At 42.7% G+C, this 233328-nt stretch overlaps 1 protein-coding gene across 3 annotated transcripts; it reads left to right on the top strand.

Moving 5' to 3' along the window:
• Positions 1-79551: 79551 nt before the first annotated feature.
• On the top strand, positions 79552-201966 carry sema6cb (semaphorin 6Cb). 3 transcript variants are annotated; one of them, XM_023989092.2, is made up of 21 exons: positions 79552-79845; positions 99579-99683; positions 140074-140275; positions 165106-165314; positions 169884-169998; positions 170357-170414; positions 172031-172087; positions 172470-172571; positions 174690-174780; positions 175048-175170; positions 175460-175548; positions 176352-176569; positions 176909-177040; positions 177235-177390; positions 178221-178394; positions 178742-178879; positions 181139-181216; positions 183908-183966; positions 184350-184400; positions 186880-187044; positions 198147-201966. In XM_023989092.2, the coding sequence occupies exons 4-21, from the start codon at positions 165167-165169 to the stop codon at positions 199511-199513; spliced, it is 3321 nt and encodes a 1106-aa protein (XP_023844860.1). In that variant the 5' UTR covers positions 79552-79845; positions 99579-99683; positions 140074-140275; positions 165106-165166; the 3' UTR covers positions 199514-201966. The 3 variants fall into 3 exon arrangements, with proteins under 3 accessions (XP_023844860.1, XP_023844861.1, XP_023844862.1); XM_023989093.2 differs by lacking the exon at positions 99579-99683; XM_023989094.2 differs by lacking the exon at positions 186880-187044.
• The last annotated feature ends 31362 nt before the right edge of the window (positions 201967-233328 follow it).

Here is a 233328-nt window from a genome sequence, read left to right as displayed (position 1 = left end):
TGGAGACAAGTATTTGATACACTGCCGATTTTGCAGGTTTTCCTACTTACAAAGCATGTAGAGGTCTGTAATTTTTATATAGGTACACTTCAACTGTGAGAGACGGATCTAAAACAAAAATCCAAGAAAATCACATTGTATGATTTTTAAGTAATTAATTGTATTTTATTGCATGACATAAGTATTTGATCACCTACAACCAGTAAGAATTCGCTTCACAGACCTGTAGTTTCTTTAAGAACCTCCTTTCTCCACTCATTACTTATTAACTGAACTGTTTGAACTCATTACCTGTTAAAAGACACCTTCACACACTCAATCAAACAGACTCCAACCTCTCCACAATGCCAAGACCAGAAAGCTGTTGTAAGAATCAGGATAAAATTGTTAGACCTGCACAAGGCTGGATGGCTACAGGACAATAGCCAAGCAGCTTGGTGAGAAGCAAAACTGTTGCGCAATTATTAGAGAAATGGAGAAGTTCAAGATGAACGGTCAATCAACCCCTCGGTCTGGGCTCCATGCAAAAGATTCACCTCGTGGGGAATTGATCATGAGAAGGATTTTTGTTTTAGATTCCGTCTCTCACAGTTGAAGTGTACCTATGATAAAAATTACAGACCTCTACATGCTTTGTAAGTAGGAAAACCTGCAAAATTGGCAGTGTATCAAATACTTGTTCTCCCCACTGTACCTGTTCTGAAAGGCCCCAGAGTCTGCAACGCCACTAAGCAAGGGGCACCATGAAGACCAAGGAGCTCTCCAAACAGGTCAAGGACAAAGTTGTGGATAAGTACAGATCAGGGTTAGGTTATAAAATAAATAACAGAAACTTTGAACATCCCACGGAGCACCCTTAAATCCATTATTAAAAAATGGAAAGAATATGGCACCACAACAAACCTGTCAAGAGAGGGCCGCCCAACAAAACTCACAGACCAGGCAAGGAGGGCATTAATCAGAGAGGCAACAAAGAGACCAAAGATAACCCTGAAGGAACTGCAAAGCTCCACAGCGGAGATTGGAGTATCTGTCCATAGGACCACTTTAAGCCGTACACTCCACAGAGCTGGGCTTTACGGAAGAGTGGCCAGAAAAAATCCATTGCTTAAAGAAAACAATAAGCAAAAGGCATGTGGGAGACTCCCCAAACATATGGAAGAAGGTAATCTGGTCAGATGAGACTAAAATGTAGCTTTTTGGTCATCAAGGAAAACGCTATGTCTGGCGCAAACCCAACTCCTCTCATCACCTCGAGAACACCATCTCCACAGTGAAGCATGGTGGTGGCAGCATCATGCTGTGGGGATTTTTTTCATCAGCAGGGACTGGGAAACTGGTCAGAATTGAAGGAATGATGGATGGTGTTAAATACAGGGAAATTCTTGAGGGAAACCTGTTTCAGTCTTCCAGAGATTTGAGACTGGGACGGAGGTTCACCTTCAAGCAGGACAATGACCTTGAGCATACTGCTAAAGCAAAACTCAAGTGGTTTAAGGGGAAATATTTAAATGTCTTGGAATGGCCTAGTCAAAGCCCAGACCTCAATCCAATTGAGAATCTGTGGTATGACTTAAAGATTGCTGTACACCAGTGGAACCCATCCAACTTGAAGGAGCTGGAGCAGTTTTGCCTTGAAAAATGGGCATAACTCCCAGTGGCTAGATGTGCCAAGCTTATAGAGACATACCCCAAGATACTTGCAGCTGTAATTGTTGCAAAAGGTGGCTCTACAAAGTATTGACTTTGGGGGGTTGAAAACTTGAGCGTGCATAACTATTCATTTTTTTTGTCTTATTTCTTGTTTGTTTCACAATAAAATTATTTGGATCTTCAAAGTAGTAGGCATGTTGTGTAAATCAAATGTTACCCCAAAAATCAATTTTAATTCCAGGTTGTAAGGCAACAAAATAGGAAAAATGCCAAGGGGGGTGAATACTTTCGCATGCCACTGTAGGATATATTTCCTATGCCAATTTGATGGATAATCTAAGCACTGTTGCTAATCAATTGATGCTTGCTTATTGCCCTGCTTGCCATGTATTTTGACTGTGTGGTGCAGAAAAATAAAAGGAAATATAATTTTTTGCTATCACTTTTTCACTCTTTTTCATCCTTTTTCATCCTTTAAGTGTGTGAGGGTGTGAGGGTGTGTGGCGGNCCAAGAGGGTGGTTCTGGATGTACGGGTCAAAGGATAGGGAGCAGGCATGTATGCTTCCCAGCCCCTGAACACCCAACATAGAACATCAGATGTCTCAACCAAAATGTCACAATCCATTTTAGCATAATAAAGGCTTGATTACAATTGCTGCCCTCCACAGGGATATCCAATCATCATGACCAAAATTGCCATTGTCTTTAGAATGTTATGATTTGAATTGGAGTTTGATTGATTTGGGTACATTCAGTTAGGATTTGTTGTGCCTAGACAGAGATCATGTGTAACGTGAGGGTTTTATATTAGCCCTACCCCCATGAACTTTGACAGTGTTCGTAGTTGTTATTGTTTTTATTTTATTTTCGTCTTGCAGCTCACTTGTAGAGTATCAGCACTATCGACATAGTTAGCAGCAAACCACACCGTCTGGCGCCTTAGCTGTAAATGGAATGCCAACGCAGCACTTTGCAAACGTGCAAATGTCGTCAACTCCACATCTGTGCATGGCACTGAGCAATGAGCAACTCCACACAACGGCCTCTCTGAAGTAACTCTGTCTGCCAGGAGAATAAAGTGAATTAGTGACAAAACAGCACACATACTGTAACAGTAGCACAAACACTTGTTTTTGAAAACTGAAATTGAGCTAAATCCCAAATTCAAGGTAATGATTATAAATAGCATTGCTAAAATGTATATACTTTCTACTAATAGCGGTTGATTGACTGCATATGACCAGTGCTAATGGGCTGAAATTATACTGGAATTGGTGACAGTGACTGAGGTGAAAATAAAATATTTTTTGGGATAACCTCAATATCTAGTTGAGGGATGCTCCCCTCACCCTCATTTTTTGTTCTCCCAGTTGTCATTACTCTTTTTCCTTTCTCTCACCCCCCCACCCCCTCTCTCTATATATCATTGGATGACTCGTCAGCATGTGATAGTTACAGTTTTGATAACAGCACATTTGTTGAGACATGGATGTCAAACATACACGAAGTGGTCCAATCACTCCCAGGGGTGATTTAAAAGAAATTACACAATTATTTTTTGGGGGGGGGGACGAACTCAATATACTTTAAAATTAGTAAAACCAAATTGAAACTGTGTAAAAATTATAATGGACCTACATTCATACTTTTTCTTGACTGTCCCCAGCTCGTTAATAATCACTGAAATGAAAGCTATAGAGTCAGAGAGCATCGGAAATTCCAAAAACAATGTAAAGTAGACAATTTTTTGCACATTTTAACGGCAAGGAAATATAACACATTTTCAGTGTGGCCCTCCGGATCTCGTTGAAGCCAGAATGCGTCCCCCGGGGCAAAATGAGTTTGACACCCCTGGTGTAGAGTCATTGGCCCATAATATACATTACCATATTGATGTAAATACCTGTACCTAAGGCAAACTCACCTTTTGTAAAGATACCATAATAGATTCCTCTTGTCCTGGAATTTCCACTTACCAACCAAATTCACCCCAAACTCTCGTCGAAGCTTCATCAGTCACTTGATTATGATGCCCTATCTTGTTTTCCCCCAGGTGGATAAAACATTTTAGGATAAACAAACCAAACCGTAGAATTGCCAGAGGACTATGTAGACTCCCTTTGAACTATGCTCATGCCAGAGGGAGTGATGTGCTGGCTTAAGGCCTAAGCAGCAATTCATATTACATTATACAGATGTAGGATCTTTATTTCATCACCCTGTTGCAGGAGAACTTTCCTGCCATGCAGGACATGTTTAAGTTGTAGTGTATTTGATGTTTCAAAAGCCTTTCGAAGTTTGTAATTGTGTTTGCACACAATATGAGCCCATCCTGACAAAGAGAAGATGCTGGACCAGCCTTATCTTTTTTTCAGATGGTGTAGGATATATTCCTATGCCAATGTGATGGATAATCTAAGCACTGTTGCTAATCAAGTGATGCTTGCAATGTGTGGTGCACATTGCACCACACATTGACTCTAAAAGAAAAGGAAATTACTTTTTTCATATAGCCACAGATTACGGTAAGTGACGAATATATTTGTATTTTTCATCCTTTAAGATATATTATCAGCAATCGAGCGAGGGTGTGTGATGGGGGGGGGGGGGTAGCTAAGTAGAACACAATTATTCTAGAGGGTTTTGAGTTGATATTTAAGTAGGACATTTCACTTGTCTGAGCATTATGGAAATTAAATCAAATGAAATTAAATGGTTGACAGATTTTCAAATGCCAATTGCCTAAGCATATAACCTTAGCAAAGTCCCCGGTTTACCCCTGTCAGAATATACAGATCCTGGATCTTACCCAGATCTGCTTTTTGTCATTTAAGAGAGATTGTTATCAGCATTGTCTATCTCTGTGCTTGTATAAGCATACACATTTTAATTGGAATGACTTGCCTGAAAATACTAAGCCTAGTCATTATTTACAAACATTTACAATTGCCATGAAGAGAGTTGTCATATCCCTGCATCGGTCTATCCAAGCACACAAATTAAACTAAATCTAAATTACTGTACCGAACAGATGTTGATTTGAATTCTAAATGAAGATGCATGCATGGCCGGTCAAACTGAATGCTGTTTAGACTAAATAATCATTTCATTTCAAATATGCAACTGTTTTACTTTTGCTGTCTATTTCTTCTAAACAGCAGTGGACTTCTGAATTAGCACCAGAGTGTTTATAGGACTATATATTGCTGCACTTGATGCGGGTCCATTTCCCGCTACCATCTAAAGTAAGACACAGCTAGGGATCGAACTGGACTGGAGGTCAAACGGACTCCATCCCAGAGAGGCTCAGTCGGGCCGAGCAAAGAGCTGCCCTGTGGTTTTCATTAGAGACGGCTCTACCTACTCAACCCATCCTATGAGGGGTATAACTCGACCGGTGGTGTGGAGAGAAAAAACACGGCTCCCTGAAAAACCACCATCATCCAGCAGCAACAATGAATATCATCAGAGAGAAGAGAAGGAGAAAAACAGAGAGAGGAAAAAAAAGAGAGAGAGACTGAATACACTTCCCATGTGAGGGACCTGAAGCTAGAGCCTCAATTGAACTGGAAATGGGGGAAAAAAACATACAAATATTTGTTGGTTTTAAGCTACAGGAAGATTACTCAGTGCTTTATCATGCTGGGCTCTTTCACAGTGGTAGTAAAAGACGCCAGGCTATCATCACAATACCCAGTGCTTTGTCAATACTTAAGTTTATGGGGTTGACATGCTGGTTTTGGCACACCAAGGGCATACTGTACATTGCTAAAACTAAAAATGTTTGTTTTGTTATAACATGTCAGAGCCCAAATAGTTATCAAGGTTTTCCCCACAACAGTTTGGTGACCCCGATGTGATAGCAAAATCATCATTAGCCCTATAAGGGTCGTCATTATAAATGAGATAAGTGGGACCTCTAGTACTTATCAGGACAATCAAAGCTAATATGAATCCACAATCTAGAGCTGGACCAATATGTTGATAGCATATGGAGTCTTGATGTTTGTCTTCTACATTAGTTAATTCATAGAAAAATAGCTTTGAGTGAGGGTACAAAATTGTGTGAAGTGGCTTCTGAAACAGCACCGGGGGCCATATTGAAATCACCTACCTCTCAATCTGTTTTATCGGTCAGAGTTTGCACTGCGGGGGGGATCGATGTCAGACGGGGGCTGCAGGTAGATAGATTAAACCATAGACTGACTTGCATCTAATTGAAGGCTCTGTGATGGCAAATGCACTGCAAATAAATGTTACCTCATATCTAGGGAAATCATGTCCTTCCATATCGCTCTACTATACCTGAGGTTTATTACACAGAACCATACTCCCCCAGAAACCTCCAGTCCTCACCACCCCCTGATTCTCCTCTCTACATATTCATCAGATTTACACTGTGTTGTCAGGGTCCCTAGGGGTTCTGCTTGTGTGCTCATGTTGGGGCTGCAGTGACTTTCATATTATAGCACAGGAGCTTCAGTCTTTAAGGCCTGCAGTGTCTGCTGGTTTTCAGTTTATATTTTGGACTGATTTTAAGGATTTTATGCATTTTGGATAGTCTCTGGTGTTGGCTAGACTATTGATTGCATCAATTTATGAATAAGTACTCTTGGAAATACTGTTCTCCAAATGACCATCTGTTACAATTTTTTTTGTTTTTTTGTTACAAGTACCACTACTATCAGTAAGCTATAGTTTCCAAAGCGAATCCATGATGTATGGTTTTTGTTTACTCGTGTGACAAATAACCTATATAGATAGTCCTCATACAAAGCTACCCCACTTGGTTGTGTTCTATGATAAAGTATTCCATTCTTGAACGCTACCCAGCTTCTAAATGGCCAGCCTGGTCGAGTGCATCATGGCCGCGTCAGGGAACAAACAAATAAGATGAAGTGCTCTCTCAAAGTCAGGGGAAAGGACACCACACTGGCTCCCAACAAACAATGATAGATGAGCAATACATGATGGTGTGGAGGGAGCGGGGGGAGTATTCAATTAGTACAAGGAGAAATGGCACTTTACCGCAGGGAGAGAGAACCTGGCAGCCACTAAGAGATGCCAAATTGAAAAGGCATTCATCTCAGGTCCCTGACATGCTCATAGCCTTGTCCAGACTGGTCAAACATTTATAGTTTTCCATAATTGTTCACATTCTGACATCCCATATTTCACTCCTTGTAAATGAATGAGAAAATATGCATTAGGTTGTTTGTGGAATGCTAAAGAAATGGGTCAGGTGCCTACATATTCTTTTTTGCATTATTTCTCATGTCAAAAACGTTCATGCAATTATTTCTTCACCACCTAACAACTTGCTGACTTCTGGCCAGGATTTGTGGCAGGTCTGAGGTCTGTTCCATTGTGAAGAGTTACACCTCCAGAAGCACTTGGAGCACGACTCATGCATATTTATACACTGATTACGAGCTCTGATTTATCAGCGACAAAAGAGAATGATGGGCCTTTAGGAGCTGAGTCACGCTAGAAGTATGGCTCCCTTGAAATGTGGTGCAGACCTGAAATATACTGTATAATGGGCCATCCATTTGGATGTGTAAGGACTATATTATGCATTACATACTGTGCCTGATCATTTGAATGCACTTGTGTATTTTTTATGTACAACGTCTGTAGTTCCTACTTATCCATACCTATCCATGTTTGCACTGTAGTGTTGTTGTTTTTGTTGTTGTTGATAAGACATATATTTTATCAGACCAATCAAGAGTATTGTAGCTTAGACCACCACTGAAGTAGTGAAAAGATGTTGGTCCTGCAAGACTGCAGTGAATTCACAAACTGTCTGCTAAGATGTTTCATTAAAAAGCACTCTTGCTAGTTCAGCAGACAGTGTCCAAACCCGGCCACCATTTTGCGCTCCTTTCTTGTCAGTCTTCCTGCCAAGTCTCTTGAGTGGCAGGTGAGATTAAGCACCTTTTGAACTCCATCTCGTTATTGGATGAGCGGTCTAAATTGAAACAGTGTTATTTCATACGGCCTTGCCGAGTCAGGGGAAAGTCAGAGCATGGGGCTGGCTCTGGACTGAATGAATAAAGAGCTTTTCAGAGGCAGGAAGTGTTGAGACTAATGTCTCAAAGTTCTCAAATGTGTTATACAACAATAATGAGAACTGTAAAGGAAGAGAGAGAAAAAAGTGATTTAAATGTGCTTTGACCAGAGCTGTGATTTTCATATAATCTCTGATTTAAAAAAAAGTATGACCCAGAGATGTATTTTGCTTTGGAATTGGACAGAATAAGCAGGATCAACATATAGCTTTTTCTTCCCGTTTTGAATGGAAATGTGCAGACTCTAATTTTAAAACACTTTTTAGTTCATTCATAGGTCTTGTTAAAGGAGAAAGTCCCAGTATGGTCACTAACTGGTTTAGTCCCATGTGTCTACCTGTCAGTAGCGGTGCGTGGGTAAAATCACTGGGGAAGCCATTTTACAACCTATGTGTCGTGATAATTGTGTTGTTTGCTCTATAATTTGTTAGTTCATATGCCTTGACACCTTGATATACACTACCGTTCAAAAGTTTGGGGTCACTTAGAAATGTCCTTGTTTTTTAAAGAAAAGCTAATTTTTTTGTCCATTAAAATAACATCAAATTGATCAGAAATACAGTGTAGACATTGTTAATGTTGTACGTGACTATTGTAGCTGGAACCGCTGCCCAGAAGGCCAGCATCCCGGAGTCTCCTCTTCACAGTTGACGTTGAGACTGGTGTTTTGCAGGTACTATTTAATGAAGCTGCCAGTTGAGGACTTGTGAGGTGTCTGTTTCTCAAACTAGACACTCTAATGCACTTGTCCTCTTGCTCAAATGTGCACTGGGGCCTCACACTCCTCTTTCTATTCTGGTTGGAGCCAGTCTGCGCTGTTCTGTGAAGGGAGTAGTACACAGCGTTGTACGAGATCTTCAGTTTCTTGGCAATTTCTGGCATGGAATAGCCTTAATTTCTCAGAAAAAATAATAGACTGACAAGTTTCAGAAGAAAGTTCTTTGTTTCTGGACATTTTGAGCCTGTAATCGAACCCACAAATGCTGATGCTCCAGATACTCAACTAGTCAAAGAAGGCCAGTTTTATTGCTTCTTTAATCAGAACAACAGTTTTCAGCTGTGCTAACATAATTGCAAAATGGGTTTTCTAATGATCAATTAGACTTTTAAAATGATCAACTTGGATTAGCTAACACAACGTGCCATTGGACCACAGGAGTGATGGTTGCTGATAATGTACGCCTACTTAGATATTCTATTTTAAAAATCAGCCATTTCCAGCTACATTAGTCATTTACAACATTAACAATGTCTACACTGTATTTCTGATCAATTTGATGTTATTTCAATGGACAAAAAAATTGCTTTTCTTTCAAAAACAAGGACATTTCTAAGTGACCCCAAACCTTTGAACTGTAGTGTATAGGCCTAAGGCCGAGACAATAAGAAGATACAGTGGCTGAATAAATTCAACCGCACCTTTGTTTCATTACAAAACCGTAGATAAACATCTGTCCGGTGAAGTCCACAAAACATATTGCATGTAACAAACAGTTACATGACCTACAAACATGGTCAAGCGAGGTAATGTTTCCGCCATTTTTCGCACTACTAAACAACTATTGATTTAGAACCACTGAGAGTTACCTCAAGTTGCAAAGAAAACAGGAGCTGCCTCCACTATTCCAGCCCCATTTCAACTTCAACATTTCAACATCATCTAATCAACTATGCTTAGTCTAATACAGTGACAACTAAAAGATACCAAAAATGATCTAATCAACATAAGTCCAATCAACGATCCAGTCAACGTAGTCCAATCAACGTAAGCTAAATATGATGGGGCTGTCCATGGTTCTGATTTCTGTGTGTGTGTGCGTGCATCTGTGCAAGTAGAAAAAAACATGTTGACTCACTGTACTTGTAGAGAAACGCCAATGCCATCGTCCTCATTCATGTTGTCGAAACGACTCTGCCGTACAGTACACACTTTGGGTTTTTGTTGTCCTAGTCTAAAATATTTGCTCGCTAGCCTAAGTTCCTTTCATGGGCAACGATGCGCAAGGCCAGCTAGTTAACATTAGCATACTACATCTAGCTACATGTTGAACTTCTGTCCTCTCAGGCCAGGGGCACAATGTCTGTATTTATGGTTGGATCAGAAACGCCGTTATAATCATTGGCCAGTACAGAGAATTTAGTAAAACCGTAAGTCCAAATCCCTATCTCCATCCATGGCTAATTTAGGAAAGGGACGATTTTAGATAGCTGGCTAGCCACTGAAGGGCAACAACACAACGAAATGCACCAATTAAAGTTTTTATTGACGTTTGGGATGTGATTGGTCTGAAGCCAAATCCAAACTGGCGTCCCCTGACAATTTTTTTGGGTGTGCCGGAACTATTCACAGCTCAGCTCACTCAGTTTAGCTCAACGCTGATTGGCTATTTTTATTTAATTATCAAGGGAGGCCAAATGCTCGCTGGCTTCTCTTGCATTCAATGCTACAGGTGGCAACAATGTCATACTCTTTCTGACCAGACAGCATCAGGTAGATACGCTACACATACTGAGACAGAGAGGTGCTGTTTCGTTCACTTGTAAACTTTCCCCGGTGAGATACATTCAGCCTCTTGCGAATTGAAGGAAATTTATAAAACACAGAGAGACGAAAGATAAATTATTTTGTGTTTTTTTTGTGTGTTTTTTTTCTTCATTTTGTGGGGAAGGCTTCCCATGGCATCCATGAATACACACCACTGCTACCGGTTCACTTGATATCAAAACGATTATGAAATGTTGATTAGTCTGCTCCTTTTATTGAGCTACAAGGCCAAGTTTCTACCCAGTTTGATGAAATAATGTTCTTTAATCATCACAATAACTAATTACAACTTTACTGTCCATACTGTAGATGTAATGTATCTGTTGTTCAAATGTCCATTTACCCCATTTACAATATCATTGAGCAACTTTTTTTTCTCATTCTTTAATTTACAGTTGAGCTTAGGAGAGTAGAAATCGCACAAGCACGGTATTGACACGTGTCTGTCAGAGTGTGTTAGGCTGATTCTCAGGGAACGCAGATGTTATTAGAAATAGATGTCACGGCATTCCTGGATAAATTGGTTAAGGCTGCAACAATCTGCTGACTTCCATCCATCACTGGCCTATGGAGATGAGCTACGGATGGATGGGCTGTATGTGGCAGTGTGCTTGGGCTCATTCCTCCATACGTATGGATAGATAGATAGATGCACAGAGGGATGTAAGCCTGGTGTGAGGTGACGGGGGCTGATAGTGAGGGAGCCTTGGTGAGAAATTATACTAATACTTATGAATTCAAACTAGCTGCTCTCAGTAGGTTTCAAAGCATTTCATATTGTATGGCTGTCACTAACCAGAGTAAGAGTTATAATGATTACCTTCCTTATTTCTGCTCCCTCTAAGTCAAACCTCATTTGATGATGTGGTAAAAGGCTCAGAAAAGCGTTAAATTACTATATACTGTTGAGTAAGTACAGTTGAAGTCGGAAGTTTACATACACCTTAGCCAAATACATTTAAACTCAGTTTTTCACAATTCCTGACATTTAATCCCCCCCAAAAATCCCTGTCTTAGGTCAGTTAGGATCACCACTTTATTTTAAGAATGTGAAATGTCAGAATAATAGTAGAGAGAATTATTTATTTCAGCTTTTATTTCTTTCATCACATTCCCAGTGGGTCAGAAGTTTACATACACTCAATTAGTATTTGGTAGCATTGCCTTTAAAATTGTTTAACTTGGGTCAAACGTTTCGGGTAGCCTTCCACAAGCTTCCCCCAATAAGTTTGGTGAATTTTGGCCCATTCCTCCTGACAGAGCTGGTGTAACTGAGTCAGGTTTGTAGACCTCCTTGCTTGCACACGCTTTTTTAGTTCTGCCCACAAATTTTCTATGGGATTGAAGTATGCTTGGGGTCATTGTTCATTTGAAAGACCCATTTCCGACCAATCTTTAACTTCCTGACTGATGTCTTGAGATGTTGCTTCAATATATCCACATCATTTTCCTCCCTCATGAAGCCATCTATTTTGTGAAGTGCACCAGTCCCTCCTGCAGAAAAGCACCCCCACAACATGATGCTGCCACCCGCATGCTTCACGGTTTGGATGTTGTTCTCCGGCTTGCAAGCCTCCCCGCTTTTCCTCTAAACATAACGATGGTCATTATGGACAAATAGTTATATTTTTGTTTCATCAGACCAGAGGACATTTCTCCATAAAAGTACGATCTTTGTCCCTATGTGCAGTTGCAAACCGTAGTCTGTTTTTTTATTGCGGTTTTGGAGCAGTGGCTTTTTCCTTGCTGAGCGGCCTTTCAGGTTATGTCGATATAGGACTCGTTTTACTGTGGATATAGATAATTTTGTACCTGTTCCCTCCAGCATCTTCACAAGGTCCTTTGCTGTTGTTCTGGGATTGATTTGCATTTTTCCCACCAAAGTCCGTTCATCTCTAGGAGTCAGAACGCATCTCCTTCCTGAGCGATATGGCGGCTGTTTGGTCCCATGGTGTTTATACTTGCGTACTATTGTTTGTACAGATGAACGTGGTACCTTCAGGCATTTGGAAATTGCTCCCGACGATGAACCAGAGGTCTTGGCTGATTTCTTTTGATTTTCCTATGATGTCAAGCAAAGAGGCACTGAGTTTGAAGGTAGGCCTTGAAATACATCCACAGGTACACCTCCAATTGACTCAAATGATGTCAATTAGCCTATCAGAAGCTTCTAAAGCCATTACATACTTTTCTGGAATTTTCCAAGCTGTTTAAAGGAACAGTCAACTTAGCGTATGTAAACTTCTGTCCCACTGGAATTGTGATACAGTGAATTATAAGTGAAATAATCTGTCTGTGAACAATTGTTGGAAAAATGACTTGTGTCATGCACAAAGTAGATGTCCTAACCGACTTGCCAAAACTATAGTTTGTTAACAAGAAATTTGTGGAGTGATTGAAAAACTAGTTTTAATGTCTCCAACCTAAGTGTATGTAAACTTCCGACTTCAACTGTACATAGACACCTTTTTCATCGCAATAGAGCAGTAACAGGAATGTTGTTTCCTCAATTCCCAGCCTCCTCTCTGAGTCCATAAAGATCTGTTGCTCCCCGAAGTCCAATTGACCCTAGTGACAGAAGACAAATAACACGGTGGACTTCGCTTGTTTGGAACAAACTGCAGAGCAGCACAGCATACACTGAAAGGGATGATTGGTTCATCGATGGATGGTAAAGACAGCCTTATTCTAACCTAGCATTATTCTCCTGAGTCCTCCTCTGAAACATAAACACCATCTGATGAATCAGTGAACTTCCCACCCAGGAACGTCCTTGAAAAGGTATGTTTTTTCTACTTCAAAGAACATGCACTACTTAAATACCAATTTCCAGGTATAGTCTTTGAACTGACCTGTGTGTCCAAAAAGGCACAACACATGTTCTTTAGTTATAAAAACATGGGCAAGGGATAACATTATTCCACTGTTAGCCAGAATGATGCCTATCTTAGCAGGGTGACCATAGTGAATGAGTGCAGCAGCCTTTGGCCTGAGGGTGTTGCTGTCCAGGGATAATTAAAAAGCAAATGAGAGCAGTGGGTGTGATTCCAAAGCCATCTGGATGCTGAAGGAGACTTCCTCTCAACCCCTGTGTTTTTACAGGATGACATTTTGACAACGCAGCCCTGTTATCAAAATATGCCGCATCTCTTCAAATAGTCGGAACAGCATTTATTCTCGATTTTGTGGTTGTATTTTGTGCATTCATTTTCGCCGGCCAATTAAGGGATTTAGGAGTATTATGGTATCTTGGACATAGTGACACTTTTTTGTGTTGTCAAATTGGGGCACTTAGACCATAGCCCTATTTTCGGAAAAAGTCACTGTGTCCTGGCAGTAATTGAGCAATTGAAAAGAAATATATTTCTCTGATTGTTTTGAGAACCATTAGGTCTATGTGTCATATATGCTACCCAGAAATAACTGACTGGACAGCAACGCCAAAAGCTTCATAGGACACCATCTTTGGGACGGCAGGGTAGCCTGGTGGTTAGAGCGTTGGACTAGTAACCGAAAGGTTGCAAGATTGAATCCCTGAGCTGACAAGGTACAAATCTGTCGTTCTGCCACTGAACAAGGCTGTTAACCCACTGTTCCTAGGCCGTCATTGAAAATAAGAATTTGTTCTTGACAGACTTGCCTTGTTAAATATAATTAACATTTTTAAAAATCTTACAACATCAGAATGGAAAAGTTTTTGGGGCAAAGAAGCCTCGCACGGTTGGCTCAGACCAGTGACCTTTGTATTTATTTCATTCAGAAAATACCAGCTGCGACCATCTTATTAGCTTGTTCCTTAGTAGAGAGCTTGGTGACGCCCCTTTCCATTTCCCTTTTCTGTCTTGTGCAATAACAGTAACCTTTTCCTCAAATATCATCATGGCAAGATAGCATTTCTTTCTCTGCACTTCTCTCCTGAGAGCCCTGGTGGAAATGGCAGCATCTAATCATTATTAATGTGCTGGTGTTAGTGAATGGAGCAGATCTAGGTGAAAGGGGTTCATCTGGCCCAAACTGGGGAATTAATAGTGTAAAATGTGCAGTGAAATGAAATGACTGGGTTTGCTAATTGTCTGATTGAGGCGTTTTCCTGTTTTGTCATTTGTATTCTTGGTAAGCCTGTGGGTTTTATGGCCAATCCAATCCAGTATCTTAGCAGAGGACCAAAGAATCAACGTCCTTTAACAGTGTTAATACTAATGCCCACCTATCAGAAACTGGAGAATATTCCCTGGAACTGGAATGCAACCATTACTGCTATTACTGCTAACGAGAGAAAAAAAGATAAGAAGAACCATGTCATGAACATGAGTCTACTCAAATCAATAAACTGAAGAACATAAAAAGCTCTAAAAACAGAGAAGTAAACAAGCTTTTTGTAAAGACAAAAAAATATGTATATTGATGTTTGTGTTGTTCGACCAAGGTTGGGCCTGGATGCAAATAACTTTCTATGTGTTTGGCTAAGGAGAAGATCTAGACTTATTTTCATCATAACACTGTTACTGTTGTTTCCTCATGAGGAGATGCCGACCTTGAGAAAGATACCAGATCAAAAAACAGAGGAAACAGCTTTTATGTTGCAAACAATGAGCAGACTGACAGTCAGCACTGTAAGTATTCTCATCCTTTTGGAATTTGTGGAGGCATAGCTAGTGCCTCAGGTATTTTGTCCTTTTATGGATTATAGAGTGTAGTATACATAATCCCTTCTAGTTGATATCAGACTCTGAGCATGTGCTTTACCTTCGACCGGGGGCGAATTCAAACAATAAACTCAAAATTCACAACTGTGCCTGCATTCACCACCATCTTGCTCTGACCACTGCTACAGCACAAATCCCAACATATCACTGGACATCACCACTGAACTGCCGATCACTCCCTTTTCCCAGAGTGTCTTATTTCTATTCTGCTGTGTCTAGAGATCTTTGTGCAATATATGGGCTGGCTTGTACTGTGTGTATGCCCTTGACACATGACCCCTGGGAGAGAGACAAGGTACCCTGGAAAAGGTTGGTTATTTATCTCCTCTGGAGCAGGGTGATGCAGTGTTGGCTTGGGCGGTATCCAGATTGTCATACCTTCATATGGACCTTGTGCCATACCGGGATTTTTGGTAATACCGACACTGAACTGCTGAACTTAGCCCTTCTATGTTGAACATAATAAATTGTTCCCTATCCACAGGATGTGTACCAAACTCACTAAAAGTGGCAGTAATAAAGCCTCTTGATAAAGCCAAACCTTGACCACGAAAATTAAGAAACTATTGGCCTGTATTGAATCTCCCATTCCTCTCAAAAAAATTCTAAAAAGCTGTTGCGCAGCAACTCACTGCCTTCCTGAAGACAAATAATGTTTTCCAAACGCTTCAGTCTGGTTTTAGACCCCGTCATAGCACTGAGACTGCCCTCGTGAAGGTGGTAAACTTCCTTTTAATGGCGTCAGATCAAGGCTCTGCATCTGTCCTCGTGCTCCTAGACATTAGTGCTGCTTTTGACACCATCGATCACCACATTCTTTTGGACATATCAGAAACCCTAATTGGTCTACACGGACAAGTTCTTGCCTGGTTTAGATCTTATCTGTCGGAAATATATCAGTTTGTCTCTGTGGATGGTTTGTCCTCTGACAAATCAATTGTACATTTCGGCGTTCCTCAAGTTTCCGTCTAAGGACCACTATTGTTTTCACTATATATTCTAACTCTTGGTGATGTCATTCGGAAACACAATGTCAACTTTCACTAATATGCGGACAATACACAGCTATACATTCCGATGAAACATGGTGAAGGCCCAAAATTGCCTACCCTGGAAGCCTGTATTTCAGACATAAGGAAGTGGATGGAGGCAAATGTTTTACTTTTAAACTCGAAATAACAGAGATGCTAGTTCTAGGTTTCAAGAAACAAAAAGATCTGCTGTTGGATCTGACAATTAATCTTGATGGTTGTACAGTCTCAAATAAAACTGTGAAGGACCTCTGGACACTGATCTGTCTTTTGACGAACATATCAATAATTTTTCTACTCTCCGGCTACCCGGATAAAGAACTAAATAAACTTCAGTTAGTGCTTAACACAGCTGCTATTGTATCATATTACTCCAGTGCTAGCCTCTCTACACTGGTTTCCTGTTAAGGCTAGGGCTGATTTCAAGGTTTTACTACTAACCTACAAAGCATTACATGGGCTTGCTCCTACCTATCTTTCCGATTTGGTCCTGTCGTACATACCTACAGGTACGCCACGGTCACAAGACACAGGCCTCCTTATTGTCCCTAGAATTTATAAGCAAACAGCTGGAGGCAGGGTTTTCTCCTATAGCACTCAATTTTTATAGAATGGTCTGCCTATCCATGTGAGAGATGCAGACTTGGTCTCAACCTTTAAGTCTTTACTGAAAACTAATCTCTTCAGTAGGTCCTATGATTGAGTGTAGTCTGGCCCAGGGGTGCGAAAGTGAACGGCAAGGAACTGGAGCGATGAACCGCCCTTGCTGTCTCTGCCTGGCTGGCTCCCCTCTCTCCACTGGTATTTTATGCCTCTGACCCTATTACGGGGGCTGAGTAACTGGCTTACTAGTGCTCTTCCATGCCGTCCCTAGGAAGGGTGCGTCACTTGAGTGGGTTGAGTCAGACGTGATCTTCCTGTCTGATTTTGCACCCGGAGCCTCCAGCGTCGCCCTCTAGTCCGGAGCCTCCAGCGACGCCCTCTAGTCCGGAGCCTCCAGCGTCGCCCTCTAATCCGGAGCCTCCAGCGACGCCCTCTAGTCCGGAGCCTCCAGCGACGCCCTCTAGTCCGGAGTCTCCAGCGACGCCCTCTAGCCGACCTCCAGCACCCCTCGAGCCGGACCTCATCACTGTCCGAGCCCAGCGAGCCTAGCAGTCCGGAGCTCCCAGTCCTGTCCGGAGCAGCCAGAGTCTCCTCCTGTCCGGAGCAGCCAGAGTCTCCTCCTGTCCGGAGCAGCCAGAGTCTCCCTCCTGTCCGGAGCAGCAGAGTCTCCCTCCTGTCCGGAGCAGCCAGAGTCCCCGCCTGTCCGCGGCCCGCCCGAGGTCCCCGGTCCGGGTTCGGCGGTAAGGGTCCCCCTCCAGAGCGCCACCTAAGTGGGCCAAGACTAAGGTGGCTAAGGTCCCCACCAGAGCCCCACCGCTGGTGAAATGCCACCCAGACCCTCCCTATAGGTTCAGGTTTTGCGGCCGGAGTCCGCACCTTTGGGGGGGGTACTGCTCACGCCCTGACCGTAGAGATCCTTTTTATGTCTCTATTTTGGTTGGTCAGGGCGTGAGTTTGGGTGGGCATTCTATGTCTGGTGTTCTATGTTGTCCTTGTTTTGTATTTCTGTGTGTTTGGCCTGGTATGGTTCTCAATCAGAGGCAGCTGTCTATCGTTGTCTCTGATTGAGAATCATAATTAGGTAGCCTGTTCCCACCTGTGTTTGTGGCTGGTTGTTTTCTGTTTAGTGTATGTCACCTTGCAGAACTGTTCGTTTATCGTTTTTGTTGTTTTGTTCTAGTATTCGTATTCATTAAAAGGAATTATGAATACTTACCACGCTGCACCTTGGTCTTCACCTTCTCCTCTATACGACGATCGTTACAGGGGGATTCAATCTTGCAACCTTACAGTTAACTAGTCCAACGCTCTAACCACCTGATTACATTGCACTCCACGAGGAGCCTGCCTGTTACCCGAATGCAGTAAGCCAAGGTAAGTTGCTAGCTAGCATTAAACTTATCTTATCAACATAGAATGAATCATTAGATTGTTCTATACAATATTATAACCTTAAGAATGTTAATTTGCTGTGACCGTTAGCAGTTTAGACTACGCCGTTCTTGTGTAAGCCCCGCAGCTAGGTTTGAATTTCTTATAGCCTAATTTTGTAGACATCAATGTACAGCAACATTTTTAGACCTCACTGCAGAACACCCGCCATATGCATATGCACACATACTTATCTGTGGGGCTTACAAGACCCAAATGTCATATCATTTTCAAGACATCAATGTAGCAGTAGAACAAATATCACAATATCGGAATATAACACACGCATGAGAATATATAGGTCTTCTGCCTATGTGATAATATGAAGCACATGTTCAGATTAGCTTCACAGTACAGAACTAGTTTGTACAGGAAAACGTTTTCCTACATTCATTTTTAAAACCTCCCGCAATGACTCTCCCCATGTCAAGTCCATTTAACTCCTGACAGTCAATTTATTGGTCAAAGCCATGAGAGGACCTGTGGCTGTGATGTTTAGCCTCCTTCTAAGGCTGTTCTGAAGACTGGCTGTAGTGTTTATTTTCTCATGTTGAGTGTTAAATATACTTAACAAAAATATAAATGCATGATGTCAACGTTATGAACAGACTGCCCCATGGTGTCGGTGAGGTTATGGTATGGGCAGGCATAAGCTACAGACAACGAATGCACAGAAATACCTTGACGAGATCCTGAGGCCCATTGTGAAGCGAGAAATACGAGGATGCTGCTAGATTTAACCCTGATCCTTTTTATTAGAATGTTTACAGTGTGAACAGTGTGAAATGCCATGAGAGGTACCGGATCCGGGCAAATAGGTGCCGGAACTAACAAAGTCAAATCTGAGAGGTTCTGGATCCTGGCAGTCATTTATACCTCCAGATCCTTGCTAGTTTTTATTGCCTACTGCTAGGCTTTCATTGCCTACTGTATATTGGCGATCAGTATACGTTGAGAAGGGCAATTTCTATGGCGATTTAAAGGGAAAGACTCAGAAATACACAACAGATTGTCTTCGCAGAGGGTGGATATTGAAATTCAGTCTGTTAGCTTGGTAAATAAATACATATTTAGTCCCTGTTTTGTATTCAACGGATTTCACTCATGAACCTGCAACCACTAGTTAGCTTGTCAGTTGAAGTTTGAAGTTGGCGCCGTTCTGCCACGGAGCAGCGCCACAGAGTTCTATTGAACAGTGACCACTTTTTGATCATGCCTGTGATGACATTCCATTCACTTTAAACATGCTCAATTCTCAGAGAAAATCGTCTATACCTTTTGAACCATGGTAGAGACTTGTTTTTCTGACTGGATTTTCTATTGAATGGACATATTTGTATAAACCTTGAATGAATGAATCCTTTTATGGGTGAACACCCTACAGGAGGGAATTCTCTGCTGTTACAAAGCTTGATTTTGAAAGAAGCTAACCACTTAGCTAGACACCGTAACTAGCTACTAAATTTACCTTTATCTAACTAGGCAAGTCTTCTTATTTACAATGACGGCCTACCCAGACAACACTGGGCCAGTTGTGCGCCGCCCTATGGGACTCCCAATCACGTCCGGATGTGATTCATCCCGGATTCGAACCAAGAACTGTAGTGATGCCTCTTGCACTGAGGTGCAATGCCTTAGACCGCTGCGCCACTCGGGAGCCGAATGCCCAACGACAGGGTATCTAGCACATTTTAGACAGTTAACTCAATAACTACAAAATATCTAGCTGGCAAACATTTAGTTGTGAATTCCATACTGTAACTAGATCACTTGGCACGTGCTGCGCAACGGTGAGTGACTCACAAGGCTCTGGTCTCTCATCGCTGTGTGCTTGTAAACAAACACCACGTGACTGGGGACTACCGCTAAGCTTCATAATGAACTCTTTATGTGACAGGTGAAATGAAGAACCTAAGGTAGTGCACAAGTTGACTGCATGTTTTTTCTTAAAAAGTAGCTACAAATATTCACATTTATTAAAAAACGATCAAATAAATAGTTTCAACTCTATTGACGGTATTGAAAAACCATCCCGTGGGTAATACCAAATACCCCGGTATACGGTATTTATGATTTACCCCCCACACCTAATGCAGTGTGTGTTAGAAGGATTTGGGGAGGGAAGTGTAGACCTTCCGGGGGACAGGGCTGGGTATTACCTCTGTGTTAGCAGCTCAGAGGGACTCACTGACTGGGAGACAGCACAGGTAGACATGGGCTCTCATTCCTCCTCTCATTTATTTGCTTATTAATCAATGTTGATTGAGCTGTGATTTTTTCCCCCCATCACATTCTTTCTGTTGATACACAATGAATGTGCAGATATACTACACTCTTAGTCGACCGTATATCCAAACACCCTAAGTAGAGGAGCAACAAAATATGTTGTGTACTGTATATCTTTCTCATGCACATTTGCAGGAACATATGGTGGATGGTGTACTTCTGCCGGCTGTATCCCAGATTACCTCTACCCGTGTAAACATGCTTTATTCTTTAAAAAGGCTCAGTTGAAAGATGAAACCAAGCTTCTCTAGTACTGTAATATCTACCTCTAATATTGTCCTCGACAGATGCAGAGCTGATATTTGTGATACGTCTATATCAAAAGTGGGCAGCATAGTTATTGCATCAGCCTCAAGGTCTGGTGTTAGGGAGGGGAGGAGAACAGCTCTATGGCAAAGGGAAGGCAGCTGTCAGCAGTATTGTAGAGGACAGGTGATTCCTTTACTATACCTTATCTCTCTCTCTCTGGGAGCCAGGAGAGCCAATCAGTATGCAGCACCGTGGTGGGAAACAACAAAAAGGTGCTGTGAGAGATGACACAATGACAGTAGCCAAGCCTAACAGGCCACATTAATCTATCAGTGTGAGTTGTCTGTTCCATGCCCCCACCCCTCTCTTCCACCTCCTCCTTGGTCTTCAAACCCAGGTCACATTTCGACATGGCAGAGACGCGTCATTTAATTGTACCTCCCTATGCAAAACAGGACACACACAGCTGCTATGGCAGTATCTTTCAATTAATATCACATTCACAAATAATTAATGAAACCCAATTCTTTCACATCGCTGTAAAAGCAAATAAATGGCAAATCATTATAATGCTAATTGAACATTGCAGTAATAAGGGAATAGTCATTAGTGCTCATGTTTTATGTATGCATGAAATTCTGTTCTCGAGACCTTGAAGCACTGATATCTGTTCTAATGTGAGACAGAAGGCGAGCGATATTGTGACTGTGTTTGTGGCAGTTCCAAGTGTGTGGCGCGTGCTACAGTGGCTGACGTTACAGTGATTCAGTATGGATATTGTAATGTCTGCGTCCAACTCACACCCTCAAACACGTAGATCCCTTTCCAGCCCACTTTCCAGCTCACACTCTCAAACACCTAGATCCCCTGAACGCAGCTCACTCTCCAGATCCCAATCACCTGAATTCTGATCACCTGTTCACACACCTGTATGTCATTACCACACAGTATTTAGTTCCGTTCTTTGCACCCCATCACTGTGAGGTATTGATTGTTTTGTGACACACGTCTTTCAGAGCGCTGGGTTTCCTGTGATTTACGCATCCCGTGTATGATAGTTTTTGCCTGCCTCACTAACGACTCCTTTTTGCCTATTCCTGTCACGTTCTGAACTTAGTTCCTTTTTTATGTCTCTATTTTGGTTTGGTCAGGGTGTGAGTTGGGGTGGGCATTCTATGTTTTGTTCTATGTTTTGTATTTCTGTGTTTGGCCTGGTATGGTTCCTAATCAGAGGCAGCTGTCAATCGTTGTCTCTGATTGAGAACCATACTTAGGTAGCCTGTTCCCACCTGTGTTTGTGGGTAGTTGTTTCCTGTTTTGTGTTGTCACCTGATAGGACTGTTTCGTTTTTTTGTTGTTTTACCTTTGTTATTTTGTATTCAGTGTTCAGTTTAATAAATTTAACATGGACACGTACCACGCTGCATTTTGGTCCGATCCTTCCTATTCCTCATCAGACGAGGACGACAATCGTTACAATTCCCTGTCTGTACGTTAGCCTATCGGATTTCCTGTTTTCTACCTATTGCCTGATCTCCCGGGCTACGTTACTAACCTTTTCCCTGTATGTGTCACACATGGTCAGACTGACATTGGATAGCATTATATTGTCTCCAGGCCATTGGTCCTACAATAAGAGTAACATGAGAATACAAAGATGCTTTGGGTTATTTCCAATATGTTCACTCTATAATAATACACAGCAAAACAGGTATATCTAGAACAATAAAGGTTTACGTTCATTTATATACTGGTGAGGAGTAACAAGATCATATCAATGTTGTTTAGCAACCTAATAGCCAGAGAAACTGTTACAGCACCTGTCTGTTCGTCTGGGATTGTTGCCACGTGTCATCAGTGAAGCCTGATTGAGAGCAGCAGAGAGGGGACTCAACTGTCTCCCATCACAGTCTCTCCCTAATTCCCAATGTATATTTACAGACATGTTCAGTCAGGACTATCTCAGCTTCCAGCGTGTGTGTGTTTGTGTTCTAGGTACACGGTAGGGGCTGTACATCCAATGTTGACTCTCAGATTAGCAAGATGGAGACAGGGGGGTTGTGTAGTGTGTGTGTGGGGGGGGAGGGATGGACACATGGAACATCTGACCTTCAGGAAGAGAGTGTGGAAGGCAACGATAAGGTAGCGGGAGGGATGGAAATATAGCACACAAAATATGTCCAAACCCAGCATAATTTACACTGATGGTTTTGTTTGATCATTTTTCCTGTCTACAGTAGAAGTGCACAATAAATTAACTTGTCATTTATTTCAGCTCTTATTCATTTGTGACTGACCTCAATGGTCTCAATTGATTTATCTTCGTGGTACCTTTTCCGTAGACAATTTCCTGGAACAACTGAAGTGTATTCTTCACTGCCGTACACAGTCACAGCCATGTGTTAACGCATATCGAATTGTACTATCACGGATCAATCCCATCCCCTGTTGTCATTGGTCTCCTTCCTATCTTAAAGGGGATGTCAGACAGAAGCTTTCAATACGGCCACAAATAACCATTCATTTCCTGCTGTCAGACATGGAGTGATGTATAGCCTGTGGCTTCGCTTGATTCATCAGAACACAAAACTACGCACGACAACGGACATTGAATAAAGAACAGGAAAAGGCTTCTGGGAATATGCTGAATGGATCCTTTCTGCCTCATTTGCATAATGTGTTGTTTCTCTGAAAATGATGAATAAACCAAAACACATGCATGAGAAACAACTAGCTTTAAGTGTGGTGCCATTCGCCACCGATGGAGCATGAAGGTAATGTCCGCTTCTGACTGAGACCCTAATGAGATTGCAATGCAAAGCAGAATGCATGCATACATCTTCATGATAATGCGTTTTGGGTACGTTGCGGGGCATGTGATACAGATTGCTTCAAATACTCGATCGTGTACCTCTCTAACTTGAACAACTTTGGGCCAAGTTGTTATATAGTTGTTTTCATATACTTTCCTCAATACATATACATATAGTTCGATGAGACATAATTAACTGCTTGTACAGCTTTAATTAATTCCTGAATGCAGCTGCCACTGTATTGAAGCCATTGGGCAAAGTTTATCACGGCGCACTGTGCTTTATTATGGGCGATAGGCTCAGTGCGCATCACTGCATTCTGTACCGAGAGTATGCTAGCCCTCTTTGAAATCTCGTAAATCGATGCATTGCACTCTTTTGTTAAGCCCTTCTGCATAAACTTCCTCTGTACCTTAAGTCACTATTAACTTATAGACAGATGTACAAGATTGCAGAGCCGGTCTCAGGGATGGCTAACTCTGGAGATCACTTCAATCTCCACTGATTTAGGTGAATCTGATTAGAGTTTTCTTTACGCTGTACTTGTGGAATAATTTCCAAGGCTCTCTAAAATTGGATTTATTGGTTGGCTGATTGAAGAGCTTTTCATTGAAGAATGTATTTGTTTTCTATGATTGTGTTTTACATTCACATTGACATTTTAGTAATTTAGCAGACACTCTTATCCAGAGCGACTGGGACAGAATGCCAAGAGTGTTCAAAGCTGTCATCAAGGCAAAGGGTGGCTACTTTGAAGAATCTCAAATATAAAATATATTTTGATTTGTTTAACACTTTTTTGGTAACTACATGATTCCATATGTGTTATTTCATAGTTTTCACTATTATTCTTCAATGTAGAAAATAGTAAAAACAAATGAAAACCCTGGAATGAGTAGGTGTGTCCAAACTTTTGACTGGTAACTTATATATATTTTTAAATAACATGTAAAGAACTTCATAAAATACATATAACACCGTATGCTAGTGGGGGAAAGCATACAAAAAGGGTTAAGAAAGGGTTAACATATAATTGGACTTGCTTGAGCACAAAGGGAGAGCTGACTAAGTCCTATTCAGCACTTTCCATTTCAGTAAGATGTGTCACAAAGGCAATGATGTTGTTTGCCACTGTGCCGTTGTCTCTCTTCCTGACACCTACTCATCAATTAAAATAAAACTTTGAAGGCTGGAAGAGGTTTGCTATGCTCCCTATCATTATGATTTAGTTGTCATTCATAGATCCTTTGATGACAAACTGGACGTGGTCAGCGATTACCGGTTACATTATGAAGGCACTTTCATGATATAAAGACAGACAGAGTGGATTACAAGGGCAAAGGCATTGTTCCACATTTCAGAAAGTATGATTAACACAGGTTTACCTCTTTTATGCTACCGGTAAGTCTACTCTTGTTTTTATCCAATCAGACCCATAATCAGTTGGAGAGTAGGCCCAATCACAACCATCAGCATGCTTGATTAAATAATTGACTCTGATCTGATTAGCGAATCTCAAAGAGTAGACCAATTACAGTTACCAATATTGTCTTGCGGCAGCACCAACACTTCAGATATTTGGAGGTGAAATTAGGACATGCTTTATTATTAATGCTACTGTGCCAGGCTGGTTGGTATGCTGTTGTTCTGAAAGCAGTAAGTTGAAACGCCAAGAAGAGGATGACAATGTCAAAATATTCTGAGCTTTTCCCTCAATTGTGACAACTTTTTGGGGAACTTTATTTTGTACAATAGGAGTATCTGGCTTAGGATCAACCCTTTCCTTTCTGTCACTATCCAACAAAACCACGAGCCCCTGTAAAAAGAATAATTTACCACAGATGTTAGGGGCAGAGACATGGACATCCATCAAGCTCATTGTCACAGAGCTTCTCATCCCCTTTTCTGACAAAACATCCCAAAAACGAACCTGGGAACAATAGCTCTGGTTTCTCAGTGACCAACTCTAGCGGGTCAATGGCTTGTATCTTAGCCGCCGGCCCCCACAAAACGATTCATTGTCCCTTGCGGAGAAGAGTGACACGCCCACCCCCTTCCATCCCTCTGCTCCCAACCCACATGAGTGCTTTGTCTCCTTTTGCTGCCTCATTGGAGCAGTCCGGTCCATTCAGGCAGGTTCAGGTGGGTGTTAGTGAAGCGATGTTGTCTCTGTCCTAGGGAGCAGGGATGTTTTGGGCAACGCACAATTTCATATGCTATGTCTCGCACAGACGTTCATGTGGCTGACATGCACAAACACATTCACACACGATCAGTCATCTGTCATGGCAGACCACCAGGGGGACATGTCATGAGAACAGAGAGTCTGCTTGACATGATTTTACAGGATTGCAGTGTATCAAGGGAAAACGATGAGCATTGTGGTGGAAGGCACCATTTTACAGAAATCCCTGACTCACTGACTCACTGAAATCACTTACTCTTCACTGTAATGTAAACAGTGGGACACAGACAAAAGGTCCAATATTGTATAAGTAATTCTAAGTAATGTACAGTGGGGTCTGAAAATATTGGCAGCCCTGATAAAGATGAGCTAAAATTACTGTATGAAAAAAATTATTCATATATTGTATTATCAGATTATTGTATGTTTTCTTCTTATGCATCCTTATTTCGACACTAAACCCACCACTGGTGTGTGTGGCCAAAGAGCTCTATTTTCATGTAATCTATCTGACCATAGCACCGGTTTCAATCCAAGCGCCAATTCCATTTAGCAAACTCCAAGCGTTTACATTTCTTGGATGACATCAAAATAGAACTCAGTGGTGGGTTTGGCATTGAAATTAGAATGCATAAGCAGATAAAAAACCTGTACCTACAGTATAATATAGTGGTGGATCGGTGATGTTATGGGGCTGTTTTGCTTACACTGGTCCTAGGGCCCTTGTTAAGGTCAATGGAATCATTAACTTTACCCAGTACCAGGACATTTTAGCCAAAAACCTGGTTGCCTCTGCCAGGGGGCTGGAATTTGGCCGCAAGGGGATCTTCCAGCAAGACATTAACCCACAGCAAAATAGTTAATTTACCCAAAAAATCTACATTTGCAATGGCAATCTCAGACTCTGGACCTGTGGTTTGAATTGAAGAGGGCAGTCCATAAGCGCAGGCGAAGGATATCAAGGACCTGGAAAGATTCTGTATGGAGGAGAGGTCTAAGATCACTCCCAATGTTTTTTCCGATCTCATATAACATTTTAGAAAAAGTCTGTGCCATTATCCTCACAAAGTGAGGTATTGATAGGTATTGAAAACATACAATATAGCTTAGTATTTCGAATATTTATTTTATACAGTCCTTTTTGCTCATTTTTATCAAGGGTGCCAATATTTTCAGAGCCCACTGTATATTCCTCCTCATTATCCTTCATTCACATAATGATTAGTAATAAACAAAAACACACACACACATAAATCCTTGAGGGTCACTGTAACAGAGTCTTTTGAGAGTAGCAATTCCCCCTTCTTTTATTATTAGTTTAGTGGTGGTATCATCTGTAGAATAAACTGGCAGAGATTGCATTGAACGCCAACAATGGGGGTAATAAACATTATTTATTTCTTAATGGTTATGAAATACAGAGCAACTATGCCTGAAGGAGCACACAGTATTGAGTCCTCAGATGTTATCGCCATTAGATTTCTATGGTGGTTTGTTGCCTGAAGCCCTGTAGACTCCACTAGAGTACTGGGGGATTTGTTTTGGATTTAGAAGATAAGACAAATAGTGGAAGTGAACTCTTGTATTTAAAAGGTGTCCTTCTGGCTTTGATGCTGGTTAACTTAAAGAAGGATCAAGTGTGATGTTGTGACTTATGTAATAATCACAACTTACTAGTTCTGCACAAACTTCTGAGGCCGGGACCAAAAACTGAGGACAATATCAGTAAATTTGTGAGTTGCTATTCCAAGCCTGTGCAATAGCTCTCTTTCTTCACAGCATCGAGCCTGACATCCAATTATAATAAATAGCCCGATTTAGGATAGAAGTGGCCAAAACAGAACAAATGAAAGCAGGAGACCACCATTAAACCACCTGAATCCATCACTTCCTGAGCGAGGGTCACATGGGATTCAGCGGTATTCGAAGCTCCATTAGCAAGCCATACAGCGTTGGGGAATGAATGTGTTGCGCTTAAATGCTTCCCTCATTTTCCCCTTGATTCAGGGACTGATGAAATAAGCCTTGCCAGCATTGGCTGATTGACTTTGCCTGTGAAGAGCAATTGATTGGTGGGGATTATCCAGCCAGGCCAGCGACTGATGAAGGAACATGACTGAGGCAGAATAGAGTTGGCGTTGAAGCCCCCCCCCTCCCAACATTCCCATAAGGTAACGTTCCTATTAAGTTCCATCAGTTGCAGTACAAACTTCAGTCAGGACATAAATCACTGTTCTTCACTTTTGCCGCTCTGAAAACATTAACTTATAACAGCTCTAAAACCTACATTGAGGAAGTTTCCTTTATCTTACATAAAACCTAAAACCTTTTCAAATGTTCTGGGAATGTTCTGAGGCCCTTAAATGAATATTGAGTTGGGCACCCTTTACACCAGCGCCCTGAGTGCAGTAGCTGGTCTGACTGTAGCTTCTATTCCCACTGGTGGCACATCAGCATCCCTCCCTGCCTGCTTGGCTTCATCATTGGACAACCTACAGCTACAGCACCATTAGGCGATTAAGCACCATCCCATTTCATTTTGTCCTCCACTTCAATCAGACGGAACTTTCTCTCTCCTCAGAAAGCAGCATGTTTTTTTCGCCAAGCCTGGGGCCTCCAGCTGGACTGTGTAGGTAGCTGCTGAGGCGAACTGGGATAAACATTTAGTGTATCCGAGCAACCAGATTGTTTTTTAATGTGGTAGACTGCAGAGACTCAGACAGGCAGTGGGGTTAGCTCGTCAACAGGGAGCCATGATCACATTTCCCTCCCAATTCAAGACCCAGTAAAAGTGTAAATATATTTCAACATCTCCAAATATTATATTACGGCCCCACACTGCTCAAAATGATCCCTTTGAGGAAGACATAACGATCGTTGTGCACAAAATGAAAACATCCAGCATACAGTACCAGTCAAGTTTGGACACACCTACTCATTCAAGGGTTTTTCTTTATTTTACTATTTTCTACATTGTAGAATAATAGTGAAGACATCAAAATTATGAAATAACACATATGGAATCATATAGTAGCCATGAAAAGTGTTTGAGATTTGAGATTCTTCAAAATAGCCACCATTTGCCTCGATGACTGCTTTGCACATGCTTCTCATTCTCTCAACCAGCTTCATGAGGTAGCCACCTGGAATGCATTTCAATTAACAGGTGAGCCTTGTTAAAAGTTCATTTGTGGAATTTCTTTCCTTCTTGATGCGTTTGAGCTAATCAGTTGTGTTGTGACAAAGTAGGGGTGGTATGCAAAAGTTAGCCCTATTTGGTTGAATACCAAGTCCATGTTATGGCAAGAACAGTTCAAATAAGCAAAGAGAAATGACAGTCCATCATTACTTTAAGACATAAAGGTCAGTCAATGCAAAACATTTCAAGAACTTTGAAAGTTTCTTCAAGTGCAGTCGCATAAACCATCAAGCGCTATGATAAAACTGGCTCTCATGAGGACCGTCACAGGAATGGAAGACCCAGAGTTACCTCTGCTGCAGAGGATAAGTTCAATAGAGTTACTAGCCTCAGAAATTTCAGCCCACATAAATGCTTCACAGAGTTCAAGTAACAGACACATCTCAGCATCAACTGTTCAGAGGAGACTGCGTGAATCAGGCCTTCATGGTTGAATTGCTGCAAAGAAACCACTACTAAAGGACACCAATAAGAAGAAGAGACTTGCTTGGGCCAAGAAACACGAGCAATGGACCTTAGACTGGTAGAAATCTGTCCTTTGGTCTGATGAGTCCAAAATTTAGATTTTTGGTTCCAACCGCCATGTCTTTGTGAGATGCAGAGTAGGTTAACGGATGATCTCCGCATGTGTGGTTCCCACCGTGAAGCATGGAGGAGGAGGTGTGATGGTGTGGGGGTGCTTTGCTGGTGACACTGTCAGTAATTTATTTAGAATTCAAGGCACACTTAACTACCATGGCTACCACAGCATTCTGCAGCGATACGCCACCCCATCTGGTTTGTGCTTAGTGGGACTATCATTTGTTTTTCAACAGGACAATGACCCAACACACCTGCAGTGCTGCACCAGATGACCTTGCCTCCACAATCACCCGACTTCAACCCAATTGAGATGGTTTGGGATAAGTTGGACCACAGAGTGAAAGAAAGGCAGGCAACAATTGCTCAGCATATGTGGGAACTCCTTCAAGACTGTTGGAAAAGCATTCCTCATTAAGCTGATTGAGAGATTGCCAAGAGTTTGCAAAGCTGTCGTCAAGGCAAAGGGTTGCTACTTTGAAGACTCTTCAATATAAAATATTTTGCTTACTACATGATTCCATATGTGTTATTTTATCATTTTGATGCCTTCACTATTATTCTACAATGTAGAAAATAGTAAAATAAAGAAAAATCCTTGAATGAGTAGGTATGTCCAAACTTTTGACTTGTACTGTATCTTAAACAGCAGAGATATGGTGGTTGTTCAAATCTGACCCCATTGTGAAATCTTGACTCCTTGTACGGTAACTTAAAAGCTGCCTTAAATTTAAACTATAAAGAGGTTGGCAATGCTATTGTGATAGCCTACTGTCTGCTGCCTCCAGACATGTCCCTGCACTTCTCCTCTGAATCCCTTCCCAGTTATTGGATTGTCAACCTCCTTGGAACACAGAATTAGATCAAGATCCCATGTAGATGATACATAGAAAATCCCCTCACATGTAATGGTTTGGTTCCGCTGTTCTGCAATGGCATTTATTCAATCCAACAGGGCCATTCTGCCACAGAGGATTTGGTTTATCCTGTTCTGATGCACTGTCATCGCTAGCTACTGAGACCTCGCCTCATTCATGCTCTGTTTACTGCTGAAAGATTATGACAGATTTTGTGAAGGCACTAACTCAGGCTTCTTCCTGTTATAAAAGTAGTGAATTCTGGGAAACCGAATGAGGGGCTGATATGGATAGAACTTCTTCCAGTAAGTTCCCTGTCGTGTTTTGTGGACATCGGGCGAGATGCCAGATTTTGTGAATAATTTTCAAACTGTTCCTGAATCAAAGGGATTCATTGGAGACCTTATTAAGTGACATGAAACAGTTTCAGGCTGGTGCTGGACTAGAGTCTGTGCTTAAAATAGACGATGAAAAGGTATCTTTAATGTGTGAATTATTTGTGATTTGGCTTAGTGGCTATTACATATTTACCAGCTGGCATTTCTGTGACATTTCATTTGTCAGCATTACATCATTTGATTGATTGTGTAATGCCTCATTTCTTGTTTAATATCTAAATAGTAGATGTTGAGAACAATTTATTAATTAACACTACATAAAGTTACCATCACCCACCACCGGATAAACAACTATTTTCTTATGAGGGTCATATATCAGAGAAGACCATATCCAAAAGCAATTTGCGGGGCCTAATATGATTAAAGATGTGAAAAGAGAGCCTTTAGAGAGATGTAATAACAGACAATTCACTTACACAAGAAAGGCATGTAAAATATTTTGCTTGGCTTTTGGTCTGCCCTTCCAAGAAAAAGAGAAAAATGTTGCAAATCCCCAAAACATGAATGTAGACATAATTACTATAGATGTACGCTTAAACAAAGTCAAAATATTTGAATAAGTGTCATGTTCGTCGTATGAATCGGACCAAGGCGCAGCGTGGTATGCGTACATTCTTTAATAATTTAAGAATGAACACTGAACAAACTAACCAAAATAACAAAACAACACGTGAAGCTATACAAAAGAGTGCTGACAGGCAACTACACATAGACAAGAACCCACAAACACCAAAGGGGAAATGGCTACCTAAATATGATCCCCAATCAGAGACAACGATAAACAGCTGCCTCTGATTGGGAACCATATCAGGCCACCATAAACATACAAATACCTAGACCTACAAAACCCTAGACATACAAAAACCCTAGACAATACAAAACCCCTAGACAATACAAAAACTAGCGTAATCCACCCTAGTCACACCCTGACCTAACCAAAATATAAAGAAAACAGAGATATCTCAGGTCAGGGCGTGACAATAAGTGGCAATTATAATAGATACAAATCCTGTGAAATCCTTCTAATTTGCTATACAGCATTGTTTGTTTGATGTTCACCAGAGAAGCACAATGTTCTAGTAAGAAAATAACAATCACTGTCCTTCGTTTCATTGACTCTACTTTGATTGGAAAATGACAGACAGCAGATGTGCCTCATGGGTCATCAATGACATCATAGTTGTGTAAGGAGCTCTTGTAAAGGCACAGGCTAAGTGATCGGATTCACAAATCACGCAGACCAAAGCAAAGCAGGCTGCAAATGAGCCTGACTATTCTCCTAAGTTCTCTGAAGGAACTGTAATGACGTTATCTTACAGCAGACTTGTGTCTGATCGGTAACAATGAAACTGGCACTTGAAGTTTTGTGACTCATTCCTGACGTTGGCACCGTTAGCTTGAGCTCTACAATTGTCAACAAACAAAGCACATCTGTCAAACCACTCCCTGAAGGGACACATTTGTACATTTTCGAGTATGGTCACAGTTGCCTGGCACCCACCTCCATGGTGACTAATATGGTGAGGTGATTTATTGAGAAAACAGCCTCTGTGCTTAACGACAACACTGCTCAAAAACAAATAGGCTTTTATCTGCAGATGCTACGTGAGTAGGCTCCACATCGCCCAGCTCCGTATACATTATTAACTCAAATTAAGATGTGCTCGCCAGACTTGCGGTAAGTGCTTGACCCTGTCTTGCTGGAGGCGGCCATCTCGTTGTGCTGCATTAGGGAGCCCAATTGATCCTGTCTGCTACTTAAATAAGGCCATCTCTGGACTAATGCACAGCCGCAATGTTAACATGGTGGAGTTGAGTCTCTTCGCTGTGACCCTCATTAACGCTCCCCTAACACCCCTAACACTGATGAGCTTCTCTCTCTTTCTCCCTCTCACTCTATACCCCGTTGACACTTTTAAAGCTAACTTTCTGTCTCACCCTCGATCTCTCTATTTATCTCTTGTTCTTGTTCGTCTTGTTCTTCTCGTTCTCGTTCTCGTTCTTGTTCCCCACTCTCTCTCATAGTCAGTGGGGCTGCTGTTGGTGAGACCACTAAAGTATTTCAGAGCGTAGTCAGTGCCATTAAAACCATTGAAACCCTTAATGAGCCTTTTCTACTCTATCAATTAGTCTGACCAGTCTCTTTCGTATGGAGGTGTCTATACGGCTCATGGGTGGTTTGTGCTTGTTGCTATAGGAAGTTATTTAAAAGAGTCTCTCCATGCTAATCATAGGCCAAATGCACATTATGGCCAAATTCATCAATATTACTTATTTACTTCCAACTGTAACGGCAACTATATCCCCATAACCATAAGTGGACCTAACAAACCTCTGCTAGCTGTTGGATCAGGTGTTGGGGATAGTGTTCCTAACTAGCTCCAGTAGTTAGGCTATGATCATACTTCTGGAAGAGAATATTGTACACCAACACACTCATATAACTCCTAGTCAAGAAGATTGATCATCTGTTCAGCATATCTACAGTACATCTTGCATTGGGCATGTGTTTGTCAGCAGCCTTGTTTTCTTACATATTCAGGCCGTGGCATCTATCGCTAGCATCAGCAATTGCTGTCTTGAGCCAATGACTGGATTGATTGTTTGAGGCACAGCATAACCTTCCGTAAACAGTATGCAGTCAGTGTGGGAAAAGACAATTGTGTAATGATACAACCTGGTATTGTAGGGTAACTTAAAAGTACATGATATATTTTAGCATGTATATCAAAAGATGCTAATTATTTGCTCTATCCATTGGTCTTGCTGTACTGGAAGCTTTTGGTAGCAAACTAATTGGAACAAGTCGGAATGGTGCCAGACATCTAAAGATTACCTAGCAAGCAATAAACCTTATCTATTCAATGCAAACTGGATTACAAAGCCCAGAAAATACCTCAGTGTAGCTTATCATGCAAACATTGTGCAGATCTCAGCAATTGATTTGAATAGCGTGTCGCCCATCCAGACTGAGGCAGACGTCAATAGCTGAGAGGGGGGAAGTAATTAAAATGGGTAATCCCTGATGAGACGGCATAATGATTCCTGCCCACCGCCTATTTCAAGACTCCACTACAGAGTGCTGTATGATTACACCAGTCAAAGGCGAAACCTTATTATATACAAGGGGTGCGGAGAGCTAGATATTGCTTGAAATGTTCTTTGGTAATGTTATTATGTGCTCCTCTATCATTTCACCACGCATTCATATATCTCTCCATCTTGTATTGGGACTTCTTTGTATTGATTCATCGTCCGGGAGAAGAGGCACTGTGGCAGGATTGTCAGGACAGTTTCAGTTTTGATTTGGGGTTGATATCAATGTTCAGCACAGTAATATGTCTGTAGTCTGGCGCTGTGGTTTCCATGGTGAGATGGTTGTTTCCATGGTGAGACTAGTTTATTAAATGGAGGAGATACAGCAAGTCTTGTAAGTGCTCTCACAGCTTATCATGAGCCTCTTAACAGTGGTCTCGAGACTACTTTCCTTGTTGATTTTCAGAAGCAGCAAAAGTTAAATGCTAGACCTATCTGGGTCATGTTTATGAGAGAAGAGATTGACCGAGAATTGGCTGCCACAAAGTTGGCTGCACAGATGGTAAGTACTATTGAATCACTGCAGAACAGGTGACAAACTGTCTGTCTGCAAGTACATCTGGTAAAGACCTTGCAATATTGACAATAAAACATACTGTACCTTAAGCAGCAAGGCTATATGAACAATTCCATTATTCCTAATGTACATGCAACTTATTAGCATATTTGTGTAATAATTCAGTACTTCCCGATAACTGTGGCAATTCTAGAAGTAAGAATGCCGTTAGCATTCATTGGCATGTCAACAAATGTAATTGTACAGTTTATGATCAGTAACTGATCAACTTTGTTATGTTTGTTCCTTATGTAATGACAAACCGGGGCGTAGGTTTAACTACTTTTAATGAACATATACTTCAGCTACAAAACTCCATGTTTAGCCATGCAAGGCATTCTTTAACCATCCCCCTGCCCGCATAGCCTGCTGGGTAACGTAGTCTAAATGTTATTAACGCATAACAACACATCTTCTTTCCTTTAAAAGAAAACTACTTTTCTATGTAACTATACACGTCACATCACATTTGTTTACTCAACCTGCATAACATGCAATTTTCAATAACACACATTTCTTTCCCCCATTTTTTTTCTCCTTAAAAATTACATATTTTTTCAACTAAATATAGTCTGTCCAACAATACTCTATTGTGGCTCTATTTCTTTTCACATTAACAAAACATTCAGTCCAGGTGCCCCTTTTTTGTATTTTTTTAGCAGTTCTCAATAAGCCTTTCAGGGGCTCTGACAGTCCTTTTTGGTCGTTCTGCTGAAGTGCTTCCTGAAACAGTTGGACAGCGTTCATTGTCAGCCTTGGTGTTCTGACTGAATTGTCCATTTCTAAAGGCATTTGATGCTTCAGCAGTATCCTCCTGATGATCCTCAGTCCCTTGAGTGAATGGCTGAATCCTTAGATCCACTCTGTTTCGTCTCAGTTGTGATCCATGCTCTGTTTGGATCTCATAGGATCGCGGTGCAACTTCTCTCTGCACACACCCTTGCTGCATCCAGGTTCCTGTAGTGATGTCTCGGAGTCGTACATGATTTCCAGGCTTCAGTTCAGGTAAGTGTCTTGCACTTTTGTCGTGGCGCTGTTTTTGTTTGTCTTTCTGTTTTTCTTTCGCAAGTTTGACTTTGTGAGCACCTCTGGGTGTTAGCAAGTCCTCATGGATGGGTAGGTTGGTTCTGATGCGACGTCCCATCAACATTTGTGCAGGTGAAAGTCCGTTCTGCAGCGGTGCGCTGCGGTAGATCATCAGATTTTTTAGGAAATCCTCCTTTCCACTGTGTGCCTTTTTCATCAGACCTTTGACAATTTTGTAGTAGGGTCTGTTGGGTACTGGATGAGGCATTAGCGGCTCTGCTTGCTGCTTTGGCCTGTAGGTCAAACACAGTTCACATGAAGCAGTGGTCTGGCTGATTTCCTGGTTCATTCTTGGCCAGTACATTACTTCTCGTGCTCGTCGTTTGCATTTTTCCTCACCCAAGTGGCCCTCGTGTATTTTCTGTAGCATTTCTTTGCGTAGTGTCATGGGAATGACAATCTTGTTGCCTTTGAACACTATGCCATCCACAACGGTGAGCTCTGCTCTGCACATCCAGTAATCCTGTATTCTCCTTGGACAGTTGTTTTTCTGTGCAGGCCATCCTATCAGTGTTGTTTCTTTCAACTCTGTCATTGTTTGGTCAGCTGCGGTCTCTCTTTTGATCTGCTCCATTCTCTCAGAAGACACAGGAAGTGATGCTACGATCATGTCGATGTAGGCCTGAATCTCAGTGTTTTTCTGTGTGTCGAAGCTCTCCTTCTTGTCGACGCTCGAGAAAGAGTGTCGGCGGCGAACATGAACCTTCCCGAGGTATAGATCATCTTCACATCATACTTTTGCAGTCTGATCAACATTCTCTGGATTCTCATTGGACAATCATTCAGTGGCTTAGACATGATTGCCATCAATGGTTTTTGGTCGGTTTCTACTTCGAAGTATCGTCCGTAGACGTATTGGTGAAACCTTTTGCAAGCGTATGTGCTTGCCAGTAGTTCTTTCTCTATTTCTGCATACCTTGTCTCTGCGCCTGTCAAGGCTCTGGACGTATAAGCGACGGGTTGCCATGTGTCGTCATGCTGTTGCAGAAGAACTGCTCCCAGGCCAAACTGTGACGCGTCTGCAGAAATCCTTGTGCTTTTCTCTGGATCATAGAACCTGAGCACTGGCTCTTCTGTGATTGTCTTCTTTAGGTTTTTGAAGCMGTTTTCCTGTTCATGGGACCATTCCCATTCATTTTTCTGTTCCAGAAGACATCTGAGTGGAGCGGACTGTGCTGACAGTTGAGGTATGAACTTTGCAAGGTAGGTGATCATGCCCATGAAGCGTCTCACGTGGTCCTTGTTCTTCGGGCGCTCCATGTTGTTGATGGCTGATGTTTTCCTCGGGTCTGGTTTGACGCCGTCCTCTGAAAGTACATCTCCCACGAATGTAAGTGTTTTCACACCAAACTCGCATTTGTCCTTGTTTAGTTTTAGGCTGACTTTCCGTGTCAGGTCCAGCACTTGTCTCACTCTCGCATCGTGTTCTTCTTTTGTGGATCCCCAGACGATGATGTCATCCATCATAGTCTCCACTCCTGGAATGTGCTCGAAGATCATGTGGATTGTCTTGTGGTAGACCTCTGGCGCTGAGAGAATCCCATATGATAGACAAAGAAATCTGTACCTGCCCTCAGGTGTGTTGAATATGCATAGCCTTGAGCTTGCATCATCTAGCTGGTGATCATCAGCCATTACCTAGCTGGTAATGTGTAGGAGGAAAAGCTGATGTACGTTAAAACAGCAATGAGGTATGCAATGCATTGTGTTTAATGAAATCAAACAATCAAGTGTGACTTCACATTGTTTTGGTGTGAAGCAATGACCTTCTTAAGAGCCGTTAGGTTTTGGAAGGCTGCCTTATTTTCATGGCAACTCTGCCAGTCACAAGCCATTGACCGTTAGTACTGGAGATAAAACTCTGCTCCTGATTGGTTTGACCTCTGTTGATGTCACAGGATTTACACTACCGTTCAAAAGTTTTGGGTCACTTAGAAATGTCTTTCTTTTTGAAAAAAAGCTAATTTTTTGTCCATTAAAATAACATCAAATTGATCAGAAATAGAGTGTAGACATTGTTAATGTTGTACGTGACTATTGCAGCTGGAAACGGCTGATTTTTTTATGGAATATCTACATAGGCGTACAGAGGCCCATTATCAGCAACCATCACTCCTGTGTTGCAATGGCACGTTGTGTTAGCTAATCCAAGTTTATAATTTTAAAAGTCTAATTGATCATTAGAAAACCCTTTTGCAATTATGTTAGCACAGCTGAAAACTGTTGTTCTGATTAAAGAAGCAATAAAACTGGCCTTCTTAGACTAGTTGAGTATCTGGAGCATCAGCATTTGTGGGTTTGATTACAGGCTCAAAATGTCCAGAAACAAATAACTTTCTTCTGAAACTTGTCAGTCTATTCTTTTTCTGAGAAATGAAGGCTATTCCATGCCAGAAATTGCCAAGAAACTGAAGACCTCATACAACGCTGTGTACTACTCCCTTCACAGAACAGCGCAAACTGGCTCCAACCAGAATAGAAAGAGGAGTGGGAGGCCCCAGTGCACAACTGAGCAAGAGGAAAAGTACATTAGAGTGTCTAGTTTGAGAAACAGAGGCCTCACAAGTCCTCAACTGGCAGCTTCATTAAATAGTACCCACAAAACACCAGTCTCAACATCAACAGTGAAGACGAGACTCCGGGATGCTGGCCTTCTAGGCAGTGTCTGTGTTCTTTTGCCCATCTTTTATTTATATTGGCCAGTCTGCGATATGGCTTTTCCTTTGCAACTCTGCCTAGAAGGCCAGCATCCCGGAGTCGCCTCTTCGCTGTTGACGTTGAGACTGGTGTTTTACGGGTACTATTTAATGAAGCTGCCATTTCCAAACTTTTGAATGGTAGTGTATGTCACAGTATTTATGTTGAAAGTCTGCTTTCAAATATCCACAGAATAGTATTCACAATATGGCACATCAACTGGCATTTCTATCATGTGATAAATTACATCATAATATTGTGACAGGTGCAGTGGTGACAAAGCTAAACCATGGATATTATGATGGCAAATAAACTTACAGTGGGCTACTTATTATGATGGCAAATAAACTTACAGTGGGCTACTTACTGTATGTTATATGACAAAATTAACATCTTGTGCCAAGTGTTGGATGAGTTTATTCTTTGTTTTTGTTGAGTTACAAATCAGGGTGAGTTATCAGGCAGACAATGCATTTGAGTTGAGCATGATGTACTGTTGAGGCAGCAGTCCGCACAAAACAGTGAGCACTGTCCCATAACGAGAGAGAGAGAGAGAGAGAGAGAGAGAGAGAGAGAGAGAGATTCAAAGACCTTATTATAACTTATCATCTATTAGTTCCAATCCCTGGACTGGATATGCTCCAGAACTTTAAAATCCCTCTCCTTTTTATGAACCGTCAGCTTATTCTTTATATGGAGGGATACGGTTGCAGGATGTAAGCCAAACTTCACTTACACATTGCACCTCACTTGTGCGACAGTCTTTTCTGTCCCCAATCCAAAAATAACTTTGATGTGGGATATTCTCATTAATATGAAACGCTTAATATCCAAGGAAAGCTCTAAGAATTAAAAAATATATATTAACGATTTAATAAGCTCACAGAGCCAGAGCCTTATCAGCACATTTTGTAATTGTAACATAGGAAGAATAGTAAGAAAAGGACTTGACCACAAAACATGAAAGAAACCCAAGTCTAAATTACTCCAAATACTTCTGTCCGTGTAGGATAGAATTCCAAATATTATTTATTTTTAGCTCATATTTATTCAGATTTAGCACTTCATATTTGAGTAAAAAAATATATAAACTGTTTATTCAGTTTAGATACTCCTCTCTTATTGGTATGAAACCCTTTAAACATCACTTCAAAAATGTTGTCAGGAAAGTGTTTCGCAATTACAAATTTGAGTTTCAACGTCACTTCAGTATGAAGGAACTGAACAAGGTATTAGGGCGCTTGTGTGTGTGTATGTGCATGCATCAGTGTGCATGTGACTGAAGTTACTCTCTTAGTAAACCATTCATCAAAAGTCCTGTATCGATTACAGGAATGTAATTAAATTGTGAGCATAAAAAATGATAATCCAGGCATGGCGTGCTGGGCTAAACACCCATAATTCACCTGTGCGCCTTGTCATCATAATAAAGTAGTCATTTCTCAGCTGCGTAGCATTGCTAAATGGTCCCATATTTGTCAATGTATTATAAACGCATACAGTGTTGATCCTCCCATCTCTACCAGGCTCTATCAGGTACCTCTGGCACAGATGGCCAATGACTTCTCCTTCATTATCTCTCACAGGGAAAAGAAAAAAAAAGTAACACAATTACAGAAAAGGCAATTAGTGCCACGCTGTCAATGTTACGGAACTGAGGGGTGTAATTACCAAGATGAGGTTTTTGACGGCTCTGACTGTGTTGCGCTCGGCAGCGACGCCACCCTCCATACCTGTTTTTTTAATGAGTGTCTCTCGGCTTGGGTGAGGCGGTAAGGAGTGGTGATGATGTTCACGGGGTGCACAGGGGAGAGAAGGGTTCCATTATGCAATAGGATAGATGCGAGACCGACAAATTGGCTACATAAACTTGAACTGAATAAGTAATTCTTCAATATTAGGTTATTACCCCATCTCAGAAACATACTGTGTCTAAACTATGAATTCCATTTGATCATATCCAACATTTCTTTAGTAAACATCACATAAAGCTAGGTTGTATCTGATAGCATCACCTTTCTCCCCTCTCATGTCTATGTGCTACATGAAGAGTCTACACCACATATGAGATCTGGAGAGATCCTGACCTTTCACAGGGAAACAGTTCCCTGCAGCCATCTGTCAAAAGCCCTGCGAGATGAAACCCTGGCTTACAGGGAACAAGATGGATGACTACACTTCATGTCCTCTGCACTTCAGTGGCAGCAGGGTAGCTTCTGTATCAAGTATTCTTCTGTCATGGCGCACCTTTGTAATGAGTCACCCTTTAGCAGTATGGAGTACTGATATCATTTGTGCATGATTATTCACAAGAATACACATCTGTTTATTCAACAACAGCAAAGCAAGAGCCTGACTGCATAATATAGGGTAGATTTGTATATTGTGACTGTGAGTGTACTGTAGTAACATAGTATCTTTAGGTGCTTTTTATTTGAAAAACACAGCCAGATTTATACTCTTACAAAGTATTGTAAGTACTACGACTCCATAACAGTGATAGAGAAGTTCTCCTCAGATTAAGTAGTGTATAGCTTTAGTCCGGTACGTTAAGCCAATGATCCAAGTTTATGGCTCCATTCCTCTGTATCAAGACCCAAAACGTCTCTGTTGAATGCACCACAGCCCCATTATATCATTATGGCGCCTCAGCACCAGCATGGAGTGATTTCCTGACTTTACACACTGATCCAGTCAACCACAACTGGGCTTCAAAACTCCAATGTGTCACCATAAGCCTGGTGATACTTGCTTTTTATGGGTGGTTTGATGGCCACCTTTAATGGCTTCAGACTGGAGTCTGACACTGGTTGTATACTGCCTCAGCTCAGTGGTGAAAGCAGGCCAGCGTTGATGGAATTGCGGATTCAGCTTAGACGGCTGTCTGTTTTACATGCATGCAGTGTTTGTTCATGTTGGTTTTGAACGGCATTCCAGTGTTTTGAGCACAACATTTCCAGTAATTTGTCTTGACTGTAGCCTATACCGTATATGGGAATATCGGAGCTGAATAGAAACCAATAACCCAACATGTATTTTACATTACTGGGTCGTTCCATGAAATGAGTGTCCCTTTAATATTTTAAGTAGAAATTGTGCACCAATATTGCATTTTAAAAGCCTGTTATAGTCAATGAAGTAAAGTAGACCACATGGAGAATTCAATAAATATATGTTTTTATATGAATAAAGACTTGCCAAACTGCCAAAATTCAGTTGAACATGTGCTCTTCATGACAGAATTGAAAAATGTAGTGAAATCAGACAGGTTTTTTTCTCACCAAATTACACATCTCAGAAGGCACCGAATTGGTGGAATGACCCTAGTATGTTTAAAGTTAAGTGTTTGCAGGTCTTTAGGCAACGTTATTTTCCAAAACACGCACATTCAGAGAGGGGAGGAAATTACATTTTCCACATATTCTTCTTAATGTGATACGTATCCAGATCACTGTTGTTCAATTATTTTACAAGAATATGTGTGCCAATCCTCTCTCCTTATTGCTCTTATTTTCGACTTCTTTATTGCTCTCATTTACGCCTTCATTTTCCCTTACTCCTTCCCTCCCCCCTCCATCCCTCATTCCCTTCCCTCCCCTCTTTCCATAGACACATTCAACCTTTCACCCTTAGACTTGGGTTAAGTGTCTACAGTGAGAAAATGGCTCGTATTGTGACTGCTTCTCTGTCTGCAGCCGGAACCCTAAGAGAGCTCTCAAAGAATGTCTGTCCTTTGGCTGTCTCATACCGCTGGAACAGATTCAGAAAACAGGGCCAGTCGTAAGGAAAATTTATGGAGAATGACGAGACAGACATGGAAATGTCCAGATGGTTATCATTTTTACCCTGACTATCTGGGTGCTTATTAGAATATGCTTGTATCTCTGAGGCCTTGAGGATGTCTTAGGCATTAGACATGGTCATTTATTTACCCTTTAAATAGCACTGACGGATTGTGAACGTGGCAGTGTTTGGCTGAATATTTCAGAGACAGTTTAATAGTGTGGTGACAACAAATAGTGCATCGGTCTTAGAACTGGCCAACCCGACTGGGATTCATTTAGACAGGATCACAGAGCAATAGGCATTTGAACATTTCTCCCATGTTTAGGCGTGGTCCCATGTTTATTTGACGTAGTTCTTTGAAATATATTCAAGATCACCTGAGTGTGCAATCTTCAGTATCATCATGGATTAGCAACCACTGAGACACAAATAGGGGATTCTGATCAGCAGACCCATTTTGATTTTTGCAGTCCAAAAAAGACACAATCTCCTTGTGAATAATAGCCCAAATCCTCTTATCTCAGGCGTAATCGCGTCTTGTGGGGCTTGTGGATTGCTTGACGAGAGAGGAGATTGGAGACGATTTTTTGCATCACTTGTTCTTTTTGGGTGGAAAATATGAATCGATTTATTAAAAGTCATTGTCTCTCCCATCCTAATCCTCTGGTTGGTATTCCGGAGATGCTACAGTGATTTCAAGTGACATAGTGTGTCGCTTCGGGAGTCCAGAATTATCATACAGATAATACAAGTCCCTGTTATAGTCTGTGGGTTTAGTTCGGCTTAATGGAGCGATTTTAAAGTGCTTTTACAGCTGAGTAAAACAGAGAAACATCTGAGCAAAGAAGCAATAACATCCCATAATGTTACATTGGGACAACGATGTGCAAGGGCCAGGGCTAAAACTTCTGCTGTTACTGGGGCAACATCTAATCTAATGCATTACACACACTTCTCTCTCACACACACAGGAAACTCTTGTTTTCCAAAAATGTTAATCCAATTTCAACAGGAGAAAATACACACCTAGCGTTGCCAGGCACAGGGATTCATATCCTGCCATCTAATCGATTGGTATTGTACGATGAAGCCAACAGCTGTTCATTTGTCAACACCCATCCACTGGGGCACATTTAGCTTCCTGCTTTGTGTCACATTCTGCATGGTTTTTAATGAACAGCTTCCTGCCTGCAAGCCAGAGCATCTCTCCCATTCTGACAAGGCAGCTACACTCCTTTATGTAGACACAGACTGCCCAAGCCTTTATCAGCTGTGGAGAGAATGAGAGTGCTGCAATTGTGTTATCTAGCCTCGGGCCAGCTATTTCCCTGATACGTCTGCTCTCTCAGTATCCACTCTTCTCATAACATCATAGCTACACCCATTTCAAGGCATCCAACGATTAATTGGGACCCCAAGTGGTTCACAGCCAAAGGGCAGAAGAACCCGAAGAGTCTTTTAGATTACAGCATTTTGTTTAAATACCTCTAATAGCTACTTATGTCTCCTAACTCATTCGCTCATGGTAACAACAGCCCCATTTACGAACATTACTTTGCAGTAAGCGGTAAGTTGCGGTTCAAGAGCATATTGATTTTATACAGCTAAATGCAAGATATTAGAGTGGAACACCACTGAATTACCTGAAGCATATCCTGTGTCAACCTGGACTAGGGGTAGACGTAACATAGTAAACTCAAATTAGAATGATATGTTCCGTTTGGTATGGTATGTGTTAATTTGTGGACGTCCATCATCCATTTCATATGATATGTTACGAGTTAAAATGTGTATGATATGTTACGATTTGCAATTTGTACAGTATGTTACAAATTTATAATACGTTTAATATGTTACGAATTCCAATTTGTTGTGGCTAGCGTTAGCTAGATGGGATTAGGGGTTAAGGTTAGGATTAAAGTTAGGGTTAGGAGTCAGGCTAAAAAGTTAGGGTTAGCGTTAGGGGAAGGGTTAGCTGAAATGCTAAGTATTTGCAAAGTAGCTCAAAGGTAGTAAGTAGTTGCCAATTTTCAAATTTGCTAAAATGCTAAAGTTGTCTGTAATGAGATTCGAACACACAACCTTTGGGTAACCTTCTGTCTTATGTTACTTTTGATGTGGGTATATGTCATACTAATTTGAGTGTACCGGATTTATACTCACTATGGTACGTCTAGTCTATGATACCAGGCTGCTTGTGTTTACACTATGGCTGACATTTTATCAATGTAACATGCAAACTAATAAAGATGTGAAAGCGTGCAATAAAATCTATCATGACATTAACTGAATTCTCCAGATTAAAATAGTCTGATACAGTTTCTCTGTGCTTACTCTCCCATACTGTATGTAAAGCTGGTGCTGCATGTCATCAGGGAGGCTCTGAGACAGAGTTTAGTGAGGTGTTGTATGTCTGTATCATCAGACAGACTTTGAAGGGCGTTTTACTTACACACTCTCCCTCTAGCTCGTGCTCTGTCCCTTGGAACTGCCATGCAGGCTGGTGACAGTCTGGGGCATGCCCCTGTCACTGGCATCACCCAGCCCAGCCACACTGTCTGACACGCCATGCCCTGCCAACCATACGACTCAGGGGAGAAATGAGCTCAGTAGTTAGTGGAGAGTTATTGTGCTATGTCAGTGAGTGATGGATTGAGTGAGTTAGCAATGGATTGACTGACTTACTGACATGTTTTTTTTTCTCGCTTTAATGTTTATATAATGGAAAAGCACAGTTGACTGTAGTTGTATTTCAGACGTTTGAAGTCCATACATTGCAATTTAATAATGTGACTTATTCACAGTCAAATGCAGGGACTGCTTGACTAACATGAACACAATAGAACAATTTGCTTTTAGGGTTTCCCGGACACAGATTAAGCCTTGTCCTGCACTAAAATGCATGTTTAATAGAGATTCTCCATTGAATGTGCTTCTGTGTACAGGAAACCATTGGGATTTGTGGTAGCCTATCACTATGATTTAGGTACATACTATTTTCACTGTATTGCAAAGTTACTATGCTCTAATCCTTCCTTCTCAATGTACTGATGGAGCTTCCATGGAAAGCCAAAAGTTTATTCATAATCTTAAAAAGTTTAGAAGTTCCATGGCATATTTCACAGTTAAATAATCATAATGGACTGCATAGCCGACAATTTCATGAATAGGACAATTATTATACTGTAAGCTACATTAGCCTTAAATTACAGTCCTTAGAAAGGCTGTACATTTTCCCCCACAGTAAGCAGAGGATTATGACTTGACATACCTTTTTAACAGTTGTCCCACGTTTTCCCCATCGTCAAAGCGGGTATTGTCTGCATTCACATGCGCACAGCTACAGTGGCATGTCCTTACTCTTCAGGTCCTTTGTCAGTTTCAAGAATTCCTCATATGGTCTTTTCTTTGATAAGGGGCTAGCTCTGCTGGGTCATATGTTTCAAATGTAAAAGTCACTGACTTCGTCTCCCATCCCTTTTCTTATGCCTCCTGTCAGATAGTGGTAGAGTAATACAATGTGTTGTGGAGCTATACTGAAGAGGTTGATGTGATTGTGAAGGTGGTGAGAGGGCCATGTGCAGCCAGCAAATCAATATCACCTCTGTATTAATTTGACATTTTGTAGTACGGTTAGTCTCTTTTTTGAAACAGCATTTCAGTGAAAGGGTCTTCACGGTCTTTTAATTATATTTAAGTGATTTGTAATTCAATTATTTAATGTCTGTTGTTTCTGATACCGTTTCCTTCCAGAATTCTACATAGGAGATGTGGTGGGAAAAGTACTCAATTGTCATACTTGAGTAAAAGTAAAGATACCTTAATAGAAAATGACTCAAGTAAAAGGGAAAGGCACCCAGTAAAAGTCTACTTAAGTAAAAGTCTAAAAGTATTTAAATATACTTAAGTATCAAAATGTAGTTGCTAAAATATACTTACGTATCAAAAGTAAAAGTAGGAATAGTTTAAAATTTACGGATAGACAGGGTCACACTCCAACACTCAGACATCGTTTAAAAACAAAGCATTTGTGTTTAGTGAGTCCGCCAGATCAGAGGCAGTAGGGATGACCAGAGATGTTCTCTTGATAAGTGAATTGGACTATTTTCTGTCCTGCTAAGCATTCAAAATGTAACGAGTCCTTTTGGGTGTCAGGGAAAATGTATGGAGTAAAAAGTACAGAATTTTCTTTAGGAATGTAATGAAGTAAACATAAAAGTTGTCAAAAATATCAATAGTAAAGTGAAGTACAGATACCACCAACAACTACTTAAGTGGTTCACTGCATAGGAGTACTGTTGAAATTCACTTTTATCCACACCACTTTTCTCTGTATAGTCTGTAAGCCTTTAGGCATTTCCTTTCAATCTACCCAATGGCCTATAACCCATAAGCACAGAGATATCTGTGGACAAAGTTTGGAACACCTGTTAAGGCTAGATTGACACAGCATTGGGATTTCTTCTGAAACATTAGTATTCTCACCCTCTCAGCAGGTACTATAATTAATCCATCTCCCCTAATTACTAAATGATTAGCTACGTATCATAATTTTGTTGTTCTGAAGGTTTCTTTGTCTATTCATTTGGGGGCAAAACTGATATGAGTTTCTGATGCAATTAGTCATCATTAAAGATGTGTATGTTGTTGTTGACAGTTCTAAAGGTTTGCTCAGGAGACAGATTAGTGGGGAATGTGTTTTGTAGAAAACCAAGATGATGCCTCTGATATTGGAATAGGGAGGGGGCGGAATGTTAATGACCTATACTGTATTTAGCAGCACCGTCCCTTAGGAATAGTACAACCTGGGTTACCTTCTGGGTTTTAAATGGAAGTCTAGGTAGAGTGTGCATGTGAGTGTGCGTATATTAGGCATGTGTGTATAAATGCACGTATATCTAGATTATTGTTCCTGCTTCTGCTGATAATGAGTCAATTATCTCGATCATTTAGAGCACAAAACAACTCAGCAGTTTGAAATGATGTGCAACTTTACAAATGCAGCCAGATCATTTGGTAATGCCCTATAGACATTGTGTCGTGTAGTAATTATTCTCTCTGTTATGTCAGTAAGAAAATACACAGGAGTGAAATTATGGAGCCACTATGGAGAACAGGAGCTAAAAAGATTTCATTTTGTTCTCTGTGGGATATCTAAATAGCTAGCCTGGCCTTGATTCTCTGCCAACATAAAAGCAGCTCAAAAATATATGTACATTAGGAGGATGTTGAGCACAGATATTACTGCTTACACAAACCTGTGATCACATTATTTATGACCAAATATATGGAGATATTTGAGGACCCAACCATGAGAAGGAGATATTGCCCATGTTCCAGAGTGGCGATTCCCTATATCAATCAATCAAATGTATTTGTAAAGCCCTTTTTACATCAGCAGATGTCACAAAGTGCATATACAGAAACCCAGCCTAAAACCCCCAATGAGCAAGCAATGCAGATTTGTACAAATTTGCTCTCCAATGTCTGAGAGTTTCGGCAAGAAATCCTTTGCTTTGTAGATGTGACCCCAGTGAAATCATGGCTTTAAATGCTTACTGGGAGAAAAATGCCATGGATAACAAATATTGATTGAGCAGTCAAACAATCGATAAGCCGCGATTAGGAAATTAAATAGTCAGGTGAAACACAGACAGGCTTGTCCACTTATTTCCCAGCGACTTGCCGCAAACATACATATTTATATACGCACGCGCGCACACACACACTCACACATGGACAAACACTCCCCCTTGTCCCATACAAACAGAACTTCACAAACACTGCTGTGTTCTATCCTTCACACTGGTAAGATTACCTTTCTGGTAAATTCCAAATAAATGTATAAAACAATGAAACAAATAAATTGTCCAGGCTGAGGATGAAGAAGGATTATGCTTTCATTGCCACTAATAAAATGAAATAGCTGAACAATTGTATTAGCCAGGACAAATAATTGAATTAGGACAGTTGAAGGACGTTTGCCACTAAAACAATTCATATTCAATGTTTTCTATCATTGTCCACAATAATACTTTGTCAAAGGCCTGAGCTGGCCAACTGTATTGGGTGTGAGAAAGTGACTGCTATTGTAAATGAGATGTTTTGTGGTGCTGCAAACTTGCCATATAGTATGTTCCCTAGCACAGATTGATTGGTATATTTTGTTTTTAAAGTGGTGTTGAGAAGTGCTTGATGTATTGCATACTCACCCCATCTTTGGAGCATGACTAATTTACTGGTACTGGACACTGGTCTCAACTACCTCCAGCAACAACCTGATGCCAGTCATTTCAATTCAAGTTGACTACAGCCAGAAGCACAAATACTGTATACAGTGGTGGCCAAAAGTTTTGAGAATGACACAAATATAAATTTTTATCAAAGTCTGCTGCCTCAGTTTGTATGATGGCAATTTGCATATACTCCAGAATGTTATGAAGAGTGATCAGATGAATTGCAATTAATTGCAAAGTCCCTCTTTGCCATGCAAATGAACTGAATCCCCAAAAAACATTTCCACTGCATTTCAGCCCTGCCACAAAAGGATCAGCTGACATCATGTCAGTGATTCTCTTGTTAACACAGGTGTGAGTGTTGACGAGGACAAGGCTGGAGATCACTCTGTCATGCTGATTGAGTTCGAATAACAGACTGGAAGCTTCAAAAGGAGGGTGGTGCTTGGAATCATTGTTCTTCCTCTGTCAATCATGGTTACCTGCAAGGAAACACGTGCCGTCATCATTTCTTTGCACAAAAAGGGCTTCACAGGCAAGGATATTGCTGCCAGTAAGATTGCACCTAAATCAACCATTTATCAGATCATCAAGAACTTCAAGGAGAGTGGTTCAATTGTTGTGACGAAGGCTTTAGGGCGCCCAAGAAAGTCCAGCAAGCGCCAGTACCGTCTCCTAAAGTTGATTCAGCTGCGGGATCGGGGCACCACTAGTACAGAGCTTGCTCAGGAATGGCAGCAGGCAGGTGTGAGTGCATCTGCACGCACAGTGAGGCAAAGACTTTTGGAGGATGGCCTGGTGTCAAGAAGAGCAGCAAAGAAGCCACTTCTCTCCAGGAAAAACATCAGGGACAGACTGATATTCTGCAAAACGTACAGGGATTGGACTGCTGAGGACTGGGGTAAAGTCATTTTCTCTGATGAATCCCCTTTCCGATTGTTTGGGGCATCCGGAAGAAAGCTTGTCCGGAGAAGACAAGGTGAGCGCTACCATCAGTCCTGTGTCATGCCAACAGTAAAGCATCCTGAGACCATTCATGTGTGGGGTTGCTTCTCAGCCATGGAAGTGGGCTCACTCACAATTTTGCCTAAGAACACAGCCATGAATAAAGAATGGTACCAACACATCCTCCGAGAGCAACTTCTCCCAACCATCCAGGAACAGTTTGGTGACAAACAATGCCTTTTCCAGCATGATGGAGCACCTTGCCATAAGGCAAAAGTGATAACTAAGTGGCTCGGGGAACAAAACATTGATATTTTGGGTCCATGGCCAGGAAACTCCCCAGACCTTAATCCCATTGAGAACTTGTGGTCAATCCTCAAGAGGCGGGTGGACATATACCCACAAATTCTGACAAACTCCAAGCATTGATTATGCAAGAATGGGCTGCCATCAGTCAGGATGTGGCCCAGAAGTTAATTGAGAGCATGCCAGGGCGGATTGCATAGGTCTTGACAAAGAAGGGTCAACACTGCATATATTGACTCTTTACATCAACTTCATGTAATTGTCAATAAAAGCCTTTGACACTTATGAAATGTTTGTAATTATACTTCAGTATTCCATAGTAACATCTGACAAAAATATCTAACAACACTGAGGCAGCAGACTTTGTGAAAATGAATATTTGTGTCATTCTCAAAACTTTTGGCCACGACTGTAGTAAAGGATATAACCCTGCTACTTGTCAAGCCACCACAGGCTGTAATTAGTATAATGTTAGACCCTGTTTACTGTTCAAATGATATTCTTTGAGTGGCATCATAGTATCATTATTGTGTTGGTGAAATTGCTGTAATTAGTTCCCTGGTCACTATGCATTTGACACAACCTACAGTATTTGCATATTATGGATATGGTTTCTAAAAACACACCGGCAACAACAACATTTCCCCCACTAGGTAGGTTTAAAAAAATAAGTCACCCACCCACACACACACAGCACTCTAGCCATTAGATGTTGACAGGCATTTGTGATTGCCAGTTGTTGGAATTGCAGCATTTGTAGCAGCTCTTTAAGGTTGGGAAATGGGCGAGAAAGTAGCCCATTTAGGTTCATCCATTTCCCCTTGTAATGAGCCGACCTAGCGGGAATCTATCTAATAGCCAATTACATACGTCCTCCCACTCCCTGTCCAAGTATGGGGAGCTTGGAGTGAGTGTGTTTTTACATGGTTGAGTAGCAATGTGGGGGAAATGTTCCTAGACACCATTTTAGGTGGGGGAGATGAGTGTCTCTCTCTATTTGTTCAATGTAACAAAGATGTTATTTAAAAATATATATATATTTTTTTTATTGAATTTTAAAACAATCTACCTGCAGTGAAGCTCAACATTTACGTTACATTCAGTCATCTAGCAGACACTCCCATCCAGGAGACCCACAGGAGCAACCAGGGTCAAGCATCCCGCCCAAGGGCACATCGACAGATCTCACACCAAGTCAAACCAGCGAGTTGGTTACACCCAAGCTCCCAACCATCCGAGATGCCCCCACAGTCTCCCACCCCCCGAAAAACCTCCCCCTCCACCTTAAATGCACTATGCATTATGTTGGTTGAATGCTGTAACAACACAGAATAAAACAGTTGACAAAAGTCCCATGATGGTAGTGACTGCCCATTACTCCTTATCACTTCTTATCCCTAATTTATTCACATTACTTTAAGAAAATATTCCGTTGTTGTGTATATTATTTGGTTACTTTATTATTTAATTCCATGTCATCATCTCATCTCTATAGTTCTTCAAAGTAAATAAGGCACACTTTTATGCAGGTTGACGTTTATTACCATGAGCCTTGTCCTGGAGGCAAAACTGAGCGATTTCCCCTGTAATTTTTTGTCAACAATCTAAACAAAATACAGTGGAATAATTGTTTTCGGGTAAACATTTATTTTATGAAAAAAATATATTTTTCAAATTCTTCAACCTTTGTCAAATTGGTTGTTGATCATTGCTAGGCAGCCATTTTCAAGTCTTGCCATAGATTTTCAAGCCGATTTAAGTCAAAACTGTAACTAGTCCATTCAGGAACATTCAATGTTGTCTTGGTAAGAAACTCCAGTGTATATTTGGCCTTGTGTTTTAGGTTATTGTCCTGCTGAAAGGTGAATTTGTCTCCCAGTGTCTGTTGGAAAACAGACTAAACCAGTTTTTCCTCTAGGATTTTGCCTGTACTTAGCTCTATTCTGTTTCTTTTTATCCCAAAAAACCTCCCGTGCCCAATGACAAGCATATAACATGATGCAGCCACCACCATGCTTGAAAATATGAAGAGTGGTACTCAGTGATGTGTTGTGTTGGACAAAAATAACTTTTTATATACAGAGGATAAAGTTAGTTTCTGTCACATTGGTGTGAAGGATTGGGAGACAGGCGTAGGAATGCATAATAGTTTTTTTTATTATACCCAAATTACAGCGTGCAGGGGTAAAGGCACGGGGACGAAGACCAAACAAACACTATACAGAACACAGGGTTGAAACCCAAACAAAAGAGCGAGGAGTACCTCGAATAAATAACACAAGCGCACAATGATTAACACCAGTAATCATCTGCGCAATCCACAATGGCACGAAAGCCAAAACACACAGCACAGGTACTCACACGAACCAATGAACATTGTAACAATAATCGACAGGACAATGGTAAACCAAGGGCACACTTATACAATTACTAATCACTGGGAATAGGGGACAGGTGTGCGTAATGAAAGTTCCGGAGGGATCCGTGACAGTTTCTTTGCCACATTTCTTGCAGATTTACTTTTTATTTATTGTTGAAATCCCTGGCGGTTTCCTTCGTCTCCGGCAACTGATTTGGGAAGGACGCCTCTTTCTTTGTAGTGACTGAATGTATTGATACACCATCCAAAGTGTAATTAATAACTTCACCATGCTCAAAGGGATATTCAATGTCTGCTTTCTTTTTTTACCCATCTACCAATAGATGCCCTTCTTTGAGAGGCATTGGAAAACCTCCCTGGTCTTTGTGGTTGAATCTGTGTTGAAAATTCACTGCTCGACTGAGGGACCTTACAGATAATTTTATGTGTGGGGTACGGAGATGAGGTAGTCATTCAAAACGCATGTTCAACACTATTATTGCACAGAGTGAGTCTATGCAACTTACAGTTGAAGTCGGAAGTTTACATACACCTTAGCCAAATACATTTAAACTCAGTTTTTCACAATTCCTGACATTTAATCCTAGTAAAAATTCCCTGTTTTATGTCAGTTAGGATCAACACTTTATTTTAAGAATGTGAAATGTCAGAATAATAGTAGAGAGAATAATAGTATAAGAATAATAGTATTTCTTTCATCACATTCCCAGTGGGTCAGAAGTTTACATACACTCAATTAGTATTTGGTAGCATTGCCTTTAAATTGTTTAACTTAGGTCAAACGTTTCGGGTAGCCTTCCACCAGATTCCCACAATAAGTTGGATGAATTTTGTCCCATTCCTCCTTACAGAGCTAGTGTAACTATGTCAGGTTTGTTGGCCTCCTTGCTCGCACATGCTTTTTCAGTTCTGACCACAAATTATCAATAGGATTGAGGTCAGGGCTTTGTGCTAGCCACTCCAATACCTTGAGTTTGTTGTCCTTAAGCCATTTTGCCACAACTTTGGAAGTATGCTTGGGGTCATTGTTCATTTGGAAGACCCATTTGCGACCAAGCTTTAACTTCCTGACTGATGTCTTGAGATGTTGCTTCAATTTATCATCTTATCTTTCCTTCCTCATGAAGCCATCTATTTTGTGAATTGCACCAGTCCCTCCTGCAGCAAAGCCCCCCCACAACATGATGCTGCCACCCCCGTGCTTCACAGATGACGTTGGGATGGTTTTCTTCAGCTTGCAAGACCAGACCAGAGGACATTTCTCCAAAAAGTACGATCTTTGTCCCTATGTGCAGTTCCAAACCGTAGTCTGGCTTTTTTGCCAGTTTTGGAGCAGTGGCTTCTTCCTTGCTGAGCAGCATTTCGGGGTTATGTCGATTTAGGACTCGTTTTACTCTGGATATAGATACTTTTGTACCTGTTTCCTCCAGCATCTTCACAAGGTCCTTTGCTGTTGTTCTGGGATTGATTTGCACTTTTCGCACCAAAGTACGCTCATCTCTAGGAGACAGAACGCGTCTCCTTCCTGAGCGGTATGACGGCTGCGTGGTCCCATGGTGTTTATACTTGCATACTATTGTTTGTACAGATGAACGTGGTACCTTCAGGCATTTGTAAATTGCTCCCAAGGATGAACCAGACTTGTGGAGGTCTACAATTGTTTTTCTGAGGTCTTGGTTGATTTCTTTTGATTCTCCCATGATGTCAAGCAAAGAGGCACTGAGTTTGGAGGTAAGCCATGAAATACATCCACAGGTACACCTCCAATTGACTCAAATTATGTCAATTAGCCTATCAGAAGCTTCTAAAGCCATGACGTAATTTTCTAGAATTTCCCAAGCTGTTTAAAGGCACAGTCAACTTAGCGTATGTAAACTTCTGAACCACTGGAATTGTGATACAGTGAATTCTTGTTTATTAACAAGAAAATTGTGGAGTGGTTGAAAAACTAGTTTTAATGACTCCAACCTAAGTGTATGTAAACTTCCGACTTCAACTGTATGTGACTTGTTATGCAAATTTTTACTCCTTAACTTATTTTGTCTTGCCAAAACAAAGGCGTTGAATACTTATTGACTCAAGACATTTCATCTTTACATTTTTTATTTAAAAAAAAACATTTCTAAAAACATAATTCCACTTACACGTTATGTCACAAAATCTAACATTCAGGCTGTCACAACAAAATGTGGAAAGAATCAAGGGGTGTGAATACTCTCCAAAGAAAATGTATTTTCAGGTAGAGATATGAAGCATCTGCTCTCTATTTCTCTCCATCGCATGTTTTTCACGCCCCACACAGATCGGATAAATAAGCTGTTGTGCTGATTAAAGAAGCAATAAAACGATTACAGGCTCAAAATGGCCAGAAACAAAGAACTTTCTTCTGAAACTCGTCAGTCTATTCTTGTTCTGAGAAATGAAGGCTATTCCATGCCAGAAATTGTCAAGAAACTGAGGATCTCGTACAACGCTGTGTATGTCACGGCTGACTAGGTGTGATGAAGGAATCAAACGCAGAGAGCAGAGAGGTCCAGTGGAAAGATGCACTTTAATGCAGCACCAAAAGTAAATGCCCAACCACGCAAAACACTGACCAACCCAATACAACGGGTAACACGGTCCAGAGCACAAAAAACAACACCAAACGACACAACCGTGAACAACAAAATAATCCCGCACAACAAAGGGGGGGGGGGTTTCACAACCTAAATAGGGAAGTAAATCAAACACACACAAACAAGGAACAGGTGTAACTAATTAGACAAAACTAACCGAAAAGAAAAAGGAATCGGTGGCGGCTAGTAGGCCGGTGACGATGACCGCCGAGCACCACCCAAACAGGCGGGGGAGCCAACTTCGGCAGGAGTCGTGACAGTGTACTACTCCCTTCACAGAACAGCGCGAACTGGCTCTAACCAGAACAGAAAGTGGAGTGGGAGGCCCCGGTCCACAACTGAGCAAGAGGACAAGTACATTAGAGTGTCTAGTTTGAGAAACAGATGCCTCACAAGTCCTCAATTGGAAGCTTCATTAAATAGTACCCACAAAACACCAGTCTCAACGTCAATAGTAAAGAGGAGACTCCAGGATGCTGGCCTTCTAGGCAGAGTTGCAAAGAAAAAGCCATATCTCAGACTGGCCAATAAAAATAACAGATTAAGATGGGCAAAATAACACAGACACTGGACAGAGGAAGATTGGAAAAAAGTGTTATGGACAGATTAATCTAATTTTCAGGTGTTCGGATCACAAAAAAATAACATTCGTGAGACGCAGAAAAAATGAGAAAAGATGCTGGAGGAGTGCTTGACGCCATCTGTCCAGCATGGTGGAGGCAATGTGGTGGTCTGGGGGTGCTTTGGTGTTGGTAAAGTGGGAGATTTGTACAGGGTAAAAGGGATCTTGAAGATGGAAGGCTATCACTCCATTTTGCAACGCCATGCCATACCCTGTGGACGACGCTTAATTGGAGCCAATTTCCTCCTACAACAGGACAACGACCCAAAGCACAGCTCCAAACTACGCAATAACTATTTAGGGAAGAAGCAGTCAGCTGGTATTATGTCTATAATGGAGTGGCCAGCACAGTCACCGGATCTCAACCCTTTTGAGCTGTTGTGGGAGCAGCTTGAGCGTATGGTACGCAAGAAGTGCCCATCAAGCCAATCCAACTTGTGGGAAGTGCTTCAGGAAGCATGGGATGAAATCTCCTCAGATTACCTCAACAAATTGACAACTAGAATGCCAAAGGTCTGCAAGGCTGTAATTGTTGCAAATGGAGGATTCTTTGACGAATGCAATTCAATTATTATTTCAATTAAAAATCATTATTTATAACCTTGTCAAGCGTCTTGACTATATTTCCTATTCCTTTTGCAACTCAGTTCATGTATGTTTTCATGGAATACAAGGACATTTCTAAGTGACCCCAAACTTTTGAACGGTAGTGTACATGTAATCTGTTTTGCTCTATGACGCTCACAAGCCACACGAGTAGTTAGAAGGTAAGGAGTTCTTAGAACATCATAGGAAATCCCAGGACATAATGTCTATAATGTCTATAATACTGTAATAAGCTCACATAGTTGCTGTAACAAACTCCAAACTCCACACAGTTGTCACTAAATAGTTAGATTTTCATTTTACTACTGAGGAAACAATTTCTGTACCTACAGCATTCATTTTCACTGGAAAAACTGTGCGGAAAAACTACTATTATATATAATAATACATTAATATCCAGGCATTCCACAAAATGGAACAATTACATTTTTAAAAGTATAACGCCTAAGACAGTCAGTAATGACAAAGAGTTTAAATTGGAAGAGATGAACAGTAATGCTCGTTAACATCGGACCTTATTTTTATAAATGTTTATTTGTCAATAAATCTCATTAATGAAACTGTTTATGTCATATTGTCAAATTGTTTTGTGTTTTACTTGTAGCTCTGGTTGTCCTGAAAAGACAATTTTTAAACACTGTAAAACACATAAGTGCTGGACATGCAAATAAATTAAAATAGTGAAACAAACGCTGAATTTTGCTGGGGTCCTCGGACCCGATGAGGTTAATGGTTGGTCGTAGATAAAAGGTCACCACCATTTTGTTACTAATGACCGTGTTTCTCTTCCTGGTTTCTTCCTTCCTCTCTTTATTTCTAAGTCATCATCACTCCTGAAGTCTGCCTCCATTTCGTGTCCTTTCCACTCTGTCATCCTCATCTTCAATCTTTCCTTTCTTCTCCTGTCAGCCTCTGTTCTTCCTCCCTTCCTTCTCTCTTTCTCCTGCTGTCTCTCTTGCTTCCTCATCCCCTTAATCTCTCTCTCTCTCTCTTTATCCTGCTCTTTGTTCCTGTCACCCTCTCTATGTTAGTAATGACCTCTGTCATTGAAGGGGATGTGGTAGGATAGGGAGGGTGGTGGTTTGGCTTTCTACAATTATGTTAAAGTTGTCTCACACACACATTCGCGCGCACTTGCACGCAATCATGCACACACTCGCACACACTCACACAAATATACTATCCACCCACAACCACATACTTTGACATTGACACCGTACATTTACACCATTGACATGTTCACTTCCTCAGATCTCCTTTAGATTATCAAGAGTGATGAGGATGGTTCCTACCTGCCCTGCAATCATACCATCTCTTGAGCATTATAGTGAGTATAATCAAAGCCATTTCAAAGGCTGAAGGACACGATTGAAAGAGTCAAGGACCCTTATTTAGGAAAGATTTCTGACAGATAAAAACTTGCCACTTCATCTTGTGTGTGTTGTGAAGAGAGGGAGCATAGAAAGGAGAAAGAGAACGATGAGTAGAGGAAGGGCAACCTTGGAGAAGGACAACCTAGAGAGACTTTGCCCTTTCAGACCAATGTCCACATGAATTTCTCTTTTCAGAGCAATATGAAAAATATCCACCTTCTTTTTCCAGGAATGAAATGGAATCTCTCGATACAGCAATTTCAGAAGCAGGATTTAATAATTACTGTAAATCAGTCACAACGTTTTAAAGGCAAAAACACTTAGCTTTATAAAAGCTTGGAAATGATGAGTCTCCAGGAAATTATAAAGAACAGGTAGGAATACTGAAAGCTTCCAGCTGGTCATGATAGGGAAACACTGTAGATAATTGTGACATTTAATGGATAGCTGTAATGAGTTGTGTGTGAAATAGTCTCTTGATGGTTTCCATAATACAGAATGAATGACTGACCAGATTAACCTTTGTCACTGAAATGTTTGGCTGTTCAGTTACATGTAACAGGATTCTCAACTAAAGTCTAACTTAGTGTTAGAGTACAGAAGTGGAGAATTATGATGCCTGTCACGTGACCGTGGAGGTGTAGTAACGTGGACACCTGAGAATACAGTCATGCTTTGTTGTAATGTGAGCTGACCCTGTTCTTGAGTTTTAGTTTTATTTACTTGATGTTTCATCGCCTGAACCCAGGCAACGGCCGTTGTTTCATTCATAATTCACAAGTTTGGATATTTTGCTCAAGCTTTGATTCCTTTTGAATGAGAAAGTTCATCTTCAATTGCAGTGCATTCAGCTCATGGCTCGATGTGTTACCACATGAGACTCACCCTCCCTATGCTGCTGCTGCTGTCATGCAGGCTAAGTAGCCAACAGAGGGTTAGACTGTTTACGTTCTGCCACAGACTCCTGCGTTTCGCTAGGACACTAATCCTGTCATGTTCCCTCAGTGACGCAAATACAAAACCACACACAGCCTCTGCAAGGTCAGGACAACCTCATTGAGTTCCCTCCGATTCACGTCGCCAGCCACTCGCCATTAAATTGGACCGCCCCGGGTTCGGTGACAACCATGGTTTTAAAATTTGTCATGACAGGTAGGTGTCACTTCCTTCTTGGTGCGATTTTTGTTTTTAGCAGCAAAATTTGATTATATACCAGCGACCAATTGACAGCCTGGCATGGTCGCCACCCACAACCATCTAATGTCTCCCTATCTATCCCAGGGTGCACTCTAATTCATGCACTCTTTCTCTTTCTGAGGCAGCCTCTCCCTCAGCTCAGCTAGTCACCCCTATGCATTGCTCTCTCTCCCCAGAACCTCTGAGAAGACTCTTTATCGCTCCCATATACTTGTGTATACTTGTGGTTTCTTGTACATCTCCTTAGAACTTTAGACCAATAGCAGAGCTACTAAAATTGGGAACCTGTAAGCTTGGTTGCTTTTCAAAGAACTTGATGAACTTGCCTGGTATATAATGGTCCATTGATTAGTTTGCATTCAAGTCTATGTCAAGCCAGTTATTAGAGGTATAGTTGCCATAATGTGCAACATAACTCAAATAAGCTAAGTGTTTCCCCTGAAGCAGTATTGTATTGCTGAATAATATCAAATAAAATACTGAGCTGGATAGTCGGGGGTTGATAAACCTGTAGGCTGGTGTCTGGCTCAGTCCCCTGTAACAGTTACATCCCCAGTCCCAAGCCGAGTAGAGAAGTCATCACAGTTTACATTTCATGCAGAGATGGAGCCCCCCTCGTAGAGATACATCCCCTCTGGCATGAAGATATTAGCAGTGAGTTGTGGTGTGACTGACAAAGCCAGCATTACTGTTCATCTATTCCAATTTAAACTCTTTGTCATTACTGACTGTTGTAATGAACATGATGGGAGACAGAGAACTGGTTTCAAGCGCAGGGCGCAGCAGGTGTTTATTGTAAAGGACCACAAGAGGAGGCAGGTAGCTGGGTCCAGGGGCAGGCAGAAGGTCATACACAAGGGGTCCAAAAGGGCAACAGTACAGGCAGGGAAAAGGCTAGTAACGTCATCTGTGAGATCAGGCAATAGGTTGAGAACAGGAAATCCGATAGGCTAAAGTACAGGCAGGGGATAGGCAAAAGGCGTCGTTAGTGAGGCAGGCCAAAACGATCATACACGGGAGGATTAAATTACAGTGAAGACAGCGCTCCGAATAGAAGTGTGTCACAAAACAAACAATAGCTCACAATGATGGGGTGCAAAGAATTTAACTAAATAGTGTGTGATAATGACATACAGGTGTGTGAACAGTTGATCAGAATTCAGGTGATTGGGATCTGGAGAGTGAGCTGCGTTCAGGAGATCTATGTGTTTGAGAGCGTGAGCTAGAAAGTGGGTTGGAAAGTGAGCTGCGTTCAGGGGATCTACGTGTTTGAGCGTGTGAGTTGGAAGCAGACGTTACAACTGTCTTAGGCGTTATACTTTTTAACATGTACTTGTTCCTTTTTGTGGAACGCCTAGATATGAATCTATTATTATATATAATAGTTGTTTTTCTGCACAGTTTTTCCAGTTAAAATGTCTTCACAGAAGTTCTTTATGTACTATCAATTTAGGATGAATTATGATGGCAATATACATACAGTATATTATTGTGGTGCGGTAAATGTTTCAAGGTCCTTCCTTTTTTCTTTAATATAGCAGGCGACTTTCGATTCAATAAAAGTGGGACCACATTGAATATCTACACTTCATTGCAAACTGCATGCAATGAAGTTTCCCATCTTACTGTAAATATTTTCAGGGAACTACCTCCAACTAAAGTTTTACAGGGGAAACAAACATTTAGATAAAGTATCATGTGTTTTGAATAAATGTGTAGAATACATTAATGTAGAATACAGTACACTATTGATAGACATTCATAGCAACACACACAGCTTCTCGTATAATTAGCATGTACACGTCTATGTTGAACAAGAGACACATTTTTCTCCCCCCATGACCCGCCTCTCAGTGTGTCAACACTTAGGAGCTATAATTCCTCACCCCGCACTCCCACGATATTCCCAAATCTATATAATCACCCCCTGGGTCTCCCCACCTCCCCTAACCCTCACACCCAGCTTATTTCCCCAAATGAACTACCAAGTCCCACTCTCTCCGTACCGTCCCCCTCCTCCCCCTAAACCAACATTTGGTCTTCATTTAGAAATAATTTACTAGTGGGCCTGGGGCTGTACAGACACGCTAGCCCCACTGCTAATGGGACTTGACTGTGGGAGAGTAAGGCAGGGAAAGTGTGTGGTAGGGATATTGAAGGGGGTTGTGGGAAGAAATTCCCTGCTTCTATAAATCAAAACCAGTTTTGAGAAGAGGGGCCCCAGAGAGGGGTTTAGAGGGGGTAGAGTTTTAAAGCTTCCATAGTTTACAGCCAATGGCAGCAGCCGCCTGTTAAAACCAAGCACCACTGGCTTTTATTTATTTACTTGAGCAATTTAACCTTTATTTCACCAGGAAGTCTCTGGTGGAGGAGGGGGGGGGGGGTCAGACTAAGTGTGCTGTCAACTTTTGGGCTTGATCACTCTCGTGTTCATGCAAATAGCCCAGAAGTTGCAAGACCAGCTCAAATTCTTGATTAAAGACATGTCATCTTCAAAGTGTTGACTCTCATCAATAATGATCAACATTAGCAGCCGGAGTAGAAGTGACAGCATTAGTATTAATTATCCTAGCAATTTACTTGGAGGATTTAAGTTAGTTCTTTCTATAGGTTATGTGATGAAGAAACTGGTTCTTTGCTTTGTTATGGTTGGCTGACCTTTCAACACCACATTACTTTTCTTTCTGAAAATGCAGCCTCCTTGTTTTTACTAGGACTATGGCATATTGTATGTGCAACAAGTCTTGTCAAGGCTGGGAACAGGACCTGAAAGTTCTTTGCAGGACAGGGTCCTCATCACTGCCCTGGGTGATTCAGGGTTTCCTTCAGACCAGATGGATGAGTAACCTCTACTGACCCTTACTGACCCTCCAACACCATTTTCAGCAGCAAACTCATTTTCCCAGATGGTCTGCCATCCAACTGTTGGCTTGATCTAACCTTGCTTAGCTTCAGATGAAAGCCAGCAGAGGGATACAGGGTGGTGTGGCCAATAGCAGAACATTTTTTATTTTAATATCTGCATGCAGACATTTTTAGTTTGTCCTCTGTCAGGCAGAGAAGACTGTTACAATTCTAATAATTTTCTTTACTCAGGAATGTTGTCTGATTCACACAGCTGTGCGTGTTATTGAGTGTAAATTATCCAAGGGGGATAAACATCAAAGCTGATGCCCAGGTATTGAAAGGTGGACAGAGTCTTGTGTCAATCCAACATTGCACCATAATGCCTGCAGTGGGTTTCCTAGGCACAGTTTTGGTCATGTCAGGGAATAGACTAAGTGCATCATTCCAGCCTAGCTGTCTCCAGACAGGAACCCTCTATGACAGCTTGTATGGTGACAGTAATGAGCACAGGGTGTGGGTGCCATTGCCACGTGAGCCTGGCACCATGCCCGCAGGGACTCCGTACCACTCCATGCAGCGCCAGCCTGATTTATGTTCTCTCTAATAGGAACCAGCGGCGTCTCCGGGAAAGATTTAAGCTGATGCCACCTTCAGCTCATTCACATGCAACGGTGGTCAACCATGGGAGAGCGAGACAGAGAGGAGTGAGAGAGAGATGCAGACAGATAGAGAGATATGGAGGGAGAAAGAGATAATGGGAGTTGAACTGGGGCTTGTGTATAAGAATCGTGTGTATAATAGGTCGATTCTAATTACCAGCTTAGAGTCCACTGTATCATTCTTCTATTATAAAATATCCCTTGGCTTTTTTGGGGCATTGAAACAGTCACTTCCTACACTTCTATTTGACAAAGTAATAGCATTCATTCTATATCAACATTTGACCATAAAATGAAATGTGACCTCGCAAAATCAAATAAAACAGTCCATGTATAATAAATGACGGCTTCACTCCTCAAACCTCAAACTCATTCAATGGATCCAAGATGGCGTAGCAGTGGGATGTTTTTATTGTCTTGTCCTGTCCCTTGTATATATCGTTTCTTTCTTCGTATATATTTAATATATTTTTTTTATCTCATTTTTACATCTACGGACTGAACATGCTCTCCTGCAAACCCCAATGCAGTATGGATCTGCTATTTTTTATACTTTAGAATGTAACTCCCTTCAAAAGCTAGCCAGCTAACTAGCTACTAGCTAGTAGTCAGTTAGCCATCACCGTTAACATCTGCCAGCTTCAGCCCGGTCAACTCCTGCCAGCCTGCACAGCACGATTTCAACCCAGAGCATATCGGACTGCTTTTCTCTACCACATCTCCGGATTCCTACCGCAAGCTCTGAACCTTTACTCCGGATCATCGCAGTTAGCTAGCTGCTATCCGAGTGGCTACTCCTGGCTAACGTCTCTGTCCCGAAGCAAGCACCAGTTAGCCTGGAGCTAGCCTCAAATCTAAGCCCATCTCCCGGCTAGCCGAAGAGATCTATCAAGCAATTCCTGGGCTTCAATTACCTCTTTAGCCAATAGGCCTGGACCCTTTGCTGCCGACACGGAGCCCCGCCGATCCATCACGACTGGTCTACCGACGTAACCGTCCGAGGAGGTTTCTGTCCCGAAGCAAGCACCAGTTAGCCTGGAGTTAGCCTTGAGCTAGGCCCATCTCCCAGCTAGCCGAAGAAATCCATCAGATAATCCCTGGGCTTCAATACTTCTTTTGCCAATTGGCCTGGACCCTTTGCTGCCGACACGGTGCCCCACCGATCCATCACGACTGGTCTGCCGACGTAACCGCCCAAGGGGGTTTCAACAGGCTCCCCCGTTGCGATATCCCCCTGAGGCCCACCTGCTACCCTGCTGCTAGCCCCGGCCTGCTAGCTGTCTGAATCTCCGTGCCTCCAGCTCGCCTAGCTACTCACTGGACCCTATGATTACTCGGCTACACCTGCCTCTCCCTAATGTCAATATGCCTTGTCTATTTCTGTTTTGGTTGGTCATTTTTGTCTTATTTCACTGTAGAGCCTCCAGCCCTGCTCAATATTACTTAGCTAGCCCTGTTGTTCCACCCCCCCACACATGAAGTGACCACACCTGGCTTAAATGGTGCTTCTAGAGACAAAACCTCTCTCATCGTCACTCAATGCCTAGGCTTACCTCTACTGTACTCACATCCTACCATACCCTTGTCTGTACATTATGCCTTGAATCTATCCTTCCGTGCCCAGGAACCTGCCCCTTTTACTCTCTGTTCCAAATGCACTAGACGACCAGTTCTTTTATCCTTTAGCCGTACTCTTATCCTACTCTGTTCCTCTGGTGATGTAGAGGTTAAGCCAGGCCCTGCAGCCCCCAGCATCACTCCCATTCCCCAGGCGCTCTCATTTGTTGACTTCTGTAACCGTAAAAGCATTGGTTTCATGAAGCCTCCTCCCTAAGTTTGTTTTATTCACTGCTTTAGCACACTCCGCCAACCCGGATGTCCTAGCCGTGTCTGAATCCTGGTTTAGGAAGGCCACCAAAAATACAGAAATGTCCATCCCTAACTATAAATTTTTCCGACAAGATAGAACTGCCAAAGGGGGTGGAGTTGCAATCTACTGCAGAGATAACCTGCAGAGTTCTGTCATACTATTCAGGTCTGTGCCCAAACAATTCAAGATTCTTCTTTTAAAAATCCACCTTTCCAGAAAAAAGTCTCTCATCGTTGTCGCTTGTTATAGACCCCCTTCAGCCCTCAGGCGTGAAATGGACACCATATGTGAATTGATCACCCCCATCTGTCATCAGAGTTCGTACTGTTAGGTGACCTAAACTGGGACTTGCTTAACACCCTGGCCATCCTACAATCTAAGCTAGAGGCCCTCAATCTTACACAAATTATCAAGGAACCTACCAGGTACAAACCAAAATCTGTAACCATTGGCACCCTCTTAGATATCATCCTGACCAACTTGCCCTCTAAATACACCTCTGCTGTCTTCAACCAGGATCTCATCAATCACTGCCTCATTGCCTGCTTGAGTAATGGGTCCGCTGTCAAACGACCACCCCTCATCACTGTCAAACGCTCCCTAAAACACTTCAACGAGCAGGCCTTTCTTATCGACCTGGCCCGGGTATCCTGGAAGGATATTGACCTCATCCCGTCAGTAGAGGATGCCTGGTTGCTCTTCAAAAGTACTTTCCTCTCCATCTTAAATAAGCATGCCGCATTCAAAAAATGTAGAACTAAGACCAGATATAGCCCTTGGTTCACCCCAGACTTGACTGCCCTTGACCAGCACAAAAACATCCTGTGGCATTCTGCATTAGTATTGAATAGCCCCCGCGATATGCAACTCTTCAGGGAAGTCAGGAAACCAATATACTCAGTCAGTTAGGAAAGCTAAGGCTAGCTTTTTCAAACAGAAATTCGCTTCCTGTAGCACTAATTCCAAAAAGTTGTGGGACAGCGTAAAGTCCATGGAGAATAAGAGCACCTCCTCCCAGCTGCCCACTGCACTGAGGATAGGAAACACTGTCACCACCGATAAATCTACGATAATTGATCATTTCAAGAAGCGTTTTTCCACAGCTGGCCATGCTTTCCACCTGGCTACCCCTACCCCGGCCAACACCTCAGCACCCCCTGCAGCAACTTCTGCAGCAACTTCTTTGGACACTGTGCTAACAATCCTCCAAACGAGCTTCAACGTCATACAACACTCCTTCCGTGGCCTATAATTGCTTTTAAGTGCTAGTAAAACTAAATGCATGCTCTTCAACTGATTGCTGCCCGCACCCTCCCGCCTGACTAGCATCACTACACTGGACAGTTCTGACCTAGAATATGTGGACAACTACAAATACCTAGGTGTCTGGTTAGACTGTAAACTCTCCTTCCAGACTCACATTAAGCATCTCCAATCCAAAATGAAATCTAGAATCGGCTTCCTATTTCGCAACAAAGCCTCCTTCGCCCATGCCGCCAAACATACCCTCGTAAAACTGACTATCCTACCGATCTTTGACTTCGGCAGAGTCCTTTACAAAATAGCCCCCAACACTCTACTCAGCAAACTGGATGCAGTCTATCACAGTGCCATCCATTTTATCTCCAAAGCCCCATATACTACCCACCACTGCGACCTCTATGCTCTCATTGGCTGGCCCTCACTACATATCCGTCGCCAAACCCACTGGCTCCAGGTCATCTATAAGTCTTTGCTAGGTAAAGCCCCGCCTTATCTCAGCTCACTGGTCACCATAGCAACACCCACCCGTAGCACGCGCTCCAGCAGGTATATTGCACTAGTCATCCCCAAAGCCAACACTTCTTCTTGGCCGCCTTTCCTTCCAGTTCTCTGCTGCCAATGACTGGAACGAATTGCAAAAATGTCTGAAGCTGGAGTCTTATATCTCCCTCTCTAACTTTAAGAATCAGCTGTCAGAGCAGCTTACCGATCACTGTACCTGTATACAGCCAATCTGTAAATAGCACCCCCGACTACCTCATCCCCATATTATTACTTACCCTCTTGCTCTTTTGCACACCAGTATCTCTACTTGCACATCATCATCTGCACATCTATCACTCCAGTATTAATGGTAAATTCTAATTATTTTGCCTCTTTGGCCTATTTATTGCCTACCTCCCTACTCTTCGACATTTGCACACACTGTACATAGATCTTTCTATTTGTATTTTATTTTGTGTTATTGGCTGTATGTTTGTTTATGTGTAACTGTATTGTTGTTTTTGTCGCACTGCTATGCTTTATCTTGGCCAGGTCGCAGTTGTAAATGAGAACTTGTTCTCAACTGCCTACCTGGTTAAATAGAGGTTAAATAAAAAATACAAATAAAATTCCAAGGTTCAATAAAAAAGACTGTTTCCTCTTTCTCTCTCCATCTCTCTCCATCTCTCTCTCGCGCTCTCTCTTTCTCTCTTTTTCACTCTCTCTCTCTCTCTCAATGGATTTGGCACACTCGTACATTCATGTCACTAGATCTGTTGCTATTTCTGAATATGAAAGGCTGTATCCTGCCATTTAAAAGAATGTCACTTATTCTTTTAGAAATGGAGACCATTTAATATAGAGATGAGAACCTGCAGGTTAGAAACATAAACAGCGACGCTCACCAAGCACATTAGCTGGGAGAAACAGCCTTTGCGTGGGAGGAAAAGGTTAGCGCATCCATACGGCATAAACAGAAACAGCATTACCATATTTCACCGCCTCACCATCAAATGAATATCTCTTGTTTTTGAAGTGTTGCTTTTTTGCCTACAGTGCCATTGAAAGGGAAAGAATAAGGTAGAACCATTAGAGTATCCATCATAAAAAGTGCCGATATGACCATGAGACACAGTGGTTTATGTAGGTAACTTTTTGTTCGCTTTTTATTAGCTCAGTATGGCTCCCAAATCGTGTAGCGGTCTAAGGCACTGCATCTCAGTGCTAGAGGCGTCACTACAGACCCTGGTTCGATTCCATGCTGTATCACAACCAGCCGTGATTGGGAGTCCCATAGGGCGGTGCACAATGTGTCGTTAGGGTTTGGCCGGAGTAGACCGTCATTGTAAATAAGAATTTGTTCTTAGCTTACTTGCCTAGTTAAATAAAGGTTACATATTTTTTTGCAACTCTGATATTCTCCAAACAGTGATTTATTGATGAAACAGAGAAGACATTCACATAATGGTAAAGTTCTCTAAAGGCAAGATAGTTTTTTTAAACTTCAAAGTCGATCTCACGTCTCCAAATCATCAGTCTCGACACCTACAGTACTAGGATGTGGAGTACAACCACGGAGTACTAAGCAAGCCCAATATTTGATTCTTTAATGTCTTTCAAGTACTTTATAAATTGAAAGTATCAAAGTTCACTGTACTTATGTATATGTAGTATTCCAACTCTCTAGGTCGTTTTTTTATGATTCCACCCCTGTAACCTCGGTTGGCGTGGGTGATATGAATTCATTATTCTGAGCAAAACATATGCAGGGCTCTTGTTAACCTCACACCCAGAGTGTGTTTCTGGGTTTGTGAATTAGATATGATTCTCTCCCGGACAGAGGAGCCCTCTTCTCTTCTCATGTCTTCAGTTCACATCCTCTTTGAAGCCAGTAATATTTGAGAGGGTCTAGTTGGGGTTAGCAGATTCACATATGATGTTGTCTGATCACTTCCACATTTTGGGGAGTTGAAAAGCTTCAGATTCTGATGGAAGGTTAAATTAGGGATTTTTTTCCATAATTGGTGCCCAAGGCCAGTGCACCCTTTAAAATGATATTTGACCTTCCGGTTTACCCTTGAAGTTGGGGAGAGCTTTTTTGCCCACTCTCATTGATGTGTCTGTCAGAAAACGGTCCTCAGGCTGAAGTTAAGTAACCGTAAAGTGTCACTAAGTTTACCATGACTCAGACTCAGTCACAGCCTGAAGCTTAAATACTTAAAGGGGCAATCTACACTTGCTACATCCATTTTTGGACATATAAGTTAACAACATGTACCCCTTAATTCTTGAAGAAACTTATAAATTCCTCATTAGCTTAGTTCAACTGTCATACCCCATCAGAACCCAAAATATAAATGGTTTTACTCCAGTGTCTATAAACAATGTAAATGTAAACAAACAACATATAGACAAAAAAAAATGTATACCATGTCAATTTTGATATCATGTAAATGGTTACATTTCTCCAGCCTCATCTCTCAGCTTTTTAGCAAAACAGTAGCAGGGATATGCTTTTATTATTGTTTCAACAGCTGATTGCCCCTTTAAAGCCAATCAAGAAGGGACGATATCCTTTTCCACTGCCTTCCTCTTACAATATATTCTTCTTAATTAAGGCCAAATACATGGGGCCCTGTTCGTAATTACTAATCAGACTTTTATCACAGTTAAGGTGAACTGGGTGTCTAGATGTTGAAAGATGGGAAGGGGGGTGGGGTGGTGGTTTGTCACATGCTCAAAGTTAAGAGCCAAAGGCACAGTTGGTTGAAAATGAGAGGAGACAAATTTCAGATAAATCAACCCATTCCCATTTACTACCTTTCAGAATCACTAATTATAGGAAGGGGAATAGTCAACAGCTTCACTGTGGCTTACTATCCTAGCCACAGAGGATCACTGGATTGCGTGTGAATCATACATTAATCTAAACACACACCAATACAATACAGCCATTCAAATGTGCACTTCAATGAATGTTCTAGTGGAGACATTGTTTAGTGATTACTGACAGCCAGGTGAGTGGCCCAGACAGAGACTAACTTTGAGTTTTGCTCTCTACCCACTGTGCCGCCTCAGGGCAGCACAATGTCGTTTGAAGACTAAACGCATCCTCATATATCTGTCAGCTTCCCACATACAAATGTAGATCAATGGAAAACAGGTGACAGCTGAACGCCTTTATGAATTTGGATATTGTTAATGTGTTGAACGTTGCCAGTCTGGCTACAGTCTCCTACTCTGCTCTGGAGAGAGATCCTCATTGCTCTACACAGGGGCAGTAGGCCGAAAAGTCAGACAAAAGCCCATGCACCAGCATCGTTTCCTTCTGTTAGATTTCCTACATGACTAGGTAGTTAAATAGGAGCTGACTTCTGTAACCAAACATTTCAGGAATGTTAGCTGTTTGCGATCATGGAACTGTCCAGAGCCCGTTTCCCAATAGCACTGAAACTTAGGCTTACGTGTGTTTTAATGATGCATCTTTCCTACAGTGGCCGAAGATGTAACACGCGTTTTACAAAACACCACGCAGAGAGAACGTTTGATAAGTGCATCGTTTAGACATGTGTCCATACTGATAGGATTGAAAGAAAGGAAGCACTGCTCTTGGATCAGTGTTTTCCCTTTCCAATCTTACCTTGACATTAGAATTATTCCATAATACTGACAACGCATCAGCTCCTAGAGAGATATCACCTATKGCTACAAATATTAAGGTGTCTTATTCTAATGCGTACCCCATAATAATGCACTAAATCAAATTTGCCACGTAATTTCGCACTTGTTCCACATCATTAAATATATTGAGGCATAAATGAGGGACAGTAACATACAAATACTGTAGCTAAATAAAACAATTGATTGAACATTAAATTTATTTTAATATAATTGAAATACATACAGTACCAGTCAAAAGTTTGGACACCACTACTCATTCAAGGGTTTTTCTTTACTTTTACAATTTTCTACACTGTAGAATAATATGGAATCATGTAGTAACCAAAAAAGTGTTAAATAAATCAAAATATATTTTACATTTGAGATTCTTCAAAGTAGCCACCCTTTGCCTTGATGACAGCTTTGCACACTCTTGGCATTCTCTCAACCAGCTTCATGAGGTAGTCACCGGAATGCATTTCAATTTACAGATGTGCCTTGCTAAAAGTTCATTTGTGGAATGTCTTTCCTTCTTAATGCATTTGAGCCAATCAGTTGTGTTGTGACAAGGTAGGAGTGGTATAGAAGATAGCCCTATTTGGTAAAAGACAAAGTCCATGTTATGGAAAGAACACCTCAAATAAGCAAAGAGAAATGACAGTCCATCATTACTTTAAGAAATGAAGGTCAGTCAATACGGAACATTTCAAGAACTTTGAAAGTTTCTTCAGGTGCAGTTGCATAAACCATCAAGCGCTATGATGAAATTGGCTCTCATGAGGACCGCCACAGGAAAGGAAGACCCAGAGTTCCCTCTGCTGCAGAGGATAAGTTCATTAGAGTTACCAGCCTCAGAAATTGCAGGCCAAATAAATGTTTCACAGAGTTCAAATAACAGACACATCTCAACATCAACTGTTCAGAGGAGACTGCGTGAATCAGGCCTTCATGGTCGAATTACTGCAAAGAAACCACTACTAAAGGACAGCAATAATAAGAAGAGACTTGCTTGGTCCAAGAAACACGAGCAATGTACATTAGACCGGTGGAAATCTGTCCTTTGGTCTGATGAGTTCAAATGTGTGATTTGTTGTTCCAACCACCTGTTTGTATGAGATGCAGAGTAGGTGAATGGATGATCTCTGCATGTGTGCTTCCCACCATGAAGCATGGAGGAGGAGGTGCGATGGTGTGGGTTTGCTTTGCTGGTGACACTGTCAGAGATTTATTTAGAAATCAAGGCACACTTAACCACCTTGGCTACCACAGAATTCTGCAGTGATACACCATCCCATCTGGTTTGTGCTTAGTGGGACTATCATTTGTTTTTCAACAGGATAATGGCCCAACACACCTCCAGGGTGTGTAAGGGCTATTTGACCAAAGAGAGTGATGGAGTGCTGCATCAGACCTGGCCTCCATAATCCCCCGACCTCAACCCAATTGAGTTGGTTAAGGATGAGTTAGACTGCAGAGTGAAGGAAAAGCAGCCAACAAGTGCTCAGCATATGTGGGAACTGCTTCAAGACTGTTGGAAAAGCATTATCTGGTTGAGGGAATGCCAAGATTGTGCAAAGCTGTCATCAAGGCAAAGGGTGGCTCATTTGAAGAATCTAAAATCTCAAATATATTTTGATTTGTTTTACACTTTCTTGGTCACTACATGATTCCATATGTGTTATTTCATAGTTTTGATGTCTTCACTATTATTCTACAATTTAGAAAATAATACAAAAATAAAGAAAAACCAATGAATGAGTAGGTGTGTCAAACCTTTTGACTGGTACTGTAGGTCTATGTAGATAATACTGTATTTATCTTTTAATACAGTCATCTCGTGTTTTTTTTAACATATGAAGCGTCTTGATATCCTTCGCTGATTATGCAAAGAAATTGGCAGCTTTGTATTTGTTGTCACTGTCACTATCAGGTTTCAGGTATGACCCAGATGCAGACAGTGTCGAAGATTCAAACGTTTATTTCTAGTACTGGGGCAGTCAAACGACAGGTCAAAGGCAGGCAGAGGTCAGTAATCCAGAGAGGATGAAAAAGGTCCAGAACGGCAGGCAGTCTCAAGGTCAGGGCAGGCAGGGGTCAATAATCCAGTGAGGTGGGCAAGGTATAGCACAGCAGGCAGGCTCAGGATCAGGGCAGGCAGAACGGTCAAAACCGGGAAGGACTGGAAAACAGGAGCAAGAACAGACAGGAGCAGGGGAACAAACGCTGGTAGGTTTCACAAAACAAAATGAACTGGCAACAAACAAACAGAGGACACAGGTAGAAATACACAGGGGATAATGGGGAACATGGGCGACACCTGGAGGATCGTGGAGACAAGCACAAAGACAGGTGAAACAGGTCAGGGTGTGACAGTCACATTTGTTATCTGCGGTCACAGAAAGACAGATAAACATCTTCATATTGTGTTTAGCGGATACCTTCTGTGTATAAAGTGATGTGGAAGGGCAAAAAAGCATATAATGATGTACTTAGCTGTTCTACAAGTGGTCTGAGGCAGTCATTAATTAAGTAACGAGCGTTTTCAAGATAAACTTTAATAACAATGGTTTTGGGAAACAGTTCCAGATCTAACGATGCTCCTACGAAGATTTGAATGATGAACTTAAGATGCTTTAGGGAAACCGGGCCCAGGAACGTTAGCTGTTTGTTATCACAGAATCTTCCAGCCACGTTAGCTGTTTGCCTTCACGAAACCTTTAATAGAAAGCTGAATATGACAATATAGGGTTTTATCTTAGGTTTTCCTATGCAGACGGGTCTAAGTCCTGTCTTTAAATCTCACTGCAGAATCTCCCCTTATTCTTTAGGATAAGACTAGCAGGTCATTATCTCTCCCCCTGTGTGCCTTTAGAGGCCCCTGGATAAAATGGGCAATCCTGCCCTCTGCCTCTATCCATATTTTTGCATACACCTAGCAGGTCATTACCTGATCTGGGTCTTACTGGCCAAAACCGGGTACTAGAAGGAGGCGGAGGTGAGGGGATCATGGCTCAACTTGCCGTCTTCCTGGATCTAGGAAGTTGGTGGAGGTGGAAGGAGTGTTATGGCTAAACCTGCTTTACCTGACCTGATTTCTGCTCTGGTGGATGACGTATCTCCTACCTTCCCCACTCATTCCCTCAGGAAGGTTGAAAGGAAAGCTGTGAGCAGAGGGATGTCACCTACACTAGTAAAATGTCCCCATTTTGACACTCCTCTTCCCTTTCCTCTTCATCATGTCTGAAATATTCAAATGCCAGCGGTGTGGGGATATTGCGAGAGTCTGATTTGATCAAACGCAGACATCTGGCTGGCCCGCTGTAATTCTCCAGAGAGCGAAACTGGAAGTGACAGAGTGCAATCACCATCTCTCATCTCCCAATGAGGAGAATGGGCAGCAGGGGATTGAGTGGCCGACCGGCCGTAGCATGTTGCTGTGTCGATATTATTGAATTATGCCTCGACAAGAAGCTACATGCTCTCAGCCATGAAGTGCTGTAGATGGTGTGAGTGTGAATGCTGGGTGAGGTCTTGCTGTTGTTTTGAAACCTGAAGTAAGTACATCTAAGGATGTACTATTACAATTAAAGGACGTGATAGGAATGCATTGGTTATCATACAATGATGGAGCCTGCTGAGATGAACAGTAGGCCTGCCTTATTTCTTTCTCCGTCCCTCCTCTCTCCCTCTCTCCTCTCCAACCTTTATTTTATCTACACGTGTTAGCTCATGCAACGGCCCCTCTTTCACCCAAGGTAATTGTTACAAGGACGACAATTATGGAAAAGCAGCGGACCCGCTAGATGAATCAGGTCAGGGATCTGAACAGAAATTACACAGCAATATAACAGCCCCCATATTGTTATGCAGATAAATACAATACACAGAGCACCCGCTTTAATACAGTCACTGAGGTATTATACGAGACGATAGGCACAACAGGGTGGAAAGGTACGTGCGGCGCCTCTCAATGGAGCACTGAGGAGAGGAGATCAGTAGCAGAGGGCAACAGTCAAGATACTGTAGAGTCTTGTGCATGTGAGAGACAGTTTAATCTGCCTACCTTTTTAGATGATGAGATTGCATTATATTTCAGTATGTTATAATTAGAATCCAATTATTTCAGTTTTCTGAATATGCTGCCATTAGACTATTTGTCAGATTTTATGATAGCTGGTTTAACAGTGTGGATTTATGCTAGATTTACTGTATGGTCATTCATAATCATTTGGCAGGCTACACTAATTTCAGATCATTTGTCAGATTGCACAGATTTTCTGTCTGTGTGGTGTTTGAATTCCATTAGGGTGGACTCATTCAGTGTACCATATTTACAGCAGCGGAATATGTGGCACCTAGAACGCCTCATTCCTAGTCTCTCTTTCCTGTTTATTGTTGTTGTTGTTGTTATTGTTGTTTTCCACTACGGGCGACAGAACAGAGTTTGGGTACAGTGAGGTGTCAGTGTGCCTGTCACCTCCAAGAGGGGGGCTGCCATCACAGCCACATTCAGCATGGAATTAATTGCTATCACTTCACTGGGGGGAGGGTGGGTATAGCCCCTCTTGTCCCTCTGACAGTCTAATTAGTCTTATTTAGTACAGGCTCTGAGCAGTAAAGTGTGTGTGTGTGTGTGTGTGTGTGTGTGTGTGTGTGTGTGTGTGTGTGTGTGTGTGTGTGTGTGTGTGTGTGTGTGTGTGTGTGTGTGTGTGTGTGTGGTGTTGTTGTGTGTGTGTGTGTGTGTGTGTGTGTGTGTGTGTTAGAATGGGGTGTGGAGTGGGAAATGCCCTTCTGAGTTATGGGTCATCAACGCCCTGACTCTTACTAATCACCCTCTCTCCCCCCTCTTTCCCCTTGCTCCCACACTGCCACCTTGTCTTGATTAACACCATGCCACCAACTGCTCCCAACCCAAGCCACTGTTGCTCTAACGATGCCATCTACAGCCCTCTCTTTTCTTCCACACCAACTGCTGTTTGTTTCCTGCTGTCTGCTCCATATAAACAAGCCTACTGTTTAGCTGCTGATGGTAGAGAAAAGTGTCATGTTGCGGTGTAGTAGGGTATGAGGCATTTATCTTTTGTAAAATCACATGGCCCTCTGTTTAATAATTTAATGTTCTCTTGACATAAAAAAAGCAATTTCTCCTGCTCATCTGCAAGGACTTCTCTTAGTTCTATACAAATAGGCGCTTTAGCTAACCTTTCCGAGACAAACAGACAATGAAGGTTGGAGGAATTAGGCTTTAATATCATGGCCAATAACTGACTCAGGACATCTCAGAAGGACATCTGCTGAGCAAAAATCCATCATCATTGTAAGCCATTAAACAATGCTGCGTAAAACCAGGATTTTATTTAATTTCTCTGAATTAAACCAGTCCCGATCCTGAGTCACAGCAGACGGACCCAGTAAAACATTTTATCGCCACTCTTTAAAAGCCCCAGATTTATTCACCGAACACCACGAGGGCCGCGATGGTGTGATCTGATCTGTTTAAAATACCGCCCTATGTCCACCCAGGGCCAAGGGGTTTCAGGCTTGTTTTGTAATATGAGTCAGCATTTAACTGGCCACCAGTGAAAGAGCAGAGGAGCCAGCAGGCAGAGGTCAGCCCAAAGTTAGCATCGGAGCCTGGCCAGTAGTACCCCAGGGCAGGGCATCCAGGCTGCTCACCCAACCACAACCCTCACCCAAGGGCACGGCTCAGCACCACAACTGATCTATCCTGACCTCCCACCAACCTCCCAAAAAATCCTCCCTAATTGTTATTCACATGCCCGACGGAGACGGCTCCAACATCCTCTGTGTCAGGCCAGCCTCTGTCTCTGAGCCAGCTACCATCATGGTGGTGAGCAGAGCGGGTGGGTAGTTTAACGAATACGAATAGGTCATTTTCTCTAAAGGCTCCAACAACTTTTGCCCACTTTTGATTTTAACTTTCTAAATGGCCCCAAAATAAATGGCAGTTGAGTGAAATCACATTCATCTGAACTATTAGAGACATAATAATAGACAGGTCCTTACTAAGCTGGTTCCTCATTCTCCCCTCCTCCCTCCTCTTCTCTCTCCTCAGTGACCTGACTCTTCCTTCATCGCCAGGTAATTGTGCTGTGTGGAGCGTGGCCTTGGCTACTCTGCCACAAAAAGGCTTGATGCTGGGTTTATAATCAAGCCATAAATTGGCTCTTGGCTGCAAAGTGGATGTTTTTCTGAAGCATTGACATTTCAGAGATCATCCCATATCCTCAGTTTGTATCCATCTATTCTATTCTGTCATTAGTGCCATAATTGGCATTACACTTTTCACCAAGATTATTGCCAAATTCTCTCATTGTGCTTTTCTCCCCAAAATATAATTTTTGGTTGCTTTCCTCTTGTAAAAGGAAGCTTTTTTCAGCAAATTAATTGGACATTAGGATGGGACCACAGTTTTCCAGAGATGTTTGCTCTACGAAATAATGAATGAGAGAACATGTGATTGTGAGTGTAGCATGACAATTGATGTACTTCCAATCCAAATATTGTTTCTATTGTTGTCCGATGCTAGATCATTTTGATTGTTCACAGCTATCACATTGTTTTTTGAGGAGGCAAAATTATATCTAAAGACTTCAATAGTCACGTCATTCTGTCAGTGGTGGAAAAAGTACCCAATTGTCATACTTGAGTAAATGTAAAGATACTTTAATAGAAAATGACTCTAGTAAAAGTTAGTCACCAAGTAAAATATTACTTAAGTAAAAGTCTAAAAGTATCTGGTTTTAAATATAGAGTACCAGTCAAAAGTTTGGACACACCTATTCATTCCAGGGTTTTTCTGTATTTTACTATTTTCTACATTGTAGAATAATAGTGAAGACATCAAAACTATGAAAAAACACACATGGAAACATGTAGAAAAGTTTGTTGTGTTCAAACTTTTGACTGGTACTGTACTTAAGTATCAAAAGTTAAGTAGATTTTAGCAATTACATTAAGTATCAAAAGTAAAAGTATACATTATTTCAAATTCCTTATATTAAAGCTACAATATGTAACTTAGGCGCCTGACCAAATTCACATAGAAATGTGAGTTATAGGTCTTTCATTCTCATAAAAGCAAGTCTAAGAAGCGGTAGATCTGTTCTATGTGCGCTATTTCTATGCTTACCATATCGTTCATAAGTTTCCTTTTTGCATCTTTTACTTTCAGTTTTTTGTACACCAGCTTCAAACAGCTGAAAATACAATATTTTTGGTAAGGGAAAATATATTTCACAGTGGTTTAGATGGTACAATGATTCTCTACAGTCTATGATGACTGCTTGTTTTGTCACATAAACTGAAATGATAAAAAATATTACAATTTTAGCAACCAGGAAATGCCAGAGCGATTTCTACATAGTGCATCCAAAAACAGTACAGTATGAATACAGGCTAAAACATGCTCAGAAACAAGTCATTGGGTCTAATAGTCGTCTCGCATCGAACTGTGCATGTGCAGGCCGTCAAATCAAAGGCACTCCCTCGATATGAAGTTTGTTTTGACCTGTCAGTTTGTCACTTTCGCGAGGTTGAAGTAAAATCATGTTCAACTACTTAAGACAAACTAGGTTGTGACTTTAGATTTCGAGATAATAAATAGCCAACAAAGAATTTTTCACTTCTCTCACTGACTTCTCAAAACCCCAAACCCCGGCCTGGTCTGCTTGGTCTGCTTCGCAAGCATTCCCGGAAGTCTCGCCATGTTGCGTCTCTGGGTTTAGAAACTGTGGTCCATCTTTAAGCAAACCAGGCGGCACAATTTTCATGTTTTTTAAATCTATTTACAGACAGCCTGGGGCACACTCCAACACTCAGACTTCATTCACAATCGAAGCATTTGTGTTTAGTGAGTCCGCCAGATCAGAGGCAGTAGGGATGACCAGGGATGTTCTCTTGAGTGCTTGAATTGTATAATTTTACTGTCCTGTTAAGCACTATAGTATACGTTTTGTCTCTTTTCTGGTGATTGGACACAAACGAGAAAAGAAAAGCCTGGCAGATAGTCTTTTCCCCTTGTTTTCACTCCCTACTCTGACAACAATGTCACTTTGCTGTTCACTGCAACCAGGCTCCTGGAAGGGTGAGCACATGATGGATCCACAGAAGGATTGATTGGAGTGTGCATGTGTGTGTATGTTCCTGTCATGTGTTATAAACAGGGTATATCCTGTGTTAACAGGATCAATTATATATACTCTGTATGTGTGTGCCGGCATGCATGAGCATATTTTCCTATGTATAAATTAAAAACATACATGTTCACGTGTAGTAGTTCATGTGTCTATATGTTTTAGTGTGTGTAAACAGCGTGGAGATTATGTCTTGTGACAGACCCAGACAAGCAGTAAGCTGTTTGAGGCCAGGCACTGAAGGTGTTGACAGGAAGCGGCAGAGGGAGAGGTAGAGGGAGAAGAATCCCAGTCCATTCGGAGTGCTCTCATATGCTCTGGACAGTATAAACTAGCTGGCATTACACCCATTTCCTGTTAATGACAGAGTTGGCACTCGAATGGCGTTGTTCCTTGGCAGATTTGAAGAACCTTAGGTGTTCAGTCCTGACAGCATGCAAACACAGTGTCCTTTCGGAGTATCACTAACAGCATTATTCAAGATGCTTTACCTTTTACTTTTACTTTCAATGCCATTCGCTTTCTCAACCCTCTGAAAGAGCCTCATGGTAATATGGATACATCGCATGGGGACAAGAGTCCTCTAGTTATTCCCATGGACTCACAAGTCTATATGAATTAAGCTATTGTGCTGATGGGCTCACATGCTTTCTCCTTACTTAGCACCCATTGGCTCACTGCAATTCAATTGTGGGAAAAAAATAGTCAATATGTTGCTGGGTCAATTTAAGAATGCTTGTCTTTTTGATAACAGCCAGTGCCCCTTGGCATTTAGTTTATTTTATTTTGCCTGCTGGCATAGGAAAAGTACAGTGTGTCGGTTTTCTGCAAGCCCCATGGTGTGGCAAGATAGCATGATATTATTGATTGGATATCTTTAACCTAGTTCTCTAATAATCTTACCCAGAATGTGTTGCCTACTCCCGCAAGAAAGTGAGTTGGTTTGGGTTGAGAACTGTGCCAGTGAGCAGGTAATCATTTTTTATTTGTCATGTACATTTTGTCCTGCTCTGAAGATATTTGGGATGTGTGTATTACACATTATTATGAAACTCAGCTGGTGCTCTATTGAACTTAAAAACGAGAAAACGAAGTGGAACAGCTATTTTATTTCAGACTGCCAAAACCAGTAAAACCCTACTGGCAAAGTTGACACTGAACACATGCCTACTGAGATTTAGGGTGTCCACTCAGATCGTGGACTTGGGAGCCTGTCCTCTCCTTACTCCTGAAGGCACCTTACCACAATGGCCGGGCTCACAGACTATTTCACTGCCAAGAGAAATGACTGGAGTAAATCGATCAGCATTGACCCTAAACTCACCAAAAATGATCAGCTATTTGTCTGTGGTTCCAGCCGTCCTGAACCCAATGGAATGTTCATGACTAAGCATGTTAAGAGTGAATACAAACCATCAAAATAAAACTAAAGTTAATCTGTTATTTGTATAACCAAGAAGCTATAAAAAAATACAATCTCATTAACAGCTGACATCATTAACAGCTCATTAACAGCTGACATTAACAACTAACATCTGTGGTAGATAAAAATATATATTTTTATTTAAAAGACAGGATGTGACGGAATATTTCTGCAAGAAAAATGATTGAAAATTACAGATAACTAGCTATTTAATCATGTCTATCTACATGATTACTATCTCCACTAGACAGTGATTTGCAGTTGGATCATTTATAATGATCAGCAAGGCTCTCCTATGCAGATATCTCATTAGAATCTCCCAGTATGGGAGCAATAGCTTCATACAGTATAACTACTGTACCTTCACCAATTAACCCTACTGGTTCCCTCATTATGCTCTCTGTCTTCATCCTGCCTAATTCCCTGCCTGTCAACATAGACAGGACAAATCTACTTACCGGTAGCACCTTGACATACTGTACTCTAGGCTGCATACATTTTGAACCTAAAAGCCCTACTGAAAACAGAAATGAAATGCATAGACTATTGCCTCTGTGCAGCCTATACTAAGTCCGCTGTTTTTTTTCTTTGACAATCTGAAGAACAGTTTTATTGTTTAACCATTATTACAGTACAAAGGACACTATTTTATGTGAAAACTGAAAATGCTATTATAATGGCATGATGTATGTAATTACAGGGAGGTACAAGCAAAACATGGAGTAAGTTAGGTCCATGCAATTTAATATTTGGACCACTATTAATAACTGAAGACAACAGAGAAACTTGTTGACAGAATGAATGTATTTTGTTCAGTTATCTTATATGTGGAGCAAAGTAACCAGCCTCAGAAAGAAGGTTAATGATATAACAATTTAAATGCCCTTGTCTGAAATCTCATTGGCGGAGAGACTGGCTGCAGGCTCGGGTTGCAAGGATCCAGATGTGTAGGCATCCAACAACTGGACAAAAGTGAGATGTTGAGGGAGGAGTCAAATGAAAAGGTTTGAACAAAACACGTCTCAAACAAGGTTAAAAAAAAATTAATTAAACCCCGTCTCAAACGAGGTCTGGTACTATCCCTCCCCCTGTCATTGGACCGACTGCCTGCCAATTCAACACACTAGGGCGTGTATTATCCAATGCTGCTCTTCGCTGGGTGAAGTATGTTGTGATTGCAGTCCAGCTCGAGCGTGCGTGGGTCTCTGTCATGACAAGAGGCGCTCTTTCGCAGCTTTCGCGCTCTGGGAATACAAGCCTTTTTGGAAAAAATAACTAATCCTGTCTTTACGCTTCTGTAACACTGATCTCTGTCCTGCTAGAATCAAATTATTGACAACGAAACAAGATAGCCAAAACGAAAGAAAAAGGTAAGAATTATATACTACGGCACTTTCTCTTTATCAAGCGTTGATTATTTGATTCCGCTGTGTAGTGCTAGGGCAAAAACCAAAACGGGTAAGTTAGGTGGCATAAACTGGCCAAACATGTTATGAATGGTAGGACTTCCTATAAGTACATACTTAGAACCAGAATACGACATCGTTTTGTTTTAAATAGCCCAATGTCCTCTATGTAGATACTGGGGCAAACTTGTGGCACCACAAAATACTCAGAATGCGCAAGTTAAATGTAGGTGCAGCCACGGAGACAGTCGGCTACTGAAGGAGTTAGTTATTTGAATCAGCTGTTTCGTGCTAGGGCAAAACCAAAACGTGTACCCAGGAAGGGCCCCAAGACCGAAATTGGGAAACCGTGTCCTAAACCATCGGCTACAGCTCGATCATGTTTTTCAACTAAATGCACGCGAAAAGAGCTTTTGTCAGCAAATAAATATGGCAAAAATAGTTTACTAGGAATAGTCTTCGTTTTTGGATAGGCTATATGACTGTGTTTTGTCGTTGTGCAGACAGACGTCTGTTTGTATTTGTATAGGCTATAGTTTACATAAATTAAAACGAGACTTTAATGGTCTATATAATAGACCTGCAACCATACATGTCTTTCAAACACTGTTATATAATCTCACTGGGTCATTTGAACAAAGTGAATACAAGATCGCGTTTGTAGAAAATTGTTGCCAGTTAAAGAGTAAGTTGAAATGCATAGCTGCGTGCGCCAAGATGTATCGAGTTGGGTAATTTCACAGATTCGCAGTCCTTTGTGTGGAGTGACAAACTTGTTGTTGTAGGCCTAGATTTACCTTACTTGGTTCACCATCTTTATATTATAGAGCAATGTCTTGTCATTTTGACAGCTGCTTAATTAAAATGCGCATTGGGTGATTTTAGTTGTGGATGTCTTTGAATTTTCCACAACAACTGCAGCCTGTGACCAGCTAGTTATCTGTCCTAATGCAATGAAACAAATGATGATGCCTTTGTATGTTTAGGCTGATTTAAGTTGATTCTTAAATTGTTTTATGTTTTTTGAGTTTGTGCACATATTTATAGCCTGAAAATACAGCTAGAGGCTATCAATAACAGTGATTCGAGTTACATGTTGATATTAGTTTTTTCATGCAGTTTTTAATGCGTTTTGGTAAACACTAGCCAAAATAAAATAGCCAATATTGTGTCGAAGTAGCAAGAATAATGTCCATTAGTTCCGGATGGGAGGACATTGAAGGTACAGGTCTGGGTGACAGTCTGTGTGTAGCCTACAGACTTGGATTGAGACAAAAATAGGCTATCTTTTTATGCTTTTTTTTAATGCTCTTTTTATGCTCTTTTTACCACACTCAGCTATGCCCAACAGAGAGAAGCTTTTAGTAGGCTTATATCTGCAAGTCAAATATCTTGACAAAAGTATGGCATGAAGTACGTGTGTGTGGGTGGTGGGTTCTACTCAAATCTGGGTAAAGGATTGAAAGGAATGTGAGTCTTATTCAGTACATTTAGTAATTGCTTGCTTTTCTCAAGTCTAGCAACCTGGCCAGCAGGTAGGTTAGACAAGAACTTGATTGATAGCCTGAAATGGCTTGGTAGCTAGTTATGAGATTGGGAGTCTATCTAGCTAGCTAACTAAAGCCAACATCATAAAATTGCTCGGTGGCTAGTATTCTCAATCAAATGTATTTATAAAACCCTTTTTACATCAGCAGATATCACAAAGTGCTATACAGAAACCCAGCCTAAAACCCCAAACAGCAAGCAATGCAAATGTAGAAGCAGACAAACAACAGAACATTTTTGTTTTATTTATTCATGAAGAACAAATCAATAGGCTACGTAGCTTGATCACGTTCATTTATAAACATACCTCCGGCCCAACGCCATCAGCTAAAATCAAATCAAACGCTGTGTGTCACTCTACACTCTCCTCCTCCACTGACGATACTCCACGCACTAGAGTATAGTGGCCTGCCTTTCTTTTCTCTGTGCACTTGGGAAGGGACCACTTACTAGGGAGGGGGGGGGGGGGGGGGGGGGGGGGGGGCTCTTTGCCTAGTCCAGTCAGTGTGTCCCCTCTGCAAAATACTGCTGACAGATCTTTTTATAAATAATTCTGATAAAACATGGGCTTAAAAATTAAGATGACTAATTAATTTAACATCTGAAACATCTCACAACACGACATCTGAGGGGGCACGTGCCTTTGTGCCCCCTATGGGCATGCCGCCACTGGCAGCCTGCACAACTAACATAAAGACACATCTTTGTTGCCGCTGTGTTTCCCATCCATAATAGTTTTGGTGATGTGGATGTGTGATAACTGCGTCTATATTCCAAAGTTTTAGAAGAAATGTAAATATTCATGTTAATTTGGTGCAAATCTCACCAGCTCTAGGGTATCATTATCTTACAGTACACACACGGTTGTTTTTCTCCTTTTTAAATGTTTCTTGCTGCAGATATTTTATTAAAAACAATATTCACCCCCATCTTTTACATGTTAAAAAGGAAACCAAAGTTGCAGTTGGCATCATAGTTTTTCACTGGTGCTTGTCGTCAGGGCTAAGCTACTCTGTCAGAGAAAATGACAATCCTGTTATACATTAGGTGGTTTAGATGTCATAGCCTAATCAACAAGTGGTGATATTGCTTCCCTTCAACACGAGTTGGAATATCCTACTGGTTTGTTGCTTTTTATGGATTGATCATTTTTGAATAATATGTTTATATTAGTTGTAACTCCCACCCAACCAGTATTCCCTCTCTGAACTCTTTTTTTTACCTTGCTCACTCTCTTTTGCCCTCTCTCTCTTTCTCATTTCCTACCTCCAGAAACACACATATCCGCTTTCTTATTACCCAACCCCATTCAATAAGTAACTCAGGTCTTGCAGGCTGGTGGGTGATGGCTGTAAATGACTGGAGCTGAGAGAGGCGAGTGTCAGCAGCCCGCTCCCTCTCCGTCGGCTCCCAAATTGCATGTTGTCCGGCTCTCATTTCAGCCCTGAAAGAGCCGGCGCTCGGTTAGCATGGCTAATGGTGCATTTAGACCACGGTGTAATTTTATTTCCTATTTCCGATGGCGCTGTAGTTTTTGTATTAAATGACGGGAGGTCTGCTGCAGGGCTGAGCTGGGCTGTGATGTGTGGATGGCTGTGTCTCCTTAATGGTCTGCGGGGTAATGAGGGCAGAAATAGTCTCTGTCCCAGGGGCCCAGAACTATGGTCCTGTGGGACGTACAGTACAGCCTATACCTCCCAGCCCACGGTCACCCCTGTGATGCAGATATTCCTTCATCCAACTCTGCTGCCAACTGTTCCAACAGTTGGAGAACTGGTTTCAGAACTGGCCCAGACTCAAGTTACTGTACTGTTTAGAGAAGCAACTGTCTTTTGAGTCAACTGTCTTCCGCAGAAGACTGTGGTACCATTATACTATCCATAATAATATATTGAATGGTTTCGGTTAGGATCCTGATAGAGCCCAGACGCCATGGCACATATCAATTGCAGTGGTTGAATTACTGCAATCTGCCCCGTCTGTGTTGATAACTTCCATTTTGAGATCAATATGACGTATATAGTATCTTTTTTTTAAACATTGTAAGTGTGGAGTATTGACAGTAACCATCTGTCTGAGGTGACTCTGAAGTACTTCCTATGGCACTGGAGGGCTGCTGGAGTTTAAAAAATGGGCAGTGTGACTGTATTTGGCTTGAAGAAGCAACAGTTAATCTTCGCCTCCCACCCCCAGCATATGGGACTTTGTTTGGCCCTGCACCGGAGTGAAGCACTGGACTGTGGCACCTCATATTTCATATTGATGGTAGTTTGTTACCCATGGCAACTGGGCAGCCAATGGGGACCCCATATCTGGCTTAGGGGGGAGTGGAAAGGGGGGGGGCAAGGAGGGTTTTGCAAGGCCGTGCAGTCTTCCACCTTCCCTGTCTGCCTGCCTCGGTTCAGCGACGGGTTCCTGAACCCTGGGGAGTGAATTATTACCTGTCAGCCCCAGAGCCTCCCCATCATCCATAACACAAGGCTGACACGGGACAGGCCTGTCCCTGCTATCTGCTGAGACCACCAGGCCTTGGCCTTCAGGTCTGGCCCCTCCAATGGACAGTGGGAGAAAATCACATTTAACATGTTGCATTAAAAATGGTGGGTTGAGGAAAGCCTCGTGGCTTTGCCATGGCAGCTGAAGGGGGTCTTCAATCATTGTCCGGGACCAGTAGGGGGAATGTACTTCACTGTATTTTAGCTGTTTGCTCTTCACAATGCAGAAACTTGTTTTACTGAGTCCTCATTACATTGCTAAGCTTCACTGTATTTGGTCATCATAGATTTTTCATGATTTGTTGGATTTTCTAGTATTGGTTTGAATATCACCTCTTTTCATTTGTTTTTCTGTATAACTGTGTTCATTTCAGCACACCAGGACCTTGGTGCCCAAAATAAATGTCTGATTTAATTGACTGTGTTCAATATTGACACTTTTATCCTATTACCCCCATCAGTAGCAGTCATTTAAATAGAGTCCTTGACAGGGCAGTAATTAGCTCTGATTCTAAAAACAGGCGAGTGATGGCTGCCCTCCTGTCACACCGCCGCGGTTAGCACAGTACGGGTAATTATCCCAGAGCTGATGAGTGCGTGAATTTGGGAGGAAAAAGAGCAGAGTTCAACCAAAGGGTAGAATGGAAAAAAAATTCAGCTGTTGCAGACCACACTCTGGACAAGTGACAGGCCTCAGTCCTCCTTTCCAGACTGGCTGTCTTCTTGTGGTTTTATAAAGCGTTTGTCAGCAGTGTTAACCCCTTGTCAAACATGGTCTTAGGCTGCTCCAGCTAACCCGCAGCAGCCACGGGCCGAGAATGCTGGGTAACTGTCTCGTTAAGCGCCATGAACTGAAGTGGAAGGGTTCCACCAATTACAGAGGGCAATACAACCTGTGTCAGCAGATAGTATCATGTTTATGTATTCAGGTCAGTAAACGTTTCCCAACCCTTAAAGTCTTTGTATGTGAACATGTTTTCATCCTACTTTATTTGTGTTATATTAGTATGTAAATCCTGCTGTCTGAGTGGCTTGTCTATGTTTGTTTGTAATTGGGTGATTTGGGAAGGTGCTTCAATCTGCATTTGAGTAATCCTTTTAGATTTCACTACCTTTTGTCTTCCTCAAAAGAGATTGGCCACACACACACACGGCTGTTTGATTAGTGTGATGGGAAGTTTGTGCTCAGTACCCTCGGGGCTGGTAAGGGAGAAGGGTTTTGGGCAAGAAATACATCCTGTTGAGATGAAACGTTTTTTCCCTTTCATGCATATTTCATCTGAGGAGGTAGCTACTTCTTCATTTGCACATTGAGTCTCATCACTGAGGATTACTGAGCGATGACTAAGACCGTTGCCTTTTTTAAACTCACATTTTAACTGCGACACCCACAATCCCCCAGAGCCCCCAATGAACCATAACAAACACAAAGGCCTATATGCAATATTCAGGCCTTGAGATACTATTATATACATACAGTACCAATAGGTATCAGTAAACTTGAATCAAAACATTTCCCCATTGGCTTCTTAATGCAGGAAGCAATATATATTTTGCCACAATCTTGTTCCTCTACTGCTCATCTTCTCATACAATGCAAGTTAACGAAACAAGCCCTCCTGTAAATTGCTGCCGGCCATTGATTGATTGGCGTGGCAAAATATGGGCGCAGTCCTAGAGGGGCTAAAGGTGCAGTGGTTTTTGTTCCAAATTATCTCTTAATCACTTCATAATGAGGGTAGCCTCCCTCCATCCAGCCTCATTGATTAGCTGCCCATGTTGAAACTGAAGCAATCCGTCCCTTCACTTCACTGAATGTTTACTTTGGATTTGCTGGTGTTTTTGCTTAGCTGTATCCAAAAACCTTATAATGGGTTTATTAAGTTGATTTTGTGTCTGGAGGCGCACAGTTTTTGTGATCATGCAATGGATTTCACTATAGCTGAAAACCATCTAGTTCCTGCATGATTTCAAAATATGTTTTTATTTTTAGGCTACAATTAAAGTACAAAACCAAATATACTAACCACATTCCAGGAATTTAAATGTGGGTGCGTATTGGAGCTTGTTATTCTTGGAAATCGACCCACAATTTCTTAGCATGCAGGAAAGATCTGTTCCGCAGAGAGAAAATGTGTGAGAGGAGGACATTAGCAAAAGAGGGAGAGCGAGAGAGATTGGGAAATAGGCAGAGTAAGTAGGAGAATAACATCAACAAAAATCCATCATTCATGCCACAAAATACATGTAATCCTTATGCATTAGGGCCCGATTCAGACTTAGGAAATGTTCGCCTTTTTTACGCACGCCTTTCCTAGGCACTTCTCAGTAGTTGGTATTCAGACTTATCTTATGCAGGTGCGTAACGGGCTTATCAGGTGTGATTCCCTTGCAGGCGCTGAATACATTTAATTCAAACCCTCCCACTTGCTGGCCAACAGATTTTCTTGTGGAGTTTTCATTCAATAGCGTTTTCAGTACATTTATCTAAAATCATCCCTTTAAGTACTTTAACTTTTTAATTACAAATTTCTAGACAGACTCACTAGAACATACACTGAGTGTACAAAACATTGTACATGTGTACATGCTCTTTCTGTGACAGACTGACCAGTGAATCCAGTTGAAAGCTATGATCCTTTATTTATGTCATCTGTTAAATCTACTTCAACAAAGGAGGCTGACACAAAATTTGCAGAGCAACAGATGGGCTACAGCTAGTCAACTAACAGTCCAGTACAACATTGGTGCCCAAAGACCTATAAAAGAATGCACAACTCATTGTACCTTGACACGAATGGGGTATGGAGGTCGATGACCTTACGGAGTTCCACTTCTTTCAGCAAAAACAAAGTGGGCTAAATGGAGAAATCAGAAAAACATTGCCTGGTCTGATGAATCCCGGTTCCTGCTGTTTCACGCTGACAGGAGGACTAGGTTATGGAGAACCACATGAGTACATGCATCCATCATGCAGTGTCAACATTGCAGGGTGGTGGTGTGATGTGAGGTGTGTTTTCATGGCACGTATTGGGCCACTTGATAAAAGTTGAGCCACAGGATATCTGAACGTCATTGCCAATCAGGTGCATCCGTTCATTTTTTCCCAGCACGTTAATGCCTCATGCCACAAGGCTTGTTCAGGAATGGTTCCAAGAGCATGACGGTCAATTCAGTTTACTGCAATGGCCGCCCAGTCACCAGATCTCAATCCAATAGAGCATCTGTGGGATGAGAAGGAATGATCTATTCAGAGTAGAGATCCACTACCAGCCGACTTGACACAACTGTGGAAAGCATTGTAGTCAACAGCGGTTTGATTCATCATGAATGTTTCAATGTTCAATTCATGAAATATTGGAAGGTGAGAAAAGGGTACAATAGGGGTTGAACAGCAGTCCTATCAATATACCTTAATAATCCTCACTAATCCTGGAACTGTGATGACAACGCTCCCGTCGTCATGAACCGTGCTCCAGGTTTAGATTGCTATTGTCGTGACTTTGCTTTCATTAATCTAATGACTGTTATTTATTTAATCAACTAACTACATTTTAATTGTCAACCCAGCAGTTCCCTCTTCCCCGTTGCAGGTGGGAGAGGTTCTGGTTATTGTCAACCATTGCCAAGCTGATCTGAGCCATTTGTTCCTCACAGGACACTATGTATGGTCTGTGCTCCATAATGATTCAAATAGGCTACATGTCCCAAATTATGACACTTGTAATATGTTAGCCTAATGTAAAACACTATTGGCCCTCAGGAACAACCCCACGGACTTGACAGACAAAAGAAAGGTAAACTAACAATGTAAGGGGACGATGCAAAATGTGTCATATTTGTATGAAATGTATCAAAAATAAAACACAATCTTGATTTAAAGAAGTATTCAACCCTCTGAGTCAATACATGTTAGAATCACCTTTCGCAGCGATTACAGCTGTGAGTCTTTCTGGGTAAGTCTCTAAGAGATTTGCACACCTGGATTTGTTGTTGATCATTGCTAGACAGCAATTTTCACGACTTGCCATAGATTTTCAAGACATTTTTAAGTCAACGGTAACTAGGCCACAAAGGAGCATTCAATGTCGTCTTGGTAAGCAACTCCAGTGTATATTTGTCCATGTGTTTTAGGTTATTGTTCTGCTGAAAGGTGAATGTGTCTCCCAATGTCTGTTGGAAAGCAGACTGAACCAGGTTTTCCTCTAGGAAATGGCCTGGTTGGCTCTATTCCGTTTCTTTTTATCCTAAAAAACTCCTTAGTCGTTGTCAATGACAAGCATACCCATAACATGATGCAGCCACCACCATGCTTAAATATATGAAGAGTGGTATTCGCTGACGTGTTGTGTTGGATTTGCCCCAAACATAATGCATTGTATTCAGGACATTTTTTGCAGTTCTACTTTAGTGCCTTATTGCAAACAGGATACATGTTATGGAATGTTTGTTCTATACAGGCTTCCTTCTTTTCACTCTGTCATTTAGGTTAGTATTGTGGAGTAACTATGTTTTTGATCCATCCTTAGAGTTTAATGGCTATGACAGGAGAAAACTAACTGTTTTAAAGTCAGCATTGGCCTCATGGTGAAATCTCTGAGTGGTTTCCTTCCTCTCCGGAAACTGAGTTAGGAAGGATGCCTGTATCTTTGTAGTGACTGGGTGTATTGATACACCATCCAAAGTGTAATTAATAACTTAAACATGATCAAAGGGGATATTCAGTGTCTGCATTTTTATTGTTACCCATCTACCAATAAGTCCCTTTCTTTGCGAAGCATTGGAAAACCTCCCTGGTCTTTGTGGTTGAATCTGTTTTTGAATTTCACTGCTCGACTGAGAGACCTTACTATTATCTGTATGTGTGTGGGGTACAGAGATGAGGTAGTCATTCAAAAATCATGTTAAACACTATTATTATTGTTCATTATTGTCCAGATTGTGTGACACAATCTCAATTTAATAAATTTAAAATTCAGGCTGTAACGCAACAAAATTTAGAAAAAGTCAAGGGGTGAATACTTTCTGAAGGCACTGTAGGCCTATTTCTCTGGTTATTACTGATGGTGGCTACTGATAGTGGCTAATATTTAATATGATAGAAATGGTAATAAACGAAAATGTCCGGCCATATAATTAAATAATTCTAGAGTGCATACATCAACTCGGTAGGTTCGCCGCTACTGTCATTGTGTACGGGTTTTCATAGGCTACAGCCTAAGGTCTCCAAATTTCAGACCCACAAATTATGAAGCCTTAGGCCTACAATTAGAAATCAGAATAACGGCAAAGCTATTTTATACTTCACTGTGGAAAAGAGTACGAAATACCTGTTATGTTGACATGTTTTTTGTTAGCAGAAATATGACTGGTTTTACATTTGTCTCCAGCGATCATAAGGTAAAACAGATTTTAAACAATTGCCATTTGTATGCACAATTCCCTTATCCAAACGGATTACTCAAATAGCTCTGTAAATGTGTGAATTACAGTGCATGGAGAATAGTGTTTTTCTATTCGAACAAAGAAAGATGTTGTTGCACTTGGAACCGACAGGTTGCTTGACCTTATTCATCATTTCATTTTGCGTGAAGGTGTTGGAATTATGACGAAATGAAGTCAACGTCAGAATACACCTCTGCCACAACCTTCATTTCTTTGATCTCTACCCCAAACGAATAGTGGCTGAATAGTATGCTATTCTCATGCGTAACATTAGAATACGCATATAGAGAAAAGCGCATAAAAAGAAAATGACGTTCCCTTTTACGCACGCTTAACTTTGGTCGAAATTCCCCCCTATTAGTCTTTGTTTGTGTTCTTAAAATCTGTGGCACAGTTATTGTGTCTGTTGTCACAGATATAGCCTATACTGTAAAGCAATAACTTCATGGTGAAAAAATCTATTTAGAGTTTAGCTACTGCAGAACTTATTCTCAGTCATGATCATGTTTCAAAGTAGCTTATTACAGTTTTTGGAAATTAGGATTTTTATGGGCACGACACGTGAAATGAAGCAGGAAATTAAAAACCTAAGATTGTTTTTCCCGCTTAAAGCCGCTGCTTCATGCAGTAATGCCTCATCTTACCCGATTCAGGCTCTGCACGCACTCGAAAGGTGACTGGTATTCATTTACACAAAGTGTTTTGATTAAACCTCTTAGTTTTTTTTTTTTTTAGAATGGTATCATGCAACTATAGAAAAATACATATATTAGTCTGTCACACATTGGTGTTAAATGACATGCATACTGCCAATTGGGTTTTTATTAGCTTGTTCAAAACCCTGCATCGAATTTCCCAACTATCCATAAATAGCTGTCTTGTTCGACCTTGTTCCTGGAAACTTGGCCCGGGGTCTATCAAGACTTAGCGTGTACTGTACATATATGCACTTAGGGAAGGGATGACAATGGCTCGCATTCAAGTGTCTGCTAGTCTTTGCTTTGTTTAACGTCTGTGTGTGTATATATGCATGTGTTGGTGTATGTGCTGGTTTTTACAGTGTAGGTCTACATCTCTGGGTGGTGATAATGCTATCAGTCGTTTGGTTTGGACGAGGTACAAGATTAGTTCAGCAACAGGGTTATTTTTAAACCGGTCTGTGGGGGTAGAGGTCCAGGGGGTTAGTGTCATATAATTCTACCCTGGGCACCAGGCCAGGGTGTGTACAATTGCCCCCCCCCCCTCCTTCTCACTTCAATCATCCCATTCCACGGGTGTGCCAGTTAACCATGTGGGGACTTATCCACGCAGCTGTGTGTGTGTGTGTGTGTGTGTGTGTGTGTGTGTGGTGGGTATTTGTGTGTTATAACGGCTGTTACGATGTTTACCATGTGTTTCGTCTTTTACACAGATACAGTAAACATATTTGTGTTGACGCACACAAACGCACTCCTACAGGTTCTCTTTCTCCTGCCCAGTGCCTCCAAGGCGGCTTCATTTGATCCTCCTTTATTGCTTTCCCACATTATCTCTCTGCCTCGACAGTCTCTCCCTGAGGGGTGATCACTGGTGACTGACGGTGTGAAAGACAACTCAAGTCTCCAACTGCAGAGCCTGATACTGCTTTAATGCCTCGTCTCAGAGAGAGGAGTGAGAGAGGAGTGAGCGATGGAGAGAGGTACAGTAAACCGGGTATATCTTTAGTCACCTAATTTGAAAGGACCCAAATAGCCAACACAGCGGAAATGACCCCTACATCCCACTGTCACACTCTAAACATGGTTCCATTACCTACTACTATAATCACAGTCAGTGTCCGTGACCGCTAGATGGTCACAGAAAAAAGGTTCCAACAAACAGTATCTCAAGACGCTTGTTTGATTTGGAAAAAGTGCTAAGAAATGTCTGGTTAGATGTCCCACACCACCGCCATGAACTACACATCTCCCATAGTTTGTCCCATTTCGTCTTTCCCTTTTCTTATTCGGAAACACTTCTGGGTGCTAATGGAGTCGGTAATGGTGAGAGACTGACTGAGCTCTGAGGGACATATATCGGACACTCAGGTCAGTGATTGCATTGAGGCGACCATTCACACAGAAGACCTTTTTAATTATGTTCTTTTAATTAACCAGCTAGCATTATGTCTATGTCCATTTGTCTACCCGCTCGCCTTGGCAGACTAGGCTGAAATACGCAGGCATTGTGTTCACTTGGCTTCCGAGGTCCCTGCCTCCTATATCTTCCATTCAGTCAAAACAATTTTCCTCTCTTTTTAGATTAGCATGATAATACCCCACGGGGGGAGGATGGTGAGGTGTCAGCACAGGGTTGCTAATCACATTAACCCTGTGCACCGCCTGGTTATTATTATACTAAATGCACCATTGGTTAAACTAACAGTCTGAATTCCGGCATTATTCTCCAATATCAATGGGGTAAGAAAGAGGGAAGGAGCACAATGGCAAATTGTGGGCTATGTCTTGCTCCCTGGTGTCCCACACTATTGTTCCATGGATCTTTCCCCAGGGTAATTATGCTATGCTAATACCCTCCCCTTGGTCCCCAGTTATACCAGCAGCAGGGTTGTTCAGCCTTCATGTTTAGACTGTACTGTGTCACGTTGTTGTAGATAGTGAAACTAGAGCGAAGGTAATTTAAAAAAAAATCTATTAATTGTCCTCCAGTGCCAGCCCTGAAACATGAGCATATCCTGAACTGTTTCTCAGACACTCTCTGTGGGGGTTTGATGGGAAAATCATTGGCTGAGCTTGTCGCCATGGTTTCAGCATCAGGGTCAGGTGTGGGTCAGACCACCTTGAACTCCTCCGCTGGATTGATTGTGTTGGCCTTGACAGGGTTAGACCGCTGCTCCTCCCCTTGACACGAGGACTTTGTTAAAACCTGACACAGGCAGCACAGACAAACCCCTGTCATGGTCTGAGGAGAGCCGGGTGAGGTCAGGGGTCAGGAGTTAAGGTGGAGTTGTGGCTTGACCTGAATACTGATTGATTTTCTTAGGGGCTATCTGGGGAAGGAGGCCATGTTAGGGGGGAATGAGGGAGGTCAGGTCATTTACCTTAACCACTGTTAAGACATAGAGTATGGGAATGTGGTGAAGGAATGGTGAGAGACGAGTAGTCACAACATGCCTCTCCCTTCTGCTGGACTGTGTGTGTGCTCCTTGTGATTTCACTCTCACTGACCCACAATACTACACTGACCCACAATAATAGACAGCTGAGAGGAGGAAGGACAGTTACAGGGTACTCTGTGTGCCCGATGAACATGTTCTTGGTATTCCGTAGGAATGCTCATCTCTGTGGTCAGTTCTTTTAACATTTGATGTAGAGCTGAAAAACTCCCTTGCTAGTCTTGCATTTTCTCCTAGTGTTTTGACAATGGGATGACATGCACAAGAGAGCTCTAGGGTTTAGCTTGAACTCAACTGATGATATTTGGATGATCTTTGAGTGGCAATTTGTTGCTCACATATGGATGGTTCTTGATGCATTTCTAGAGGAAGGGCTCAATTATCTGCCCAAAGTCTACATTTTAATTGACCGTTTTAAATGTCTCTCCTCTTCTCAAGTAATCAAAGATATCATCAACATTGTCAGAACAGAAATTCTGGCACTCTCGCTTTAAGTAGTTTGAGGTGGTCCGTGACATTGAACCGCAAACCGCTGTTACTACATATTTGCTAATATTGACTGTAACAGAAATTAGGGGAGCTTGAAACATACGCTTGATCAACGACCATTTTGGAGCCCCTGCGTTAAACCTTCAAGGGGAAGGGTTGGACAATGGGCACCACCCGCTGTGATATGGTGGTCCACAGCTGTAGATGATCCCAATATCTTAATGCCGAGCCCTGGTCCTGATCCGGGATAATGAGCAGCTAAGTCTTCCCGCTTTAGTCTCTGTGATTAATCAAACTGCTGCCAGGTCAGTGGGGGGGACACAGGGTTTGGAAGAAATCTGTCCTCTCCTAACCGCCATCCCTATCCTTCATCTCTTCCTCCACTTGGCGAGATCTGAGATCTGTGGTTGTTGTCATTTGTGTTATTTTGCTGGTTAATGAATCTTTTCTGGTTCCTTTGGAGATGTGGTTGTGGAATCTCCTCTTTCACTGTTGAAGATCCATATTCAGAATCGATGCAGAATCGCACATGCTCATGTCAACACATGTTAACATGCAGGTGTCTGAAAAAAGTTGAATAAAGTTGCAAATAAAACAAACATCTTGTAAAATGTTTCAGCTGCCAGAGTTGTACATGATTACGTACCAAGTTGTGATTACGAGCAGTGGATTGTGTAACGGTGTTTACATGTTAACTCAGAGTTGACAGGAAGCCCAGGCTGGCCAGTTTTGTTACCTTAGCTCTGTTGGTGGAATCATTCCTCTACTCATGTTACCCAATCAGAAGAGATTATGCTAGTACCGTTATCTCAAAGCCCTCTCAGATCTTTTTTTCCTTCCAATTTACATTTCTGTTTTTTCGTTTTTTTAGGTGTTTAGCTTATGCTACTCTTATGCTGGCTTGCATATCATACTTTTAAAGTGAGACAATTTTCTTATTTTTTGAAGGAAAATAAGATTGAGCTCCACATACAATGTGTTAAGAGCCTTGAAWGTTTACTGAACCCGACAGAAGCTTGCTTTTTCCCTTACTCCAGGAAAATATATTTAGAAATTGCATTGACGAGTTGATCGCAGTGCACCAATCAGATAGTATGAGCATGATCCTAACAGGTGGCTTATTGATCTGTGGTGTTGATTAAACTGTGCGACCTTCCCCTCCTCTCCGAAGGAAAATAAAACACATAGCCCTACCCTCTAAAATACATCTACTGGACATTTGGGAGCAATTTGAAGTCTGGGACCTTTTAGTGCCTTGGAGTTAATCATGTTTTGCTGTTGAACTTGAAATGGAATTTGGTTTCCACTGCACACAAGCGGTGAATATGTTATTATTTTGTGTTCTTTCCCAGGCGGTGCTTTGAATTCTGAACTGATCCATTACAGCTCTTACAGATGGCAAGTACCATCATTCATCGATCAACATTTTGCTACAGGCCAAAAAAGAGCAAAACAATAGTATATTGGCCAGAAGCCCACGCATATCACGCAACCCACAAATAGGCTGTTATTGATACACGACAGTTTAGATTTTCTCTCTTTGTGCTCTTGGCCTTTTTCTCTCATACTGGGGGCATAGAGAAAATAGAACAAAGTACAAATGAACAGAGCGTTTATAGAATTTGAGACAATAGAGGAACCGGTGTTAGCATGTGGCTGCCAGCTGGTCTGTTGTTTTTTTTGTCCAGTGGCTTATTTTTAAGTCTTTACAGGTTGAAATACCTGATGTGTTTTTGGGGAACTAGGTCACATACCTGACCTTGACCATTTGTCACAATTAGCTTTGTCTAGAATAGATAAGGTCCTAGTGTTGGATTTAGGCCAATGGTCTCTAATCATGGCCCCAAGAATGTTCAATGGCAGATGATTTTGACCGACCAAGTTCAGTCTGACTATAAATAGCCACTGCAATGGGAGGGAAAATGCACTTTCTTGAGGCTCTGCTGAATCGACTGGCAGAAGGAATTTTCCAGAACAATGACCAGGTTAATGTGTTTCCAAAATGTGAATTGTGATTGATGGCCCTCATGTTAATCAAGGTCTTGTCCCGATTTGGGATTTCTGTAGTGTACATTTTTGTGGCCAAGGACTTGGATAACCCTCATAATATGCTATAATTCACAACATGAACCGTGCACTGCAAGAGCATGGAAATGCCCCGTCATCATTTAAAAAATTGGACCTAAATCTAGGTGTCAGCCTATCCAGAGGAACAAAATCACTTGCGAAACCAACAGATTGTTCTTTTTCATTGTTTGAAAGATATCTTTGCCATATTGTCAGAGTGGAGAATTCAAAGAAAGAAATCAAAAGCTTTCTCTAACCACTCTGTGCTGAAAGGGGAACTGGCAAAGTGAAGTCTAATTCTCTTTAAACAGATTGCCAGAACAGATTGTGTTCTGAGATGCCCTGTGATTTGGCCATCTCCAACTCTCTCTAGGATTTGTCAACAGATTTTATTCATAAGTCTTCCCTATATAAATGTACACTAAGTGCACTTTTGTTAACTTCCCTTTTTATGAATAGAGAAGAATCTGTAAAGAAACTTGTCCTCTTCTGCTTCGTTAGTCAATGAATTTCTCTTCTGACATCTTAAACACAGGACATTTAAACGTCTTTTTGTTTGTTAGTTTTTTGCTGCTGCTCTGGTTATCCAGAGCACTTACAGTTGCATTGGTTGTTCGGGTCTTTCCTTTACTTCAATAATCATTGTTTCGCTTCCACTATAAACCTGGCTATAGTATTGAGTTTTTTATATATATTTATATATACACACACCACACACACACACACACACACACACACACACACACACACACACACACACACCACACACACACACACACACACACACACACAACACACACACACACACACACACACACACACACACACACAACACAGTTGAAGTCGGAAGTTTACATACACCCTTAGCCCAATACATTTAAACTCAGTTTTTCACAATTCCTGACATTTAATCCTAGTAGAAATTCTGTTTTAGGTAAGTTACGATCACCACTTTATTTTAAGAATGTTGAAATGTCAGAATAATAGTAGAGAGAATGATATTATTTCAGCTTTTATTTCTCTCATCACATTCCCAGTGGTCAGAAGTTTACATACTCTCAATTAGTACTTGGTAGCATTGCCTTTAAATTGTTTAACTTGGGTCAAACGTTCAGGTAGCCTCCACAAGCTTCCCACAATAAGTTGGGTGAAATTTGGCCCATTCCTCCTGACATAGCGGTATAACTGAGTCAGGTTTGCAGGCCTCCTTGCTCGCACACGTTTTTTCAGTTCTGCCCACAAATTTTCTATAGATTGAGGTCAGGCTTTGTGCTAGCCACTCCAATACCTTGACTTTGTTGTCCTTAAGCCATTTTGCCACAGCTTTGGAAGTATGCTTGGGTCATTGTCCATTTGGAAGGCCCATTTGCGACCAAGCTTTAACTTCCTAACTGATGTCTTGAAATGTTGCTTCAATATATCCACATCATTTTCCTTCCTCATGAAGCCATCTATTTTGTGAAGTGCACCAGTCCCTCCTGTAGCAAAGCCCCCCACAACATGATGCTGTCACCCCCGTGCTTCATGTTGGGAATGTTTGGAGCAGTGGCTTCTTCCTTGCTGAGCGACCTTTCAGGTTATGTCGATTTAGGACTTGTTTTACTGTGGATATACAGTGGGAGAACAATATATTGATACACTGCCGATTTTGCAGGTTTTCCTACTTACAAAGCATGTAGAGGTCTGTCATTTTTATCATAGGTACACTTCAACTGTGAGAGACGGAATCTAAAACAAAAATCCAGAAAATCACATTGTAGATTTTAAGTAATTAATTTGCATTTTATTGCATGACATAAGTATTTGATCACCTACCAACCAGTAAGAATTCCGGCTCTCACAGACCTGTTAGTTTTCTTTAAGAAGCCCTCCTGTTCTCCACTCATTACCTGTATTAACTGCACCTGTTTGAACTCGTTACCTGTATAAAGACACCTGTCCACACACTCAATCAAACAGACTCCAACCTCTCCACAATGGCCAAGACCAGAGAGCTGTGTAAGACATCAGGGATAAATTGTAGACCTGTACAAGGCTGGATGGGCTACAGGACAATAGGCAAGCAGCTTGGTGAGAAGGCAACAACTGTTGCACAATTATTAGAAAATGGAAGAAGTTCAAGATGACGGTCAATCACCCTCGGTCTGGGGCTCCATGCAAGATCTCACCTCGTGGGCATCAATGATCATGAGGAATGTGAGGGATCAGCCAGAACTACACGGCAGGACCTGGTCAATGACCTGAAGAGAGCTGGACTACAGTCTCAAAGAAAACCATTAGTAACACACTACGCCGTCATGGATTAAAATCCTGCAGCGCACGCAAGGTCCCCTGCTCAAACCAGCGCATGTCCAGGCCCGTCTGAAGTTTGCCAATGACCATCTGGATGATCCAGAGGAGAATGGAGAAGGTCATGTGGTCTGATGAGACAAAAAATAGAGCTTTTTGCTCTAAACTCCACTCGCCTGTTTGGAGGATAGAAGGATGAGTACAACCCAAGAACACCATCCCAACCGTGAGCATGGAGGTGGAAACATCATTCTTTGGGATGCTTTTCTGCAAAAGGGACAGGACGACCACCGTATTGAGGGAGGATGGATGGGCCATGTATCGCGAGATCTTGACCAACAACCTCCTTCCTCAGTAAGAGCATTGAGAGAGGTCGTGCTGGGTCTTCCAGCATGACAACGACCCGAAACACACAGCCAGGGCAACTAAGGAGTGGCTCCGTAAGAAGCATCTCAAGGTCCTGGGGCCTAGCCAGTCTCCAGACCTGTAACCCAATAGAAAACTTTTGGAGGGAGCCGAAAGTCCGTATTGCCCAGCGACCGCCCCGAAACCTGAAGTCTGGAGAGTCTGTATGGAGAGTGGGCCAAAATCCCTCGGCATGTGTGCAAACCTGGTCAAGAACTACAGAAACGTATGATCTCTGTATGCAAACTAAGGTTTCTGTACCAATAATTCTTTCTGCTTTTCTGATGTACAAATACTTATGTCATGTAATAAATGCCAATTAATTACTTAAAAATCAACAATGTGATTTTCTGGATTTTTGTTTTAGGATTCCTTCTCTCACAGTTGAAGTGTACCTATGATAAAAATTACAGACCTCTACATGCTTTGTAAGTAGGAAAAACTGCAAAATCGTCAGTGTATCAAATACTTGTTCTCCCCACTGTATATAGATACTATAGATACTTTTGTACCTGTTTTGTCCAGTATCTTCACAAGGTCCTTTGCTGTTGTTCTGGGATTGATTTGCACTTTTCGCATCAAAGTACGTTCATCTCTAGGAGACAGAACGTGTCTCCTTCCTGAGAGGTATGACGGCTGCGTGGTCCCATGGTGTTTATACTTGCGTACTATTGTTTGTATAGATGAACGTGGTACCTTCAGGCATTTGGAAATTTCTCCCAAGGCTTGTGGAGGTCTACAATTGTTTTTCTAAGGTCTTGATTGATTTCTTTTGATTTTCCTATGATGTCAAGCAAAGAGGTACTGAGTTTGAAGGTAGGCCATGAATTACATCCACAGGTACACCTCCAATTGACTCAGGCTAATTGACTAAATTTATCAGAAGCTTCTAAAGCCATGACATCATTTTCTGGAATTTTCCAAGCTGTAAAGGCACAACTTAGTGTATGTAAACTTCTGACCCACTGGAATTGTGATACAGTGAAATAGTCTGTCTGTAAACAATTGTTGGAAAATGTACTTGTCATGCACAAAGTAGATGTCCTAACCGACTTGCCAAAACTATAGTTGTCTACACTGTATTTCTGATCATTTTGATATTATTTTAATGGACAAAAAAATTGCATTTATTCAAAAACGAGGACATTTCTAAGTGACCCCAAACTGTTGAACAGTAGTGTATCTCTCTCTATCGCGCGCTCGCTCGAGAGATCTCTATCTGTGTATACTTTTTTAAATTACTTAAACCAACTGTTTGGAAATTATAATAAGCCTTCATTCATACAGTTTCTTGACTGTCCAGTTCGCTAATAATCACTGAAAAAAAATGTAGTCAGTCAGGGAGCACAGAAAGTTTAAAAAATGATGTATAGAGGACAATTGTTTGCAAATTTTGACGGCGAGGAAATAGGTTGACCGACACATAATTATTATGCAGGGTTGGTACATATCACCTTCTGATATTATTGATCTGCTGCATCTTGTTTTTATGAAATAGTCCACTCGTTAATATACTGTAATTGTGTCGGTGTTCAAAAGGAACTTTATGTAGCAGATAGGAACCCTGCTTCACAATATATTAATTGATGCATGACAGCGGCAGAGGGATTTGATTGATGTGACATGCAGGACCTCCGAGGTGTGAAAATCTTCATTTGCTCTAAAAGACGTTTTTTTTATTAAAATGACCAAATAGAGCAGACGTTGTATTTCTTGCCTAGACCATTACATATGGTGCATGTCTAACTGTAAGTCACTCTTGAATTTGCCCATTTTAAATAATTCCTATTCTTGTTTTTGTTTAGATTGTGGATGTCTTCACTCGGGGTGGCGATCCTAACCAGCTAGTGCCAATCATCTATCCGTCTCAGCTGGCTGAATCTCTGCAGTCAAATTTGTCGAAAGTTAAGGTAAGAATGCTGTGAATTTTAATTGCAATGAGATTAATGTTGATTGGGAGTTGTAGCTCTGGCTATGAACTTTCTTCTTATTGTTTGATCTTTAATAATTCTGGATAAGAGTGGTTTGATAGGATAGGGGCAAGGTCTGCTGGCTGGAGGAACCCAGTGACAGATTGATAAATGGAAGCAGTGTGAAAGGTTATTAAGCCACTTTTTTAAATTCCTGTAATGACCTATATTATTCATTAGATTTTATAAAATATTTTAATCAATCTACAGAGCTGAGTCATTTTCATGAGCAAATGTAGGGGGTAACTCCTCTTCATAACTTTGAATTATCCTTGCTTGTTGTTTTTGTAGAAGTAGATTAGATGTATATTATCATGTTATGTGTTTATTAGCATGATAATAGCAGATTGAGGTATAGGCCGTGATGGAAAATGGCTTAAATTGCATGATGGCCAACCCGCCAGTTACGCGGGTATTGAAAAAACAACTGCATGGATTCCCTCATCCTGTCTGGTCTGACAGTCCCTGGCGACCATAACCATGGACAGTAGAGGACAGGGCCAAGGTGTGCTGGTGACAGGCCATCCCACAGGACGGGTCTAAACAGATGGTTGGCCATATGCAATCTAGCTGTGACCTTGGACCAATTTGAGGGTAGAACCTGTGCAAATGTTTAAAAGAAGATGTCCATGATATCAGTCTAAGACCCATTTTACAGTACTTTGTTATTGTTTGGTGTCTGTTAGTGAGTGATTTACATTTATTTTACATTTTGAGGACATACAGGCATACTTATAGCAATTTCTGCACCCTCTATCGCTTAAACCGCAGCTTCTCAATAATTCCCATCTCACCTGCCACTTGACCACCCAGGGCTCTCAGAGGAGATGCCCCAACCCTGGCCCAATTCAAACAGCCAGAAACAGAGTGAGAGGAGCCTGGGGAATGACTGCCACCATCAGCCCAACACTTGCCAGCCCTGCTGAGTGATTTAAGAGCGGTGAAGGGAGGGGCAGGACAAGCGCTGGATGTGCGATTGGGGACCGGGGGTGAGGTTAGAGGTGTCAGGCATATAATTGGGGTGAGGAGATCTCGGGGTAGATAGAGAGAAGCTTTATTAAGTCAGTTGAACTCCGATGTGGCCCGTCCACCTCGCTTTCCCACACACCCACACATACAGGCCAATCTTCCATTTCCACAAGAGACTCTGTTCAACAAAGACATAGAGGGCAAACTCCTCAGGCTCCTTTCAATCAGAGATAAGACAAAGACCTCATTAATCTACAAACGCTAGTGGGAAAGCTATCTATGGTCATGTGTCCCAAATGGTTGTCTGCTCCTCTGACACAGTTCCAGTTGAAAACATATGCTTCTGTCAGATCTGTTTAATGACTGATTAGTTCATATGCAAGCGTGTTCAGTAGTTTCAGGGCTTTTTTATTTGTTTCAAAGCCAGTTTGACACGACACTTTTTCAGTGACGTCGTCAGTTGGATGAGTGTGTTTTTATTTTCTTCACACAGTAAATGCTAGATTGTTAATGCTCGGTCATTGAAGTCCCCCCTTCGCTCAGGCTCTTATTCTGCCGTGCACTGTAGAGGCTTGTTTTCAAAGCCACTGTCAAGGAGAGGGACACTGACAGCCTGGACACAGCTCTCTTTTCCTGAGAAAATAGTTTAGACTCTGAGCAGCAAAACAAGAGAAAGTTCATGGAGAGAGGTCCCGGGCAGAATTAGCTGCCTCTCTTAGTTTCTCCCACTACAAATTGGTTTCCGAGGAACTCAAAGAGGCTGGCTCCTTGTGTTCTCTGCTTCCTTAGTAGCTTGTTAATCCCCAGCTCTGTCCGGAGGGGAAATGCTTGCACACACACTACCCCCCAAAAACGACCCCCTGTCCTCCTACCCAATCCTACAGGGATTTGCTAATCCTCTGCCTGGTCATGGTGGGGAGATTGCTGGCTTTTCAAAGCCCGTCTCTGGCCAGACTTCAAAGTCACAGCGATACAAGACTTGAGAAAGTGGGCTCGGTGAATGAGGTCTGCTGCGAGCAAACCTGCTCCGAGAGTCACCTCAAACGTTACCTATGCACTTTCCCCAAGGCAACACAGAGAAGTTCAGTCTCGAGGTGATGGCTTTGTTGATTGGGGTACTGGGTGGGGGATAGCTGGTTTGTCAGATGTGTATGTGGAAGCCCTCTATGACCATAACCTGTGAAACCTGACAGAAGGATGGCAGGCCAGTTACGCTATTTTTCGCAATTTGAAGAGCTGCTGCCAAATTGAAAGTGAAATGCAGGGGGAAAAAATGATATGTATAGGATGTATCGTGAGTCAGGATTTTGGCTCTGGATGTATTAATTGTGAGACATCTCACTGTTTATAATTCTACAGAATACTGCTGCTCCTTCGCCAAGAATCACTCCAATTACTACCATGTACATTCTTTTTGGGTCTTCATACCCAGTTAGATTCTCAGATAACAATTTGCTTGATTAGAGCAGCAAGGATTCATGCCAGTTTTGTAGGATTTTCAGGGTCATTGCACTTACTATTTTTTGTGATCAACAATAGTTTAGTTTACTGTCTTAACAAGCCTGTGATAATTTTTTTGTATGCATTTTTCAGAGTTTTCTATTCAGCATCTGTCGCCCTTTCTTATAAATAATTTAACACAATACCATACTGGTTATTTCAATTGGCATGACTAATCTTGTGGGCTTCAAATTCAAAGCATTTAAGTACAAATGTTTGTGCCCATGTGCTTGTTAGTCCGACTAAGTGGAAATCCAGTTTTCTAAAATATTTGTCCTCGTTTTGTCTTCCTCTTGTGTTATTTGTCTCGTTACTTAAATGTAATCAGAAGTCTTTGTTGCTTGGATGGTTGAGAGGGCTTGCTCAATTTAAACCTTTGATTAGAATAAAGGAATGATTACAGTGAAGGAACTGCTTACTCCTGATGTTAACTTGCCTGCTCGCTTGTTTAACGAATGCAGCGTGCCCATGCAAACTGGTAATTAGCTTAAGTGGACTCCCCGGGTTCCGGATTATGCGTTTTGCCTTCCCGACCAGGAAAGTGCTGGGATGTGTGGCGAGAGGGATTCAGCCCTAATGCTCTGAGACAGGGTTAGCCCAGGGCAAAGCTGTCTAAGAGGTCAGCAAGGTTCAGTAGAATAATGAGGAGGTTCTGTTAACTACGGATACATAAGTACATGTGATTTTGCAATTCATTGAGCTTATTCAATTAGCAAACCCTAGCCTATTATTTAGTGCAGATCTTTCTCTACAGATTGATTTACATACCTTTTACCTCTTTGTAATAAAAATACTTGATTCCTAGGTCAGCTTTGAAATGTCAGAAATATGACTTGAAACATCTCGATCAAATGAAAATGTATTTGTCATATCCTCTGAATGCAACAGGTGTAGACCTTACCTTGACATGCTTACTTACAAGCCCTTAACTAACAATGCAGAGGCAGTTTTTTTAAGTAAGAAAATATTTGTTAAAAAAAATATCATAAACTAAAGTTTAAAAAAAAAGTAACAATAACGAGGCTATATACAGGGGGTACCGAGTCAATGTGCGGGGGTACAGGTTAGTCGAGATAATTGAGGTAATATGTACATGTAGGTAGGGGTAAAGTGACTATCCATTGATGATAATATACAGCGACTAGTGTTACTGTGCTTTACTGTGCTGTATTGTGTATCAGGGCTCTACGCTTACCTTTTTAACAAGGAGCATGTGTGCGCCTAAGTTGAAAAATGTAGGAGCACACAAATACATTTAGGAGCACAATGAAAAATATTTGAAGTAACAAAATTATTTCTTTGTAGTAATGGTGCAAGCAAGACGGTCATGAATCTGCACTGTGTATTCTCAGTAGCACTCATGGGCTGCGGTATAGTGAAGTAGTCATTGCAACAATTATCATCTGGGTGATTTTAATTTTATACAATTCTAGGTGTACTGGTGCTCCTAAATATAAATTCCAGGTCGCACAGCAAATTATTTAGGCACATATGCGAGTAAAATGGTCGCACTGTAGAGCCCTGTGTTTTGGAGTGTATTCTGTCCAGGGTCCCCAAAAACAGTGCCTACCCTTTTGCGGGGTGCTGGAGAGACAGGGTGTATTGATCTGGTCCATGAGACGGATGGTTTATGTGAAAGACTGATACTGTAAGCAGCAATGGACTTGGAGATGTCTGCATAATGTGGAAGAACCAGTCTGATCAGCGATACTGACAGGGGAGCAGGACTCTGAGATTTACAGTGGCAGGTTGTTGTCCACTGAGCTGGGTTGTTTTTCCTCCTCCTTAATCCCTTCTTCATCTGTCAAGGGACTTCTGGGTTATTACAATGTGAAGACTGTTGGTATTTGCAGTAGATCACAAAAACCCCCAATCAGAATTTCTCTTGCTTTCTCTTGGAAAAATACATGGTTTTGTCCAGTGAAGCATTTGTTAGCGTTGAGGGGGATGTTTACTGGTAATGGTATCATGCTGTGACTGCTGCAGCAGGCTACAAGTTCTATCTCATTGACTCTCATATTTAATATAATTGATGTTTATAAATTCCCTAGGTACAGCATTACATGGATTGCTGTATTAATTACCAACGTATGTCTTCTAAATAGGTAATTGCAAGCAGTTTGCTGGAATAGAAATGCACTCTGCTTGTGTTTAATGGAGTTTATTTATATGGAAGTACTTCAGGCCCATTTCATCAATAAATAGACAATAAAATAGTTGCTTTCCCTTACTTGACCTCGCCACATTTCTTTGACTCCTCCCATTTCAGTTCCATTAGTACTTGGCTGTACATTTCAAAGACATTTCCCACGACATTTCCCAATTCCGTGTTTTATAATGCATTTCATTATCTTGTTCCCTTTTCTACCGAACCACGACCTTGCATTTTAGCAGCCCGTTGAGTTTGTAGTGCAATCCAGAGCTTCCCATTCTTATCGCAAACCTTCCCTCCCCCACTGCCGTTTGTCTGTCCCATGATGAATGACCTCTCTATGGATGCCGACACCGGTGGTTTGGACATGGTCACTAAACCTCTTGGTCCGGAGTCCCCTCCCCATACTCAATATTATCGACATGCTCATTCATAGCCCTTGCTCCCTGTGTGGGTGGGTGAAATGAGTTCATCTTCATTCCTCTTCCACCAGGGCCCTCGTCCCTTCTTGCATTCAATATCCAATTCCTTCCAGATCATGTACAGTGCCTATAGAAAGTCCACACCCACTTGAAGTTTTTTCACTTTTTGTTGCATTACAAAGTGGGATTCTTTTTTTGTGTGTCATTGATCTACACAATACTCCATAATGTCTAATTAATAACAATTCAATCACAATAAACTTGTCATTGCATAAGTATTCACCCCTGAGCAAGGCAGTTAACCCACTGTTCCCCGGGTGCTGAAGACATGGATGTCGATTTAAGGCAGCCCCCCGCACCTCTCTGATTGAGGGGTTGGGTTAAATGCAGAAGACACATTTCAGTTGAATGCATTCAGTTGGACAACTGACTAGGTATCCCCCTTTTCCCTTTCCTTTCCCTTCTCTTTGTTTAGGCAAGCCTAAAATTAGTTCAGAAGTGGCTTAACAAATCACATAAGTTATGTGTTGCATAATAGGGGTTGGCATGATTTTTGAATTATTACCCCCTTCCTCTGTCCTCCATACACACAACATCTAAGGTCCCACAGTCCGGTATTGAGTTTCAAGCACAGATTCAACTACAAAGACCACAGAGCTTTCTGAAATGCTCAAAGAGAAGTGCAGTGATTGTTACATGGGTAACTAATAACAAATCAGACATAAAATATATATTTTAAGTGTGGTGAAGTTAATAATTATGCTGTGGGTGATGTATTAAACCACCCAGACACGTCAAAAATGTAGTTGTCCTTCTGAACTGAGCTGCAGGACAGGAAGGAAACTGTTTGGGGATGTCACCATCAGGACGTTGGTGATTTTAAAACCGCAACAGAGTTCAATGGCTGTGATTGGAGAACTGAGGCTGGATCAACAACATTGAAGTAACTCCACATTGTCAGGACCCGGTGCGAGAAACAGTCACTAATAATCGTCAGAACCCAGAAGATGAGGCAGACACAGCAGTACTAGAGATGGTGGTTTAATTAAAGAACAAAATCTTCAGGCAAAGAAACTACATCCACAATGTCCAAAAATAAAGCCAAGAGGCACAAAATGGAAATCCTCCAAAATACAAAAGAAACTCCACAAAGTGGGAAAAAACAGCAGGGAAAAAACAAACCTCAAAAGACTACTCAAAATATACACAAGAACTAAACCAGAGAACCTCTGGAAAATCCAACAAGAGAAATATCTATATAAAACAAGGCTTGGGCTGGGGCTGGGGCTGGGTGCTAACTTACAAACACTGAGCAAGGAACTGAGGAACACACAGGGTTTAAATACTAACAAGGGAATGACCTACAGGTGCAAACAATAATTAGAGCAAGAAAAACAAAAGGTACAAAAAAGGTGCAATGGGGACATCTAGTGACCAAAACCCGAACAGTCTTGGCCAAAACCTGACACACATAATAACCTAAATTACAGAGTGAAAAGAATACAAATATACAGAATGCAAAGGAATGTACTTTTTGGCCTAAATGCAAAGCCTTATGTTTAGGGCAAATCCAACACAACACATCACTGAGCCTCCTTATTGTCGAGCATGGTGGTGGCTGCATCATGGTCTGTGTATGCTTGACATCGACAAAGACTGGGGTGTTTTTCAGGATGAAAAGAAACAGGATAGAGCTAAGCACAGGCAAAATCATAGAGGAAAACCTGGTTCAGTTGGCTTTCCACCAGACACTGGGAGAGGAATTCACCTTTTCAGGAGGACAATAACCTGAACACAAATACAAATCTACACTGGAGTTGCTTACCTACCAAGAAGACAGTGAATGTTCCGGAGTGGCCAAGTTACAGTTTTGACTTAAATCTCCTTGAAAATTTATGGCAAGACTTAAATTGATGTCTAGCCATGATCACAAACACTTTGACAGAGCTTGAAGATTTTGGAAAATAATAATGGGCAAATATTGCACAATACAGGTGTGCAAAGCTCTTTGAGACTTACTCAAGAAGACACACAGCTGCAAAAGGTGTTTCTAACATGTATTGACTTGGGGTGAATACTTATTTAATCAAGGTGTTTTTCATTAATCTCAAAAAAATAAAATATATATCTCAGCAAAAAAAAGAAACGTCCCTTTTTCAGGACCCTGTCTTTCAAAGATAATTCGTAAAAATCCAATTAACTTCACAGATCTTCATTGTAAAGGGTTTAAACACTGCTTCCCATGCTTGTTCAATGAACCATAAATAATTAATGAACATGCACCTGTGGAACGGTCGTTAAGATGCTGTGCTGAACAGCTTACAGACGGTAGGCAATTAAGGTCACAGTTATGACAACTTAGGACACTAAAGAGGCCTTTCTACTGACTCTGAAAAACACCAAAAGAAAGATGTCCAAGTCCCTGCTCATCTGTGTGAACGTGCCTTAGGCATGCTTCAAGGAGGCATGAGGACTGCAGATGTGGCCAGGGCAATTAATTGCAATGTCCGTACTGTGAGACGCCTAAGACAGCGCTACAGGGAGACAGGACGGACAGCTGATCATCCTCGCAGTGGCAGACCACGTGTAACAACACCTGCACAGGATCGGTACATCCGAACATCACACCTGCGGGACAGGTACAGGATGGCAACAACAACTGCACCGGTTAACCAGGAACGCAACAATCCCTCCATCAGTGCTCAGACTGTCCGCAATAGGCTGAGAGAGGCTGGACTGAGGGCTTGTAGGTCTTGTTGTAAAGGCAGGTCCTCACCAGACATCACCGGCAACAACGTCGCCTATGGACACAAACCCACTGTCGCTGGACCAGACATTGTTGGCAAAAAGTGCTCTTCACTGACGTCACGGTTTTGTCTCACCAGGGTTGATGGTCAGATTCGCATTTATCGTCAAAAGAATGAGCGTACGCCGAGGCCTGTATTCGGAGCGGGATAGATTTTGGAGGTGGAGGGTCCGTCATGGTCTGGGGTGGTGTGTCACAGCATCATCGGACTGAGCTTGTTGTCATTGCAGGCAATCTCAACGCTGTGCATTACAGGAAAGACCTCCTCCTGCCTCATGTGGTACCCTTCCTGCAGGCTCATCCTGACATGACCCTTCAGCATGACAATGCCACCAGCCATGCGCTTCGGTCTGTGCGTGATTTCCTGCAAGATGGGAATGTCAGTGTTCTGCCATGGCCAACGAAGAGGCGGATCTCAATCCCATTGAGTACGTCTGGGACAAGTTGGATCGGAGGGTGAGGGCTAGGGCCATTCCCCCCAGAAATGTCCGGAACTTGCAGGTGCTTTGGTGGAAGAGTGGGGTAACATCTCACAGCAAGAACTAGCAAATCTGGTGCAGTCCATGAGAGGAGATGCACTGCAGTCCTTAATGCAGCTGGTGGCCACACCAGATACTGACTGTTACTTTTGATTTTGACCCCCCTTTGTTCAGGGACACATTATTCCATTTGTTAGTCACATGTTTGTTGAACTTGTTCAGTTTATGTCTCAGTTGTTTGAATCTTGTTATGTTCATACAAATATTTCCACATGTTAAGTTTGCTGAAAATAAACGCTGTTGACAGTGAGAGGACATGTTTTTTTGCTTTATATATGTATATATAATCTCCACTTTGACGTTTTGTGTAGATCGTTGACAAAAAAATGACATTTACAATTACATACAAAGTGGGATTAAATAGTAGTGTTGTAACATAAAATGTGAAGAAATCAAAGGGGTTGTAGACTCTATAGGCGCTGTACACTGTGTACCTACCGCTGCTACCATGCTCCACCGGCACCCTCCTTCCATATCTGCCAGGTCAAGCCTGAGAGAGGGGTTAAGCGCCCTCCTTACAAGCACCTGTATGACACAGAGAGAGGAGGGATGAGTGCAGAATGATGAGACGAGGACAAGGAGGACAGATGAAGAGGTAGAGGGAAAAGGAGATTACTTAGGGCAGACCAGGGGGGTGAGGGAGGTGATAGATTCCATGTACATTGTGATGGGTATTAGGATGGAGCAACCTGCAACACCTTACACACACACACACACACACACACACACACACACACACACACACACACACACACACACACACACACACACACACAGCCTTGCTCTCTGTCAGCATATCTCTATCAATCTGTTCATCCTGTTGGTGGTTATTTTCAATCACCTGCTCCCGTGGCTATGCTAGCCCTCTCATCCACTCCATTATTTATTCCCATCTTCTCTTCCTTTCTTTTTCTCCTTCCTTATCTCCACTCTCTCCAGATTTTTTCAATATGCCTGTGATTGGTTCACTGATGCGGTGTGCTCTCCAATCTCATCCCTATTCATAGTCTTCTGAACACATCTCTTTCCCCTGCCCCCCCTCCCTCTGCATCCCTCCAACACTTATGTCTTTGTTTAAGACATTTTGTTTGGCTTTATAGTCACTTTTACTTATTCGATTAACTTCCCTCCAGTAGCTCGTTGACATTGCATCACAAGCAAAAGGCTTTGTGAGCTCTTTAGCACCAGCCACAGTGTACCGTTCACTCTCCATAATTACTGCTGAAACAAGCAGCTCGGAAGTTATGCTGCCTACTGACAATCTCMCAGCCTTTATCACCCACCGCTAAGGCTTTCTTTCACTGTGTGGCTGCCATGATTACCTTGCAGATCAGAGTATGTAAGTGAGGTGCAGTATGTAAGCAGGGTTTTTCACACTTCTGAAGGAAATTACTTCCAAAATGGCACCATACCTAATTTCCTCCAAACAAAAGGGTTTCAATTGCAGCAAGCTCAAAACTGGAAAGCCACCATCTGGGTTTCCATGGAGATTCTCCACTCTCTGTGCTCTAAGTGGAGAACTTCAATTCCATTACTCTCAGATTGCCCTGTCAAGCACACTTTTGCAGAGGTTTTGTTCGGTCTTCGACTCCTGGCCTCCAGCGCATGAGGCTATAGAACATGGGATCAAGCTGTCAAGAGTTGGCCATTGGGCAGAGCAGGTAGACGGGGGACACTTTCCCCAAGGTTATCTGATTCCCAGTAACGATCGCCTGCATTTTTTTCGGAGAAATGTCGCTTGTGCTTATTCCATAGAATGGGTATTGGCATTTTATTTATTGTGTGAGAAATGTCACCTTCTTCCATTGCAGCCATACCCAGAACTGCATCCCAAGGGATTAAGGGAAAAAACAGGCAAAGTTGTTTAGCTTAGACCAGTGAAACAATTAGCCACAGCCATTCCTCAGTCTTTATGGCTTTGTGGCCCGCGTTTGTGCTTCAGTGTGTCGTGAAATAGCTGTTCTTGATCGGTCAGTGAGTGTGTATGTGTGGGTGTCTGCATCCAGCTGTTGAATGGGTGGAACTCATTGAACAACTAAAAAGAAAAGAGGGTGGAACTGCTGATGGAGAACGCCCAACAACAGCAAGTGGAAACAGGTGTCACTACCTGCTTGCAGGCACCTGTCCTGGGGTGGAGGAGACCAACCAGTTCTCAGAAAAACTCGCTAAATGATGACACCAACACACAGATGTGTGTGACTCATTGAGAGGAGTTCCCTACACTCAATGTTTTGCCCTTCCCAGTGTCTCTTAGAGAGGGTGAAGAGGTTGAGAAATCGATAACACTGGTCTACTGCGGATGCAGGACTCTTCACTCCTCCATCTCAAAACACTTCCCGCCAACCCTGGCTACAATGCAGTGGTGAACGGTGTATAGATTGGATCGGGAGAACAGAACAGAGCTCAGCTAGTGGTTCTGCTACAGATCTCAGGATTTTTTTCCTTTATTTCCACTCAAATGTTTGAATGCACCTTTCACGTGGGAGTTCCAAATATCGCTAACGGTCGCCCCAGTGTGAGTTTTTCTTTTTATGCGGATGATGTCAGAATGCACAAACTGTTCCAACATGTGATTGTTATGCAGCAGGACAGTTAACCCGCACTGCCATCAAACCAAGGCACACTGCCTGCTAATTATCTATGGGCTATGTTTCAACTTGTCAATATCAAATTATTTTCTAAAAGCTTTTATTTTCTAACAGTTTGAATTGAGGTGTGTTCCGCCTCATTATAGTTCAGGTGGGTCTAATGCTGATTGGTTAAACGTGCATTCCAGCTGGTGTCTATTTGACAAGTTACGACCTGCTAAATCTATGACGTTAAAATGCCTATTTACTCTGTTCCATCTGACTGCGCAATCCACTGTTTGTCAGCACAGGCAGGGAAGTTATAAACTTGATCTTCACTATAAAAAGCATCTAGACATTCTCACATTTCTTTGAGACTAACATTTAGTTTTCAACAGTGTAGATTTGTATAAACCTTTTTGTATAAACCTTGTCTCTCTGGCATTTGCAACATTGTTTCAATATTCTAATTTGATCTCCTGCTGTCCCATAGTAATGAACGTGTAGGGGTCGGGAGTCAGGATGAGAGAGGGGCAGGCATCTTTCTCAGCCAGTCGAAATCGTGAATCAGCTGGTGTCATTTTTATGTATATATATATATACAAAGAAATGTCAATTGAAAAAAAGGTAAACAAAATGAAGTGCAGCTAGTTTGCAGTCTTTCCAGCTTCAGTTTGAAGTGATTGTGTTAGCTGTGTTGTTGGCTAGCTCCTCTGAACAGCAGTGTCCTAACGAGAGAGCACATTTTCTATGCCAGGCGAAATCGTGCCTCATTAGCTCATTGTTGTGGATCTATCCAAATAAATGTCACTAGAAAAAAGCTTAAACAAATGCAGCTACTGTTATTCTTGCTGCACTGTTTGACGTGACTGTAAGTTAGCTGTAGTTGGCTAGCTAGCAAGCAAGGCATAAGAATGTTGCCAGCCAGTATGGCAATGGACCATTTAGAATGAATGCCTGGGTTGCGTCCATACATACAGAACAAAAAGACTGAACGACTGGGTCACGTCTCTGGCAACCGAACCTATAGAATGAACGACCAGCCGGCTTGGGTAGCAACCCTAGTTTTGTTTCGGGACTATATATTGTGCAAGGATGAAATAGTATGAATAAATTCATCAAAATAACGTTTTTAATGAAAATATGTCAATCATTATTTTAATATGTTCGTAACCGGTTGTATAAAAGTGATAATGCCCTCGAAGCTGGTGTTTGGAGGATATATTTGTTCGGTTTGCCGGCCCTCAACATTGTTTCGGGCCTAACAACACCAGTGCCAATATATCTTCCAAACACCGGCTTCTTTGGCATTAGCACTTAATTAATTCACATAGAAGTAGCCCATTTCACTGTTACGTACAATTGAGGCATTACTGAGACGGACAAACTTCTCTCTTCAAGAGCCCAAGCACATCCTAGTGTTTACCCAGATCAAGTATGCAGACATTTGCATATTTCCAGTCAGGACAGAACATTTTCCCCCTGGCACCCGCATGACCTTCATTGTTGTTTTCCTTACTAATGATATCTTTGGACATGTGTGCGTTCCTATCAAAGTAAGTGCCATATTACGTTATCATTATAGTTTATGTATATCATGTTGTTTCTACTGTAGCACACCGTATTTATGTATGGAGCATAATGCATTTACTGTTGTATTCACATGTTTTCAAGTACTGGTGGCAAATCATGCATTCCGGTTCTTGCATTCTTGTACACTTTTTTGAAGGTTGTACTGATTTATGATGAGCTAATGCTAAGCTATTTGCCAGCTATGTGTGGCACCATGTTTGTTGACATCAAACAATGCATTCTGGTTGTCACGTAAACGTCTGTCAGACTAAAGATGTTATAACAAAACGAGGTGAAGGGATAGTTCACTCATCTTTCGAGTAAACTTCCCTAAGGGAATAAGTGATCACACCCACTTCAACATGCATACTGCAAACAGACCCAACTCATATTGCCACCTCTTATCTTTGGTTGACGTGATAAAAACAAACATGGCGGCGCGCACAAACTACCCATTGTCAGATTACTTTAGACTTTTAGAAAGTGTTTTACTCAATTATTTCGATCACTAGTAAGCTCACCCGTGTTGTGATGAATTGTAAATAGTAATTCCTATTAACTAATTCATATTATGGTTTCTGTCAGGCGAGAGTTAGCTAAATATAACCGCTTGTGTTAAGTCATTCTTTCCTCAGCGCTAGGACTGATGTGGGCTACATCTTCTGGTTTGGATGAGAATTGTGTTATGCCGTCACTACTTCTGTGAATGTCTGAACATTGCATCCCAAAATAAACTGCTCACATTGAGGACATAACATTGTAAAGACTGTGTTTGTGCAAAAATGTTTCTGTGAAAAAAGTGTGGTCAGCTCAAATTCTGACTGTTGCGTCAATCGTAACTGGACGTTCTAACGAGGTGTTCTTATTACACTGGTTTGAGCGTACGCTGCAGGGATCACTGTAGAATGATCACACCTGTGTGTTTGTACATATCAAAGGGGTAAAACCAGAGCTTTGAAACGCACACAAGATACAGTAAAAAAAGAATGGATTGGACTGGGCCTGTGTTCTATAGGTTCCCAGAAGTCAGCGGGATGAAAAACACAGTTTCACCCTCTCCCCCTTTTCTCCGTCTCTCTTTCTCTCATGTCATTTTCTTTCTCTCCTGGTGTGTTCCTCTCCTCCCTTTTTAAAATGGTAATGCTGCGGGAACATGTTAGAGCACCCTGGCCGAGAGTTGACTCTACTCCTAAAAGCTTTCCTTTATGGGTGCTCACGCAGGGTTTCCAAGGCATTGGCCGCCATTTGCCGGGAATCTGGTCTCTGCTAAATCATTTTAGCGATGGCTCCAGGTTTTCACCACAACACCCAGGGTCTATGATTATTGTTATTGCAGTAATGAAGTGAAGGCTGAATAAAAACATGTGCACGGTATTGTCCTCTCTGTGCACTCACCCCCATTTAGGAGAATCCAGATAAGCCATGAATCTTATTCAGCTGATGCCTATGCAGCTTTCTGCTGGTATTGCCTTGACTAATGCCCAAACCATGACGAATGAAGTTGATGCAATTTTCTGTGGAGTAATATAAACAGCTTGAATCCTTGGATGACTCTTCCTTGTGGGTTCTGGATGGACTTTGGCAAAAGCCAACCATTTTGAGCTCTCAAGTCTGGTCCCCTGAGGTAATTGGGTGGTGGCTTAAAATTTGCACACAAACAAAAAAACTGTGGAGGGAATAACTAATTTGCATGTAAATACACTCACATGTCTTATACACCCACACACCTTCTAAAAAATACTAAGAGAAGCAAAGAATAATCCCAGCACTACAAGAAAATAATCACACACTAATGTGGAGGGAGGACAGCTTTTGAGGCTTGCTCTATTTGTGATTCATGCCCATTGAGTGTGTTTCATTCTCTATTAACCACACACACACACACACACACAGATGAGGCAATGGCCATTGGCGCTGCTGGCGAGAGTACAGTTGAAACTGCTGACTGTCTGGCCCATGCACTGTCAGTGACCCTAATTGATATCCTAGACTTTTTCTTCAGATAACACTGTTCTGAATTCCCAGACCTTTCCAGGCCTCAGATCTTGGGAAAAATGCTCAGAGTAAACATTTCACCCTATGGTTGTTTTCACTGGTTGACGATTGAGTGTGTGTGCGTGCCGGAGTCCTGCTGGGGGTGCGTGCGTCAGTTGATTGCCCTGTGTGGACTTTGTGTGTATGTATGTGTGTATGCCGTCTTGGATTCTGCCAAATATTTTGAGTAACAAGCAAATGCAATGTGTTTAAAGACCAGGCCCTTACTTTCTCTTGCTATTCTATCTGTGGTGCTTTTCCCAGCTTTCCTGAAATATTCCTCCACTCCATGAACTGTTTAAAAGGCAGCCAAACACTTCAAAAGATATCCACTTGAAGCATGTCAGCCCCAGGTTGGCAGCTCTCTGAAATGATCTCCTCTTGTCCTAACCCTCTCGTTATCCTCCTCAGCACGAGAGCTTTGTGTGTTTCACTAATTTCAGCCATATTTCAATAATTAATGCGAAGGGTTAAGCAGCACTACTGCCGCATATTTCATTTATATGAATTTATTTTCCGGTGGGGCAGTCCATGGGGACGCAGGCTGGTTTGTCATGAAAGGGGCTCTATGTGACGGCTGATTTGTGCCACATATGCTGTTAAACCTCAGCCTGCTCTCCCATGGCGACGCGGCTCCTGCGCCGGTGTGTCACCACTACTGTATTTAAACACCGCTCCCCTGCGGGCTCCAGACTTGTGATCAAAAAGCCCAGCACGGCACCAAGCCTGAGCTTTCCCCCCTCCCTCTCTCCATCTTTTTTTATATTCAACAGTCATTACGGGTGCATAAATAAGTAATGCAGGATCAATCAGAAAGAACTTGGCCTGGAGGGAAGCTCAGGGACTGTATAATGGAGTTATTTGAATAAGGTGGCTTTGTTTTTTGGGGGCCTCATCAGAAAAGGGCCCCGCTTGTCCCACAATGGATCGGGCTCTTAATTGAACGCCTCCTGATGCAAATTGGTCATAATTTATGGATGGTTTGTGAGGGGACTGACAGAAATCCTTTTCTACTGTAAATTGTGCTCGCAGTCTGACTCCAGAATTCAAGAGGCTGTGTTTATCGGACTCATTCACTGCTGCTCTCTCTGTTGCTCCCTCAGCGACTGTATCGGTCTCTTGGTTTTTCTTCTCTCCGACTCACTCCTCCAGCCCTTTTCTCTATCTCTCTCATTTCTTTTCTCTTCTCCCTCTATCCTCACATTGGCAGCTGCCCGTTCCCAGCCTCTAAAGCGCCAATTGACTTTTCATCGGTGTGTGCTGTAATTGAGTTTTAATCAGCGTTTTACATCATGTTTTGATATTCAAATCAGCCATGTCAGCCAAGAGAAGGGGCTTTTCACCACGTTGCCATTCACAGAATTTGATGCTTAAAACACATTGAAGTTTGATTGCATGTTCAACATTAGCGCCTGGTTCTTGAGCGAGCCAAAACACCTGCTGACACTGTCTTTACAGGACCAGCTGAATGCCACCAAGAGCTGATTGATATGTATCTGAGATAGGGATAACTTTGTAACAGTCACTGGTTCTTGCTCATGGCTCTTTATACCAGTGTGGGCTAGGCAATGAAAAATGTATGTAAGCCAATTCGATTCAAAATTAGAACAAGTAAAATTGCGACCACCAAGGGAAGGAAACAACCCTCAAAACAGAAAATGTGTGGACTCTCCGATACAGAAGAACATTGTCTTGCATATAGAGTGGTTTTCAGCACCTGTGGGATCCGTTTGGGTAGAGCGAAAGACGAGACCAACTTGTAGAGTCAAAAGATTCTGCTTCTGAACAGTTAGCTGGCATGTCGATGCGAGGTTGAAGCACCGGTTGATCATTCCGGATCATTCTACCACCCCCACTGCACGAATGGAAAAGTTCCCACGTTCCTCACTGCTGGTGGAAGTGAGATGGAGATAAGCAGGGCTTTAGACTGAATCAAACTTAAGAAACCAAACCAGGCCTCCGCAACAACACAAACCCCTAAACAACTACCTACAACAGCAAAGTGAACTTTTGGAGACTTCTATAAACACTTGTCTTCTGTTTTCTTGTTATTTTTGTGTGCCTGGCTGAAATGGAAAACAGGTCCAATCCCTCGACATCTCCCAGCTTTGAAACCAGAACTCTACAGTCTCTTCTCAGATTATACTGCAAGCACCACATGAGGCACGGATTAGGATGCATGAGCCTCTCTCGCTCTCTCTCTCGCTCTCCCTCGCTCTCCCTCGCTCTCCCTCGCTCTCCCTCGCTCTCCCTCGCTCTCTCTCGCTCTCTCTTGCTCTCTCTTGCTCTCTCTCGCTCTCTCTCGCTCTCTCTCGCTCTCCCTCGCTCTCTCTTGCTCTCTCTCGCTCTCTCTCGCTCTCCCTGTCTCTTGTTCTCTCCCTTTCTCCCTCCCTGTTGGCTGAAAGATTGTGAGTGACGTTTAGCAAGTCTGCAGCCGTTGGGAAGGCTTTCGGAGTGGGCCCTCTCTTTTTAGCTCGTCCGTGACGGTCTCCAAACAAATTGTAACACGAAGACGAAACGCGAGCTGGCAGCCAGCGTGTAAACCATTCAACTCCTCAGAGCTTTGACAGTTTTTTTTTCTTCCTTATAAGACTCATTCCCTATCTTTTTAGATTCTCCCTGTGACATTTAGTTGAGAATGTTAAAGCATTTTTTCGGTCGTGTGTATGTGTGTGAATTGCTGAGCTCCCTCTGTTGGGAGGGTTGGGAACATACTCCTGAGTAATTGATTTGACAGGCTTTTTACCTTTTGCTCCACTCCTGTAATCACTTCATGAAAAGCCATGGCATACAATCTGGAATCTCACCTCTGGGATGAATTTGCTGGGATGAATTTGCTCCTTCAAAGTTTGTAAAAATAAATGGTTTCCCCACCCAAGCATTAACCATCATGACAGCTAAATTGCCCCCAGATCATTGCTATGAGTCAGTCATAGTCTTTTCACCTCTGGTAAGGAATGGTTCATTTTTCAATCTTTTTGGTGCCTGTTTGATTAATTTGGTGGGAATTTAGAGGGAGGCAATTATTATTTCAAGTAATTTTTTGCATTGCTTAATTATTCAATGAGTACCCCAAGCTACTCTTTTGATACTGTATCACTAGACATAACTCAGGAAAAGTAGAGCTATTACAAAGCAATGTCAAGGACAGAACCAGAAAATGAACGCAAATAGCCTACATATCCATGGACTGTGGTATTTTGTCATGTATCCTCCGCGACATTGCTAGTTTGGCTAGTTCATTCGCTGCATGTCAGCCCTTAGTGTTCCCCATCCATTAACGATGCTCCCTTTATCTTTGTCTCTGCCCTTCTGACGGTATGAAGCCAGCTCGGTAACGAGGCCTGCCATTTAAAAGGCCGCTGCCGGCTGCATTCTTCAAGTGTCGCCTCTCATTACAAACCCCTCTGATATTTGTTTCTTCTCTCCTCCCACCTTCTTCCATGGTCTCAGTTTTAAGCACTGTCTGGTCTGCAGGACACCTTATCGGAACCTCCACTTTTAAGTTCAATGCAACAGGACATGTTTTGGTAAGGAGAGAATACGGTACATCAGAAAGGGAAGGATTTATAAAAGTGCTACTGCTGTCCATTCTTATATTCTTTCCCCTTTTTCCCCCTTTTCTTGGCTAGATCTATCTTGTTTCCGCACAATTGCACAGATTGTAATCTCATTCTGGCAAAAAAGCCCAACTTGAAATGAAGCCATACATCACAGAGTAAACAGCGGAACGGAGAGTGAGAGAGGGAGCGAGAGAGAGTGAGCTGAAAGAGCGAGCTGAAAGAGCGAGGCGGAGGGAAAGGCGGGGAGGGGGAGCATGAATTGCCAAGGGAAAGGTAAATAAACACTGGCATCAATCAGTTCACAGAAGTCAATCTAACTCGCCGCCATCCCCGTTCTCCTCACAAGGATGTGACATTTAAGAGAGCCATGTCCTGTTTTTCAAGGCCTAATTAAACATTCCACGTTGTGCCAAGAGACAGAGGCACCCAGTCTGCAAGTCCTTCCCCTGTAGTTGTCCATTTCCCCTAAAAGAGCATTCGGGAAACTTCCTGAAAGTACTAACCTTAACTGGCATTCCCTGAATGGCATTAGAAGGGCGATTCTGGTGCCCTCTAGCTTTTTGTGTGTGAAGACCCTTTGCGTGTTTGGCAGTGCCCTCCCATGTGCCCCATTGTGGTCAGTCTATTTGCCAGCAGGGTCAAGCAGTAGTAACTATGGTGACTGCTCTGAACAGCTAGAGGTTTCAGAGCCCCCAGGGAGTACCACTGAGCTATCTGAATCTGGGCGCCTAGCAGCCCTTGTTTCCTTGCAAGGACTTTTTTAAAGGGACATAGAGATGTAAGAAAAAGCATCTACTGACGTCAATAGAAAATACATTTTCATCTCATATTTGCTAGTTCGGACAAAGAATGAGGTAACAGAACACTGTCTGCACTGACAAAAGCACACAATACAGGGCAAATTAGCGGTGTGGTAGCACATTTATCCTTCTGTGCTATGCTAATTGTGTCTGCATGTGTTTTCAACAGTGACAGAAGTGAGAGAGCCTGCATATCTGACCTGCTCACTGTCCAAGGGACACTATTTATACCTACAATGAGATTACCAATAGGTTAAACAAAATGAACATTTTCAGATGCTCTACTCTCTCCCAACTGTCCTTATATCCCTTTGGCATGAATTTTGCAATAACACGGGGGATATGGGAAGCTTTAGCCTGAGAGGTCACTCAAACAGGCTTGGAATTCTGGGCCGCTACAAAGAAAAGCCATATTCCCTGTCCTCATGGCTTGAATCAAAATGCTCGGCTTGGGTTATATGGAACAAATAGGCGCCCTCCCTGTGACTGCATGTGCTGTATTCTGCCTCGACTAGCACCTGTCTGCTTATCAGTGSGGCAGGCAGGTATTGAGCTTYTGCAGATGACAGAATTKCCGGGTTCCATCTCTGAGCCTTGAACAAAAGAAAGAGACTGGCAGGGAGGTTGAAAAGATGGATGTCACACAGAGGCTGAAAGTAGGACAGCTCTCAGAAGGACAGTGGAGTGACAGCGCCAGGGCAGGGATGATAACAAATGCCAGACAGTTCTTTCTTAATTCGTGGGGAATACTGACCTGAGCACACCTGCACAGACATGTTTATTCATCAATCTCCCGCACTCTGGGGTGTTGCGTCTGCAATGTTTTTCTGTTTTGATAAAGAATTAGTAGAAGTGCTTCTGATGTGGTACACCTTGAGTAAAAATCTCATCCCTCAAGTTCAGCTGTGCATACACTTCAAATACAACCTTTACTGTTGATTAGCAGATCCTGAAACCATTGTTTTTGTTTCTATAACCGTGGATGCACACATACAGATAGATGGATATATATATATCTATATCTATGTGTGTAAATATATCTATGTATCGTCTGTCTGCTCAGGTCTTTACTGTCTCTACTGATCAATTCCTCCAGCCCATCTGTCGGCCAAGCTTACTCACAGGGCAGCGCAGTCGGGAGACGGACCCTCACGGCAGGAGTCTTCATTAAACCAATCCCTCCCTCCAACTCATCCTCCCACACTCCCCGGCCTGGCCAAAGTTAATGAGAAGATGTGATCCCCTTGAAACCCTCCCCCTCATCCCCAGCACCTTATCACCACCAATGTTTTTCTCCCACGGCTGCTTGAATCATGGCTGTAAGGGTAGTGGCTGGTTAGCCACCTCCCAGCCTTCTTTAGCTTTGTCTCATTCCTGCTGTTTACTCTGAAGGAGTGGTAAGGAGTGGTAACTGGCTGCAGGGGGYTGTGTGGGGARAGAGCRGTGTGGATYRGTTGTTTTCWCCYAGMRAAATGGATTTGCAGTGATGGATTGCATCAGTTGAGCCCTACAGGACGCTGCCTGTAGCTGAATCATAGCTTTAAACAAATTACGTGGGCATAGCGGAGCCGTTGTGCTCCGTGCCCAAACTCAAGACCTGGCTCGTCGAGTGCACTGCCAGGGCATGCATGCCAATTACCCCTGCTGACTTGCCAAGAACAATGAAAGAGAGAGAAAAAAATAGAGCTATTTGCTCACTTGCTGAGGCAAACACATTTCTAAAGCACCATTTGTATTCACTAAATGAGTCAAAAGAAACAGTCACGCAATGTAATGACCATGTTTTTTCATGGTAGGTTATGGACTGCATCCATAGGCCAAGCCACATGTGGAGGAAACAAAGCCTAACTGCGTAAGGCTGGCAGTTTATGGTCTGTGCTCTCCGGGATCCTTGGAATGTCACTACCCCCCATTGAAGTGAAAATGGTTTAGGGTAGGGGTGACGGTTAGGATTTAGGGTAAGGACGCCCCAAATATCCCAGACTGCACTGACCAGCAGTTTACCCTCAGAGTTAGAGAGATGAGAGATGAGACTTCTTTCTTTCTTTCTTTTTTTTTCTTACCTCACCCTGGATAGCAGGATTCACTGTAGTGTGTAGTCACACCATATTACCCTCTATCTGCCGGTGAGTATTTGGATCAGGATTCAGTTGCAATTGTGGCAGTCTATTTGGGGAGGGTGACAGTTCTGTGTATAGTGTGGCAATGGTAAAAAGTGCCAGAGTTATTGGCAGATGTTGGATGGGAAAGTTCCTTGCAGTCTGGGTGGTCCTGAGGGATGAATGGGCCTCTATTACAATGACCCCCTCATCACAACCCTTGGGCGGTGTAGGCCTGTCTTTGTATAGATTGGAGGGACTGCCATAGGAATATGTAGAGAGCACAGGATCTGAGTAATCATTTGTTGTTTGTATTGTCTCATCTTTTTCTTGACCCAGAAAAATGCATACACACTTTGAGCTCAGAATGGCAGTACATAACAAGGTTAAACTCCTTTTAATAGGCCCGCCAACCCCTCCCCAACCCGAACAGGGAGGTTGAGGCAGGGCTGCATGACCCGGGCCCTTGCTTTTGGGTCTGGCGTGAATTAAGACGAATGGAGCCATCCGACTGCCAGATGATGAATTGCCGTCTGCGGGAGTATCTCTCCTTTATGTAAAAGAGGCACTCGCAGACATGGCACTTTCATCAATCAGACGGGACCCACTGTAATTTCATTACAACGGCAGAAAGAGGAGCCAGTGTGCCGATGCAGCAGACAGACTCCTTGACAGACCGCTGTTTTCCTTTTGCTGTTTGGAGACTTAACTCTCTCTGGGACTATGGCTGTGACTGGGGATGAGACACTTTCAGTTTATTTGGAGGCAAAAGCTATTCGCCCCACTATCTCAGTAAGGTTATACATTGTTGCAAAGTTAAAATGTCCACCCACAATTCAGTTGTATTGCTCCTACAGCGATATCTCAGTCTCAATTAAAGTGACACCTGGGTCTCACATTCACACCTTCCACAAAGCCCAGTACAGCTCCCCGACAGCGGCCCCCCATGCTTAGTCAACACTTCACAGGCTCCGGAGATGAGTTTGGCACAGAGCGCTGCCCCAAATGGAATTCCTGTGCGTTCAGGATGTGTTACATTGGGACTATATTGAAATGGCAGCAGAGGAGGTGGAACAAGCCGTGAGTGAACAGCGGAACAAGGCTAGTGTAATCTCCAGGTGAGGGAGCGCAAAAAAGTAGAGCGAAAGTGTGATTCCTCCCCCCTAGTTTTTCTCTCCACGCTTTCCAACTTCCTATTTTTTTTTATACTGTTTCCCACTATTTCTCATTCTTTCTCCTCCTTTCTCCTCTCTCACCCTCTCTCTCTGTCTGTCTCTCTGCGTGGGGTCGTTCAGTCGCGGCGGCGCTCACAGCTGGGGATCCGGAGCACTCCAGCTGTTTTGGCAGATAAGCCGCTGCCTGCCCGCCCGGCTTCCTGCCGCTCGTCAGTCGAACGGGACTCGCACTGTCACCGTTATTCACGCGGGACGGGCAGGTTTCTACCGCGATGGAGCCCCCGTCGTCAACCATCGCCTAATCCCCTGTCCCAGAGAGTGAGATGGCGAGAGTCCAAATCAACAGAACAGCTCCTTCTCCTGCTACACAGATAGTGACGGTAATGGAAATAATGAACTGAAAATAGAAAACCCTTGTCCACATGGCTGAAGATCCTATGCATCACAGCGATGGTATGTTCGATGTAGCTTGTGTTGCTAAGAAAGTCTTTAAACAATAGGACAGAACTTTCTGAATGATAATAATTCAGTAATTTATTTGGACGTGCTCGTACAAGTGTTGCTGTCAAATGTCAAACCAAAAGCTTGTTGCCAAAAAGCTTGTTGCCATAACTTTGACAAAAGTTTGACACTGAGAAGGGGTGATGCTGAAACGCTGTTCTTCTATAATTTCTAAAGTTCTGTCCTATTGTTATTTTTTCAAATTGTTATTTATTATAAGGATTCAGTATCCCATAGACCAGAAAGTGGCTTGTAATTTCACAATGTCATAATATGCCATGTTGACATTCACCCCATAAATGAATGATGTGTGTTCCTGATATGAGTACTCAAACAGTGTGTGCTGCATTCAGACATAGTCTCTCAGACCCCCTTGTGTATGGAGCCTTTCAGCTCCATTATTACGCTTAATTGATTTGTTATTCCACTAATTATTGCGATATGATATCTCATTGTCACCCATGATGATTTTATCAACTCTGAAAGGTGTGACAGCTGGCAGTACTGAGACGTACAGTCCCGTAGGCACTCGCAGCCCAACATCCCTGACATACCCTGATGTGAATGGAGAATCAGGGTTAGCAGCTCCATCCAACTGGAAGGTGGCGCGTTTACAGCCGAGGGCAGAGGGCTTAGATTATATTTCTGTACCTGGAGCAGGGAACTGATTGCCTGATGAAAGCCCATGCAAAAGGTCAATAAACAGCGGCCCAGTTATTGTGTGGCAGATTGAGAAGGAAATTGTTTTGCTGTGCTGGGAGGTGTGGTCTGTGTGCGAGTGTGTGCAGCCTGGTGCCTGGCTCTTTCCGCTGTGGGTTTCTCTTGGCAGCGAGTCTTCCAGCTGACCTGTCAGTGCTAGTCAGTCTGTGGGACTGTGAAATGGCCCACCACTGGGCATACTCGGGGCCCCACAACCTCTCTAACTTTCTCCTTTTATTTCTCTTTAGCTTGCACTCTTGCACTCTTGTTTCTCTGTCCCCCTTTCTCTTCACTAGAGGTTTAGTGTTTCCTGTTGGGATCCCGTTTGCCTGGCTTGAATACAAATCAGTCGAAAGAGAGAGACCAATTTTTCATAATGCGCTGGGAACACGGCAATAATCGGAACAGGCTATCTCAACAGTTTTTTGGGGCAGTGTCTGCTGTTGAAGTATCAGGTACACGGTGAGTTTGTCAAGTTGCTTTTCTCTTTGTATGTGGGTTAGTTTGTGTTAGTACAGATTCTGCTGCAAGTCTCTTCCTCCATGTGCAATACATCCACACAAACTTTTTTGTACAGTATTCTATGTCTGTGTGTTTGTATGTTTGATCATTATGAGTGGGTGTGTGTTTGTGCAGTGCTGGCCAGCGGGACTGCAGTATTTTTCCTCCGGTGGAGCGATGGAAAGAGGCTGGTCCTTCTGGCACTCACATCAGTGGGGCCGACATTGGCAGCCACAAACCCCGAGGACTATTAGCAGACCAGAGTAGTCCTGTAGCGGGCCTGCCTGGCGGCCCGTGTCCCACTGGTTTCCATGAGTCTACTTCCAGAACACTGGCTCGTGCCAGGCCACGACATGTCAGTGTGTATGGGCACCCCTTGCCCCCTGGCCCTCACTGCATCCATTCATCCAAACAGCATGTTGACATAGAGTAGTGCGGTCATTAATGTGCACCCTCCAATGTTTTTTTTCTGAAACATTTCATGAGTAATGGTTTATAGTGGCTGTCAAAAAATAATTGATTATCTTGTTTAAAAAAAATGTCATCTATGTTTTTCGGGCTCCCGAGTGGCGCAACGGTCTAAGGCACTACATCTCAGTGCTGGAGGCGTCACTACAGACCCTGGTTCGGTTCCAGGCTGTATCATAACTGGCCGCGATTGGTCCCATAGGGTGGCGCACAAATGGCCCAGCGTCGTCCGGGTTAGGGTTTGGCCGGGGTAGGCCGTCATTGTAAATAAGAATTTGTTCTTAACTGACTTGCCTAGTTAAATCAAATGAAATACAACAGCTATTGAAACACGAGGCATCTCCATATCCAAGGCTGGGGAAATGTTTTTTCTGAGAAATCTCAGAGCATTTTAGTGTCATCATGTCCTACATTGAAAACATGCTCCTTTTCCAACTGGATGTGTAACAATTCGTGTTGATTTGATTTTGAGTAAGAATTTCACTGCTCAGCAAGTCCTCTTTCTTTTAACTCTTTCTCTACTGGGTGAGAGGTTAGCTTGCCTGCGTTAATTAACCAAGCTCGGTAAAGAGACATTTTGTTATTCTGAATGTCAGCATGTGTTTTTCCTCTTTGTTTGAGCAGCTGATTTTGTTGAGGATCAGATCTCTATTTTTTTTGTTCAAATATAACTAATGAGTCAGTTATGGGGAGAGAAACATGAGCTAATCCAAACCTGCTGCCAGAACTAGAAGTCTGTCTCTGCTACAGTAACTGTTAAATTAGCAGTACATTAACCCCCAATGGATGTTTTGAAGGGATGAAGTGTATGAAGTAGCCTAATGTCTTTTTGGGACTGTAGATTAAGTTACACACACCCTTGGGTTTAGTAGAACTTCCCTTTCTAAAAGTTTAAAAAAAGATAGGTTGAGTAAATATTGAGAAAGTCCATACTAGTTATTCGTGTTTGACCTTTTTGAAAGTCATGTTTAATTCACAAGGTGAAGGCAGTTAGAAGTTATAATCACTTAAGCAATGAATATACGAAAAGCTAGTCTGAAAAATGGTCTGTCATGTATATGAAAGGCTTAAGAGAAGCAGAGTTAAAAAGTAGACCGTTAACCTGAGTCATGAGGACGTTTTGTGTTACCTAGAGGTTGAGAATGCTGAAAAGCTCAACCTGTAAATATTTCTCTGAACCGTAATACCAACACATCACACGCATTTCATTCTACATACATTTAAAGACATTTCGTTAACGAGGAAACACAACTTTTCAGTTTGTCTGAATTTAAAGTTTTTGTTTTGGAGTGTGGTTGACACCATGTTGTTACGTGGGCATGGAGCAGAAGGCTCCCCCACAGGAAATGTCATGGTATACTGTGTCTTCTCAAGTAGAGTGATGAACCTAAGAGGGCTTGAAGCAAAACCAGGAAGTCAACCACTTCTCCTAACCAGAAACCAAGCTCCATAATTACAAGCCAATGTGCTCTTCCCTTTGATGTATGACTTTAGGGAAGTTGGTTGGATACCGCCCTATAGCGATAATTGTGCGGTGAGCTTACTGGTGTAAACTGGCTGTAGTGAGTCACCCAATTGAGGACGAGAGAATTGTTGTTGCTCGGGGTGAGTTCGATCCACCCAATATAAAGGGCTGTTAAATCCTCCGATATAAAACACCCTATCCATTGTCATTGTTATTGCCAGGTTTGATGGCTTTGAGATCTGAGGCAAAGCGTGATTTATTTATTTTTTCCTCAACGAGCATGTTACATGATCCCCTTATAATCGTCATCTGCGTGGAAGTAATCAAATCAAATTGTATTTGTCACATGCGCCGAATACAACAGGTTCACCTTACAGTGAAATGTTTACTTACAAGCCCTTAAACAACAATGCTTTAAGAAGTTTTAAGAAACATATGTGTTAAATAGAAAATAAAAGTAACAAATATTTAAACAGCAGCAGTAAAATAACAGTAGCGAGGCTAAATACAGGAGGTACCGGTACATAGTCAGTGTGCGGGGGCACAGGTTAGTCGAGGTAATTGAGGTAACATGTACATGTAGGTAGAGTTAAAGTGACTATGCATAGATAATAAACAGAGAGTAGCAGCAGCGTAGAAGAGGGGTCCGGGTAGCCCTTTGATTAGCTGTTCAGTCTTACGGCTTGGGGGTAGATGCAGCCAGGGTATGCATGCTCCATTCCTGGTTTCCAATCAGAGATTGAGGGATTTCAGACAATATGAAATCTCATCTGCCTCCTGGATCCCCATGATTACCAAAGAGCCTGGTGGGGAGGGAATGGGCAAATGGGAGCTTAGAGCACGGTGGTAGAAAGGACAGCGTTGACAAGGCAACTAGAGCTCATTATTTCTCCATCTATGCAGGGGCACGGCGCTCCGTTGATGGGCACCAGAGGAGAGGATGGAAGGATGGATGAGGTTACGCCCACGTCTAAAGGGCATCCAGGATATGACACGGCTGGACTGTAATCCAGGATTACCTGTCCGATTCTGTCGTCTGTGTCAACGATCCACGTCAGCAGAGATAACGACACCGGCCAAGACTTTGACTCAACTTGTGATGTTTGTCTCTGTGACATGCTCTGCAAACATTCTCAAGCAGCGGCAGTTGGTTGTGAGTTGCACAGCAAGCCCAGACTGCACAGTGCCCAGGTTTCCACGGTGGGTCTGGGAGATGTGGTGTTTGACACAGGTGAGGAGGCTGCTGTCTGGGTGTCTGCTGGCAGAGAGACTGGGGTGTCTGGTTCTGAAGCATGGCAGGTGTAAATAAAGATCTACACTGTAAGCTCTGTGTGTGTGAGAGGTCCTCTGAGACTTGTCTCTTGTGGTTAGAACTACAGTCATAATACAGTGGAATGGATTACAGAAAACCCCAAGAACAGCCCTGACTCTTGTCTTTGTATAACCACTTCCTCAATGGTGTATTGCTACAGAATAACAACTGCTATTTAAATTCATGTCTTCAGTGATGTCCTTCCACGGTAAGGCTCGTTTGGAGGTGATGTTCCTCCTGCAATGTTTACAGAGGCACTTAATGGTGTACACACGGATTTGGTTGTGGGCGGGGGGGGGGGGGTTAAGGAATTTGGGAGGTCTCCTTTCGGGAATTTGCACTATTTTGGTTGAGTACTGAGGCAGGCAGCGAAAGCTGAATTTTTCATTTTGTTGGTGCATACATCGCTCAGTGAGTTTAAGCAGTTTTGCGGCTTTGCCTCTAAAATTAGACACTAATAGATTTCTCTACCAAAGTTGGTTCAACTCAAAAATGTCAACTTGAGCGACTTGTACTCTGTGAGGGTTGGTAAAGGTACAATAAGCTTAATTTTTCCCATTGAGCGATGGATCTAGTATCTTGACAAAGATTCAGTGAGTCTAAAGTGAAGTATTCCGGTGAACTTTGAGGAGCAAGCTTTCGTAGATAGAAAGAGCACAGAATAGCTGTGGATTTGTTACCAAAATCATTGTCTCCTTCTCAAAATGTTAATGTTTTTATAATAGGCCTGCTGGTCCTTCAGGTTCGATAAGCTAGACCTGTGGGTTGGGATGGCTTATAATTGCCTGTTCATTTAGTTTTATTACATCCCTGAGCCAATGTTCTCTCTCCATTTTGGGAGTGCTATGTTGGAATTTCTCTGTGACTGTGCTATAATTATATTTAAGAAGGAAACGAGAGAGCCTAAGATGGCTATCTTAGACCCTACATTGCTACTGTTTGTCAGAATCCATGTTTACATTGGCATTTTCCAATGAAGTTGTCAAAATGACTGAAAGGAAACAAATGCATGCATGGACCCACACAGGCAGGCAGGCAGCCAGGCAAAAACCAACCCTACTGTGTGCATTTCTGCACATACAAACACACACGCATGCACTGAAATGTGCTTCTTGACTACAGCCATCACTCTAGCATTCATCACCCTCCCCTCTCAGTTCGCAGGTCATACATTTACACGGCATGTATGGCATCTGTGTGTGTTTGTGTGTGTTAACGTTCTAGTGTGTGTGTACAGGATGTATGCTTTTCCAATGGAGGATAGTTGGAGGAAAGGGGGGGGTCTCCCCCGTATAATGTGGTCTTTAATAAAGACACAGGTTGCCAGATTGGAAGTGTCAGTGTGTTGCAGCATGCAGTCTCTCAGGGTGATTTATGACTGTGCTGCGAGGCTATTAGATTATGGGCTCCAGCTCTGCTCTGTGTGGGTGATAAGAACGGCCTACCGCCATGGGAAAACTCCCTGTTCACGCGCCTCATTTCAGGGGGACATTGCAGTTTTTTTCACAAGGTACCATCTGAAGGAAATTGTATCTAAGCACATTTGCCTGTCTTGTGGGTGTATCAGCGTTCCCATTTAATGTTTTATCCTTTAAAAGTTTGGAGAGTCTTGCTGAGAAAGGGGAAGTAGTGAATTATTATCATCAGCACTCAAAGTATTTTAACATCACTGTCTCATTTTCACCTCTTGGGTTGCTGGCTCCAATAAATGGACCATAATCAAAATAACTTCATCCACTTACATGCAATTCTGTCTAATTTTGACAAACCGTTCTTACCTTAGAAGCAGAACAACAACCAAATCTGCAACTCTGTTTCTCCATTTCACCATGGGCCTGAAAAGGGGCTGTGGGGGAGAGGGGTTAGGGCGCGAGGACAGAGCGCTGGGGTCAGAGTTTGCGCTGCAGTGTGCCGTGGCTAAAAGGCCAGTTGTCAACCGCCGGCGAAAGAAAACAATGGGGCATCGGCTGGAGCGCCTGGGGGGAAAAGGACGAGTCAGGGTCGCTTTCAATTAGCGCAGCGGGCCATCTCTGCAGCTAGCCACAGGGGCTGGGAGGAGGTGGCGGTGAGGGGTGAGGAGAGGAGTGTGTGAAGGGGATAGGGGAGCAGGTGCAGCACAGTGCGAAAGAGAGAAAGACAGAGAGCGAGAAAGAGAGAGTCGTGCTTGTCCCCGACTGCCCAAGGAATAACGCTTTTGCCTGGAAGGAAGCAAAGGGTATGTGTGTGTGTGTGCGCTTCGAGAGTGAAATGTAGAGATAGGCTTACTGTTTGAAACCATGACAGAATCCTGACAACACCTCGTTGGGAAGAAAGCGTAATGACATCTCATACTGTCAAAAATCCTGATGAGGGTCTTCTAATGATTCATAAGACTTGAGAGGAGAAGAGCAAGGATCAGACAAAGGACCTCTTCTGTAAATCCCATTATAGTAGTCTATCACTCTGACATTCTATACTGGGGCCTTTTGTTTAGTTTTTTTTTTACATAACCTTTATCTAACTAGGCAAGTCAGTTAAGAACAAATTCTTATTTACAATGGCCTAACCCAGACGACGCTGGGCCAATTGTGCGCCGCCCTATGGGACTCCCAATCACAGCCGGATGTGATACAGCCTGGGAAAGGATGAGGCAGTCCGGCTGTACTGTATTCAGGAATAATGAGTTGCCTTTGTGATTTCTGGATTGGCCAATAAATCGTATTTTCCCTTCAAAATAACCTGATGAGTTTGGAAGTAGGACACTACAGTATGTTGTTTCACACACTGTACACACTCCTGAGGTTTCTGTGCTCCAGCTGGCAGGATATGACTTGCTATGCTTTAATGTGGACGCACGCACACACACACCCACAATGATATGTGCCGGATCCATGCATAAGTGGATTCGTTTCTATTGTGGGTGTTGGCGTGTTGTAATAATTTTGGTCATACCAGCCAAAACATACAGTATACACACACAAACTACCAGTGTGCACACACAGGAGTTATTCCAACCATGATCTATGCCTGACCACCAGTTACCAAGGGCAACACGTAAGGCTGACACATACAAACACATAAGCACAGCATTGGACGCATTAATATGCACATACATGCAAACATTGCACCGTAGGGCTCTCCAGAGGGTGGTACGGTCAGCCCAACGCATCATCAGGGGAAACTCTGCCTCCCCTCCAGGACATCTACAGCAACCGGTGTCACAGGAAGGACAAGAAGATCATCAAGGTCCTTAGCCGCCTAAACCTCGCCCTGTTCTCCCCGCTACCATCTAGAACCCAGAGACAGTACAGGTGCATCAAAGCTGGGACCGAGAGACTGATAGAAGCTGTTTATCTCCAAGCCATCAGACTTTTAAACAGTCACCACTAGCTGGCCTCCGCCCATTACCATGCCCTGAACCTTAGACATTGTCACAAGTCGGCTACCACCCGGTACTCTACCCTGCACCTTAGAGACTGCTGCTGTACATAGTCATTGAACACTGGTCACTTTAATAATGTTTACATATTGTTTAGCCCACTTTAAATGTACAGTATATACTGTATTTTAGTCATGGCTCATCCTATATAACAAATGTTCTATTCACATACTGTCCCAACTGTCTATACACACCATTTACATACGTACACTCTCTTGACAGTTTATTAGGTACACCCACCCCGTTCCAGAAAATGGTTAGCTCCTACAGATAGCGAGTCACGTGGCCATGGCTTGCTATGTAAAGCAGGCAGACAGGCATTGAGGCATTCAGTTACTGTTCGATTAAGTGTTAGAATGGGCAAAACTAGTGACCTAAGCGACTATGAGCATGGTATGATCGTCCTTGCCAGGTGTGCCGGTTTCAGTGTCTGAAACTGTCTCACGACAGTGTCTAGGGTTTACCGAGAATGGTGCGACAAACAAAAGCATCCAGTTAGCGGCAGTCCTGTGGGGCAACAGCTCGTTGATGAGAGGTCGAAGGAGAATGGCAAGAATGGTGCAAGCTAACAGGCAGTTCACAAACAGGCAAGTTACAGTGCAGAACGGCATCTTGGGATGCACAATTCGTCAGTCCTTGTCACTGATGGGCTATTGCAGCAGATGACTACACTGGGTTCCACTCCTATCAGCTAAAAACAAGAGAGGCTCCAGTAGTTACGCAATCACCAACACTGGACAATTGAGGATTGGAAAAGCATTGCTTGGTCCGACAAATCCCAGTTCCTGTTGCGTCATGCTGAGTCAGGATTTGCCGTAAGCAGCATGAGTCCATGGGCCCCATCCTTCCTGGTGTCAATGGTACAGGCTGTTCGCGGAGGTGTAATGGGGTGGAGAATGTATTCCTGGCACACATTAGGTCCCTTGATACCAATTGAGTAACGTTCCCATGCCCCGAATTCAGGCTGTTCTGGAGGCTAAGGGGGGTCCAACCCGGTACTAGTGTGTGTGTGTGTGTTTATATTTATGGATTTTAATATATCCCCTGCTGTACATATCATTGTTAGTATATACAGTTAAAGTCGAAGTTTACATACACCTTAGCCAAATACATTTAAACTCAGTTTTTCACAATTCCTAACATTTAATCCTAGTAAAAATTCCCTGTTTTAGGTCAGTTAGGATCTACATTTTACCGAAATTACACAAACCTAAAACACAACAAGGCAACTATCCAGGCAGACCAGTGGTTGCAGGAATAGGCTCAATGCTAGAGCCATTGTCAAACTTTGTAGACTCTTTTATTAAATCTCATGTGCAATCATTGCCATCATATGTAAAGGACTCTATAGACTTCATAAACAAGATCTCACCAATAACGGGTTTAAAAGAAGACTGTATTTTGGTCACATTAGATGTCGAGAGTCTTTATACCAGCATTCCCCATGTGGGGGGGCTGGCAGCACTAGCACACTATTTGGGAGACAGAGATACTAATGAATCCACCAACAAACTTCATTCTAGAGTTGGCTGAATATGTTTTGACGTACAACTATTTCAGGTTTGATGATGAATCTATCTCCAAACGAATGGAACATCGATGGGCTCTACATTTGCTCCGAGCTATGCCAACCTCTATATGGGTCTTTTTGAAGAACGTTTTGTTAATAATGAAAACGAGAATCCATTTTTGAATAAAGTCCTTAAGTGGTATCGATATATTGATGACATTTTTTGTATATGGGTAGGAACTGAGAAAGAACTGTCAGATTTTATGGCACTACTCAACGACATTGACCCCAATCTTCAATTCCATATTGAACGTGACACTAAACGTGTTCATTATCTCGATATGTGGATTGAGAAATCAAATGGAACCTTGTTTACAAGTCTATATAGAAAAGAAACGGACAGAAATACTCTATTACAGGGTGACAGCTTCCACCCTGAGCCATTAAAAAGAGGACTTCCAAGAAGCCAATTTTTTAGACTGCGCCGTATATGCCACTCCACAGATGATTATCTAGAAAAAGCAGCGGAGATGCGCATGAGGTTTCTAAAAAGAGGCTATTCGTCACAATGTGTGGATGAAGCTCATAACTTGGCATTGGAAAAAACACGAGATGAACTGCTACAAAAAAAGACCCGCTAAAGCTACAGAACATTCCGTAATGTTCACAACTACATATACTTTGAATTCGCGAAAAGTGGGAGAGGTGGTCAAGAAACACTGGCATATTTTATCATCGGACCCAGCTTTGCCGGCTGAATTTAAATATCCACCACGTATTGTGTATAGGAGAGGTCGCAATTTACGCGATAAATTGGTTCATGCCAACTGCCAGCCACTTAAGAAAATTAGCCAAGCACTTTTACGCCCTCTACCAAATGGTAGCTATAAATGCAGAGGATGCGCACAGTGCAACAATATGATGAAGTGTCAATATTTCTGTCACCCACACACAGGAAAAAGGTTCCAAATAAATGACATTATTACGTGTTCCACCACCCATGTTATTTACATTATTAAATGTCCATGTGGGCTCTGTTATGTCGGTAAAACCACCCGCTCTCTCAAACAGAGAATTAGTGAACATAAAAGTTCAATCAGGAGAAACGACAGGGATTATCCAGTCGCTGTACATTTCAATGACATGAAGCATGACATTTCCACCTTTAGATTTTGTGGCATAGAGAAAGTTAAGATACCAGACAGGGGAGGTGATATTAATAATACTCTGAGTAAAAGAGAATGTTTTTGGATTTTCACCCTCCAGACATTGTTTCCAAAAGGACTTAATGATGAAATGCCTTTGTATGTTATGCTGTGAATTGGAACATGAAATGTGTGTCTCTTGTAGATTATTCTGACGTTTTTCATATGATGTACCCAATGACTAATGAACTTGCTATGTCCTCATTGAGATTATACAGAAGTGTTCAATACGCCTTATTTATACACTTTTGTAATATTTATGAATTGCACATTGTTATATTTGGTAGCACTTATTTATTTTCCTTTGCCTCCAACCCCCTTCGATGTGTAGAACGGATGTGGGTGGAGCCAGGTCTACATAAGGGTGCAACTTTCAAAAAATCCCAAAAGCTCTGACGAAGGCCGTGTGGCCGATACGTAAGCTTATTAAATATCGGTAATACTATCAAGAGCAGTGTGCGGTTTCCTTTTCCTTCATCTAGGTCAGTTAGGATCACCACTTTATTTTAAGAATGTTAAATGTCAGAATAATAGTAGAGAATGATTTATTTCAGATTTGATTTCTTTCATCACATTCCCAGTGGGTCAGAAGTTTACATTCCCACAATAAGTTGGGTGAATTTTGGCCCATTCCTCCTGAATCAGCTGGTGTAACTGAGTCAGGTTTGTAGGCCTCCTTGCTCGCACACGCTTTTTCAGTTCTGTCCTCTTATTTTCTATGGGATTGAGGTCAGGGCTTTGTGATGGCCACTTTAATACGTTGACTTTGTTTTCCTTAAGCCATTTTGCCACAACTTTATGAAGTATGCTTGGGGTCATTGTCCATTTGGAAGGCCCATTTGCGACCAAGCTTTAACTTCCTGACTGATGTCTTGAGATGTTGCTTCAAAATATACACATCATTTTCCTTCCTCATAATGCCATCTATTTTGTGAAGTGCACCAGACCCTCCTGCAGCAAAGCACCCCCACAACATGATGCTGCCACCCCCATGCTTCACGGTTGGGATGGTGTTCTTCGGCTTGCAAGCCTCCCCCTTTTTCCTCCAAACATAACGATGGTCATTATGGCCAAACAGTTCTATTTGTGTTTCATCAGACCAGAGTACATTTCTCCAAAAAGTATGATCTTTGTCTCCATGTGCAGTTGCAAACCGTAGTCTGGCTTTTTTATGGCGGTTTTGGAGCAGTGGCATCTTCCTTGCTGAGTGGCCTTTCAGGTTATGTGGTTATAGGACTCATTTTACTGTGGATATAGATACTTTTGTACCGGTTTCCTCCAGCATCTTCACAGGGTCCTTTGCTGCTGTTCTGGGATTGATTTGCACTTTTCGCACCAAAGTATGTTCATCTCTAGAAGACAGAACGCATCTCCTTACTGAGTGGTATGATGGCTGCGTGGTCCCATGGTGTTTATACTTGCGTACTATTCTTTGTACAGATGAACGTGGGTTCTTCAGGCATTTGGAAATTGCTCCCAAGGATGATACAGACTTGTGGAGGTCTGGTCTTTTTTTCCCTTTGATTTTCCCATGATGTCAAGCAAAGAGGCACTGAGTTTGAAGGTAGGCCTTGAAATACATTCACAGGTACACCTCTAATTGACTCAAATTATGTCATTTAGCCTATCAGAAGCTTCTAAAGCCAGGACATCATTTTCTGGAATTGTCCAAGCTGTTTACATAGACTAAGTTGACTGTGCCTTTAAACGTCTGACCCACTGGAATTGTGATTAAGTGAAATAATCTGTCTGTAAACAATTGTTGGGAAAATTACTTGTGTCATGCACAACGTAGATGTCCTAACCGACTTGCCAAAACTATAGTTTGCTAACAAGAAATGTGTGGAGTGGTTGAAAAATGAGTTTTAATGACTCCAACCTAAGTGTATGTAAACTTCCGACTTCAATACCAAACATTAAGAACACCTTCCTAATATTGAGTTGAACCCCACCCCTTTTCCCCCCAGAACTGCCTCAATTCATTAGGTCATGAACTCTACAAGGTGTCGAAAGCGTTCACCATGTTGACTTCCCACAGTTGTCAAGTTGGCTGGATGTCCTTTGGGTGGTGGACCATTCTTGATACACACAGGAAACTATTGTGTGTGAAAAACCCAGCAGAGTTGCAGTTCTTGACAAACTGGTGCGCCTGGTACCTACTATCATACCCCATACAAATATTTTGTCTTGCCCATTCACCCTCTAAATGGCACACACACAATCCATGTCTCAATTGTCTCACGACTAGAAAATCCTTCTTTAACCTGTCTCCTCCCCTCCATCTACACTGATTGAAGTGGATTTAACAAGTTACATCAATGAGGGATCATAGCATTCACCTGAATTCACCTAGTCAATCTGTGTCATGGAAAGAGCGGGTGCTCTTAATGTTTTGTATACTCAGTGTATCTACGTATAGATTACATTTGACATACTGTTACAGGCTATTTGGGTTGTTAATTGGATTTGGACATTTTGGACATTGGACATTTCTTATTTTTAATTTGTTTGATTATATGTGTACTTGTTTGACATTTCACTGCCTTGTTAGGCGCTAGTAAATTAAGCAGTTCGTTGCACCCGCTATAACATCTGCTAAACTGTGTATGCGACCAATAGACTTTGATTTGTACATGTCTGCGATCAGCGCGATGGATAGATCAATAATTAGAATCCAATACGGAAAGGCATTGACATGACTGCATGTTTTGGGCTTTGCCAATGTGGTGAATGGGCCCTTCTGGAGAATACAGATCTCAGTGTGCCATGGCTGTGATGAGGTTTATTAACTTTATCTCAAAGGATGGTTAGAAGATTACAGAAAGTGTTCTTCATCAGAATCAATCATTGCACATTTACCTAATCTACATCTCTGTCTTATCAAACTGTGTAGCCAGATGTCGATGGCTAAGAAGATACCTCCAAAGGAAATAGGAGGAAAGACCTAGCAAATGAAAGTAACGATATCATCAGGATGGGTGATTTGGTATACAGGGGGTTGAGTTAATTTCGTTCAGCAGACACACACTGTGCAATAATGGAGAAAGCCTCTATTGAGAAGCCGCTTAATCAGTTCCTCGTTTCTACCAAGTGCATGTTGCACAAAATGTTCCTGTATCTCAAATGACATACCCTCTCAACCCTGGCGTCAACCAAAGAAACTGAACAGGCTACCCCAGTCTACCCAACCCCCTCAGTTTACGCTACCCGTTTCAGCATTCGGTATCCCTATCTCTGAATGCCAGCATGTCAAATGCACTCCCCTATCAGTTGCCAGCTAGGCCTCCAGACTATTACATTCTCCTCCCCTAAAAGACGGCAATTAATCCAATTAGTAATCAATCAGCCGTCCGGGCCCCATGTCTCCCCCAAGCTAATGGAGGATATGACAGCCGGGCCCTGCATTATTAATACCTCCATTTCAGGAGCCCAGGGGCCCCGCAGGCGCCAGGGCCATTGATCACCTCTGCAGCAGAGCGAACCAGCGCACTGCGCAATGCCTAATGGGAGATATCTTGAGGGAGAATGATCTGAGAGATGGAGGGAGGGTTGGGAGTAGGGAGAAAGGGTTTGCAAAGACTTTTAAGGAGGACACTGAAGGGGTTTTTTGGAAGGCGGGAGGAATTGCACATAAATGGTAGGAGGTGAAGGTTGGAAGTGGTAGAGATAGAGAAAGGAGGCAAGAGGTGAGGACCCTGCCAGGGAAGAAGGAGGGATTTGAGGGCAGAGATGAACTGCGCACGGGGGGGGGGGGGTAGTGCCTTTTCTTTAACCTGGTTTGCTTTTGCCCTTTTGCAGGTTTTACTATTATAATTTCTTCCATCCTAGCCACATGTCCTCATCTGCTTGCATGCGCCTCCCCTACTGTAAGTCAAGTGTTTTGGTACTTCCCACGCTAACTATACCACACAGGTCAATAGTCTACCAGTCTGTCTATCCTGTCCTCTATCCACCGTTTATAGTGACAATAGTGGTAGGTGGATTGTTTGTTTGCATATTGCAGATCTGGACAATCATACCACATGTAAAATCATTCAAAGCTGCACCAATTTTCAATATAAGTGGAAAGAACAGTGAAGACATGAGACACGCAGTTCCCTTATTGCTCTTGTTTAGGAAAACAGTACAATTATCCTACCTAGATTAACCTACAACACAACATTACAATGAATAATTGCTGTATTGTTTTTCAAGTGAGTACAACATTCTACTGTAGGCTGTAAACTGCAGTGAAAATATCGGTTGAATAACGGTGCCCTGTGATTTGAATATTTCATTCCATTTGGATCAGAGGGTCTATTGAACAGTTTATAAGCATAGAAAGGCACAGTATCAAGCCAGTCTGGCTGTATTTTAAGTTGTGATACTGAGATGCGCGTCTGTTGTGGATCATCATTCTCTCAAGTCGTCCTATTAAAATGTGGCCACATATGCTCCCAGCAGGCCCAGTTATTCAGGAAAGGGTAACACGTGGTCTACCTCCTCCGATATTCCTTACGCACGTAGAACCAATACAGCTTTAATATACCCTAAATATTTGTCATTTAACTTTTAAAATATATTACCTTTTATGTGTGGCATAAACACAACCAGTCACAATTAGGGGACTGGACGATACCAGTACTTTTAAAATATATTAACTTTTAAACTTTTAAACTTTAAACTTTTAAAATATATTACCTTTTATGTGTGGCATAAACACAACCAGTCACAATTAGGGGACTGGACGATACCAGTATCGCGATACTCGTTAGTATCGTGGCAAGGAGACAAAACACAAAGTGGATTTAACTTCTTTATGAAATCTGCCCTAATGTTAGAAAACAAATATCCCACTGGGGGAAAAACGGGTGGAATCAACGTTGTTCCACTAGGGATGGGCATGAGTACTCGAATGGACGTCAAAGCGCAATCTTGAACCAGAGATTATTTGGTTGAATGTGCTTTGTGGATGCCCAAAATGGCATGTGAAATTCTTGACAAAGTTCATGTGCATTGCGGGGCACAACAAAGAAGAAACGAAGCCAAGCATCACACAGTCCTTCTCCCTAAATTCCCTTTCCCCTCCCTGTCTCATTCGCTCAATTGTGTTCCGACTGCTCCCTAAACGCATGCATGCTGATTGCACACACAAGCTCCCGTTAGGACTACAAAAATAAATGCCTATAAAAATGGATCTAACTAATGGAATACACAAGCTACATTCCTTGCCAAATGACAAAAGTTTTATCACAAATTCAAAATGGACTGGTTGATTGAAGTAGGAAAATACACTGAGTGTACAAAACATTTCCATGACGTAGACTCACCAGGTGAAAGCCATGATCCATTTTAGAATTGGTTAGCCTAAACACTGAAAATACACAAACCTGCTCACCAAACAGATGTCATTGCCATATGTTATCACCATGCAGTTTTCAATGTGCTCATACCTTCTCTTAGCCTCTACTCTGAAAAGACACATTGTGTGCCAACGAATTCAGCGGACCTTAATTTGAGCTATCCTATGTGTCAGAGGCTGCTAATTAGCTATCTAGGATGCTTTTGTTTTTCCCGAGTCTTTCAACACATGTTGACAGGGCCTCTGCAACGGTTTAGTGTGACTCCAAAATGGCTGCTCTGTGCCAAATGTGACCACTGTGGTCTTCTGTATGTGAAAAGGGAAATCAGTGGTAGAGGGTATTTGTAGTTGAGCACTGACATCAATCCTGTACAGCAAACTTCTGTTTCCCATGATTGGGAACCTATGTCATTTGGCATGTAGACCAACACGCATCCTCTTACCGACCCACACCGTGTGAGCGAAGGTTCGCGTCCCCCTTTTCACCACATAGCTTTAGTCACTGTGGGTCGCTATGCCAAGGAACCCACGCTAGCCTAGTAAATGTGGAGAATGCTGGGGTGGTTCTGGGTTTATAGCCTTATTCATGGGTGCATTAGACCACTGTTGGTTAGGCTCCTGAGTCACTCTGCAGTCTATAGCAGCTGCAGTCAGCTGGGTTAATAGGAGACTGATGTCCTCCATCCGCTGGGCTGTGTGAGTCAGTGAGTCAGTTCAGTGAGTGGACATACTTTAATAATCACAGGATGTAAGGGAGAGCTCCAGGGTCACGACCTGCAATCCGCAGCCATTTGTGTGCGACCCTGTGCGCATGAATGGATGTGCGGCGGGGGCGTATTTGTGGGCGCAAGACGCATCGACCACATGACATTAGTCAGCGCTGGTTGTTAGCGATGGGCGCAAGACTCATCGACCACATGCCATTAGTCTGGAATGGATTGAAGGGAAATTCATCTGTCACGGGTTCCCATCACTGCAAGGGGGTTTCTTTAGGAGAGATGGTAAAACCATGATGATACAGTTAGCTGACAAGGCCGGTTATAATTCAAACCCCCAGATGGTTCCGAACCGATGAGGCTCTGAAGCTCATAAACAAGCTTCAGTGGAATAGCCATTTGTAACACAGAGTTGTTGGCAGCACCTTTATATGAAGTACCATTAGGTTGTTAGCGTTACTATGTAACAAACAACCTTAGATGATTGACAGCTCTTTTTTTCATTAGTGTCTATATTACACATCCATTGTAGGCTGTTTTGAATATTCTAAACAATTTGAGACTATGGGGAAATGGGCTATTTAAGAAAGGGATAAGTATAGAGATAAGTTCTCACACTATACTGTAGCTCCGCAGATTCTCTGTCGCCTCACCATCTCACCGCCTCAACCCCTGTGGAGCCCCACGCATCTGGTTCTATTTAGAGCTCATCTGCTTGTGTTGTGCTGCTATGTTATGACAGTAAAGAGCGACTGAGGAGATTATGCTAGTAGGATGTTTGCCCCCCCCCCCCGCACGTCTTCATCAGTCATGGGTCAGCGGCCCGTTGCAGTATCCTGCCCAGGCTGTGCGTTGAAAAGGCAGAGGTTATTAGCCTGTGTGTTTGCAGCTCAGCTGTGCTTTTGAGTATCTCCCTCCCGTTGTTTACGTACTGGGCCATCACTGCTGCAGCGCACCGCTCATGTTGTTCGTCTCTTGTTTTTTTTTCTCTCACAGGAAGTTTGCAGAGGATTGCAAAACTAATTGTGAAAAAATCTGAGGGGGGTTTCAACCCCCTGACCCTCCCCCAACTGCACAACCCCTCCGTACTTATCGGATCGGACCCTCTGAATTCTTCACCTCTGTTGGGAGGAACCAAAGATCGACTGGGCCATTTGACGGTGTAACCAATAACCATCCATCTGTACTGATACAGAAAGTGAGTACTGTCACCATTATTCTTCCCTCTTCATGTCTAAATTTCAGACATAGAAACTTGGCTTGAAAACAGGATCCAAGTAGTCTAACCCATGGGTTGAGATGGAGTATGACGTCAAACATGCTGGGTGTAATAAATGCTGACTCGTATCTAATGGGTGTTCTATAACTCAAGGGTCACAGAGTGGTGTGCTATGATGCCTATAGTAGATGTTTCAATGGCCTTCCGGATAACACCCGTATCTGATTACGTAAGCCCTCACATCATGAAGTGATTGTTGTCCGCCGTGGAAATGAGCCCTTGAGGACTTTCATTGAAGCCTTACCTGTACAGGCCCGGCTTTGATGGACAACCGCCCTCAATGCTTTATATAACAACAACACAGCTGCWATTCTGTCTCTGTCACCCTTTTCACTCCCTGGTGCCYGTATTTTCARCCTTTTGACGGGACGAGGGTTCACATTGGACACMYCTGCKTTCATACCCCTTKATGTGCATTGGCTTTGTACTGATAGCCCTCTTTTGGCCGGCTATGTATACAAACASCACGGGCCATTGTGTAGCGTTGTGCATCAATCAAAGTGAGTGCAAGCCAGCCACTTGCATTGTTGTCAAATATGTTAGCAGGCAAACAATGCATTAGGGTTTGGTGTGCAGGCCATGTAGAAAGAGGATATAGGTGTTGTGCTCAATTGGTCACTGGCAGAGTAGTTGGGTGTCTACAGCTGGCTCTGATATGGTTTGCCATTTTCTGCTTTTCATTAGGGCTGCCACAAACGGTAAAATGGGAAGGAACACCAGTCAGTGGGAGCATAGGCATGTAATGTGATCAGACGGAGCACTGAATGGCGAGAATTGTCACAGCAAACACTGTGTGTGTGTGTATATGAGAGGACTGTGTCTCACATTGCTTTCATACCTTGTCACCCACTCATTTCGCAATAAAGCACTGTCCCCGTCCCACTGGCCTCACACACTGGCACAAATGTGTGATATTCTATTCATATCTTCCATGCATCGCTGCAAAGGTTGTTTCACTGCTTTTTCTAGTGAAAGATGGTAAGAAATAAGCTCTGATTTGTAGTGTACACTCCTTTTTAATTCCTTGGTTGGCACCAGTTTATTGCCCTGTCCCAAACCTCACTACTCTAATTCAGCTCATATAAGACATTCATCCAACCGTTTCCATTGCCACTGGAGGGTCTTCACTGATCTGTCTGATAACTCGAAAACACTAATTCCATCCTCAAAACTGAACCCCCTTTCATCCTTAAGACTCAGTCAATCTTACCAAACACTATAAACCCGTAGCTGATATTGATGGTTCTTTCATGAGAAAGTCTTTACCTAATTCTACAAAAAGCTAAGGTGTTTTGTGGTCGTAGAATCAGTATGAAAATCGAAATGTGCACAAAGATTTGCTAGCTAACTAGCGACCTGCTTTCTGGCTCAAATCAAATGTTATTGGTCACATACACATTTAGCAGATGTTATTGCGGGTGTAAGGAAATGCTTGTGTTACTAGCTTCAACAGTGCAGAAATATTTGTAACAATTCACAACAACACACACAAATATAAAAGTAAAATAATGGAATTAAGAAATATATAAATATTAGGACGAGCAATGTCAGTGGCATTAAATAAAATACCTCTAATGATCCACCTCTACGCAGACGACATCATTCTGTATACCTTCTTTGGACACTGTGTTAACTAACCTCCAGACGAGCTTCAATGCCATACAACTCTCCTTCCGTGGCCTCCAATTGCTCTTAAATGCAAGTAAATCTAAATGCATGCTCTTCAACCAATTGCTGCCTGCACCTGCCCGCCCGCCTAGCATCACTACTCTGGACGGTTCTGATCTAGAATATGTGGACAACTACAAATACGCAACAAAGCATTCTTCACTCATGCTGCCAAACATACTCTTGTAAACTGATTATCCTACCGATCCTTGACTTCGGCGATATCATTTACAAAATAGCCTACTCAGCAAATTGGATGCAGTCTATCACAGTGCATCCGTTTTATCACCAAAGCCCCATATACTACCAACCACTGCGACCTGTATGCTCTCGTTGGCTGGCTCTAGCTTCATATTTGTCGCCAAACCCACTGGTTCCAGGTAATCTACAAGTCTCTGCTAGGTAAAGCCCCGCCTTATCTCAGCTCACTGGTCACCATAGCAGCACCCACCCGTAGCAAGCGCTCCAGCAGGTCACCCCCAAAGCCAATTCCTCCTTTGGCCGCCTTTCCTTCCAGTTCTCTGCTGCCAATGACTGGAACGAATTACAAAAATCACTGAAGCTGGAGACTCATATCTCCCTCACTAAATTTAAGCATCAGCTATCAGAGCAGCTTACAGATCATTGCACCTGTACATAGCCCATCTCTAAATAGTCCATCCAACTACCACATCCCCATATTGTTATTTATTTTATTTATATATTTTTTTACTCCTTTGCACCCCAATATCTCTACTTGCACATTCATCTTCTGCACATCTATCACTCCAGTGTTTATTTGCTAAATTGTTATTATTTCGCCATTACGGCCTATTTATTGCCTTACCTCCCTACTCATACGTCATTTGCACACACTATATAGACTTTTCTATTGTGTTATTGACTGTACGTTTGTTTATTCCATGCGTAACTCTGTGTTGGTTTTTGTCGCACTGCTTTGCTTTATCTTGGCCAGGTCGCAGTTGTAAATGAGAACTTGTTCTCAACTGGCTTACCCGGTTAAATAAAGGTGAAATAAAAATAAATGTATAAAAGCAGTATGTAAACATTATTAAAGTGACCAGTGATTCCATGTCTAGGGTTGAGTAACTGTGGGTAGCCGGCAATCTAACAGTCTGATGGCATTGAGATAGAAATTGTTTTTCAGTCTCTTGGTCCCAGCTTTGATGCGCCTGTACTGACCTTGCCTTCTGGATGATAGCGGGGTGAACAGGCCGTGGCTCGGGTGGTTGATCTTTTTGGCCTTCCTGTGACATCGCTGTAGGTGTCTTGGAGGGCAGGCAGTGTGCCCCTGGTGATGCGTTGGGCAGACCGCACCACCCTCTGGAGAGCTCTGTTGTTGCGGGCGGTGCAGTTGCCGTAACAGGCGGTGATACAGCCCGACAGAATGCTCTCAATTGCGCATCTGTAAAAGTTTGTGAGGTTCATAGGGGCCAAGCCAAATTCCTTCAGCCTCCTGAGGTTGAAGTGGTGCTGTTGCGCCTTCTTCACCACGCTGTCTGTGTGGGGGCACCATTTCAGATCGTCAGTGACGTGTACGACGAGGAACTTGAAGCTTTCCACCTTCCCCACTGCGGTCCCTTTGATGTGGATAGGGGCATGCTCCCTCTGCTTTTTCCTGAAGTCCACGATCAGCTCCTTCGTTTTGTTGACGTTGAGGGGGAGGTTATTTTCCTGGTACCACTCCGCCAGGGCCCTCATCTCCTCCCTGTAGGCTGTCTCGTCATTGTTGGTAATCAGGCCTACTATGGTTGTGTCGTCTGCAAACTTGATTGAGTTGGAGGAATGTGTGGCCACGCAGTCATGGGCGAACAGGGAGTACAGGAGGGGGCTGAGCATGCACCCTTGTGGGGCCCCAGTGTTGAGGATCAGCGAAGTGGAGATGTTATTTCCTACCTTCACCACCTGGGTGCCGGCCCGTCAGGAAGTCCAAGACCCAGTTGCACAGGGTGGGGTTCAGACCCAGGGCCCTGAGCTTGATGATGAGCTGGAGGGTACTATGGTGTTGAAGGCTGAGCTATAGTCAATGAACAGCATTCTTACATAGGTATTCCTCTTGTCCAGATGGGATAGGGCAGTGTGCAGTGCAATGGCGATTGCATCGTCTGTGGATCTATTGGGGCGGTAAGCAAATTGAAGTTGGTCTAGGGTGTCATATTATAATAATAATAATATAAGAAATAACACACACAAAAAATGAAATACTGCAAAGTTCCTTAGGAGCTAGAAGCGGAGCTGCCATGTCTGTCGGCGCCATCTTTCCAGTCTCAAATCAACCTATATGAAATTAAAGAGCTTCCAACAAGTTCACACACTCAGTGCTGAATACTCCCGTTAGCTAGTGTAGTGAAATTCTAGCTAATAGCACTAGTGAGTTTTCATGATAAGGCAGTTTCTGTTCTGCCGTGACTAGTGGGCTGAGTTCTGCAGCACAGATGACTGCTCTTTCGCGGCGTTATGGCATTGGCCAAATGTTACAAAGTAGCAAGGCACAGTGCCAGCTGTCAGTCAGACACATGCTGATTTCTTAAAACAGTCCCATAACTTCTTCATCAGCAAGCTGGCAAACTACCTACTCTAATGGCCATTCAAACAGGGTAGCACTGGTTGGCTCAGCTGATCGAGCATTGTTTGCCGTAGTAGCCAGTGCATCATAGCTACGGAGAGTGGAGAATTAGCAACTAGTGTTAGGTGGTTGAACAGAATCATGATTCTTAGAGAGGAGTTCCACGTTTGTTTAGACAGATGGCTCCTGGCAACTGTATGTCACGTTAGAATGACGCCATCTTACGTGAGAAAATGCTGGAGAGTGTTCACCTCAATTAGGTCATTCTAATTCAGTTGGGTGAGAACTAAGTTCTGACACCAGTCCAAACCAGTAGTACCTCAAGAAGTGTGCTGCCAGTGCTATTTCCCCCTTCCTCCTTTCTTTACTTCCTTCCTTCTTTGTTTCCTTTTCCCCACAGCCATCTTCCTCAATGTTRAAGGAGGGCATCGCCACACATGACTGTGCTGTGACAAATTGGCTTGGGGACAAGGCAGATGGTGACTGGGAGGGGACTGGTTGTCACCCCATTTGCCATGGTGACATGAATTGATCTCGTGGAGCGGCACACATGCTCCGCTTGTGTAATCCTGACTTGCTAACCCCCCTGCATACACACTTTCTCACACACACCCCTCCCTGCCTACTTTACCTCCCCATTACTATCAATGATGTGTGCAGTGGATGCACGCGTAACATGTCACAGGCTTTCCACTCCGCTCCCCTTGAAAAGAAGCGAGGGACAAGGAGGGATTTGACAGAGACAAGAGTCAGACTAATGCCAGGCCTAGGAGACTCTGGGGTTTACAGCAATATAGGAATATAGGCACTGTACATGTCAGGATGTCAACAACGAAATGTTCTGTTTACACAGTTGCCGTTGTTGACGTTTGAGCAATGACTTTGTGTCTGAATGCCCGACGTCCCTGTGGACACTATTCAAATAAATCCAGTTCCTGCGTTTCAACGCAGGTTGATGCATGTTGCTTACTTTTGATTTATGCAGCAATGTTTTGCTTACAGATGTAGCTCTCGCATTTTGTAAATCGACAGACTCCTACCTGAAAGTAGTTTTTCCTCTGTTCATTGATACGATTTGCATTTGATCATCTCAAACCGCAGCGTGGTGGGTGGGTGGCTGGCTTAGGATAATTGTGGGCTTTGGCTCTTTTCACCTGGAGCGTGATGGGATAACTTTCCCACGATGACTTAATATTCTGTGAACACACTGCGTTAAGCTCCGGATATTGATCCACAGATCMTTGCATCCTGTGGGACTTTCCCCTGAGCATCTGTGGGATCTTCTGTGTGGGAATGCTAATGCACCCCAACCTCGRCTGGTCCTTAGAGACCATGGGAGGCAACACAGTGGAGATGAGTGAGAAAGAAACGAGCTAGGCTGGAGAAGCGTTCACAATATCTCCTCTGTGTGTTCTTCCTCTCAAGGAATTAAATAGCGACGAAGCGAAAACTTTCAACTGTGTTGTTTTCATTTTGATTGCATTTTAATGTCGGCCTATAGGGAAGATAGGCCATGTGGAGATGTTCATATTGAAACATATCCTCTTGTTTTATGTTCCTAACTTGTTTGATAAGATTAGTACAGATTTTCTCATGGGACACCACATGGGACCCTGACCCCAAGTTTGGGAACAAATCCAATACAACTTATTACTGAGTACCACTCTCCATATTTTCAAACATAGTGGTGGCTGCATCATGTTATTGGTATGCTTGTAATCGTTAAGGACTGGGGAGTTTTTCATGATAAAATAGAAATGGAATGCAGCCAAGCACAGGAAAAATCCTAGAGGAAAACCTGGTTCAGTCTGCTTTCCACCAGACAGGTGAAGATGAATTCACCTTTCAGGAGGACAATAAACTAAAAGGACATATTTTCACTGGAGTTGCTTACCAAAAAGACAATGAGTGTTCCTGAATGGCCGAGTTACAGTTTTGACTTAAATCTGCTTGAAAATCTATGGCAAGAACTTAGTGGTTGTCTAGCTCTTAGAGACCTACCCAGAAAGACTTACAGCCGTAATCGCTGCCAACGGTGCTTCTACAAAGTATTTATTCAGGGGTGTGAATACTTATGTAAATTAGGTAATTCTCTATTTCATTTTCAATAAATGTGTTAAAATTAGAAAAAAATTTACTTTTTCATAATGGGTTATTGTGTGTAATTTTTTAATTCGGGCTGTAACACAACAAAATGTGGAATAAGTAAAATAACTCAGGCCCTCGGCCTGTGCCGCAAGAGGGCCGAGTTAGCCGTTTGTGAGAGTGGTGAATGTGCTGTTAAAAAGGAAGATCTGGGAGGAAAATCAGAGGGATGCAGGTGATCATAACGAACAAACCACTGTTCATAATTCCACTTGTTCGCGAAGGCAGGCGTGATTAGAATGTTCAAATAAATTATTTTAGCGTTCTGAGCTTTGATGAATGCCAGGAACAATATTTAGATGTTGACCCGTAATTTGTTTTCTTTATTGTGTACAAAATATTTTTTTTTATTTTATTACAAAAAATTGAGGTCCAACCCTCGGTGTCCTCCATATGTAGTTACGGACATGCTCTGCTTTTGTACTTTGCTGAGTTCGAAGTAGCATGGAATGTTAAAGGGGACAAATTAATGATGCAACTTCTTCATCCGGTTAACGTTCCTCTGAAAAAATATGAACTTCACACAGCATGGAATTTTTTATGAGGTGTGCTCTCAGACACTCCAGGCTGTAGGGTTCGATCCAAACCTCTCTCTCTCTCTCACACACACACACACACACACACACACACACACACACACACACACACACACACATACCCTTAAGTACTTAAGCTGTAAGGAGACAAGCAGCACTCCCTCTGTGATAACAGCTCTACTGTCAACAAGACTATCTGCAGACCTTACTCCCCCAAACCCTAGGACTCTCTCACTCCGTAAAATCTAGCCAAATGAAAGCTGCAGGCAAAGACATGTAAATAAATCCTCTCACCAAAGTGGAAGAGAAATGCCTCTACAACCACAGAATGAGTTCTACAATGTCAACAGCAAGGTTGGTTATGTATGGCCTATCTGACCTCCACTACCCTCTGCCCTACTCTCTCTCCTCTTCTCCTTTCCTCCTCTCCTCTCCCCACCGTCAGTTCTGGATGAGGACATCAGTCAGGTAGGAGATGCAGGTTTCCTGATTTGTGTTTTGCTATACCCCACTAAACCACCTCCCAGGGTGATTCTTTGCCAGACTCTTGGTTTGAGGTCTAAATAAATACTGAAAGTGCTCTCATTTCAGAAGGTGGCTATATGATGCTTGTTGGCTCTAAAAGTAGGAGTCCTGGTTTTGTTGCAGATTTAGAAAGTCCTAAAGCCTTTGCGATGTTTTACGTGAAACTAATGAAAGAAAATTCAGTACATTAATGAATGCAGGTTTGCCTTTAACTATGTACTGTAAGGTAATGGGACTTGCTTGTTTTTGCCATTTGACTTAAGACATGTACTGAGCTTTCTTGGAATGTAACTTCATGTATGCAAATGTGTTCAGCTATTGAATAATGTTCACTTTGAGGGGGAAAATCAAAATTAATTTAATCATCTTAAAGTTCATATTTGCTTATTAAAATTACATCACTTTCACCCTTCAGATAACTCCTGAACAAATTCAAATTGATTTACTTGGACAGTTGGCTGTCATCCAAAATAGCTACTTTAGTTTTAATAGGAAGTCCTTTTTTAGCTTTTGGCTGTTTGCACTTGTCATCTTGACATTGCCCCATGTCTGTGCTTTTTCAGTGCAGGGCATCGAGGTGAACCTAGAATGCTTTTAAAATCTACATAATTGGTGGGCGCACATGCATGCACACACGCACACGTGCGCGCTCTGTCCTTAAAGTACAGTACATTCTGAGAGAGTAGGAATTCTGATTTGATGTTGAACAGTAGAACATGAGTGTGGGTGAAGTCTTTCATCTGCCATCTGCATTATCATGTCAATATTGTCAACATTAATCCGCATCAGCCTGTTTCACACTTGACCTTTCTTGATTGACTTGACTACTTACTCCCTTGGCTTGGCTGCCTAAGAGGCTTTTTTTTTTTTTTTTTTAGCAAAAAAAAAAATATATATTTTTTGTTGGACATAAGACTAACAACACCAGGAAATCAGCTACAAATGACTTTAATCTAAGAAATCTGTTCCCAAGTATTCCTACGCATAATAGAGAAACACGTGATCATATACAAATGTACGCAAGGTTTGAAATTATTGTTTTCGTCAAAAATGATGCATTATATATCCACAAATGTATGTGGACACCCCTTCAAATTAGTGGATTCGGCTATTTCAGCCACACCCGTTGCTGACAGGTGTATAAAATTGAGCAAACAGCCATCTCCATAGACCAACATTGGCAGTAGAATGGCCTCACTAAAGAGACTTACAACGTGGCACCGTCATAGGATGCCAACTTTCCAACAAGTCAGTTCGTCAAATGTCTGCCCTGCTAGAGTTGCCCCGGTCAACTAAGTGCTGTTATTCTGAAGTGGAAACATCTAGGAGCAACAACGGCTCAGCCGCAAACTGGTAGGCCACACAAACTCACAGAATGGGACCGCTGAATGCTGAAGCGCGTAGCCTGTAAAAATCGTCTGTCCTTAGTTGCAACACTCACTACCGAGTTCCAAACTGCCTCTGGAAGCAACGTCAGCACAATAACTGTTTGTCAGGAGCTTCATTACATGGGTTTCCATGGCCGAGCAGCCGCACACAAGTCTAAGATCACCATGCACAATGCCAAGCGTCAGCTGGAGTGGTGTAAAATTGGATTCTGGAGCAGTGGAAACGCGTTCTCCGGAGTGATGATTCACGCTTCACCATCTGGCAGTCCGATGGAAGAATCTGGGTTTGGCAGATGCCAAGAGAACGCTACCTGCCCGAATGTATAGTGCCAACTGTAAAGTTTGGTGAAGGAGGAATAATGGTCTGGGGCTGTTTTTCATGTTTTGGGCTAGGTCCCTTAGCTCCACTGAAGGGAAATCTTAATGCTACAGCATTCAATGACATTCTAGATGATTCTGTGCTTCCAACTTTGTGGCAATAGTTTGGGGAAGGCCCTCCTGTTTCAGCATGACAATTAGCCCGTGCGCAAAGCGAGGTCCATAGAGAAATGGTTTGACGAGAGCGTTGTGGAAGAACTTGACTGGCCTGCACAGAGCCCTGACCTCAACCCCATCGAACACCTTTGGGATGAATTGGAACTTCGACTGCGAGCCAGGCTTAATTGCCCAACATCCGTGCCCAACATCCGTGCCTGACCTCACAAATGCTCTTGTGGCTGAATGGAAGCAAGTCTCCACAGCAATGTTCCAACATCTAGTAGAATGCCTTCCCAGAAGAGTGGAGGCTGTTATGGCAGCAAAGAGGAGACCAACTCCATATTAATGCACCTCATTTTGGAATGAGATGTTCGACGAGCAGGTGTCCACATACTTTTGGTCATGTAGTGTATCTGTTTGGGCTTCTTGCGGTCAATTTGCTGTCTACAAATTATTTGTATTTATGTTCCGGCCCCCCGACCATCCACTAGTTGATGTTCCCTGGGCTATAGGGATAGAGGACTTTCCCTCTATCGTCTGTAGATTTTCTGTTTGTTAAATGCCAGCCACTAAAAGATGTAAATATAATGAGACTCCTATGGGTCACAGTAACTCAGTTATTAACTTTTTGCTACCCAGGAATGTGTGTGATGAAGCTCAGCACTGGATGCAGGCAGCCAACCGGCTTAGAGCACGGCTGTATCAGTCCAGGACTCAAAGCTTCAGGCCTAAAGGACACAATGTGGTCCATCACTGAGCTCTGATTAAAAGTGTGCGTGTCATGGACAGGGCAGTGGTGACATATGGCTGTGGAGCTTTAGCACACAGAAAAGACATCTGCACGGCCAATCCCAGGAATGAAGAAAAAATAACAGAGATTAAAGTGTATCTCTACCCGGGAGAGAGACTAAATCCATGAGCATGGCTAATTTTAGATGGCACAGGGATGTAACGTAATGGAAGGTAGTCGTCACTATTGCTACTTCCAGACTTTAATTGACATGGAATTTCAACACAAAGGAAGCTACTTTTGTCTTTTTACTGTATGATTAGTCATTTAATAGGATAGACTCAAATGTAATTGTACCCTCTCCCAAAATAAATAATATTGCTAGTTTCTACTCTGGAAGACAATTTGAACATTAGATCATTTTTATTTGGGTTGTAACTATACCTGGGCCTCGTTAGAGATGTCAGTCTATTTCGATTGAAACTTAACTATCGTAGGGTTATGGTGTAAGAGACCTGACTTGCAAAGTCGACCTTCGCTTTACAAGGCATCACTTGCTATTTGGGGATTTTATGAACCCTAATGCCCAGGCGTAGCACTGTATGGAATGTTTTGACGAGTCCATTTAAAAGTGTGTGTGTGTATATGCACAGTTTCAAATGGATTTGATTTGGATGAATGCCAGACCACAAATTTGAAAGATTTAAGAGGGGAAAAAATGGGTGCAGTCATGAAATGAACATTTTCATGTTGCATGTTTACACATTTTGACTTTGCGCTAATGTAGTCTGTTGGGCAGATGTAAACATTGCATGTTTACACATTTTGACTTTGCGCTAATGTAGTCTGTTGGGCAGATTTGTGTAAATAAACAATACAACTATCAGAAGGAGCTGTTTTATAGCACGTAGAGTTGAGTTCGCCTCAGCTTTTCATGCTTCAGTTTTCTTCAAATCATATTTCCCTTATTTTCAAAGTAATATTGACCATCCAAATAATTAGTAGCATGTTATCTTGGTCATCCAATGTAAGACCAAGGTCAGATTGAGAAGTGAACCATGAAAATTATATTTAGAAATCCATTAAAAGCTATTTTGATGCCGCCTTAATGACAACTTGAAAATCGAATATCCTGGCACACTTTATTTGGGACACCTATTTAGGAAAAGTTAATTTGTACCCCAGTACCATATTGGTTAATTTGACTCCTTAGACATCCGCAATCACCAAGCAGGGACCTGTTTATAGAGTGTCGTCTTATAGCTTTAAAAATATGTCACTCCATTTAGATTTAGCTAGTTATTTTTCTAACGTGATGATTTGTAGAGCAGATACTGCAAAGGGCATCTATATTAAAAACTCTTCTCATATCCTTCTTAGTTGTTGTGCGGAATGCGTCGCACCACTTTCTATTGGAGTACAATGCAGTCTCCATTCTAGAGGACTTTTCCTATTCGAAAATACATTCAATTCAAAACATGATGCAATTTAACATCAAGGTCAAGATAGCGGTACAGCGTCGCCACATTTCACATGAGGGGGGAAAGTCAACCTCTAAGTGAGCAAATGCGGTCGGTGATGATGAGGCTGCCCAGGAATAGTTTGACCAACCCTATCACCCGAGACAAATTAAAAGTGTCACCGACCTGTACGTGGCTGTTCTCACATTTCCTGTGATGTTCTATGATAAGCCAGCGCTGATATGAACAACTGCCAACAAAGGGCTGCCTGCCTGCCTGCCCGTTGAGCAGGGGGGAGAGGAGGCTTAGGGACGACAGGGTAATAGGACACCTCCAAGTATTGATTGGAGCAGAGCAGACGTCCAGACGACCCACAGGTCGTTCTGCGGCTGGCTGCTGCTATAGCTGTGGCTGTTTGTACCTTGAAGGGAGCATTTGAGAAACCTGACACAACACACAAAGCAAAAACACACGTTCACTTCCTATATACACTGAGTATACCAAACATTGAGAACACCTTCCTAATATTGAGTTGCACCCCGCCCCCGCTTTTGCCCTTAGAACAGCCTCAACTCGTTGAGCATGGACTCTACATGATGTCGAAAGTGTTCCACGGGGATGCTGGCCTATGTTGACTCCAATACTTTCCATAGTTGTCAAGTTGGCTGGATGTCCTTTGGGTGGTGGACCATTCTTGATACAGACGGGAAACTTCTGAGCGTGAAAAACCCAGCAGCGTTGCAGTTCTTGACACAAACCGGTGCGTCTGGCACCTACTACCATACCCCATTCAAAGGCACTTACATTTTTTGAATTGTCCATTCGCCCCCTGAATGGGACGTGTACACAATCCATGTCTCAAGGCTTAAAAATCCTTCTTTAACCTGTCTTCTCCCCTTCATCTACACTGATTTGAATTTGATTTAACAAGTGGCATCTATAAGGGATCATAGCAGTCAGTCTGTCATGGAAAGAGCAGGTGTTCTTGTATACTCAGTGTATGTAGACACCTACAGAGCATTTCACCATGACACAGAAGGAGATTATTATCAAACTCTTTTACACACCCCCACAGTTGTACATTTGCCACACACAAAACACACGTTCCCTTCGTACACACGTCCAGTACACAACAAAACACAGACAATAGATACAGACACACACTCGGCGCGGTGTCACCACAGCCACAAGAGTAATAGCCTCCGGTTCCCTCCTGCACACAGACTAATGAGAATCTCAAATACGACAAGCAGAGTGCATTTATCACGCACTCACACTTAATGACACCATCGCCCAGGCTTAACGGCACCCATACACCACTATCTAGCCTGTTATAGATGGGCCTGTTGGTCTCCTCTCTTTTCCATTACGGCTGCCTCCTCATACCTTCCCACCAGTGGAGGCTGCTGAGGGGAGGACGGCTCATAATAATGACTTGAAAGGAGCAAATGGATTGGCATGTATTTGATACCATTCCAGTAATTCCGCTCCAGCCATTACCACGAGCGTGTCCTCCCCAATTTAAGTGCCACCAACCTCCTGTGCTTCCCAGGGCTGCTGAGGGAGAGATGAAGTGGGTGGTGGTAAGTCGGGGGGATGCTGGAAGCAACAGACAGCTTTTGTTTTTCTCCAAATCTGTTTCTGTCCATCTTTCATTCTCACCCTCACCCTGTGGATTTGTCTAGTCTCTCTTTGTGCCTGCCGCATTTCGCTTTTTGACTTCAGGACAACAAATGCAGATGAGTGTTTGTGCATGGACGGAGGAGCAGCGGGAGGCTCGACAGAAAAATACTACATACAGCGCTTTGATCCACACTGTGACTGTTGTTTTGTTTGAGAGTGGGCAGCGTTCTATACAACGGCTCTCACCTCATCTCGACCCTAACGGAATGTCTGTCAAGAATGACCAGTCTGGTTTATTGTTTTCTATACATTTGAAAGAAAGGGTTGCTGCATTGTACAGTATTTAGCTAGCTTGATAACTCATTGATCGTGCTTTGTGAACTGTAGTCAGTGTCTCAACTGAATGGTAGAATGGCTGGATAACAGGCTGTTTTATACTGTATGTCCATCATAAAGATCTATCTAGAAGGAGAAAATGTGTGAACACTTGACACCAGCGTCATAACATGTTATGGTATGGTCATAACTATATCATAATATGTCATAACAGCTGACATAACTTGTCATAACACTGTCATGACCCATATATTTACACCTGTTGTGACATATTGAGTTATTTTATGGCTGGTTGTGACATCTCCATAAGTGTCAAAACCCACATTTATTCAATATTTCTTTCCCTGCCAAGAAGTTGTTTTTTTTAAGTCCGTTGTTGTTGTTGTAATGAATTATTTTGTCAATTTTTTCCCCATCATATTTTAGATAACTTGTAGAAAATACACTTTATGACACTGTCAAGAAGCATTATGACCATCATAGTCATATGAGCCAGATAGACCTATCACGTACATGCCCTTATGTCAGTCATCAGTCAAAAAGAGGGTGTCTTGTCCTGCTCCTGAAATCTGTTTATGCATTCATCCCAGTCATCAGCAACAGAGCATTGGGCTAGGTGCATGTCTGATTTGTGCGCAATTACAATGAAAATGTTATATGGTCAATTTCTGTAAATGTTATATAACATAAACATACTGTTTTAAAGTAGGCTATGGTGTAATGGAATGTTTTGCCTTATGTAGGTGTCATAGCCAGCCATAAAATAATGCTATATATGTCACAACCGGTCTAAATATGTGTAATGACAGTGCTATGTCCATATTATGACAAGTTATGTCTGCTGTTATGACATGGTTATGGCCGTGTCATTACGTGTTATGACGCTAGGTGTCAGGTAAAGTGTTACCGAAAATGATTTGAACTCTAATTAGTTGGACTTCTAAGCAACTCCGGAGCCCCTTTAACGACTTCTGGGATTTAGAGGAAAGATAAGAGCTTATCCTCCCTAAGGGCTGCAGGATCTACAGTATCTGCACTGTGATCAGAGACTCACTTTAACAGCTCAGAGACACATTTACACACACACACACACTCCAACCCTCAGTCTCCATGCCCATACTTAACCTTAGTCAACAATCTGTAGACTAGAGAAAGCGTTGGTGGCACCAACTAGTAGGGCCGGGACGATACCAGCATGGTAATATTTTTTCCGTGGCAAAAATGAAAACACCAAGCAGACAAAACACTTTGATCCTTTAAAATCCTGCTGTATGTAAAATATTGTGTGCTGTAGCTTGGGAAATGAATAAATGTGACTCTGGATGACAACATAATGTTCGTTTCCAACATTAGGACTGTTTTCCTGAAGAAGTTACATCCTCTTCATGTCTTGTTTCCTTGCCACGATAATAACGAGTATCGCGATACTGGTATGCCGGTCCTGCTCCTCAATGACTCCTTTCTCTTCCCGTGCACCTCTAGCTCTGGTCTGGGCTAGAGTCATGAGATCCATTGTTTACTGTAATACACTATCCAGAAATAAAATATGTCCTAAAATAAAAATCATGAATAGTGTTATTCTAGTGTGCCTGTTTTGTTAGCTGTTGTTGTTTTGGCACCTTAACCTCTCAATGTTGTGTGGAGCTGTCAGTACATCTGCTGAACTGAGATTGAGTGGGATTGATTGCCTGGCTGATTCCAGATCAGTGCACTGAGAGGTCACAGACATCATCCTCATTTACAGCGACTGGTTCTTTCTCAGCACAACAGGGCTAGACTACATGTCCCCAGGACATAGTCTTGTCAGACAGGCCTGCGCTACCAACCCAAGCATTTTGATTGTACTTCAGACTGACACAATGTAGCCTTCAGCACACCGAGAAGAGCCCACTTCACATTCTGTGTATGAGCAGCCAATGTTCATGGACTTTCTTGAGCTGAGAAAGAAGTGCCACAGCAATAACATGAGATATATGGAGTAAAAAGCCCCCGGGGTCTCGGGGATGCCTCTCGATGATGTCATCAGTTGTGAGAAGGCGTTAATGATGTCCGGTTCATCCACTGAGGCCATTACCCCGAATGTAGGGATGCCCTGATAACCCTATGCTCGCTCGCTCGCTCTCGCTCTCTCCTGACTCTCCCTCAGGCAGTGTGTGATGGTGGTGTTAAGAGTGGCAGCCTGGTGGGTCTGAATGGGAAGGTGTTAGATTATGGGATGCATGTTGGGAATGGGGACTGTTTGTAGCCAAGACAATGATAAAGCGTTTAATCTCCACAGGAACAGTGAAGCACGCAGGCATGATAATACCATTACAGCGAGGAGCATTCTCCAGAACCCCTCCGCCGCTCCTCACCTGATTTATATGTCCCTTCATCAGCATCGACTTCTCAGATTGGAAAATCATTCATTTATTAAAGAGGTCGGCCATTTTGTGCGCCAGCTGCTAAAGAACGTACTGTTGTCACCAACCCGTCTTGCGTGCCCACTTCCTTTTCTAGAAATTATATTTCCTTGTGACAAGGATGGATCTGGTGGGTGACAGCAGCGTGATTGCGGACGCTATTTATCTTCCTTTCACAACTACTCTGTCTCTAATGTTACGCCTGAGTCCTTGACTAGGTGCTTTCTACATGTTTTCACACGTATCAGTGTGTGCTTGTCCTGCATCATAAGGGCTCTATCTATGGCTCTGACAAACATGGTACAGGTCCTTCAAACAGAATGAAAGAAATATATTGAATTGGCACAATGCACCTGAGATGAGTAAATTGAGGGGTTTGATTCATCTTCCTTCACTACCTCTAAAGTTCACTCGCAAATGAAACCAAACTCCGGAACACCGTGACACTCCAAATTCACTTCGATAATTTATGTGTCTTCCAACTTTCAGAATTGGAATGCAGAGATTGAAGTGCAAACAGTGCACCCATCTAATTGGTGCCTGGGGAGGTTCCATTTGCTAGAGAGCATAGAGAAAGATGGAGATCAAAGAGCTTTCTGTTAATAGAGATGTCGCACTCTCTCATTGTTCCCCACCTTAAATACGGAGACGGATACAAAGGCATCATGAGAGCATCATCACAGCAGTCCTCAGCTCAAGCACCATTCAGTGCCTTAAAGAAAGGTTGCTCTCCACATGTTTTAAAACATATTATTTACTTAATTGACCCCGTTTCTAAGGGGCTCAGTCTCAATACCTCTCCTTGTAATGCCATGGTATTGAAGGGTAGAAAGAAAATACCAAAGAACACTCCGTCTCCTTCATGAATTGTTCCTTTCGTTATGTTAGAACATTAGTTATTAAACCTAGTGTACAGTTCAAGGTTGGCCATAACCGTAAATGTTGTTTTTTCAATTTTTTTCATCGCTCTGCAGTGAGCATAATTATTGTTGTCCTTCAGAATCAGCCTGGCACCGATACGCTGATAGACAGGCTTTATTTCTGCACTGGCAGCAGAACGAGGGCTCGCCAAGCCAGAGAACCACCGCAGTGCCTAATCAGAGCCGTGTGATGAGGGGGATCAGCACCACACACACACACACACACACCCTCTCTCACTCTCACTCTCAACGAGACCAAATCTAATCACAGGGAGGCAGACCAGCCGCTTAGCTCGGTCACCCCGCCCATTAGCTTGCACCGCCACCCAAGGGGCCCTGGCACCAGCAGGAAGACACATCTCCACCCCGCTGCTGCTCTGTACTGTACCACCAAGGCTGAACTCAGGGGTCCTAAGTGATAGGAGGGTCCAGGGCTAGCCCCCCCCCCCCGGTGGTAATAAAGAGCCACTGGAGAACGCTGAGCGATCAGCAACCTGATGAGCACTTACAGTGCTGCTTATTCACCTCATCCTCTCCTCCCTTTCTACTCTCCCTCGCTTATATCGGTGTGGCGCGTTTCATCTTTCCCAGCAGGAGTGTGGAAAATAGCATCTTCATCTGGCTGCTCTCTCTCCTCTACCCTCCTCTCCTCTCCCCTCCGGGTGGTCGGCAGTTCTGGTGAAATAATGATAGGCTCCGCTGGTACTTTAGTCTACAAAGCGTAGTGGGAGGGAGCACTATCTCTGTTCCTATTGTTGAGCTGTCAGAGGAGAGGACACTGCACGACAGCAGCGCTGAGTTTGCCATATTTGTATATTGTGCATAAAAGCGAGGCTTTGAATACCGCTGACTTTGATGTTGAAGATACGTTTAGTGTGAATACTGACAGTTTTGCTATTGTTTAAACTTTAATTTAGCTCTATGACTGATGTATCTTTTTTTTGTTCTACCACCCGCATCAACACTGAAATATTAAAGCTGTTGACATACTGCATGTTATGATACAATTGTATGTCATACTGGTGAGCCTGTTATTTTTAAGCATGTACTGTGGGAGTTAAACTGTTGCTTTGTGAAATCAAACTCTCCAAATGTTAACCTTCTCAGAAGCTGTTACTCCTGCTTGCAATGCAACTCTCTTCACCTTTTGACTTGTGCCAAACAACTGCCCTCTCCAGGTTTGAGAAAGTGCACTACTGCAATTGATAAAGAGCTTCACTGCCCTTCCCAATATGACTCATCCGCAATCCCTCCACAATCCTTTCTCCACGGTGCTAGATAACCAAACACTTTCCCGCCCACCTTTAAAACACCCCTGAGGGGAATGTTTCTGAAGACTGGCCGAGTCACTCTATGCACGGGATGGCTCCTGCTGTGTGCTGTTGGTTCTGGAGGCAGCCGGTTTGGAGTACTGAAATAAATATGTAAAAATAGAAACAAACACACCACACACACACACACACACACACACACAATGACACCTCAACAAAAAAACATAAACACAGACTCCTGTTCCCCCGCCTGGGTCTGCTGCAGCAGACTTTGAGGATCCAATTATGATGCCCTTGAGGGAATGACAGTGCTGGAGTTTCTGTCAATAGAGGTTCAGGTAGTGTTTCTCAATAACACTTTGAATTATTGATGATGGGGAGATTGAGAGAAGGAGGTAGATAACATTCAGTTTTAGTTATGAGGTGGAGACGACGGGAGGAGGGTCGAGGAGGGAGCTTGAACGACATCTGCATTTTCCTGCTAGTAGGTCTGATGAGGTGACCCGGGGTTACACTCATCCGAAGATGTCACACTAGAAACAGTAGAGGAAAATTGAGATGGATGGATGGATACTGTGGATGAATGGATACTGTAGATGGATAGACAGAGAGAGGGATTTTCCAGTGAATTACAGGGCTTGTCTGAAGATAAAAATAAATAATGAAGATGAGGCAGACAAATGAAGAGGATAACCTTAGTGTGTGTCTGATCCGTCTCTCGCTTATAGCCTTTGGGGCTTTTTTCATCTCAAGTAGACACAAAGACGATGGATGACGCTCTCAGCGGTTCTCCCGATCGATCGGACGACCGTCTCAGTGTCTGTGTCTCGCATAGATCCCTGTCTGAAGTCTGGCCAGCTCAACCCGCTGTGGCGGGATGCCTTACAGGTTTAGGCCCAGACTGGTGGCAGAGGCACTTTTCTCMGAGATTGATACCAGTAAACAGAAAGTAATGGGTGCTAGTTATTTTTTTATGTATCACTGCTGTAGTGTGTTTGAGTTGTCAACATCTCTCGGTCCTTGAACATTGGTGAGATATTTCAAACCAATGTTTAGATGCTCACTTTCAGTCTCATTTTTAGAGAGCCCTCAGCCCACGGTTACTGAACCTTTGCATGGACTTTGTACAGTATCACTTCTTCCTATAGTACAACTTTAGTTGACTCTCACTGTCAACTTGATTCAGCCCAACATCATTACTAGAGAGAGGAGCTGGTGGGGATGAGTTGGAGGCTTGATGCGCTGCCYGTGGCTGACAAACRGGCTTTAATCTGTGGGGACCCTTCCATGCGGAAGGCGTAGAGCACTCTTACATAGGGTGACAATAGATGGCCCATCTCACAGGACAACCAGTCACTTTGTCTAAACCCTATGGGCGAGGAGGCCATCACAGCATCCCTTTGGGGCAAGTTGAGTGGCAGTGATGGCAGGGAGGGTCCTGACCTCCACTGACAGACACATTTCACCCTGGATGCCATGGTGCCCCGTATCTCCGCTCCCCTCTCCCAAACTCTTTCCTCCTGCCCATGCAACTGTCAGATAAAGACTATAAGGAGAGATTCCACGACACTGCCACCATCCRTTTGAAATGCAAATTCCAGAACTAAGGGACTATAGGGGCCAAAAGGAAAGCAGCCAGCCGTCATTCCCTCTTGACCCAGCATGCTAATAGGGCTTTCAGAATGTTGTCACTGAGGCCTCCCTTGAGCCGCTTTCATGTTGCTACTSCAGGGCCTCTGAAATTCCCCATCAACTTCAACTGACATGTTGTTATTCAACAGCAAGTTTAAGTTGGTCTAGATCAAGTGTTGACTTCATTCACAGAACTTGGCCTGTCAAAGCCTGCCGATATTGCAACTCTGACACTGACATCCAACATTGTTGCACTCCTGCCCCAACTGAAAGTAGAATTCAAAGTAACTGATAAAGAAGTGTTTAAAACTACTGTGAAAGCAGTTAAACCAGCAGAGGCTATAAACGGCCGGAAACCTGCTGGGCTTGCTGGATGTGGTTGAACTTGTAGAGGTGCTTTCAAAGACTCCAGTAAGTTAATTTATGAGCAACAGTAGGATGAACTCCTAGCACCACCAGCATGTTGTAGTCATCTGAAAATCACCCATAGAAATCTCCTCCGTATCCTGCGGGAGCTGTTCCCCAATTATTGTCCAATGCTCCTTGATCCCAATTCCAATTTGCCTCGGCGGCGTCTGTGTGGTTAGCCATTGGAAATCTAATTAGCGARGTTCCTCTTTGAGGGGCTCATGTAGAGAGTTGAAAGGGCCCTCGGGCAGAAGAGGGGCTTGTTGAGAAGTAGCATCTAACACAAAGTCTACAGAAGGCGGAGAGTTGAGAATTCAGAGTGATAGGAGGAGCATCATACTTCCTGAAAACCGTATGTGCATCATCAGCTGCATACAGTGCTGCCACACTGAGCACTCTGTAGGGCGGTGGATGTCTCGGGGTAAGAGGAGAGTTGTCTGTGACTAGAAATCAGTCTCTATTCAGCAGCAGCAGCAGCAGCTAATCGTCAGCCTTGTGAATGTGCATCATGGSACAGTGTTCAGGTATCAACAGTCAGATGAACTCTCAGAGAGTAGAGTAAGGATGAAGTTCCCCCAGGCTTAACAACGGAATCTTCTGTAGCGCAAGGTCACTCACAAGACACATGCCTCGGATGAGTTTTCTCCCCAAAGAAGTTGTTTTTGCACAGCAGAAAATGTATAAGGTGTTGGTCAAACTTTGTGGGTCTGAAAAGAAAACTGAGTGCCATTTCCTGAGGTAACCTCAGTCTTGAAKAAACAATGTGCTTCCTCAGCTATGAGTTGTGAAGTTACCCTGTCACTCTATTGAGTAACTTATAATGAGAAATTATAACAGCATCTGTCTTCTATCAACTTGTAGATTTTCACACAGAACTGCTATTGATCAATGCATGTGCTGTACTGTGTACTCCATGCACTTGGATGACTTTCTAGTTATTTATCAAGCAGCACAATGGCCATTACACAGTCATAATCATTGGATCACTGGAAGTAAACAGACCAGAGAGAAGTCACGATAGCTAGGGGATACATGGTTAGAGAGCTAAACAGGCATCGCAGTGTTCCCTTTCCCAAATGAGGTAGACACACATCSACAAAGGCCTACACACTCCGACCACACACACATTCTGCGGCAGATCATCTGGCCCCCTGTCCCTGCTCATCGCCATGGTGATGTGATAGTCCCCAGCAGAGCCCTGGGTGGGTAATGGTCCATGAAGAGCAGGGGGTAATGTAACTAATCGTGTCTGAAATGACACATGCCAGGGACATGCACCCTCATTATGTAGGCCCATGTATACTGGGGGTGGACTCATTCAATTCCTACTTCTCTGGGGCCCTGTGGCGTCCCAAGGCACAGAGGCGCGGGGGGGGGGGGGGGGGGGGGGGGTTGGCTAGCTATCCCCCTGTTATCCAAAACAGTGAAGGGATTCGCCTCCCCCCAGTAAAACGGCAGCGGTGTTCAGTTTGTGAGGTCACAGCATATCAGAGGGGGTGGGTCTGCATTAGGATAATGCGTCTCTATTGAGTTTGTACGACAGGTGTTGGCAGAAAATAAACATCCCTGGAGCAGACAGGTGCATAAAGCGGTTGATTGAGGATAAAATTGGCATTTATTCTAATTGCGTCTTTTTATGGAACTGTGGTCCCTGGCCAAACTGAAGCTGGGTCATAAAGATTGACTTGTTAAGGTTTATGTATGAATTAAAATGGATCCTTTTAAAAGATGACACCGTGGCCTCATCCACCCCTCATAAAGGCTCCCATTTTCTCATCATTAAGTTTCATTTTCACACAGTGCTGTGAAAAAGCCCTCAAACCACCAGACTGAAGACATCTCATCAAACCACAGAWCCAGCACTGTGGTCTAATCCAAATGAATGTCAGATAATCAATGTGYGGCCCCAGSGGCCCTCARTTCCTTGCCCTACAAAGAGGACCAACTGCCAGTTTCTCCCAGATGGCTTGACAAGTCCAGTTCATTAAAACAAAATGATCCCACACCTCCCATCCAAAACAGAACACAGAGAGAGAGTGTGGGTCGGGATAAGCAGTGGCTTATATCCCATCGACAGCTGTCAGCTCATCAGCCTGCCTCTCCACTCACTCTGTAAAAGGCGATTTGATTAGATAAAGAAAACGGACAGCAACAAATTCCTAAAGGGTGCTGCATGGTTTACATGTTTATGGGGAGGGTGTGGTGTGTTTGTGACATGGCAAGTTTTGGCGGGCGGCATTCGGTGTGGCGGTAGCAGCTGGACCCTGGTATCGGGTTTTAGATCATGCCCCTGTCACTATGGAAATATCCCATTGAGAAGAAGCTGAAGAATTTACGGGTTGAKGCGATTAACAACATGAACACAATAGATGCTCCACATGCAGGGCAATTTGAAGGCAGGCCCCAAATATATTTGTAAAAGACTGTTAAATGAAGCCATTGGCTTTATGGGGCTTGAGCATAGTGAGTCTCTGAGTTTATGTCCYTTTTGCAACTTCCAAAGAAGTTGACTTTGTCACTGTGGAATGTCTATGCATGTCTTTTAAAGAGGCGGAAATCGGCCCCTGCTCTCGCAGTGATGCTTACCATCACATYTGTCACTCACTCGGCATGAAAGACTGGACGTGCCTCACATACAGTACGTTTCAAGTCTACATGATAGGGTTCTTTCTACCATGTCACTGTCATCAAGCCCTAGATAAARGCCTCTTGCCAAATCTCCACCACCAGCACCCGTCTGGAAGTGAACCCCAGGACAACAGTGTATGCAGCAGATCGAAGGGACTTATTCTGGTTTATATTACATTACTGTAGCTAGGATTTAATTGGATTACGTTGGGCATTTTCCACTTCCACAAGCTCCACATCCATCCCCAGCTGTGAGGCTCGTCAGCGTGTGGAGAACTTCACAAACAGAAACCGCAACTATTCAGGGTGCTGCTGATTAACACGCCAAGAAGCTCATCCACTCAGTGCCTTTGTGTGGAAATCTGTGGAAGGTCCAGAAGCCTCAGAGGGTCTGTAGGGACAGTGTATCTGTTGGTCTGTCTTGCCTAAGCTCCTGCAGGCACTGTGCTTGTCTTGTTGTGCACTGTGCTTGTCATTTTCCTGGCTTTGTAGCCATTGGATATATACTCTGCACTTGTCGATATTTGATCTCTGCCCCATCTCCATAACCTTTGATTTTCACACTCTGCATGTTTATGATCGTCGGTCTAGTCTATGCATATTCATGAGAGCAGAGAGACAGTTATGCAAATAATTTCGTAGTTTTATTGAGTTTATTTAGCATGTTTTTAACTGCGACTTTACCAAGGTTTTTTTTTATTTCAAGATCCCTCAAGCATTTGCATAATCAGTATAAATGTGAGCATACTCTTTAACTTGAGGGCATTGCTCAACCATCAGAGCATGTCCTAAGATCTTGGATCTTCAATGATAGATTCAGATTAGATGGGGTGACAGTGGTGTTTGGGGGACAGGCTGTTTGGCCTGCTCAGGCAGGAAGCCACCGCATCATATCCTGTTTGCTCAAGCTGTCTACCTCCTCTGAGAAGCCGAAAAGCCTGTGAGTTAATCCATTGGGAGTAATGTCCTCATATATCGCCCAGGCAGGACACGCAGGAGGCAGTAATTCATGAAGTTAACAGGAGCAGACACCGCCTCCCCTCGATTTATGACACTGTGATCATCGCTTGACCTCATCGCTAAATGCAACCGTCTCCTCTGAATCAGAATGAGGCAGCACGTTATCAATATTGATGGCAGTTCATATCTCTGTTGACTTTATTTTCGGCTCCCCATTTAAAAGCTGTGTGGCAGGATCGCATTGGTGCAGTACATCAATCTGGGCTGTGCTGAGTTGAAACCCTTAGAGGACACGCTGCCCTTATTAAGTTGGTGCCAAAACACAGGTCACAGCATTCTGGAGATTTAGTTGAACAAATCCCTGCGCAATCCGCATCCATCTGTCCTGGTCTCTCATCCCTGAAATCAAGCAGATGTGGAAATTAGCATTTCGAGACAATTCAGATCTGACGCATAGCTTACCTGAGTGATTAATAATGCAGAGAGTAAACTTTGCTCAAACATGAATCGTCTGACCTTCTTACAGGAGCCACTCGTTTTTCCCATCTAGTCAAACAATTTATAGTTTCTTTTTTTGTATATTAGGTGAAAGTGGGAACCTGTCGCCTCCCCCTTGGGGCTGGTGTCTTGGTGCAGACAGAGGGGGTCGCGTTCCCCTTGTGGGGGCGGTGGTTAATTGTGTGAAGTCACCTGTGAAAGACTGAATGCTGGGAGTAAATGAGCCAGGTGTCCCAGTAAGTGGCCCTTGTGGCCTCACCTCTCTCTCCGTTCCTGTCAGTCTCCCTCTCTCTCCCTYTCCCTCTGTGTTCAGGCTGCCATCACAGTTCAGCTAACACTCAATCACAATGCCGCACTGGCAGTGAGCATCGCATGCTAATGAGAGCTTAGCATCCAAACTCAGAAAGTTCCAACAGCTACTGTAGAACATGATGCCAGAATTATAGTGATCATTATGAAGCCGATGCTGCTGTTGTAGTCATCCACATTAGCCTGTGACCGTTTTAACAGATATGGGTACAGCTAACTTTCGTTGTAGCTATGTTAACCTGTGTCTCACTCTCTCTCCTCTTCTAGGTGGTGGTGTGCCCGCTGTTGGCCATGCTGTTCTGGTGAGGCGTGGTAAACCCCTGCCAACATGAGGCTGGTGCCCGGGTCGCCTCGGCCCCTCCCCCTTCTGGCGGTGGTCCTGGCTCTAGCCCTCACAGCACTCTTACCTCAMCTGGCCATGACAGTCACACCCTTCCCCCAGGACCTGGAGCCAATCAGCATTGGGGGGAGAGAACGTGAGTGCAAGCCCGTCATGATGCAATGTTGCTCCTTWGTTCAGGGGGGAATGAAGTTCTGATGTACTGTTAAAGGGCAGCATCATGTCTAGTTGTATGTACACATATTTTGTCAGTTGTCTTACAGATCTATGTCAGTAATAGGATGACTTCTTCAAATACATAATTGCCACTATCGAAATAAAATGGCTATACATTTTAGCTATATGACATCGTACAGCGTCTGATTGGGCCACACGTCAGTGGCACCTGATCAATAGGTGGTGTGGTCAGGAGGTCCTGACGGTTACAGTCGCCAGCCCCATCATTTATTTAAGAGGTGACAGAGACTGAGGCCTGGCGCTTTAATTGATCTATCTGGAGGAGTGGACCATTAGCATAAATAGCCACGCTAATAGATCTATATGTGGAGCCCATCTCAGGTGTAATGAGGGCCATTTGTCAGCAGGTCTGTAGGTGACTGGGCGTCAGAAACCCTCACAACTCCCCAGGATGTCCATTATGTATGGTAATACATCCAGCGCCCAGCTCCACCGCCAGAATCATCTCCCTCACAGAGGCTAATTGAAGGAACTGGGTTAGTGGTTTCCATGGCGACGCRGCGGCCAAAACTTTAAAGGAAGTGAATGTGCTGAGGAGTAATTAAAGGGACGAGCGAGCGTTCGCCGGGGTGGACTTATCCCGCTCCCTTTCTGCCCCACAGCGAATCACTGCTCCGCTTGACCCAATCATCCCGGAGTTAAAATCTTTAAACAGTCGAGCCGGACTTGCTTAGTTGGGGGAAAGATGCTTCCCCTGAGGAGATTGTAATTTCAGATAGTGTCCCATTTTAGAGGTCAAGTTGGACGGGAAGGCCTAAGCCAGAGGTGTCGATCTCATTTTCCCCAGGGTCGCATTCGATCTTCATCGAGGTCCGGAGGGCTGCACTGATCATTTGTTACATTTCCTTTCCGTCAAAATGTGCTAGAAATTGCTCCCTGACTGTCTAGTGATTATTAGCGAGCTGGACAATCAAGAAACTGTATGAATATAGGTCCATCTTTTGTACACAGTTTAGAATTTTTKGTAATTTCAAAGTATATTGAGTTAGTTTCTCACTCACACACACCCCAACTCAAACCACCCGCGGGCCAGATTGGACCCCTCCAACCCACAGGCCATATGTTTGATACCCCTGGCCTGAGCAGTTAATGCAGCACGACSKGAGAGAAGATGGTCTACAGGCCAGCCTCGACGGATTGATTTTTATTGATTTTTATTTAACTAGGCAACTCCGTTAAGAACAAATTCTTATTCACAATGACAGCCTACCAAAAGGCAAAAGGCCTCCTGCGGGAAAGGGGGCTGGGATAAAAAAAATATAAAAAAATAACCAAACACACATCACGACAAGAGAGACAACACAACACTACATAAAAAGAGACCTAAGACAACACAGCATGGCAGCAACACATGACAACACAGCATGGTAGCAACACAACATGACAACAACATGGTAGCAACACAAAACATGGTACAAACATTATTGGGCACAGACAACAGCACAAAGGGCAAGAAGGTAGAGACAACAATACATCACGCAAAGCAGCCACAACTGTCAGTAAGTGTCTATGATTGAGTCTTTGAATGAAGAGATTGAGATAAAACTGTCCAGTTTAAGTGTTTGTTTTAGCTCGTTCCAGTCGCTAGGTGCAGCAAACTGAAAAGACGCGACCCAGGGATGTGTGTGCTTTGGGGACCTTTAACAGAATGTGACTGGCAGAACGGGTGTTGTATGTGGAGGATGAGGGCTGCAGTAGATATCTCCGATAGGGGGGAGTGAGGCCTAATTTTATAAATTAGCATCAACCAGTGGGTCTTGCGACGGGTATACAGAGATGACCAGTTTACAGAGGAGCATAGAGTGCAGTGATGTGTCCTATAAGGAGCATTGGTGGCAAATCTGATGGCCAAATGGTAAAKATCATCTAGCCGCTCGAGAGCACCCTTACCTGCTGATCTATAAATTATGTCTCYGTAATCTAGCATGGGTAGGATGGTCATCTGAATCAGGGTTAKTTTGGCAKCTGGGGTGAAAGAGGAGCGATTACGATAGAGGAAACCAAGTCTAGATTTAACTTTAGCCTGCAGCTTTGATATGTGCTGAGAGAAGGACAGTGTACCGTCTAGCCATACTCCCAAGTACTTGTATGAGGTGACTACCTCAAGCGCTAAACCCTCAGAGGTAGTAATCACACCTGTGGGGAGAAGGACATTCTTCTTACCAAATCACATRACCTTKKTYTKRRMRSYKYYMARAMMAAGGTYAAGSGCAGAGAAAGCTTKTTGGACACTAAGAAAGCTTTGGTGTAGAGCGTTTAACACAACATCYGGAGAGGRGCCAGCTGAGTATAAGACTGTCTCATCTGCATATAAATGGATGCGAGAGCTTYCTACTGCCTGAGCTATGTTGTTGATATAAATTGAGAAGAGCGTGGGGCCWAGGATCGAACCTTGGGGTACTCACTTGGTGACAGGCAGTGGCTGAGACAGCAGATGTTCTGACTTTATACACTGCAATCTTTGAGAGAGGTGGTTAGCAAACCAGGCCAAAGACCCCTCAGAGACACCAATACTCCTTAGCCGGCCCACAAGAATGKAATGGTCTACCGWATCAAAAGCTTCGGCCAAGTCAATAAAAATAGCAGCACAACATTGCTTAGAATCAAGGGCAATGGTRACAAYATTGAGGACCTTTAAGGTTGCAGTGACACATCCATAACCTGAGCGGGAACCAGATTGCATACTAGAGATAATACTATAGACATCAAGAAAGCCAGTCAGTTGATTATTGACAAGTTTTTTCCAACACTTTTGATAAATAAGGCAAAAATAGAAATAGGCCTATAACAGTTAGGATCAGCTTGATCTCCCCTTTTTAAATAAAGGACAACCCGTGGCTGCCTTCCAAGCAATGGGAACCTCCCCAGAAAGGAGAGACAGGCTTGGCGATGATAGGTTGGAGCAACCTTAAAGAAGAAAGGGTCTAAACCATCTGACCCAGATGTTTTTTTGTTTAAGTTTAAGGAGCTCCTTTAGCACCTCGTGACCGCCTGCAGGGAGAAACTTTGTAGGGAAAAAGAGGGAGGAGTATCAGGGCTAGTCGCATTAGAAGGGGTGGGAGATGAGGAAATGTTGGACGGGCAAGGAGGTCAAATAGGAATCGTGACTTAATGAAGTGGTGATTAAAGTGCTCAGCCATGTGCTTCTTGACAGTAACAACCACATCATCAACATTAAKGGACATGGGCAGCTGTGAGGAGGAGGGTTTATTCTCCAGGTCTTTAACCGTTTTACAGAACTTTTTGGGGTTAGACCCACAGAGAGAGAACTGCTCCTTAAAGGAACTAACTTTGGCCTTCCGGATAGCCTGAGTRCACTTATTTCTCATTTGCCTGAACGATAGYSAGTCAGCCTGAGTATGCGTGTGCCGAGCCTTTCGCCAAATGCAATTCTTGAGGTGGAGTAACTCTGCAAGATCACGGTCGAACCAGGGGCTGAACCTGTTTTTAATTCTCATTTCCTTTATGGGGGCGGGTTTGTTAATAATACCACTGAAAATATCAAAAAATAAGTTTCAAGTGTCTTCGACAGAGGGGATCAAGCTGATTCTATACCATTTTACAGAGGCCAGTTCATGAAGGAAGGCTTGCTCATTAACGTTTTTTARCAAGCGTCTATGACAAATCAGGACAGGTCCGTTTCACTGAGCAGCCGTTACGGACACAGGCTGTAAAACAGTGACCACTACGGTCAACACACAAAACACCAGACTGATACCGATCAGGATTATTTGTGAGGATAACATCGAGGAGAGTAGCATTTTCTGGGTGTTTGGAGTCATCCCTTGTGGGATTGGTAATAATCTGAGAAAGATTTCGGGRGTCCCATTGCTTTAGGACTTGGTCAGGTGGTTTAAGCATGTCCCAGTTGTTGCARTGTTTTTGTTTTGTCCAGCTCTTGTGATAAACTTAGGTTCTAGAGATGCTTCCCGCTCCCCCCTCTTAATTTACACAGTTAAGTGTATTATCTCAAGCAGCACAGAATAGAGTCATGGGATAGCCCACATTAACAACCACCTGACAGTTAAACCAAATTGCAATCTGGGCATATGCAGCAAATGTGGGGCAAAGGAAAAGCATACAAAATAGAAACTGAGAAAGCATACTGCAATCAGAGGGTTTTATCAAGTCAACAACCTATTTTCTCTCTCTCTCGTTCTCTCTCTCTCGTACTCTCTCTCTCTCTCGTACCTGTCTCTTATACACATCTAGATGTGTATAAGAGACAGCTCGTACTCTCTCTCTCTCGTACTCTCTCTCTCTCTCGTTCTCTCGTACTCTCTCTCTCTCGTACTCTCTCTCTCGTACTCTCTCAAACAATCTCTATTTTTGTGCTTGAATTCACCCTATTTTCAGATTCACACACTTGATTTCTTTAGTGCCTGGTTTGTTGTTATGGAGATGTTTTTTCCCCAGATGAACACTGTCACTGAACTGAGCTTGCTACTCTTTCCCCCTCCCCATGCAGACTCCTACCTGTACCCAAGCTTCCAGGGCCTCATGTCGGACAACGATACAGYACGACTGGGCCTGGACTTCCAGAGGATGCTCCGGATCAACCACATGCTCTACATCGCAGCCAGGTCAGTCAACACGCCTCTCAGTATTGTTCACTTAACTTTAATGCACTGGACTGCCTTAYATTATCCCTGTATTGACAGCGCTTCATTGAATCCCTTTGTATTATTTTTGTCATTGTATCAGTCAACCRTATTGGATAGCTCCCGTTACATTCATATTGTCATACAGTAGGTTCATTATCTAAAAGGTTCCTCAGGCTCAGCAAGAAGCCATTCTACATCAATAAGCCTGCGTTAAAGAGCTGTGTGACGGACCCTAATCAATCTAATTTAGGCTAAGAACAGGCAGCTTGGGTGTGGTGTGGTTTCAGGGCAGAGAGGAGACAGCTTCAAATGTTTTCTGACCTTTGACCTCTTACAGGGATCATGTGTTTGCTGTCAGTCTCAGCGACTCCTCTGAGCAGATCGTCCCACAACAGGTAAGCCTTATGTTGTCTCACAAACACATCGTTTACATGAGTCATGACCTCATGGGTCATAGACTAGTGTATCATTGCAGCTGGCTGGACATAAGAGCATTACTGGTGGTTCAATGGCTCCTACTTTTCTGCTCATCTTTTAAATATAGCTTATTTGTGTTGTTTTCTTCTTACTCACCCGATCTCTTCATTCATGCAGAWACGAAGTCATTTCACTTCAGACAGATATCCAATAGAAGTCATGTCGTGCACTCCTGGTTTTGAAGTGCTGTGCTCTCTCTCTCCCATCTGAATCGCATTTGTCAAACATGATTGCACTTAAATAAAAATCACTTTAAGGCTTGGGTTTGTGTTTGCTTGTGCCTATCGTATTTAGATTCATTTACAGCATGAGTCATCCCTATAATCAACATCAATGAGATCTAACGTTATTGACGTATATGATTGCAGTGGAAAGACATGAGAAGAATGATGTGTAGTGCAGAGAATTGTCGGAAGAGAAAGTATGTATTTTAAAGGACGTTAGGAGAACTAAGAATATGTGCATTGCATAGTACATAGTTCATTGGTCATCAGCCATATTACCAACCTGGCTTTCTCACTTTCCCATGCTTCTTATCTGTCTCAGTGAGCTCATTAGTGTGCGCCTGAGTCATAATCAAAAACCTAGGGTCTGCTTCATCATGGATCTATTCCTTTTCTATGGCCCAGTTTCAGTTCTAATCCCCAGTCTCCTCACCAGACCCTTCATGATCCCCCACTCAGAGATACTGTATTTCAAAGGCCTGGATGGGTATAAGCAATAAATAGCTAACTCCACCTCACTCTGCCAGAGGTCTAGGGGGAACTATTAGCATATTGCTGACGTCTATCCTATTTATCCTATCATATTGGATCTTCAATAGGGAAGTGAGAARAGCCTTGGGGGAAACATTTCACTCCACTTTAAGGCCCAGAAGGGTAGCGGTTGAGTCTTGAGCCAAAAGGGGGACTTCACTTTAGTCTCTGGAGAAATCTTATTTCCCAGCATGCCCCATGGTGTTGATGAGTTTGTCGCTCCTGCAGGGAGGACAGCGGGGTCAGTAAATCACCCTCCCAGTCAGTCGGCAGTGGAACAGTGGATCTGCACTGGTGGGCAGTGCATTAAACCACCTTCAACCAGGCAACCTTGTTAACAAGTTGATGGATCTCTTCCTATTCACTCCACTAGCAGGGGTCACTGGGGGGTCAATGCTAGGAGATAAGGACGTCCAGGAGGACCATAGATTGTCCTGATACTAGCTATCTACTTCCCATAGGAATGCATTGCAGATTCCTTTCTGATTCCTTGATCTTCTTGTTGGACGAATTATCCATAGAGATGTCTTGTTGTTAAGAAGTGCAGGTGGATTGTGATGGATTGTATGGGAGATGGGTTGTAAGAGGAACAATAGTCTTTAGTTGCACGCTGACAAAGTTAGACACAGCTCCTCAGGTGTTTCAGATGTTTGTCTGTCTGATTGTTTGTTTGTCAGAAGCTTTTTTTTCATCACTGCTGTCTCCTAATAGCATTTGAATGGCTGGGTGAAAAAAGGGTCTCTTTCTTGCTCTGACAGTTGGTTGTCTGTGTGTTGCAGAAATTGACTTGGAAGACAAAGGACGTGGATAAATGCACAGTGAGGGGGAAGAACAGCGTGAGTATCTCTCTGCCTTTCTTTCTTTCTCTCTGTTTCTCGCTCTCCGACTGTCTGTTATGGGRTGTGGGAGGGTAGCACTAACAATAGCATAGATTGCTTATCAAAATSAGCACCACAGGTATCTGTAGTTCCAGAACCAGTCTCTGGCACAAGCAGCGTCAGCCTCCCAGAGCTCTAGTGAAACCATAGAGATCAGCACAGGGATTATGGGAATGACAAGAATAGGAACAGAAGTATGACCGAGRGGGCGTGCGTGCGCTTAGCAAAATACCAGTCAGTGCATAATAAGCTGTGCAATGACACCGCAGGTGGGGTGATAACACCAGCAGCCAGTAGTCACATTGTCGTCCTCTGAAACCCAGCTGTTTCCCTTTGACAGGATGAGTGCTACAACTACATCAAAGTTCTGGTCCCACGCAACGACGAGACGCTATTTGCCTGCGGTACCAACGCCTTTAACCCCACCTGCCGCAACTACAAGGTAGGACACYACACCTCWGTCACCTTTCGATCTAAAGCCCCCAGCTCCATACCCAGCACTGTTCTGAAACCTAACAGATGGGGTAAATAAGATTAGTTAAAAAAATTGTTGGACCAATGTCAGAGTGCTCTTTTCCGTAGCATGGGGTGGTTTAGCGGTTAAGGGCGCTGCATTCAGAGCATATGCCTACAGGTGTTGACATCCTGACTTTCTCCTAACTTTTTGGGAGAAAAAAAGTGTCCTCTCTATCTACAGTAGAAAATCATCAAGTCGACGTTGTCGTGCACAGATAGGGCTCCAGATTGCATAACCACTTCAAATGAGTGCTGCTATCCTGGATGTTGATGGAGAAACATTTTGACTCAACCGAGGTTGGCAGCGGTCTGTTGACTGAACACAGATCCAGGATGATAATAACAGTCTTTATTTACACATCTGAGGAATAAACTGCAACCGCAGATTTGAGATCATGTCATCCTCCGAGGGACAGAGTGGGGGAAAGAGAGGGAGGGAGAGAGCGAGAGAAGGGAGGGGAGAGAGAAAAAAAAAAATGCCTGAAAACTAGAGTCAGAATCCCAGGGGAGCCACTACTTTAGTTCCAAAAGAACTCACGCCACCTACTCTCCATGGCTATCTGACTGCTCAAATGATTAACAACCCAAAGTGTGCGAGAGCGAGATCTCGGCTAAGTGGAAACATACAAAGGAAAATAGCGATACGTTAATCGTGACAACGGTGCGTAGATAGACTCATACTCCCCAGGATGTCTACCAATACAAAAGAAGTCTGGTTGAGCTGAGATGACATCACGGTTCTGGGCAATGATTCACGGTGTGTTTTTTGGAAGAGGGGACATAACGTCTACAGTCTGAGAAGTCCAATGGGGAGCTGGCTAAATCCATACAGACCACTGCAGAGGATTTACCTTTTCCGCCATAGACTCCCAATGGAAGACGTTGATTTACACTTTATCCAGAACAAATTCYTCTCCCTGTCCCGCTCCCTCTCGGCTCGGAAAAACCGGGAGCGATGACTACCCGGAGAACTGGGAATAGTGTGCTGAAGTGGAAATCATATCATGCAATCTGTCTGCAGCAWTCCTTGGAAAGACTGAGGAGGGCAGTGGGTTCAGGAGAGGGTCTGTTAGGGTGAAGGGGATTGGATTGTGGGTGTGGACGGGTGGAAGATGTTTTATTTTGCACAGAGTGCATTTTCCATGTAAATTGATCGCCACAAAACACTCTGCCCAATGAGCCAGCTGGATCAAAGACAGAGGTTGTGTGATCAGGTGGTAGCTAGACCAGGAAGTGAAAACCTGTAGCCTCTAGTCTAAATCACACTGTACTGAAGCCCCAGAACCATGGTTTAGCAGACAGATCAGAGATATAACAGTAACAGCCACAGTAGCATTGGTGGATTTGTCACTTAGAGAGTGTACCCATAGGGAACACTGAGCAATGACACAGCATTAAATATAAACACGCATGTTGACGGCTGTCACTATGTGTGTCTGTGAAGGCTGGAGTGTGCTGGAGCTGCCGAGAATGACCTCTCCTCCGGGTCGCATTCTGCCACTCCCTCCCCCCACCCCAGCGGGATTCACACGTATTGTCTGAGCTGAGGTTTACGACCTTGTTAACGGTGCGGCAGGAATAGCTGCTAAAGATCTGTGGTTAGGAGATACTGTATCCTCACAGTGCTGCCAGAGTAGCAGCCATAGCACAGGCTGACAGGAGTGTTACTCCTGACCTTTTGACTTCATTGTTGTTGCAATGCAGTGTAAAACATACTAAATAAAAGTTATCTTTATGACACGTGTTCATTTATTCATCAGGATTGACTAGAGGCTCATTCTGTCCATGACTTTAAGGGGTCGACTTTATAACTTGGCAGTTAGCAGTAAAGTTAACCTGATATAGAACAGAACAATACTCAAGTTTGGACTGAAATCGATTTTTCAGTTAGGGGGAAATATTAAACTTAACAACAGCAAACAATGACCTAGTTATTTTAGTTGAGGTTTTTCAATATAAGCTCCGTGGAGTATTTCTTTTTAGTTACACTCCTATAAATAGCTTAAGGAAGTACCCTCTTCTCTTTCGTCCCTCTCTCTCCCAGATGTCTACACTGGAACAGGACGGTGAGGAGGTGGTGGGTCAGGCCCGCTGTCCCTTTGAGTCTCGCCAATCCAACGTCGGCCTCTTTGCTGGTGAGTTGCTCTGGACAGAGACAGAGAGACATGTCAGCTGGGGGCAGCAACTTGATCAGTTAACCTGCCCTCAATCTTGCCAATTTGCCAGTGACATTTAGACATAGTTCACACAGTGTTATTGAGAACAGCACAGCCCCTATATCAAATGTAGCCATGAGATGAAAATACACATTGGGAGACATGGGTTTCTAGTCTTCACTGCAATTGTGTTCATATTTCAATAAAAGCACGCCTTTCTTAAATTAGTTATTTTGTTCCTCTCAGGTGGCGATTTCTACTCGGCCACTATGACAGACTTCCTGGCGAGTGATGCGGTAATTTACCGTAGTCTGGGAGAGAGCAGCCCAGTGCTTCGTACCGTGAAGTACGACTCCAAATGGCTACGAGGTGAGCACCTGGCCTTGGCCTCAGGTCTTAATTTGAAACAACTTGTGAATTTACCTTTAGAATCTTCCTCAATCTTCCTTCCTCAATCTTCTCACTTTTGCATTGCCACATATCATTAAATATTTGTATGCAGTACATTAAATATTAGAGTGGTATTTCATTCTAAATCAATGTGTGGTATCCACTTGAGTGATGTTTCCTACCAAAACACTGACTGCCTAATGCTTAACTGTTGTGAATACCAAGTAGTACAGTCAGTGTTTCATATTTCTCCCTTTTGTCTCCTCAGAGCCTMATTTCCTCCATGCCATTGAGTACGGGAACTACGTGTACTTCTTCTTCAGTGAGATTGCTGTGGAGTACACCACACTTGGCAAGGTAAGAGAGTTGTAATTCAAGGGTCTGAATATTTATGGAAATAATATATTTTTTATTTAAAAAAAATTGATAAAAATTCAGAAAAACTGTTTTCGGCTTTTCCATTATGGGGTATTGTGTGTAGATTGATGAGGATTTTTTATTTAACCCATTTTAGAATAAGGCTGTAACGTAACAAAATGTGGAAAAAAGTGAAGGGGTCTGAATAGTTTTGTGCCACAAATAAGGGGTCAAATACATTTTTTTTAAATCGTAAAAGTTTCCTGATCTTTTTTTATCCCCCTCAAATATAGGACAGACACTTCAACATAAACTTCCTTTTTGATATTTTGGGGGGACTATCTGTTGTGCCATGTAGAGAATCTGCTATTCAATGCGTTTGTATGGGCTAATAGCAGTAAGCCAAATTCAATTTTTCATCAAATAATTTTTGTGTATATTTCTTTGATACTTCAAGGTGTCTTAAAATTCTAAATCAAATAGCTAAATGATCCTTCGTATGACCTTAAAACAATTCCATATAGCTTAGTAGAATCCCCCCTTGTTTCAACTGTATGTGTGATATGTGCTGTCTGGAGGGGTTGAGAAGACAAAACTTCTTCTGTTGTTCACTGTAACATATGGACAATAATGTTGGATTCTATTGGATAGGCTGCAATGTAATGTCAAATGTGAAACCATGTCATGTCATGTCACTGTGTTCTGTTACTGAATGAACACAAAAGGAATGACAATTTGTTGAAAATCCTATAAAAATCTTCTAACTAAAATCCTCTAACCCCCCCCCACACACACACAATCAGGTTGTGTTCTCCAGAGTGGCTCGTGTATGTAAGAACGACAACGGAGGTTCTCCCAGGGTTCTAGAGCGTTACTGGACGTCGTTCCTCAAAGCGCGGCTCAACTGCTCGGTGCCGGGTGATTCCTTCTTCTACTTTGACGTTCTGCAGTCGCTGACCAACGTGCTGCAGATCAATCTCAGACCAGCCGTGCTGGGGGTCTTCACTACACAGGCCAACAGGTCAGTCACAGTACCAGGCAGCAACATTACAGACGGCCATACAGCTATACAGTACATACTCATACAATGAGTATAATGAGGTTTTACTGTACCTCTTTTTATAGAAAATATAAATTAAAAAACAGCCAAATGCTTTCACAGAAGATAATGCTCACATTTGCAATATCATACCCCTTGATATTGCATATTTTTAAAAGCCTATTTTATAAGATTGTTGTTTAATGTCCTATACAACCTTGGGCAGCAGTCTTGAATGCTTTTATAGCTATACAATCCATTATAACCTGGGTTAATATGGGCCTTTCCCATGACAGATGTCTCTGTTGTTTTCCTCATCAGTATCACAGGCTCAGCAGTATGTGCATTCTACATGGACGACATTGAGAAGGCTTTCAACGGGAAGTTCAAGGAGCAGAGGAACAGTGAGTCAGCCTGGACACCCGTGCCTGAGGAGCAGGTACCCAAACCCAGGTAAGACCAACACATATGAGTGGGAACTTTGACAGCCTCAGTCCAGACATATTTACTTTCTTCCAGTGTTAACACTGTCAACAAAAGTTTGCATCTACAGTATTATATTCCCTCAGCGTGAGTTCTTAGTAAATCTAGCCCAGTGACTTTGAAACTCCACTGACTAACTTCTGCCCCTCCTCTCTGTCTCACAGACCAGGCTGCTGTGCCAGCGACGGCTCTGCCGCTGCCTACAAGTCGTCCACGACCTTCCCCGACGACACCCTGACCTTCATCAAGAACCACCCCCTGATGGACGAGGCGGTTCCCTCCGTCAACCACCGGCCCTACTTCACACGCACAACCAGCAGGTAGCTACAGCAGCAGGGTAGCTGGAGGGATGAAAAGATGGATAGGTAAAAGGGAAAATTTATGGRTAAAAAACTTGGTCCCTTGTCTCAACATGAAAAGCCCATTAAGTATAAAAGTTTGAGGCAGTCGGGATGAGGCCTTCCATAACACCACATCAAAGATAGACCCAAAAAGGATAGGGCCTCCCCAAAATTATTGATCCAACCGGAAGGGGTCTGTGAAAAGCTGAAAAGCACATCAATTAAAGACACCGTCCGGATGTGGTCTACCAGACTAACAAAGGAAATAGCACCAGTGGCTCGTTAGAAGCCCAGCCATGTAATGGTGCTGAATGTAGAGTGGCTGTCAGAGGGCTGTCAGACAGCCACCTAGCTCGGGCCCCTGCTGTGACTTACATGGTAAAGCCAAGCCAGTCTGACAGACAACCAGGCGTCTTCACACAGCGGAGGGAGGGCACGCTGTCTGTCTCACATCTGCCTCCAAACGTCACATCTGCTTCAGAACTCTCCCGAGACGAGCTGAACAACAGAACTTTAACGATGAATACCTCACGTTGTTGAGTCATTTAGCTAGCGTAGTGCCAGTCAGTGTGATGCTCTGAGTAAACAACATGTCGTCAACTTGTGTGGGACTGAAGGAAAGTTGAGAGCAGCTGTACAATGGTTTTTACTTACAATAGTGTCCTGCGTATTCTTACACAGTGTTGTCACTTTGCAGTGCATGGACACACTCCGACAATAATTCACATCTTTAATTGCAGATGCTTTGTCTCTTCGGAGGTATCATCATGTTAACCCTGAACCACAACCCTGTTGTTGTGTCCACCCAGGTTCAAGTTGACCCAGCTAGCAGTGGATACGTCTGCTGGGCCCTATAAGAACCACACGGTGCTGTTCCTGGGGAGCGAGGACGGCAGGGTACTGAAGATCCTGGCCAGCACCCAGCTCAACGCCTCCTTCAGCACACAGCTACTGGAGGACATCGATGTCTACAACCCCACCAAGTCAGCCTCCCTTTCTCCGTTCTTTTACATCTACATGATGCAAACGATCCGTTTTATAATATAGTGCACTCTTCTCATAACGTTCACTTTTATTGGTTCAGCAACAAACAGAAGTCCCTCATTTTTTTGCCTGCTGTAAGAGGATGGTTATTGTATGTGATGCTTCCAAGCAGAGTCCACTGTAATAAGACAGTGATATGTGTTGTGGTGCTGTTAGTACGTGTCCTGAACAGCTTTTCAACTCCACTCTCATTTGCATACAGTCTCCCAGGGTGCTGTAGTTGTCGCCATCCATCAGCATAAATTTAGGAAATAATGAGACGTGTTTGTCGTTTCCCCTTTCCTAGATGTAATGTCCGCGGAGAGGACAGACGGGTTCTGGGATTGGAGCTGGACAGGGAACATCACGCTCTGTTTGTGGCCTTCTCCAGCTGTGTGGTCCGAGTACCTCTGAGCCGCTGCAACGACTACGGCTCCTGCAAGAAGTGAGTGATACCCGGTCCATTATATAGAGCTAGTACTGCACTGTTAGCAGTTGCCAAGTGTATGTTAATATTGCTGTGGAATTCTGGTTTTCATGCGTTTGCCGCTATAGAGGCTTCCTTCCCCCAGTGCTGCTATGGTGATGTGAAGTTACACATGTGTGACTTACAATCAATCATGTTTCTATTGTGTTATTRACTGTACGTTTGTTAATACCATGTGTAAATCTGTGTTGTTTTTGTCGCACTGCTTTGCTTTATMTTGGCCAGGTYGCAGTTGTAAATGAGAACTTGTTCTCTACTGGCCTACCTGGTTAAATAAAGGTTAAATAAATAAAAATGTTGCTGCTATCGTTTATGTCAAATTGTAAATATGCTGTATGCAACAGACTATATTCAAATTATGAATCACCAAGAGTTTAGAAGCTGACGTTGTTATGAGGGCAGTGAAAAGGGCTTCCTTGCAGTCAGAGCAAACTGCTGGAGTGGATTTATTTTGTCAGGGATGTTTTTGCCGAGCTAGTATACTCGACCATCTTGTGTCCTATTTTGGGGTTGTGGAGGAATGTTCCCCCCGCCTCTACCCAACCCCCCAAGAAAAACATTTGTATTAAATTTGAACAGGGACGCGTATCCCACGTAGCATGCTAAACCCTCATTGTGAGCCTTAGAGAAGTGCTCAACAGCATTTACGCACAAATTGGAACCAGCTGATTGGCGGCAGGCCAACCCATGTCCAGGGTTTCAACGCGACGACGAGGAGAAGGATAGGACCTGTCTCACTAGAGGGCTTAAAGCCCCTCCATCGCTGGATCACGCCGAAACAGCCCAGCGCACCTCAACCAGGGATTAGGGGCCCCTTAAGCCCCATGATGCTTTGCAGGGGTCAGGTGTCAGGCCCATATCCTCCTCTCCACACCCTCCCCATCTGTCTGCCTCCAAATTAGGTTTGGCTGGTTTGGTCTGTCTCTCCACCTTACTGTAGCCTCTATCTTGGCACAAAGCAAAACCGTTTTTCTATCTCTCGCTGCAGCTGCTGTTTCTATTAGGTTTCAGCAATGGATATGATTCAGACAGCAGAAACACATTGAATTAAATATATAGAGAAAAGAGATTTYGTGAAAAAGATGGCAAAGAGATATCAACAGTTGTGTGAAAGTCTCGACCCTCTGACCCACACAAAATGTTCATAACATTTTCATTTCCCCCCTTTTTTAGTTATTAAAGCACAGAAGTTACAAAAAGTTGTCACATTTGCAACTGTTTTCCCTCAGTGCAAGGTTAATGAGAACCCCCAGAATAGGTCAGCTGTAACCCCACAGACCAGGGGTGATATTCTCAGTAAAGAACAGTAAGTCAGCAAAACAGGACAAGCCACAGGTAGGGAGGTGACATCATGCATTTACAYCACAGAGAGAGGAGAGACATGGTGGACCTTTCTTCCAGACAGACAGTTTCTAATGAGTGGTTCCATACAGAGCTATAGATATACACAGCTCTAGTGGTCCATAGGTGAGAGGAACACCTGTGTCTTCATCATGTCCTGACAGGCACAGAGAAAAGGAGCCAGCAGGAATGCTTCAAGTCTCCCCTACAGATAGGGGTCATTACCTTTTAACTCTGACATGTTGTCAATGSCGGTCTGGTGGAGACTCCTCCACTCTCCCTCTCTACACGGCCCTCTGTGTTGTAAACCATGTTGAGCATGACTGACCGAACTCTGTCCTCCTCTCTGGCTCCCTACATCTCTTCTACATACTGGCCTGTTAGTTGGGCTGTGTCACTGAGTCCCTGTCCAAGACTGCCTCTGGCTACCAGACACCCAGGGGGCTCTCACCAAACACTGCTGTCTGCAGCCTCACAGACCGACAGCCAGTCACACTACATTGACCATCTCTCATATTCATCTTTGCCTCTTTCTGAGCTCCTAGATAGGAGAGTTACAAGCTAGGCTCACTCTGCAGTGAGCCTAGCTTGTAAATTGAAATGGCAGGTTTTTTGAAATGCAAATTGAAATGGTAGGTTTTTTTCTGTGTGGTAAAATGACACCCTGGCCTGSTCTGTTTTACTTCGTCTGGTGTGACTGTGGCCTGTGATGTTAATGAGACACTCCCAGAATATGGGGGTGTTGATAGGTGAATAGATATCACATGTCACTTCAGGTCATGCCTCACGAAAGAGTCTTCATTAAAATATGTATTTGGTCTCTTACTTTTTGATAGTGTTCACACACCGAACTCTGACTGTCTGTCTGTCTCACAGGAGCTGTCTGTCCTCGAGGGACCCTTACTGCGTGTGGCAGAGGACTGGGAGCTGTGTTACGGTGGTGCCCGGATTCAGGTGAGTCACAGATGTTGCGTAAGGACCACCCCACCACGCAGCCAATTATATGACAGCAGGTTAAGAGGCCAAGTACTAAACGCATCCCTAGCCCCTACTCCTTGTTTTGTTGAGTACTATGTGTCAAATATTAGTGTTGAGTCTTCGATCAGAAAAATGTAATGTTACTGACAATTTATCAACATCAAATGGCCATAGACATGACCTTGCATGAAACATACAGTAAAGGAATGAAGTAGCAGTAACTTCCTAGTACTCTGCAAACCACATCCTTGTATGCTTTCAATAATCRATACCTAATCTGGAGTTTGACTTGCCCAGATTGTCAACGTGATGAATACGGCCTCGAAATTCTAGTAAAAACATTGGTCTGTCGGCTCCATTTCACATATAGGACGAGCATCCATCTTGTTTATTTCTAAGTGGCGGACATACATCACGTCTGCAATCACTCGGAAATGAAACCYCAGAAACCCGCTTGGAGGGGTCGTGCGTCACTTGGGGTGGGACTGAAAGGCATCGATCAAAATGACCTCAATGTAATTTACTGATCCATTCTGATGAACTGGAAGGAAGCCATTTGACACTTAGAGCTATCGACTGGCTCAGCGTCAGCGCCAAGCAGGGTGTGTGTGTGCAAACAAAAAGCCAATCAATTCCTCTGTCTGAGACTCCCTCCTGACCCACTGTCTTTCTCTTTCTGCACTGTAGCATGGAATCGAAAGTAATGCTCAGCTGGGTGGATTTCAATCATGTCGTGTGTACCTCACTGTCTTCTGAACGGAGGGAGGGAAGGAGAGAGGTAGAGGAGGAGAGGCAGTAGAACACACTATTTCACCTCCTATGTTGCCTCCTGACACTCAGGGACTGGGCTGTCACTATTCCTCTGATTTTCAGTGTGGCCTTAAATCACTTGCTGTAGGTATTCGCCTCTGCAAACATGGGCTGTAAACTTTGTGTGGATGGGTGGACAGACATCACAGCAGAGGCAGCTGCCACTATCCTAATAGTCATATGGACTGCTTCAAATGGATTATTCTGCTGGGGGTCGACTCATTGCATATCCTGTGATTGGCCACCCATGGGTTTTATTTGACATAGCTTCACAGCCAGAGGTTAATGGAATATTCCAAAGGTGTGTGTGTGTGTGTGTGTACGCGTGCATGCGGCGGTGTGTACGTGCTGGGCAGGTAATCAGAATTGGACTGAGGCTTGATTTATCACATTTTTAACCAGCGGGACAGTGCCATGCWGCAAGCCAATGGAGTGGAACCGAAGAGATTGGCAAATATTATACATGCAGTCAGTAGAGCTATTACGCTGTGCCTGCTCTGTCCACGTCAGAGCGAGAGAGTGATATGGTGTGAAATAGTCAGAACCCGAGCATGGCCATGCCTCCAGAACAGATGCAACAGCTCATAAAGGCTGTAATGGGGCTGGACCGGAGAGCAACAGGGGACACATCCCCCTTTACTCTCTCCTCCCTTACTCTCTCGCTCCAGAGGTGGCATAAATTCTGCCGGCTGCTTTGGGGCTGGGGGGGGGGGGGGGGGGGGTTGAGCCAGAGGTGAATTGTTTCCATGGTTTCCTGTCTCTCTCCCCTCACTGTCAGCGCTTGGGGACGGCGTGCCAAAGAGGCCAGTCTAGGACTCTCTCCGTGTCTCTTTCTTCTTCAAACTCTCTCAGAATAAATAAATACATTAATAAAACAAACAGAAAGGGAATGGAGGCATACGGTAATACTGGTTACTAGTTGTGGTCCGCACACACGGACACACAATCACGCAAAATCCCCCCCGCCGACCTATTCACTCACAAGCAAACCCACTCTGGTGTGGTAATACAACTAATGCTATCGGCTGTCAGTGGGCCCACTGCTGAGCATGGAAAGATAAGTGAAGTTATTATTTCTTAGAGTTTATTATTTCTCCCCTCTGAATTCCCTGTTGTATTTTTTCACTCTTGATTTGCTCACTGKGTCTGTATTCACTCATCTAGCCCTGCTTCTCATTTAGATGTAATTTGTTTTTGGCCGCGCCTGGAATGTCTGTTTTTGTGTAGATGTGTGTTTGATTGCCCGTGCGTGCGTGTGTGAGCGCGTGTGTTTGCATATGTGTGAATGTTCWTGAGTATTTACATCTGTTCTTTTCTTTGATTGCCTGCACAGTCGATACTGCGTCGTAGAAGATTCAGTGTCATTGATGTTATGTTCTGCTTGACTAAGGGGCCAGTCACTCCACTGCATCAACGCAATCACATTACTCACCAGGGGGAATGTATGATTTCTGAATGTGTACACGCCTTTGATTCATAGAAGAAAGATGAAGTGTCTAATGCACTGGAGCACAACCAAATGTAAATAAATACTAGAGTATAAGAGAAAAAGTGGAACCATGGATGCAACTGGTGGTGAAACATTATTCGTGCTCGGTGATAGCACCTCGACACATCCATTAGAATTTGGACATTAACAAAACAGTCAGCCTGTGACCTTGCAGAGACAAAAACAATGAAATGGTTTTCTTTTGCAGCACCATTTATTTAAGTCTTTGTCTTCAACAGAACCATTTTGGAAAGCTTGACAATGTACCCAATTAATGAAAGCGGGGGTTGTGTTTAAATGGTGAAAGAGGAATGACACATACACGCTGACAGGCCGTTTTGTCCTCTTCTGTTTTTGTTTTTCCTCAGGGGCGGATTTGAGCAGGATGTGGAGAACGGCTACCCTCACTACCCAGACAGCTGCCACGGTAAGGTGGACCAATCATCTGTTCTTAATGGCTCTCCACTAGATGCACAGAGCCATCATAAAAGCTCTTTCATAACAAGCGACGCTTATCAAGTGCATTTAATTGTCCAAAATGATACAGAAAAAGTGATTGCCATACTTGGGGAGTGATAGTACAATGAAATGCATCAGCAAGTCAGTAGAAGTTTAAGTAGCCTGTCATTTCCTAGCTGAAGAGTACCCCGGTGGGAATTTTGCTCTCAATTTTCCTTTGCAGATGGGCACGTTAAACAAGCAGTCAATTATACATTTAACTAAGCACAGTTTGAGTATTTAACCACTACTCAGACTTACACAATGTACTGTTCTGTCAATATGTCTGTTGCTTTCCCTTTTCTTCTCTAGACGTCCTGGCGACCACACGCAAGCAAAGCACTCTTGCTGATTCAGCATATGGTCAGTTGACATTTCTTTATCCTCTATTTTTAAAGCTTGTCCAAACTGTCTGAGGTTGTTAGCGAACAGGCTAACGCTAGCAAAGCCTGATAAGCAACATCTCTTATTCCCATTTTTTGGACTTGTTATGCAACATGAGCAGTTCAGGAGAGTTTGTTGCGTAGAACAGSAACACCACCTCTCTCACACAAACAGCTATCTTCAACATTGGAGCTATTGTCCAAAGCTAGTCGCGGCAGCAGCACCAACATGGATGTTTGACAGGCTAGCAGCGCCAGTGGCCAAGCTGCCCACTTCCCTTTATCAAGAAGAATCATCATCCCTGTAACGCTCCATTACTCCCCACTGCCTCCCATAGAGTAGGGTGGCTACAGAGCTCAGCGGCTGGCAGGAAGCACATTGCTAGCTCTCAGCTGAGATGTAGTCTAACGTAGCATTAATAAACAATTACTGTGGAATTATCTTTGAATTATGATAGTGACATCCCTGGGCCATGACTTAATGATTGTTTTTTTTGTTAGAGAGCAGAATTGTTTACTGCTCTTATTGACGTAGCTCAGTGGTTTTCGGTTAGCTGAGTTAGCCGGCTAGTTAGTTAACTAGTACCCATGGGTACTGATGGTGGCTGCTTTTCCCTAGAAGTGATAAACACATCATTGAGACCATCTTAGTGAGAGTTGCTGGCCATTATATCTCAACAATACCATCCATCCAGGGTCCAGTCCAGCCTCTCTATCTACTTCAGAACACAAGCAATACTTAGCCTCAGACCTCCACATTCCCACAATGCCTTTGTTCTCCGTATCCTCTCTGCTGGAGGAAGTAGTGCCGCTCAGTGGGCAGTGGGACTAGATGAGCAACCCCACTGGCTAATTCCGCCAGGCGATTACTCCATCCATGCCTCTGTACTCTGTTTGAAGTACTTCACACACTGCCAGACTTCAGACTCAGACTTGCAGAATGACAAAAGCCTTTGATGGGTCCAAACTGAAGATCAAGGTTTCCCCACAATAGAACACCCCATAATGTTGAACAATGCCATTGTCGCTGGTGTGCATTGGTTCCTAAGTCCTCCTCTCTACTATTCCCCAGAATGGAACAATCCCATCCCATAGAGAAAGCAGCGAGAGACAAACACCCAGCAGTGTGGACAATCAAATCATTCCCCATTGCATATTGTGCTTTTCTCCTTTCTTTTCTCTCTGTAAAGGAGAAAGCAATGTACACACACAATGTTGATAAATTGAACTAATAATGCAGCCCTGGAGCTGTTGTCTGGCATGCCAAGGCTGAACTCCCCCGGTGTGCTGTTTTAATTTGCCTGRTGCAGATGGTGCTCTGACAGGGCACCTTATTCAGAGTGAAAACTATCAACTGGCATCGAGAGCRGGCCTTTCGCTTTCAATCTGGGCTGGCACCCTCCAGTATGCTAACATTATGGCCGGCTTATTAGCGAAACGTCCACGTCAATAGCGGCGTGCTGCACACAAGGCCTCAAGGACATCCAGTGTCAGAGAATTAGGAAGACACTCATGATGGKTGTTGTGATGATGACAGTGCTTTCTTCTGCCAGGTCTCTCACAATACARACCCGTATTGGATCCACAGACTCAGACACCACATAACCCCACAGTACCAGTACAGATCCTAATTGGATATGTTGCCATTGTCACATTTTCCATAAACATTGTCACCTTTTCCATAGACCATTCCCTATGTAGGTTAGACGGTAACTAGCTGTAAAACAGTTTAGTGAAGCAGAGAACCGAGAATTGCTGTAAGTCATTACCTACCATTACCTCAGCTACTGGTATCTATTTCAACTCATCTGTCAAACTACTTAGTAAAGCAAATCGGACGTGAAAGGTAACTGTATATCAAAGTTTGTATGTGCTGGAAGAGTCATTCATGCACCAGCTGGTAGCGTCCACAACAACAGGGTTTTGCTGTGTAGAATGTGCTGCAGTGCCAGGTGCAAGAGATTCCTCACTGGTTCAGTAACAAAGGTAGCAGGTTTGGAAATCTTAAGGCCGGCACTGCAGCCAAATCATGACCATATTGGCCCTGAGTGTTTTTCTCCAATGTCTCGTAATTTCTGCAACGCCTGAATGTTTTATCTATTAAGGGCATTAAACAGTGGGAAAAACGTTGGTTCTAAAGCACTGAATCATGTTGCACCTATGGAGGAGTGCTTTACGTGTAATGTATAGGCTACCTACTTTATTTATTGCAGTCATGGATTCAGTTGAATTCTCTTCAAAGCGCTCTTTATGTTAATGTCCTCATTGTCATCATCAGCTTAACAGTAATTATGACAGTAATCTTTTTTTCATGCTGGATTTACATATATTGTTCTCCAAGGTACAAAGAATCCTTCCCTTGTCATAAAACAACATTATATTTAGGTGTTTTTGTGTGCTGCATTTCCATTTCACTAACGGGTCACTTTGTTACCCCTCCCCCACCTGCACAACAACAGGGAAGACCACACCCACAACAACYGCCAGCACAACCAATCAGGTGGCCCCATTCCCTAAGGTGGCAGGTGACTCTGAAAGAGGTACAGGTCCTGATGGCGGTCCTCCAGTCCCAGTTGGGGACCAGGGGTCACCTGACTCGGAACCAATCAGTGTGGAGATGGAGGGTAAGGGGGTGGGGTGTCTGTGTCTGCTGAACTTTGACCTGCACTGGATTGCATTGATGGGCCCTGAAGCTTCACTGCACACTACTAACCAAGATGAGCACTAACACTCTAATCTCTGTGTGTAGGACACTAAACATTTAACCATATATCCACTCACTTAATGAAGCAACCATGAGTTARAGAGGCTTAATCACTTAAATAGATACTGCATTGGATCCAATTAACCCTTCAATTAACTCTTCCAAACAATGTCCTAACAAAATGACTCCTGCATGTCTCGTCTCATCTCTTATTTAGTCCATCTACTAGGGTAGCTTACTCTCCGCTCTCCAKCGGGACACAYTTTAACAATCACACGACCAAGCACGTCTTCTCTTCTCACGCTGTCTAGTGCGCTGCTTCCTGAATGTCATTCCCAGATTACTCCCAATAGGAAACCAACCGGAGCTCCTAATATTCAGCAGGATGGGAAGACTGTTCGTTGATGCTATTTCCTTTAGCCCAGGCTCTCCTTGCTGCGCTCCTCTGGCGCCTTGTCAGGAGTCCATAAATCCTTGCTAGTGATGGGTTCCAATTCAGGCCAACAGAGTCTCCGGCTGCAATGATGAGCCACTCAGGCTCAAATGAGAAAAGCCTGTAACAAATAAATAACCAGCAGCTGGCGAGCGTACAAGGGGAAACCGTAATAGAAACTTGGGCAACGCAATCTATTTCAGCATGGGCTAGTGTCGCCTGGCTGCCGGTTCAATCAAAAGCACGGGGACCTGGCTGATAAGGCGAGAGAGGAACTGTTCTGGAAGTAACAGCTTGGCAGTTCCAAGGAAGGCCTCTCTCTCTCTGATGCACCCACACACTGTACTAGCTATAGGACGTGTGTGTGTGTGTGTGTGTGTGTGTGTGTGTGTGTGTGTGTGGTGTTGTGTGTGTGTGTGTGTGTGTGTGTGTGTGTGTGTGTGTGTGTTGTGTTGTGTGTGTGTGTGTGTGGTGTGTGCTGTCTGTGTTGTGTGACCACTAGTGTGTGTATTAATTATTTTATTTTTATGTATATTATAAATTTAAATTATATGATGCTATTGGTTTCAGTTAAGGAACATCGTGGAAACTTCATGAGATCAGTATAGGTAGAATAGGGTCAAGAAACTCTGGTCCTGGAGCAGCCATGGGTGCAGCTTTTGTTCTAGCTCAGCACCAACACAACTCATATATGTACTTCTGTAAACTGAGGTTAATTTGAGAAGAGTCTAGTTAGCTCTGATGTAAGTTTAAGGCTAGCCTTGAAGCAGGTTTGAAACATCTTTGGCACAATAAGCAAACTATTTACCGCAATCTACAGTAATAGCAATTCTGAAGCTCAGCCCAACAGCTTTGTTTTTATTTTATGTAAGGCTTACACAGACGCAAATACAAGGTGACATGATTCATCCAGCTACGGATAGAAGCAATGATTATATAAAGACTATGACTGACCAAAATACAAGTACAAGCACCCCTTTGTGAGACCTCGCTGTTGATGAACATTTCCAGCAATCATTTAGCTGCGGTTCGGAGCCCTATGATTTTACCTCAAGGGGAACGCCTACCTCCCTATAGTGTCAGAATGCTTCAACCTACACGTTTCACATACACACATTATTTAGACCCAGCTTTTAGACCTCACTATTGTTTGTTTTCCCCAGTGTTATTCCTGCTTAGCTTATTTTAAACAGACCTTTCTCGGGTCGTCCCATATTCAAATTTCACCTGTTTGTACGGCGGGAAAAAACTTGCTAGCAGCTAATTTAGCCGACAAGTACAGGAGACAACTCGATAATAGAGGCAAGAACAGTGCAGGGCTTGAAACTCATCTGAAGCACTAGGAGAAGAGCAGAGAATGAACTCAGGCTGAACTTCTCTTTGCTGCTGAAGAGGGGTCGGTGTCCTGGTGGGACGGTGCCAGTTCCTTACTCTTATTTATATCTCAGTGGATCGAGGAAGATAGACTTCCCGTCTAGCCATAAATACAACTCAACTCTCATATCACCTCTCTTCTTGATTACGACATCATCAGTCATCCTATGTCGCTAAATTMATTTTAAGTTGTGCGTTATAAACTCAAAAAACATGGATAATTTAGGCATATCAACAATCCTATGCAGCATCCTCCTCAAGCTGGGTGTGTACATTAAGCTATTCATCATAACCAGGAAAATGTTGCCCACYTCACTAAAGTGCCTCAGTCCCTGCTGTCACAGGCAATTTAGCATCACTACTTAGTCATGTGGTAATGACACTAAATAAAGGTCACTTTACCTAGATCACTGTTTCCTTTCATTCCTCTGCCCGAATTACTCGCTCTTTATGACGGCTATGATTGACATCAGGTTTGACTATGAAAACACGTACTGTACAGCTCCCCATGGGTCATATACAGTACATGCACAATACTACATCTTTCCATACGCAGCAAAATGAACACCTCAAAACATGCACTATACTGAAGTTGTTCACAACATGTTCTTGCCTGTCTGTCAACATTAGGGGCTGGTTCCCCATTCACAGATGAACCCTAGTCCTGGACAAAAAAAGCTGATGGTGATTCTCCATTGGGCATGCTTTTAAATCCAGCACTAGGCTTAAACTGTGTCTGGGAAACTTCCTATATGTTTACTGTCACCCTCAGGTTCAGAGTGCTTAGTGTCACCATGACATTTTTATTATCATGATGACACCATGGAGACCAGAGTGTTAGTCAACATCAGAATGTTGAGTGTCCCACAGYGTGAGTGAYGTTTGGGCCCACAGTGTACAGATCCACACACGCAGTTGTCCTGACTCCTAAACCCGACCCCTTACCCCTTTCTGTCTCCTCGACCCCTGACCCCTGGGGAATAGTTCTCTATTAACCTGCTTGTTTTTCAGTTGGACTAACCCTTATCTGCCTCCTTTGTTGAATCCTCCTCGCCTTCTCTTCCCCTTTTCCCCATATGACCTCTCTACCCAGTTTCAAAGCCTATGACTGAAACTGTGCTTTGTGTGTTTTTGTTGCCTACAAGCAGTTGTTTCTTTGTGGCTTTAGGCGTGGGTTTCAGGCCACTGTTTGGTAAAGCTATGGTTCTTCCAGAGCTGCTTTTCTATTCAGACAGTTAATTTGTTTGTTTAGGGAGTTATGGCTCTGGAATACAGTAGCTTTACCAGGTGCTGAATGGTGAATGCCCTCTTTCTTCTCTTTATTTTATTCCAGATGCAWCTGCATGTAAAATGTGTCCCACAATGCATATGGTGCCATGCTTGATTTGATGGTGGATGATGAGGCTATCAGTACATGAACTATGTCTGTTCCAAAGCTGTTTGAAATGGAAAATGTGTCTTTGAACTGTATTACCGCTCATGTTTTGACAGATAATATCTTGGTTTTCAAAGTCAGTGTTGAGTGATGTACTGTACTGAGATATTATGGCAATTTGGTCTCTACTTGCCAGGTTCTAAGGTATTATACGTTATTTGTAATGAGGGATACCTGGAGAAAATGGATGGCCTTCCCTTCAGTAAAATATATTTTTATCCGACCCTCTCTGAATGCTTGGAGAGRRAAAAAAAACAAGTGACCCTCCGCAATACCCCAAATAATAATTAAAATATAATGTGGATATCAAAAAACATGCCTAGCGTTTACCCTCACTCCAAGGACAGACGAGAGCCTTAGATACTGTATGCAGTTTTAAAAACTGTTCTTCATTTCGTAAGCCTCACAATGCAAAGTAGCCAGAAGGTTGTGGATTTGCAAACCACCACGGATAAGGGGGGTGAAAAGTTATTCATTATAATAAAAGCACTACATGAATCTATCCTCTTATTTGCGGTCTGCGAAAAACATTGCCTTTTATAATGCATTTCTATGCAATTCTACGAACATGAGCAGAGACCAGCAGAATGTTTTTTTATACCACAACAGAGCATGACAACGAATGAGCGCATGCTGCAGCACCGGAGGCATTTAGATTTCTATTCAGGCTATTGTTTAAAAAAGAGCATATATTGGCCTCCCGAGTGGCGTAGCGTCTAAGGCACTGCACTGCAGTGCTTGAAGCATCACTACAGCCCCGGGTTCGATCCCAGGCTGTGTCACAGCCGGCCGTGACCGGGAGACCYATGAGGCGGCGCACAATTGGCCCAGCGTCGTCCGGGTTAGGGGAGGGTTTGGCCAGCTGGGATTTCCTTGGCCCATCGCGTTCTAGCGACTCCTTGTGGTGGGCCAGGCGCCTGCAACTGGTCTCCAGTTGGACGGTGTTTCCTCCGACGCAGTGGTGAGGCTGGCTTCCGGGTTAAGCGAGCAGTGTGTCAAGAAGCATTGCGGCTTGTTTTGTAGGACGCATGGCTCTAGACCTTTGCCTCTTCCGAGTCCGTACGGGAGTTGCAGTGATGGGACAAGACTGTAACTACCAATTGGATATCACGAAAAATKGGTAAAAGTACCACAAAAAAAGAGGATAGTCTAAGTTTGGAACAGTATATTATTTTTACCAGTTTTCAACACAAGTCTCCTCAGTGAAACCTCTTGATGCTCTACATGCATCAGCACACTTCTAATAAAATGCCATGTTCATTAGCACTATTTTTCAATTGRAGTGAACCAGTTACATTACAGCGTATCATATTACCTYGTGTGTGCATAAATCAAGCTGCATCCAATTGGTTGGGCACTGGTGTGTAATATTATGCATATTCTTAATAATGAGAATACATGATTGAATTCATTCACACGATCACCCAGACCCCCTCTCGCACACACTCACACACCACACACACGAACACAGAGCGTTAACTCTGTTCATCATTACCCAAGCATCAGCTATTTGAACTGTCAAAGTACTCCGAATTTTAGTTAGCAGACTCCTGTTCGTGTCTAATTTTGAAAACACTCTCAGTGCTTGGAGTGTTGCAGCCGATGATTTGTTGTTGTGTTTTCCATGGCAGAAAATACATCTCTGGCATTAGTTGGGGTTAATGGTTGCCTGCGAAGCCTGGGGCCATTTTGACTCATTGCGGCACTATGGAATGAAGTACCCTTTAATGGAACTATTACATTCTCCCCTCAGCTRTAGAGAAACAGAAACTAATTAGGCTATTTTGGAACGTCTTTACTTGACGCAGATATAGAACTCAGGAGTCGTTTCCAGTGCTTAGCTACAGTGCCTTCAGAAAGTATTCACACYCCTTGACTTTTTCAACATTTTGTTGTGTTACAGCTTGATTTTTCAAATGGATTAAATTKAGATTTTTGGTTCTGTCAAAGTGGAATTATGTTTTTCGAAATGTTTACAAATTCATACATTTTAAAGATTTTAATCTTTAAGGATTGGGGAGTTTTTCAGGATAAAAATGAAACGGAATGGAGCTAAGCAAGGCAAAATTCTAGAGGAAACCTGGTTCAGTTTGCTTTCCACCAGACACTGGGAGATTAATTAACCTTTCAGCAGGACAATAACCTAAAACATAAGGCCAAATCTACACTGGAGTTGCTTACCAAGAAGACAGTGAATATTCCTGAGTGGCCACGCTACTGTTTTGACTTAAATCTACTTGAAAATCTATGGCAAGACCTGAAAATTGTTGTCTAGCAACGAATTTGACAGTGCTTGAAGAATTATGAAAAKAATTATGGGCAAATGTTGCACAATCCAGGTGTGGAAAGCTCTTAGAGACTTACCCAGAAAGACTCACATCTGTAATCGCTGCCAAAGGTACTTCTACAAAGTATTGACTCAGGGGTGTGAATATTAAATAAATTAGATATTTCTGTTTTTCATTTTCAATACATTTTGCACACTTCTAAAAACATGTTTCCACTTTGTCATTATTGGGTATTGTGTGTAGATGGATAAGAAAAATAATACGTTTGATCCATTTTGAATTCAGGCTATAACACAACATTCAAAAGGCACTCACACATCTGAGCAATCTTCTTTGCAGGTGCATGGTAACAGTTGAACAAGATGAAGGAAAAAGGAAACCGCAGAGCTCTGACGAAGGCCGTGAGGCCGATACGTAAACTTATTAAAGATCAGTGATACTATCGAGCAGTGTGCGGTTTTCCTTTTTCCTTCAGGCTATAACACAAAAAATGTGGAATAATTCCAGCGGTATCAATACTTTCTGAAGGCACTGTACGTGTGATCTTGAGCAGTGAACTTTTCCATTGTGTCAGTAATCTTTAAAGGGGTAGTTCACTCTGAAAACAACATTGGAATTGTCCCCAAGTCAAGCTGTCTATATTCCACACCATAGTTAGGCATCAGCAATCAGGATTACCATAAACACTGTAGTATCCCAGTTCAATAATCGGTTGATGTCCAGCTTATCCAAAATCCCTGATTCTCAAGACCATCCATTTGGCCATCAACACTGCAGATGGCTAGCTGATTCTATGGTGCACATGCTGTAGAATAAAAACACAGCTTGACTCTGAAACACTTCTTAGGTATGTACTGTAGTAGTTCAGTTGGAGCTAAATGAGGATGATTTTATATAACTATCGGTTTTAATCATCTCAGAGAAGGGTTAGACGTGAGTCACAGGTGAAAACCTCTGCTTTCCTTGTTTGTGTTTCACTTCTTTTGTTTTTGTTTGTTTTGGAGCCATTTAATCACCTGCTGAAATAGCACTTCACACTCCAGAATCGACACGTTCTCAACTTTGGCTCCTGGCGCAACCCATCCCCAATTAGTGACACGCAGAACAGACTCCAGGTTGCGTATAGCTTTAGCTTGGTTACATAATGCACAGCCTTGTCTATTTTTACCATTATGGATATAATCGCTCAGTGTTTCTCTCATGCAGCGCTATGAGAGCGTCAAGCGGGGGCCTTCTACGTACCAAAACACAGCTGCTTCTGAGAGCGAGGCTTCAAAACCCACCAGGCTGACAATCTGTCACTCACTTTGACACATCTCTCTCTCCATCATCTTCTCCCAGCCTCCCCCTTACAATCTGTTCCCTGCACATTCTTTCTCACACTCTATTTCTGTCACTTTTTGTCCCCAGCTTTCTGCCACATTCTATTTCATTTTATTTTCTCTAGTTCTCTTGCTCGCTCTCTCTCTTTTCCGTTGCCTGGCAGTTTCTTACTGAAGTTATATTTTCTCTCCCTACTGTATCTCTCTCTCTCTCTCTGTCTCTCGTTCTCTCGAGCATGAATGTTTCCAGCTGTCCCCCCCTCTCCCTTTCTGTCACCATTTCTCTCCTCCTTCCCTCCTGTCCATTCTCAACCATATGTGTGTTTACCTTTTAGAAGACCTGAGAGTTCCTAATGTGTGTGTGTGTTCCTGTTCTTCACGCATTACACGTATAGTAGGCCTCTGTTCAACAGAGATCATGCTGAACCCACACTTTGGCTAAAGATAAAGTCTGACAACCGAGAAAAACAAACATGGAAAAACACTCAGTTATTAACATTATATAAACCATTGAGAGGAGGTTGTTATTGTTGCTTTGAGTAGCTTCAATTATCCTGCGGCACCACATATCTTTATATAACACACCTATATTTTACAAAAAAAATGTATGCAACCTCTACCACTACACAGGTGCAGGCAACTCCAATTAATGGTCACATGTTACATTAAAGCAAAGCTCTCAAACCTTTTTGTCTCACCTCTTTATCAGAGGTGTCATACAATATTGGGTCATAAAATGATTCATTTGACCCTTTTTAAAGGAATTTTCTTTCAACACTGTATTGAGGCAATGCATTATACTGTTTGCCTGCATGCTATGCCTCCTGTGTGCCATCTAGCAGCACACCAGTCTCCCACATGCCATGATTCAGTGGGTATTAATTTCACTGTGACCATGCCACCATATGTCACGCATACGGCCCGATTGAGTCATCCACCCCAGCCCCAAACGTGTTGTGACAGGTTGTGCGTGGGGTTGGAGATCTGTGTACCTCCGCTGTGCATTTCCCCACTGTGGCTCTTGACTCATAGCTCCTCGGCCATGTGGAACCCTTCAATAGTCATAGGGTCCTGGTCAGGGGGCCCAGATGAGTCACAGAACTGAGAGCTGGGAGCCACAGGGAGGTTGGGGGAATCCACACAGAGACATGGGCATCCTGACCTGTATTATTCATAAAAAAACCATACTGCCTCGGCTCACTCTGACACACTGGCCTAGGACAGATAGGATAAATGAAGCACCGCCATGCCAAATTGGATGCAGTCTATCACAGTGCCATCCGTTTTGTCACCAAAGCCCCATATACTACCCACCATTGCAACCTGTACACTCTCGTTGGCTGGCCCAAGCTTCATACTCGTCGCCAAACCCACTGGCTCCAGGTCATCTATAAGTCCTTGCTAGGTAAAGCCCTGCCTTATCTCAGCTCACTGGTCACCATAGCAGCACTCACCCGTAGCATGCGCTCCAGCAGGTATATCTCACTAGTCACCCCCAAAGCCAATTCCTCCTTTGGCTGCCTTTCCTTCCAGTTCTCTGCTGCCAATGACTGGAACGAACTGCAAAAATCACTGAAACTGGAGACTCATATCTCCCTCACTAGCTTTAAGCACCAGCTGTCAGAGCAGCTCACAGATCACTGCACCTGTACATAGCCCATCTGTAAATAGCCCATCCAACTACCTCATCCCCATACTGTATTTATTTATTTATCTTGCTCCTTTGCACCCCAATATCTCTACTTGCACATTCATCTTCTGCACATCAATCACTCCAGTGTTTAATTGGTATATTGTAATCACTTCGCCACCATGGCCATTTTATTGCCTTACCTCCCTTACCTCATTTGCACATACTGTATATAGACTTTTTCTACTGTATTATTGACTGTATGTTTGTTTATTCCATGTGTAACTCTGTGTTGTTGTATGTGTCGAATTGCTTTGCTTTATTCTTGGCCAGGTCGCAGTTGTAAATGAGAACTTGTTCTCAACTAGCCTACCTGGTTAAATAAAGGTGAACATTTAATTTTTTTTACGCCATAGAAATACAATGGATATAGCACTTGAATGGATAGAACTTGCGATTTCATAGCAGAACGTCAAACATATTCTGTGAATTTAACATTATCACCAGGAGAATGTGATAGTACAGTATATTGCATCTCTCTATAGGGGAATGGCACCCAGTATTCTACTTACTGATGTAGAGCAAATGGCCCAATTGATAATGATAGAGAGCTTTGCAGTGCTCTAAAAGCCTTTACTTCCTGATAGCGCTGGGAGAGCGACAGGGAGCAGACACTTTTCCTGTAACTTTGTGACCTACATATAACTTTCCATCAACGCCAGGCAAAGAGACACTCGTGTTGGCAGTTACTTCAAGACCAAAGAACGAAGTCTTGTTTGATGCTAATTCTGCCACATCTTCTCTCTGTTTGTATTAAGAGGCTGTCAAAGAAAAACGGTAATGGTGACAAGTACCCTTTAGAGTTACTAGCAAAGTGCCAGGAGCTTCAAGGCTGATGCCTGTGCTCCTCTATTGACACATCGAGGTTTTCCCTGTTGTGCTTTTGTTACTTTTATAGATTCATGATGAGTTTGTGCTTGAAGCTGCAGTGGAGCTTTGTTACTCATTTCTTCAGCCTATGTTACTCAGGTATTCAGCCTGTGCACTGAATACCTGTTCTCCACATACAGTATATACCTAAAGACATACTGTGTGTGTGTACTGCATACCTGTTCTCCACATAAATACCTAAAGACAAACACACACACTTGACCTAAGAGCATTTAAAAAAATATGTATCCAAGGACATTCCGTTCTGTGTTCTGCGTGTACTGTAGATTCATGCGAGTTATTATTCACATCTCCCTTTCCCTTATAAATTAATGAATATCTTTCTTTCAAATGGTATTGGTATGCTGCCTGCATTTACCCTCACAGACTCCAGTTTTCGGCCCAGCAATGTTTTCCTTATTCAGACAGAATAATGTATTGGCAACCTATTTGAACAAAACCTATTTAAAGAAATTATGAAGTGTAAGACACTGCTGTCATTGAAATTGTTGTACGAGATGTTTGATTCCACTAAACGCCTAATTGTAAATTCCCTCAGTGAAATTCCCTTCTAATCAAGTGCCCTCACTCTGTTAAAGCTGAAGCATGTGGCAGCTCTTTGTAATTTCATCGAAAGAGAAAAACCCTCGACAAGTCTCTCTTAGGCCCAATCACTTAAATCCTCCTCCTCATCATCATCTTCAACATCCCATCACCACCATTACGTCTAAAGCTGGCACTATCATTGCCCATTACTGCCTAACCTGAGCTCTCATTACGGGATGAAATTAGCCTGTTTGGAACACCTGCATTTCTGCTCCTGGGCGGCCCAAATCCCCTCCCCAGGAGCAGATCCCATCCCCTCCCCCTCCCCAATTTCACAGAGACTATCATTAAGGTTGGAGAAGGGCCTGACACCACAGATGGCAGCAGCCTTTGTAAATGAGCTCTGATTGCGAGAAAGGTGGCTAGTATCACTCCTCCTGTTGAATCTCAGATGACATGAGGCAAATATAGTGACAGGGTCACACCATCCAAGGGCGTTTTCATAGTGTTGAGATAACCTTGAGATTTTGAGGCGCTTAGTTGCGGCAGTTCAGATGTTTTCCCAGACAACCATTTTAATCAGTCAGACTCTCGTTCAATTAAAGAGTGACGTATTCTATGAGCTGGTTGGTCGAGTTGGTTATTTTTGTCAAGTTCATCGCAGGTGCACTCACCCTGATCCATGCATTTGAAAGCACAGCCTGTGTGAATGACATCAGACTCCTGCCAGTGCACCCATCAATATTTAAAACCCAAACTAATTTTGGAGTTGATTTCTCAGTGACTGGGGAGCTCTTGCCCTCTGCCACTCTTTGCAGTTGGCGACGAAAGCTGAGGTTTTGGCAAGAAATACTTTATTGATTCATTAACAGAGAGGGGGGCAAGCCAAGAGGCTAGTTACAACACCTTTGCAATGCTGCTTCCCACATAGTAGAGCTTCTGTAAACACAACCTGTCTTTTCCAGCTGCTGCCTGCTTGACCTTATAGAAATTATAGTCTCTTCTAGGTCTCTGGTTTCATTACACTAAAGACCATTTTGTTCTCGCTCTCTTTTTCTGTGAAGGTGTCCGACGGCCTCCCGAGATGGAGAAGACCAACCACAGTGTCCACTACACCCTGCTGATTGCCTGTGTGCTGGTGGCCTTTGTCCTTGGAGCCTTCCTCTCAGGCTTTCTGGTCTCCTGCTACTGCAACCACACCGGCMACAAGACYAAGAGGCTGGCCAAGGACCCRGAGGCCCCCATYCCTCACGCCCTGTCCCTWCGCAGCCTGGCCAAGCTCAATGGCCTGCTGGAMWGCCAGAACAAGGAGGATAAGATGGAGGTGTCCTCGCCCAAGCTCTACAACTCCTTCTTCCAGAACGGGAAGGAGCATCRTCAAGGAGCACCCAGACGGAACGGTGGTCACCACCCAGGGATGTCCATGGGAGACCAGGTCCACCCCCATCACCTACACCACTCTTCGGAGCTCTCGGGTCTGCCCACCCCAGACTCCACCCCTGAACTGCCCATCAAGAACATGAAGGCTTTCAAGAACCAGTGGGAGAAGAACCAGAACTGCAACAATGCCAAAGAGCCCAAGTCCCACAACATGGGACAAGGCTCCAGGCCCAGCTCAGGCCAGCTCCACCAGCAGATCTACCCCTACTCTCATAGTTTCTCCAATGGGCAAGCTCTGGCCAATGGGCATGCCTTGGTCGGTGGACCTCAGCACCTGGAGGAACGCAAGATCCACAATACCGAGCGCATGTTGGTCCAGCAGCCTTACCCCTGCTACCCACAGAAGGTGATGGAGGTCACGTCGCTGGATGAGCTGCTCAAACACATCCACGAGGCCAACGCCAGCAAGAACGCCCAGGTCATGACCTCATCCGGCCTGTCAGCCAGCGGCGGGTGCCATGGGGGTCAACTAGCCTTTGCCAACCGTGTCCAGCCGCACATCCCAGAGACCGAGTCGGCGCCTTACTACAGCTCATCCACCCTGCCCCGAGACAGCCTGACCCGCCGCATGGACGTACCTCCGGACATGCCCCCTCACCACCAGTCCACCCTGGAGCGGAGACACTCTTCCCAGAGACACTCACTGATTACCGCTGCCACTAAGATTGCCAACGGAGGGGGTGGTGGAGGGATGGTCCACCGACAGCAAAGCTTCAGCCAGCGTAACGGCCACCAGCACCAACCGCCCCCTATGCTGGCTCGAATGAACTCCACCGGCAGCGCCTGCGAGATCCACTACCCGCTCATCCCCAACGGGTACCTGACACGCCAGCAGAGCTACAACGGAGATCAACAGGAGGATACCGGAGGATACCTCCACCGGGGGGCCATAGTCCGCCGGACCACCTCCCTCAAACCCGACGTCCCTCCCAAACCCCTCTTCATCCCTGCATCCTCTCCCGTCAACCAACAGGGAAACTTCAACTACTGAGGAGGAAGAGGAGAGAAGAACAGGACAAGAGTGACTGTGCCTCGTCCTCTCCTCTCAATGGGTGAAAAGTGAAAGACCTTTATGAGAAGCCCTGGATTATGTGGCAGCCATTCTTGCTGTCGACAAACCTTAAACAAACTTGTTATTTCCCCCTTTTTGTCCAATGAATATCTTTGTACCATATTGGTATTGCTCAGCTACTTGCTTATAGAAGGTGAGGGACTGGGGTTGGTGAAACGCGTCCCCCTTATATTATGCTGCCAATGTCCTCAGTGTGGATTTACCATGCAACTTAGTTATGGAAGGGTTTGCCATCAAACATCGGACAGCTTAAGATTGAATCTAGAGCTTCTTGCGATGCCTATGAAACTTGCTTTTGCTTACCTTTTTCTTATGTAGTGTTGATAAAAAGTCCTGATCCCCCTAACGTGTTTCTATATATGCATGTGTGTGTATATATATGTGTGTTTTATATCTACACCGTATATGTATACATATACATATGCAGTATATGTATCCTGTGGAGCGACATCAACAAAACTCCTTTAAAGGTAGCTCTGTCTTTTTTGCCTTACTTTGAAACTGAACCCATTATGTTGAAATACATTACTGGTTGGTGTTTGGCATCTCAAATATAAGTTCTCGAAATGAGGCAAGGCCCTGCCTGCCCCTGTTTCAGCATGGTTAGTATGTGGACWAGGGGAATAAGTAATCATTTACCATATTAACACGTTCATGGTGATTTTTGCTACTCACATTCAAAAAGAGAGCCAAGCTGGTGGATACTGACAAGCAAAGGAAACTACTCAAAGCAACTATGCTAGGTGTTTCTCTTTTTTGGAAAATGGATACCTTACTATCCTGCCAAGGCCTGAGAAACAGATGAAAGGTATTAATACAGCGGGTCTATGAAAGTAGGGCCTACTACAATTCCTAAAGAATGTTTTTATCACATTGGTGCTTAGTTGGTCCTCATGAATTCTAATATAATTATCATGTATCATACCCAAAGAGGACCAGACACTCAACCCCCAAAGAATCAGGATCAAGATCAGATCATCCGCCCCCAAAAAACACTCTTAACATGGTACAGACTGCAGTTATTATAATTATTAACTTTGTGGCTATTGGTTGTAAATAAAGGAATAATACTAGCCAAATGTTAATTGTATGTGTAAATGTGTGCCTTATTTAATATAGTATGTGGTATGGGGTAGGGGTAAATGCAAGGCGCCAAGATGCTATATAATAGGTGTTAGATTTTTCTTTTTTTTATGGTCGTCGGAATGTGTCATATCTATTGTAGATTTGTATTTCTAACTAGGGTTTTTGATATCCCTGAACTGTGAGCCTGCCAGCACTGGCATAGCGACTACCACAGCTTGAGGCTGCATCTTTTTTGTTTGCCTCCTTTTCATGTGTTTTCACTGGGTTAGCTTTTTCTCTGATTGCTAACTTTACCTTTTGATTGTTTGTAGCATAGCAGGCTACTCAATAGATTAAAAGGGGGACATCAGTCCCTAAGATGTTAAGATTTTTCAGGCTCTCTGATACTCCCTACATATCACTTGGTCTCAACCTCAACACCACAGGTACACCACAGGTACACCACAGGTACACCACAGGTACACCACAGGTACACCACAGGTAGCGGAAAAGATCCGAAGGGTGGGATTTAGTGTTTTTTTGTCTGATCAGAAGATGTTGAAATTGTTTTAGGTAGAAATGGAATGGACTCCCTGATCCGATGAGCATAGACCGGAAGGGATCGGAAGCGTCTGCCGGGCGTTCTCCTCAGGGAGAGAGAGGGAAAGCAGTCAGATCGGCCTCAGAAATACCACTCCTTCTGGAACTCTGTTGTTGCACTTTCTGGGCTTCTTCATGGGTTGCTGGATTCATGGTCAATTATTTGAGAGAGAAAAAAAACACTTACTGTATCTGAAAATAGTATTTATGCCCTAGATTCCTGAAGCTGGTCTGACCCCAAGTTTACCCTTCACACTTGAATTCACCTTGGGACTGACCGATAGATACATGAGCCTGAACTACAACATTAGTTATAGATGGCTACATTCTTGCGTTTTAGGCAAACTAGTTTGGATGCAACACACGCGTAAGTAGAATCCTCACAGACATTATGGATCACTCCCATTACACATGAAACCAGTATTTGATTTGAATGTGACCATATCTCATAACAGGAAAAGGGCAGCTACAGTACTTATTGGTGAGTTGAAGTGAAGTTTATTTGAGTTTGCATTGAGATTGTATGGGAAAGGGAATGGTCTATTTTACTTTTAATAGCTATTGCACAGAGTGTAAATACATTCTCTTGGGGGGGCTCTCGTTGATTCATAATGTTTTCATTCTTTGGGCGCTTCTGAATTTGGTTTCACAGAATACCATTGTATGTCTCTTATAATAGAAATAAATGATAATACATTGCAAGTGTGTCACTGACTTTGATGTGTGTGACATTATTCTCACATAGAAGTTACATGTTTTATTGCAAAAATATTTAACTTTATAAACCATTGTCAAGAGTAGGGTTGAATAGCGGGAACAGGTTTACCGAGACTTCCCGCCCAAACCCACTCCCTTTTCCCCGGGATAAATCACTGCGAGAAACCAGTAAATTGTAATAAAGAATTTCTATCAACAGCATGATGTGAAATTGAACTGTTAAATTATATCTGGCTAAATCTGGCTTCTCACCGGCCTTCTCTCTGTTATCTGCATGATCAATCATCAACGCTAAGGGTTGGGACAGAGCGCATCTCAGTAGGCTATGGAGCGCAGTCCACAATGCATTATCTTAGCATGGTAACTTATTTGTCTTGTGACAGGTAGGTCTACATTTGCTGCAGCATAGCCTCTGCCACAGTAGGATAATATAAGGACTGAATGCACGTCTAATTTACACATCTCCATCTTTCGGGGTTCCCTTTTTAATTGTAACAATACTTTTTTATATATTTGAAGATGCAGAGTTTTTAAGCAGCCTATCACTCTAATATAATTGCTTTAAATCAGTGTATACTTGAGCACTCTGTTTCCCCACTCTCCATCAATTTCATTCAAATTGCATCCCAAATAGATCATCCTGTTCAAGATTTATATATGCTTAACAAAAATATAAACGCAACATGCAACAATTTCAAAGATTTTAATGAGTTCCAAGACATTCAAGTAAATCAGCCTATTGAAATAAATGAATTACCCCCTAATCTATGGATTTCACATGACTGGGAATACAGATATGCATCTATAGGTCGAAGATACATGTACCTCACAATTGGCCCAGCGTCATCTGGGTTAGGGAGGGTTTAGCCGGCAGGGATATCCTTGTCTCATCGCGCACTAGCGACTCTTGTGGCGGGCCGGGCGCAGTGCACGCTGATGAGGTTGCCAGGTGTACGGTGTTTCCTCCGACACATTGGTGCGGCTGGCTTCCGGGTTGGATGTGCGTTGTGTCAAGAAGCAGTGCGGCTAGGTTGGGTTGTGTTTCGGAGGACGCATGGCTCTCGACCTTCGCCTCTCCCGAGTCTGTACGGGAGTTGCAGCGATGAGACAAGACTGTAACTACTACCAATTGGATACCACGAATTTGGGGAGAAAAAAGGGGGGGGGGGAAGAAAGATACATGTAGCTTTAAAAAAAAGAAAAAAAGAAAGGATGGGCGTGGATCAGAAAATCTCCTTCGTATAGAGTTGATCAGGCTGTTGATTGTGGCCGGTGGAATGTTGTCCCACTCCTCTTCAATGGCTATTGCGAAGTTGCTGGATATTGTCTGGAACTGGAACATGCTGTCATACCCGTCGCTCCACAGCATCCCAAACATGCTCAACGGGTGACATGTCTGGAGAGTATGCAGGCCATGGAAGAACTGGGACATTTTCAGCTTCCAGGAATTGTGTACAGATCCCTGAGACATGGGGCTGTGCATTATCATTCTGAAACATGAGGTGATTGCGGCGGATGAATGGCACGACAATGGGCCTCAGGATCTCGTTACGGTATCTCTGTGCATTCAAATTGCCAGYGATAAATTGCAATTGTGTTCGTTGTCCGTAGCTTATGCCTGCCCATACAACAACCCCACCACCACCATGGGGCACTCTGTTCACGACGTTGACATCAGCAAACCCCTCGGCAACACGACACCATACACATGGTTTGTGGTTGTGATGCCGGTTGGACGTACTGACAAATTCACTAAAACAACGTTGGAGGTGGCTTAYGGTGGAGAAATGAACATTCAATTATCTGGCAACAGCTCTGGTGGACATTCCTACAGTCAGCATGCCATTTTCATGCTCCCTCAACTTGAGGCATCTGTGGCATTGTGTTGTGTGACAAAACTGCACATTTTAGAGTGGCCTTTTATTGTCCCCAKCATAAGGTGTACCTGTGTAATAATCATGCTGTTTAATCAGCTTCTTGATATGCCATACCTGTCAGTTGGATGGATTATCTTGGCAAAGGAGAAATGCTCACTAACAGGGATGTTAACAAATGTGGAAAAAGTCAAGCAGTCTGAATACTTTCCGAAGGCACTGTATATAGTTAGATTAATAGTTGTCCTAGCCTACCTTTTTCAGGTAATAAATTCAGTTTTAGCTAATGAATGAGTGATGGATTATGTATAAGTTTCTCATTTATAGCCTCTTGCTCAATACACACCTGTGCTCTGCTGGCCTCTATCCTTAAACACTCCTTAGTTCTTGGAGTCCCAGGAAAAGCTAGACTAGAATAGCTTGATGGATTTATTTTTATACTTTTTTTGCATTTCTTATACTACTAGACTATTCGAAGAAGAATGCAAGCTCTCGTTTGCTGAATGTTAAATACAGCAGCCTATAGAAAGAAACTAAGAGATTGCGATGGTGGTAGGCTATAGCAGTTATTTATTCACCATTAATTCTTGAAGTGAAAGAAAGCCATCTGCATTTTATTCTAGTCCTATATTATTCAAGCATGTCATAGCAATGATAAAGACAGATAAAAGTATGTAACTGTTAACTTCTTTGGGACAGGGGGCAGCATTTTCACTTTTGGATGAATAGCGTGCCCAGAGTGAACTGCCTCCTACTCAGTCCCAGATGCTAATATAGGCATAGTATTATTATTATTGGATAGAGAACACTCTGAAGTTTCTAAAACTGTTTGAATGATGTCTGTGAGTATAACAGAACTCATATGGCAGGCAAAAACCGGAGAAAAAATCCAAACAGGAAGTGGGAAATCTGAGGTTTGTAGTTTTTGAACTCAGCCCCTATCAAATTCACAGTGGAATATGGGTTATGTTGCACTTCCTAAGGCTTCCACTAGATGCAACCGTCTTTAGAACGCTGTTTCAGGCTTCTCCTGTGAAGGGGGGCCGGATGGGAGCTGTTTGACTAAGGGGTCTGCCAGCAGCCTCGCATTTCACATGAGAGGTAGCTCTCGTTCCATTGCTTTTCTACAGACAATGGAATTCTCCAGTTGGAACATTATTGAACGTTTATGATAAAAACATCCTAAAGATTGATTCTATACTTAGTTTGACAAGTTTCTTCGACCTGTAATATAACTTTTTGAACTTTTCGTCCGATTGGACCTGAACGCGCTTTTGGATTTGTTTACCAAACGCCCTAACAAAAKAAGCTATTTTGACATAAATGGACATAAATTATGGACATTATCGAACAGTCTGTTCAGCAGTCTGCATCTGGGTCTTACCTTGATTCCTGACAGCATGTCAATCTCTCCTGGCTGAAAGTGGAGGAGAGATTGACTTCATCACTACTTTTATTTATGAGAGGTATTGACATGTTGAATGCACCGAGCTGTCTGTCTAAACTACTGGCACACAGCTTGGACACCCATGCATACCCCACAAGACATGCCACAAGAGGTCTCTTCACAGTCCCCAAGTCCAGAACAGACTATGAGAGGCACACAGTACTACATAGAGCCATGACTACATGGAACTCTATTCCACATCAAGTAACTGACGCAAGCAGTAAAATTAGATTTAAAAAACAGATAAAGGAACACCTTATGGAACAGCGGGGACTGTGAAGCAATAAAAACATTGGCACAGACACATGCATACTCACACACATATGATAACATACATACACATACACACATACACATGGATTTAGTCATGTAGATATGCGGTAGTTGTGGAGTAGGGGCCTGAGGGCACACAGTGTTGTGAAATATGTTTATGTATTGTAATGTTTTAAAATTGTATAAATTGCCTTAATTTTGCTGGACCCCAGGAAGAGTAGCTGCTGCTTTAGYAGCAGMTAATGGGGATCCATAAAAAATACAAATACAAATACAAATTAAACATAATCCCAACCTAAAACGTTACTAGCCTGCATGTGTCTGCAGGTAGCTAACCAACCAGGTTCAATGTTAGCTGGCTCTGAGATACGAATAATATAACTACACAGATCATACGTTAGCTAGTGAGMCAGCCAGCTAACATTAGCTAGCTAACTAACAGTACACTTTGACTTGAAAAGAAAACGACTTAAAAGCTAGGAAGCAATAGAGAAAACGAGGACGTAGGCTAATACACTCATTGCGTCAGCCTACTAATTATAAAAAAGTAAAATAGACCCTATTATATTTCAAAATCAAACTCGCCAGCCTATAATTGTAACTGCACCAGCATCGCATGTTCTCTCCCATCTTCATGCTTTGAACAAGTGTGTAATTCCAGTYCGTATAATACAATTCAGTACAGTAATACAGTCCACACTCAAAAAGAGTAGCCTACTGGRGCTTGTTTCATTTATTTACCCAAGACAGAATAGCTACATCTATGGGCTTTTATGTTTTCTGTCGTGCGTAATGTGAGGTAACCTATATATTTTATTTTACCTTTATATAAGCAGGAAGTCACCATAGGTCATGTATTGGATGACTGCACAGTCATTTGGGCTTATTTGAGTTTGGGCTCATAAAATGTATTTAATGTAGGGCTAATAAAATGTCCGTAGTGTATGGCACTTCCKGCTTGAATTTTCATGCCAATCAAAGCTCGAATCATATCCAGACATACMGAATGTGTATGCTTTAGAATGACACTTCTGGTTTTGGCGGGAAATACCGGGTTACCCAGAAGAAAGTGATTTATTTTAGGGATAGAAAATACCGGGAAAATATTCAACCCTAGTCAAGAGGACTGTTTACATGTGTTGATGTGACCTGGGATTGATGTCTTGGCTGTTACCTTCTCCATGTTGTTGATGAGGTACAATAATGCTGTGCTGAAAATGTTTGACTTTGGCTCCTCCTAACAAGCCTGTATTGATTAACGTACATAATTATCCTCAGTGCCTCTTGGGTAATCATGACTGCATTAGCATGGGGGTAGTGGTGGGAGGGAGTAGGGAGTCAAAAGGAACCACTCACACAGAGGTGAGGCATTCATTTATTTAATAGGAGTCTACTGCTGTGGTCAAATAAGTACAGTCGTGGCCAAAAGTTTTGAGAATGACACAAATATACATTTTCACAAAGTCTGCTGCCTCAGTTTGTATGGCAATTTGCATATACTCCAGAATGTTATGAAGAGTGATCAGATGAATTGCAATTAATTGCAAAGTCCCTCTTTGCCACGCAAATGGACTGAATCCCCAAAAAAACATTTCCACTGCATTTCAGCCCTGCCACAAAAGGACCAGCGGACATCATGTCAGTGATTCTCTCGTTAACACAGGTGCGAGTGTTGACGAGGACAAGGCTGGAGATCMCTCTGTCATGCTGATTGAGTTCGAATAACAGACTGGAAGCTTCAAAAGGAGGGTGGTGCTTGGAATCATTGTTCTTCCTCTGTCAAACATGGTTACTTGCCCAAAGGAAACGACGTGCCGTTCACTCATTGCTTTGACAAAAAGGGCTTCACAGGCAAGGATATTGCTGCCAGTAAGATTGCACCTAAATCAACCATTTTATCGCATCATCAAGAACTTCAAGGAGAGCGGTTCAATTGTTGTGAAGAAGGCTTCAGGGCGCCCAAGAAAGTCCAGCAAGCACCAGGACCGTCTCCTAAAGTTGATTTAGCTCGGGATCGGGCCACCACCAGTACAGAGCTTGCTCAGGAATGGCAGCAGGCAGGTGTGAGTGCATCTGCACGCACAGTGAGGTGAAGACTTTTGGAGGATGGCCTGGTGTCAAGAAGGGCAGCAAAGAAGCCACTTCTTCCAGGAACAACATCAGGGACATATCTGATATCTGGCAAAAGGAACAGGGATTGGACTGCTGAGGACTGGGTGAAGTCATTTTTCTCTGATGAATCCCCTTTCCGATTGTTTGGGGCATCCGGAAAAAAGCTTGTCCGGAGAAGACAAGGTGAGCGCTACCATCAGTCCTGTGTCATGCCAACAGTAAAGCATCCTGAGACCATTCATGTGTGGGTTGCTTCTCAGCCAAGGGACTGGGCTCACTCACATTTTGCCTAAGAACACAGCCATGAATAAAGAATGGTCCAACACATTCTCGAGAGCAACTTCTCCCAACCATCCAGGAACAGTTTGGTGATGAACAATGCCTTTTCCAGCATTGATGGAGCACCTTGTCATAAAGGCAAAAGTGATAACTAAGTGGCTCGGGAACAAAACATCAAATATTTGGGTCCATGGCCAGGAAACCCCCAAACCTTAATCGCATTGAGAACTTGTGGTAAATCCTCAAGAGGTGGGTGGACAAACAAAAACCCACAAATTCTGACAAACTCCAAGCATTGATTATGCAAGAATGGGCTGCCATCAGTCAGAATGTGGCCCAGAAGTTAATTGACAGCATGCCAAGGCGGGTTTGCAGAGGTCTTGAAAAAGAAGGGTCAACACTGCAAATATTGACTCTATCAACTTCATGTAATTGTCAATAAAAGCCTTTGATACTTATGAAATGCTTGTAATTATACTTCAGTATTCCATAGTAACCTCTGACAAAAATATCTAACGACACTGAAGCAGCAAACTTTGTGAAAATTWATATTTGTGTCATTCTCAAAACTTTTGGCCACGACTGTAGACGGCCCTTGAAATAACTTATGATGGCTTATCAGAGACRTATCACTTAAACCACTTTCTTTAATGAAAGAGCTGTCCTTTTAAATGTATAAACCTTATTTTGGTGCTTTTAACTGCAAAGCTACTTTATCTGATGCAAAGCAGGCCTACACCTGTGTGACTTGAATTCATATGGGAAGACAGTTTTTTTGTGTGTGTCTTTGAATTGAGGTGTATGAGAAAGCCTTCTGGCCTCAAATAAAGGAATTTCACCCCTGGAAGTTCATGTGAAACARATTTGATCAGAACACCACCTACACTTGTTCTCCTGATGAGAAAAATCAAACGCCCTGAAATAAGTCACTGTCTGGCAAATTCCAGAACTAGATTGGTCCTTCAACTTTCTACATCGAAGAAAAACTAATAGAATACCGATGTAAGAAAACACCACGTATGATTGACAGAAAAATACATTTTCCAATTACCTTGCATGGTCCCACACCTCCCTTAATCCGCCTGACTGTTGACTTCACAAACCATGTATTTTTCTCCTTCTAAATAGGTTTATATGCTGTCAGCTATTCCATTGTGACCTACCTGCACCCCCACCCCCCCAACCATCCCACTCCCCTCAACCCACCCCCTCCCCTAAGAAATACAGCTCCAGTGGAATCATGGAATCGCCTTAAAATTACTTCCTATTCCCGACGTGTCCACCCTAGCGACAGCACACTGACAGCTGGCATCAGAATTCATTACATATCTCCCAACGGAACGTCTGAAAGGCTGGGCAGACGCAGTCACCATTTNCCAACCATCCCACTCCCCTCAACCCACCCCCTCCCCTAAGAAATACAGCTCCAGTGGAATCATGGAATCGCCTTAAAATTACTTCCTATTCCCGACGTGTCCACCCTAGCGACAGCACACTGACAGCTGGCATCAGAATTCATTACATATCTCCCAACGGAACGTCTGAAAGGCTGGGCAGACGCAGTCACCATTTTTTTTACCAACGAGACCTGTCAGTGGAATAATCACTGTCGCTGCAAAGTTGACAGGGTTTTGCCTGCAAAAAAAAGACGATGCTGTGAACATTGATCCAGGTTTCAGGACACGTGTAATGCTGCTTGTCCCTTCCTTGTATTCATACTTTTCCCTCCATCAACCTTTCYTGTGTTTTTCTGTGGCGCTTTCATATAGTCCCATTCATCACTGTCACTGGSCTTAAACAAAGAAGGTGGCCTCACTGCACCTGGCTGTCACTATACAGACCACAGCATTGCTGTTTGACAATCCAGGCAACAAATATGACCACAGAATAAAGAAATACAGCTGAGTCTTTTCCCACTGCGAACACTTGATTGAGTTGTCAACTAATGTGAATCCAGGCTTTACAGTATTTTAACACACTTTATTTGATTGCACATTATTTGATGAATGATGAATACTGTGAAAGCTCTAACATCAAAGTTCCTCATTTTATTTTCACAGTCGGCGCATGTGTGCTTCAACTAAGAGATGTAGGGACGCCAGCCTTCTGAGGGCAAATTCAACACTATGCTTTTTCTAGAGAGTAGAATGSAAGGACTCCATTTATGAATGCCCCCAAGACTTGATGGAAACGATCTGAGGAAGCTCCTCATTAAACTGGATATTAATTTGAGCTTGTTTTATACTCCACCACCAAGGCTTTCATCTCATTTGGTGACAGAAACATCTTGCTGAAGTTGACCGTAAAGAAGTTTTCACTTAAAAGTCAGTGGCATACTATCTTCAGTCAGTATGTATCACAAGGGGATGAGGAAACCAAGGTTAGGTTTTTTYCAAGTCAGTTTTGAATTAACTTTGGTATGCTTTGAAGGGCATTAGTACACATCAAATAAGATAGGGGGTTATTGAAATGACTACTTTGGTCCAGTACCCTATGATGCTTATTATACGTTAGTCTTGGATGCAAACGTTCCTTAAAGACTCTCTTAGTGCATTTAGTCAAGATACCTTAAAATCATAGTTAATCATGTTCCTCTTTGATAAGAACAGGGACACATCCTCAAATATCTTGTTTTGGTCTTGTGCTTGAGTATGTGCAATAGATCCCCCTCAGAATGATTTCCTTCTGAAAAATGGAARCATTTATTGACCAGATCATTGCTAAGCTCTGTAGAAGCTACACTCAGTGAAATAAAAATGGATGCCAGAACGATGGAAGCGCTTACAGACATATAAGCCAAAAACTCTCTATCCACAAGACTAGTGTCCATAACTCAGACTCCTCACWATTTCTGCAGTATTTGTTTTTACAGGAGGCCCAGTTTGGCCTCGCTCCCAGAGAGGAGTTGGGAAGGACTAGTAGGCCACAAACCGCAGTGCATTTGGAGCCTTTTAAATGGCCCATAAACACTGGTGGAGAAACACAAGGCTTCACCAGCACACAGAGACAAGCAGCCTCTAGTCTCCTTTCTACTAGGGTGAAAACCATTTCATTTTCCTGAAAATTGCAGTATGAAAAATATTAAATTTCTCTTTCATGCTCTCCTTCCTTTATTGCCTTTCATGAAAGACCCTTTCATTCTGAAAAGAATGTGGGAGAAAATTGCTGTAATAGTATTTCGTCTACACCACATGGATATTATAGGATCCATTCTGTGTTCAAAATTCATTATCGCCAACACAAATGTGTCATGCGAAGGTAATTGACAGGCATACCTATTATGGATTAAGGGTGAAATCCTATCAGGCTATAGGTCTCATGRGGTGAGGCTTTTTACACTAATACTAACCATATAGTGGCCTCTTATGGCCCCTGTTCAGCATCTGACTCTGGACCCATGCAGATCTTACAGTAGCTTGGCCAACACGATCRAACTGAACTTGTCCTCCCTTACCCTCTGTCCTCCTACCACTGCAAAGCAGTCAACCACGTACGGTCAAGTCTCCCTCTGAAATCTATTGGTTTACCAGACAGTTTCTCTGTTTCTCTTCTGTATGTTTTGTGATTGATTGTATAATTCTCTTCAGGGCTTTCTAAATTGCTTTCCTTTTTTTCTGTCCACAATTCTGACCTCAAGGACTATTTCAACTATTGCCTAAAACAAGATCCTATTTCCTCGACCTAGAACATATAGTATATACAGTACATTTAAAATGGGCTTAGCTAAACATAGTAACTTTCCTGTAAGCTMATTTTATTCAACTTCACTGGCTTATTCATTAATCCTCTGTGAGCTAGCCATTGAGAAAGCCACAGACTGTGTGTATGTTGTTCCATGGGGAATGTCAAGCATATGCCCATATCCACAGTGCTACACTCTCTGTTCCAGCTACGTGGCCTTTACACTGTGGGGTGAGGAGGCTTGTCGCGCTGGGCTCAGCCACAATCAGGGCTTATGTCAGTAGAGAGCTATGCTGTATGGTTGGCATGCCTGGCACGTCTGGCGCCTGTGGACCGTAGCACACCCCCAATGCTACAGTTGGTGGAGGGGGCGGGTGCCGGTTCAATCCGGCCCATTCTGGCACAGTAGAGGTCTCGACTCAGCACTTCTGACACTTTCACCCGGAGACAAGAAGCCACCTGTGCTTGTCCGTTTCTGACAAGTCTCCTCTGCCCCTCCCCTCCTTCACCACCCACTCCCCGCCCTTCGTGCCCCCTCCCATTTCTTCCCATGTTCCCTGCCTGTCTCAACCTGTTCACCCTGCACCTGTCCAGACCAGGACATCCCGCCCCAGTTACAACCCCCAACACACACCACTTGCTGGMCTCAGACCTGCCAGAGTATTGTCAGCCAACTGGAAGTCCCACAGCACAACCAGTCTAAACAGCCTTCATCCAGTCCAGTCCACACTGATACCTATCAAACAAAAACACACTCATAACACACAACCCCAACCACAGCTGCCCCGGAACCTACTCCTATATTTAGACTGTGTCCTTAGACAAACCCAAGCTTTCTGTTGCAGGCGAGAGCGGACCAAAATCGATGATCCCGACACCAATACCACGACATCAACTATCGATGTCTTCAGGGAGGGTATGTTGAACATCTTGCCTCGCCATGTGGTGAACACCTCCTGGTTTGACACCTTACAGGGTGATTATTGTTTGTTTGGTTGGTTCTGTGGTGCCCCATTAAAGCCTCTGTGCTGTGAATGGCCGGGAAGCATAAACAGAGAGCCAGAGGAAACAGGAAGAGACAGGTTGAGTGTTCTCATCGTGGGCCGTTAGTGGTGATCACAGCGAGCCCCGTTATCCTAGTGCTAAACAGAGGCCGTTCTCAACTTGTCTCTGAAGATGATAGGTGCAATAAAACAGGCTCTCCCTCTGCAATGAAATCCTGAATGCAGAGATATACAGTTGAAGTCGAAAGTTWACATAAACCTTAGCCAAACACATTTCAACTCAGTTTTTCACAATTCCTGACATTTAATCCAAGTAAAATTCCCAGTTAGGATGACCACTTTATTTTAAGAATGTGAAATGTCAGAATAATAGTAGAGAGAATGATTTATTTCAGCTTTTATTTCTTTCATCACATTCCCAGTGGGTCAGAAGTTTACATACACTCAATTAGTATTTGGTAGCATTGCCTTTAAATTGTTTGACTTGGGTCAACGTTTCGGGTGGCCTTCCACAAGTTCCCACAATAAGTTGGCTGACTTTTGGCCATTCCTCCTGATAGAGCTGGTGTAACTGAGTCAGGTTTGTAGGCCTCCTTGCTCGCCACATGCTTTTTCAGTTCTGCCCACAAAATGATTGAGGTCAGGCTTTGTGATGGCCACTCCAATACCTTGGACTTTGTTGTTTTTAAGCCATTTTGCCACAACGTTGGAAGTATGCTTGGGGTCATTGTCCATTTGGAAGACCCATTTGCGACCAAGCTTTAACTTCCTGGCTGATGTCTTGAGATGTTGCTTCAATATATCCACATAATTTTCCTCCCTCATGATGCCATCTATTTTGTGAAGTGCACCAGTCCCTCCTGCAGCAAAGCACCCCACAACATGATGCTGCCACCCCGTGGCTTCACGTTGCAATGGTGTTCTTCGGCTTGCAAGCATCCCCCTTTATCCTCCAAACATAACGATGGTCATTATGGCCAAACAGTTCTATTTTTTGTTTCATCAGACCAGAGGACATTTCTTCCAAAAAGTACAATCTTTGTCCTCATGTGCAGTTGCAAACGTAATCTGGCTTTTTTTAATGGCGGTTTTGGAGCAGTGGCTTCTTCTTGCTGAAGGCCTTTCAGGTTATGTCGATATCGGACTCGTTTTACTGTGGATATAGATCATTTTGTACCTGTTTCCTCCAGCATCTTCACAAGGTCCTTTGCTGTTGTTCTGGGATTGATTTGCACTTTTCGCATCAAAGTATGTTCATCTCTAGGAGACAGAACGCATTCTCTTCCTGAGCGGTATGACGTCTGCGTGGTCCCATGGTGTTTATACTTGCATACTATTGTTTGTACAGAATGAACGTGGTACGTTCAGGCATTTGGAAATTGCTCCCAAGGATGAACCAAACATTTCTGAGGTCTTAGCTGATTTCTTTTGATTTTCCCATGATGTCAAGCAAAGAGGCACTGAGTTTGAAGGTAGGCCCTTGAAATACATACACAGGTACACCTCCAATTGACTCAAATTATGCCAATTAGCCTATCAGAAGCTTCTAAAGCCACGACAACATTTCTGGAATTTTCCAAGCTGTTTAAAGGCACAGTCAACTTAGTGTATGTACATTTCTGACCCACTGGAATTGTGATACAGTGAATTATAAGTGAAATAATCTGTCTGTAAACAATTGTTGGAAAAATTACTTGTGTCATGCTCAAAGTAGATGTCCTAACCGACTTGCCAAAACTATAGTTTGTTCACAAGAAATTTGTGGAGTGGTTGAAAAATGAGTTTTCATGACTCCAACCTAAGTGTATGTAAACTTCCGACTTCAACTGTACGTCCTGTCCAGCTGTGGATGATGAAGTGAAATGGATGATGAAATTGGTTTCCACTTCCAGCTYAGTGGGTAGCTTGTCTAGCAGCTRTGTGGTTATAGCTCTTGAGGAATACCACCATTTCTAAATTCTTGACATARAAAAAGGGTGGGTAAGATCAACTTTACGTGAAGTTCACTGAGTTATGTAAATGACTTATGTGACTTGCAGGATGTAAAGCAAGGGAATGATATCATTATTATCCTAAAAGTTCAGATCTACAACTAACAAAGCTGAAAGCTCCTCCAMYCGTGTGTGTGGTGATTCTGCGAGACTCAAGGCTGCAAGGAGGGAAGACCCTGATAAAGCATTCAACCACTGTTCACTTTGTTCCAGTGTCTGAGAAAGGCGGTGTGACCTGGATTCTAAAGTCACTGTTGAAATGAACAAGATCAAACAGAACGGGGAGTGTAGTGTGACAATAGACCATTTTTCCACTTCCTTACACATCTTCAGGTGTTTGTACATTGTAATTAAATTGCTTAACTCAGCAGTACGTGTACCTAACCTCACTTAACACGCCATACACTCCCTCGCCTTTCATGACCTTTTATGCCGCCCACCGCTCATCAGCTGAATCGGCTCAAAGTCGCCCCTATTAAACTGCACTGATTACTCCTGCCTGGAAGTGGGGCTTCATTTTCCTAGCTTTACAGCCGCCCACCTGGTTATGCTGACGCCGGCGCTTTGAGGCCGACCCAACGATGGCTCACCCAGACACTCAATTAGTCCCGTAACAGCGGCACTTCCACAGAGCTAATGATTCGGAACCTCTTCCYATCCTTCCCCGAGACATSATTCCTTCTTTCTTTTTTTCCCCACACAAATTTGTTCCTTAAATTGCACAGCCTAATGATCATTACTGTCTTTGGGAGATTGAGGAGATGACAGTTTGGAGAAATGCTGATTTTCTTTTCAGGCAGTAACATTTTAGTCTTTGTCATTTTARATAAGTTGGGCTATTTCCGGATTCTCTACAGYTCCATCAGGTAAAAAGCCAGAGAATGAGAGRGGGGAAAGTKAAGACCAGAAGCACTGCCTAAGAATTGATCRTGAAACCTTATCTCATTGATTTTTAAACTTGTTTTTGTGAAGAAGGAATGTACATTGCCCATCGTGCATAGTGCGAGGCTGCTGATAACGCAGAGGTGTGTATCATGTAATTACTCATTTCTCACTTTCACAAAGAAAATCAAACAAAGAAATCTGTCATTCATCTGGCAATGGATATTACATACAGTAGATTGCCCCCAAAGTACAAGAACACAAAATAAAGATGGGCCACAGAACAGAGGAATCTTTGTGTGATGAAGAATCCTCACCAATAGGGATTCTGTCTGAGAGGCCAATAGTTCCTGTTGTATTTCATTTCTGTTTTCACACCAAATKTATCTGCCCTCTACCTCGTTAATTCAAATGATGTGATACATCATAGAATTCTGTTGTGGCAATCGAAAGGTTGATTACTCATGGTAATTAACAGCAAAATATATGTTTTAAAAGCGCTTGTGATCCCCTTATTTTACATTGTAAACAGAGCAGGATCAAGTCAAAAGCAYCCAGACATTATGAGCTCCACATCACCACTAAAGATGAGTGTGTAGTGATTTCTACATTGATTTCTATGGAAGAGCAGCAAATATGCTGTAATAACTCAGAGAGAGAGAGAGCGTGCGAGCAAGCGATTGGGACTTTGATATTTTTAGTGGTCTACTCTACAGTTGTATACAGTGGGCCTGCTCTGCTGCAGAGCTGCCATGAGCATAGAGGCCACAACTCTCCCAGACAGTCACTTCAGGAAATTAAACACTTGTCAAACTTCCTGTACAGTACATGCAGGATATTTTCCAGGCTCAAAAGCCACTTTCAGGGCTGCTGTTGTGAATGAATCAAATTTACAGAGCCATAAAATCCATGTTCGACAGGATCTAGGCAAWGATCAATAAACATTTGAGATGTTTATTTACTGCTTTATACATGAATGGCGTCTGACTAAAGATCCTTTTTTGGATTATGTACATGTGATGTATAATATTATACTGCCCTCTTGTGGATAGAAACGTAGCAACCATTAATCCATTTGTGACGTCCTTCCATGCCCTTATATGAGCTCTTTGATGGACAAATGCAATCTTAACTGTTGCATGARCTGTCAATAATGAATTMTCTTTATTTTGACATTCGTGTTCAAGACTCAAGGGTTTACTTAACTTTTCTTCACTACACATTCARTAGACCACATGTTTATTGACAGATCAACACCATCCAACAACATAGCATATTACTACAATACACACATGAAGTCAGTCAGACTACTGAGACATGGAGTTAGGTATGTTTCCGAATAGAATATATGTTCGTCACACCTAGTCCATTCAGGCCCCAAAGCCACTAAACATCATTCTCATAAATAGACCTTTCATTAATACATTTAAATGTTRCGCAAAACATTTCTCCTTGTCACTCTTGAAAATGTCTTGGGAGTGTAACGTTAGCTAAGTGGGACACGTGCATTGTAGGTATTATTCTTGGATTCAAAGTCAAACTAATACTTAATCATGTCTGAGCAGGCCCCTGACGATTACACTCCTCTCCAAATGACATTATTGAGGTTATTCCTGCCGGGATTTTTGTTTAAGAAATACAGGGATTAGATTTSTTGAAGTGAGCACAAAGCTACTAATTCATGGAAGCTGGGGAGTGCACACAGATGAGTCTACATGGAATGGAGAGGAACTATTGGTGTCAGACAAAGTATGTCTTAGCTGGGAATGTCTAAAGTAAAGCAAGGATTTGATTGATTGATTTCCTTATTATAGTGTCACATCTTCAGGATGCCCAGCCCACATGGGCTTATAAAACACTGCATCTGCAGTAGCAAAGAAAATAATAATATACTGTATATGCACACATACATACACATTAACTATACATACAAAAGTATCGGAAATTCTAGCAACACCCGTTGATGACAGGCATATAAAATCGAGCACACAGCCGAACRGGACAGAAAGGGACCGCMAWGTGCTGAAGCGCATAGAGCGTTAAAATAGACTGTCCTCGGTTGCAACACTCACTACCAAGTTCCAAWCTGCCTCTGGAAGCGTGGTCAGCACAAGAACTGAACTGTTCATCGGGAAWTTCAATGCCAAGCGTAGACATGAGTGGTAKAAAGMYCGCTGCCATTGGACTCTGGAGYAGTGGAAACGTGTTATCTGGAGTGATGAATCAAGCTTCTCCATCTGGCAGTCTGRCGGATGAATCTGCAGATRCAAGGAGAATGCTACCGCCCGAATACATAGTGCCAACTGTAAAGTTTGGTGGAGGCKGAATAATGGWCTGGGGCTGTTGTTTATGGTTCCAGTGAAGGGAAATCTTAACGCTACAGCATGCAATGATATTCTAGACGATTCTGTGCTGACCTACTTTGTGGCAACAGTTTGGGGAAGGCCCTTTGCTATTTCAGCATGACAATGCCCCTKTGCACAAAGCGAGGTCCATACAGAAATGGTTTGTCGAGATCGGTATGGAAAAACTTGAGCCCTGACCTCAACCCCATCGAACACCTTTGGGATGAATTGGAACGCTAACTGCAAGCCAGGCCTAATTGCCTAATTGCCCAACATCAGTGCCCGACCTCACTAATGCTCTTGTGGCTGAATGGAAGCAAGTCYCCACAGCAATGTTCCAACATCTAGTGGAAAGCATTCCCAGAAGAGTGGAGACCGTTATAGCTGTGAAGAGGGGATCAACTCCATATTAATGCCCATGATTTTGGAATGAGATGTTCGACGAGYAGGTGACCATATACTTTTGGTCAGGTAGTATACATACATTCATACAAAAATAATGAAAGGAAATMAATTTTAGCCCACCAGTTTAAAAAAAACTATTTTAATGGTTATTCTTCTGAGGCTGTGCCTGATGAATAGTTTAGGAAAATCGGGCTTTCACATGAGAGGATATGTCTGTTTTTGTCAAGAGTGGGCATTTGTGTGTGKGGATGTGTTTAACTATACAAGAATAGTAAACAAACAAACATTTTGTTAGTCCCCACAAGGTCAAATGCTACTTCTAGGGGGTTTAGGGTTAGGAACTAGGTTTAGGGTTAAGGTTAAGGTTTTTGTGTTAAGGTTACACTTAGGGTGCAGGTTAGGGTATGGTTTAGGGTTAGGAAAATAGGATTTTGAATGGGACTGAATTGTGTGTCCCCACAAGGTTAGTTGTACAAGACTGTGTGTGTGTGTGTGTGTGTGTGTGTGTGTGTGTGTGTGTGTGTGTGTCTCACAGGAAGTTGTTGGCACCTTTTTTTGCGCTTTGGTACTATTTTCACAAGTATGTGGTGAATTTTCTAAACTCCACACTGGTAACACTTGTTACATTCAAAACCTTTCATTGTGCATCCATTTAGTTTGTATACATCTTTGACCACACAACCATTGATTCAAAATAAAAGTATACTGTGAAATATAATGAGTATATTGGTTTAATCACCAAAACAAAACATATTGATATCTTCTCAATTTAGTTTTGTTAATTACAGTACATGACACTTTTTCACATTAGGCAAAACACTTGCACAGCCCATTAAAATTGACTGAACATCTCATTTACATAATTTCCATCCCATGTGTGATCAAAGGTGTCATCATTCAAGACATCTTTCACAATGTAATCAAATTAAAGAAATTAAAGAAGCAATTTTTAGCAGGCACCATTGCATCAAGCATGTCTTGAGCATTTGGCCGTAGGTTCATAGGTTCTCATCAACATCACAGTAAATGTGCTTGGGGAAAAACCTTTTGGCATGGCTAATCCAAGCCTGACTGGTCTGGATTGAAATCATTGCATCCTCAACATCCATGGCATGAGGGAGAGTGGTACGCTCATGGGGATGGAAGTCATACGTCTTCCACCTGAATTGTAATCGTGTGTTTTATTTTACAGTATTGTACGTATGTATTGTAGTGGTCCTGTACGTGTCTCAGTTCATAAGAGCATGTCATTAGCAACACCAGAGCAGTGGGTTCGATTCCCACTGGGGTCAAATACCAAAATGTGTGGACTGTTGTCACTTTGGATAAAAGTGTCTGCTACGTAAATGGCTTATATTCCGGTATACAGTACTGTATTGCGTATTGGTATTGTATTGTATTAATGCACTGTAGGAGCAAGAAACACAAACGTTTTGCTGCACCTGCTGTAACATCTGCTAATCTGTGTACGTGACCAATAAACTTTAATTTGATTGGATTTGTTACATGCAGTACATCTATGATCTTGTCAATATACTTTTTTGAAAACTTACTCTGAAGTAAAATCATGTCACCTTTTAGCCTATAATAGTTCATTGGAGTMCATATCCTACTTTTTATGTTTCTACTTTATAGACATACATTTTCATGATGTAGTTCTCGAAGTCTGCGGTAGACAAACCAGTTTATATGTCAAATCTATAGGTTACCCAAAGGTTTAAGTGATCATCAATAAAGAGCCGTCTGATTAAGTAAAATCATATCAAAAGTAATGTGAGCATTGCATTGTAAAAGGCAATTACTTTATATGAACATGTGTTGTTCATATAAATGTGAAACATGTATTTCTGAAACACTGATTAAGTTGGTGAAAAAGTGACTATGATTTTGTGTGTTGTTGTTCAATCAGATGTCAGCCGGGAGGGGTAGGCCTACGGCTTTGTGACTGATCAAGAGCCGTTGCTCACAGATTTTGACATCTCCAATGCAGTTACACCTCCGACACAGCCAAAACAGCTATGACACAATCGAAATATCAGCTATGTGGGTGTTGGCTTTTGCCAGTTAACGCTTGATCTAATCAAATCTAGGCCTTAGTCAATTGAAAATGTGCTTAGAGTTTTGAAACAACTGCATTTTTGATGATCTGTTTTGAGTTTTGTACTAAGAGTTGTAAAAATGTACCAAATACTTGTGAAAATTGCACCAAAGGGATTTAMAAAAACTGTAATTGGGGAGGACGGGCGCATAGTAATGGCTGGAACGGAATAAATGGAATGGTATTGAACTCATCAAAAACATGTATAATACCATTCCATTCACTCGATTCCAGCCGTTATGAGCCATCCTCCCCTCAGCAGCCTCCTGTGGTTTGTGTGTGTGTGTTTCACATGAAAGGGTATATGTGTGTGCACATGTGCCCACTCATTTATCAGTAGAAATTTGACTTAAAAGCTCTGTAAACTATGTAGCCAACATGAAAGCATCTATCAAGGGATGGTGTGAGTGCATGTTTGAATATTGTTTCATCTGTTCTGATACCACAAACCCCCTGGGTAAAATATATTTCTTATGCTCCTCTTTCAAATGTAAATTCATATGGGTTTGATTTTCRTGTGTGAACTAAAGTGKTATGGTCAAATGTGCCCAGCTTCTTGRGTATATAGCTTCTTGAATGAACTATGCAAATGGTGTTTGATATGAATTGTGTTCAGTTCAATTCATTTCCATAAAAGAACATGAAGTGAAAATGTCTACTAATTAGGAGGGTAGCTGATCAAAGACTGTGTTTTCAGTTCTCTATTGGAAAGAAAGCAAGAAACAGTCAGCGGCTACAGAAGTGTTAACAGTGGAACTTCCATAGGAATCAACAAATTAGTAAATCTTTGATKCTTACTTACACATAAACTATTGTTTGCCTATACATGTATTGTTTTTGCATAATAATAGCCTGCATGCAGTGAGGGTGTAGATTTATGGAGATTCAGCTTCCCTTTGAGCCAATGACAGCACTGGTATAGGCCCATCGCTGTCCGGTAACTAAACGCCTGAGGCTCAATACCAGGTTATACAGTATATTCTTATACACTGAGTGTACAAAACATAARGAATACCTTCCTAATWTTGAGCTGCACCCCTTTTKCAGTCAGAACAGCCTCAATTCATCTGGCATGGACTCTACAAAGTKTTGAAAGCGTTCCACAGGGATGTTGGCCCATGTTGACTCCAATGCTTCACACAGTTTTGTCAAGTTGGCTGGATGTCCTTTGTGTGGTGGACCATTCTTGATACACAAGGGAAACTGTTGAGYGTGAAAAACCCAGCAGTGTTKCAGTTCTTGACACACTCAAACCGGTGCACCTGGCACCTACTACCATACTCCGTTCAAAGGCGCTTAAATATTTTGTCTTGCCCATCCACCCTCTGAATGGCACACATACACAATCCATGTCTCAATTGTCTCAAGGTTCTTTGACCTGTCTCCTTCCCTTCCTCCTACACTGATTGAAGTGGATTTAATAGTTGAGATCAATAGGGGGTCATAGCTTTCACYTGGATTCACCTGGTCAGTAYATGTCATGTAAAGTGCAAGKGTTCCTGTTTTATACATTCAGYATACGTCACCATTGAGTGCTTTAAACTGCAATGCATAAAATATCCACCAGAGAGCTCTGTGGGGCTTTGTATGCCAGGCCCATCACTGAGTTTTAGATTAGTGAACAACTTCAATGGGSATTTGGTTTTTGCAAGCAGTCTGACCCATCATTCTTAAATGTGGAAGACTAACTGCTTGACATCTGGCTCAGAGCAAATCATGCTAATTGAACACTGAGGTCAAATAACCCACTCTCTGTGACCCAAAACAGTATTGGGCTTCTTATATTATGAATCAAGTAATTCAATCACATCTTACCACTGAGGTATGTCTAATATAGCCTATTACTCACAGACCATTAATAAACTGACTTGCATGGTCATCATTGTTTATTTAGAAAAATAATTMGGATATTAGGCAATAGTTTGGTAGCCTGGACTATCGGGGGACTCGGGGAATGGGATATGAGTCAAAACCAAGATACTAGTCTGTGCAAGGTTTCTCTACATGTTTCTTCCAGCGAAGTTAAAAAAWATATATATCAAAGGCCAGAATTAAGTGTTTTCTATGTGTTATATCTCTATTTATTGAGATATTCTGCACATTTTGCAATAATTATCTAACAWTAAGGTTGTGGAAGAAACAGTTATTCGTATATGTCTCAAACAGAAGCTTATCAATTTGCTATGTCATGAAACACACAGACAGAACCACACCTTGCTTTCTCTCGTGCACTTACACCTGTAAGGATGGATTACTATGGCAACAGGTTGCCACTGGCGACGAGATATTCTACTACATCGCTTTGGTGGGAGTGAGTGAGGTGGACGACAAAAGCTCTGGGTGGATGAGCAGGCAGAAATATTAACAGCTTGAAAGAAAGAGATTGAAAATGGAGAGCAGGGTATGTTTAAATAAAATGCTTGTTATTGTTTTTCTCGCAAAATACTGAAAAATATGAGGCTATTCATAAATGTATTGCCTTTGGTGCGCGCGCTGACGGAATTTCCCGCGCTCTTCTGATACAACAGGTAAGCGTCACGCCATCTTCTCGCTAGTCTAAAGTAGGCCTAATACATTAATTATTTTGAATAATGTTTTGGTCATTTATTTTAGCGTTTAAATGTCATACTGCTCATTGAGTGACATAGAGAAAAACTTGCCTATTTTTGTGTATTGTCATTTTGGCACCTGCGCACAGGCGAGAGAATGCATTSAGTTTTCATTTTAATTTCCCAATGTTGCCCTGATACAATAACACTCGATATCAGAAAATAATTCTAATAGTCTATAAAGTCTTATAAAACATATGAAAATATTTATTTATTTAAGGGTGTGTCCTGTTTTCTAAAAATAGCTTGTTTTCTATTATCAAAATGGTGTGGCTTGTCAATGCGCAACACGTGCCATTCTGTTATATTATTTCAGAAGTCAGTACATCCCAGGCAAGTATGTGTTTGTTATGAGATATAGCCTACAATATCCATTCTCGACACTGTAGAATCAATAACAAACGTATGGAACCCATCATACAATAGTACTATTCTCTCCAGATTGACTAATAAAAACATATATTTAATTGATGCTGTTCACAGCCCACCCTACAAAATGACACTAGAAGTCAGCTGTAGAATCGTAAGTCATAAATCAAACCAAAACTCATTCTCTTGCCACTTTGATAGTCAACTCTGTCCATGTCTACACAGGCATGAACAATCATATTCTTTAATGTGTCAACTGCCTCCCTGATTTTTTTGTGTGTACTGAGGCTTCCATAATGCAACGACAATGCAAAATGGTCAAGTAAATGTGAGGACACTTGATTTTATATTGCCTAACAACAATCAGCAGAGTAAAATGCAGTTGCTAGACTTAATTGCTCAACAATTGTACCTTGAAGGGACAGAATTAAAGAACCGAAGAAGGTAGCCTATATCAAAAGCAMTGCTTAAACATGTTCTCTTTTTTTGTAGTCTAAATTATTCATTTCATCATAGTAAGACATGGATATTAGCTTAAATTCATCAACAAGTATATTGTATTAACTAATATAGATTTACATCAGACAAAAAAAATTTAAACCGTAAACCAGACATTCATTTTGGTTCCTTTTCCTTCAGCTGTGCTTACTGCCACATYACCTGTCACTTTCCTATGGCAACACAATAAGCCAGCAGGGTGAAATATCATTCTTGAGTCCTAAGTGTGATGGATTACAGGATGTTCATCCTCTGCCCGTCACAGAGAAGCAGGGTTGAAGGCTTCTCTCCCGAGAGTCACTGGCAGAGATATGTCTAGAACAACGGGCTCTTTYGTCTTCATCCTCACCATAAGCCATCACATAACACCACCGGCTTTGCCTGTCATTCCCTCCCAGGTGACGTTCTCAATCTCTGTGACAACGCTTAATGCTTACAGAACCATGAGGCCTAAATCCAGCCCAAAAGAGCCTCTTAAAGCTCACAATCGAGAGAGCAAAACATTCTAAGACAATGCTGCTGCATGGAGCCTGAACTATTCAAAGCATGTAAATCTTGGTCGGGTGAATTAAGAGGTGAAAAATAGACCAAATTATTGGCACATGKGCTACTAACAGCTTACTACACACCATACACTTAGTATTACTTTCTTAGCTACAGTATACATATCTCCCTGGCATATTAAATAATTTATSCAGCAGCATACAAKACATTTTTGGACTCACCTTGTGATGTACTCACTTGAACAATTTTGTCATCAAAGTTTGGCATTCTCTGGATTTATGGTGCTTTCAAGACAACTGGAAACTGGGGRAAAAATGGTTGAATSTTGTTGATGTCTGTGATCTTAAGGTTGTAGCTCTAGATAGAGGCTCAAATTCCGGATTTACAATTCCGAGTTCAAAATGTAWTTTCCCAGTCGTAGCTCGTTTTACCCGAGTTCCCAGTTGTCTTGAACTCACTAAAGTCMGATTTTGCAATTCTGAGTTAACAGTTGTTTTGAGTGCGGCACAAATCTTGCTTCATTAACAGCATGGCCAATGTTAAATGTTTATAATTTTAAACTAGGAAAAGAGAACCTTAATCTTAGACTTGGGACCACACAGCCACAGCCACTCCGATGAATTGCAGGCTAATGATTGCTTTGCAGTACTTCCAGTTAGCCACTGATTCCTTCCAAACCACTCATTGTTGAATTTGMGATTTCCAACTTGTTCTGTAATGTTTATGTCCAATGGCCGATGAGCACCGATGTGTTTTATCTATGATTTCTCTTCATTATTTCTCTTCATATGACAAGGATTTAAAAGGATTTGCCTGTAGATTGTCGACTTGATTCATGATGATGACTGCTAGCTAATAATTTGACAGTATGATGTTGACATGATCAGTTCATTCAAAGCTACTGTATAACAGGACTTTACGTCATTTTATCTGTGGCCAATGACCTTGAGCCTTTTTKGATGGGCACTTCTAATGTAACTCTATGGCAGCACCCAAGGGGATAGAATTTTCGATGTCTACTCTTAGACTTGGCGGTGACGTAGTGTCCCCATGAGTGACAGAACACTGAGCCAATCACGGTGCAATGCTCCGTATTTTCTGCTGGCTTGCCCCACCACCACCACCACAGAAAGCACTAAGCTAGGCTGAAACACCTGCATTTTGGAGCTGCCTTACTCAAGAAAACAAAACAGAGACCATGTTTGTATGCAGCTTTATTAACTCAATGATATATATATTTYTTGCATTGTTTGCAAACTGATATGTGACACGTATTAATGCCAAAATAACAWGCAAAACAGGCAAGCCCCACCTGCCCTGAATGACAGGTCGCCACTGATTATATACATTGCATTTACTCATATTTGATTGGTTTGGCTTCCACTACAGGAGCCACCAGTGCTCCAGTATCTTCCCACTYCTGAAAGTGATTATCTAAGGAAGGCAGGAGGAGCAGTGACGAAATGGATGAGGGGTCCAGGATGGCTGAGGGGAAGGCTGCCTTTGTCTTCGTCCTCCTCCTCTTCATCGCCCTGGCCTTGCTCATCGTGCGCTGCTTCCGCATCCTGCTGGACCCATACCGCAGCATGCCCTCCTCCAACTGGACAGACCACACGGAGAAGGACACGTTTGACTACCGCATTGTCTAAGGAGGACCTAAGGAGCTCCCTCGACACTGTATTGCAGTGTCCTTCTCCGTGKGGAGAAGGAGCTCCCTTGACACTGAAGCACTGTCAAATATTGCAATGCTCGAGGAGCAACTTTGTTTATCCAWTTTGCCCAAGGACCACATGCTGTATGACTGCAGGTGCCAAACCACCAGGGACACCTTTGTATTAGAGGCAGCCTTCGAGCATGCATCACCTAAGACCTTTCTTTGTTTGCTCTATTGTAACATGTTATATCAATTGCTTCACCAATTACTGCAGTCATAAGCAGTAATTGCCAGCCATTATTACCCTAATGACAACACATGCGAGTGATTCCATACGAAACCAGGACAAAAAAAGGCCATAATTTTGCAGATAAAAAAAAGATTTTATCCATAGAATGGTCCTTTGTAAGAAAGATTGTTGACATATATTTGACATTTGTATCTAAAAGCATAATTGAGAAATAATTTATCAAAGTTGTCATATTTATGACATTTTGGCCTTTCCCAGGAGTCCTTAAATTTGCATGATGTGCAATGATGCAAGTCAAAGGAGGGCTGTGATTGGTTACATTGCCTCCAATTTCTCAATATAAAATGGTCCATAAAATTAAAACTAGCAGAGATCCCATTATGGAACTTTGATATGCCCCTAGASTATATTATGTTCGACAATATATTGAAACATTTGGTAATTTTTTTCAATATTCGTGTTTGTATTTTTMAATATTCATAAATRAATGTACAAAWTTTTTATTGAAATCATAATACTACTCATATTACAGAGCAAGCATTAAAGTTTCATATGACACCATTTTGAACTTTTTAGCATCTACAGATGAAACATTATGGAGTCTTACAGGAGGCCTGGGTAAGGCAAAAATGACATAATATGGCAACTTTGATTCAGTATTTCTCAATTGTGCTTTCCTCCAAAGGACCATTCTATGGATTAAATGTTGCAAAAATCCCTAAATCATGATATTTTATTTGTTCTGGTTTCGTATGGAATCACTTATAAGGAACATCTTCTACCAAATGGCATCATCTAAGGTACCTGCTGTAACACCTATCAAATCTAACTCCCAAAGACACACGCCAGGCTAACTCGTTGCCACTACTATTGCATAATTTCACCACCCCATCCCCTTAACCTTTTACTGCGATGGGCTAAATTAGGGTCACACAGAGTGTTTCTTGGYAGTCTTAAACAAATCTACTTAGAAAAAATGTATACACCTCACGCACATGGTTATGGGTTTTAAAAAATAAGACAATTTTACCAAGTCAGATATAGAGTTGAAATGTATTCAATTTTGAGTTTGCATCCCAATATWAMATKTTATATACATCACAGAATACTGAAATATAACACAACCGTTTGACATAGCAACACTGGATGTTTATTAATTATGAAAGTATGAGAAATATTAATAACATTCCACCCATGAGACCACTTTTGGTCATTTGACTGCAGGAAAGGGCTACAGGTGCTCTATGCAACAGTTCCTCCTGCAAATAGGCCTACATTTCAATTGTGTACTTGTAGTAGTAAAGGAATAAAACTCCATGTAAGAACAGGAAAAACATTTGAATGCCGTTTGAAGCTATAAAGTTGCTTGTTTGCGGCAAGGTCCTCAGTGTATACACAGTGGTCCTCACTGTGGAATTTTTTACTTCAATTGTCCACTTTGGCCAAGGTACAAAATGCACAAACAATCAATCAAGCATTGCTCAAACAAAAATACACTTACACAGAAAAAACAAATGTAGTTACATTTATGCCAACCAGCGCCKTGTGCACTCACAAAGGCTCTCACCCTCATTGAGCTGGTTAATACTTTTTGAAATTGGAAGACAGATATTTCCTTTAACATCAGCCAGCCTATAACATACCATTGATATCCATATCTTTGTCACCCAAGTTATTTGTTTTCTTGCCATCATGGAAAGAGAGGTAGACAATGTTTCAAAGTATCCTTTAAAGAGACCTCATTGTTTTTGGGTGGCTTCAATGGGCCTTCGATGTTTGATGTCAGCAGTGGGATAAGTGTTAACTATTCAATGTCTGCAATCCAAAAAATGACAAATCACTATTAATGAAAAGGATCCAGAGTCATAAATCTGAATGACCAAATGAGGTTTATTGAAATGTTTACTGTGCCATAACTTGTGCCTAATTATGAACATCTACGAAAGATTCATTCCAGTAGTTCTGTCGTAGATAGCATCTTGCTATAGTTCTATGTAATATCCTTAAAATAAAGCATATCACTGCCCACAGATGGCATGTTAGCAGTGTGCTACATCTGAACAGATTATCACACCTTGGTCTATCCCTTTATGGACAATGTCTGTGGCTCTTTATTTGGGCAACTCCTTAACTGTATGCCTTATAGAGTAGCATGTTTACAGATAGTCAATAGATGACAGAAAAATATGTTATGCACTTCAAGCAGATGTCATACACCTACCAAATGAGTGCTTTCAAACTTTGACATGTCATGTTCTTGTGATAAACTGTGGCCTTTTCCTATCACAATGTAATGTTTAGTGGTACCTTTCTGTGCACAAGTGTCTTTGCATGTTTTTGCAAAATATCCCCTCCAAGCATGTTGAGTGCTTTRCGCATGTTGATGCTGCTGTTATTTAGTTGGTACAGTACAGTATTCACTGTCACGTTTGAGCCTTCTTTTGAACATGTATTATGCTTGCCTTGAGCCTCTTTCCTTTCATAATAAAAGTAATTACGATGCATTACCTTTTTAGTTTTTWGTTTTAAGAATCAAACATCAGACAAAAAGTTAAGGGGAAAAAACATAATTATTTTTTATTATGCCCTTTCCAAGCTAATGATACGGGTAAAAACGTTAACACTTTCTCTTTAACACATTCTCAGCTTGTGGCAGGGGTGGCTCGCAGCCGTCTGTATCATTTGTGTGAACCCAAGCGCTTTGTCTGGCTCTCATCAGGCCAATAGACACACCTGCTATTGCTCCAGCCGCAGGCAAGGGCTGCTCTTTCRAGCGAGACGGATCCAATACCATGCAGAATAACAATTCACTGTKACACACAAATGGGGTGCCTTGATATATATAGTTATCGTATAGACAGACAGTGATGGGGAACCTRTTTAWTATTACATCTAAAAACATTTATGTACAATCATTTTGTGAAAATATTAAAACGCTTGTGTGAAGCAATAAGCAATTGTTATTGTGCCATTTAGTACAATGCTGTTACATATCTTTCAAAAAAGCTGTAGAGGTTTTCGGTAGTTCATATTATCTACCTTACATTTTTTCAAAATATATTTTTGATATTGTCAACACTTCTCTTTGTCTGTTTTTTAAAGATACACATACACTAACATTGGAACATGGATACAAAGCCTTTGTGTGTCTTCCTGCTAGAAGCAGGCATTCCATTCYGATATCCACACAATCTACTACAGTAATTTGAAGTTCTCTGCTCATGGTAAGGACATAAACCTGTGGGGATCAATAACTATCAATTATCAATAACTGATAAATGCACCCATTAATTACATGAGCATTTTAAAGGCACAGTGCAGTCAAAAATGATTGACGCACTTGATAAAGATTAACAAAAAATGGTGTATAAAACAAATAATTCAAATATTGAGTTATATTGTATGCTACGTTTTTGGGGGGAATGATATTATGGATACTAATACAATTGCTCAGAGAAAATATTTTGTTTAACAAGTAGTGCTTAATTTGGGCARGAGCTCACTGGAGCTGAGTACCGGCACCTCAAATGTTCTACTGCTTGAGCTCCTGTTCTTCTTATAGAATATTAGCTCAAAAGTATTGTGGCGCTCCTGCACCTAAATATAAACTGTACCGGCACCCAAAATGACTACCGGAACCAATTTCAGTCCAAGTCAAGCACTGTTAAGATGTCATATATTTTCTTCTCAAAAAGGTAGGGGTCAAAATTATTCACACCCCTATTTTCAATACCTTTCGATACCTCACCATGCGAGGATAACAGCGCTGAGCCTTTTTCTAAAATGTTTTATGAGTTGGAGAACACATTGGGAGGGATCTTTGACCATTCCTTCATACAGAATCCTTTGACGGGGCTGCAGTGGAGCAGGTCGAGCGACTCAAGATCCTCGGTGTCCAAATCAGTAAAGACTTAAAATGGTCCAAACACAGTCATGTGATTTGAGGGCATGGGCCCTCAAATCCTCCAAAAGTTCTACAGCTGTACCATTGAGAGCATTTTGACTGGCTGCTTCACAGCCTGGTATGGCAATAGCACCGCCCTCGATCGCATGGCGCTACAGAGGGTGGTGCGGACAGCCCAGTACATCACTGGGGCCGAGYTGCCTGCCATCCAGGACATCTATAGTATATCAGGCGGTGTGTTAGGAAGGCCCAGAAAAGTGTTAAAGACTCCAAYCCAAGCCATAGACTATTCTCTCTGCTTCTACACTGCAAGCGGTACCGGTGCATCAAGTCTGGCACCAACAGACTTGCTGGAAGATCAGGTTTTTGGTTAAAATGTCCTGGTACTGGGTAAAGATCATGATGGTGTTCACCTTAACAAGGGCCCCAGAACCAGCGGAAGCAAAATAGCCCCATAACATCAAAGATCCACCACCATATTTTACATTAGTATGGGGTTATTTTCTGCTCGTGCATTCTCATTTCAACACCAAACCCACCATTGGTGTGCGTGGCTAAATGTTGCAATGGCCATCTGTCTCCAGACTTGAAACCCATTGAAAACCTGTGGATTGAATTGAAGAGGGCAGTCCATAAGCGTAGACGAAGGATATCAATGATCTGGAAGGATTCTGTTTGGAGGAATGGTCTAAGATCCCTCCCAATGTGTTCTCCAATTTTTTTTAAAGGCTCAGTGCCGTTATCCTCGCAAGGTGAGGTATTGAAAGGTATTGAAAACGGGTGTCAATAATTTTGACTCCTACCTTTTTGAGAAAAAAAATATTACGTGTTAAACACAATCTCTTTCTGTGAGCAATTGTATTAGTATAAAATAATATAATTTCACCCCCTTTTGTTTGCATTCAATATACCTGAGTTTTTAAATTATTTATTATATATTTTCATTTTTTGCTTATCTTTATCAAGGGTGTCAATAATTTCAGACCCCACTGTATATTTACACACTATTTGATTGGAATAATATTATGAAATTGTGAAAATTATGTTAAGGGCACTTTCAGTGTAAGAGCTGTTTGAAAGATGCATGAAATGTCAGCCTGTCAGTGGGATGGAGTTTTGGCCTTCCATGGTGACATCACCATGCGGTAAATTAGTTAATAGATCAATAAGAAAGAGCGTTCCAAACCTCTCTGCCAATGGCAACTAATTTTCMGTTTCCCCCTCCCCATACACCATTGGCTCTTTAAGGTCTACTACACACACTTAGCCACCTTACAAACAGTTGAAGTCGGAAGTTTACATACACTTAGGTTGGAGTCATTAAAACTCATTTTTCAACCACTCTACAAGTTTCTTGTTAACAAACTATAGTTTTGGCAAGTCGGTTAGGACATCTACTTTGTGCATGACACAAGTAATTTTTCCAACAATTGTTTACAGACAGATTATTTCACTTATAATTCACTATATCACAATTCCAGTGGGTCAGAAGTTTACATACACTAAGTTGACTACGTTTCAGGTAGCCTTCCACAAGCTTCCCACCAATAAGGCTGTGCTAGGGAAATCAATTAGACACGCCATTCCTCAACTTATAACATGACATCCACAGCGTGACGCTGTAAACTTAGTCGAAGGACGTCATTATGTAGGCCTCCTTGCTTCAGCTACACCGCTCAGGAAGGAGACAATGTTACTGTCTCCCTAGAGATGAACGTACTTTGGGTGCGAAAAGTGCAAATCAATCTCCAGAACAACAGCAAGACCTTGTGAAGATGCTGGAAGGAACAGGTACAAAAGTAATCTATATCCACAGTAAAACGAGTCTATATCGATAAGACCTGAAAGGCATTCAGCAAGGAAGAAGCCACTGCTCCAATAACCCGCTTTGCCTTTCAGTTCTGCCCACACAAAAATTTTTCTAGCCCTCGGGAACTCTCTGAGATTATGGCAGATCTAGGCAGCTCCATAGGAGTCAGAAAGATTTGCGCTCACAACTTTTTGGAGAAACCTATCACTTATCCTTCGAGTTCTGTAGTGAATCCTTAAAAACAGAACACCATAGAATTGTTTGGTCATTGAAACATGCGAGACACTTCATTGGAAGCTGATGTCTATTGGTGGTCATGGTCTCATTTTGGAGATAAAGGGTTGGGAAAGGCTATCGCAAGCCGAAGAAATACTATGCCATCTGGCAATCCTTGGTCGACCGGAAGCAAGGCTTTAACCTTCATGACTGGGGATGTCCTGAAATTTTGCTTCAAAATATCCACATAATTTTTCATCCTCATGATGCATCTATCTTTGTGGAAGTGCCACAATCCCTCCTGGGCAGCAAAGCACCCCCCACAACATCGATCTGCCACTGTGCTTCACGGTTGCATGGTGTTCTTCGGCTTGCAAGCCTCCCCTTTATCCTCCAGAGACATAACGAATGTCTTATGGCAAAAATCTATTTTGGTTTCATCAGACCAGAGAGGACATTTCCCAAAATATATATATTCGTCGACATGGTACAGTTGGACAAACCGTAAGTTCTGGTCTTCTTGTGGCGGGAGTGGTAGGGGAGCACGTGTGCTGTTCTTCCCTTGCGATGAATGGGGCCTCTCAGGTGCATATATGTGATGCTTCGCGTGTTCAGAGTCCTGTGTGAAGCGAGTTTATATAAATCGCACGAACTGAACTTTTGTACCTGTTTACCTCAAGCATCTTCACAAGGTTCCTTTGTCTGTTGTTCTGAGATATTGCCTGATATTGCGACAATGTTGTCGTCACGGCAAAGTACGTATCTCTGCAGGAGACAGCAAACATGGTCATCCTTTATCCTGAGCGGTATGACGTCTTGCGTGGTCCCTGTTTGGTGTCTGTTTATACTATGCGTACACTATTGTGTTTACTCAGATGAAACGTGGTACTCAGCGTGTTTGCGAAATTGAGCCCAGGATGAACCAGACATTGTTGGAGGTTCAACACTTTTGGCCTGGGATTTCTTTTGATTTCCCATACTGTCAAGCAAAGAGGCACTGAGAGGTTTGAAGGTAGGGCCTTGAATACAGGTCCCACAGGTACAGAACCCCAAACTGCACTCAAATGATGTCATTAGCCTATCAAGGAAGCTGCTGCTAAAGCATGACAGCCATCTTTCTGGATTTTCCAAGCTGTTTAAGGCCACA

This window comes from Salvelinus sp. IW2-2015, linkage group LG6.1 (assembly GCF_002910315.2).
Source record: "Salvelinus sp. IW2-2015 linkage group LG6.1, ASM291031v2, whole genome shotgun sequence".
NCBI classification, from domain to species: Eukaryota; Metazoa; Chordata; class Actinopteri; order Salmoniformes; family Salmonidae; genus Salvelinus; species Salvelinus sp. IW2-2015.
Note: the sequence above shows the minus strand (reverse complement) of the source record. Positions and strands in the feature narration are given on the sequence as shown.